This window comes from Saccoglossus kowalevskii, chromosome 19, assembly GCF_978046115.1.
Source record: "Saccoglossus kowalevskii chromosome 19, keSacKowa6.1, whole genome shotgun sequence".
Classification (NCBI taxonomy): domain Eukaryota; kingdom Metazoa; phylum Hemichordata; class Enteropneusta; family Harrimaniidae; genus Saccoglossus; species Saccoglossus kowalevskii.
In genome coordinates this window covers 13,944,795-14,233,152 of record NC_140659.1, presented here as the reverse complement: position 1 = coordinate 14,233,152, position 288,358 = coordinate 13,944,795, and the positions used below count along the sequence as shown (strand labels likewise).

The window sequence follows — 288,358 nt, the reverse complement described above, 5'->3', positions numbered from 1 at the left end:
TTAAGCAATATACTACTAGACCGTCACACTGTCACATCATGTGTTTACATTTTTGCCATACAGCATGCGAATGTGTGATAACAAATATCGCTCACTGATCAACAATCGCTTGCAATCTGCGGCTACAACATTTGCTATATGTTGTTTTATTAAGAGGAACACGTACGTGAATATTCAACAACAGAATCAGCGAACAGCGTCTTTTTTCACCTTCGGAGCGAGCGAGCGAACGACCGGTTTTTGTCAGCCAGTCACTGCACATGCGCTCGAACGCGCTAAACGTAAACAAATACGACGGCCTATAAGTCTCGTGGATTTCCCGCTCTCAACAAGATCTCGACAGCCATCTGTGAATGTGGTCTATTCGTCCCCAACCTTAATAAGACTCCTTTTAAATTACTTTTATGCAAATGTATTGTATATATTCCATGGGTCAAGTCAAGTTATTTGCTGATTTAGTACGAACTACGGGTACAAATGATCTTGAAAATGTCTTTGTGTGTAATTTTTAGAAATGTGTACCAGCAAATAAGTGGCTTATTCCTATTAAGACCATTTAGTTAAAATACAACATAAGTCTACATGTTTGATTTCCATTATATTTAGAGCGGGGGAGTCGTCAAATGTGCATGCGTCAGGTGGCCATAGCGTGTTGTTGTTTCTAAACAAGCATATACCCATGGGCCTTTGCATTTTTAGCGTGCGTTGTTATTGTCGCAGGTGACGACCCCCTATGCTCCGTCCGACCGTTATCACGCAATAATGAACAGTGCGGCATCTTTTATTTGAATTATAATACCCCGAGTTTGATAAGAAAGATATCGACAGTGTGGGTAAGCGCGTCGTAAACGCTTATATTTTGGTTAATCATAGAACGCCTACAAGCACACGTACGAACACGCAGATAGGTATTTTTGTTGCTTGTATGTTCATGAATTGACCTCAATCATTGGCCAGTTATCGTCTGATAACTGGGTTGCACGTGGTACCAAGCAACAAATGAGAACGCGGCGTTTTAAAAATGGGCAGTGCGTCGTACTTTATTCCCTAAATATGTACGTTAGACAATTCGACAATATAATCATGAATATCAAAGTATTAATATGGCGGATATATACTACTTATGAAAGCATAAGGACTGTTAAAAATTGAATTGTAACGATAGGAAAACCTATTTTATTTTATAGAAGCGCTACGAACCACAATTGACAGCTTAGCAAGTTCTTATTTTGGACGGATATTTCCCAGTGTGAGTTTATCGTGGTAATCTATTTCCCATGTCAACGAAATAATTTACCACCACACCATGCGTTATTTTATATAATCCTAGATATAGAGGTACTTACAATATCATATTGCACCATGTTTGGTCATGTACAAACATATCATAGTCCTGCATCAATATAATTTCACACTTTGTTTTATAGATGTACATTCCCGTGGGCAGATCACAATTTTAATCCATTTTTTATTGGTGTCGGAGTCAAATCGGGTCAAATCGTATATTGTCAAGTGAGCTTTATTTCCTCCAAATAGTGTCCAGCAAACATTTTTAAAACACACACAGCAAGAAATGTTCTGCATAAGTATTACCTCCTGTTGACACACTAACTCATAGACTAAAACTGGTTGCTTGGTAAAATTATCTGAAAAAAACATAATCGTAATACTATAAGTTTATTTTATGAAGATAAATTTAGAATGACACACAAAAACGCATACAATTCAGGACATATATATGACAAGGGCGAATTATTTGTTTTAATTTAACTGTAATGTTTCAATATGTGTGATAGCGTATTGGTTGAATCACGCCTATGAAGAAACTATCACCTCTAATTGAAAATATCATTTTTAATTGTTGAGCTTTACCCACCCAAGTTTCAAGTGTGTATAGTTTTCTGTTCTGTTTATTTTATTTAAACTCGACATCCACTTAGGTTACTACAAGTGTTGATACAAAAAATTAAACAATATCTGAAATACAATAATTATCAAAATACCATAATATCCTTAATATCAAAATTAGATTTAAATAATGAAACATACAAAACTTCTAGTGTTCAAAACGAATAAAATTCCACAAATGTGAGTGAGTAAAATTATATGTTCTATGATTTGGGTTTAAATTTTGATTGAATGTAACTGTGTTGATGATCTAATATATTATTAATATGGATTTGATTTTTGGTTTTAAAGCGTGATGATAAATACTCAAGAATGTGACCATTCATTGGTTTGTACATTTATGTTAGCTAAATGTAATTTCATTTTGCTACGTAGACTGTGACATTTGAGGTGACTGTTCCTAAACATGTATTTTCTATAAGCATCATTCTTAACTCACGAAATAATACGACCCGCAGTGTTTCATTTAATCTGTATCTATGAACTATCATTATCAATTAAAATATTACAATAATCCAAGTGATGCAGTAAACAACTAAAAAGATGCTTTTGGCACAAAGCATCGAATTCTCTCGAAGGCAACAGCTATATTGGATATATTGATTTATGTTGGGCTTCCATGACAGCAAACCATTCACGGTCACCCTAGGATATTTACAATCGGAAACATGCTTCAAAATACTATTCTTAGGCCCAATTTCTAATTTCCAATACAAATATGAGATAATAGTCATGAATCCCGATTTGCTGACATTGAGAATGAGTCGGTTAAAGAAAAGGTTATCGAAGTCCCGTGTACTAGTATTTTGTTTTGCGTGCAGACTGCATTGTCAATAGAATTGTAACCAGAATACATATTCATGTTTGAATTAATAATATCGTTGATATAAATTAAGAATAACAAGTTTCCAAGAATCGAACGTTGGCGGGGGGGGGGGGCTCCCACATTAATTGCCCTTGTTTTTGAGTAATATGCTTTAACTTTAATGATTACACGACTTGACAAATAGATTATACCCTATTACATGTACTAACCAAACATTAATATGAATAAGCACTATTTCAACATTTTATTACCAAAACCTTAATATGGATAAGCACCATTTCAACACATTATTTACCAAACCTTGATAGAAATAAGCAACATTTCAACACATTACTCCCGCTACTTTACTCTGTCCTACATTGTTTATGCAGCTATCCATCAACGTTGACCGAAGATGTCAAAATGGAATGTTTTTTTCTGAAAGCAGATTGATAACTTGTCAACAAATTATACTTATTCAAATAATCACACTTTGTGATTAAAAAAAAAGTGCCTAACTGCTTCAAAAGAAGGGGAAGAATTAATACAGGGATGTTATCTACAAGTGTTGTCATTTTGTTGACGGTGATGTTATGATGTCTATGTAGCAATAGTACAACTATGCCCGGAGTACTAGCCACACAAACAAGACATACGTTATGTAAGATGTAAGGTCGCATGAAATAGAGCTAGAGGAAATACGATGGATACTAGGCTACTAGGATATATTATTGTTATTATTATTATTATTATTATTATTATTATTATTATTATTATTATTATTATTATTATTATTATTATTATTATTATTATTGTTGTTGTTGTTGCAAATGATTCATTTGTTATGGAAGAGGGAATCTGTAGTAAGAAGGTTATTAACAGAAAACTATGTTCAGCATCCTGCTCTCAAATCTACTGAGGTCACTATAAAACCGTTACCTACCTAACATATCAATCAATATCGTAGTTCAAAGCCATTTAACTTATAGTTAAGTATTGCTAAACTCGGCCCTAATATAACATACTATCATCCACTTAGTCTTTGTTATCCCATGAATATGAGAGTAAAGCGCCGACAGATACGGTCGTGTATTATAATCAGTGAATGTGAATCATACTTGAGGTCGTTAACCGTTTGAATAGCAATACTGAGTGCATATGTAAGTAAGAGCGTAATAAACCGTGCTCTGCAATTTATATGTTTAGTCCATACTTCAAACTCGGGACTATCGAATACTATACTATATTGGGCAGTCATATACACAACGAACTATACACTGATAAACAGAGGACAATACATGGTGTAAATGTCAGGTGTTATCGACGTCATGGTCCACTATACATCTAACAATTACTTGACAGACTTCTTGTTATCCCGATAAGTGCCGAAGGCTGTTTGAATATCAATGTATGTTATTTTCAAATCACTGATTAACACGACACGACGGCTCGTCAATCAATGAATTGTATGTTTTCGCGTATTTAATGAACTGTATAGGTAAACGAAACTATATGCTGGCATCACCACTGCTGATATATTGAGGTATTGGACGATTTGTTTCATTAACTACGCGTATATTAAACCCAACAACATTGCAGTTGTGTCGAAACACATATACAAAGCATAATTTGATATATCCAAAACAAACTGTTCCCTGATTGGTCTACCTATTATGCTGTTAGCGTTAGGTAGCCAGTCACCAGAATAATATTTTATTTTGTTCATACATTTTAAGTCGTTGCAATTGGTTCAACTTTCGAGTTTAAAACTACTATATGTTACCAAGTGATATTGTCAACGTGTACCACGTAGTGTGATTAAATTTGTAGTTGATACTATTCCTGAACTAAACTGAAAACTACTTCATTTACCAGGGGCAGATATACATGATCACTTTGTACCTTATCAGCTACGTATCTAAACACACGTTATTTAGTGGTTTTCACTTTTATATATATTTATAAAAAAAATACTTTCGTTCACTGTAAAAAAACACACTCACAATTAGTCTCCAAACACAGGTTACATAACAGATAATTGAACCAGATGAGTTTAATATACAGTTTCGTCAATTTGAAATTGTAAACATATTTTTGTAAATATCTATACATTACTAATGATAATTGTGAAATATGTTAGCCTATTTCATTTTATTCGGAGAAATAAACTGATAGTAAATCATATCTTTAACTACAGAGATAAAATTCTAGTATTGTATGTTATTGGTGACGTGGGAAATGTATTGCTACTTCTAGTATTCTAGTAATTCGATCTTCTGCTTTATTATCATACAACATTGTCTGTCTATGCCTTTGATATCATACCGCAACTAACGCAACAAGCAGACACCTCCGATTCTAAGAGTTTCGATCATAAACAAGTGATTCAAACAATAAAATAAAATAAATATACGTCTGATTCACATATCGTGATTATTCGACAGACGCCACATAAATCAGCTCCGTTAAGTCCAAGTTCGTGTCCAAATCATTTAACGCATATGTACTAGATACTTTTTCCAAAATTAAGATTTTTCCTCGCGGCATTAAATGATACTTGGATACATCAAAAGAAGCCGTTATGTAGATACAACACCTGATATATCAACGTACGTACGAACATATTGTATTTAATAACCTGACACTATTTCACCAGAATCCATCAACATAAATAACTGAATTTGTTGCTAGGGGAGATGCTCTGTGTTGGTATGTCTTTGATATGTACACTAGTGTCGTACAAAGAGTGGATTTATTTACCGATATGTGTATTTACTTGTGTATTGTATAACGCAATTTATTCCTGACCATGTATCACATGTAATATTTATTCATATTACACGCCCTGATCAACTATTCTGATTATTAGCAGGAACTGCAGACGTGGAGGCGTAGACCATATCGCAATTCCAAACTATTCCACAATGCACTAAAATTTGGAGTTGCGATAAGGTCTATGAGTTGGGCGGAAATCAACGACGCGCGTGAACAGCTGAAGTCGAGTTTCTAGTTCACACGCTATTTGAGCGGGATTCAAGATGGCGGCAAGCACAATTCCTGAATCACCGCTTATCAAAATAACTCTAACAAACTATTTCAAGTTGAACTTTTTCAATCCGTTGCCAGAAGACGACTGTCTTATTATTGAACAACATTCTGATGATATATTGTCGCATAATTTCAAAAACCACAATCAAAATGGCGCTTCACATTAACCAGTATTGCACATTTTCAATCTCTTGGAGAATATAGATTTATTCCAAATTCTCCTATATACACACATGTTCTCATAGAGCTCGTTTCTCGCTCGAGCGAACTTCAGTCGCTCTTGTTGCGCTCGCTGTAACTAATAAATCTACAGTCTAATGAACTAATAAAACAATCAGTCATTAGCTCGTAATCGCTGGATTTACGACCGACATTGTTTAAGCTATTTCACTTGCTGCTATTATTATTCGCGTCGCTTTACTGTTTAAGTAGTATCGACATAAGTATATATTATAAAGTCAGACAAACAAAGTAGACACAAAACCATATTCGTTAACATCATACGCCATCAACATCACAAATAAATGCAGATACAGAGAACATTACATTGAACCCTTTTAAGCTGGTGGCAAACTGTCGGAAGGTTATGTCTAAAAGTGAACAACAATCGCCTGGCGACATATACCGTTATGGAAATGAGATTTATCAAAGTGAAGTCTCGATATGATGATGGTACACTATACAATATACATTGAATATTCATCCTATATACAAGGGTATATAACAAACACGATTAAGCCTGAACGCTATATTACACTGAGTATTAAATGATCAATATTTCTTCTATGAATGTATGTATGTATGCACAGAAAGTTAAATTACACATTGTACCATATATTTTTCATTAACACAAATTTTAATTAATTCTGGTCAAACAAAAATGGAAATTTACTCAAATTAGAAATCAAAACGGTCCAATGGAATATCTTGTAAATGCAATGTAATCAGCGCGATCCATGTTGAACTAAATCCCCTGGGAGCTTGTACACCACATAACTGTGAAGAACATATAATGTTTTGTTATGATAGCATGATGTATGGTAAGTTTAAATTGGTCATTTCTGTTGACGCTTTCAGGAAAAATACATCGTTATTCCCAATTGATATATAAAAATAAAAAAATAATAAATATATGTCGTGCAATATCTCGTAGTATAACCGACTGTGGTGGTAACTAATCCTTTTTTAATACATTAACTTAATTTTAAATTCATTTATTCTTTAACATAGAAATAACCTAATTAAATCACTAAACACCATGTTCAGATGTGATTCAGCATCTTAAACATTCTGCATACATCAACAAGCACAGCATCGTATTTCGGCGTTGCGAGATTTATTCGTGTAGTCTCTTCTTGGCGAAAACGTTGACACTTGTTTGCCATTCGCCTCGCCCATCTATGCCTAAGTTCTATGGAGTGCGTGGAATTTTAATAGGAAATTATAAATGAGAACTACACGGCGGGTAGGTTCTGCCCCCTGATATAAGAGTGTTAGTTTACCCAAACAAAACCCAAAATACGCGTGAAAATGATTATATAATGTAAAATAGTGAAAACCAAAATATCATGTTTTTATGATTATTAAATAGTGGTTATTTCTTAATTCAACCACGGCATGCATATTCAGAAACAAGGCCTCGCCCTATTAGAATGACGTATTTAGGTAATTACAATGCTGATATAATATATTTCCTTTTATATATATATTTAAATAATAAACCATATTCATAAATCGTTACTGTTAGGACAAATGCAATTATGTATATTCAATCATGTATAAATACTGGTAATGATGAATACTGATAGTGAGTGGTATCAAGCACATTTTTTCTAAAGCCTTAATATTGCCGTATCTAATACTCCACTCTATCGGTTGAGTAATCACATTAACGAAAGGCACGTCGAATAATTCAGATTCACTAAGGCGTGTAAACTTCATCAATTGGAAACCATGGATACATTATGTATTTCTTTCTGCTGTACAATCTCATATAATGGCTTGCGTGTATGTGTCGTCCTGAATACACATAAAGAGAACGTCTACTACGAAATAACAAACCTTCTCACTTAACTATATGATGATAACAATATAACATTGTTAATGTTTAATAATATAGCGATCAATGTACTAAAAACGTATGTGGATAAATGTATACCGATTTTGAATGATACAGGTTGAGCTTGTTTATTGGACGTATCGAATTGTATATTACTGTTTTTTTAGAATGTAGAGTATCCTTGTCTTCTCCAGATTTTCATTCTAATGCTCATGCATATTCTGAACATGAACTATCTGAACTTTTTTATTGTTACCGTGACCATGAATAGTGACAAATCAACACGACTTAATGCGAATTCGCAATGAACTTGCCACAAGCATTTCCATGGTAACCGTGAAACCTCATTAACGGTTGCCATCAATCTAACACGTTTTTCGCATTTCAGCGCCACTTGAGATATAATTCACAATCGTACACGACTACTTGGAATAAAGTATACGGTGATTACGCATTGTGGTAGCGGATCGTGAGCTACATAAAGTGTGTTGTATTTAATTAGAGGCGCCGCAGGCGTAATTCAATCAGCGTCCCTGCTGATTATTCCCCTTGAAGAAGGAAACTAGCACATCATTCATACACCGCACCATTAGAACACATGTTACTCTTCAACATCATAGTAGCTACAAGTTTTCCCGTATCAGTGTAGAGATAATATAATGAATGAAATGCTTCGTATTTTATTTTCACATTTAGAAGTTATTATACATATTTACATCTATGGCAAAAAATAAAAAAAGCAGTAGCAGATAAAAGCTGCTCGGACCAATAAATATTATATATAATAGTTAATATTTGTTTAAGTATACATTATATTAGATGATAGAATTTTTACTCACTATAGAATAAGAGCCATTGCATGAAACGAATAATTACTTCGGACAACGATCATCAAATACTATATCAACAATATCTAAACTCACAGTTGATCGAAATATCGAAATGCCAAAGAAATAGATAAACCTCGTTCGTTCGTACTACAAAGTATCAAACTATACGTTGTCATGGCTATGATTTGATCGCATTAATCACATTTTTATACACTCACAATGGAGATGCACAACAAACTAATCGTATTACCGGAAGAATAGGACGAGAATTTTATGAGATTTGCTTACAGTTTTTTCAGTTTATATCCGTTTTAACGTCAGTTAAACAATCATTGTCTGCTTAAATGTGATTAAAACTGTGTAAACATGAATAAATATGTCTGCGTACAAATAAAGTACTCCAAATAAAGTACTAGCTAACTGGCTTAGTAAATAGACATGGCGCAGTCATCATCATGTGTTGTGGCATACGTAGAGTATTCACTCACACAGCCTCGAGTCCAACAGTGTCGAACCATTCGTGTTTATAGATTCGGAAATATATCTTACAGTGTGGCATTTTCACTCTGTAGGTTTTGTACTCACTGCATGAGGTACGCGTGTTCGTGACTGTGTTACAATGCGATGTAATCACGCTATATGCATGCTATTTAACTATATTCATCAAAATCTAAAATAGATTATTCGATTCTCTTCTTCTTCCGTGTACATACATTTTAATACAATTATATACGTCTACACTGCTGACCTATGAAGTAGAGAAATTCAATTTCCAGGTAAAAACTTAAAGATTAACCTAAATTCACATTCTGAATGTGGGATTGTTTTATTTGATGAATCGATAGGTTGCCATATTCTTTTTTTAGATAAAAACTTCATATTTATATATATATATATTCTTGAGAAATATACATCAGTCGACAAACAGATGTGAAAAAAACAACAACAAAAAAACAAAAAACAAACAAACAAACAAACAAAGAGCTGTAGTGTGTACTACTGCAGTATGTAAAATAGTTCAATTTTGTTCTAACCGGAGTTTAACCTTAATGATGAAATGATAGGATTCTGGGGATTTTTACTTAAAGATTTAAATCCAGGTTAATTAAGATCAACCCATGGGAACTGACTCACAATGGCACCATGCTGACGAAGCTACTATGAGAAGTTATTTCAATTTGTCTGGCATATGACTGGCAAGAATGAATTGACATGTCAGGAAATTTTATTTCAATTTTCCACGCAGTAAATCGTGCATACTTAGCCGAGTTATACAACACGTATCACGGCGACTGATCTGAGCCTTTAGCTATTAAACCATTAGAAAGCACTCAGTAAATGATAGGAGTTATATCCATGGGGAGTCAACTCAAATGAGATACACTAGTCAAGACATGAACAGAAAGTGACAGTCTTATTTAGATCTGCTCCATTAAATATACTGTATTCTCCTGGGTGTTATGGTCCTTAGAGCACAGTTAGTGATGCTGTGTCAGTTTATGTGCTTTTTACGTGTTTGTTATCATTGTCTGCTAATATATTTCGGGGATCTTAACATTGTTCCATTTATATGGAATTGTTTGGTATATATACATTCAATTGGAGTACAAATCAAGTATCCAGGAATGAATGAGTGAGATAATTACTGCGTTATTGTTTCTTGAGGAGAAAAACAGAAGTGTTATCATTAACTTTGTAAAATGATTTTAAATCGTTGTGCTGTCGTTGGGTGAAACGGCAAGCTATCTATTTGATATACATTGTAACAAATATGTGATTTCCCGTTCACTGCGAGATCTCGCTTATTGCGTGAAAGGCGCGCACCGAACTTTCATAAGTGAATATAACGTTGAGATATTCTTACTACATCACAATCATCAAATGTGTATAGAACATTGTTAAGCGTGGAAATACCATATGTACTAGTACTTTTCGCGTTTGTCGAAACACACGCGATGTTATGACGCCACTGCGACGCTATGACCTATGTTTGTCCTGTTTCAAAGTTCGAGTTCACGCACACCTCGTGTTCATCTATTCCACTGAAATAGATGAACTATTAAGCGTTTCTAATGAATGAAATTTACCGTAATCAGAAATTTTTATGTCAATTTATGACAAATTGGAAATAAAAATCTCAAACGACAAATTATCTGTCTTTTATTTCATTTTGCGCAAAGTGTTTCGAAATCCTTGAAATATAGGAACACGCCGGTAAGTATTACGTAGTCACAGATTACATACCAAATGTCACGTGGCAGACAATCTGCTTAAAATTGTCAATATGTCTGCAATTTGAATAACTCTACTACGAAGTACTCTAAGAAGAGTTGAACGTATTGACCTTATATTATACTGAACAAAGCCGGTTAAAAGAATAATTTCTAATAGGAAAACCCCTTCCAAATGTTGATTCTGACTTCTGACACCAATAACATTAAAATAGATGTCAATGCAATTGTTAACCTTGTAAAATAAAAACACAATATGCATGTGTAGTTAATAAGGGCGTATTATTGACACACAATGTCCGAGTATACGGAAACCGATATGACACTGTGACACTCCAAGCCATGCGAAGTGTGCTATTAAACGAACATTCGCAAAGCAATACTTTTGAAATGTTTGCTGTACGCCTTTTGTATTTTTTATGTATTATTATTCGGAAACTCCAATTTCAAATACTTAATAATATATTGTACAAATTGGACATTTGAAATGGAGTACATTATGTCCATCATTACAAATACAGTAAGTGTTTTAATGGTACTGCTTTGCTCGATTTTTCAAACATAACATATCTACAATTTAGAGAAAATTCACTTTGGGAATATGTCGCTGTTTTTCGATAATGTATGTTGGCGTACGCACAGGGCTATGACGTATACCAAGTGCATAATAAAGTATTCTACAGTATATTAATTCAAATACATGAGTTGTCTTACTCTTGATGCAAAGTAAACACTTTGAGTCACTGGTACGTAATCCTGATTAAAAATTAATTGAATCTTTTTAATTATTGGTACATACTCTTTATTCGACGTGGATGTGTTTTGAATTACTAGGACGCATTCTTAATTCAAAGTACATGTGTCTGAATAACTAGTATGTAATATAATAGTACATGTCCGTGTTTTTAGTTACAGGTACGTACTATTAATTCGGAGTACATGTGTATGAATAACTAGTATGTAGTATTATTTCAAAGTACATGAATCAGCTCATTCGTATTTATATTATTCAATATTTCATCAAACGCATACTATATTGTATACTGCAAAACAAAGATGTGTAATTCGCGATAAATTGTAGCACAGTGTGTTCATGTAATAATGAAATAAAATGTTACAATAACTCTTCAAATGGTCATGTAATAATGAAATAAAATGTTACAATAACTCTTCAAATGTAGCAATAAAACTATTAACTTCACTGTGCATTGTGCGTAATATTAGCATGCTCAGCGATACCTCAACGTGCACTATAACTATTCAAATCCCGTCGAAGCGCACATAATATCACTCTACATCGCATCGCTGACTGTGATCTATGCATAACACTATTAAACCATTGAAGGGCATTCATAGGATATGAATGAACGACACACCATTGGGAAATATAATAGACGAGACAGTTAAATTACGCCGTGTATTGAAAGTGGACATCTGCAAGCTGTCTTACTTGATTTCAAAGTACAAAAAATACACGTCACTAGCAAAATTGATGCATTACGACAGTTTATTCAATAAATCGAAATTATTATGCTACTTGAGAGAATACAAATTATGGTTTAAATTTAAATTATAAATTCGGATTGATTAACAAATCTGCAAAAAATAGATAAATAAATAGAATAAAATTAACAATAATCAATATAATAATAGAAACAAACCTTGCTTTTATGAGATACATATATTCGAATCATTTCTCAAGGTATTTTATGAATATTACAGCGGAGTTTGAAGTAGAGGTCATTTAACTGATAATAAGCGTCACAGTTTGCATTCGACGTCGACAGACAATCCAAACAAGCCGACATGGAATTCCTGCTGATTTGTATATTATCTAGTACGGCTCAAACAAAGTTGCGTATGCTCATTATTACAACCTATAAACCTGGTAAACTTTTGATATGTTTAAGAGCGTACTTAGTTTTAGTGACTTTGCATGGGCATTATCGTAGCGTTTCCCGATATATACTGCTCTTATAAGCGTTCTTGCGAATACGCGCTACTATGGAAAGATTTTCCATATGACAAACTACTACGAAACCTAAACTGAATACAGTACAGTACAGCACGGCGTATGCAGAGTATCGCACAATACACAGTACAGCGCAGCTCAGTACAACACTGCGCAACACATTACAATACAGCACAACACTCCGTGCAATAGACATTTACTATTCCAATTTGAATAAATGTCTTTCACAACTAATGCCACGCATTATCCATCTTGCCACGCTAATGTAACACCCCTGTTGACTCTTACTAATATCGGATTCCATTCACGTATACATCCAAAAACAAGTCACATAAAGGTCGTAGAGGTCTACATGTTTCTATAGTCAGAAAAAACAATGAAAAATAATTCACATTATTTGTATACAACGACTTCTCTAATCGTCAAGATCGTTACATTTAACAACTATAACGCTAAATCCTTATCTAGATTAAAACTATAATCCTATAAATTAAATGTGACCCTTACTCTCTTAATTTTACATAGCTGTGTACCTTTTCATAAAAAGCTATTGCATGGCTATTTCCTTTATTATAACTTCGAGGTGATTCGGTAATTCGAGGATGGAGTACACGAGAATTTTGTAATCGTTCGAACATGCTCATTCATTGTTTATTACTATGGTTACACACAATGTTTTATGCAAATTGTCCTTGTGTTAGCATACTAAATTTATGAATGAGATATTTGTTACACACTCTGCTATTATTGTTTCTGCCAAATAACACGTGTTTTCGTATGGTTTCAGATTACAATACCGTTACGTTGTACATAACAACTACGTTATATCTGAAGTGCCGTCATACGTGTGTGTATGTATGCATGCGTAGATAGATATCATTAGTCATAATACTTGGTTACGGCAGAAATCATCTGTTATCTAAATTCATTCACTACTTGGCAATATATCAAGATCTACTCAAATAACCCGATGCATCAGTTCGTTACACGACAAGTCGTTCAATTATACACAATACGAGGTGATTATATGTTTCATATGAAGTGTTGTTAAGAAAGTGATTGGTCTATGATTTATATCACCAGGTACACGTGACTTGCTCGGGAACATGAAAAGGTTGGTAATATAATTAGATAGAATTTGGATAAACTAACATTGGACCTAGTTTGATTTGATTTCTTGCGAGATCAGATTAAATATTTTGTGATGTTTTTGTTCAAAATACATCAGTGAAATTATATTTGACACTAACATGATTAGAAGTCGTGTTTCCCGTAATGTAGTATAATTGTGAAAATTAAATTAAATTAAACCGATGAATTACGCATTTAAAAATTCACTAGGTTGTTATACGTTGTTATAGTTTTGTTCATATATCAAATGTATATTGCCAATCAGTCATGATACTTGTTATCAAGGGTACTATGAGGTTATTACGAGGATACCTCAAAGTATACACAAAGACATTACAGCGAGAGTATCGACCGACGCGTATACTGTCTGAGTGAATACTTTGAGGTATCCTCGTAATAACCTTATTATTATACATCTTTTCCTTCCAAAGATACATCATGGGAATGCCAAAATCCAAAAGGTGCAGCAAAGAGTCAACGAACTTGTGTGGAGTACGGTCAAATCCTGCTGGCAGCCATGTTTGTTTTCATAATATTAGAGGAAGCTTACGCGCGTAATCATTTCATTTTTGAAATTGGCATTTCCTAATATGGTAGGATGGAAATACCCCGTACAATACCGCAATAGTACGGCACGCTGTAACGTATGGCGTAACGATGACAGATGTATAATAATGCCATTTATGCAATTTCGAATTGAACATTATTAAACAGGAAATTGACATACACAGTTGCCAGTATCTGTACACCCACACACAATGTGCATTCATAACAAATATCCCAAGCCTCGTTCCGCCTGATATAAGGGTTTCATAAATTTGGTTTATTGACATTTATAAATAATTTATATAACATGTACCCTGTAATATCATCGTGCTTCATTGAAATCCAACAAAGAGGCCTTCATTGGCTGTAGAAACCATTTGGTATCTCCCATTACCCACCAGACTTGGCGTTGTTTCTTCAATCATTCTTGACATTACAGTGATTCGCTCGCTAAAATAAATTAAAAGGAGTGCAAAAGCAAGTTGCATCATTATCATTCAGCGTTTAATTGCAAAAGCGAGCCAGTGTCAAAGAAGAGATTAACTGACCACAGTGGAGTTTTATACGGGTGGTATCCATCCTCTAAAACTTGTGATTGGTCAAGTTGTTTTCAATAGCCATTTAAAATTCATGAACATTTATGAATATTATATATAAACAAATCACGACTCCATGAAACCCGATGTATATCAGCAAATACATATCTTCGAATGTAGTAAGCATTCTGCTGGCACTTCGTAATCGCGAAATATACAATTAGGTAGATAATACAGGTTTCAGTCACGTGTCGTTATGTTGAGTTATGGAGATGCAGCAGATTACCAGAAGGTTTCTACAGGCGTTGGAGAAAGTTGAAAATCGTAATGCGACATTGCCATAAGTTCTTTTTGTGAGTTTTGTAGTTAGGTCAATGTGTGTTTTAGCTGATTCATCTGGGATATGTATTCATCCTTTAACATTGAACTGACAGCAAATCATACTTGTAATGATTGCAGTGAGTTTGTATTTACTGTTACCACCGATTGCCTGAATCATGAAATAAATAGAAAGAGCAGACTCTGTGTAGTCGCCTTGTCAGATACTCGGGCTCTGCTATTCAATAATCTAGTGTCCGCTTCATGTTGTTTCACTTCCGAATGAACATATATCGTTTATTTGTCGCGGGGTTATCATTATATTTCATCAAACAATGTAACACGGACCAATTATGGAAAAACTACGGGACATGTACTTATTATGGATGCATTGTTATTTCGATGGAGAGTGTAAAATAAGTAGGAACCATCAAGGAGATACATATGATGAAATGAATTGAAAAATCGATGCTAAAATAGAGGTGACCTCATACTAGGGTAGATTTCTCAAGTGCATTATAGGGCGATGACGTAACATATTCCACTGTTAAGATGCCAACAACGTATTCAATTATGTATATCTTAAACCTTCTATTGAAAATTCAAAAGAAACATTGATGAATGAAACTTTAAAGAACACGTCTCTGGATAGTTGTATTTGATATTGTGATAACAGATTTGACATTTCAAAAAAATATTTCTTTCACTGAATTAAGATTGATTATCAGTGAAATGCCACAGAATTGATGAAAGAGACAGAATAGGCGTTTGATTGACATAATGTTAACCCATGATGTTAACCTAGAAAGAACATATGTAGGTTAATCCAGGCGTGTATTGGCAATCACTCAGGTTTTCAGTTCGGATTATTGATCCGTTCATATAATTTTCTAGTTGTAATCTTTATGGGAATCATTTCCTGCGATTTCGTTAGGTATCACAAGACAAATACACACTTCTATACGCGCAGACACGTACATCATCTTTCTGAAACATTAGTGTATTGTACAATAATACATTGTATCTGTGCAGCGAGACAGCGATTATCCCTTGAGAGTCAGTCATAGTGATGCCATACTTTGCAATTACATTGTGACTAGTGACAGATGGCTCTTGTGTCTCGTCAGAAGTCGGAATCGATTAGACGGTTTATGTTCTATATTTCCGGCGTACTTCATATTTTCATACAGCAATAAACTGGGTTTTTGCCACTTCAAAAAAAGACAAATTGGACAAAATAACCTCAGGGATTCCAAATGCATATATGCATGAATATAATCGTAGAATGTACACATCACTTAGTAATCTCACTCAAACAGAAATTTATTTTTCAAAATTAATATTTAGATGCAATCATCATAAATATACGGACCCAATTCAAGTAAACTTGTTTTACCTATATATCTATTCAAGATACGTGTTTTATAAGACCCGCCACAGAAAACACTATGATATATATACTTGTTTTTCTTTTAAAATTGGCATTATCTACGTTATTCAGTTGGTTAGCGTGTTTCAAACTCAAATATCGCCCGGAGTTTGTGTCCAGCATATTTGAAATGTTCACACTATGTAGTACAGATTGTGCGAATCTAAAGAGTCCAGGTTTTATACTGTGTTTTTTTCAGACAAATACTAACAAGTATTAACATTTTTGAGTAGTTCTAATTACTAAACGTGAACAAAACATTCTATCAACAATCACGTACGAAGTAAAACCCTTGACCAATTACGAAATTGGAAGAATAATAAATTAGCATACATATACTTAAAATAAAGTACTTATAGCTCTCACATAAACACACGGACTACTATTTTGGAAAATGTCATTAATACATCTTTCACTTTTCATGATAATTTAAAAAGAATTATTTGTGATGTTAACTTTTAGAAGACTTTGGATACAAATTCAAAGAATTTGGAGAGTATGTTATTTGTTTTGAAAATGTATTACATATTTAAAGGGCGGCAGTCGTCGCTCCGCGTCCTGTTCGATATGGGATTCATAGCGACGTATACAACGCGTGTAACATACATTGTTTATTTACATAAAATTCGAAAACGCGCTGCGCGGCGACCACCGCGCTTTGAATGTACAATGTGTCGCCCTTTTACAAACAATCAATGTATTCAAACACAGAGACCGTCTTCAGCGATAGATTTTTTATTCGGTGGTGGTCGTTCCGCAGCCGTGTTCGAATTTATTGTAACAATTTATTTTTCACGCGTTGTGTACGTCGCTATGCGTCCCATATGAACAGCACGCGGCGCGACGACCACTGCCCTTTAAATAGCTGCTTTAAATATCATTTCATAGGGAATTTCCATGATCTGAATATTGTTTAGTTCCGCTAAAAGAAAATGCCAAACAAAGATAAATGTAATCTCCAGCTGAGCTCAAAATATGGAACAATCTATATCACAAGATGATATAGATAGCTTTAATTAGCAAAAAATGCACAAGCTCATTATGGGGAGGTATTTTAATAAAGCAACTGTAAGCAATTGTGCGCACGTTCTTAAACAATCATATCTGTCCAATAATTACATGTTGAGTAAATATTGAATTGTGATTGGTTCTAAAAACGTACCTATGAAGATGCAGATATCTACTAAATGTTGGACTGAGTGTTATGAATAGGTTTTTATATGGCGGAGACTATCGTATAAAATGAAGGTGAAGGAATAAATAATAAACTGACTTTAGAACAGATAACGAAAGTTGTATAGACAAAAAAATTTTCAAGTTAAAGTAAACATAACAAAAGGCGGACAACAATAGACAAGTCAGTTCATTATAAAGCAACAACGTGACGTGCATACATGATTCTACTACTGACATCAGGATTTTTACAGTCTAATTTGAAAAAAAAAATAGTTTATATCGTGAAATAACGTTGGAAGAGCTAGCTGAAATGGTTTGTTTTAACAACGTTATATAACCACTAAGTAAACATAACCACAACGAATGCATCTATCTGATTATCAAGAAATGAAAAGGACTTTCATAGACGCCTTTTTATGCGCTAGACTCCACAGACCAACACGTAAGAAGATCATAATTATGTATTAAAAATAACTAGACTGCATTCAAGTCGTCCACAATCAATCATGTCTGATTAGTTACACGATAGATGCCGACACGCACGAAGCCAGAGAAACACACAATGTAGTTAATTACGTAGTACATATTATCCTCTGTAAATTTGAAATTTTAATACCAGGTGATTATCATTATCTTTTTTGTCTGCATGTTTAACAAGATGTTTGAATTACGCCCTCATGTGTTGAATGTTGCAACTATATTATGATGATATCTGTATCAACGTCGGCGTTTTATCTGCCCTTTTATTACCGCCAAATGCGAAAGCCAATTAAGATATTGGTCTGACTTTATCACGTGCTTCGTCTGACAACCCGACAACGGAAAGTCAGTTTCCGAACTGTGGATACTGTGGTTTGCCTGTGTGCAGTGTATCACTGCAGTCTGTCAGGGAATATTGTGCATAATATTGCAGATGAATTTGCGCGACAAACTGGAGGCACCTGAATGTGTGGATATATCAAGCACAAATGACCGCATTATTCTGGTTGTTTCATACATTCCTAAAAATTCCTGTAACATCAGTTACATCAGGTCGACGTTTGCGAAATCCATATCTAGAAGGCAACATACAAGACGGAGATGATTTTTCAAAACGTGGAGCGATCACACGAACTCGTACACGTACCTTACATGTGGCTAGATAACACCCATAACCAATATAGTTTAAAATATAATATAACATTATTGATGTGCTTTGTTGAACTGGGTGCACGAATGTAATTATGTGTACTATTAGACCGTGTTTATGTAGATCAAATACCCTGGCACATGTCATTACAATAATGAAGAGTATTGTTTTTGTATTCAATATTTACAGCAAAAAATATATACTTTGTAGCAAGCTTAGTTACTAGCTTGCTACTTTTCATGCTTATTTATTCGCAACGACATTGTATATAATATGTAATATATTGAAAAAAATGAGTACGTCATTCTATTTACAAGATGGCGTAGACTGCAGTCACGTTTGTAGTATTGTGTGCGCGTAGGTAAAGTATATGTCAGAAACTGCTGACTGGTGATTCGAGAATGGATGGGAATGTAAATGTTCGGACATGCTCACTCATTTTTTGTTTCTATGGTTACACACAATGCTTGTAAAATATGTGCCTGAGTTATCTGTGTTACACTCTGCTACCCTATCTTGTTTCTGTCAAACATCACGTGTTTTCGTGTGGTTTCGCGTTGCAGTGCCGGTACGTTGTACATAACAACTACGTTATATCTGAAGTGCAGTCATACGTGTATGTATGAATGCATACTATATATCATTAGTCATAATACTTGGTTACGGCAGAAATCATCTGTTATCCAGATTCATTCACTGCCTAGCAATACATCAAGATCTACTGAAATAACCCGATACATCAGTTCGTTACACGACAAGTCGTTCAATTATACACAATACGAGGTGATTATATGTGTCATATGAAGTATTGTCTAAGAAAGTGATTGGTCTATGATCAGGGCAGGTACGCGTGACTTGTCCGGGAATATGAAAAGGTAGGCAATATAATCCAATAGAACATGGATAACCTAACATTAGAGCTAGTAAACGCAATAAGCTTTCTCTTAGAACTCTTGATCAGATTAAATCTTTTGTGGCGTTTTTGTTCAAAATACATCAGTGAAACTATATTTGACACTAACATAATTACTAGGCGTGTTTACCGTAATGTAGTATAATTGTGAAAATTGAATTATACCATATCCTTGAACCGATGAAAACACATTTAAACTAGTTTGTTATACGTTGTTATAGTTTCGTTTATATATCAAATTTATATTGACATGGCACTTAGTACCAAGCATACTGCCATGTTTACAACTTCGAATTAGAAAACTAAGAATAAATATTTATTACTTGAGAAGCCATAGTATTTTAGTTTAGTCAAGTACTATCATGTCAATATTAAACAGCAAGTCGACAAACGCACATTTGCAGAGTCTGTACACTCAAATACGCTGTTCATTTATAATAAATATCATGAGACACGATACGCCCGGATATACATTGGGTTTCATAAAGTGTAAATTTGTTTTAATAAAATTTTAAAATACTTATAACATTTTTTTTTTTCATTAAAATCTATAGAAGCTTCTTTTCTTGGGTGTATAAACCAATTAGTAACTCCCGCTACCCACGAGTTATTGCGGGGGTTAAATTACATTTGTTTAAAATGCTTGAAATTACAGTGATTCGCTTGCTAATATAGTTGTATCGTCATTTAGCGAGCCAGTGTCAAAGGAGAGATTAACTGATCATAGTGGAGGAGTGGTATTCATCCTCTAAGGCGTGTGTTTTTTCGCATGTGATTGGTCAATTTTTTCAATCACCTTTTGGAAATTATAAACATTCATAAATATTCAATATAAAAAATCATGACTTCAGTAACCTGGTTTATATCAGCAAATACATATTTTCGAATGGAGTAAGCATCCTGCTTGTTCTCTGTCAACGCAAAATATATACAGCAAGAAAGGTAGATAATGTAGGTTTCAGAAATGTAGCAGAAAACCAGAGGGTTATGACAGGCGTTGGAGAGTTTGAAAACCATAACTAACACTGCCAAGAGTTTCTTTTGTGGGATTTGTAGTTTGGTTAATGCCTGTTTTACGTGGTTTATTAAGAGAGAAGTATTCATCAAATTCAACTGACAAAATCCGTTTGATCGTTTAAATCACCAAATAAATAGAAAGAGCCGACATTGTCTAGTCGACTTGTCAGATATGCTAAGATGCCAACAACGTATTCTATTGTGTATGACTTAAAATATTAGGTTAATCAAGACGTGTATTGACAATCACTTATGCTTTCAGATCGGATTCTTGATCCGTTCATATTATTTTCTAGTTGTAATAATTGGGGGAATCATTTCCTGCGTTCGATAGGTATCACAAGACAAACACGCAATTCTATATGCACAGGCACGCACTCCATCTATCTGAAACACATTAGTGTACTGTGCAATAATATCTTTGCAGCGAGACATTGATTATCACTTGAGAGTTAGTCATAGTGATGAGATAATTGCAATTACTTTGTGACGCATGACAGGTGGCTCTTATATCCCGTCAGAAGTCAGAATCGATTAACGGGTTTATGTTCTATATGTCCGGCGTACTTTATATTTTCAAACAGCAATAAACTGCGTTTTGATACTTGAAAAACAAATGAGACAAAAATGAGTCAGTGATTGCAAATGAATATGCATAAGGTATAATCTTAGAATGTACACATCACCTATATAACTGAGAATGTAGTTTCAATGAAATAGAATTATTTTTCAAAATTACTATTTATACATGTAATCATCATAAATATACGCACCCAACGTCAAGTAAGCTTAATTTATCTATTTATCTATTCCAGATACGTGTTTTATAGACACGAAATTAGCTTACAACTTTATTAGTCTATTGGTATTATTTTTGTATTATGTATGAATGTAGTCTTAAGATATCGCAGGACGTAACAAAAAAGTGATTTAAAAATATCAAAAAAAGAAGAAAAAAGAAAACCTACTACATGCTTGCTTATGTTTTAAATTCAATTGGTCAGCGTATTTCATAGTCAATTATCGCACGGAATCCGTGCACAGCAGATTTGAAATGTTCACACTATGTAGTGTAGATGGTGCAAAGAAAATGTCTATTTTTTTCATTCTGTGTTTTGTTTTCAGACAAATACTAGCTAGTATTAAATACTCGAGTAGTTCTAATGACGTGGCCTGTCTGTTCCACACTGCTACACGTTTTCAAAACATTCTTTCAACAAACACATACGAAGTAAAACCCCTGGAGCTATTCAACTTTGAACTTTCTTTTTTTTTGCATATTGTCAAAATAAAGTACTTATAACTCCCACATAAACACATTGAATACTGTTTTGAAAAAAGCGATTAATGCACCTTTCAGTTTTCCTGATAATTTGAGCGTTTTTAGTTTGTGCAACCGGTGACAGATCTCCGAAATTTCAACAATGTAATAAACAATACATAACAATAATAGTTTTAATGCTGGAGTGACCACAAATCTGCATATATAATTTAATATAACCATGGGAAGCTTATAGCATCGTTTGTGTAATCTCATCAAAACAAATTGACATATTTTAACACTGACCATTTATGTCTGACCCCAAAAAAATATTTGGGATATTAAGTTTTTAGAAGACATGGGATACGAATTTAGAAACTTGAGAATAGCACATATGTTATTTGAACTAGTTGTTATTTATTCTGAAAATGTATTACGTCTTTAAATGCACAACAGGTCGCCCTTTTAACAAACAATTCAAGCATAGAAACCACCTTCACCGAAAGTTTTTACATTCGATGGTGATCGTCGCACTGCGTGAATTTAATGTTCCATTCCATATCGAACAGGGTGCGGCGCAATGACCACTGTTCTTTAAATAGCTGCTCACGTTTAAGCCAGCTATGGCAGACAATACAACAACGACAATTACTAAATTCATGTTTGGGGTTATCTTGATACATATCATTTCATAAGGAAATTTCCATACATCCGTATACTGTATGGTTTCGCTAAAAGAAAAGGCCAATCATAAATATATGTAGTCTCCAGCTGTGTATAAAATATGGAACAATTTATATCACAAGATGATATAGATAGCTTTGATTGGCAGAAATGCACAAGCCCATTATGGGGAGGTATCTTAACGAAACAACTGTAGGCAATTGCGCCCCAATTTTTAAACAATTATGAAGGAAATGTTGAATTGAGCAAAATGTGCTCATGAAGATGCACATATCTCCTGAATGTTAGACATGCATTTTGTGAATGGGTTTTGTTATCGGATTATATGACGGAGACTACCGTATGCAATGGCGAAGGTATAAATTATATACACAACCTTGTAATCCGTCGTGTGGAGGAAATGTTAAAGAAAACAAAACAAACGACTGGTAACAAGTCAGTTCACCGTAAAGCATCCACGTGATGTGCATACGTAATTCTGCTACTGACATCGAGATTGTTACACCTCCTAATTTGAAAACGAATTATTAGTTTATATTGTGAAATAACGTTGGAAGAGCTAGCTGAAATGGACTGTTTTAACAACGTTATATAACCATTAAGTAAACAACTAACAAAACATATTTAAGGATATGAAACGAAGACTGATACATAGTTGTAAAACAAATACTCTAGATCAGTCTTCAGTCTCAAAATTACAGTAAATAAAAACTAATTAATGACTATCAAGAGGCTGTGAAATATTAAGTGTATGGAAACAAAGTATTTAAATACAAGTGCTAAGCTAATATACTTAGAAGAGTGATGATTTTTAATGCTTTTCGAGTATTATTGATCCATTGTAATGCAATTTTTCCCCCACTTCGAAATCGCTTTGTTTTCTAATTAAACACATGAAGTGTTCTTCTTAAAATCGCAATGAGTTATATTTATTTACAACACTACTCTTTTAAGTGTTTATAAGTTTGTCCCCACTTTGAAAATCACTTAAAGCGTTCATAATCTGCATAATTATGAAAAGTGTTCGTGACGAAAACATTTCAGGAATGTTTTTTGAATACAACATATTATGTGAAGTGTTTCCACCTGAAACACGTATTGAAAAGCATTTATTATCACAAAAGTTTTAAAAGTGATTTTATTAAACACATATTTCGAAAAGTATTTTCACCAAAAACACGTATTAAAAATGTTCAATATTACAACACTTTCAAAAGTGTTTTAAATGATGCACATTTTGGAAAGTGTTCATTATCACAACAATTTTAAAAGTGTTTTTACTAGACACATATTTTGATGAATGTTTCCACAAGAAACACGTTTTAAAAAAGTTCATCATCGTTACGATTTCAAAACACAGACGCAAAACATAATTTAAATATTAAAAAAGTGCTTGTATCAGCGACACATATTAAATGCGTTTGGTAATAAAATTTATCATTAATACAACTTATCTGCACTTGAAATATATATTTGGAAAGTGCTAATGTGCAAAATATATAAAATGATGCGTTTCGCGATCAAGCACTTTGCACGATTGCACACATGCCATATCATACAATTGCCAAATCAAGTAATCGAGTAAATACTTATAACTAAATATAAAACATTAATAAGATAAGTTTGTGCATAACACAGACAATTCACTATTCCTAATATTAGTAAAATTATCTCGTTCGCTCTTACCGAATCATTATTTTTTTCATTTCACTCTGAAAAAATACAATGTTATCAAAATCATGTAGGAAATATTAAATTAGTTATTATGGTTTCGAAGAATATGATATTTGAATCAGAATAATTACTGTTACAAAGTTTGTAGAAACGAAAATATGACTATACACCAGTAACACTGATTCAACTGCATTTCCCTGTTGAATTCTGATCTATAATTTGATTTGGTAACTCAGATCATGACTCCGAGGGATATCTTTAAGGAAATATGCACTATGCATTTCTGTGGTCCTGAAAATGCATGAATTTGATTTAAAGGCCGCTGCAAATGACTATGCAGTACACAGCTGCCGATGTTGGCGCTATCAATTACATTTTACATACATTTTATAATGAAGTAAAATTTCCACCGTACCTTCAATTTTATTAGGATATTTCTGGTTCTCGTCTTTCTCCGTAAATCAAAAAAGCAATCAATTCAAATTGTTGTTGCTTCTTCAACGAGCATGCCACCTGTCCACATGCTCCTGATTCCAATTATTGTTGAATGAGCGTTCACACGACACAAGTTACCAGTTACTTGAACACGCAAATAATGACAATTTTAAACACCTAGTTTACGAAAGTGTCTCAAAAAATAGCAACCTAAATTATAGTTCAATATAAGTTTTGCATATTGTATTGTATTTATTAAAAAGTGAAATATTTATGTTTATATTATTTGAGAGTTAGAGGGGCTCATGTAGATTATGCGCAAATTCGCTCCGCCAATAGAAAATGAATCTCTTAGAACATAGGAAATTAACGCCCATCCAGCGCTGCGTCATTTAGTTTACTAACTTGAGCTTTGATAACAGCTCCGTGTATGTTCAATCTGGTTCATGATAGACATACGGGCACATTACATGAATATATAAAGCTGTTTATTTATTGAAAATACTAAAATCAATAAATTTATCGCTTCGTGCACAGTATGCCTGCTGACAATGGTGTATGGGCGGTTTTTTATGATAATTATGCTGGTCTGAACACAAACATTTTACAATTCGTGCAATGCTGGGTATTTTAGGTTGAAACATTGGATGCGTGTTTGTTTTCTGGAACGCTTTAAAATAAAATATTGTCAATTAGTTGACATCACGCCACAGGATTACCTTCTCAAATTCTAAATGTGTTTGATGAAGAGATATTGTATTAGTTTTGTTTACAGAATGAGCAGGTTAGGGTCGTCGGCATCTAGCCTAAAATTAGAAAATAAAGAAGAATTAGGTAAGTCATTAATATAAATTAAGAAGAGTGAAAGGCCAAGTATTGAACCCTGTGGTACGCCGCATGAAATATTTGGTTTCTTTGATTTAGTTTTGTTGATAATTTGAAAGTTAAATTGTTCACAATATCCAACAGTTTCAAAAAGTCAATGAACAGACCAGCTAATAAGTCTCCCTTATCAGTATCCTCCAACAATTTTGGATGGTTTCTTTTTATTGTTCCGTGTTACATTTCTTGATGAAATATAATGATAAACCTGCGACAAATAAACGATATATGTTCAATCGGAAGTGAAACAAAATGAAGCGGATACCAGATTATCGACTAACAGAGCCCAGATATCTGTTAAGGTTCTATTTATTTCATGATTCAGGCAATCAATGGTAAGAGTAAATACAAACTCACTGCAATCATTACAAGTAGGATTTGACGTCAGCTAAATGTGAAAAGATGAATAATTTACTCCTGATAAATCAGCTAAAAGAATCATTGACCAAACTACAAATTCCACAAAAGGAACTCTTGTCAATGCCACATTCTGATTTTCAATCTTTTTTCCAACGCCTGTAAAAATCCTATGGTTACCAGCTACATCTCCATCACTCAACATAACGACACGTGACTGAAACATGTATTATCTACCTAATTCGCGATTACTAAGTTCAAGTAGAAAACTTGCTCCTTTCAAAGATATGTATTTTCTAATATAAACCGAGTTTCAAGTTTCTTATATATAAAATATTTATAAATGTTTGTAATTTTAAATGGCGATTGAGAACAACTTGACCTATCACAAGAGGATTAGAGAATGAATACCATCCGTTTAAAATTCCACTGTGGTGAGTAAATCTCTTCTCTGACACTGGCTCGCTTTTGCAATTTAACGTTAAATGATAATGATGCAACTTGGCTGTGCACTCTTATTAATTTATTTTAGCGTGCGAATCACTGCAATGTCAAGCATTTCAAACAAATCTAATACACCTTTCGCGTTTATAGCAGTAAAGCGGCCAATGATTGAAGGAACAACGCAAAGTCTGGCGGGTAATGGGAGAAACCAAATGGTTTCTACAGTAAATGAAAGCATCTTTATTGCATTTCAATAAGGCATGATGATATTACGGGATAAATGTTATATAAATTATGTGTAAATGTCAATAAACCATTATGATTAATTCGAAGTTGTATAAATGTTGTATAATACAGCGTGCCGTAATTTTGCGGAAATGCGGATTCCAAATATGGAATGATTACACGCGAAAGCGTCCTCTAATGATATAAAAACAAACATGGCTGCCACCAGGGTTTGAACGGACTCCACACAAAGACATTTGCTGATTCTGTTCGGCACTTTTTCGATTTCGACATTCCCATGCTGTATCTTTGGAAGAAAAAGATGTATAATATGATGGTTATTACGAGTATACCTCAAAGTATGCACTCAAACATTACACCGTCGCACCGACTTTCGCTTCGTATAAATGCAACTAACACAAACCAAGTCACATTGGGAGGTAAAGATTTAGAAGAAGTGGAGAGCTTCACCTACATGGGGAGTAACGTAGATAAATCAGGAGGGACAGACACCGATGTACGAGTCAGAATTGGCAAAGCGAGGGCAGCCTTCAACCAGCTAAAGAACATATGGCATTCATCAACCATATCTCTCAGAACAAAGATTAGGGTATTCAACACAATCATTAAACCAGTACTTCTGTATGGGACGGAAACATGGAGAACCCCCGAAAACATCACCAGAAGAATCCAGACATTTATAAACTCTTGATTACGTAGAATATTAAGAAAATGGTATCCAGATGTGATCACAAACCAGGTATTATGGGAAATAACAAGTCAGCAGCCCATAAAACAGGAAATACTACAGAGACGATGGCGATGGCTAGGAAACACCCTTCGAAAACCAACCCAAAACATCACAAGGTCGGCACTCAGCTGGAACCCACAGGGCAAAAGGAAACGGGGCCGTCCAAGAAATACCTGGCGACGGGACCTAGAGGCTGATGTCCGGAGGTTGGGCTATACCTGGAGGGAAGTGGTGCATCTGGCACAGGACCGGCCTGGTTGGAGAAATCTTGTTGGTGGTCTATGTCCCAGGAGGGACGATAGGCATAAATAAATAAATAACAATAAAATCGACCTTCGCTACGCGTCGGTCAATACTCTCGCTGTACTGTCTTTGTGCATACTTTGAGGTATCCTTGTAATAACCACCTAGTATCCTTGATAACAAGTGCCATGACTAATTGGCAATATAAATTTCTGATTTCTGCCGTAACCAAGTATTATGACTAATGATCTATAGCTATGCATGCATACATACATACATACATACATACATACACACATGTATGACGGCACTTCAGATGTAACGTAGTTGTTATGTACAACTTAACAGCACTGCAATGCGAAACCATACGAAAACACGTGTTATTTGAAAAACAAAAACAAGATAGGGTAGCAGAGTGTGTCACAAATATCCCACGCACATACTTTGCAAACGCTAACTCAAGGACAATTTGCATGAAGCATTGTGGGTAACCTTAGCAATAAACAATAAGTGAGCATGTTCGAACAATTACAAAATCCTCGAATCGCCCATCCTCGAATCAGCTCAAATTTCTAATAAAGAAAATAGCCAGGCAATAGGCTTTTTATGAAAAAGTACACAGTCGTGTACAGTTAATGATGATGATGATATTACGGGATAAATGTTATATAAATTATGTGTAAATGTCAATAAACCATTATGATTAATTCGAAGTTGTATAAATGTTGTATAATACAGCGTGCCGTAATTTTGCGGAAATGCGGATTCCAAATATGGAATGATTACACGCGAAAGCGTCCTCTAATGATATAAAAACAAACATGGCTGCCACCAGGGTTTGAACGGACTCCACACAAAGACATTTGCTGATTCTGTTCGGCACTTTTTCGATTTCGACATTCCCATGCTGTATCTTTGGAAGAAAAAGATGTATAATATGATGGTTATTACGAGTATACCTCAAAGTATGCACTCAAACATTACACCGTCGCACCGACTTTCGCTTCGTATAAATGCAACTAACACAAACCAAGTCACATTGGGAGGTAAAGATTTAGAAGAAGTGGAGAGCTTCACCTACATGGGGAGTAACGTAGATAAATCAGGAGGGACAGACACCGATGTACGAGTCAGAATTGGCAAAGCGAGGGCAGCCTTCAACCAGCTAAAGAACATATGGCATTCATCAACCATATCTCTCAGAACAAAGATTAGGGTATTCAACACAATCATTAAACCAGTACTTCTGTATGGGACGGAAACATGGAGAACCCCCGAAAACATCACCAGAAGAATCCAGACATTTATAAACTCTTGATTACGTAGAATATTAAGAAAATGGTATCCAGATGTGATCACAAACCAGGTATTATGGGAAATAACAAGTCAGCAGCCCATAAAACAGGAAATACTACAGAGACGATGGCGATGGCTAGGAAACACCCTTCGAAAACCAACCCAAAACATCACAAGGTCGGCACTCAGCTGGAACCCACAGGGCAAAAGGAAACGGGGCCGTCCAAGAAATACCTGGCGACGGGACCTAGAGGCTGATGTCCGGAGGTTGGGCTATACCTGGAGGGAAGTGGTGCATCTGGCACAGGACCGGCCTGGTTGGAGAAATCTTGTTGGTGGTCTATGTCCCAGGAGGGACGATAGGCATAAATAAATAAATAACAATAAAATCGACCTTCGCTACGCGTCGGTCAATACTCTCGCTGTACTGTCTTTGTGCATACTTTGAGGTATCCTTGTAATAACCACCTAGTATCCTTGATAACAAGTGCCATGACTAATTGGCAATATAAATTTCTGATTTCTGCCGTAACCAAGTATTATGACTAATGATCTATAGCTATGCATGCATACATACATACATACACACATGTATGACGGCACTTCAGATGTAACGTAGTTGTTATGTACAACTTAACAGCACTGCAATGCGAAACCATACGAAAACACGTGTTATTTGAAAAACAAAAACAAGATAGGGTAGCAGAGTGTGTCACAAATATCCCACGCACATACTTTGCAAACGCTAACTCAAGGACAATTTGCATGAAGCATTGTGGGTAACCTTAGCAATAAACAATAAGTGAGCATGTTCGAACAATTACAAAATCCTCGAATCGCCCATCCTCGAATCAGCTCAAATTTCTAATAAAGAAAATAGCCAGGCAATAGGCTTTTTATGAAAAAGTACACAGTCGTGTACAGTTAAGATAGTTCTGGTCATATTTAATTTGTAGGATTATATATTTAATCTAGATAAGGATTTAGCCTTATAGTTGATAAATGTGACAATCTTGGCGATTAGAGAAGTCGTTGTATACAAATAATGTGAAAAATTTCTTATCATTTTCTGACTATAGACACATGTAGTCCTCTACGACCTTTGTGTGACTTGTTTTAGATGTATACGTGAATAGATTACGATATTAGTAACGGTCAACAGGGGTGTTGCATTAGCGAGGCAAGATGGATAATGCGAGGTATTAGTTGTGAAAGTCATTTATTCAGATTGAAATGGTTACCTTGTTTAACTGTCTATTGCACGGAATGTTTTGCGTTGTGCTGTACTGTGTTGTCTTGTATAGTGCTGTGGTGTGTTGTGTTATGCTGTATTGTTATGTGTTGCGCAGTGTTGTACTGAGCTGCGTTGTACTGTGCTGTGTTGTGTTGCGTGTATTGTAGTGTGTTGCGTTGCGCTGTATTGCTGTATTGCGCGACACTATGCTGCGCCGTGCTGTACTGTACTGTGCTCTGTTTAGGGTTCGTAGTAGTTTTTTTCCATAGTAGCACTTTTCGCAAGAGCGCCTATAAGAACTGTATATTTCGGGAAACGCTACGATAATGTCCATGCAAAGTCACTAAAACTAAGATTGTACGCTCTTAAAGATATCAGGTTTATCAGGTTTATAGGTTGTAATAATGAGCATACGCCACTTTGTTTGAGCCGAACTAGATAATATACAAATCAGCAGGAATTCCATTTCGGCTTGTTTGGATCGTCTGTCGACGTCGAATGCAAACTGTGACGCTTATAACCAGGTAAATGACCTCTACTTCAAACTCCGCTGTAATATTCATAAAATACCTTGAGAAATGATTTGAATATATGTATCGCATAAAAGTAGGTTTTATTACTATTATCATTATTTTATTTTATTTATTCATCAATTTTGTGGCAGAGATTTGTTAATTAATTCGAGCAATGAAATCCGTTTTATAATTTAAATTTATACCATAATTTGTATTTTCTGAGGTTGCATAATTATCTATTTATTGAAAAGACTGTAATTCATCAGTTTTGCTACTGACATGTATTTTTTGTACTTTGCAATCAAGTAAGACGGCTTGCAGATGTCCACTTTCAATACATGGCGTAATTTAACTGTCTCGTCTATTATATTTCCCAATGGTGTGTCATTCATTCATATCCCATGAATGCCTTCAATGGTTTAATAGTTTTATGCATAGATCACAGTCAGCGATGCGATGTTGATTGGCATTGTGTGCGCTTCGACGGGATTTGAATAGTTATAGTGCACGTATCGATGAGCAGGCTAACATTACGCACAATGCACCGTAAAGTTAATGGTTTAATTTATTTCTACGTTTGAAGAGTTATTGTAACATTTTTCTAGTATTACATGAACACACCGTGTTACAATTTATCGCGAATTACACATCTTTGTTTGTAGTATACAACATAGTATTCGTTTGATAAAATATTGAATAATACAAATACGAATAAGCTTTGAATTGATAGTACGTACCGGTAATTCAAATCACAGATATGTACTTTGATATAATATTACATACTAGTTATTCAGACACGTGTACTCTGAATTAATAGTACGTACCTGTAATTCCACGCACATATACATTGAATTAAGAGTACGTTCAAAAACATGCACAGTAAGTATGTACCAATAATTTAAAAGAGATTCAGTTTGAATGAGAATTACATACCAGTCACTACCATTAAAACACTTGCTGTATTTGTAAATGATGGGTATAATGTACTTCGTTTGAAATGCCCAATTTTAACAATATATTATTAAGTATTTCCAAATAAGTGAAATATAATATTACATAACAAATACAAAAAGCGTGCAGAGAGTACAGCAAAACATTTCAAAAGAAAAACAATACCCCCCCCGCCCGCACATTGAAGTATTGCTTTGCGAATGTTCGTGTAATAGCACAGTGTCATATCGGTTTCCGTGTAGTCGGGCATTGTGTTTCAATAATATGCCCTTATTAACTACGCATGCCTGTAGCCAGTATGCAAAACCGGTATATGTTTACTATTACGTCTTCTGGCTAACGTAATGTACGTGATTGTTTATTTCATTCCAATGGGACATTCCATTTAATTATATGAACTCATTGGGTCTAGATTATGTTTTTTTTGCACAAGGTTAACAATTGCATTGACATCTACTTTAATGTAATTGGTGTCAGAAGTTAGAATCAACATTTAGAAGGGTTTCTCCAATTCGAAATTATTCTTTAAACCGGCTTGATTAATTTGTTCTGTATAATCAAAGGTCAACTCTTCTTAGAGTACTTCGTTGTAGTGTTATTCACATAGCAGACATATTGAAAATGTTAAGCAAATTGTCTGCCACGTGAAATTTGGTATGTAAACTACGTAATATTTACCGGCGTGTTCCTATATTTCAAGGATTTCGAAACACTTTGCGCAAAATGAAATAAAAGACAGAAAATGTGTCGTTAGTGAACTTCATTTACAATTCATCATATATTGACATGAAAATGTCTGATTACGGTAGTTTAAATATTAAATTTCATTAATTAGAAACGCTTAATAGTTCATATATTTCAGTGGAATAGATGTTGTGCGTGACATCGAACGTTAAAACAGACAACAACGGTCATTGCTTCGCAGTGGCGTCAAAACATCGCGTGTGATTCGCCAAACGCAAAAAGTACATGGGGGTATTTCCATGTTCTATACACATTTGATGACTGTGATGTAGTAAGAATATCTCAACGCTATATTTACTTATGAAAGTTCGGTCCGCGCCTTTCACGCAACAAGCGAGATCTCGCAGTGAACGGGAAATCACCTATTTGTTACAATGTATATCAAATAGATAGCTTGCCGTTTCACACAGCGACAGCACAACGATTTAAAATCATTTTACAAAGTTAATGATAACACTTCTGTTTTTCTCCTCAAGAAGCAATAACGCAGTAATTATCTCACTCATTCATTCCTGGATACTTGATTTGTACTCCAATTGAATGTATATATACCATACAAATCCATATAAATGGAACAATGTTAAGATCCCCGAAATATATTAGCAGACAATGATAACAAACACGTAAAAAGCACATAAACTGACACAGCATCACTAACTGTGTTCTAAGGACCATAACACCCAGGAGAATACAGTAAATTTAATGGAGCAGATCTAAATAAGACTGTCACTTTCTGTTCATGTCTTGACTAGTGTATCTCATTTGAGTTGACTCCCCATAGTTATAACTCCTATCATTTACTGAGTGCTTTCTAATGGTTTAATAGCTAAAGGCTCAGATCAGTCGCCGTGATACGTAATGTATAACTCGGCTAAGTATGCACGATTTACTTCGTGGAAAATTGAAATAAAATTTCCTGACATGTCAATTCATTTTTGCCAGTCATATGCCAGACAAATTGACATAACTTCTTATAGTAGCTTCGTCAGCATGGTGCCATTGTGAGTCAGTTCCCATGGGTTGATTTTAATTAGCCTGAATTTAAATCTGTAAATAAGGAGTTGTTTATCTAAAGTAAAAATCCCCAGAATCCTTTAAATTATATTATATGCTGGCTATCAATTTTGCATAAAGGTTAAATTCCGGTTAGAACGAAATTGGGCTATTTTACATACTGCAATAGTACACACTACAGCTGTTTGTCGACTGATGTATATTTCTTGAGAAAATATATATATAAATATGAGGTTTTTATAAATATGGCAACCTATCGATTCATTAAATGAAACAATTATACATTCGGAATATGAGTTTAGTTCATTTTTCACGTGTTGAATTGAATTGAATTTCCCTACTTAATACGTCAGCAGCGTAAACGTATATAATTGTATTAAAATGTATGTACACGAAAGGAGAAGAGAATCGAATAATCTATTTTAGATTTTGATGAGTATAGTTAAATGGCATGCATATAGCGTGATTACATCGCATTGTAACACAGTCACGAAGACGCGTACCTCATGCAGTGAGTACAAAACCTACACAGTGAAAATGCCACACTGTAAGATATATTTCCGAATCTATAAACACGAATTGTTCGACACTTTTCGAATCGAGATTGTGTGACTCAGTTGGAGTGAATACTCTGCGTATGCCACAACACATGATGATGACTGCGCCATGTTTATATACTAAGCCAGTTACCTAGTACTTTATTTGGAGTACTTTATTCACATTTAACTGACGCAGACATTGATTATGAATATCAACTGAGAAAACATAAGCTCGTCCTAACTTCCAGCAACAAGAATAGTTTGTCAAGCATCTCCATTTTCACTGTATAGACATTTGATACATGCGATCAAATCACAGTCATGACAACATTCAGTTTGGTACATGTATAGTACGAATGAACGAGATTGATCTATTTCTTTGGCCTTTCGATTTTTCGATCTACTGTAAGTTTAGATATTGTTGGTATAGTATTTGATGATCGTTGTCCGAAGTAACTATTCGTTTCATGCAATTCCTCTTATTTTATAATAAATGAAACTTCTATCATCTGATATAATATTTATATATTATTATCCATTATACATAATATTTATTGGTCAGAGCAGCTTTTATCTGCTTACTCGTTTTATATTTTTTTGTCATAGATGTAAATATGTATAATAACTTCTTAAATCCAAATGTGAAAATAAAATACGAAGCATTTCATTCATTATATTATCTCTACACTGATACGGGAAAACTCTTAGCTACTATGATGCTGAAGAGTAATATGTGCTCTAATGGTGCGGTGTATGAATGATGTGCTAGTTTCCTTCTTCAAAGAGAATAATCAGCAGAGGCGCTGATTGAATTACGCCTGCGGCGCCTCTAATTAAATACAACACACTTGTATGTAGCTCACGATCCGCTACCACAATGCGTAATCACCGTATACTTTATTCCAAGTAGTCGTGTACGACTGTGAATTATATCTCAAGTGGCACTGAAATGCGAAAAAAAAGTGTTAGATTGATGGCAACCGTCAATGAGGTTTCACGGTTACCATGGAAATGCTTGTGGCAAGTTCATTGTGAATTCGCATTAAGTCGTGTTGATATCTCACTATTCATGGTCACGGTAACAGTAAGGGACGACATCAAAAGTTCAATGTAGGATAACAAACTTAATTCCTTTAATTTTTTCACCACCACCCCCATTAAAATTTAATTGATAAATATTGATCATGGCGTCAGACTACATTCACCATTAAATGCAGATTGATAATCGGACAGTAGTATGACATAGCAGTTGGTTGTCTGGTGCGTGTAAAAAAGGGTATATAGTTAAGTGAGAAGGTTTGTTATTTTCTAGTAGACGTGCTTTTTATGTGTATTCAGGACGACACATACACGCATGCCATTATATGAGATTGTACAGCAGAAAAAAATACATAATGTATCCATGGTTTCCAATTGATGAAGTTACACGTCTTAGTAAATCTGAATTATTCGACGTGCCTTTCGTTAATGTGATTACTCAATCGATAGAGTGAAGTATTAGATGCGGCAATAATAAGGCTTTAGAAAAAATGTGCTTGATACCACTCACTATCAGTATTTATCATTACTAGTATTTATACATGATTGAATATACATAATTGCATTTGTCGTAACAGTAACGATTTATGAATATGGTTTATTATTCAAATATATATAAAAGGAAATATATTATAGCAGCATTGTAATTATCTGAATACGTCGTACTAATTGGGCGATGCCTTGTTCCTAAATATGCAAGCCATGGTTGAATTAAGAAATAACCACTACAGTTTTTGGCAGTTTCTAGACATATACACACAAGTGGTGTACTCGCTTCTTGTAATGGTTATATTATACCAACCTAATTTTAAAGGTAATTCTGAGACACAGAAAAACCGTTAAAGCACTAAAAACCATATTCGGGTAATTGCAATGTTGGTATAATACGATTACAGGTTATAAACGCCGAGCGAGGGTATATGGTAGCGATTATGGGAAATTAGCATATTTGGTAAGAAATAATAACCGAGAGTAAAAGAGTTAATTATCTGCCCCAAATGTTCTATTTTCCCGAGAGAGTTTTTTTTTTCTGCTAACAAATACCCGAGCATACCGTTCATAGCCTCAATATAACATGCTCATACATACATTCGCTACAAAACAGCCGTTTTTACCACGTTGTTATGGGGGATTGTTTTTAATTTTCCCAACGTCTTTTTATAATTATACTGTTAGAGGTAACGAAGAGCCATGGTGATTTGAAAAACCTGCTAGTGTGATAATCATAAAAACATGATATTTTGATTTTCACTATTTTACAATTTATAATCATTTTCACGCGTATTTTGGGTTTTGTTTGGGTAAACTAACATTCGTATATCAGGAGGGGGGCACTCCATAGAACTTACGCATAGATGGGCGAGACGAATGGCAAACAAGTGTCAACGTTTTCGCCAACAAGAGACCACACGAATAAATCTCGCAACGTCGAAATACGATTCTGTGCTTGATGCATGCAGAATGTTTAAGATGCTGAATCAAATCTGAACATGGTGTTTAGTGATTTAATTAGGATATTTCCATGTCTCAGAATAAAATGTATTTAAAATGGAGTTAGTGTATTAAATAGGAATACACCACTGTCGCTCTCGATTATACTACGAGATATTGCACGACATATATTTATTACATTTTTTATTTTTATATATCGATTGGGAATAACAATGTATTTTTTCTGAAAAACAGAAATTACCAATTTAAACTTACCATACATCATGCTATCATAACAAAACATTATATGCTCTTCACAGTTCTGCGGTGTACAAGCTCCCAGGGGATTTAGTTCAACATGGATCAACATGGATTACATTGCATTTACAAGATATCCCATTGGGCCGGTTTGATTTCTAATTTCCGTAAATTGTCATTCCTTGTTTGACCAGAAATAATTAAAATTTGTGTTAATGAAAAATGCATGGAATAATGTGTAATTTAACTTTCTGTGCATACATACATACATTCATAGAAGAAATATTGATCATTTAATACTCAGTGTAATATAGCGTTCAGGCTTAATCGTGTTTGTTATATACTCTTGTATATAGGATGAATATTCAATGTATATTGTATAGTGTACCATCATCATATCGAGACTTCACTTTGATAAATCTCATTTCCATAAAGGTATATGTCGCCAGGCGATTGTTGTTCACTTTTAGACGTAACCTTCCGACAGTGTGCCACCAGCTTAAAAGGAATCACACGAAAATGGTTTTGCGTCTACTTTGTTTGTCTGACTTTAACATATAAACTTATGTCGATACTACTTAAACAGTAAAGCGACGTGAATAATAATAGCAGCAAGTGAAATAGCTTAACAAATGTCGGTCGGAAATCCAGCGATTACTGGCTAATGACTGATTATTTTATTAGTTCATTAGACTGTGGATTTATTAGTTACAGCGAGCGCAACGAGAGCGACTGAAGTTCGCTCGAGAAACGAGCTCTATAATAACATGTGTGGATATAGAAGAATATAGAAGAAATCTATATTCTCTAAGAGTGGTGCACTTCCGGTTAATGGGCAGCACCATTTTGATTGTTGTTTTACAAATTATGCGGAGCACTATAACTCATTCATGACAAATTATCATCAGAATGTCGTTCAATAATAAGGCACTCGTCTTCTGGCAACGGATCGAAAAAGTTCAACTTGGAATAGATTTTTAGAGTTATTTTGATAAGCGGCGATTCAGGAATTGTGCCTCCCGCCATCTTGAATCCCGCTCAAATAGTGTGTGAACTAGTAACTCGACTTCCGCTGTTCACGCGCGTCGACGATTGGTGTTTACGTCGGTTCTAATTTTAGTTAATCGATAAAGTACTCTCCTACGCTCGCTCGTCAGGCTTTGCCTTTTACATATTCTAACACATATATGCAAGCACAGTGAAGTGTGTATATAAGTAAGTGCATGCTAGAAATGCCTCACTTCCGGTCTATTGGTGGCGTCATTTTCTTGTTCTTCAATGATAAGATAATAGTTTTCTGACACCAGACTAAAATAATTAAACTCTGAATGTTAGTTTCGGGTCATTTAAAGCAGCGACAACGCCCATTTATGTGTGTCGACATGTAGATTTTCGCCCAACTCATAGACCTTATCGCAACATCAAATTTTAGTGCATTATGGGATACTTTGGAATTGCGACGTCCGCAGTTCCTGCTAATAATCAAAATAGCTACTAAGGGTGTGTAATATAAACAAATATATACATGGTGATACATGGAATAAATTGTGTTATACAATATACAAGTAAATACACATATCGGTAAATAAATCCACACTTTGTTCGACACTAGTGTACATATAAAAGACATACCAACACAGAGCATCTCCCCTAGCAACAAATTCAGTTATTTATGTTGATGGATTCTGGTGAAATAGTGTCAGGTTATTAAACACAATATGTTCGTACGTACGTTGATATATCAGGTGTTGTATCTACATAACGGCTTCTTTTGATGTATCCAAGTATCATTTAATGCCGCGAGGAAAAATCTTAATCTTGAAAAAAGTATCTAGTACATATGCGTTAAATAATTTGGACACGAACTTCAACTTAACGGAGCTGGTTTATATGGCGTCTGTCGAATAATCACGATATGTGAATCAGACGTATATTTATTTTATTTAATTGTTTGAATCACTTGTATATGATCGACACTCGTAGAATCAGAGGTGTCTGTTTGTTGCGTTAGTTTCAATCTAATATCATAAGCATAGACTGACAATGTTGTATGGTAATAAAGCAGAAGATCGAATTACTAGAATACTAGAAGTAGCAATACATTTCCCACGCCACCAATAAAATACAATATCAGAATTTTATCTTTGTAGTTAAAGATATGATTCACTATCAGTTTATTTCCCAGAATAAAATGAAATAGGCTGACATATTTTACAAATATATTTAGTAATGTTAAACATATATCTACAATTTCAGATTGACGAAACTCTATATTCAACTCGTCTGTACAGTGAACGAAACGAAGTATTTTTTTTATAAATATATATAAAAGTGAAAACCACAAAATAACGTGTGTTTAGATACGTAGCTGATAACGTACAAAATGAACATGTATATATGCCCCTAGTAAGCGAAGTAGTTTTCAGTTTAGTTCAGAAATAGTATCAACTATAATTTAATCACACTACGTGGTACACGATGACAATACAACTTGGTAACATATAGTAGTTTTAAACTCGAAAGTTGACACATTAAAGCGACTTAAATTATTTGAACAAAATAAAACGGCCACATGATCCAATATTATTCTGGTGATTGGCTACCCAACCCTAACAGGCTGACAGGTAGACCAATCAGGGAGCAGCTTGTTTTCGATATATCAAATTGTGTTTTGTATATATGCTTCGACACAACTGCAATGTTGTTGGGTTTAATGTACACGTACTTAAGAGATGTTTTGTTAATGAAACAAATCGTTCAATACCTCAATATATCAGCACGGTGGTGATGCTAGCATATAATTTCGTTTAACTATACAGCTCATTAAATACGCGAAAACATACAATTCATTGATTGACGAGCCGTCGTGTCGTGTTAATCAGTGATTTGAAAATAACATACATTGATATTCAAACAGCCTTCGGCACTTATCGGGATAACAAGAAGTCTGTCAAGTAATTGTCTGATGTATAGTGAATGCCGTCGATAACACCCGACATATACATCATGTATTGTCCTCTGTTTATCAGTGTATAGTTTGTTGTGTATATGACTGCCCAATATAGTATAGTATTCGATAGTCCCGAGTTTGAAGTATGGACTAAACATATAAATTGCAGAGCACGGTTTATTACGCTCTTACTTACATATGTACTCAGTATTGCTATTCAAACGGTTAACGACCTCAAGTATGATTCACATTCACTGATTATAATACACGACCGTATCTGTCGGCGCTTTACTCTCATATTCATAGGATAACAAAGACTAAGTGGATGATAGTATGTTATATTAGGGCCGAGTTGTCAATACATAACTATTACTTAAGGTAGCAGAATAGTTTTTTGGGCACTTTTCACATTTTTTTTTTGAAAATCACACGAATAGCTCCCTAAGGCATGCTACATACATTGGTGTTTTTATTTTATTGAAAAAAAAATATCTTGTACAAGTAAACTGATTTTTTACTTGTGTGCAAACAAATGGCCAAGTTTTTGTTTATCCAGTGTACACCAAACTGGTGCATCTCATTAATATGCATGGTTTACAAACATAACTGAACTGAGGGTAAATAGTTTTAAGTTGGGCCACTTTCTTTATTTGCTATTTACAAACAACTGATATCTGTTTGCAGTTTACACACAGCTGATAAGACATGTGCACTGCTGCCTTTCTAGACAGGAAGTACAGCAAAGACAAAACAATCGCTTTTGAAACAACAAATTTTGAATAAACAAAAAAGTACATGAATGTACCACTTCAATGTAATTATATGTTAACAGAATAAAAACTAACAATAAATTTCTGCAATATTTTTTCTTGGCTTTGTCATTGAAAGGTGTCTGACCATAGGGTTAGTTTCTTAGTCCAGAAGTAATGCAGTTACATTGGAAGGGGGCTCCCTTTTACAAAATATGGTTGCAAACAATAAAATACGGCCATCTGTGGTGGCTATGCATTGCATGAAAATTCTGATAACAGGCCACAAACTACATGTAAAGGTTTATCAATGATAATAATATGCTTGGACCTGGTTTATTTTTCATATGAAAATTTGTGCTTACAACTGATTTTTAATCCGTGTCGAAAACGTGCACAGAATGGTGGTTTTGTGCACGTTTTCGACACGGCTTATCAGCTACCTCAAGTGCCAAATCCATGAAATAAACAACCAATGTCAATAGAGTAGCCGAGGTGTTAAAATGGATTGAGTACTGGCAAACCAACTTCTGCATAGGTATGTCTCTAAACGCTTGCTTTCTGGTTGATTTAGTCATCTTTTTTGAACTCAGAAGCCCGCAAAACCTAATATTACATGTGAGAAAGAAACAAATCCGTCGAGATTTCCCGTTTTCCCGTAAAAGGGATGCTGGCTGTTCCCTCTCTGGACTCCCTCCCCGCGTATACTAGTACTGTTTATACGGCGAACTTGGACGTTACCCATTGGAGACTTTTATCGAAAAACAAATGATAAAATATTTTAATCGTATAAAGAACTCGTCAAATCCATTACTAAAACTAGCTTTCCAAGAAAATAAAGAAATTAATAGTAAATGGTACACCAATATAGATTCCCTTTTAAATAACATCAACCATTCTTACCTGATCGACAGCGATGAAACTCTAACTGCAAGGCAATTAGGACAAATCAACAAAAATATACAAACATCATTCATATCAACTTGGAAAAGTGAATTACATAATGACAATCGATCAAAACAAAATGAAAAAAATAAATTAAGAACATACAGAGAATTAAAAAAACAATTTTCCTTTCGAAACATACCTTGTTACCCTGAAAAACATTGATATGCGCGAAAATTTAACTAAATTCCGCCTCAGTGACCTTAACTTGAAAATTGAGACTGGCAGACACAAAAGAATACCCCTTGCTAATAGATTATGCAACCTTTGTGATAAAAATGAAGTAGAAGATGAGTATCACCTCATGATGTCATGTAAAAGATATATCCCCGAAAGAAATGTCCTATTCGAAATAGCAAAAACCAAAATCCAAAACTTTAAAAATTTGCCGCTAAAGACTCAATTCATAGCCTTGCTAAACAACAGTGGCCTAACACTCCCCGTAGCAAGGTACCTAAAGAAGTGTTTTGAAATAAGACAGCAACCCCAGTGACAACCTTCTCTCACTATTTGAGTTTTGCATTTTGTTTTCTATCTATCGTAGTATCATAATTTTATACTAGCTATTATCTGTAATGTATTTAGTTGAGTAGGAAATATGGTTCCCCATGCACCCCAATGATATATTTTTTTAACTTATATTTTTGGAATCGTCAGTTTGGCTAGTACACGTATTTTGATGTTCCCACTGCGAAATTGTGTCCCATGACGTCACTAGGCAGCCATTTTGGCAGCCATCTTGGATTTTTTACAGAAATCAATGATCGGTAGAACTTTTGAACCAAGCATCCCAGAGAGACAAACAAATGCATTTATCCATATAATTTGGACATGGGGGAGTTCAATGAGAACGTTATTTTTAATATTGAAGCAGTATAAATGCCCGAAAGCCAAAATATCTTTTTTGGTCAATTAGCATAAGTAGTAAAAATAAGTACACAATATTATGCATACAAAACAATATTTACTCAACAATATATCTGTAAACTAAAGTTAGTGAAAAGCACAAAAGCGTAGTTCAGTTGACATAAAAGTTGACATAAAAATGATATATTTTTTTTCACTACAGGTTTTGGTAATGTCATCATTTAGTCGTCATCACTTAAAAAATCTTCATAATCAATCTCTTGCTCCTCTTCTTCTTTTTCCTGATCGTCATCTACAGTTTTCACCAGCAAGTCAATTAGAGAAGAAGGGAGGATCGGACCACATGACCACAATGGCTTCAAGATACCTTTCTCATTCTGCCCAGCCCTGTCCTGGATCATATGGTTTGGGGGACCAATAATTTACACATGCAACATGTGGAACAAGATTGTCCCTACTGGAAAGATCCACTTTTGATTTATTTGTCAGCTTTTCATCCTCATTTTCATCTTCCCCTACCAGAGAGAGCCAAGTTGTCATAGGCAACATACTTCTCAAGAACGATGAGAGTAGAGGGGTCCTGCAAAGCAAGGTTGAGGGTCTCACGACTACATGACTGGACAAGATTGAGTAGAGCTGCAGGATAGGTTATCTCAATTTCTTCTTCTTCAATGAATTTCTCAATCAACAATCGTTCCATGGCTTCACTGACAGTTTTCAGACAAAAGAGAGCTTTAGCGTATGCCTTCCCTTTCAATACACTAACTAGGCAGCCACTTGTGATGAGTTCAGCCTCAATTAGTATTTCAGAGTATCCTGGGCCTCTACACTTGCGACCAGTTACCATGCCCATGTAATTCATCCCAGTGTGGAATGGCCCTATTGTGACAATGTGTTTCTTGTATTCATCTGGAAACTTTCAAATTAGTGGTAGTGCCTTCATGCAACCTCCAAGGTCGAATGTGTTGAGGACATACTCCTGTCCCACCTCCATGGTAGCCTCCTAAGACCTCTTTAGCAGCTACTTAATGACAGAGTACTCGGTGAAGGGTTGATTAATTGGGGTGAAGAAATCGATGGTTGAATTTTTGGAAGGCTTGACACCAGTTGCTGACATAAAACCATCAAATCCTGGAATGAGTTGTTTTTCTCCACTGCTTCCAACCACCCGTGCAAATAACCAGGTTCGATACTCTTGAATACACTTCAAGTACACTTCTTTATTTACCATGGGTTGAGTAAACACAACTCCATCAGGACATTTTGGTCTCACTCGACTATAGGTGTGGATTGGTACCAGTGTTTCAGGAGTGTCAACCTTCAGTGAGCGTATCTTGCTTCATTGAAGTAGAGGAAGTATTCGATCTTGGCTGGTTACATCTAATCCTGGTTTCACCTCCTGTATCATGATTCCACCAGCACTGTTTATGACATTAGGGCCATGCATGTTTGTTGTTATTTTGTTCATGTTGTTCCACTCAAGATGAAACATATCATTCCCTTCACCAGTGATTATTTTTGGAGTGAGCGAAGTGGAAACCTCATCAATAGCATGATTTAGTGCAGTCTCAAGTTCCAAGCTGAAGTCATGTGTCTCACAGTGACCTAGTCTGTTGAGAATAGTAGTGAGCTGTCTACTGCGGTACATGTATCGTATGGTGGTGCCCAAAAGGATGTGTTTTGATAACTTCCACTCTCCTTTTGTTACAGCTCGACAGATATCCTGCAAAAAGAAAACAAAAATAAGAGAAACTGGAATGACTCAAAACTATTTAAAAATTATCGAGAACATTATTATTAAGACGTGTCAGACTTAATATTACATACCTGGCCAATTGAAAGCACTATAGGTCTAGTCTTCTCACATATACCCATGTCAGCATCACCAGAGATCATGATATTAAGAAACTTGACTAACTCAGCGGGAAGAAGTGCATCTGGTGAGTGCAACTCAAGATCATCTGCTGTAGGAGGCCAAAGAAGTGGTTGTAACTGATTGAACGTTTGATTGATTTTAGTACGAAGAAGCCTGGCCACTTCATGGCATTTGTCTTTTGATCCAAGCTTGTATGCAGATGTCACTGCATCTGCAACAGACATGTTGGTACTGTACACCAGGTTATATGTGATACAGCCTTCGTCACCTGGATTGACCTTTGCAAAGGCGATTGATTTATGAATGTCATGGTTCTCAAGACAAGCCTTTAGCTTCTCACTCCTATAAACTGGATTAGCAAACCCATGTCTTTCCAATTACATAGTTATTGATGAAATCAAGTACAGTATTGAAAGACTTGAGATGAGCATCAGCGATGCGACCTTGCTCTGTGTTGTACACATAGCGAGATGATTGGGATTTATCACGCATGTGATTAACATACTGCAAATTGAATGACTTGCGACATGACTGGTGGGAATTTGCCTCTCGTTCAAACAAGTATTCACCTTGCACCATCCGATGGAGACTGATATTCCCCACTTCTAGTGCTCTAGACTCTATCTGTTTCCAGGTTGGTTCATAGAGGGTTCCACTATTGTCCTTAAATACAGAGAATTTACTACACCGCTCAGTTTTTCCTGATACTTTAACTTCCTGCTTTCCACAAAAGATACATTCTGGAGGGAACATGTACATGACAGAAGATGGTTTTCGGGGAGAACGTGATGTTGACGCCTCATTAGATGGCATATTAGAACTCTTCAGACGATCTTTGTTTTTAGTGAAGTTTTGGTAGCCGCCTCTGTGATAGCCAATTTGGTCTAAATTAACACCAACAAGACTTCTTGGAATGTTACTGCATATATCATCCATTCTATTTCTTGAATCTCTGAGTTCACAAAGTCGTTTGTCACGAATATCATGCAGCTGAGCTAGCTTGTCTGTTGCAGATCCTTTAATTTTACTAAATGGTGTGAAATATCCATGATGAAATGCAAAATGCATCTTACATGAGGACGCTTGTGTACATCTTTAGACACACTACCATTATCTCTCTTACGCGCACTTGATTTAGGCATGTTTGTCTACCACTACACTATTGTTCTATACTAGCTAAGATTGTTTAGTTCACAAGCACCACCACCAATTACTATATGTTTTACACCACACCAAACTCTGAAGACAGAAAAAAATACTGCTTTGAAATACCATGCAATTTGGTAATAAATGTTACTGGTTTGGTTATACAATCCAATCTATATATATCTATATTACCTTATTTTATCACAACCAGCACCAGACTTGTTGTGTGCCTGTGGATTAATAGGTAGTGTGAATCCTAAAAAAATATCCTCTGTATTACAGAAACAAATTGAATATACAAATGGTTACTGCAATAGAGGTGACTATTCAGTTTTGTTGACCCAATGAAAGAGGCTATGATCGCCTTGGTTGACAATGCAAAAATATACCACTTTAAATACATGGAAAGGTTTATTGAAAAACTAATTGAAAAACTAATGTACTGAGAACACAAACATGCCTTATTTCAAAAAAACTCACTGAACTTTGGACGCATAAAATCGTCATTTCACAGCCTGGGTGTGCGATAATTCATGTGTGCATCGATGCGTGCGCGATAATACATATGTACATCGATGCATGCACATACGCGCACTCTACACGCGGATCGCATTAGATTGCGTGACAGTGAAATGTGTGAATCTGATGTGCATATACTTAAATGACATGTTTACCATTGTTACTGGTCAGGTTGAATATATGTTACGATGCGGACTTTTTATTGAAAATTATACACAGTTTAAAATAGTTATTGCAGGTTTAAATGGTTTTATTTATTTTTTAAATCATACAAATAACATTCCCATTGAATTCCCCATGTCCAAATTAAATGGAAAAATGTATTTGTTTGTTTCTGTAGGATGACTAGTTCAATAGTTGAACCAATTATTGTTTTCTGTAAAAATCCAAGATGGCCGTAAAAATGGCCACCTAGTGACGTCATGGGACAAAATTTGGCAATGGGAACATCAAAATTCCTGTACTAAACATCCTGAGGATTCAAAAAATATAAGTTAAAAAAATATATCATTGGGGTGCATGGGGACCCCCATTTCCTACTAGACTAATTAGCTTAGATTGTTTTTTTTGTTTTTTTTATTATCTATTTTCTGTTTTGTAACCTTTTATTCCTTTTTAAACTTTTGTAACCATTGCCAATCCCTCCGGGCAATGTGTAAGTGTTAATAAAATTATTATTAAATTATTATTACCATGGATTAGTACCTTCCATGGTACTACCAACTCTAACCATATCCCCATTTGGTGACGCATGTCAAGCTATAAATGGGCATCAATACTCATTCCGCCCAATATTTCGCTTCTATAACATTTTAATCAACAGCATATCGCTTAATTTCCGACCGGAAAAACGACCATGTTTTTATCCCTTTTTTTTCTCATTCGCTTATTAAAAACACTGACCGCTTGTTCAAACACTGAACACTGGCACATGAGTTGTCGAAATGGTTGTTTTAGTGCTAAAGTTTGAGGATTCAACAAGTATTAACCATTATTTAATTTCGAACGACACTTCCAAACCATCATACTTTGTTTTGTTCGCGAACGTAACTTGAACTATGACCTCTTGTTATGTGAACGTTCCACAACAAGTTGTTTAGAGCGGGACTGTGTTCCGCTTGAATCCCAGGGCTGCTACCTCGTTTCAACAATATGATTATCGAGACAATTACGTGATACAGGCAATGCTAACTCCTTACGGCAGAGAGCAGAGACACCAGGAACATATTGATGCCACGGCCATGTATTTAAAATGCGAGCATGCAGACGGGCGATATTTCTGGGTTCGCGCGCTCGAAAAAATAAGCGAAAATTATTCAACAGGCGGTTGCAAAAGCGATTAAAAATGATAATCGAAAAGCAGAAGCGAGCAGGAGGTTGGGTGAAATTAGTGCTGTTCATTCAGGTCCTTTGTAAAAATACGATCGGCCAAGATCTACAGTATATCATTCTGAGGCACGCTAGAGACAGACAAAAGGCAGTTTTAAATATTGACACCATTCGTATTTTTTACATGTAAATGAGTCAAAAAATAGCGATGATCGATCGAAACAGACTCGCTTTGCAAGTTTTAACGGCTACGTTCTGCTGAAGATGTAAGACTTCACTTTCGGAGTTATTACCGAAGATAATGTACGACAGCAAAAAAAACAACAACATTTGGTTATGTGAAATAGATTAGCATTCATGTAGGTCCAATCAGTACTGTTGTATCGTTTATTTCGTCAACCGAACGTTACTACCCGGACCTGCTCGTCGATTATTATTGCAAATGTCATTTCTTCCTCCCTGGTCAATGAATCCAGAATCAATTGGGTATAAGTACGTTATTTTAGAATGATTTTCATTTGGTTTCACGTGATAGTTAATCTGATTTATCATATAGCATTACAAGCAGGAAGTCCTCGGCATGGGTCGGAGTACCAGTATACCCCAGACCACTCGTTTTGTGATGAATGGTCTGGGTGTGGCTTGTGGGTAACAATAAAAAATGAATTTCGGTGAGGTTGTGATTATTTGGATTTTTGAGAACGGATTTTTACTATTGAAATGAAATTATCACGTCTAAGGGTGAATGGTTAATAGGTGTAGTGATGTTAAAAACATAAGTAGTTCTTCTTCTTGCGTACACCACAACAACAAAGGTTTATTTTTTAACACATATCTCCAGTCGTTTGGCGTTTGGACGTAACCCCGGAGTTAAACCATAGACAATATAGTAGGAAGGACAAGCAACTCCAGCGATTCTATTGTAGCAGGGTAGGCTGGAAAAAGGTTAAGCTGCTATAGTCTTTGTTACAGGTATTTTAATTAGTTAATTAGGCAACCAAGATGACCTCCCTTGTCCACAAAACTATATATTTTTGTAAGTATTTTTTTATGGACACTGTAGTTTGAAATATGCACAAAAATGTGTATTTTTGGTCAAAAGTGATTTTTAAAAAAAAGCTTCTAAACCATGCTTCTGTTTCCTGTCAAAATTGGTTTACGGGTACATCTGTTTACTATGAAGAAAGTGCCGTCTTGAAAACTCTGTTTTTAGGCGGCGAAAGTCGTGAACTCTCGCGAAATGCGGTATTCTAAATGATCACGAGTTCCCGTGTGTAGATGATTTGCTCGATGTTTTTTTTCGGATTTTGATGACGGTGGAAATGATAGTGCAGAAGATCCAAACGCAGTAGACACAGCAATTCGTGTTAACAACTTTGTGTGTGTGATTCAGAGCCCGGGCATCCACATCGAAAATAGCGAAGATTTGCGTTTTCTTGATCGTCACGTAAAAGAAACCCTTTGAAACGCTAACAAAAAAACGAAAATAGTGAAAATAAAATAATAAAGACAATCGTGCCTCATTTATACACAAGTATTCGAGTTATTTTGTTGAAATTATTAATAAAAACAGGGTATAACGTAGGTAGACGTGTATTCAGGTTGAAAGACTGGACGTGTAGTCAAGATGGCGACAGACGTGAAAACGGAAGACGGAATGAAAGTCTATTTAAAAAAATGCGAGACAGAGAACAACAAAAAATAAGCGTAGTCGGTGAAAATTACAAAATTTGAAGTTTCATGCATCATAAAAACTAAAATTCGAGTATTTTGTCGAAAACGGGGTACAGCCTTAGACATGAATTCCGTCCGGTTGAAAGAGTGTGAGCTATAGTCAAGATGGTGACAGACGGGAGAACATACGGATTCAAAGTCTGTTTGAAAAAAAAATGCGTGGCAGAGAACAATAAAAAAACGAGCATAGTCGGTAAACAATAACATAATAAATATGATGAAAACAAAAATATTCAAATATTTTGTCGAAAACGTGGTACAAACTGAATATAGCATGTACGGAAACATTACTGCCGTCTGAATTTAACTTTTAATTTATAATTAGACAGGAACATATATATTAAAAGTAATATTTACATCTGATAACTATTGTGTGTTCGAAAGATGTGTATTGCGGAAAGAAAACGACTCGTTTGGGGAAAGATACTTGTAGTTCGATACGAAAGTTGTGACATCGCATCGAAGTAAATAACACGTCATTGTTTACTTGCTCATTATAATATTCCAGCCCAGCTTGCGTTGGGCATACGGCGTTTGACTTTGGTGTTACCATGGAGGTAATAATCTTATTACCTCCATGGTGTTACTATACTACTATACTGTCTATGGTTAAACAGGGCCCAAATTGATAGGGAGTAAAACACGGAAGTGGAAGAGCTGTCCTTGCATTGACCAATCACACAAGAGCTCACAAACACCAAAGAAATATTTGTTGTTGTACTTAACAAAGAGATTTGGCACTAAAAACAATGGAACGTTTATAGGCTTAACGTTGGATTTAGATCGTGTTATAATCCAAATCCCCTACTAAGACTTGTAAGCACAAATTTTCATATGTTAGTAACCGTGATATAATCCATTTTTCAGAGGAGTTTTCACCAAGTAGGCATACTTGCATGCTTAGGTTTTTCTAAATTCGTAAATTATGTTACATGTAATAAATCTGTCTGATAAATACTTGGTTGTTTTATCTAATGTGCTCATGCGAACAAAACGCACGGCAACGAAATAGTAGCGCCCCCCGGGCCGACGTCTTGACATCGGATAGTGGGCCAGTGTTTCACGCAAGGCAAGGGTTGACTTTTTCGTACGACTTCGGTAAAAAATAAAGAATCATCTAAAATCTAGGTAGTTTTTATAGATGATAACAATGAGTCCGGTTACAATTAAATGTTGAAGAGATTCATCTACAAGTATAAGACCCGAGGTTACTGTCAAATGACGGTAAAACTCTGTTTTGCGGGATTTGATTTTAAAGCACAGGAAATGCTACATGCCGGCATACATCACTGGGTCACATTTTACAATTATTCTATTCACACCAATTAAAAAACAGGGCAGCTTCCTTCATTAGTGTGCAAAATATGCAAAGAAGGAGAGGGTAATCAGTAATTCTTTAGTTTAGTTGTCATTCACTAATTATGGACGAGATAGTAAGCACGCGAAAATTTTCAAGAAAAAGAAAGCGAGGAAGAAGGAAGAAAAACGTCAAAAGAATGATCACTCTTGTCAAAAAAGATGTTGAAAGAGACGATGCTGGGTTCGTACAGAACGGATTTCCCCGTCGAAACCAGTGTCAGCCATGAAGTGGGCGAAGAAAGTGTTACCGTGACACTGAGAGTCCGATGAATCAGACTTCGATATAGTGGGTGATACTCCTGTTCAAAACGTTCGAGAGATGTCTGTATCTCGCAGGAAAATATTGTTACCTTCCGACGTAGAAGAAGAAAGTGAGAGTGAATGTCACGGCCGATCGTTTGAAGACGGCGAGATTCGACTCGTTGACATGTCACTGTTGAATGGCGCCCTAGAAAAAGAGATTTGTCAATTTTGCAAAGTAGGCAATATCTCAATAGTGGAGCGCAGGCGTCACGGTCTAGGCAGTCAGTTTTAATTTCTTCGCACGCAAGGAGATTGATTGTATTCGATCAAAACTGAGCCAGCCTAGCTTCCCGTCATCCCGAAAAAAGGGAGCAGTTTTCGAAATAAATAGAAAAGCTGCCATTGGAATGCGAGCGATTGGAAAGGGACGGCACGCTCTGGTGAAACTGTCAAGCTATTAGGGGTTACCTCGGGGGTTACCTCAACCAGTAACGGGTTCACCCTATCGCCAGTATGTACGAGCTGCCTCCAGGAGACTCCGAAACTCATGGCATGCTTGAACTAATAAGTTTACAAACACAACGGCCCAAAAATAAATACACTGTATTTGCAAACACTTCAACTGCCAAGTGTAGTGTCTGTATTGTTTGTTACTCGCAAACAGAACCGCCCACTTTGCATAATCCAAGCTTTAATGAATGACGTCATCGTTCGTTATCAGCACAGACCGTCACAAAACTCCATAGCGTGAAAGAAAACGGCCAAAAAAGTTTTTCACAGATATAAATGTCGGTTCATGATTTTTCTCGAAAACAACTTTCAAAGCATTTCATTTACAATTAGCCCATGTGAATTTTGCTGCTAAAACGGGAGTTAACGTTGATTGAAGTTTGAAATCATAAAAGTGCCGATTTCTCGGTGTTCGGTTTTTGCCAATTACCGTTGACCTAATTTTAAATGGCGTTTCAGTGAATAGCGCTACGATGTCCCCGTTTAGCTTTTCTTACTCTTGGATATGTTGGCTTCATATCCGTATTTACATATTTGCAAAATTCTATTGCGTTTTTTCACAAACCTCGCGCAAACCACCGGTATACTCTAACTTTAACACCAAAAAACGTGCTTGAAATTTGTGATTTTCGGAAAGAAAAAAAAAACTTAATGCAAAAAATAGAAATACGGATTTAAACTTCATGACCTTTGCTTCAAAACAGTGTAAAGTTTTTGATCGCATGAATGACTGTAGAGATGACAATTAAAATTTAATTCACGTTAGTTAAATTATCAGCCCCGCTGATTTTCAGAATCACGTGACGCTAAAACAAACACAATGTTCACAAAATATTAATAATAGGAAAATACAAGTCAAGAGCTTTCCAAACATATATAGATTGTATGGTTTCTTGTAAAATTTATTCGGATTATAAGTGTTTACATTTTTCATGCAAAAAAACTATCCTGCTACCTTAAATGGCTTTGAGCTACGATATGTTAACATGATTGAGATGTTAACATGCTATCGTAGGTAACGGTTTTAAGTGATCTCAGTAGATGTAAGAGCAGGTTGCTAAACATAGTTGTTTGGTTTTTTTGTTAAGAACCGTCTTACTACATATGCATATTCATTTTAAGGTTTGCTAATGATGTGTTGAAATGGTGTTTGTTCATATTAAGGTTTGCTAAGAACGTGTAGAAATATTGCATATTATATTAAGGTTTGCTAATGATGTGTTGAAATGGTGTTTGTTCATATTAAGGTTTGGTAATATTGTGTTGAGATAGTGCATATTCATATTAAGGTTTGCTAATGATGTGTTGAAATGGTGCTTATTCATATTAAGGTTTGGTAAGAACGTGTAGAAATATTGCATATTATATTAAGGTTTGGTAATGATGTGTTGAAATGGTGCTTATTCAGTTTAAGGTTTGGTAAGAACGTGTAGAAATATTGGATATTCATATTTGGTTTTGGTACAAATGTTTTGAAATGGTGCTTATTCATATTTGGTTTTGGTAATAATGTGTTGAAATGGTGCATAATCATATTAAGGTTTGGTAAGAACGTGTTGAAGTAGTGCATATTCATATTAGGTTTTGGTAATAATGTGTTGTAATGGTGCTTATTAATATGAAGGTTTGGTAAGAACGTGTTGAAATAGTGCATATCCATATTAAGGTTTTGGTTAGAAATGTGTTGAAATGATGCATATTCATATTGAAGTTTGGTAACAATATGTTAAAATAATGCTTATTAATATTAATATTTGGTAAACACGTGTTGAAATGGTGCATATTCATATTAAGGTTTTGGTAATAATGTGTTGAAATGGTGCTTATTCATACTAGGCTTGTAACAATGTGTTGAAATGGTGCATATTCATATTAAGGTTTGCTAATGATGTGTTGAAATGATGCTTGTTCATATTAAGGTTTGATAATATTGTGTTGAAATGGTGCTTGTTCATATTAAGGTTTGGTAATGATGTGTTGAAATGATGCTTGTTCATATTAGGCTTGTAACAATGTGTTGAAATGATGCTTGTTCATATTAAGGTTTGATAATATTGTGTTGAAATGGTGCTTGTTCATATTAAGGTTTGGTAATAATGTGTTGAAATGATGCTTATTCATATTAGGCTTGTAACAATGTGTTGAAATGATGCTTGTTCATATTAAGGTTTGATAATATTGTGTTGAAATGGTGCTTGTTCATATTAAGGTTTGGTAATAATGTGTTGAAATGGTGCTTGTTCATATTAAGGTTTGGTAAGAATGTGTTGAAATGGTGCTTGTTCATATTAAGGTTTGGTAACAATGTGTTGAAATGATGCTTGTTCATATTAAGGTTTGATAATATTGTGTTGAAATGGTGCTTGTTCATATTAAGGTTTGGTAATAATGTGTTGAAATGGTGCTTGTTCATATTAAGGTTTGGTAAGAATGTGTTGAAATGGTGCTTGTTCATATTAAGGTTTGGTAATAATGTGTTGAAATGATGCTTATTCATATTAGGATTGTAACAATGTGTTGAAATGGTGCATATTCTTGTTAAGGTTTGGTAATATTGTGTTGAAATGGTGCTTATTCATATTAAGGTTTGGTAATGATGTGTTGAAATGGTGCTTATTCATATTAAGGTTTGGTAATAATGTGTTGAAATGGTGCATATTCATATTAAGGTTTGGTAATGATGTGTTGAAATGGTGCTTGTTCATATTAAGGTTTGGTAATAATGTGTTGAAATGATGCTTGTTCATATTAAGGTTTGGTAATAATGTGTTGAAATGGTGCATATTCATATTAAGGTTTGGTAATGATGTGTTGAAATGGTGCTTGTTCATATTAAGGTTTGGTAATAATGTGTTGAAATGGTGCTTGTTCATATTAAGGTTTGGTAATAATGTGTTGAAATGGTGCTTGTTTATATTAAGGTTTGGTAATGATGTGTTGAAATGGTGCATATTCATGTTAAGATTTGGTAATATTGTGTTGAAATGGTGCATATTCATGTTAAGATTTGGTAATATTGTGTTGAAATGGTGCTTGTTCATATTAAGGTTTGGTAATGATGTGTTGAAATGGTGCTTGTTCATATTAAGGTTTGGTAATGATGTGTTGAAATGGTGCTTATTCATATTAAGGTTTGGTAATGATGTGTTGAAATGGTGCTTATTCATATTAAGGTTTGGTAATGATGTGTTGAAATGGTGCTTGTTCATATTAAGGTTTGGTAAGAATGTGTTGAAATGGTGCATATTCATATTAAGGTTTTGGTAATAATGTGTTGAAATGGTGCTTGTTCATATTAAGGTTTGGTAATAATGTGTTGAAATGGTGCTTGTTCATATTAAGGTTTGGTAATAATGTGTTGAAATGGTGATTGTTTATATTAAGGTTTGGTAATGATGTGTTGAAATGGTGCATGTTCATGTTAAGATTTGGTAATATTGTGTTGAAATGGTGCATATTCATGTTAAGATTTGGTAATATTGTGTTGAAATGGTGCTTGTTCATATTAAGGTTTGGTAATGATGTGTTGAAATGGTGCTTGTTCATATTAAGGTTTGGTAATGATGTGTTGAAATGGTGCTTATTCATATTAAGGTTTGGTAATGATGTGTTGAAATGGTGCTTATTCATATTAAGGTTTGGTAATGATGTGTTGAAATGGTGCTTGTTCATATTAAGGTTTGGTAAGAATGTGTTGAAATGGTGCATATTCATATTAAGGTTTTGGTAATAATGTGTTGAAATGGTGCTTGTTCATATTAAGGTTTGGTAATAATGTGTTGAAATGGTGCTTGTTCATATTAAGGTTTGGTAATAATGTGTTGAAATGGTGCTTGTTCATATTAAGGTTTGGTAATGATGTGTTGAAATGGTGCATATTCATGTTAAGATTTGGTAATATTGTGTTGAAATGGTGCATATTCATGTTAAGATTTGGTAATATTGTGTTGAAATGGTGCTTGTTCATATTAAGGTTTGGTAATGATGTGTTGAAATGGTGCTTGTTCATATTAAGGTTTGGTAATGATGTGTTGAAATGGTGCTTGTTCATATTAAGGTTTGCTAATGATGTGTTGAAATGGTGCTTGTTCATATTAAGGTTTGGTAAGAATGTGTTGAGATAGTACATATTCATATTAAGGTTTTGGTAATAATGTGTTGAAATGGTGCTTATTCATATTAAGGTTTTGGTAATAATGTGTTGAAATGGTGCTTGTTCATATTAAGGTTTGGTAATAATGTGTTGAAATGGTGCTTGTTCATATTAAGGTTTGGTAATGATGTGTTGAAATGGTGCATATTCATGTTAAGATTTGGTAATATTGTGTTGAAATGGTGCATATTCATGTTAAGATTTGGTAATATTGTGTTGAAATGGTGCATATTCATGTTAAGATTTGGTAATAATGTGTTGAAATGGTGCTTGTTCATATTAAGGTTTGCTAATGATGTGTTGAAATGGTGCTTATTCATATTAAGGTTTGGTAAGAATGTGTGGAGATAGTACATATTCATATTAAGGTTTGCTAATGATGTGTTGAAATGGTGCTTGTTCATATTAAGGTTTGGTAATGATGTGTTGAAATGGTGCATATTCATGTTAAGATTTGGTAATATTGTGTTGAAATGGTGCTTGTTCATATTAAGGTTTGGTAATGATGTGTTGAAATGGTGCTTGTTCATATTAAGGTTTGGTAATGATGTGTTGAAATGGTGCTTGTTCATATTAAGGTTTGGTAATGATGTGTTGAAATGGTGCTTATTCATATTAAGGTTTGGTCAGAACATGTAGAAATATTGCATATTCATATAACGGTTTGGTAATGATGTGTTGAAATGGTGCTTATTCATATAATTAAGGTTTGGTAATAATGTGTTGAGATAGTGCATATTCATATTAAGGTTTTGGTAATGATGTGTTGAAATGGTGCTTGTTCATATTAAGGTTTGGTAATAATGTGCTGAAATGGTGCTTATTCATAATAAGGTTTGGTAAGAGCGTGTAGAAATATTGCATAATCTATCTGTCAAGTTGTGTAATCATTAAAGTTGAAGCATATTATTCGAAAACAAGGGCAATTATTGTGGGAGTCCGCCCCCAACTTTCGATTCTAGGAAACTTGTTATTCTTAATTTATATCAACGATATTATTAATTCAAACATGAATATGTATTATGGTTACATTTCTATTGACAATGCAGTCTGCACGCAAAATGTTCAAAACAAAATACACGCGGACTTCGAAAACCTTTTCCTTAACAGACTCATTCTCAATGTCAACAAATCAGTATTCATGACTATTAGCTCATATCTGGATTGAAATTTTGAAATTGGTCCTAAGAATAGTATTTTGAAGCATGTTTCCGATTGTAAATATCCTAGGGTGACCGTAAATGGTTTGCTGTCATGGAAGCCCAACATAAATCAATTTGTGTAAGCAAAATATCCAATAGAGCTGTAGCCTTCGGCAGAAATCGATGCTTTGTGCCAACAGTATCATTTTATTAGTTGTTTACTGCATCACTTGGATTATTGTGATATTTTAATTGATAATGATCGTTCATAGATACAGGTTGAATGAAACAGGGCGGGTCGTATTATTTTGTGAGTTAAGAATGATGCCTATAGAAAATACCTCAAAGGTCTCAGTCTACGTAACAAAATAAAATTACATTTAGCTAACATAAATGTACAAAACAATGAATGGTCACGTTCTTGAGTATTTATCATCACGCTTAAAACCAAAAATGGAATCCATATTCATAATATATTGGATCATCAACACAGTTACATTCAATCAAAATTAAAAGCAGAGAAAATATAATTTCCTTCCCACCGAATCCAATTTATGGAATTGTATTCGTTTTGAACACTAGAAGTGTTCCCTCTGTTTCATTATTTAAACCTAATTTTAAGGATATTCAGGTACTTTGATAATTATTGTATTTCACATATTGTTTTATTTTTTGTATCAACACTTGTAGTAACCTAAGTGGATGCCGAGTTCAAATAAAATAAACAGAACAGCAAAAATATACACATATCGCTCAACAATTAAAAATGATATTTTCAATTAGAGGTGATAGTTTCTTCATAGGCGTGATTCAACCAATACGCTATCACACATATTGAAACATTACAGTTGAATTAAAACAAATAATTCGCCCTTGTCATATATATGTCCTGTATTGTATGCGTTTTTGTGTGTCATTCTAAATATATCTTCATAAAATAAACTTATAGTATTACGATTATGTTTTTTTTCAGATAATTTTACCAAGCAACCAGTTTTAGTCTATGAGTTATTGCGCCAACAAGAGGTAATAGTTATGAAGAACATTTCTTGCTGTGTGTGTGTTTAAAAATGTTTGCTGGACACTATTTGGAGGAAATAAAACTCACTTGACAATATACGATTTGACCCGATTTGACCCCGATACCAATCAAAAAATGGATTAAAATTGTGATCTGCCCACGGAAATGTACATCCATGAAACAAATTGTGAAATTATATTGATGCAGAAATAAGATATGTTTGTACATGACCAAACATGGTGCAATCTGATATTGTAAGTACCTTTATATCTAGAATTATATAAAATAACACTTGGTGTGGTGGTAAATTATTTCGCTGACATGGGAAATAGATTACCACGATAAACTCACACTGGGAAATATCGGCCCAAAATAAGAACTTGCTAAGCTGTAAATTGTGGTTCGTAGCGCTTCTAAAAAATAAAATAGGTTTTCCTATCGTTACAATTCAATTTTTAACAGTTCCTTCATAAGTAGTATATATCCGCCATATTAATACTTTGATATTTATGATTATATTGTCGAATTGTCTAACGTACATATTTAGGGAATAAAAATACGACGCACTGCCCATTGTTAAAACGCCGCGTTCTCATTTGTTGCTTGGTACCCTGGCAACCCTGTTATCAGACGATAACTGGCCAATGATTGAGGTCAATGCATGAACATACAAGCAAGAAAAATACCTATCTGCGTGTTCGTACGTGTGCTTGTAAGCGTTCTATGAGTAACCGAAATACAAGCGTTTCATTATTGCATGATAACGGTCACCTGCGATGATAACAACGCACGCTAAAACGCGAAGGCGACACGCTATGGTCACCTGACGCATGCACACTTGACGACTCCCCCGCTTTAAATATAATGGAAACCAAACATGTAGATAAAGGTTGTATTTTAACTGAATGGTCTCAATAGTATAATTATTCACACAAATGGAAATACACAACAACAGATGATCTAAGGCCCTCCAAATGTTGAATAAACCACTTATTTGCTGGTACACATTTCTAAAAAGTACACACAAAGACATTTTCAAGATCATTTGTACCCATAGTTCGTACCAAATCAGCAAATAACTTGACTTGACCCATGGAATATACACAATACATTTGCATAAAAGTAATTTAAAAGGAGTCTTATTAAGGTTGGGGACGAATAGACCACATTCACAAATGGCTGCCGAGATCTTGTTGAGAGCGGGAAATCTACAAGACTTATAGGCCGTCGCATTTGTTTACGTTTAGCGCGTTCGACCGCATGCGCAGTGATTAGCTGACAAGCACCGGTCGTTCGCTCGCTCGCTCCGAAGGTGAAAAAAGACGTTCTTCGCCGATTATGTTGTTGAATATTCACGTACGTGTTCCTCTTAATATTCGCATGCTGTATGGTAAAAATGTAAACACATGATGTGACAATGTGACGGTCGAGTAGTATATTGCTTAATTCTCTACCGCCATCGCGTCCACATCGCTCTACGCTCGTGACTTCAAAATCATGTATTAAGGGCGTATCATTTTATAAGCTATACTTAGAACATTAGACGGTATTTAGAACATTAGACGCGGAACTAGTCGCATGACTCTCGCAGTCAACGAGATCGAGGGTGGCAATTTGCGAGTAGAGTGTATTTAGAGTTTAGCATGATTACATGATAAAAGCCATACGTTGAGTATCTAAAGACGGCGGTCACTACTTCAGAATGGCTTACACATTGAGCTACACCAACGCTATAGTCACATTATTCATTGCTTGATACAAAGATAGAGAAGTTAATTTACACGTAAAGGTTTAACAGAAGATGAAATAGAAATTGTTTGCACGTTGTCATTTCGTTTAGCATATTTAACATGGGGTAGTCAATTACTAGCATATGTGTTATGTATTCAAAATAAGATTCACCGTATTGAAACAAAGTCATTTGGTATGTAGCGATGATTATATCAATCCAAAGTAAGCTTTTTATTCATATATTCATTTATGTTTAACTGGTCAATAAAATATAATGACATATTAATATACACACATTTTATATGCCACCCCATTCTCAAAGCAGGTGAAGAGTAAGTGAAGGCCAGTCATTTAATTACATTTCTTCGTTTATTAATTGAATGATTTACTTGAATCCTTTGTGTGACAATCCGCGATCTTCTTAAAAATTATATTAATAATTGTACTGGCGGGATTTCATAATATGTCTTCAGAACGAATAATAAATTATATGTTTCTAGGACACGCATATGTGAGCCACGTTATTTTACTTGAAATCACACACTGTGGTATGGTGCATTTTCTGTATTTTTGTTTATGATTATGATTTTGTCGATCAGTAATATATCACTCCGTATTTATATTGAGATTAAATGAGCTTGAATGTTATGTGGATGTCATTTTAATAGTGGTAGTGGTAGTAAACATCAATGTCGCATTCAATTTAGTTCACTTTATATTATATTGATCAGATTATTCATATATACTGCCGATGCTTATATTTTAAGCATGTATTCGATTATGGAATGTCGTGTATTTATTTAACGTATGATTCAATTAAGAGGATTCGTACATCACTCACTAATCAGGCTTGTATCTATAGCAATATATAGTAATTAAATATGTTGTATTAACAACACCAACGTTAATAATTGACAAAAGAATGTGTTTCTCTTTAGCCAAATACAAAATATTGTGGAACGTATGGTGAATGAATATGCTACAAGTCCTGATTGCTCGGCTTTGTCGTATGAATACAAATACATCTCATGGCACTTTCTATGCATTAAATATCAGTATTTGTGTAACTTATAAATGTGTATGATATGATGATGGCGGATTTTAACTGCTATAACGAAATGTTTAGAGAATAATAATAATAGTGACTCGTTGACGAGTTATATACTATTCAATCTGATTAAAATGAGATCCTTGTTATTGCTTTTTCCCCTAAATATAATTCAGTGTATAAATTATATTTGCAAAAATGCACTAACAAGGATCTTATTTTAATCAGATTGTATAATATTCACCAGACAGTAAAAATAACAGAAAATGATATGTGCAAATAATATACGTTTTTTCATCGTGGTATGCATTTGGTAATTACACTAAATATATCATATGTACATTTGGCAAACAATCTTTTTACAGCAATGAGCATATGATAAGTATATTATTATCCTCAGGAGTATTATGAAAAAAAAAGTCATTTGCAAAAAAGTAACGCAATAGTTAGTATACAAATTTGGTTACAGTTACACGATGGGAAAATTGACATTTAGATTCATAATAAAAAACATATTACAGTCAGTATAAATAGTCGCGAGTAGGAACAAATATTTCGGGACTTTTTGTGACAAATTTCAAGTCACGATCTTAGCTTAAGAACGACGACAGCGATCGAGACAAAGCAAAGACGTGGACGTGCGCAACAATGTGCGTGTCCTGTTTTCACGTAATGGTAAGACTGTGGAATACTTCATTTCATTAATAATGCCCTGAAAAAATATGTACATTTATTGTAGTAGGGAAGAAAGAAATAGACCACTTCGTTCACGCATCAGAAGTATAAGCTGCTCACAAGCAAATGGTATACGAACCTTGAGTAATTTTGCAGATGCGTTCGGTAACTCTTCCCAAGCACTGTTTAGTTATCGTCAGCTGATTACTGATACCGTGGTACCAACCGCCCAATGAGAACGCGCTGTTGCAGCGCACGGTATTATAATTATGTGTTACTCAATCACGCTATATCGAATTGCCATAGAATTGTGTAAAGCGTGAATATCAAAATGTCAGTCGTGCATTGTGTATGCGTCGATGATATTACATCCGCTGTTTATATGTGTTCCCTTGTGATATATTTCACTATTGATAGAGACAATTTGTGTCTGGACCTATAGGAACAAACTTATTAGGATACAGATTTGTTAATCTTTTCACCGCCATTCCCCTCTTGTCAAAATTCACAAAATGGTCCCTTTTATAGTCTGCACTTTCCTTTGAGATTGTGACAGAAATAGCAAAATTGTTTGTGTAAAACTGAAAATTGACTAAAATTTTGTCTGTTGGCTCAAAAATTGGGGTTTATTTCCAGAAATATTGAAAAATTTAAGAAAGAAGTGCAGACAAATTTGGGCACCGGAGTCTGGTGGTGAAAAGGTTAAAGCTTTCAAGAACGATTAATAATGCAAGACATTTTTCCACAATAAGACATTATATGGAGTTGCATTTAATGACTTTTCTAGATCATGTCTTTTATTATTATGGGTGTGATTAATCAGCGAGATATACTTGCTGTCTTCGGGCAGCTGGTGCCTTATCTGAAACGTCGGTGGATCTTGATTTCGTCTCAGCGGTCCTAGCAATTGTTGTTTTGTATTGGGCGACCATTCTTTTCATTTCGATGCATTGGTCAAGCATTATCTTTACAACAATTCGAAATAATTGTATTAATTTTATTTAAGCACACGAAATATTGAAACAGATATGAATAAAGTAAATGTGTATATGGCTAAAAACATATTACACGGGTAACTCCCAAGTTGTATATAATACTGTTTTTCTTTCCAGCCACCTGAGTTATACTAGTACACATGTAGCATATACCACCAATTATCACATTATTGACTGAATAATTGTTCATTTTTCAGCAGCGAAGAGACATAAAAAGATCTATAATACGGATACGACAAATACGCAAAACTTCGGATAGTAACTTATAAAAATGTAATCTGTATTGCCATAGAAATTGGCTTACACGTAAGTGCATTTGCACTAAAACGTACCAGCACGTGAAAAACAAAACGTTAAATTAAATAGGTGAGACAATATGGATACTGAGCTGATGGATACGCGCATAACTATCTAATTACACAGACAAGTATACAATTAGTTACTGGTACGTACTATTAATTTGAAGAGAATGCGCATATGCATAAATCATTATTACTATTTCATTATTAAATTCGTATGCGTGCTTCTTAAATAAGCCTTTATTGTAATATAAATTATTAATACTGACAAATGTCCCGTTATCTATGCTTCTTTTGTCATCATTGCTCATTGAAAGCTTCGCTTATATGTTATATGTCTTTTTATAACGTCTTTTCACTAAAGGTATACCATGAACGTCACATTGATGTATTGTATTGAATAATTTTTAAAAAAAGAACTATATATTACGTGCTTATGACTACTTACTCATTGTAGTACACTTATGCCGATGAGGTAGTGTGTCTACTGTTTCATCTCTGCAACTTCCACGTTTTATTTTACATTATTGTCAGCCTGAGTCGATGGCGGTTTGCTAGCTAAAATGAGAATGACATACAGTTGCCGATCAATCAAGGCAAACATTTTTGATATGACAAATATTTAAACATAATATAAGTCTTTTTTTGGTTAATTTGTCGACTGATATAAATAAATGATTATGGCCTCATAGTGTGATCATATGACTCGTCATTTCATTCCATGTATATTAAATATATAGGAATACAAATTCCGAAAACATATCTTGCATTTTGATTACATAATTAAACATACTGAATAGACGAATCCAATTACCCATGCGGCAAATATGTACAACATTTCAGTTAAAAATCCAACAAATTGAAATATATTAAATAATGTAAGTAGTATTACTTTATTCATTTCGTGTATATATTCTATGAAATTATAAAATTGAATCGTAGTAAACCATCGTAGCTGGTAACACTGTGTTTTGTCTATATTCACTCGCATGCCTTGCAAAACTGTAAACTTATATGAATATTCTAAGAAATAACATTGACGAGTTGTTCACTAGTAATTATATATTCGCATACAAGGGAACCTGCTTTTTGTGTCTAGTATTTTGTTTATATTTCTTATCCCACGCATAATACGACTTGGATGATTAATTTCGATGTTCCATTCTTTTCAGTAGTTTGATTAGTTTTCTTGCTCGCATCCTTGATCGAATTAAATGATTATCACTGGTGACATTGAATGGCAATCATAATAACAAGTATTTTGATTGAATCTTGCTCATTTAATAGAATGAGATTTTTATGGCTGTCGTAAAATGCATTCGTGTATCATATCAGATATTGTTTTCTTTAAAAACAACCTTTCGTATTGGCGTGGGCATTATGCAAATGTAGCACACGTTTTTCTTCGTATTTTATACGAAGTACAATTTGTAATAGGTGATCATTATTAAGAGAGACGACTTTCACAAATTAAAATGTAATTGTTGATTAGTCTTAGTTCGGAACATTTATTTGAGGCGAGTCAATTGAACAACAAAAGATACAACATGAACCCGATTTCAGGTAAAACAGTCCGCGCTGAGAACTATGATTAACATGTACACATTTTTGTCGAACTACCGAGCTTTCAGACCAGAAATTGTAAATTGTCAAATACTAATATTTCAGCAATTCAGTGTCAAATCTTCCTGGCCAGTGGACAGACAGGCTTCTCATGACAGGCTTCCACTGTTGCCATGGGCGCGCTATATTTATGGCATGGTATCTGAAGACACAACTGAAAAGAAAAGAATACAGATTCTACATCTGCCCTCAGGTGAACGAACTCCTTACGCCTACATTTTCGTGAAAACGTGCCATTCATGCATGCACGAAATGCAATTCAAGGCAAACGGTTACATCCTTAAGACAAGAGGTTTAAGATTAAAATGCTACAGAAACAGAAACAATTATTCATCAGATTACAGATTACAACTTTTACGTGGATTGAGGCATGTTTTCTAGTTAGTTATAATAACAAACCAGTGGGACAACATCTACCTACATTGTTTCCCATAAATACTGGTCATGTAACGCAGGCGTAGTGTCTGGACCTCACGAAAAAAACAGTATTCAATACAATAACCTTACGTCGATTGACCTTTTCGATTTGTCATCTTCTTATGAATCTTACAATCCTTAAATAGTGTAGTTTCATCTGTAATCGCCTTGAATATTCTACTCCACCAACATAATTACTCATGACAGTATTATTAATTAGAAAACGCAAAACATGGTCGTGATAAGAAATACTGACAAGATTAATTCGGTTAATTCTGATACGACGTCCGTGTCGCCATAAAATTAAAGATGAATTAGTAGACGTAGAATACGTGAATAGTATATTATAGTCGTCTTAACATAAACTTAATGTCTTTCTCATATATCATCATCTACAATACTTTGCACAGTATTCAACGCACGTCGACAGAGTCGTCGAACATATTGGCAGTCGACAATATCCACAATTCGGAAGAGGTTCATTTTCTTTTGTGTCCTTTTCCGTCGAACTGTGTCTGCCATCAGACGTAGATGATGTTGTCGATCCTCCTTCTTCGTCAATGTAACGCCGTTTTGAATGGTGGGAGGATAAAGAAAAGGACAACGCGGATATTAATAACACAACAATGAGCACTGTGACAGTGACCGCAATGGAGCGTTGAAAGAACATGTTTCATTACAACTGTGAATAAAAAATAAAAAATATTACATGATTACACTATATGTGCATAAGTACCTTTCATTACTGAAAATTTTAATCGAGCTATGACTATTAATTTTTCTATGCCACATCAATTGATTGATTAATCAACTAGTTGACTCAACAAATTTATGTTTCAAACTTTATTAATCATCTCTCTTCGACCCAAAAAGTAGTGGTAAGAAAAAGCACAAAACACAACATATTTGTCCAGCGTACTGTGCTCAACGGGAAACCTCGCATACGATGTACGTATACGACGTGTTCATTATAAAGATTGGTATTTATGAACAGTAACTGTAGATTTATAGAAATGGCAATTTAAGGGGAAACATAATTGCAGCTGTTGCACAACATACTGACATGTTCATATCGATTGGCATATGACATGCCCGACGTGGTTATCTAGCAGCGACAATCAATGATTGCCACGCGAGTACACAGTGAAACGTAACCATGTCGAAATAATATATAGCCAGCCGCTTTCATCTGTAATAACAAAGTGGAATACATTTGTCTCTTGGTAATAATGAATTACGTGTGCTACCTGGTGACTTGACAGACGTGAATTCAGTCGTAGTTTCCGACAATTGTTCAAACTCCTCTGAGCTGACGCTTGTACCCACTATTACGCGGAATAAAGATCAACGTATTTAAAATCAAGTTGATGCTGTCAATTTACGCATACACGTCGTATAATCCCGACTGCGAGATGATGAACACAACCATTCACCACAAGTCAGCTTACATCAGTGTCGAATACAAATGACAAGTCAGGTACGCTCTCGAGGAAGAAGCAACACAAATAGATCAATGGCGTAGTATCGGTAATAGTCAATTACTGGTTGCAGTTGTAACAAGTAGCGTGGTTTGTCACTTATTCTTGTGACACGTAGACATGAGTAACATAACTCCGAGAGATTTGCCGACTCATTGGTTACTGAACTGTATTGATATATGCATAGCTGTGACCTACGCGATTAAATGTTATTGCGATACGAACGAAGAATGCAATGGTTATCACTAAAATGTTTAAGAATAGATTAATGGCGTGAGCTCAATAATTAGGATCGAATCGCTTTTTACGGGTACCTCACGGGAATTCTACAATAATTACACAAACCACTGATGCCCTAGGAAAGTAAATTACTCAAGCTCGTCCCGCACTGTCCGATTGTACACTGCCAACACATCGCATTTCAGTTTTCACACAATCTATCTAGTCACACCCAGATGTATCATCCCGTCTGTGTCACACACTGGTATACGTGAATACATCTGATTTATATTCAATATGCTCGCCCTCTATGATTTCTCTCAGCAAGCAAAAATCAACATGCCGTTTGTTATATATTCCGTTTCCCTGATTGCTCTAGTAAATGTTGGAACGTTGTAAATGCCATGAAACGCCGTCACCATTTAACTACCTGCTACTGGACTTACAACGCAAAGGTGAAATTTAGTTTTCATTTTATTCGAGTATGCTTTAGCGATTTCCTCTTATAATTAAGATCTCTTTCGTTCATGAAGTAGTGCGCAATATTGATCATTTAGTCAAGGGCCTAAGTCCCACTTCCTCGTTAGATAAAAGTGTCGGACCAGTGGGACTCGCCACATCTCATTATATCAACGACCTAAATAGTTCAAATATAGAATATTTATATCTCAGAAAATCATTCTGATTAAACACTATGCAATATTATACTGTGCATCCACACTGTTACTACTCCTCGCATGTACAATAAGGCAATGTGCGGCAGACTTTATACACCAATTCGATGATCACACTTGGTTGTGTACAAGTCAATACACGATCATATTATGCTTAGTGCATCGGCAATGGAATGAACAGAGCACATGCCATGATACCTAACTCTTTGATCTCGCGACCTGAGACAAAAATACTCACCAAGGTGTCGTTGAAAGCGAGAGTGCAACGATACCTCTTGTTCCCCCTCAAATTGTGTTCTATTCTCTATCGCCATCGCGACCACTGTTATCTTGAGCTATGTTACCATGGTACTTTTGACAGTCGGGGGAGAATGGAACACTACTTGAGTGACAGAAAGAAGTCTTGAGACTCTATCCTCAACGAGATTTCGGCGGCCATTCGTGTTCAGCGGTTGTGAATCTGTTACTGTATCATGTTATATATTACACACGTGTCATTAGATCAAAACACAGTTACATTATTTATCTGTCAAAATTATTTCTCTGTAGTTAAAGAATGTTTTATTCAGCTTCAAATACGTTCTACTGTATTTGTGTGCAGTGATACTCGTTTTGAAGTAATCTGACTTTCAGGTTTGTTTAAAGCGGGCATACAGAATCCCTAGACTGAACCAGTTGAATGTTCTTATTAGTGGAATGAGTGATTGGTCCTTCACACCGATTGATTGCTGCTACAGTTTGATTGCATGTTCTAATACTTCCTTAAAATACCAATGACATTCGGGAGCAAGAATGTCGTTAAATAAGGGTTGATCCATCAGAAACAGAATGGTAAATTTGCTGTAAAATGTATTTACACTATGTGTAATATTTTATCAAAGATATAGACGTGATGCAAAATGTTTTCCCGTGCATTTTCTTCTGCCATCACTTCCCTCCAGAGTTTCTAATCGTCAATCCCTAAAAGAGTATGAATTGTTTTGTGCTAGTAGTGTCATGAATTTGTTTTCGCGTATCTGTTGGTCGACTTAATTAGCTGATTATTAGCGAATTGCTGTGTTATGTCTGTCATCGTTTAGGTCTATTTGAAGTTTTGGACGGAACTTGGCTCAGTGATTTGGAACTAATTACCAGATAACCACCGCTTTTTAGACTACTCATTCTGACAGTTTATATTCATAGTTATTAATGTAGTGAACGATTAATCAAAAGATATGACGTATTCAGTACTTAGTGTGATTGGCTTTATGATTGAAGGTTACGCCCTAGAGTCTTTTTACTGCTTTGTAATTGGTTAGAGTTTTGAAAATGAATAAAGAGAGTTTGAGTTGGTCTTGACGAACACAGCACGATAGACGCAGTAGAGAGAGGCAGTCTGAGAGTCGAGAGTCCAGTCCAGGGGCGAGCCTTGAGGCAGTCCAGTCTTGGGCGAGTCTTGGTTCAGCCTTGTGAGAGTCTTGGGGACTTTTCCCCAGGGCGCTGTGTCTTATAGAGTGCTCCAAAAGATCGACTAAGACGAGAGTTGAAACGTATTTCGTTGTGTGTGCCTTATTTGACTGTAAAGTTAAAGTGACTTTCCCGATCCCGTACCTCAAGGGGACGAGATAGAGAGACGAGACAAGTTCCCCCCTGACAGTGTGGAGAACCCCGAGAGAGGAGAGATTTCCCCGTGATAGTAGATTAAATTGTTTTGATGTCTGGCGCAAGTAAAAAAGCTCACTTAGGAGAAATGTCTTGTATACTATTCGAAGATACAATAAATTAGCACATCATATCATATCATATCATATCATATCATATCATATCATATCATATCATATCATATCATGTCGCAGTCAGAAACTGATATTAATATACTTTTGTTGTGAGGCACAATGTAAAGCTGAAACACACAACCAACACACACACGACTTGCTTATAGTGCACCGTGGTCTGAAATAAGGATACTTGAATATCCAGCTAGTTATGGTTAATGAAGTAGAAGCTATTTGCAATTGGAGTCATTCAGGCATTTATATAATTGGATGTGAAAGGTCAACTTTCTCGGGATAACGCAAACGACGTCTGACATTTGTCTGTCGCCTGCTACTTTCAATCAAGTCAGCATTATTATCATAGTTGTACCGATGTAGTTAGCCTCACAGTGTGCTTAGCGACAGATTATTAAACAATAACCCAGTCTGATCAATCTAGCACATTGTGTCGGTCAATTTAATGAATGTGATAGATGTGGAATCTTCACTCACAAATGTCAGCAGCAACATTAACTATATGTAATATATACTGTCTTTGTTTACATATGCTGTATACGCGAAGTCACATCAGCCAACTTTGAAACAACAGTCTTGAAATGTCAACTTAGATTTAATTTAGAAAAAAAATACATGATGGTTTTTCATATGGACGGGAACATTATTAAGGTTCTTAATTTGATTTGTACAGATGCATAGATTGACGTTTTCATGCAGAAACACATGCTCTGCGGCAGTGGGTAATTTGGCAGATCCAGAACAACAAATAATGCTTTATGGCCTCAGATTTCAAGGTAAAGTTGCCAACCTATGCTAAGGTGTATATTTTAAACTGTTTAATTAAGCTCACTCGTATGTATAGTGGAGAAATGTGGAACTTCGGGCAGTATGTATAAGCTGATATAAGAGGATGTATCTTTCGTTTCTCGGCGTTTGTCAAAACATGATTAATGACGCAGTACTGTACGATTGTGGACGGTATCCAGTTGTTGTAAATCCAATAATGCTAAATAACAGTTCTAAAAATAACAAATATAATAGTTCAATACTCAAAAATAACTTGAACAAGTCAAATATGACTGGATTATGCCGGAATCTAAGTATATACACGCATTGGCTTGAACACGCTGCTCAAATCATGCGTTATAGGGCTGGATAAAGAAAAACTAATTTGTAAAATATGTTCAGAAAGTATTGCGGTTGAATTTTATTTATACGCGTACACATATATATCATATAGACCATAAAGCTGTTGGTCGTATTCAACTGTCAACAAATTTAATAAACTAGTGATTAGTAATAGTTTGAGCCTAAATCAGTAATCTTATGTAGTGATGCTTATTCAAATTACATTGTTTTATCCCAGATTGTCCGAATAATATAATAATGACTAAATGAATATATTTATTTGCAATTTCCAAAGTCATACCATGCAAGTCATTATTAATTTCCTATAGTTATGAGGGAGCAACCAGTCGATTGATTGTTTAACAAGTTACCCATGTGTGACATTATATTTTATCAAAATATAATGTTCTATTTGTAAAGTTTGTAATTTTCTAAGTTATTGCTTTTCTGCATTTACAGTTCATATTGTATCATTTGTTACCATAACTCACTAAAACAGAATCATTTTGTAAATCTCTGTCTTCGTCACCGAAGTGAAGGACAGTCTAATTGGTGGCAAAATTAGTTGCGTGATCTTCGCCACAGTGTGTGGTCTGTGCGATGTAATAAAAGCACAGACTTATTTCGATGGATGTAATCTCACTTCAACAGCAAAGTACCATGTACAGAGTACTGTTTTCAATATTAAATCTGTAGAGATTACGTGATAGTCATGTTTAACGAATTGAGGTTGACATCCCATGTTATTATTTATACGACGTGTGTCATTCCATGTTTAGTTCAACGTTTGAATATCTATTTCATTGACTGACTTAACTGGGCTTGTACTAATACACAGAGGAGAATGACCTGTTACAACAGAGCCCACGCAACAGCAACGTGCACTCTCTACAAAATCACGAATACCCTAAGGTCGTATGTACTACTGTCTGTGGGCATGTCCTGAAATTTGACAAATAGTAACATCACGACTCAGCTTATTTGTTGTTTTTGTCACTGACAGCCGTTAACCTTTTATAATATCACATATTTTGTGATGCGGGAACCTTACACCTTAAATAGTGCAATATTGTCGCTATATGTATCATTGTGTGGTCGTGGGATACATGGAATTAAAACGAACAAGAATAATAAATCTCACGGTGTTTACAATGATCGAATGCATGTCAATAGCAGGACTATTGCATCTGTAAGGTAACATCTACTCGAAAATATTTAACTACATAAAAACTTTGATGATTGATTTAATATCAAGATTCTGGACAATGAAATGTTTTATATTTACTGTAAACGGACAAGACAGAGCACCAAATGGAATTTATATAAATCGAAGTGATGTTTATATATTTATTCCCTCTGACCTAGAAATAAGTGTACGTTTCATTTAAAAAATGTCGAGTGAGAACACACTTAGTATGTGCTTTCGTAAATCATACACTGCTGAAAATGGTTTTAACGTAGTAGTAATTTATCCTGATCTGATTATGTTTCTCACAGCGTTTTGGAGATCCTGGCATTCGTAAGGAATAATGGTAATCTTTTGTGAATCATGCTCTTGAAAGGGCAGGCATCGACATATATTGTAATAATCTTTGCACTCCAACAATACAATCACACTAACAACGCTATTCGTGTCATAGCGAACAACTTAGCTCGTATTTCAAAGGTTTCCGGCGTGACATGGTGTACCGACAGAAGGAAGGAGAAGAATAACCAGCCACGTGGTCTAAGGTAGCAAATGACTCCAGAACCACGATATGTTGAGTCACGCACAATCGATGGTCGGTAGACCAAATTCTAGAATGGCTCTGCCCATACGCTGGAAGGATTGTTTGATCGAGCCTGGTTGATGAAACGAAAGCTAATTAAATGATCATTGTACAAACAGATGACCATACAGTATTGTAATGAACATGGATATGGCTTCTGTGATGGCTAATTCCCACACTGTCACATGGCACAACAATTTATTTAGACAAATTGTTTGAACGTCACGCTGATACATCTATATCATTAAAAAAAAAAACCGACGTATTTCAAAGATTATGACGATTTTAACAAACAAGGGGGGAATAGTAATCAAATTAATGTTCAAGTTGTTAAAATTCATTATTACGTTTTTGCAAACGCACACACATGCTATTTCCGTATATTGAATACGTTGGCAACGGAAGGGACAAGTTTAAATCGTCTTTGTATTAACACAACTTAAAAGCAACAGTCTTACACTGAATATATGTTTATCAAACTAAAACTAAACAAACTAAACATTCAATGAAGCGGACTGCGACGGTTAAGACGACAAGACAAGGCTAAGACGAAAAACATGTGACAGTACGATTATGCTCGTCTACTATACACGTTCAAGTTTCCAACTTCCCAATACAACCAATGTTTAGTATCAGCAATAATTTCTAGTATTGCGGCTATTGCCTGGATAATTGCGTATTATTAGTTGACAATAGACATATAACTGTACAGGATTTTTTGAACAATGTTCCAAATTTCCGAAAGAATATTCAAATTAGTTGGGATGAATATGAATTGAATGGCCATCTTTTGGTGAATTGGCGAGTTGTCAACGAAGACGAATTTTTCCACTTTTACAGTGATGAATATTGCGTTCGAGTTGAGTTACTAGTAATTACAAGCCTGATTTACATTTTTCTTGTGGTGTTTTTCGTCAATGTATTAATTATAAGTGCGTTAGGAAATAGCATAATTATACATTGTATTGCGTCAATGAAAGAGGCTGGTGAGACTGTGTCACAACGCGTTCGATTTATTTCCAACGCGCGTGATCGGCGCCTTTGATTGAGTTTATTTTGTATTTTTATTTTCAAAATGTATCACTGGCTGCGTTTTTTTGTTACGTCCCGCAACTGAACGTCCAAGCTGACCTTGTTTTGGCTGTATGAATACTGTGAGCAAAAATGTGCGTATTCGACTAAGCAAGTGTTCGGCGGCTTACTGGCAATCTACGTAGAAATGTTTATTTATCTAAGTCAGAAATGTTTATTAATGCAACAATTTATATTTCTGTTATTCCCTTATTCAGAAATTATTAGCACACCGGAGCTCATGTATGCAAAACAGTATTAAAACACGCCTGATTGGAGACAAGTTGTATTGTTAATGAGGCTGTCCAACAGTTTATTACATGCACCTAGAGGTTATGCATATTGATTAAAGTACGTCTGATCCAATAATCCTAAATCCCGTAATGCCTCGAGTGGATAGAATAAGAAAATTGTCCCACGGTACACTCATTTGAATTGATGCAATAAGTTTTCAGTACATCCGATATTCAATTACGACATGATAACTGGATGCAGTGGAATTTCGATGGACAATGTAAAATAATTCGGAACCATCAAAGAGATAAATAATATGGTGAAATGCATTAGAAAATGAGTGCGAAAATAGAGATGACCTCATACTAGGGGTTTATTAAGGGTAGGTTTCTCAAGTGCATTATAGAGCGATGACGTAACATAAACAACGTATTCAATCATGTATATCTTATACGTTTTGTTGAACATTAAAAAAAAATATTGATAAAACAAACTTTGAAGAACAGGTTTCTGGATAGTTGTATTTGATATTGTAATAACACATAACAAATATTTTTCTTTTATTGAATTGAGATTGATTATAAGGTAAATGCCACGGGATTAGTGAGAGAGACAGAATCGGTGCCTGATTGACTCCCAATATGGTAACCCAGAAAGAAAATATGTAGGTTAATCCAGGCGTGTATTTGAAATCACTCATGCTTTTAGTTCGAAATCTCTGTCCGTTTATATTATTTTCTAGTTGTATCAGTTAGGAGAATCATTTCCTTCGCGCAGACACGCACTCCGTCTACCTGAAACACATTGTACTGTATTATACAATAATATATTTGCAGGTAGACATCGATTATCACTTGAGAGTCAGTCATAGTGATGCCGTAATTGCAATTACTTTGTGACGCATCACAGATTGCTCGTGTCTCGTCAGAAGTCGGAATCGATTAAACGGTTTATGTTCTATATTTCGGCGTACTTCATATTTTCAAACAGAAATAAACTGCGTTTTTGCCACTTGAAAGAAATACTTCACAAATGAGACAAAATGACCTTAGTGATTAAATATAGTCTTAATATATTGCAGAACGTAATAAAAAGTGATTTAAAAATATCAAAAAATACTATGATATATATGCTTGTCTGTGTTTTAAAATGGCCATTATCTACGTTATTCAGTTGGTTGACGTGTTTGAAACTCAAATATCGCTCTGACTTTGTGTTCAGCAGATTTGAAATGTTCACACTAAGTATGTAGTACAGATTGTGTGATTCTAAAAAAGTCCAGTTTTTATACTGTGTTTTTTTAGACAAATACTAAAAAGTATTAACTTTTTTGAGTAGTTCTAATTACTAAACGTGAACAAAACATTCTATCAACAATCACATACGAAGTAAAACCCTTGAATTCAACTTTGCACTTTCTTGACCAATTACGAAAGTTGGAAGAATGACTAATTGGCATATGCATATACTTAAAATAAGGTAGTTATATCTCTCACATAAACACACGGTTTTGGGAAAATGTTATTAATACATCTTTCACTTTTCATGGTAATTTGATCGTTTCTTAGTATGTGCAACCGGTGACAGATCTCCGACCTCTGAACAGATAGGAAACTTATACCATCGTTTGTGTAATCTCACTCAAACAAATTATCACATCTTATCAACCAGAATTTATGTCTGACACAAAAAAAATATTTGTGATGTTAAATTTTTAGAAGACTTTGAATACAAATTAAGGAATATGTTATTGTTATCTATTTGTTCTAAAAATATATTACATATTTAAATATACAATGTGTCGCCCCTTTTACAAACAATCAATGCATTCAAGCATCGAGACCGCCTTCAACGACGTCGCGCAGCACGTGTTCGAATTTATTGTAACAATGTATTATACACGCGTTGTGTACGTCGCTATGAGTTCCATATTGAACAGGGCGCGGCGTGACGACCACTGCCCTTTAAATAGCTGCTTTAAATATCATTTCATAGGGAAATTTCCATGATTCGAATATTGTTTGGTTTCGCTAAAAGAAAAGGCCAATCAAATATAAATGTAAAGTCCATCTGTGTTTAAAATATGAAACAATCTATACCATAAGATGATATAGATAGTTTTCATTGGCAAAAACACACAAGCTCATTATGGGGAGGTATCTTAACTAAACAACTGTAAGCAATCATATCTGTACACGTTGAGTAAATATTGAATTGTGATTGGTACTAAAAACGTGCCTGATATCTACTAAATGTTAGACTGAATGTTGTGAATAGGTTTTTTATATGGCGGAGACTACCGTATAAAATGAAGGTGAAGGCGGAAATAATATACATGACCTTATTTCTGTTAAAAAAGTTGTAGAGGAAAAAAGTGCAAGTTTAAAGAAAACGAAAGAAACAACTAAAAACAATACACAAGTGAGTTCACTGTAAAGCAGTCACGTAACGTGCATACGCAAGACTACCAGGTGATTGTTCATTATCTTTTTTGTCTACAGGTTTAACTGGATGATGAAACTACGCCCTCATATGGTCACTGTTGCAATTATATTTGCAATGATGGCTGTATCGACGTTGACGTTCGTCTGCCGTTATCTTACCGCCAAATACAGCTGACAACCCTACACAGTGGCGGTTCCAGAGGAGGCGGGGGGGGGGCATTCATATCATCATCTGGCATCTGGATTACGCATAGCTTCCCTGCGATTTACGCTCGCATATCTTAAGCGAAGCTTGGACTCCCCACCCAATACATTTTGCTGGATCTGTCACTGACCCTACAACGGAAGTCAGAAGATTCCGAACTGTGAATATTGTCAATTTCCTGCGTGTAGTTTATCATTGCAGTCTTGCAGGAAATATTGTGCACAATATTGCAAATGAATTTGCGCGATGAACTGAAGGCACCGGAATATGTGGATAAATCGAGCACAAATGATCGCATTGTTCTGGTTGTTTCATACATTCGAAAATTCCTGTAACAACAAGTTACATTAGATCGGCGTTTGTGAAATCCGTTTCTAGGAACAATGGCAACATGCAAGTAGGAAATGATTTTTTTTTTAAAAACGTTGAGCAAACACACAACTCGTACACGTACTTTTGTATACGTTGCTAGATAACTATCAGGGGTAAAATCTTCTACCTGGGGTTCTCCACACTTGTCAGGGGGAATCTCGTCTCGTCTCTATATCTCGTCCCCTCGAGGTATGGGATCGGGAAAGTCACTTATACTTTACAGTCAAATAAGACACACACAAGGAAATACGTTTCAATTCTCGTCTTAGTCGATCTGGGGAGCACTCTATAAGACACAGCGCCCTGGGGAAAAGTCCCCAAGACTCTCGCAAGGCTGACCCAAGACTCTTTTAGACTGCGTCAACACTCGCCCCAAGGCTCTCCGGGACTCACTCGACTCTCCAGGACTGCTCTCGACTGCGTCTATCGTGCTGTGCTCCCCAAGACCAACTCAAAACTCTCTTTATTCATTTTCAAAACTTTAACCAATTACAAAGCAGTAAAAAGACTCTAAGGCGTAACCTTCAATCATAAAGCCAATCACACTAAGTACTGAATACGTCATATCTTTTGATTAATCATTCACTACATTAATAACTATGGATACCAACTGTCAGAATCGCGACGGTTATCTGGTAATTAGTTCCAAATCACTGAGCCAAGTTCCGTCCAAAACTTCAAATAGGCCTAAACGATGACAGACATAACACAGCAATTCAGCTAATAATCAGCTAATTAAGTCGGTTAACAGATACGCAAAAACAAATTCATGACACATCCCTTCACCCAAACTGAGATTGTGCCTCCTGGCATTACACGTTCACAAATCAAAGACACCGTCCTCTACTCATCGTCATAGGGTTAAATACAATACTAAGAAAAGAAATAAATCAAAAAGAGTAAAACACACTAATTAAGTACAATGATTATAAAGTCTAAATACAATGGTTATAAAGTCACAAATATCAACGGTTATAAATCAAAAACAAGGGAAAGGCTACCAATCGACTCACTTTTCTCAAAACGGTTCGCTGAGGGTAACCCTTCGCTGCACTGTCTCTGTTACTAAGGTTACAAACTCTATATCAAAAGGTCAAAAAAAAACTAAGGCATGGCGGTGTAACCAAGCGATCTGCCAATCGCGGCCGTCGACAGCACGATCACGTGATTACCAGGGATGCATCTCTCGGTTAAAGCATTGCAAAGCCGTAACTAATAAACAATGAATAAAAAGCTATTAATCAAACTCCTGTCATATACGCTTATAAACTTCAACTGAACTCACAAGTCGTTAATCTAAACAAAAGTCATACGGCGTGGAAACAGAATGCAAAGACAAAGCTATCATAACACATTACTCCTCTGGCAAAAAGACGGGGGAAAAGGCAAAACGATAGAAACTACTGAGTTACATATAATCCTGTCAATCATGAACAAAAGCTTGCGTTATCAAACAATACATATATAAGCGCACCAAACTCCCATCTCAAAAAGACATTAAAAAAAAAACGTTACAAAGGTGCTATCAACTCAAAAAAGCGTCAGAAGTATTCCGGAAACAACACATAAACAAAAGCAACTCTTAAAACGTCGGTATCTCTGTACTCGACAAATCTCAAAACTCTTAAAACAAACACGTGGGGGCATCATTCCTCCCATCATATTCCGTACTCATAAACTCATTAAAACACCATAAAAATTCACAAAACTCCAAAACACTGTGTTGCAAATACTTGTCCACTGAGGTGCACTTAAATCGTTATAAAGGACCTCGCACGTCACTAAATATCAGTTTAAAACTAAGATCTGGGCGCTTACATAACATACAATTCGACATCACAAAAAAAAACCGGTAAAAACGATAGGAAAAGCAAGCAATACATTACATTACTGAGCAATAGGGTTAGGAATGTGGAAAAGAGTTCAACGTCCTTGAGTTACACAGTGTCAGTTACAGTGTCCAGCGAGCGGTTCTCTAAGCAAATAGCTAAAGTCAAAGTCTATAAGCGTCTCTTCTCTTGTCGCGTTAGTCCGGGTCGTTCTTTCTCTTCTTCCTGTCTTTAATGTCGCACAATTCTTAATTATACTGTCCTATACGATACTCGTCCTTCCGAAGGGGTTCAGAAGTCTTCATCTCTTCAGCGTCGTTCATCGGTGCCATACCGGTAAAGGTGTTAGTCGTCAAGCGCGGTTTCGTCTCTGCCATCGAGCTGTTAGTTCGGTTCACAAGAAAGACACACCTTCGCCATTTCACTTTTCTTCTCAGGATGTCAATGTGTGTTAAACACCTGCCCAGGGTTCTCACACCACGTATCAGGGGTAAAATCTTCTACCTGGGGTTCTCCACACTTGTCAGGGGGAATCTCGTCTCGTCTCTATATCTCGTCCCCTCGAGGTACGGGATCGGGAAAGTCACTTATACTTTACAGTCAAATAAGACACACGCAACGAAATACGTTTCAACTCTCGACTTAGTCGATCTGTGGAGCACTCTATAAGACACAGCGCCCTGGGGAAAAGTCCCCAAGACTCTCGCAAGGCTGACCCAAGACTCTTTTAGACTGCGTCAACACTCGCCCCAAGGCTCTCCAGGACTCACTCGACTCTCCAGGACTGCTCTCGACTGCGTCTATCGTGCTGTGCTCCCCAAGACCAACTCAAAACTCTCTTTATTCATTTTCAAAACTTTAACCAATTACAAAGCAGTAAAAAGACTCTAAGGCGTAACCTTCAATCATAAAACCAATCACACTAAGTACTGAATACGTCATATCTTTTGATTAATCATTCACTACATTAATAACTATGGATACCAACTGTCAGAATCGCGACGGTTATCTGGTAATTAGTTCCAAATCACTGAGCCAAGTTCCGTCCAAAACTTCAAATAGGCCTAAACGATGACAGACATAACACAGCAATTCAGCTAATAATCAGCTAATTAAGTCGGTTAACAGATACGCAAAAACAAATTCATGACATAACACCCATAACTATATAGTGTATACTATAATATAACATTAATGATGTTCTGTGATGAACTGGGTGCAATAATGTAATTATGTGTACTATTTGACCGTCTTTACGTAGGTCAATCACTTGGCACTTTTAAAATTATACTTTCGCAACGGTATAGTAATATAATGTATAATATATTTAAAACATATGCTTACGTTATTCTATTCACTTGATGAAGTAGAATATTCTCACGACATAATGACAGTTTGTAGAGCTAGGTGTGCGTAAGAAACGTATCTGTCATAAACTTCTGACATACTTCTCGTTTTATCTGTAAGAGAACATTATTCCTGTTTGAATGGTATAATTTGCTTATTTTATTCTTTACCACTGTAAGGCATCTCTCTTACATTAGTGTTCCATCTTGCCACGCTAATGTAACACCTCTGTTGAATCTTACTAATATCGTAATCTATTCACGCATACATCCAAAACAAGTCACACAAAGGTCGTAGAGGTGTCTATAGTCAGAAAAACGATGAAAAATTATTCTTATTATTTGTATACAACGACTTCTCTAATCGTCAAGATCGTTAAATTTATCAACTATGACGCTAAATCCTTATCTAGATTAAAAATATAATCCCACAAATTAAATGTGACCAGAACCATCTTAATTGTATACGGCCATGGACCTTTTCATAAAAAGCCTATTGCCTGGCTATTTTCTTTATTAGAAATTCGAGCTGATTCGGTGATTCGAGGATAGAGACCATATTGTAAATGTTCGAACATGCTTACTTATTGTTTATTACTATGGATACCCATAATGCTTTATGCAAATTGTCCTTGAGTTAGCATTTGCAAAATATGTGCATAAGATATTCGTGACTCACTTTGCTACCCTATCTTGTTGTTTTTTCAAATAACACGTGTTTTCGTATGGCTTCGCATTGCAGTGCCGTGACGTTTTACATAACAACTACGTTATATCTGAAGTGCCGTCATACGTGTGTGTATGTATGCATGCGTAGATAGATATCATTAGTCATAATACTTGGTTACGGCAGAAATCATCTGTTATCCAAATTCATTCACTGCCTAGCAATATATCAAGATCTCCTCAAATGACCCGATGCATCAGTTCGTTACACGACAAGTCGATTAATTATATACAATAGAGGTTATTATATGTGTCATATGAAATATTGTTAAGAAAATGATTGGTCTGTGATTTATATCAGCGCGGGTACACGTGACTTGTCAGGGAACACGAATAGGTGAATAATATAATTCAATAGAACATGGATAAACTAACATTAGTCCGAGTTAACTCAATAATGGTTTAGAACTTTTGATTGAACCACGATCAGATTAAATTTTTGTGACGTTTTTGTTCAAAATACATCAGTGAAATTATAGTTGACACTAACATGATTACTAGGCGTGTTTCCCGTAATGTAGTATAATTGTGAAAATTAAATTATACCATATCATGGAACCGATGAATTACACATTTAAATATTCAATAGTTATACGTTGTTATAGTTTCGTTTATATATCAAATTTATATTGCCAATTAATCATGGCACTTAGTACCAAGCATATTGCCATGTTTACAACTTCGAATCAAAGGACAAAGAATTAATAGTTATTATTATACATCTTTCACCGTGACGCCATAAGTTACAGCGTGCCGTAATTTTGCGGTATTTTACGGGGCATTTTCATCCTACCATATTAGGAAATGCGAATTCCAAATATGGAATGATTACGCGCCTTTAGCGTCCTCAGAGTTTGACCGGACTCCATACAAAGAAGTTCGCTGATTCTGTTCTAAACTTTTTAGATTTCGGCATTCCCATGATGTATCCTCAGTAGGAAATGATGTATAATAATAAGGTTATTACGAAGATACGTCAAAGTATGCACTCAGACAGTACGCTGTCGCATCGACCGACGCGCACTGCTGCTGTACTGTCTTCGTGCATACTTTGAGACTTTGAGTGCATGACTTGAGAAGTCGTAGTATTTTAGTTGTGTAAAGTACGTTGATGTCATTATTAAACAGCAATTTGACAAACGCACCGTGACGGTATCTGTAACACCCACATACGCTGTTAGTTTAAAATAAATATCATGAAGTCGTGAATTTGTTTTATTAACAATTATAAATATTTATAAAACTTTCCGAAATATCATCGCGCTTTATTTCTTTGGTGGTAGAAATCATTTAGTAACTCCCGTCACCCACGGGTTATTGTGGGGTTAAATTAAATGTGTTAAATTACAGTGATTCGCTTGATAATATAGTGGTATCATCATTTAGTGCCAAATTGCAAAAGCGAGCCAGTGTTAAAGGAGAAGTTCACGGATCATAGTGAAGTTGTATACGGGTGGTATTCATCCTATAAGGCTTGTGATTGGTCAATTTGTTGTTTTCAGTCGCCATTTGAAATTTATAAACATTCATAAATATTTTATATACAAAATCACGATTTCATGAAACCTGGTGTATATCAGCAAATACATATTTTCGAATGGAGTAAGCATGCTGCTGTTGTTTGTCAAACCGAAATATACAGCAAGATATGTAGATGGTGTAGGTTTCAATCACGCGTCGTTTTATTGGGTGATGTTGAGGTGTAGCTGATAACCAGAGGGATATGACAGGCGTTGGGGAAAGTTTGAAAATCATAATGCGACATTGCCAAAAGTTTCTTTTGTGGGATTTGTAGTTTGGTCAATGTATGTTTTAGGCGGTTAATTAAGAGCGAAGTATTCATCACATTCAACTGACAGCAAATTCTATTTGTAATGTTTGCCATGAGTTCGTTTTTACTGTGACAATTAATGGCTTAAATCACCAAATAAATAGAAAGAGCCAACACTGTTTAGTCGCCTTGTCAGATATGCTAAGATGCCAATAACGTATTCTATTATGTATGACATATACGTTTTATTGAACATTCAAGAGAAACATTGATGAATGAAACTTTAAAGAACAGGTCTCTGGACAGTTGTATTTGATAATCTAATAACAGATTCGACATATCAAAAAAAATAATACTCTTTGATTGATTATCAGTTAAATATCATGGGATTAGTGAGAGAGACAGAATCGGCGCTTGATTGATTACCATGAAGAAAATATGTAGGTTAATTCAGGCGTGTATTGCTCATGTTTTTAGTTCGAATTCTTGGTCCGTTCATATTTTTTCTAGTTGTAATAATTAGGGGATTTTTTCCTGCGATTTCGATACGTATCACAAGACAAACACGCAATTCTATACGCACAGACATGCACTCCATCTATCTGAAACACATTAGTGTACTGTGCAATAATATCTTTGCAGCGAGACATTGATTATCACTTGAGAGTCAGTCATAGTGATGAGATAATTGCAATTACTTTGTGACGCATGACAGATGGCTCTTATATCTCGTCGGAAGTCAAAATCGATTAAACGGTTTATGTTCTATATTTTTGGTGTACTTCATATTTTCAAACAGAAATAAACAAATGAGACAAAATGACCTCAATAATTCCAAATGAATATGCATAAGATATATTCTTAGAACGTACTCATAATCTATATAACTGGGAAGGAAGGTTACACTCAAACAGAAATTATTTTTCAAAATTACTCTTTACATGTAATCATCATAAATATACTCACCCAACTCAAGTAACTTTGTTTTACCTAATTATCTATTCCAGATACGTGTTTTATAGGCACGACATTAGCTAACAACTTAGTGATTATTAGTGTATTGGTAATATGTTATATTATGTATAAATGTAGTCTTAAGATATCGCAGAATGTAATAAAAAGTGATTTTAAAATATCAAAAAAACATGACTTACTTCCTTGTTTATGTTTTGAATTTAGTTGGTTAGCGTGTTTCAAACTCAAATATCGACCGAAGTTTGTGTCCAACAGATTTGAAATTTTCACACTATGTAGTGTAGATGGGGTTACTCTAAACAAATGTCCATTCTTTTTTATACTGTGTTTTGTTTTCATACAAATACTAAGAAGTATTAAATACTTGAGCAGTTCCAATTACGTGGTCTGTTCGATACGATGATATACGTAAACAAAACACCCTATCAACAATCTTGAAGTAAAATGAAGTAAGTAAAGTAATTACTAAAGTTCGAAGAAAGTTGCGCATACTAAAGTAAAGTAAAAATAAAGTAGTTATAACTCTCACATAAACACATTAATTTCGTGTACATGCTATCATCTGTAAATATGAGATTTGAATACCAGCTGATTATTCAGTATCCTTTTTGTCTGCAGGTTTAGCGAGATGATGGAACTACGCCCTCCAGTGGTCACTGTTGCGATTATTTTTGCAATGCTGTATCGACGTTGGCTGACAACCAGAAAATGGAAAGTCAACAGCTTCGGAATTGTGGATACTTTCGTTTTCCTGTGTACAGTGTGTCATTGCGGTCTTGCAGGGAACATTGTGAAACATATCGCAGATGAATTTGCGCGCCGAACTCAAGGCACCTGAATATGTGGATAAACCAAGCACAAATGAACGCATTATTCTGGTTGTTTCATACATTCAAAAGTTCATGTAAAAACGAGTTACATTAGATCGGCGTTTGTGAAATCCATATCTAGGAAGCAATAACAACATTGTTAGGTCAATTTTTCAACCCCTCTCCCGGCACAACTCATCGAACTTGAAATCATTGGTTCGATTAATGAGTGTTGTTCTTCAAAAAATGTCCCATTTAAATAGTAAGGTGAAAGTTCTACTGGAGAACAGTAACACAATAATAAATATGTATTATTAGGAACTAGTAAACATGCATTGTTTAGAACAAAACAACTTGTAAACAGGTATTGTTTCGATGAAGAAAGTGTATTTCCCCAGTGAAAGCCGGGGTATTTAAAACCGAAATTGTCATCTAAATGTAAGGCCGTCGCTGATTGGCTGCTGAGCTGGAATGCCAATTTTTAGTTTCAAATACTCCAGGAAAGTGTTCTAGGTTCTTCGTGTAATTAGGTGTTCGTATGCAAGGGAATTTTCCACACAAAAACGACGAATTCGACCGAATTTTGTTATCGGTTGGCTTAATATAACACCAACGGACCGTATTTTTGTGAAAAATTGGTATTTTTGCCCTGATTTGTGGGAATCTGAAAACGCGTTTTACAACTTGTCTCTTATTTAGTTTTATGCGTCATTCAAGATGGCGGCCCCCATATAGTAAATATCGTATTTATTTTATTATCACGTGTGCGCCAGCTGACTGTGGTAACATGCAAATACTTCTGATTGGATATTTTGCACTCACTTAATATGTGCATTTCCAATTTCTAGAAATCGATTGCAAATATGCATTTACTATTAAATTATTATTATGGAATTATTATTTCTTTTGACAGACAAGTCTGCCCCTAGTACTATTACCCTACCCATAGCAACATAGTTCAACAGCATGTCAGATGCAAGCCAATCATTGCTGGTTTTAGATGTATTTATCAATGTTCTCATTTATTTATCTTTATTGTCTTGACTGTAAATCCTTTTCTGAATTTGGTTTGTTTTTGTAAATATTGTTATAGAGTGTTGACCCTCATAAATTCAAGTTATTATATGAAATTATCAAACTTTACATTTAAAAATATACAATGAATTGATTTTTCAGAATAATTTTGTTTTGCAGAGCAACATAATGGTATTTAATTGAAGTTTGGTTTAATTTGAGTTCAGTATTCGGCATTAGTTTCCACCGCAATGATTATCAGGCGTTGAAAATGCCCGGATGTCCGCCCGAGAATAATCATTGTCAATTGAGTCGGGTGGTCATCAAAGACAACGTCTATAGCAAGGAACTAGAAAAATCCAGCATTACGTTCTTGACCAAATATATTTATACTTGGAAAGTACATTCTATTTGTGGATAAATTGACTGTGGATGTTTTCCTAGTCACCACATATGCATAGCAGTACAGTTCAACAGCTTATCAGCGGCAAACGTTTGCTTGCATCTTTATTTGTTATTGCAGTTATTAGTTCTGCACACAATTACAGATTTCAATTTGTAGACAAGGCCAATATTATTTTCACTTTTCAATGCAGAGAAAATCAACACTGTACAGTGGCAGTAAGTTATAATGATATAGATAGCATATCACAATTAAAACTTGTACGTAATAGTCGCTAAAATTTCTTTGAGATCACGTTACCCCCTCAAATAGTGTTCCATTCAATCCTGTCGTTGCATCCACTGTTCCAAAAATCATGGTAGCATATTGACCGTAGGATCAGTGGACGTGACACTATCTGAGGGCAAAAACTCTCTTTCAACGAGATGTCGGATGTCATTTGCGTCTAAAGTAGATTATAAATACAGTATTATTAACATTACCACGGAGCATGCGTATTTAGAAGAAAGCAGGTTTCTAGTATTGGAACTGTATTGCTAATAGGGTAATTTAATATGTAAAGTAACTGCTCAATTGTAATGCATGAGGACTGTAATCAACTTTATAATCAGTTATTTGCCGCTTACTCGTTTTAACAATATGTTGAATTAAATTAAATTGGATTACAAACAAAGATAAAAGATTTACCATATTTTATATGTTTATTTCACTTTCTCAATGTATTGCTTGGTTCACTCATATATTTGCTTTGTCGTAATAGAAATAAATAAACTAACATATTTAAAATAATATAAAAACCTCCAACTTAATTTCATTCAGAAACATGAATATTCATTATTCAAAAATAATAAAGCACCAATACATCTGCATACAAAATGTGAGGATGTAAAGAGGGGTACCAATACGGCCAGACGCATGAGAAATGTTAGCGAGCTGCTGTCATATATAAAATACAATTAAAAGGGGACATATACTTTTATGGCAACTTCCAAAGGAGTATTAGTGAAGGTGTATTTCATAAGTAATCAATAAAATAAATATCATTGATATCAAACAATGATATGATTTGACACAATGCTGATTGCTCAAAAAAATTACATATTTAATGGTTTGGACACATTTTGGTTCGAAAGGGCAAGAGAATCTGGTTACTTGTTTGAAAAACAGTTGACTAATGTGTGATCCTCATTTTTAGCGAGTTCAATGTCTATTCGGACGACAATATACAATCAATTTATAATGGACGGAAATATAGTAATAATTTTGCATTGTTTCAAAGTAAACCCATCCACTGAATAATTGTTGGAATGGCTCCACAGTGACATTAGTATTCCTTTGATGCGTTGAACTCCGCCCAGCTGGCTTACGCCTCAGATACACCACTTGTTTTATAATAGTTGTTTTTTATTTCTTCAGGACTGGGCTCATTGGGAGCAGGTGTAATCTGATTTTTTGTTGAATATACAGGCTTTGGATCCCTGAAAAGTAAGTATACTTCAGTAAACAATGACATTTTTTTGTCTGGGTAAGTCGACGATTAATAACTTAATAACAGTATTTCAACTGAGACGTCTACAATACATGAACTGAATTACTTACATTGCGTCTTGTTTAATGTTATACACGCAGAACAATAAAATACATAGACCAACAACAGCCACTACGATTAATGCAGTCATGCCGCCAATGTACGTCCCCGACATTGTATCTGGCTCTGGTGTAACTGTTACCTGTAAATACCCAACAGTTTGCGTTAGTTAGGTTAGCACAAGTACAGCTATGGCATTAGCTTCGAGGTGAATTTAACGCGTAAAATATAAGAATATATGAAATGTATTTCAAAGTTTTTCAAACATTAATGCTAGTTGTTATTAAATACATCACAGTAAGAGGAGCATCCATCTATTCGAAATATTTGGCCACGTACCGATGGTCACGCGGTACGTGAATTGTATACCCATACACTTATAATCGTCAAGCGCATATATTAACAAAGAAGAGTTAAAATGTTCGTATAATAAACATATTGTTTTAATATACTAATATGAAAGAAATAAGATTGCTTAAAGAATTGTTTGTTTTTTTTCAAATTTATTGTTATCAATAACTGAACATACAATCTGATACGATCATCAATTCGTGCAACTGATTATCAAATAAATTATCGACATGAACACACAGAATAAAGACTATGTATGGTTCAAATGCAATGATTTAATGGCGGAATTATACAAAACAATAATGACATATTCACTCACAATTATACCCGGGATTATCTTTAATTCTACCACTGTTGTGGTCGACCTCTCTGTAATGACTTGTGTTGGGTCGATTTCAATCGCCTGTAAAACAAAATTATAATCTCGATTCTATCTGCATCGAATAACGCGGATGCCGATTCGAAACGCCCCGTAAGTTAGTGTAGTTTATGTTAATTTAATTAGTTACGGTATTTCATAATCAAAACTTGAATATTATGGTGATGTAATCGGAACTATTTTTCAGCGGTCTCGCACGAAGCTGTAGCAAACTACGTGATTTTCGGAGGATCTCACTTATTTGTTGCAAACGGAAAACCGCCGAGAATGCATCGTGTATATGTGTCCACGCGTAGTTTTTATATTGTAAGAAACCCATTACGTGCTCACCATAACTGTTAAATTGGTTGGTCCATGGTTTTCTTCACTAAGTTCACGTGACACGTAGATTTCCCCAGTTAACGATGAAATACCAAAGCAATTGCTCTCGTCTGTCGCTAATAGATTTAACAAAATATTTTAAACACTAATATTGCTTCATGCACACTAACACACGAAAAGATTATAACAGATTTGAGACATGGGAATTTTAAACTACATTTCACAAAATTACATCACAGTCCCTCAACGTCGGAACTTTCAAGCATGTGTACCATCTTCGCTGGTTCCCGGCGTCCTTTGCGAATGTCAGGTAGGACGCAGGTAACTAGTAATCGCCATATTGTTCCATTTGGGCCGGTTTTCCGGCCGGAAGGAACGCGACTGGGTGACGTAATTTGAAAACATTCCAAGTTCCGTTTTGCGTAAACGTGTCTGTAATGCTACAATAAAGCCATGCTCATACATACTGCCTGCTTAGATTTACAGATTTGATATGTTCTGTGCAAATTTATAACAAAAGAAACAATTCTTTTTATTCGCCCAACTTTCGAAAGCAAAAGGAAACCCCTGAACGGCCACGATCGTAAGCGCTGACGTCAGGTAACTAAGGGAAATGGAACAAGCAACGAGAAAGTGATGTACCAATCAGAATGCCGGAACCGTTACTAGTTACCGGCCTCTTGTGGCTTGGTACGCCATGACACTTGAGGCGGGAACCAGCCAAGTGTACCATCCAGGTAAAATAATAACTTACTGTTGAGCAACATATAAGCAATTTCATTATGATTACTCCTGTCACCGTCACGTGCTGAGACTGCTATCACAGTGGAGTTCTTGACATTAGAAATAATATATAATAACATTAGAGTGATGTATAACTAGAGTGCATCTGTGGTGAATTGATAACATAACACTGTATCATTATCAGCAATTATATAAAATGTAGTATTTAAAAAAAGTAAACATGAGACCGGTAAAAAGGTAAGTGATCAAATTGGGAAAATAATAAAATCGAAGTCAAGTTATGACTCTCGCACCTCGCATAGGGAAGATTGTGACTTTGATAATATTTTTGCTTACAATCTGCGATAATGCAGATCTTTTATTACAGCGAATTTATGATTTTAATTTAGATATGCAAATCAAATTATTTTTTGATTTGGTCGTATTGCTTAAATGAACATAGGTTTGTCCAACTTGAATTCGAGTATATAACGTTAGCCCTATGGTCGTTGCATCCCAGAGCCTTAGAGACACATCTCGGCCACGTGTTTGTGCATTATTTTTACTCGCGCGTGAAGTAAACAACACAAACATACCACTGATGTGAAATCATAAACCAGGCTTCGATAAGGCTCATTAAGCCAATATGGCGGCGTGTCTTGGACATCGATAACGCTAATCATTATCCTAGCAGTGCTTGACAGAGTTTCTGGGTCTGATCCTTGGTCCTGTGAAACAGAATAACATCAACAAGATTTGGACCAATACAGAAACTGAAAATACCAAGCAAAATGGTCGAATTGGCTTTTTTATAGTTTGTTGGTGCATTTGTTTCTATGACGTCATCTTTATATTTCATTTTGATGAAATATTTGTAATACAAATATCATTATGTATTCATGTTAACGACTTACATATGTAATACTATTTGCTCATTATATTAGTATTCTCCCATAATTCATTGCTTGTATGCGCAGTAATTTGCGTTTTATAGGAATTGTACGTACTTTTGCTGTCACAGTGATTTCGTGACCAATGTCCAGCTCATAGTCCATACTGCTATTCAATACAATATCACAGTAGGCATGTCCGTTGCTGTTTACAATATTACCAATACTAAATAAGTATTCATCTTCCTGTCAATGTAGAGATATGCATTTGATATTTGATTTGATTTGATTTTATCTTATCTTAATCTAACCTAACTGTAATTTTTTTGTTCAAGTAAATTCACCGCCGATAATGCAAATAATTCTGTTTGTTTGGCAACATTACAATGTATTTTGATTTTGTGTCGATTTCCGTTCCCAGCCCATATGTTCAAAAGTTCTTTTTATATATATGTGAGAAACATGACAGTATAATAGTAGGTCATAAGGTTACTCTTCATTAGTCCCTCTTACATAACTGACCTCGAAGATATTAATTGATTAAGTAAATATGATTACTTACATATTCCAACGAGAAGACCATTTGTGAATTGGAACCAGAATCAGCGTCACTTGCATATACTCTGTATATTACGTCTCCTACAGTTGTGTTCTAGTAAAGAAGGGTAGTTCAGTGTAAATTAATTCGTGATTCGTTAATCGTGTGCTCTGATTGTCTGGTCGAATGAATACATCAATGGGTCTTTGCTCATTGCTTGAGTGGTTCATTTATTCATTCTTTCGTTCTCCCTTTCATTCAATAGTTCAATTGATTGGCTGATTGATTCATTCATTCACTCATTCGTCTGTTCATTCATTCATTAGTTTCTCCTTGATTGATTGATTGATTGATTGATTGATTGATTGATTGATTGATTGATTGATTGATTGATTGTTTGATTGATTGATTGTTTGATTCATTTATCGACTACCACAGCTCACCTCATACAGCTCCGTGTTGTACGGTACCCCTACAAAGATGGGTGCGTTGTCATTGACGTCGATCAAATATACTTTAATATCAGTTTCCACCTGTCGAACAACAAATGCGTTTGAAAACAAAGTTACAATCAAACATTAGGCCCATCCATAACTGTTGATGTTAGGCGAAAGTTTATATATTAGTATATGTTTTATTTATTAATGTATGCTAAGTAAAATAAAATGCCCTACTACGATAATTGCAATATGATACTTTGAAAACTTTATATTTTTCAAGCAAATCTCGGTCGTCGAATATATTAAATTAAATTCTTAAGATAATTAAATTTTGAGAATGAATTATGAAAATATTGAGATGTTTTCTGTAAGAAACATTTTATTTTATCAACTAAGTCGCTCATAGCATTACGACATGTTTCGTTATGTATTTTTCAACAATCAAGTTATTGTTTGACAATATTTTTATATATATTTGATGATTAATGTGATGATTTAATCTATTAAGCGATTAGTGTATTCCGAACGTTCCTAAGTAAAAGCTTGGATCTGCGTATGTTGTCTGAACGTCGACATTTTTACTATGTAGAAACGCTCTAATTGTACTAATGTACCATTCCAAACGCCCTGTTATATTCACAGCAACTGTTTTTTTTGTTTTATCCAAACTGCGTAACTGTTTTAGACAAAGTGCTAAACATTTACCATTTTGTTCGAGCTTGCAAAAATGTGTGTTAATTAATTTCAACTTGAAATTCACAATTTCAAAACCAATTCATACTCAGCTCTCAGTACTCAGTGGCGCGTGATACATACATACCTAGTGCTTATGGGCGCATTTATTTGTGTACTTTTTAAAAATAACTTAATAATTTTATAAGATATTTCTGTATTACATACAAATAAATATTTGTTCTATTAAAAGTGCATCTCTAATAGAATTCATTTATTATGGCTGTTTATTATACAATAAGTACCGCATATAAACTACGATAATGCATACTATAGTACGAACAAATAACATTGTTTGTGACGTTGAATGACAAGATCCGAGTGGATAGTACCTACGTCATTTCCGGATCCTCCATTTACGTCATAGTCACGTAAACGCCATGTTACTTCAATCTCAGTCACATCCTATAAATATGAAAAAAAAACACCAAAACATGAGTATGAATATCAATACATCTCCAGCACAACAGTAATGAGCGCAGGGTCACCCAGTCATATGTGTTGTTTATCGTTGTCATGACGATCGTCTTCTTAATGATCATGCGAAAACTATACTTTAACTTAAATACCGCAGTAACACGGTAACCAATTTATTTGACGCTACATTCCGTTAACATGTTATGACTGACGTATTAGTATTAACACTACATTTATACTACATGTTATGGTTACTCTGTTATTCAATTATTCACTTCCATCTCGAAATAGACATGATCTTTGATTGTTGACACTAGTGGAGCTAAAATTTATTATTTGTTTTATATAATAATCATTCAGTTGTCCAGGTGACGTTTACAAGTCCTACCTACTAAAACCTAATGTTTATTTTTATTTTATTTTATGTTATTCGTTACTCTTCCAACTAGCAAAAAGCCCAATTAGAGAAACATCTCTTACAACTGAATAATATATGACAAAACAAAATTACTTCAGTAATATCATAGCAAAAATACTAGTAAAATAAGTTGAACAATTTGTTTTTAAAATTTAAGAGGGTTTCCGGCGTTATTAACAACGCTATTAAAAAGCCAACACAAAAGGAGATTTAAAATAGACGTTCCTTCATAGAACCCAAAACATATACGACGAGTAGTACATGTTTTACAACTTTTGAATTTATAATATTAGGTCTAGATTATGTCTACGAGATTAAAGTGTAGGAATGCTAAAATGTTAGCATAAATCGATTTACATATTAGATTGGTAAGGTACTTGAACTTTCTAGAACTTTATAGCATAACTATTTGATAAATTTAATTTCTACCCTTTCAAGTTTGGCTATTAAGTATGTCTGCGATGGTGACATGTTTAATCTGATGTACACTCATTCGGTAATTTTCAAGACCACTGGCGGATCCAGAAATTTGGTAAGGGGGACATGCGTTTCTATTTACGTGGCCGAAGTAGACATCCGGTGGACTGGGTTTGTCAATTGATTTATCATTTTTTTGCGGGCTGAAGAGGGGGGCACCTCCCCTGAATCCGCGCGTGACTCGGTATCTCGTGAATTGAACACATACGAGCAAATGTTTAACACGCAGCTTACATGTGAACCACTGATTATAATTAAGCTGTCCGATGAAATTCCCATATTGCCATATATGTTAGCATATACATACTATACATTATATCAGCTATATATTAAGTGATTGGGCACCAAAATAAAGGTGCCCCGTACCCTGCATGAGTATGCCATAGAAACAATGGGGTGTCTAGAGCCATTTACCGATGTGATATCAGACATACCAATCCGCATCGTATACATCTCGTACCTCATAGTCAAGTTGTTCAACTAACATGACCTCTGCATGTGTACAATTTGTGTTGGGTAGACCGAAGTATTCTTCACCTTCCAAGATTTCAAAATATACACAACTGCCCTCTGGGTCATATGCTATTAATGTGTAAATAATCTCGCCTGAAATGTAACCAAATTAGTGTTGTATTCAGATATAAAGTTATGAACCTCGACAAAAACATATTACGTCACAATCACAATCAGTCACAATCTTTGATAGAAATTAACGCCGTCCAAGAATATATAACCGGTAGTTTTGAAAACCACCAAGTCCTTGATCAGATTTGTTCTAGCATAATAAGTTGTCTGTAAAACAAAAATGGCGGGGTTTCTAACTGCCAAAGAGGGCGCATTTAATTACGCACTCAAAATGTCTTCTAAAGTACAGCAGTGAGGCGATTGCCAAATAAACGAACCATGGATGGCATGCGCACATGTCATTCTTTACTTGTTCAGTTTCTTTTTGACATACAAAAGTAACAGTAACACGGGTCACTGGCATCAACACTTCTCATAATTATGGTTTCTAGAATCGTACTATCTTATAAATGAACAGTCAACTGATCCACCAACATGACATCACGAAGATGATGTTTAAAAAATTTTATAAATGAAATTTGTTTGAGTGCGGGACACGTTCTTATCGACTGTGTGTGTTATTAAATTTAAAGGGCGGACTGTGGCCCACCAATACTATTGTTATTGCACAAGCACTGACTTACCAAGAGGTATATCTTCCCTAAATCTCTCTAAATCCATATCATAATACTTGGTTGGCGAAGAGCCAGGTATCTCCACGAACGAAGGTGGTAGGTTCGCCAACACTGTCAGAAAAAAAACATAGGAGCAGAAACAATCAATTTAACTTAGAGCTGGTTGGGACGCAAATATCATAACACAGTAAAACAATCAGGACTGTTCATGTTCCGCGTGATGCGGGCTTAGAGAGTTAGCTCTGATTTTTGTTGAGAATGGTAATGTTCGGCTGAGTTGGACAGATTTGTTTTCAAGAGCTTCAGGCGTCATTACTGTCCGACTCCGAAACGCCCGTCTCAGTACTTTAGAAGGTTATCTTTTGCTAAAATCCGGGTAGAGGGCTAACACATGACTAGAGGGCTTTTCATTACCAAAGCCAGGTAGATGGAAGTTTTCTAGGTAAAGTTATACGAATACTAGAAAGTTATGATAATCTGCCACAAGAACAACTTACAACCTTGAAAGTAAAAATACAACTAAACATTTTGATATAATGTAGGGCTACTGTACTCTTGACTACACGCCCACATCGACTGAATTGGGCTGAACATGTCACACATACTTCATTGTTTCTGTCCACGTGGGTAAATCCAAAATACGTTCGTATACGACAATACTGCTTAAGATGTTAAGGTTTAAATGTTCTCCGTCGGTAAAAACATTTTCGGAATTAGTCAGTGTCTTAACGTATTATGTTATAATAATAACGTGCGTATTTCACCATAAAACGTAAAGTCTGATTTGACTATTGTTTACGAGTTATACTCACGTAGATTATTAACTCGGCAATAATCAGTGCGCCACAACGTGTGCGCGGTTTAAGGTCAGATTATTGCGTTGTCTGGGCAACATATGTCAAGCATTGAAATGTAACTGTAAAGGTGAATCCCCGCAATAGGATCAAACCATTGCGTAAACATTGCGCATAAACACTGTATTCATGTTGGAAAGATAAGTTCTCCTTTGAAAAAAATAACGTCCTACCCGATGTGTTCACCCGGTTGCCGGGCCACAAACCGGGGTCACATAGTCAGGGACACTCGTATCCCATACCTGATAAACGCGATCGGTATTGATATATCGTATAGATACGAATACAATAATGTTTTGCCATTCCAACGTGAAAACATCATAGCTATATACAATTCATAGTCCTGGCGGGAGACAAATACTTGTCAAGTATTTTATAGTATATATTTTATAGTAGGTCTTTTTTGTATATGACCAGTAACAAATATATGTTATTTTAATAGTTTGAAATTGTATATGTATGACTAACACATATCTACCTCACCGCCATATTTTCAGTTTAATTATTATTTACTATGATCGGTAACTTGGTCTAAGATGCTGTAATGGCGGAGATGCCTTTGTAGCGATCTATTTCATTATACTTGACATATGATTGCGAGAACGTTGGAGAGCACGGACACGTAATGATGTTGAAATAAGGTACTAGTTCTAATCAACCATCGCCTACGCGTGACCAGACTGTGAGTATGTACTATGGCAGTATCGCTAACGGGATAAACTATCTCCAAAACTTGAAACAATCATACATAGAAGTATCTCGAGAAAATATTGGATTTTTTGTTATTTTATAGTTGATCACAAACGAGACAGCATAATAACCGATCGGTGCACGTGACTACGGTGATAAAGCAAACTGCATGTTGCGTCACGAATGGCATTAAATACAGACAGTTATTGTTGCGTTACTCACCAACTTGCTGTTGCAGACCGATACATACAAAGAATGCCCAGTGTATGTAGCATTTCCAGACGTTGATGCACGTCATAGCGAATATAGTCGGTGTAACTTTTGTTCCCAATACAGGCCCGCTAGTTCGCTAAATTGTCATTACTATGGTGCCTTCATATGGTGAAGACATACAAAGATTCCGACCAGTCGTCGCCGGCAATTATCTGTCCAACTAGGTATTTCGTGAAATTATGTCAGAGTATTCTTAATCAAGCAGAGAGCACGTAGACACACCCAGTGTACACGGATAGGTACTGCGATGAGCATAATAAATCTTCACCTTGGTGACAAGTAAATGCACGCTAAATTAGACAATGGCATTGGTCAATATTTGCACTAGTTTGATATAAACGGAGACGGGCTAATTTACCGGGTCACTAGATTAGTACGTAGACTATATACAATAAATGAAATAACGAAATATACAATACATATGTAGCGGCACGTATACTAGTTGAAAAGTTGATTGAATGGTATTTTACGTGACATGGAAATTATGTTGTGTCATTACATACATTCATAATGATGACGATTACACAAATAACGAAATAGGAGATACAATCTGTAAATAAGGGTATGAGGCTCTTCTGAAAATCGATGTCATAATCTCCGTCATATAATTGAACTCGACATTAAATCATAATTTTCTGCATGTGTAAATGTATTGATTACTGTACAAAAAGTACATTACTTACAATAATTAAAATAAATTTCCCATTGAAGTTTGATTTGACATTATATATGCACATCAATTGTATACTAAAATAAACACGCATCACACACACAGAGATAGAAAGCAACAATATTCATGTTTTATTAATGTTCATTTTATAGTGTACAATACTATCAAAAACAATCGTTGATGCAATAAACATGCCCACCATTGCAATACACAATCATTTGCATAGCGATGTTATAAGACCCCATTTGAAAAACAAGCCTCGATAGTCTCGCTGTGACGTCATTTGTTTACAGTTTTCACCAACCAGAATGCAAATGTCTGATAACAAATATCTACACTATCTCGCGATCTGCTGTGACAACGTTGCCCATATGGTGTGTTATTAACAGGAACATGTGTGTATATATTTTAACAACAGTAAACAACGCCAGTATTTGTGAGCCGCGGCGACTGGTACTTGTCAGCCAACTAGTTATAACACGTAAACGAGTGCGACGGTCCGAACAAACCCGGGGTTATGTTAAGGCGCTGATGTATACAAGCAGCGCTAGTATATATATATATGGTATATATGAATGTATTGTATAATTAGGCACAGTGCGGTTTTGTTTAACACCGCTGGTAAGTACAGAACAATGACAAAAAATTCCTTCTGTGGATGAACAAAAAAATACGACAAAAACCATATTCAGTCGTTCTAACTAGGAAATATATTAGGAAAACCAGTCTAAGCCTTGCAAAAACGAGAAATAAAATGTTGAATAACATGCTAAAATGACTTTATTAGAAAATTATTTAAGAAAAATATAATTTCCCGAAGGACACATTTTTATTAATTTATATTGAGAAAGTGAATTTGATAATTTATATTAACTTGGTCACATAAGGGTTACCCTAACAAAACCTGAAAATACACAAAGATAGCCTTTGCGGTCACGGTACATCATTGTTTACAATTGTTGACAAAGCGAAATGTTATTAGTCGGCAGGACAGTGTGGTTATAGAGACGTAGTTGATGTTATGTTTACAACGAACAAGTTATTGAAGTTATCAACTCTATAGGTTGCAAAACGAAATAATGAAATATTCTTACTATTTACCGGTGCACAAGAATTGCGAGAATGCCAAAAATACGATAAGTTCGAAGAAGAGTTTTCCGCCAAATAGCAATGTCGGTCTTATTCCTTTTAGCTTCGTAACTTGTCCTACGAGACGCAGTGTTATACGCATATTGAACAAGGTACGAGTCCGAGCATGATTATAGGGACTTGGTGAAACCAACACAACTTTATTGTCAGTTTTGATAAACTAAAATTGACATGAATCTGCAAATTATTTGTATTTGCAAATTATTTGTACCTAATTTGAATGAAAGCTCTCAAAATGTGTTGGAATTTGCCGATTTTCAGACGGTAGGTCAACATGGCCACCAGATAATGACATTTATCAAAATCTAAAACAAATTTAAGCGAACATGTAAAACCGGAATATTCGAAAACACGTATATTAGTACATACTGCTATACAAATTGAATCTCTTTTACTGAGACATATGTATCATTTAAAGACATGATGAACCATATACCATCCTAGTGGTTAAGATTGGAATCTTTGGACCCACACATCAATATTATCATATCATTTGATCCCATTTTAAATCAATTATCATCATAGTTTATAGCTGCTGCTAAACACAGACTATAACGTTATCTCCAATCGTAGTGCCACCATTAAAACCTTTGGTACTTTGGACACGTAACATCGTATCATAGCATAGCAATCGACGCATGTTATCATATCACGTGACAATTCCTAATCTATTGTATCATATTAATTAGTGATATCAACGTTGGAAACTTCAGACCCTTGGGTGGTGGGGTAGTAAATGCATTACGCATATCGCACTGATTTGACGGCATCACGTTACACGATGGTACAACATATATAGAATGATGTTCAATTATTCCTCTTTATAGTCTGACCAACTAGCTGATTAGTATCAGCATAAACGTCTCAGTCTATGTGAATACAATTGATTTATTTTCATTGACAGTTATCTGGTGAAAATAATGAAACACAATAGCACTAGGGGGCAAATAGCCGGCGTAATCGTGCAATACTTTGTTTTCGCGTCCACTATTCCTCTGACCTGCCATGCCATCCTGCGTAACAAGGTTCACGCGCCATCCTGTCACTGTTGCCTGGTAGAGAATGCTGACCTACGTAACAAAGTTATTTAAACAGTACTTTATAATGGGAGAGAATTGGACACTTATGTGAGGGGGGTCTAGACAATTCCTGCGGTTCTCTCGATCACTACGAGATCTTGGCCATTTACATTCTGGTTGTCCCGAAAGATGATTAGAAAAGAGTGGAATTTCATGTTGGGTCCTTGGAGTCAACTATTCATGCCAGTATCCTAGTTTCATTTGAATACACTCCGTTAGCAATTTTACGGCATTTTGTATTCAAAGGTGACTTAACAGGTGGTAATCAGCTGTCAATATTAACATACATTTGCATGGTAACAGTTTTTTCTTTTAGCAAAGATAACACAGTAACCCAAAGCTTATGCCAAAGGAATATTTATTGAAACAAAGAATATCACATGAAAGAGAATATGCATACATTTACAGATCAAAAATACTGATTACGAAATATGTGCGACTTGAAACACCAATGTTGGTGATGGTTTATATACAGTATTGCACTGTGGGTATGTATAGCACTTTTTGTCAATGTTTAAGAAGAATGGATGCACTTAAATTGAGTTTATTTATTTATAGACCGTTTTTCTAATTTCTAATATGTATTGTTTTGAAACTAACATTTGTTGATTATCTTCCCCAATAAGGTTAGTTTTGCTGGAGTTTGTTTTGTTGAGAAATAGAACACCTTTAAAAAAATTGCATGGGATGGGTTTCATTTGAGATGAGCAGGAATTAATTAAATTTTGAAAGATTTGGATCCAGTTGCCATGAACACAGCAATGTTTGTCTAATCTCTCGTTGCAACAACCTCTATATATTTGTACCGCAGTCTAATGCCGCCTAATAATTTTGAAAGTGTCAATCAAACCTTAAATGGAACCCTGCAGTGAACATTATTTCAAAAGAATCAAAGTGGTCATTCTGAAATTAAATTTCCTTACAGCCTTGGATGGTCAGTATTTAGTCACTAAAGAAACATCCATGCATGACATGAAATATGGATAGGAAGTCATTTACACTTTCATTTTCAATATTATATTAATTTAAACAGTTTTAATATTCAGATAAAAAATAAACATAGTTGAACTCTGGTGACTTTGCCCTTTGTTATATAATATAATTCCCTGTATCATAGTTTGATTCAATATAAATATGCATTGTCATAATTAATTTTGAATACAAACAAGTTTTGGGGTTGAACTAACAGTGGGAATCAGTCTACCGAATGCCCTTAAAAGATGTAAATATCTTACAAAAACATTGGTGCCTTATTTGTTTAATTATTTTAAGGGACATAATTTCCAGCTTTATTCAAAGTAATTCAGATATTTTAGTATAAAAACAAATGTCTCATTGCAAAAAAAAAGTGCTGCATTTAGATGTGAATAGATTCATAAAATATTTTAGCTGGCTTTAGTCCAAGTATTTTGTACAGGTGTCTGTCAAAAATTAATGATTTACTGAGACAAATATGAACTGCCTCATTGTGTGACTGCTGTATTATATGAAAAGTAAAAAAAAACACCCTTTATGAATAGCTATCATGTTGCAAGCTCTGTTTTGTATGCAAATCAACTTAAATAGTTAGTTGGTGTCCAGTGGAGGGAGAAGTCAACAGTACTGTTGCCTCCTGAGAATCTACATCTTCAAACACTGCAATCTTTGAAGTGTGTTTTTTAAACTTGTATTATAAAAACTCTATCATTCTGTTCTAATAGCTGAAACATATTCCTGTGAGTTTTCATTTGTCGAATGAACTGTTTGTCAAATACAGAATACATATATTTTAGAATAATTTTCTTTTTAAAATGTGGATGAAATGTTTTGCTTTTAATGTATTTTTTATGTATTGTTTTTGATTTGATAACTTTGAACTAAACAGATTTTCTATTAGCTTCAGATCTTGATCAAAGTTAGGCACCCAGTTCATAGGAGTGCTTATATTGATTTTCTGACATCTTGTTTTCTGTAAAGATTTTATTGGTAGGTTTGCAAATGTGTATCAGTCTGTGCAATCTCTCCATGAGTTGGTTTTGAAACCCAGTATGGGATTCTGAGATACATTACCAAGGATATTATTACAAGATAAATCATTTGCTTCATTGAACACATACAACAATGCATATTTCCACTGAGATCAGTGACCTTTGATGTGTATCACCAGTGATCAGTCAAGTAGAAACAGTCAAAATATTTTATCAGATTTTCTCAATTTTTGCATGATATTTTCATACAGGACATCTGTTGTTCAAACTCAGGGAAGACTTTATACTGATGAATAAGGTGACCAAGTTTGATAAAGTTTGGAATAGAATTAGTAAAGTTATTATGCACACAATAACAATTATTAACGACGACGACGACAACAACAACAACGACGACAACGCTGGACAAAATTTTTCCCTTAATATACCTTTCCCTTCCATCTTTTATGGTACGGGCAAGGTAAAAAACGGCTATTTATAGTTAAAACAAAGTAAAACAAATAAATAAAAATTCCAGTTGCTAAAAAAATACATTAATGGGAAAATAAATACTAATTTAATAATAACAATGACATTATCTTAATTAAAAACAATAATTAAAAAAATAACTACATCGTACATATACATTCCACACTTATCAGATTACATGTTAAAACGTTCTAGTCTCTTTTTCATGTAACATCAACCTAATGAAGTTTTTTTCCTTTATTTTGTCTTGCATCTCCCACAAAGTGTACAAAGATTAATATATAAATAATGATAATAATAAAAACAATAATGTTGAAATTGCCAAATAATATAGTAGTACACAACAATTTAATAAGTTAAAATATATTGATCAATTGCAAAAAAAACAAAAAAAAAACAATGTCAGTGCCTGTACTGTTACACTAGAAAATTGTTCATTTCTTCCAAAACAATTTGTTGTGCCTTTTCTGGTAGAATGTAGTGATTACATATGGTTCAGCTAGTCTGTCTCAAAGTTAATGTTTCTCTTTGATTCTTACAAATGAAAAGGTTGCTTGATTGACTATTGAACTATATATGAATTGCTGGCATTCAGTCACAATTGATTTCATTAAAACCCAATATACAAACATCACAAAGGGAGTAATTTCCCTTACTAATTTTTCGTTGTGTACTATCTATCATTAACCTCAATCTTCTCAAGTTCACCCCTTAATGCAATGTTTTCAAATGTAAACAAGCATTCCTTGAGCAATAATATGACAATTCAATACTTTAAACTAAAAGCTGAAGAAAATGTTTATTTTCTATTGGGTTACTTATGAATAACAAACTTATCATCAGATGAGAAACAATGTATTGATTGGGCTGCTTAATTTATAATATATCCAAGAATGATTTCTAAGCTCTCCCAAATAATGAAATTAACATAACATTTTTAAAAAGTCAAATTGTCTGCACTAACATTTCACAATTAATGGTGTCCAGGAACACATCGTTTCAGGAAGGTCATGACGCCTTGTTTCACAAAAACATACCATGTATACCATGAGGTCCATATACCTTTCTCTTACTGATTTGACATGTAGTGTAGTGTAGTGTACTTGTTAGTTGTGTTAGTTTGTGGATTGTTTCATCAATTTTTGACAGTCATTTGTTTTGCATACTTGAACTTGTAAATTTTCTTAAATAATTTTAATTTGAAATTCTTCAGCAACGCATGCTATTCCATATTTAGTAAACGCAGTGAAATGCTCAGTGCTACAATATATCATGGTTTTCCTTGACTCTAAATAACTTAACATGGTTTAAAGTAGATCACAATATACTTACAATAATTACACTAATTAATTAATGCAAATTAACACGTAAAATAAATATAAAAAATACATTGCAGCCTCCACAAATGGTTTCAAACCTAACACCCTTGATGACACAAAGAACACATGTGGTAATTATGATAATGCATCGTATTTAAGGATCTGTTCAATAATTATTGTCTACTCTAGTATAGTTGATCAAACATAATTAACATGTTTGCATACATTTGCTGAGTACATCAGGAAATGTATGTAGGGATGAAAGTTGATCATATATGGATATTTTTATATTGAATTTGAAAATACATAATCAATTCCTTTCAAAAAAGTAATATGAATAATTCCCAATATACAGATTTTGAGTTAGTTGAACAAGTACAAATAATCAATTAATGTCCAAATTATTTTTTTTTTCAATACTCATATGAACATAATAGCACATATTGATTTTATTGAAAAGAAAACATGTTCTTGTTCTAAGATTATCCTGTATTTGCGAAACATTATTAGTGGTTTGAATACATGCAGTCTGTAAACAGTCTGTGATAATTTTTACCCAAAACAAAACAAAACAATGTATTTGTGAAAATCCATTACTGGTTTTAAGGTTTTTAGAAATATATGCAATCTGTAAACTTATTTTTCAATATTATTAAAATAACAGCACATACATCTAATAAATGTTTTTGTTCTAAGATTACCCTGTATTAGTGAAAATCCATTACTGGTTTAAAGGTCTTTAGAAACATATGAAATCAGTAAATTTATTGTTCAATACATTGAAAATAACAGCACATACAGTACATCTAATATTTTTTATTAAGGAAAAAAACAATGTTTTTTGTTCTAAGACTACCCTGTATTAGTGAAAAATAGTGGACAAAAAAATGTCTTTAGACAAAAAATTGTATGCCAGTCATCGCAATTAGACATATGAGTCCCATGTGACAAATCCAACACAATTCAATTATTTCGACATAATTTGAACACATGACTATAGTGTATAGCAAAATAATAAGTTATAGTTTTACTCAAATTAGGTAATAAAAAGAGTATGATAAGTTCTGAAATTGAAATGACTTGCATGAATCTTTAAATATTGGTAGAACAGACATACACACAAGCCTATCAAAATGGACGAACTTGTGCATGGCTCCCATATAGTGTGCTTTGCCAAATAAATATTAAAAGTACAGCAGTCAAGTCGAAATCAGAAAAACCTAATGTCACATGTGTGTGTCATCTGTAGAGTTGTTCAAAAATACACCTGAAACAGAAAAAGATACTATACATGATTTTCATTCATGTCTTTTCATGTTTTGCGATGTTAAAGCATGGGTCAATTTTTAAAGCGCCCTCTAGTGATACTCTGTTGCCTCAGTCATGCTTACCAGCTTTTAAAGTTTCTGTTCGCTTAGATTTCGAAGCAATCCGTGGCAGGCTATCAAGTGCCATTAACTCATCGTCTATCTCAGATGTGTCTTCATTATCTGATTGAATATCCCCTACACAACATTTCTGTGAAAGGAATAATTCCACAATTTATTACGATAACTGATGAATAGTTTTGTAGCCTGTATATAACTTAATATATAACTTACATTCTATAAAATTTGTGTAAATAAATATTGATTACTGATGGTAACAATTAAAGTTGCACTCTTAAATCATTCTTAAAGTTTTATTTTAATCTTGGGAATATTATGTGACATATTTCATGGTCTGAATACAACTGACAGCTTCATTGTTTTTCAAAATTACTGTGCGAATATTTGGCACTCTACTCAAACAATCAATAAAAAGATATGCTAAATGCAATAATATTCATAGAAGTGATCTGTGAATGCAACTTTATTGACAATCATGCACACCCCTAGCTACGCACCATATCAAGCATTTTTGACAGCATGAATTGTCTAGGGTCTGATAGTAATATGCTAAATGGGACAACAAAGCTTAAAATGGCCGCCAAGGTCTCATTGAGAATGAGAGTCAAGAGACTTGCCCCCCAATAGTGTTCCATTCTCTCCTGTCATAAAATTTGCTATTGGTTACATGGTTAGGGAAATAGTGGTTGTGGAAAATTTTTTGACTCTTTGGTCCCAAACAAGATCTTGGAAGCCAATGCCATCTAAGGTATAATGAACACATTAATATTAAAATATTCATATCAAAAAGATAGCAGCCGATACCTTACAAATAAAAACCAAAACCGAAAAAACAAACCTATTCCTTATACCACTGCAGCAGTACTTTAAAGGGCAATGGTAATTGTACAACGCGTGTTCGAATTTCATGTAAACAAACAATGTATTTTACACACGTTGTGTACGTAGCTATAAATCCCGATATCGAACAGGGCGCAGCGTGACAACCATAGCCCTTTAACAGGAAACACCTAGAATGTGATCAAGATGGAATCTCGATTACATCCTTATACTGACTTATGTCAGTAGAATATATTGTTATCCTACAAGTATACACAAAAAAATCAGTAAAAGCACCAATTTTACTGCTCTGATGTACTGTTATACTCATTTTTATTATGTTGTTGAAGAATTCACTGAAATATTTTGCACTACATTTATCATTGAATAAATGATCAAAACAATAGTAACACAGTCCGCAGTAATTATTGTGTATGATATGCATGATTCAATTCACAATGTATACAACAACTTCAAACTGAGCTGTCTCATTACATTTACTTTACAAATTACATACTAAATATGCAACTGTCAGAAAAATATGTATGTATAAAAAAAAGTATGGTATTAGACATTCACCATCCTAACAAATATGCATTGGTATGCTGGTACAATAAAATATGAATAATATTTACAATAGCAATTGCATGCACTAATAGAGCAAGTACAGTAACCATCTTGCATTTTCAAGATAATATCAATGCACAGAATTATAGATGTGCTTCAAATAGAGCTATGAAAATATAGGCGAGTTATAATATCCTTATTGTAGCTTTTGGAAATGAACTCATTGATTATCAAAAGGGAGAAAGAAATAAGGTTAAGGTAGAAAGAAATGGATAGTTACAAAAATTTGGGTGTAAAATAAAGTAATGATGCAAATGCTAAAACAATTTAGATTTCTTAGACCAAATGAACAAATGTAAGAGTGACCTGCAGTTAAAGTTGAGGTTTTGGCACAAATCCGAGAGATCAGTAAATTTGCACTGCATTTATCTCACAGAATATTCATGCATATGCTCACCCCTGTTCTGTTATCATGTAATAATGTCTAGGGAATTGCAAACATATAGTGGTTTTATGTATTTCACTCTGAATGCATTTTTACCCCTATTGGAATTTTTAGATTTTTTTTTCTTCTTTCATCAATCTGACAGGTGCCTACAAATGTGATTAACATGCTCCAAATTTTCAAGTTGAAAACATTTTTATTTATAAGCTAACCTAAATTATCACCAAAATTGAAGATATAGTATTGAAATTAGCAATTCTTAGTCCACTTGGAATATATACATATACAAAAATAAAAATTGTACAGGTGATTTTTAAGACAAAGTCAAACATAATATTTTAATAGAGAATTAAAGATATTGCCAAGAAATGAACAAATCTTACAGTGGTCCACCCAAGGTACCTACTATCAAAGAACTTGAGTTGGTAGTTTTCAATAAGAAGCTGCAAATAGCATTTTTTATAAAAAATTACAAAAATTTTCGCCAAAAATAAAGAATTGAAAATATTGTCATAAAATGAACAAAGCTGACAAAGGTACCTGCAGTTGTACATACCATGTATCAAATCAATTGAGCTGGTAGTTTTCAAACAGAAGTTGCAAATAACATTTTTTTTTGAAAATGACAAAAATAAAGAATTGAAGATTTTGTGATGAAATGAACAAAGCCGACAAAGGTCCACCCAAGATACCTACATACCATGTATACAAGCAATTGAGTTGGTAGTTTTCAAGAAATAGCTGCAAATATCATTATTTTTTTAATGAAATTTAATTAAGAATTGAATATATTGTCATGAAATGAACAAAGCTGACATAGGTCCACCCAAGGTATTTACATACCATGTATAAAAGCAATTGAGTTGGTAGTTTTCAAGAAATAGCTTAATTAGCATTTTTTTTTGAAAATGACAAAAATAGAGAATTGAAGATATTGTCACAAAATGAACAAATCTGACAGAGATCCACCCAAGGTACCTACATACCATGTTTCAAATCAATAGGTAGTTTTCAAGAGGAAGGAGAAATGCAACAAAATTACTGTATATGTTGAAGGAGGACGTTCAAGAACAATCACTTATATGAACAGCTCCACTCTGTCATCTATGATGACAGTGGAGCTAAAAAGATTCATTCTTGAGTGGCTTTCAAAAATACCTGTTTATTCTGTTCACACACACAAGGTTTTTTTCAGACTGTTTGTCTGGGTATAAAGTATTGCACTGCATGCTATTATACTTGAATCACAGCCAGATAATATAAAATAAAATTTTAAAATGATTAATAGAAAAATATCATACTTACAAATATTATTTCATAAACAATTTTGATGAGAAAATGGATAACTAATACACCCAACTGTATCTGTTAAAACAAAGTAAATTTAATTAGCAATTAGTGTAAATTACTTAACAATAAATAAAACAATATTTGAACATTTTAATACATGTAAGATTTTACCATACTTATTTAACAAGTCAAGCTTTTCAATTTAAAGGGAATTGCTGTGTTTTTGTCTTATCAGCGAAAATAGCAAAATTAATGCATTTACACTAGTGCTGAGACAAAATGACCTGAATATATATGAAATGTACAAATCTGGCATAACATGTGATAAACAAAATGTAGCATTGAAGAATTTCTGATGCATTTTTTGGTGGCCTTTTTACAGATCCCACTTGCCAGGACTGTCTTCGGCATGTGGCCTACTGAACAACTGTAGTTGGCCGAAATATTTATGTAGCCTATCACTTGATCAACAATGCTTTGTTTGAAGCATTTCTGTAGTTATATTATTGAAAGTATGAAAAACAAAAAAAAAATTATATTCAGTCATTTTTTACTTAATTTTAGTCATGGTGTTAATGTATGTATGATTAACCATTTTCATTCTTTTTAGAGATTAACCAAACAATTGAAGCGTTGGGTTAGAATAGCAGTACATTGGGTAAAATGGTTGTGAACGTGAAGCCACAGTCGTATAGTAATGAAAGCGAAATTTGACGTCAAGCAATCCCTTGGACAAACATTGGTATGGCATATGCACTTTTACATTCGCATATACCTAAGCTGTCAGATGATGTACCGGGGTATAGGTTCTTATAGTAACAAGAAAATGACTGAATCATAGACAGTTTGACAGATTTTTACCCCTGTTGCTACCTTTAAAATCTGCTCATTGATAAATAAATGGAAGATGAAATATGAACACAACTTACTATTGCTACATATTCTATTGTAATTTTGATAGATGAGAATGCAAACCCAAACAATATGGCACTGTAATAAATCCATACAATGTGTAACAAATACATACTATATGATGAAGTGCAGATTACAAGCGAATCAAATGTGATTACAATGTGAAAAGGTGAAATGTTCACAAACAGTTTTGCAATATGAATGGGGAGTTGTCACCTGCGCATGTGGCACATGTGTTTACAAACAAGAATCTACCCATGAGCCTTTGCATTTTAGCGTGTGTTTTATCATCGCTTGGGACTCAATTCCCGCGTGTGCGCAGGTGACGACCCTCCCACTATAACAACGTAGCGCACATGCAGTATAGTCAGTTAAGGCAGTTTAAATGTAATTAATATTTTGACTGTACATATATACAATTAGTGGATTGAATAAAATGCTACACATATATGCAATACATTGCGGTAGAGAACTTCGATCCCGATAATTGTTATTACAATAAAACTTGCTAAATCAAATTTCAACTCTTAAAATAGGCATTGATATCAATAATAATATATAAATTTTCAATTGCATGTCACAAAGCAAAATTTCAAGATATGAAGAAATAATTTAATCATAAAAACGAGTACAAAAATTTGGATCATTTCAGACTATTGACTCAGATACTAGTATCTTACACACACAATCACTAGCATACTGCTACATGCTGTAGCATTATACACCCTCACCCAGAGCAACCAGAAAATTTTTTTTTATAAAACATACACAAAATATAAATAAATAATGCTATAATTTACCTTATTATAGGATACACAAGTAATTTACATAAAGTTATTCCATAATTAAGACCCTTATGGTGAGCAAGTAAATGTTTATCCCTGTAAATGAATAAAGAAACACACCATTTATCAATTACTGGTATTCGTACAAGTAAATGTTTATCCCTGTAAATGAATAAAGAAACGCACCATTTATCAATTACTGGTATTCGTACAAGTACATGTATACAAAAGCTTTTTTTTTAGTTGTTCATATTTTTATTTCATTAAACTAGCCAAGATTGCAGATAGTGTGTTTGCCTTCCATCAGAGAGGTTGTGGGTACAGGAGCCAACTATTCACTTAGTATACTGTAAAATCTGTATTTGAAGCTGTGGCTTTCACTTAAAATGGTACAATGCAACAGAGGGGATGCGGCTTCTATTAGAGCATCTACACATATGAGAGATGGTGAATGTTTGATTCTCAATTGTTCAAAAAGAATGGGTGCAATTTCTATTAGGATGCGGCTTCTAATACAGATTTTACGGCAGTAGCTAAATTTGAGTACAGTCTGCATTGCCTTCTAAACACATGACATTAGGGTTAATAAGACTGATTTGCACACATGCACTTGCAATTAGCACAAAAGTAACATCAGGAAGGACAGGAAAGACTTATCCGGGATTGCTGCCAGGCAAAAATATTAAATCAAAGAAAGCTTAGGAAGAACTCCCATGTGCCGAGAGCATTGGAGACACATTAAATATAATTCGAAATTACTTAGCTGAAAACTAATTATGCAAATCAGAAAATTAATATGAACAGATTTGAGTGTAAAACTAATGAGGTCTGCGCAATGTAACAGAAAATCTATGTTTCCAAGTTTAATTGAAATGTGATTAGAACCAAAAAATTATGAATTATTATGCTTATTATGGAATTAATATGAACAGATTTTTAACCCAAACTAATTAGGTTTATACATTGTCCTAGAGCATCTTTGTACTAAGTTTCATTGAAATGGAATAATTAGTACTTTAGATATCAGTGTGAAAGCTTAAAATTGGTTAATTATGCAAATTAGGTAATTAATATGTACAGATTTTAACCCAAAATTATCCAGGTCTGTCTATTGTCCTACAGCATCCATGTATAAACAGTCATTGATATGTGATGATTAGTATCTGAGATATCAGTGTGAAAGTTGGAAATTGGTTAATTATGCAAATTAGGTAATTAATATGCACAAATATTTATCAAAAACTAATTGGGTCTCTGCATAATTCTAGATTCATTGATATGTGATGTTTAGTACCTGAGATATCAGTGTGAAAGTTGGTTAATTATACAAATTAGGTGATTAATATGCACAAATATTTACCGGAAATTAATTGAGTCTGCATAATTCTAGATTCATTGAAATGTGATGATTAGTACTTTAGATATCAGTAGAAAAGCTGAAAATTAATTATGCAAATTAGTTAATTAATATGCACAATTATTTGCCCTAAAGCTAATCAGGTCTCTGCATAGTCCTAAAGGATCTATGTACCAAGTTTCATTGAAATGCAATGATTAGTACTTGAGATACCCGTGGAAAAGCTGAAAATTAACTAATTATGCAAATTAGGTGATTAATATGCACAAATATTTATCGGAAACAATCAATCTCTGCATAGTCCTTGAGTATGTAAGTACCAAATTTCATTGAAATGTAATGCTCACTACTTATATCAAATGCTGAAAATTAATTAATTATGCAAATTAGGTAATTAATATGTACTGATATTACCATAAAAACTATCAGGTCTGTACAGTGTCGTATGACATCTATGTACCAAGTTTCATTGAAATGTGATGATTAGTACTTATATCAAATGCTGAAAGTTAATTAATTATGCAAATTAGGTAATTAATATGTACTGATATTACCATAAAAACTATCAGGTCTGTGCAGTGTCATATGACATACCAAGTTTCATTGAAATGTGATGATTAGTACTTGAGATATCAGTGGAAAAACCCAAAATTGACTAATCATAATGCAAATTAGGTAATTAGTATCCACAGATTATTACCAAAAACTAATCAAAACCTAGCATTAGTTCAGAGCATGTATGTACAAAGTTTCATCAAAATCCAATGAGTGGTTGTTTAGATATCAGTGGAACAATCATGGAACAGCTAAAAATCAGCTAATTATCATGCAAATTAGGTAATTAATATGCACGGATTTTTACCAAAAACTAATCAAATCTGCGCATAAATTCAGAGCATCTATGTACCAAGTTTCATCAAAATCCAATGAGTGGTTCTTTAGATATCAGTGGAACAATCATGGAACAGCGAAAAATCAGCTAATTATCATGCAAATTAGGTAATTAATATGCATGGATTTTTACCAAAAACTAATCAAATCTGCGCATATGTTCAGAGCATCTATGTACCAAGTTTCATCAAAATCCAATGAGTGGTTCTTTAGATATCAGTGGAACAGTCATAGAACAGCTAAAAATTAGCTAATTATCATGCAAATTAGGTAATTAACGAGCATGGATTTTTACCAAAACCTAATCAAATCTGCGCATTGGCCCAGAGCATCTATGCACCAAGTTTCATCAAAAACCGATGTATGGTTCTTGAGATAGCAGTGGAACAGTCGGACACACATACACACATACACACACACAGACACACTAACTGCAAAGACTCCCATTATGTGCTTCGCACATGGGAGTCAAAAACAAGCCATGCATGGCACAGTCCCTGTTAGTTATCAAATTTAAGATATATAGTTTTGTTTATAGTAATATAGTTGGAAGTTGGAACATAAACATGTCAGAGATGTTTGATTATGATGATTTTTTAACATTAAAATGATTGACATTCAGTCATCTTGTATCTGATTGTCAAACAAGTACTTGTCCATATTGAGAAATATTGCTCTGGAAAAGCAAATGGCCACCGGTTGGTCATTTTGAATCGAATACATCTATATATCTATGACATGATGTATAATGCACAAATAAAATTTAAACATAATCAGTAAAAGGATGTTAGAGATATAGCTCTAGAACTGCATTCATTAAAAAGGGCCACTAGTCAGCCATTTTGAATCTGATCTCGAAAACAAAAAGACGTGCATCAACTTCTCATAATGCCCAATGTATGTACCAAGTTTAAACTTCAGCACAAAAATAGCCACCATTCAGTCATCTTGAATCAGACTGTGAAACAAATTGATGTGCATATGTATGATGTTACATATGTGTATGTGTGAATTTTGAATGTAATCGGTCCAAGTATGTCTAAGATATGGGTGCAGATGCACTCATGGAAGCACAATTGCACAGACGCGCACACAGAAGTCAATCCCAATCAGTCCCTAGTTTTGAACTACACCCAAATGAAGAATAAAAAAAATAGTGCACACTTGCAAGAAGCTTGCTAATTTCACATACTATGTTGTTGTAATAAAAATTAACATACCACAATAAAACAATACTAACCTTTTCCAATGGACTGACAACCACATAAATAACTGACTCATACTAGCACAGAATATTATTACACAGTTGACTTGGATAACGTGAGATTCTTTCTCATATTCAGTCTGAATGAAAGATAATTCAATAAAAATTAGTTGATCAGCCAAATATTTTTTTATAATTAATATTTTTTTTCAGTTCAAAACAGTAATTAATTAATTATTTGATTAGTTTGTTTAAGTTAAATAATTATTTTTTAACATTAATTAATTAGTTAGTTAATTAATTAATTAATTAATTAATTAATTATTAATTTATTTATTTATTTATTTATTTATTTATTTATTTATTTATTTATTTATTTATAATGATACATAAGTTTTTCAGACACATTAAGTTGACATCAATGTACATTCTGAATTGGAAACATTTAACTACTGTGAACTGCTTCCTAATTTCACAGGAGACACATTTTTGAATCAGTGGAAATTGCATTTGCATTGAACGTTCATTTACTGAATGTAACTGGAAACTGTGTGCATTGGAAACACAATAAATATCATTTAAGTGTGGGTTTCTCATACTTGTGTGATACCGGTACATATTTCTAGTAACCACATTCTCTGCTGATGCTCATATTTTCCTGTTTATTTTGTCCGATTGATATATTTAAATATGCTCCACCATTGAAATTCATGAACAATTTCATAGTTTATTGCGAAATGGTTCAGAACTTGATATTTATAATTATTTGAGCCATTTTCAATCTAAGGTACATCATTTAATTCTCGAAAGTTAAATTAAGAAATTCAAATGTATATGTAGTTTATCGTATATTTTGGTATGTTATTTATTGTATTTTGATGTATGTGTGAGCGAGGAGCCTATAAATGGGACTTGTGCCCTCAGGTCTTTGCAAATAAATAAATATCCATGGAGGGGAGGCTTTCAGCCGAAATGTGTTCATGGTTTCAGACAATTCAAACATGAAATATACATTACTCAAGATGATTGTATAGTGTAAGGTTATTTGACACAGAGTAATATAAACTGAGATTAAAGAGTTAATAAAAGGCAACTAGCAGATTGCTAACCAAGTAATAATGAATTAATAACTATTATTGCTATTACTTGATTTCCTATTTTTCCTTTTTAGAAAGTAATTGTCATACAATATAATGATAAAATTTGCACTGTGTGGCTCGATGTCTCACCAGGACCACCACCACCACGGCACACTGGCAACGGCCAACGTGTGGAGATGGTGGAGTACAGCACGGGGGATTTTCCTTTTCTCCCCCCCCTCCCTATAGAACGTCAGTTAGCAATGTCTTTCATGTTTGTAGTCGACCACCTCCCGAGAGCTGGACGTCGCCACGGGAACCGCGGCAATGATGCAGGCAAGTAGAAAGTCTGAAAAATTATTAGATGGTAATTACATGTACTTACATCAATTGAATATACTTTGAGAAGTCGGAATCCAAACGGCATGAGACCAATAAACAGAAGACTCTGCAACAAATATATTCACATATGATGAAACAATATTACAATATTTACATGTACATCTTTCTCTCACATATTTTACCACCAGACTTACTTGCCCAAATTTGTCTCCAATCTTTCTTATATTCTTTAATAATTTCTAGAAATTAATTTTGGAGCCAACAGACAAAATTTAAGTCAATTTTCGATTTTTACTTATTTTTATCCCAGTTTTCTGAAGGAAAGTGCAGACTATTTTGTGAATTTGGGCTGAGAAGAGGGAACTGGCGGTGAAAAGGTTAAGCCAGTGATGCAAGTAATTTGAATAACATGTTTAATAAAGTACAAAGCTAGAACTGAATTAGTAAATTAAAGCAGCATTACCACCTCATGAAATAGATCATGCATAATCGTTATATATACACTTGCATGTCACGACTGCCGAAGCTGATGCAGTGAACATCAATTGTTCATTTTCACACACACAAAATTGATAAAAGATATTTGTTCGTTAGAACATGAGTTGTGTCCAAAACTAAAAACGAAATCAAGTTCAATGATCGATAAATTACAGAGCCACAAGAAATTGACAACAGATATGATGCCTTACAAAAGTCAATTTCATAATGACCAAGGAAATTACATTGCATACACAAGTTTGCCCATCGCTTATATCAGAAAACAGACTTACCCATTTATTGAAGAAACTCATAAATCGAGGAACTCTGGAAACAAACTAAAATAAAATTACATTTAAAATTTAAAGTGCATGTCTCTTATAGATCCCACCTTTTAAAACTTTTGGAAACAAAACCCCCAAAACAGACAATTTCATAAATTACACATCTGCATCTACATTAAATTATGATATCATACTCATCTTTTTTATTGTTTGAATCCAAAAAAATAACAAATATTATTAATAGATCTAAGACAACCAACAGGTTAACAGTATTTCAAATCTAATGCTTCTTGACAAAATGAAATGACCCGCTGAAGGATTTTATATGCACTAAACGTCTTGTTTCTGGGTCTGATTCGTGAGTCCTTACAACTTGCATAATATCAAATTTGATTGTTTTTATGAATTTCCTAACATTTTTACATGAAAACATATATCAGTTTGTGAATGAATTTAAGAAGAAACCAATGAATTGTTCTAAAATGTATTAAGTTAATTAAATAAGTAGAAATCTTACCTGGAAAACAGAATGATGGATAAACCATAACATGCCTTAAGAGAAACAAAAATTCAGTCAAATTAACTACTTCATATAAAGTAGTGAGGATAAAATGGCATGGCGCCCTCTAGAGGCAAGAATATTATTTTTTGTTTTTTTTAAATATTCATATAATTACATTGTAAATTAATTTACATTCACACAAAAATGCAAGTATTCAATAATAATGTACAAAATCCTGCTCAGTGCATTATGTATTTTCTGTGTTTTTTTTTTATTGAAAATATTCTTTTTTTATATATTATTCCATGTTGCTGCCACCAGAATACATTATATTACTTCTAACTACATCTGACCAAATGACAACAGTTTCCATTGGATCAAAAACCAATCAGACAACAGTTCTCATTGGATCAGAAGTCAATCAGATAACAGTTTTCATTGGATCAAAAACCAATCAGACAACATTCTCATTGGATCAGAAGTCAATCCGATAACAGTTTCCATTGGATCAAAAACCAATCAGACAACAGTTCTCATTGGATCAGAAGTCAATCAGATAACAGTTCTCATTGGATCAAAAACCAATCAGATAACACTTCTCATTGGATCAGAAGTCAATCAGATAACAGTTACAATTGGATCAAAACCAATCGGACAGCAGTTCTCATAGGATCAGAAGTCAATCAGATAACAGTTTCCATTGGATCAAAAACCAATCAGACAACATTCTCATTGGATCAGAAGCCAATCAAATAACAGTTCTCATTGGATCAGAAGCCAATCAGATAACAGTTCTCATTGGATCAGAAGCCAATCAGATAACAGTTCTCATTGGATCAGAAGCCAATCAGATAACAGTTTCCATTGGATCAGAAGCCAATCAGATAACACTTCTCATTGGATCAGAAGTCAATCAGATAACAGTTACAATTGGATCAAAAACCAATCGGACAACAGTTCTCATAGGATCAGAAGTCAATCAGATAACAGTTTCCATTGGATCAAAAACCAATCAGACAACAGTTCTCATTGGATCAGAAGTCAATCAGATAACAGTTTCCATTGGATCAAAAACCAATCAGACAACATTCTCATTGGATCAGAAGCCAATCAAATAACAGTTCTCATTGGATCAGAAGCCAATCAGATAACAGTTCTCATTGGATCAGAAGCCAATCAGATAACAGTTCTCATTGGATCAGAAGCCAATCAGATAACAGTTTCCATTGGATCAAAAATCAATCAGATAACAGTTTCCATTGAATCAAAAACCAATCAGACAACAGTTCTCATTGGATCAGAAGTCAATCAGATAACAGTTCTCATTGGATCAGAAACCAATCAGATAACAGTTTCCATTGGACCAAAAACCAATCAGACAACAGTTCTCATTGGATCAGAAGCCAATCAGATAACAGTTCTCATTGGATCAGAAACCAATCAGATAACAGTTTCCATTGGATCAAAAACCAATCAGACAACAGTTTTCATTGGATCAGAAGCCAATCAGATAACAGTTTCCATTGGATCAAAAACCAATCAGACAACAGTTCTCATTGGATCAGAAGCCAATCAGATAACAGTTTCCATTGGATTAAAAACCAATCAGACAACAGTTCTCATTGGATCAGAAGCCAATCAGATAACAGTTTCCATTGGATTAAAAACCAATCAGAATGCATATTACAGGTTATTTTCGAATAAAGCTTTCTCTAATTGGTTGACAAATCCCATCAGAGAGAGAAGCTACATAAACATGAATCAGATTGACACACGATTTACATAGATGGTCAAAATTAAAAGTGACCAGAACGATTATCTACATCAGATTTGAATCAAGCTGAGTTAGGATACGAGAAATTAAATCATTTTCAATAAATGTTCAGAACATACCTACAGTAAGAAATGTTGCTGTGTATATTAATATCAAAGTAGATTCTTTCCACATTGCATCTGCCAAACTTTCAGCAGCGGTTCTCTGTTCTGTACTTGGAAACATTTCAGTACTTCAAAAAAAAAAAAGCAATTATATTAAAGATTCAGGTATCACAAAAAAAAAAAGTAGTTGAGAATAAATGAGAAAATAGACAGTCACTTCAGTTTGTAAACACTTAGCTACATGTGCATAAATGTTGAATACATATTTTTTCTAATACTTGGTTATTTCACGATTTAGTTAACACAAAAACAGATAAAAGCCTCCACAGACATAGTAAAATTAATGGGAACAAATCATTGTTAATGACTCAGTTCCCTTTGCAATTAGAGAAACTGTTATTCATGTCTAAGTTAAAGGGCGGTATTCGTCGTGCCACACATGCGCAATATATATGGGTCTCATATGAACAAAGATGGCGACTTTGACTGTTTCGCTGATCAATTAGGTGTACAAACTGAGACGTTACCGACTTTTAATTAGAAAATTTTAGATGATTGGAGTTATCAAAAGAATCACTGGCGGTAATTACATGTAGTACATTAGTTGCACTCAGGTCAAACCTCATAATTGTGATTCCCATTAGAAGAGCACATTGGATTGTGAAAAAATTAATGTTTATCAACACAAATGTTGCACATGCACAGCGCGACGACTGCCGCCCTTTAAATTAATATAGCCAACAAGTCATTGTCAATGACACGTCCCCGTTCCGTTCATATTTGAGTGACATATACATTCAAAGCAGATCATGACCGAAATGCACCTGCATATGTACAACACATTGTACTAAATCTGAACAAAATCCATGCATGCATGACTGAGATCCGGTTCTGGAATTGTGAAAATATGTGATTTTAATGCATTTTCGGCCTTAAAATGGCCATCATTCAGCTATTGCTAAGCGGATCATGAAACAAATGCACATATCTATTTGTGACATGATGCACCATGTGTGTGTGAAGTTTGAACTTGATCAATCCAGACATGTCTCGGATACGGATCCAGAACTGAATTCTTTAAAACAAAATGGCCGCCAGTCGGCCATTTCGAACTTGATCTGAAAAAAAAAATGACGTGCATCAAGGTCCTATTATGTTTAATGTATGTACCAAATTTGAATGAAATCCGTCCATGCATAACTGAGATCTGGGTCCGGAATGGTGAAAATGTGCGATTTCAATGCATTTTCGGCCTTAAAGCGGCCGCCATTTGGCTATCGTTAATGGGATCATGAAACAAATGCACATACATATTTGTGACATGATGTACCTTGTGTGTGTGAAGTTTGAACTTGATCAATCCAGACATGTCTCGGATACGGATCCAGAACTGAATTCTTTAAAACAAAATGGCCGCCAGTCGGCCATTTCGAACTTGATCTGAAAAAAAAATGACGTGCATCAAGGTCCTATTATGTTTAATGTATGTACCAAATTTGAATGAAATCCGTCCATGCATAACTGAGATCTGGGTCCGGAATGGTGAAAATGTGCGATTTCAATGCATTTTCGGCCTTAAAGCGGCCGCCATTTGGCTATCGTTAATGGGATCATGAAACAAATGCACATACATATTTGTGACATGATGTACCTTGTGTGTGTGAAGTTTGAACTTGATCAATCCAGACATGTCTCTGATACGGATCCAGAACTGAATTCTTTAAAACAAAATGGCCGCCAGTCGGCCATTTCGAACTTGATCCGAAAAAAAAAATGACGTGCATCAAGGTCCTATTATGTTTAATGTATGTACCAAATTTGAACGAAATCCGTCCATGCATAACTGAGATCCGGGTCCGGAATGGTGAAAATGTGCCATTTTGATGCATTTTCGGCCTTAAAATGGCCGCTATTCGGCTATCGTTAATCGGATCATGAAAAAAATGCATGTGCATATGTCCCATATAATGTGTGATGTATGAGTGAAGTTTGAACATAATCGGTCCATGCATGTTCGAGATACAGGTGATCACGGACGCACGGACGCACGGACGCACGGACGCACGGACGGACGCACACAGGGCAAAACATAAGTCCCCGTTTTCGGACTCCGTCCGAACGGGGACTAAAAATAAGATAGCTCTAAATCTATCATCTTTTATCTGATCACAAATTGAATTGTTATGAACATGTATTGCTACATGCATAATATATGCAATCAAATTGATTATGGTAATGGTCATGTGACCAGGTAAATTGTTTTTGAATTAATTTGACTGATCTTGTATAATCGATGTCAGATTTAGTTAATGACTTCTAAATTTGCAATTGAATAATTTATACGGTAATATTTCAATTTCTCATATTTGTGCGATTTTTTGGATTGAAACTCATTTAGAGTGCATATCGCCAGTATCGTAAATAAAAAAAATGACAAAGGATGTCCAAAATACCACATTTTCAAAAAAACAAGGTTGGCCCTCCTTGCTGGTTCATTTTTTTTATATGCAGGTCTATATTTCAAACAAAAATAAAAACAATCCTTTTAAACCAAGTTACATTTCTTTCAAACAAAAACATGGTTTTGAATCTATGTTATTTTTTCAGTTCAGTGAAGTAATAAGTTAATGCTTACCATATATCTAGTATAATTAATGTTCCCACAATTGAAAAAACACCATCACTGAAAGCTAAGGATTAGATAACAAACAAATTAAACAATAGTAAGTGAGCTGCATGTGTTAATATATGTTCTTTGTCTAACCAAAAGCTCAGTATCTCATCCAGGTTTGGAAAATAAATACTCCACCAGTCTGAGAAAAAGTGTATAATTTTTTCGAAAAAAAGGGGGAACCCCAAACCAAATCTGTATACAAGCGGGTATTTACCTAATCATGCGTTGACCGCATCACAATTTTGTCTTGTTGATGTTCTATTGTTCCGCCACTCATTTTAATGTCAGCCATGTTGAAAAATGAGAGTGCTCAGTAATTCAGCAATGGTCAGGAACTTTTGGTTAGGTATTGTTTGTGAATTCTCATGAAATCATTTCCAGTATTCAGTTTAGATACAAAAGACATTTCTAAAGGGATTCTGGGATGGGAAGACAACATTTACGAGTGAGAGCACACAAGCCAAGCCAGGGTTCATTTATTTGGCATTGCCTCACCATTATACTTGTACCTTGGCAGAATTTCCACTATTAACCTGTGTTTGCTGTGGACAAAATCAAACTCCACGGCACATGCTCTGATGCATTCCCATGGCATAAAGGACACAAAGTCTAGTATTTTGACATGTTTCCATGGAAGATGGAACATGAAGTTGCATGTTTTTGGCAGTTAAGTTATTACGTGATATACGATGACACAATCTTTTGGCTTAAATTTTAAATGCTTGTTGTTGTTACCAAAATGTTGATTGATGGATCCAGCTTTTTGTCATCCAATCAAATCATTCAATTTAACTACTGTACGAAAAGCTGTTCCTAATGTGCATGGGTTCATGTCATGAATGGCTGACTTCAGCAAAACTGGGCAAATCCGATGATCACACAAATCGCACATACATGTAGTTGGAAATGTGAGTGATGAGAAAAAAAAAAATCACTCCAAAAATTGATATGAATCATGTGTCTAGATGAGATACATGCAGATAGCTTCTGAACTACAGATTTATGTAGATCAGAGATACATGCAGATAGCTTCTGAACTACAGATTTATGTAGATCATATTAATGAGTTAATTAACATCCTATAAATGCTTGTACCTTCCACTCTGTTTTTAATCAGCTTTTCTCCCAGTATTTTGTGTGTCATATATTTACAGCATGTGCCATGATGATCTTCTTCATTAGCTGCACTCAATAAACCATACATTAAAATGAATTAAAAAGGTTAAGACAAAATTAACAAGGTCCTATAACGTCCAATGTATATACCAAGTTTAAACAATATCCATCTGTAAACAGCCAAGAAATGCTTAATAATTTTGATGATTTTTCAGTACAAAAATGGCTGCCATTCGGCCATTCTGAATCAGATCGTGAAACAAATTGATGTGCATATGTATAATGTCATGTATGATGTATGTGTGAAGTTTGATTGTGATTGGTACAGGCATTTTAAAGATACAGGTCCGGACGCATGCATGCACGCACCCACGGAAGCACGCACGCACAGAGGTCAAAACATAAGTCCCCATTTTCGGACTGCAATAGTTGGATGAGGAAAATGTGATAGTTTGGTGAGGAAAATGTGATAGTTTGATAAAGAAAATGTGATAGTTTAGTGTAGAAAATGTGATAGATGTGACAGTCTGTGAGTCAACCTGAGAAAATATAAATTTCATAAAAAGCACAGTGAAACTGCTGTACCCCCTCCCTTCCCAAAAGTAGTTATAAAACAATACAGCTTAAATATGGAATATAACTAAATAAATATAACTCAGAAATCATAAAAGTTTCAGCTATAAGATAAACTGGAATAAATAACTTGCCTGTTAATTGCTTGTAAGCTGCACCAAAGAAACCAGCTATTCCATTACTGAACGCAAACGCGATAAGAAAACCCCATGACTAAAAAGACAAAAAAATATTCATTGATAGCTTCTTAATTAAAAGCCTACTTTGAAAATCCAAGTCATCCACAAGAATCATAAACATAGTTAAAGTATACATAGCTTGCCCTGTATATGTAAGGGTGGGCAGATCATAGCATATGGTAGGGATCTCATTACATATGTGAGGCAGATCACAACAAAAGATGGGGATATGAACTACAATGAATAGAGAAGATCATAGCATAGGGTGGGAAAAGTCATCTATGCATCCAGATTAACCCTATATATAAGTAATCACCTAAAAAAAAGTTACTCATAACGACTCTTTAAAGAAACAATTTCAAAGAAATTCAAATGCAGGTGCAAAGTAGAGTGTGCAATTGGGTACAGCAACACAGAAACGCTGTTAATTTCAGCTCAATGACCTGACCTTTATATTTACAAAATAAACACTAAAATGTTAATTTATTTATCATGAACATCAACAAAATTTACCAATCAACCTGAATAGATTAGTTAAACTACTAGAAATCATGACTGCACATCCCTCCCTATTTTGCTGAATGGTTTAGCCCAAATTAATATCATGGTTATCAGTGACCAGTTGAAAATGCTAACCTTCTCACCACCAGACCTTTTCGACCAATTATTTCTGCACTTTTTGGAATATCCTTCAATATTTCTAGATATGAATCCTAATTTTGGAGCCAACAAATGAAATTGAGTCAATTGTCGGTTTTTACTTATTTTTGTCCCAATCTTCTGAAGGAAAGTGCAGCTTATAAACAGAACTATTGAATTTTTGTGAATTTATGATGAAAAGAGGGAACTGGTGGTGAAAAGGCTAAACATTTAGGTTATTGAACAAAAAGTTACAGGGCGCCATCTATTGATAATATTTAACATAATAAAAAAATAAAAGAAAATGCTGAAAAAAGGGAAAAAAAATAATTCAAAAAATTATATAATTCCTCATTCAAAAGAAAAAAATAACTCACAATCTTGCACTTGAAAAGCAAAGGTCTTAGTTTGGTTTTAAATAGGCATCACGAAATGTTGGAAAAATACAGCCAATCAAAAAACTGTTTTTCAATTAATGACAAAAACAAAAATTATATTAGAAGTTTAAAATAAAAATAAATGCATTGCCTAGTAGCAAATGATCACAGTGGAGTTTCACAAGTGAATATCTTACTTGTTTTCAAATGCAAGTAAAATTCAACTTAGTTTCATCGTAGACGAATGATTTTGGACGCATGTAAATGCTCGATGTGTTATGACATCCGCCATGTTTTTCCCATACACGAGTTGAACTGAAACTGTGTTCTTTGACCTGATAGGTCAAGTCACTTATTAACCAATCCAATTTCTGGATGGTTCCAACGTATTCAAATTACCATTTTGATAGCTCATTTAAATACGTTAATGACGGTTCAGCGAACTTGTGGCAAATGCAACACGAAACGGATATACCAGTGTTGTAGTACAAATTTTGGCTTCAATTTTGATAAGAAAACGGCGCGATTTTGTTTTTAAACCAACAAGTTAGTTGATTTTGAAAGGTAAACTGAGCATTGAAGAAGCATTTAACATTGTTTACAGTGATACAGTGTAACAGCTCATTGTCGAAACAAAGTTTAACAATACACGCTAGACACTAATAACATCATACTCTTGAATAGGCGACTATGGAAAACCTAAATTAGACCTAAATTTAGGCGTCAGGAAAAATTGAAATGTTAAACAAGAGATTTCACGGTACTCTGCATTGATGGTATACTTACAGCATACATATAGACAAAGCTGCATCCAGCTGCTCCGGCAGTTAACAGGAGTTTGATGAAAAGTGTGAAGAATATACTACCTCTAAGAAATGGCTGAAAGAAAAAATAGAATTAAAATATTATAGCTGCAACCAGCGTTATTGGCAAGATTTTGTTGAACATCAAACGATGAGCCAAAAATCTGGTAAGAACTATCCTTATAAAAACCTTTTAACCAGTAAGTTATTGTCGTCATTTCAATAAATCGTCAATTGCTGGTTTCAAATTCCGCTCTAGATGAGCGCTAAACGCATCTAAAAAATAACCTATTGAGTACATAGGGTTAAAATTTAAAGTTCACTTGGATGCAGTGGCAATGTCATTCCATAAATTCTGAAAGGAAGAATATACAAGAAACAAAATTGTACTCTGGAGCGCATTGTATTCTAATTTTAAAGGGAGGTAGTTGGCGTGCCATGCATGCATGAGATATGGGTCTCATATAAACAAAGACGGTGACTTTGACTGTTGCGCATACCAAGGGTACAAACTGAGACGTTACCAACTTTAATAGATAATTTTTAGGTGGTTGGGAGGTATCAGAGAAGTCACTGGTGATAATTAGTTCAAGTCGCACCCAAGTCAAAACTCATAATGAATTTCATTAGAAGAGTTCATTGGATTATTGGAAAATCAATATTTATTAACACAAATGTCACACATGCACAGCAAGAGAACCACCACCCTTTAACCACCTGCTGAAAGCCTCCATAGACATACCAAATCAATTGGGAAAAGGGTCAGCAGGAAATATGTTAATAGGAGATAATTTACGTCAAAGTTTTTTTGTGTGATATGGTTGTATTTATATTGCTGATCAGAAAATCTTACTTGCAATTCTGTGACTTGACAATGCCCTAGATGGTGGAAACTACATTACAAGGAAATGACTGATAAGAAAATTTACTTACCAGCTCTCCACTCTCTCTAATTTCTTCTTTTATCATTTTAGGCTTACAGTATGTTAGCAGTACAATAAAGAACTAAAAAAAAAAGTTACAAAAATGTGTTTTATTGATTATTGACTGATTATTAAAATTAGTTTAATTTAGCACTGATATATAGTGCATTTTACCACAGAACCAACAGCCAATGTTTAGGAATATGTCACATAGCCTCTTCATATCATAATGGATTTATGGTAATTTAAAATGCAATTCCAGTATCAACGACGCCTAGTTTAACACAAAAACCTATGAACCAGACTCAAAGGCACATGTGTTAATGATTGATTCTATGCTTGTTGTTTTCACCTCTCCATTTGAGACTATCGCACACTAGCCCATGATTGGGGGAGGGGGAGTCAACCCAAATACACTGTTCCACCCTTGGTTAGCAAAATCCACTATACCACTCATGATCTGCAATGTCAAAGCATATATACAAGACAGAATTTGATATGTAAAAAAACAAAAACAAAAAACAAGCTGGTCTCTGATTGGTTCAAATAGTAGATATTAGGGATGGATGGCCAATCAGGCATAGTGTTCATGATCTGTAGTTACATGTAGTTAGTCACAAGCTATAACATCACACAAAATTTGAGGACATTACAACAAACACCTTCAGTGCAAGGGAACCTATTTCCACATGCACCTCAATAATGTTATAATGCCCACACCGAACACCCTTAATGAAAGTGTGTATACCAGTCACTGATAGCGTACTGATTGTTGCATCAGACTCATGATTGGTAGATGTAAGTTCAAATCCTATCTGGGGCTGAACTCAGAAAAAGGGTCGACCACTACCCTGGGTGAGTGTGACTCAATGTCCAATTCCACTAGCCAAGATTCATTCACTCATGAATGCAACTTTGGGGGAACTATTGTTAATGTCCACCAGTGCGCATCAAATCAAATTGCCGTGTGACAGAGAGATGACCGCACAACCCTGTCATATGTAGTCCCAAACATGGAATATGGTTTCTGTGAACTACATTGTATATCACAGCACTTCTACTTGCAAATTTAAACATTAAACAAGCAGAGCCTCGGCTGAGATATCTCTGCTGTTATCAATGCACATTTCAATTAAACAAATGAAGATATCATCACAAAAGGAACAAATCTGAGAGAGGTCCACCTGAGGTTTTCAACAAAAATGACAAAAATATTCATCAAATTTGGAGAATTAAAGCTATCATCATGAAATGAACAAGTAGTTGTAGTTTTCAAGAAAAAGTTGACGCGGATGGCAATGGACAACCACTTATAAGATAAGCTCCACTCGACAAAGTCAACAGCAGAGCCAAAAAAATAGTCAGGAGAGACAACAATGACATTCAATGTAACTGTTTTGCACAGAAAAAAAAAAATAAAAAAAATATTATATTTCAGATTCTGGATATTGTAATACAATATGACTTACCAACAGAATGACAAGTACTGCAAGTGCAGCACATAAAAACAAAACACTGAATTTATTATGGATATGTTCACTAAATAGAGTCATCTGAAAGATAGAAACATGAATGTGAACACATAATGTAATGTAAAAATGTTATCACGATTTCAATCAAAAAAGCCTTAGTGTAGTACTAAGTGAAGTCAAAATGTTTTCCTGCACATACATTTATGAGCAATGCATTATGGGGGATGACTCACATTGTATGTAATATACCGTACTCGACCGCGTTAGCGCCCAGGGGCCTCAACTCAGAAAATCACGATTTTGTAGGGGTGGGCGCTTACCCGAGCACCCCCCTCGAAAAAGAGTACAAATGAAAATTTTGATTCATCAAGTGACAGATTACGTCTTTGAGGGAAAATCAAATTACTAAATTAATTTGCGTCGTCATTGATTTTCACAATAAAGAAACAGAAATGATCACAAAAAATATGCACATTTTATTACAAACCGTTAGGAATTCCTAAATGGAGTCAATTTGTGTAGTTTTCTTGATTTATTCTGCAGATATCGGTAAAATGTAGGCAAGGCTTTGGCGAAATTTGAAGGAGCAACTAATATTCTTCAACCTGTTATTTTTTTTAGATTTTATTTTTCATTCTTTTCGTCTGTTTTTTTGAGTTTAAAAAATGTGAGCTGGCTGGAGCCTTCATCCTTTGTCTATTTCTTACACTAGATACCAGCCGATACCACCCCCCCCCCCCCCCACCGCTCATAGAGACTGCGTACTACAGTTGATTATAGTTCTTGGGCTCCCTGTGATCGTACGCAAACTCTCGATGAAAATCACTTTCCGCCATGATGCAATTGCAGATTTGACCTACAGCAGCGTCGTTTGACCTAATGGGTCAAAGTTGGTTATTAACTAATCAGAATGCTGTGTTGTACTGACGCAATTCTTCGGAAATTCCCGAAGACTTTCCGGTAACGCAATGCGGAAGTGAATAATCGATGTCGAAGTACGATCTGTTGGAATTGATTTCAGCGAATAAACGACATGGTTTTTCAAAAAAACTAGTAACTAGCCATTTTTGAGAGGTAAACTGAATATGGCATGAAATATTTATCGCATTTTACTTGTATTAACAGGTCATTGTCGAAGCGTAGTTTACGCACAGTTACCATGTTCTACGCATTCACAACATGTTCACAGCGGTCGATATCCACGCGGTCGAGTACGGTAAATACACACTGGAAAATCACTAAATTTAATTTAAATTTTTTTAATTAATAATTAATACAGACTAATAATAAATAACTTTTTCATTCAATGTCACTACCGGGGTAACTAAATTTTCGTGATACGAAGAAATAAATCACCATAGAAACCAGTTCAAGTTTTGAGTATTTATTCAGCCATAGCCTCACCATTATACCTCCAATTCTGTTAAGCCAGTGTATTTTAAAGCACACACTTTTTGGCAATGTTTTTGAGACATATACGATCAAATCTATGTATTTATCAAAGTTAAAAACGTTACTTTCTGGTAGAGTCACAAACATATAATTAAGGGATACTAATAGTTAATTCTGTATAACACAGTAGAGTGAAAAGAATTTTATGCAATTTTGAGTAAACAAAAATGAGATACATAGTCTCAAGCTAAATTTGACGTCACAATAAATATTGATTTTAAAAGTCCTTATGAACACACATGTATTGACTAACTATAAAATTAAAGTATTGGCATACTCACAATATAAGGCAAAAATGTAACAACAAGAAGCATTATCTGGAAAAAAACATTATCATCGGATCATACATTTTATATGTGATTGTGAATCTATGACATTACAATATGGATTTGTATGTAAATTGAAAGCCTTTAAAGTTAGTGATACTGCTGCAATCATTTTGGGGGAGGGGGATTCTATTGGATTATTTGAGAGATTTATTTCTACAGAGCCTGTAAAGGGGTATGTTGTCATTGTAAATAAATTAATGACAAAAAAAATAATTGAATAATAATTAATTAATTAATAATTCATTAATTAATTAATGCACATACATTTATGAGCAATGTATTACGGGGGATGACCGCTGATTCTGCTCTAAATTAATTAATTAATTAATTAATTAATTAATTAATTAATTAATTAATTAATTAATTAATTCATTCATTCATTCATTCATTCATTCCAGGAACAGATTTTAATTGTTAAACAAAAAAATGACTTCACACACAAACATGAACACTGCTCTTTTTAGATGGGTTCCTAATAAACTATACTTTTTTCATTTGTTTTCAGAGTTTAGTTTCAGACAGGATATGCAACTGACATCTATGTATTCTAAATAAACAGAGCTGATTATACTTTGTTGTGTTCCACTTATGAACAACAGAATAGTAATGTAATACAAGCAGCCTGTCGGCTGAGATAGCTCCGCTGTTAGCAATGCACATGGCAATTAAAGAACAGAAGACATCATTAGAAAATGAACAAATCTGAGAGAGGTCCACATGTAGTACCTATATGTATAATATATCAAAGCAATTGGACTTGCGGTTTTCAACAAGAAGTCGAAAATATCACTTTTTACCAAAAATTACAAAAATATTCATCAAAATTAGAGAATTAAAGATATCATTATGAAATGAACAAATCTGAGAGAGGTCCACATGTAGTACCTATATATGTAATATCAAAGCAATTGGACTTGCGGTTTTCAACAAGAAGTCGAAAATATCACTTTTTACCAAAAATTACAAAAATATTCACCGAAATTAGAGAATTAAAGATATCATTATGAAATGAACAAATCTGAGAGAGGTCCACATGTAGTACCTATATATGTAATATCAAAGCAATTGGACTTGCGGTTTTCAACAAGAAGTCGAAAATATCACTTTTTACCAAAAATTACAAAAATATTCACCGAAATTAGAGAATTAAAGATATCATTACAAAATTAACAAATCTGAGAGAGGTCCACATGTAGTACCTATATATGTAATATCAAAGCAATTGGACTTGCGGTTTTCAACAAGAAGTCGAAAATATCACTTTTTACCAAAAATTACAAAAATATTCACCAAAATTAGAGAATTAAAGATATCATTACAAAATGAACAAACCTGAGAGAGGTCCACATGTAGTACCTATATATGTAATATCAAAGCAATTGGACTTGCGGTTTTCAACAAGAAGTCGAAAATCTCACTTTTTACTAAAAATGACAAAAATATTCACCAAAATTAGAGAATTGAAGATATCATCATGAAATGAACAAATCTGAGAGAGGTCTACCCAAGGTACATATACACCAAATATCAAAGCATTCAGGCTTGTAGTTTTCAAGAAGAAGTCTAAAAAGTAAAACATTGACACGGACGACGACGACGACGGACAATCACTCATATGATAAGCTCCGCTCGACAAAGTCGACAGCGGAGCTAACAAGTTGACAGGAAACAAATTGCGCCCTCATACAACCAAATGTAATTTTCGTTTGTTTTTCAAGACAAATAAATTGCATTTGAAATGAAAAGCCTAAATAGTAAAAAAAAGTAAGACAGGCCACAGTCCCTCAACAACAGGGACTGTAAACAGGCACACATTTCTAGGTTGCAAAAATAAGAAACTTAATATGCAAAAATTGTGAAAACACATAATTTTATACTTACCAGATTAACTAAAACTACCAAATCACCAACATATTCTATACATTGAAATACCCTAAACACAGAAAAAAAACAAAAATGATGTAATTTAATTATATACATATTATCTTTGAAACACACTTATATGACAACTCATTTATTAAGGAGAATGCTACTTGTGCATTTTCAACATGTGATTATGTGCGTAAGCGTTCTCTAATAATCAGAACAAACATGGCTGCCACCAGGGTTTGACCGGACTTCACACAAAGAAGTCCGCTGATTCTGCTCTAAACATTTTGGATTTCCGCATTCCCATGATGTAACCTTGAAAGGAAAATATGTATTGACCACAAATGAATTTTTTGAGTAAAAAATGAAAATTTACACCAATTTTGTCTGTTAGCTCCAAAATTAGGGTTCATTTCCAGAAATAATGAAGAATATTAGAAAAAAAGTGCAGAAAAGTTATAGGAAAAAATTATGGTGGTAAAAAAGTTAATGTATAAACAAATGCAATTTTTGATTTATATATTGTCTGTTAGAGATACACTTCTAATAGAAAATACGGTAAAATACCACTTGTATCATACTTTTATCAAAAATCTTCATAATGAATCTGCTTCATAAAAATGGTAAAAACTGTTAGCCACTGATAATAAGTCTTGAAAGCAATCATATGGCGTAATTAAATTGATTTTTTTTCATAATGTTATTTATAGATAAATTTTGCACACAAAAAAGTCAATTGTCCCAATTCAGTTACACTTTAAGACTTCATACCACTAATCAGCATTTTAGAAACCTGGCCCTCATTTCACAATGTGCCTATTAATCAATGGTATTTATTTTTCTGCATTCTATCTGAAACACTATGTTGGAGTCCACTTCAAATATGTCAACTATTAGACTCCAGTGAAGGGATGTTTATTGACAAGTACTGATGACTTGTGCGGGACAACTGCTGGTTAGACACTACAAAACTGGCAGTTTTTTTTTGAGAATCTTGAAGTAGAAAGGCTGACACTGGTCACTGGTAGCATACTGGTTGTTGCATCAGACTCATGATCGGTAGACCCAAGTTCAAATCCTACCATAGGCTGAATGTCAAAAGGGTCGACCCCTACCCTGGGTGAGTGTGCCACAGACTCAATGGGAAGGCCATTTCCACTGGCCGAGATTCATTCACTAATGAATGCGACTTTGTTGGAACCTTGGTTAAGGTCCGCAGGTGCTTGTGTTCGACCGGGCCTGGTTGACGCCAGGATAGCGCATTACAAATTGCCATTTGACAGAGAGATGGCCACACAGCCCTGTCATGTAGTCCCAAACATGAATATGACTTCTGTGGCAAAATGCACTATGTGTTGTCACTAGCACTTGCAATTTGCACATACAAAAAAAAAAAGTCAGGAGAGACAACAGTGACACTCAATGTCCGGAACTGTCGCCTGGCACAAAATATATTTAAAAAAAAAATATTAAAAAAAATTATAAATTAAAAAAAAGGCTGACAAATCATTGACTTTTGCTAATACATGTATATTATTTCTAGCAAAAACTAGATTACAAATATGTGACTTAAGCAAATTGCATTTAATTTATTTTTAATTTTGAAATCTTTTCCTTAGAAACACTAAAACATTAAACAGTACGGGCATAAGTGCTTCTGTGGATGTAAACACTTTGACAAATCATTAATCATGCGTAAAAATATTAAAATAATAATTAGTAAATGGCTGTCTTATCATACCATTCATTCACAAGGGATGGCTACTGAGTGATAGTCGCAAATACAGCAGGTTTGTTAGGTTATACAATTAGTTTAATCAGTAAAGATATAACACATACGTACCAAACATGACCTTCCCATAGAGAATAGATGATGAGAAATGATATCATGTACAAAATAAATTTTATAACTAGGTCATCAAATACTTTGAGTAATTCCTGCAACAAATTCAGAAATACGATGAATGAATCTGTACTTGTGTGTAAGTTATCAACATCTACCATATCAAGTATGTATAAGATAAAGGTACATTTTGTATGCAACTTTTATACCATGTACTGTAAAATCTGTATTAGAAGCCGCATCCCTAATAGAAGTCGCACCCATTCTTTTTGAATAATTGAGAACCAAAAATTCATCAATTCTCATATGTGTACATGCTCTAATAGAAGCAGCATCCCCTCTGTTGCATTGTACAATTTCAATAGAAGCCGCGGTCTCTAATACAGATTTTACAGTACTATAATATGCAAATGACATCTCACAGGAAGCAAACTTCAAAATGATTCAAAATGACTTGTAAGCAACTCAATTCTTGTGAGCGACAGATAGTGTGTCCCCCAAGTCATGTCAAACACCCAATACATGTAATATTCAATATTTTTACCACCTCATATATATGTTCTTAACCAGTTTACTAGTACTTAAATTTAGTCATTGTCCATAACAATGTACATTCGTCATCCAGTTAAGTCCAGGGATGACATCTGGGGCACACAGCGCAACAGGATATTTGCATGTGTCATGTTAAATGCATCTAAATCTGGGTTATAAATCTTACTTCAGATCGTGGGCTTTTATCAGCTTATAATTTTATAATAAATAATTACATATCTTGTGTACAGCACGTGATTCACTTCTTATAATTCAGATTCAGACAGAACAGATATATTTTTGTTGCATTCAAAAAACATAAATTAATTTACATGATTTGCGAATAGGCTACATTACCAAAAAAACATCTGAGATGCGAACAAACCAGTTCTTTCACAGACTCACTAATTTGTGGGATCTTCACTGCATACCCTAATATTATAAATTCTCAATAATATACATTAATTACGCCATCAGGTGTATGACACTAATTATTTTGACTACGACGATATTGTACCACCATTGTGTATACCTGATACGTCATGCATATGAAACTTGTTAAAATCATGGAGTAAACTCACTCCTTGGTGGGGATGGGGGTTATTCCTAAATTATATGTATGATTATTTTAATTGACAAACTTGGCACACAAATTAGGTCGCAAGTTCTTTGGGATTGGGAGTACAAAATGTGTTGGTGAAGTTCCCTCATCTTTCCGAATCAATTATCAAAAACATGCAATTGTTCAATTCTTTCAATCAAAACTGCAGGCTATAAACGATAATGACACCTTACATCTAAAGTGTCAGAATGTCAAATAAATATGTAGTTAATTTTTCGGTTTCGGCAGAGATCACAATTAACCTGTGCAGTGAAGTGTTATACGTGTCAAATATGTGACATGGGTCCTATTCCCGATTATACCACTTCATTACACCCAGGCCATGTTTAAACAGCTTCACTGATGACCTGGTAATTTAAAATATTGCTTAACCCTTACTACGTGTATATACGATTTTCGCTTACCGATATACTGTAAAACACGTCTTTTTAGCGAGCACGTTATTTTAGCTAATTTAGCTAATCCGCAATTTCGCTAAATTAAGATGTCGCTAATTAGAATAGAGTTTATTCTCACAGTAAGATTATTGGCACTTTAGCTAAAGTAAGATTCAGTTAATTCATGCATTGAGTCAAATTCGCTAAAATGGTATGTAGTGTTTTACAGTATACAACTGACAGGGTTGATTTTATGTGGTCTAATTAAGACATTCAAATGAATCTATTTGAATACATTCTCACTACAAATTACACAATACTTATTTTCTAGTGGAGTTTCTTCACAGCACAAACTATTGGAATCATGCACACGTGTGAGTACTTCGGTGACACATTTTATAGCTACGCCCAAAATAGTCCATCATTTATTGCGCAACTGTGACCAGACGACATCATTCTGTTAACATCCACACATTTTCATAAAATCTCCATGCACTTTTTGTCCTTTCATAAGTAAAATACACTACAATTTACTCCAGAAAAACAATTTTCTTGGCACATTCCTACATTCTTGCATACTAATGAGGGATTCAGACACATTCCAAGCTGAACAATTTTCTTGGACTAATAACAATGCTGGTCAATCCTTTCCCAGCAATAACCATTTATCTACATGTAGCTTACAATGCTAGAAAATTTTAGTTTAAATATCAGGGATTTTTTTAAACAAGCGACCAGGGGCGCAGCGCCCTCGTGCCATGGCCATGCGCCCCCTTATCCTAGAGAGCAGATCCTTTGGCAACCATGAAATTCTGATTGACCAGGCATCACATATGGCCACAGTCTTCAACTGTGACCTGTCTGATAGTAATATTGGCCCCAAGGAAGCCATAGAATGCTCCATTTTAACTTTTAAATTATCAAAAACTCCATACCCTGGTAGGAAGGACCCTATCTCCCCCACTTGGTGGCACCGCTGAATTGCATTTCATTGGAGATGTATTTCTAATAGAGCAAATATAGTATTTGTAAACAATTCACAATTGAACCTCTGACTATACATGTACGTGTACATGTATAATTAGTAGCATGTTTCATATATATACCGGTAGTCTGACATATTGTGTTTCAATCATTGTAATAATATATGCAGCATTAACTATATTTCTAAAGTTTGTTGTTTTCAGCTTTGGACGATGCTATAATATTTTCTCTATCTAACTTTTCCCATGATGCAAAAGAGTGAAAATGTTTTAATGTCACATGTGCTCATATTTGGGGCACTGAGAATTCATCCAAATCAGAATCCTGATGTCTATTTGGCAGCAACTTCCAGCATATTTTCTGTACTTTCGCCACCTTTCACAAAATCAACTTGCATAATTTAAATAAATTAGCAGATAGGTAGCATACATTGCTCGATATAGATAAATAAACCTGCTACTTTTTCCCCAAAAAATGTTAATGAAATATTTTATATGTTTTTCTATAATTTCTTTGATATTTTGTACAAAATGAACATAGTTTTTCACTGGCTACCATTCTTCATCACTGTTTTGAAAAAAAATGGGGAAAAAATTAGTATGCAGTTTAATTTTGAGAAGGATGGCAAATATTAGCTTTGGCATTCAATATGCCCCCCCCCCACCACCACCACCACAAATGCCCTTTGTAACCCTAGTTCAATTTTTTTTATCCCAGACTCCTTTGCAAAGTTTAATATGGAGTTAACACATTTCTTTCCTATACTGAAGGTCTGCATAAATATATCTCATATTACATTGGTAAATACTATAAATAATATGTTAAGATTAATGACTGTGACACTCACTTAAAAAATTCAAAATTTATATGAAAGAAAAAGCGACATGATAACCAATGTGTAGTTTCAAATTGCATGTTCATTACTACCTTTACCATTTGACTACTTTCAGGTGAATGGAGAAGTCACTGTTTATTGCAATTTGTGACTGAAAACACCAGTCTGAGAATAGAATCCAATTTATTTGTAAATTATTGCAGCATTGAAATAATTGCAGCAATGGTCTTGTTCAGGCAGTATTTCCTGGGGATTCACAACAAATAGTTGCTTATAAGCAACACAGACCGAAGAAATGTTGTCATTTTAGATCTCGTCTAGATGTTAAAGTCAGTCGTATTTTTATCAGTTCTAAGCAATCATGGGACAACCACATGATATTTTAGTAACTTATAACAATTAAATACTATACATACCTCATTAGGATCTAAATCAGTAATAGATTGCGATAATGGTATAATCTGCAAAAAAATAAAAATATTTATTATACATCTGTCACCTGACGCCATAAATTACAGTGTGCCATAATTTTGCGGTATTGCACTGGGTATTTGCATCATACCATATTAAGTGTCCTTAACTAACAAAAACACAGCAGCCCCCAGGGTTTGACCAGTCCCCACACAAAGAAGTTTGCTAAATCTGTTCTAAACTTTGGGGATTTCGACATTCTCATGATGTATTCTTGGGAGAAAAAGAGGATATTGGGAAGTATGCACTCAGAGAAAAAAAAGTGATTGTATCGACTTTCAATGCACGCCGGTCGATACATGTACTTCTGCTGTACTGTTTTCATACATAGTTTGTGTATTGTATTAGCCGCATAATATCATAATTAATTAAGACAACACTGAAGAGATCACTTCAATAGTAGAGGGTAATAAGGCAAGAACAGAACAGTAACAAGAAGCCCCTCAGCTGAGATAGCTCCGCTGTTAGCAATGCACATTTTAATTAGAAAATTGAAGATATCATCACAAAATCAACAAATCTGAGAGACATCCACCTGTAGTACCAGTACCTATATGTATAATAATCAAAGAAATTGGACTTGCAGTTTTCAAAAAGAAATCAAATACTTTTTATCAAAAAATATTCATCAAAATTAGAGAATTGAAGATATCATCCTGAAATGAACAAATCTGAGAGGTCTACTGAAGCTACATATACAGCAAGTATCAAAGCAATCTGCCTTGTAGTTTTCAAGAAGAAGTCTAATAAGTAAAAAGTTGACAAGAACACAGACGATGAACAATCATTTATATGATAGTCGATAGTGGAGCTAAAAATGTTTTACTTCAGATCCCAGGGAAAAATGATATGGTTTTAATTTTTGTTTTTGTATTCAGACTATTCAATACCACAAGATATATGTTCAATGTTGCTTTCAAAAATACTATATGCTCTATTAAAAGTGCATCTCTAATAGAAGTGCAATATGAACCAGAAATTGCATTTGTTATATAGTAATTCATTAAAATATTACTTTTTTTTTAACTTAGAAACACCTGTAATTTTACATATTCAAGCACATGCACTACCAATATGTAAAAGGCAGGATAATGTGCATGGAAGGCTGAAACAAACATTTCCCAATTCTACCATATGTGGTGCACTTCACCAGTAGACAAAATAACACGAAAAAATGTGTGAGGAGCATGCAGGTTTCAAATTGACTTCTTAGATGATGTACCTGTTGACTAATAAAATTGTTCACAATAAAAAATGTTATTTTAATCAGAGAATAGGTTAAAAGGGTGTTGGTCACACTGAAACTTTCAGGGTGGTAAATATAGTGGCAGAAATTGTTGTAACTGAAACTTCTTTGGCCGGAACTTCAAACAAGATATTTGGACCCCGGTAAGGGCGATAGCGAAAAGCATAAATAATATTCACATTCCAGTGCAGGGGATAGCACAATCCTGGATATATGTCAGCAATATAACAATGATGATAAAACTACAGCAGAAATGATAGCCTACATAGGATTAATAATTGGATTGTTATTGTAATATTAAAAATAATAATAATAATAATAATGCAATATATTTTGTATAAATAATTTATAAATGAATGATAAATTGAATGGTACTTGTACATGTATATCCAACAGGGCATGAAACGACAGAAGTGTGTCCTCGATATTCACATTCAAAACAAAAATGAATATGTCTCGCCATATTGTGTGTCAACTCCCAACAAAATTTGAGTCATAAATATGACTGAATAAACAGACAAATAGATCTTCTTTCCATCTTCATGAGCTGGCAAAGACTGGCCAGTCACCACATACTTAGTACATTGTTGGTATATAGGTTGATATCAAGTTAATTTATATTAATTAATGAGTTAACACAATTTTCAGTGGACGTCAATTGTGGACTATTTAATTAATATTATATTTAATTTTATTGATTTTCATTAAAATTCCATCAAAAATAAAATTAATGATTATTTTAACTGTACATGAATGTCATTAATTATGCATCAGAGTTTTGCAGGATATGAAACTGACAACAAAATGTAGTAAATAATTAAGTGTATGACAAAAATGTTATTGAGATGACATTAAACAGCAGTGGAATGCTTCTGCACCACGTGACAACTGTTATACAGCTGCCACAGTGAGATTGGATTAAACATACCATGTATACCAGGTCAAGACCGCTTTTCCATTAAAACGTATATAGTCAGATTTCTAAAATATTTACCTAGAAATTTAGTTTGAGACATATCACAAAGCTCGGAAATGTATGTTGATTATAAATATTATGAATTCTGTAATTCTCGCATTAAGGAATTTATCATAATTCGCGGATTTTATGTCCATCGTTAAAAAAAAAAAATTGATGAAAGTCACTGACACTCACTTGGGTGTTGTTAGACTACAAAGAAATTATCAATGCTATAAAATTTCACGATTTCATCAATTCATAAATTCACTATGGTGCCTACAAGATTAAAGGGGTTCACTTAGGGGTTCAAATTAAAACTTCATATTTTTTTTAGAATGTTACACAATTATTTCACTTGGAAGAAAGCGTATGGGAAAACACTATTAATTAGGTTGATCAGAAATAATAAGATTGTTAATGTGACTACTAAACATGTTGTTTATGGAATCCTTTTCTACCGTGAATTCCCATGAAAAAATATTACAAATATTTCTCGTTTATAATAACTCAGTCCACAACAACAATTCTATAAAATTGTGGTGTTTATGCTTGAATTTCCTAACAATCTAAATGAAAATACATGTACAATTTCCTACAATATTATCGTGAGTGTCATACCGGCGAACGATCTTGATTAGAGAACCATACACTATTCATAGAGAACCATACACTATACATATTGCTTGAACCTGAGGTTATTCAGTTGAACCTAAAGTTATTCAGCTGAACCAGAGGTTAGATTGAATGAAATAAGTGACTTGTAAAGGTGTTTGTAGAAGTCCTGGATTCTTGTAAGCTGAGTAGCTGAGTACTTGCCCCAGCTGTAAGAACATTTGTAAAACCTTTATTCTATATATACATTGTTTGAACAACATGACAATATTTAAAGTCAGTTTGAACCAGCAAAAATGACCACAGCTTGAGCTGTGTTAAGTTGTTTACAATAAATCTATTGGGTTGAGCTTCCACATGGCCTGACTGTCTAATTACATTCACATGTGATCAAGGCCACTAATTCAGACAAATCCGACCTAGGGTATTCGAACAAAACAGTGATATTACAAACTGTTTAAATTCCAAAGCTACAAACTTTCGCAATTTAAGAACTGTTCGCAAAAGTCATTGACAATTGGTGTTGTACGTAGCACAGCTAGCAGGAATTTTCACTATCGCAAAAAATCATATTTTTCACTTACGCACAAAATTCATGACCGAAACTGTCTCTTAAAGAGGTTTACAGTGGATGGGAGGAACCTAAGTTTGTCTCTGTTAAAATGCTGTTGTGTAAACCCCTAAAGCAATTGACTGTCCAGTACATGCACACTCAATTATAAAGCAAATTCAGAAATTGCTCAGAATAAGAACATTATCGTACTGGTGCACTAAAAGAGTACATACATGTAGAAATGGGTCCTACTACTTGACGTGCGGACACGCGAATGGGGGGGGGGGATACCTAACACGCGTGGCAGCGGCAGCAATCCTTGTACTGTATAATATTCGTTTATGCTATCCACACTTTTTATGATCGGTGCCCGGGCATTCCGGCGAGTCAAGTCCGCCATGTTGTTTGTTAATTACTAAATTGGAAGAGAGCTTCTCATGTTTCATCGTGATCTTCTGTTTACTGTGAGATTTCACATAATGCGGTTCAAACATTTGATTTTGAACTTGAATTTTCCTTTAATGTAGTTTGATGTTGAATATCCTATCTTTCAGAAAGGATTATGGCATTGAGATACCCTTACTTCTCAAATTTTGACGATCATCAAAAGTGCTAATAGCACATTATTAAGTGTTGAAATACCCCAAAGCTAGTTTTGCATTTGTTGAAAATGTTTAGGACATCACTACGACCGGTTTTTAGTCTTGTTTTTTAAATTTGATTTTGTGCATAACAAGGGATATCACAATGAACAGAAAATGGTTTATTAAATGCTACATGAAAACTACACCATTCATTCTTTGTAGCATGACTATAAAGATCTATGGTTCAAACATAAAATGAATAGATTTTCCAATTGATAAGTAACATTTAATTCAATTTAAATTAGATCGTTATCAATATTTAAGTTGTTTGGAGTGAAACAAGTTAATAAAATGCAATTTTTTTGCAGCACAAAAACATTTCATCCAAATCAATTGAAAGAAACTTATCGTTGGAACCGATATATGTTTTAGTTTATGTTAGAACTTTTACGATTATGTCATTGGTATATTTGGATACAATGTATAGAGTTCAGCCAATCGCATGGTTTACCGCTAACATTTTGTTATTGTTACAATATGTCACTTTTTCTGGTTGTGCCACCGTCTTGTTACTGTATCTCTTGGTGTTCGGAATAAACCCATGGTTAACTACTATAATTCTCATGACTGAGTGATTTTCTTGAGTCAATCGCAGACATTCCTAAATAGATTGTGGCTATCCCCACAAAACTTTTTTGTTTTGGTTTGTTTTGGTGGTATCTAGGATTGTGTCTTTGCATTCTAAAGAAGGTTTCAGCTTAATTAATCTTTTCATAATCAGTTAAAATATACTAATTGGTATTTCTTATGTTTGCACTATACGGTAATCCTTCCTGGAATTGTCACATTCATTTACACTCAACAGGTGGATGTTGCATAAAAATAAATCATTTTTCCAATGTTTGTTCATCGTTGCTTATTATTCAACATTTCTTTGGTTTGCTATAAAATATATGTAAGCTCAAAGTTTATTGTGAAAATCAGAACTTTTAATCAGTTCTGTACAAATGCTGAAATCTGCCATGTTTTGCTAAACACAAGTTGACCTGCCGTGGTGACCTTTGACCTGATAGGTAAAGAATGCCATAAGCCAATCAGAATACCACGAATATTTTTTTAATAAAGACAATTCAAAAACACATTTCTAAAGGTAAATTACCTGATTTAAGTACAATTCGTTGGTGTTGATTTTGCTTCATAATGTTTTGTGAAGAGGTTATTAGCAATTTTTTAAAAATTACTGAAATACTTTTTTCTAATGCGGGTGTGTTCTTATTGATTTTTTTTATTGTGTTTTGACAGAAATGTTGCTTTCTTACAAAAAATGATGCACCAAGTACAGCATCCAATGTTTGTGAAAGTTCAAAATTTCAAGGCGATTTTGTTTTCTAAAAATTAAAAAGTTTTTCAAAACTAATTATTTAAAAGTAATATTAATCAAACTCAAGATGATGTCACATTACCATTTCTGGATTGTTCAGTTGGGATTTTAACAGCTATTTCAATTTATAAAAAATTGTATTTATAAAACGTTCTCATGCAGGTTTCTGCTGTTCAGTGTATTATATGCTATAGCATTGGGTTCGGACATGTATTTTATACCAATTAATTTTTATATAAAGTGATCACTGTAAATGGACCAATGTTTTATAAATAAATTTGATGCAAAAATAAAGTAATAGTTGCAAATACACCAAATATTAAATGAAAACTGCTAAGAATTGGTAAAAATGAAATACAATAAATTCATTGTAGTTCACTTACAATGCAATCTGTCATGTTCAGTGGTGTTTTGTACATTTTGTTTGCAGGACGTGGGAACACAACAGCATCTAAGGTTGCCAAGTGCTGTTGGTAGAACTGCCGCACACATTACGAACAATGAGAACAATGACCAGTTTTGATCACATTAACATAATACTCATCAATGTTAGAAAATCGTACTCGCGTCATTTGCGCAATACGTACAACAAGGCAAAAACATGTAAATTATCACACTTCGATTCTGGAAACATGTCCACTCACTTGCTTAACTTCAAGTTCAACTCCCTGCGCCGTTCAATGTGTCTAAATCAAAGTTGACGTCACCGGACGTATAAATCATATAATGACACAGTTATATTTCAACTTACCATGATAGTAACCACGATCGCGTAAACGGCGTCACTGTATGCCTGTAAACGTTCCGAGCTTTGTGGTCTTGCCACCGCCATGTTAATGATCTCCACTGTGTTGTACACACAAGTTGAAACGGTCAAACAAACATTTATCGACGCGGTGTTTCACTTTTGTCTATGTCGAAACACTCCGTAACTCCCCAGAAGCTAAAGGTTATCACCGGAGAGAATATACAGCCTGGAGGGTGCAAGTCAATTGATATTATTCGCCGATAACACATCGAATTGAAGAAATTGCCAAAACATGAACTAATACCGCCGCCCATTCGAGATAAACAAACGGGGTCACGGAAGGTCGTTAAGTGAAGCTGCGCGAGGGCGCTTTTTGGAAGTTGCATTCGTTTTAAAGGCCTACCTACAATGAATAGTTTATAAAAGGTAGACTATCATATTGTGGCAACCTGGTTATTAAAATTCAGATGGAGTCCGGGACTATTAGCTGTCTTAGCCTGACAGCGGAGTAAAGCGGAGTCATATGGATAGCTATCCGATAGACAAACTACGTACCAATCTTTTTCAATAAAGCTAAGGATATGATCCCAGCATTTGAAAATAAACCTGCAAAGAAAAAAAAATGGAATTGTTACACAATGAAAACATTATTATACCAGTAGCACAGTTCATAAGTAAATGATATGATCTCAGCATTTGAAATTAAACCTGCAGAGAAAAAAATCATAGAATTTTTACAGAATGGAAATATTATTATACCAGTAGCACAAGTTCATAAGTAAAAGTTTTGAAGTCAGGGAGCAGGATCTTACTTGACATTTTAATGCCTGCTATAGGTAATATTAACTTTTACTCCTTTTCACTGTCAAATTGTATCTATTTTTCATTATTTTAGTTATCTTTCATTACTGTTAAACACATTGGAATAGCTACATGCCATTTTAGCGAATTTGACTCGATACATGAATTAACAAAATCTTAAATTATTCTAAATTAGCGACATCCTGAATTAGCGAAATTACAGTTTAGCTAAATTAGCTGAAATGAAATGCTAACTAAAAAGACATGTTTACATTATTTAGTAATTTAGTGATTTTGTATAATTTAGTAATTTTAATAGTGATTGTATTTTGTTATTTAGCATACCTTTAGTTGTACCTTGTGACCATTTCCTTGCCCTCCGGAGATTGTGTGAGAGTCAATAACTAAATAAATAAAAGGAACACTTTATAGAGGGTAAATCATTTATATATTGATATAATTTGTTTAATTTAGCTTTATTCCATGTTTTGTGTGATTTGTAGATGAACATTGCTATATTCATGTGCTAATTAGGATACATTGTGTGGAATACACACCTGTTGCATGTTTAATGATGGTAATTAGCCACGCTGGTATTTAACCTGTATTTTGAACCTTTGTGATTAACTACAACCAAGATGTTTGTCACTCGATACAGATTACCTCATTTTTTTTTCTAATTTTCAGGGGGGGTGTTTCATTTTGTTGATGATGACTATGAATAATTGGTCTACTTCCTTTCGATTTATTATGTATATTGATATATTTTTGAAATGGGTCTTTCGGAGCAGTGTTGATTGTTTCACTGCTCTCTTACATCATGCAGTTTGCAATTGGGTGTATTTGTTACTGCTACGTTTTTGAATGTTTTCCTGTGTTGTGTATGCGTGCTTTCGTGTGTTTTTATGTTATTTGGGCCACATCTCAAGGTACATTTACATGTAGTCAATTTAGACAATTTAATTATGGCGACTGAGTTGAGAATATTGACACTTAATGTAAATGGCCTGAGAAGTTATTCTAAAAGAGCAAAAATATTTAACTGGATTAAAAGTAAAAATGCTAATATTGTGTTTCTTCAGGAAACCCATAGCACGGCTGGAGATCCAAGGCAATGGTCTAGTCAAACAAATGGTCACTGTGTTTATTCCCATGGTACTAGTAGCAGTAAGGGTGTACTTACTATTATTCACAATTTCAAATATGATATTACAGATGTTGTTTCTGACCCGAGTGGGCGTTTTGTTTTAATCCGCATGTTAATAGTTAATAAAATGTTCATTTTATTAAACATTTACGCCCCAAACGACCAAAACTCTCATTACCAGTTTTTAGATTACATAAACACCACTGTTCAAAACTACAGCTAAGACGTGGACACACAGATTATCTGTGGTGGAGATTTTAACTATACCCCAGACATTGCCTTGGATCGCCACGGAGGTAATCCTCGCGCCTGGAACCGTTCCAATGCTAGTTTTAGTAATTTTATAGAAAAGTATGATTTAGTTGACATTTGGAGAATACGCAATCCTACAGGTCAACGTTTTACTTGGCGAAGGGGTGTCTCGACACCTGTTCAAAGTCGATTGGATTATTTTCTTATTTCTGCCCATATGCAACATATTGTTAGTATGGTGGACATTGTACCAGTTTCTTTCAGTGACCATTCATGTGTATTTATCAAGTTATCATCACAAGATTCAATTCATGGACCGTCGTTTTGGAAGTTTAATATCAGTCTACTGGATGATATCAATTATGTAAATGAGATGCAAAAATTATTACACGATTGGTTATCTGAAATTAATAATTATTCTACTCCAACTCTATCTTGGGATTATTTAAAATACAAAATTCGCAAATTCACTGTAAATTTTAGTAAAACTAGGGCCAGACAACGAAAGGATAAACGAATCTCACTCGAAAATAAATTTGAAGAGTTAGATCTATTGTGTTCATCTGACCCTTCAAATGAAAACTTTGAACAATATACCCAGGTTAAAAATGAACTTGACTCTTGTAATGATTATATTACACGGGGAGCAATTATCCGCTCTCGGTCCCAGTGAACCGAAAGTGGAGAAAAAAGTACTAAGTACTTCCTAGGGCTAGAGAAACGTAATTATCAAAAATCTCACATACAGAGAATAGTTGGTCCTGACAATACTGTTCACGAAACTCCCTCTACAATTCTGTGTGAAATAAGACAATTTTACGAGGCGTTGTACAAGTCTAAGCATAAATCGCGCTATGTTAATTTCGAAAACTGTGATTTATTTTCCAACCAGACAATACCCAAACTCTCACAGGCTGAGCAAGAGTTGTGTGAAGGTCTGATTACAGTTGATGAGGCATACCAGGCTCTAGTCACAATGCCGCGCTGTAAAACGCCTGGGAATGACGGTTTACCGTCCGAATTTTATCTTTATGTTTGGCAGTCCCTGGGTAACACGCTTGTTAAAGAATTGAATTATGCATATGCCAATGGAACTCTTTCAGCGTCTCAACGCCAAAGTATAATAACATTTTTAGACAAAAAGGGAATCAGGAATTTTGATGGCGATAGATTTCGAAAAAGCCTTCGATTCTCTGGAGTGGGATTACATTCTACACTGCCTTAAAATGTACAATTTTGGACCGTCTTTAATAAGGTGGTTTGGTGCTTTATATTGTAACATTGAATGTACAGTTATAAACAATGGACTTACAACAGGGTACTTTACAATCGAACGAGGCGTCAGACAGGGGGATCTCCTTTCACCGGCACTATTTATACTTGCACTTGAAATATTTCTTTTGTCGATAAGGTCAGAACCAGATGTTGAAGAAATACGGTTAGATAAAGATATAGATGTGAAAGGGGTTGCGTTCGCCGACGATATTACGTGTTTCTTGCGTAATATGGATTCCGCGTCCAAAGTGTTAACTTTACTGAACGACTTTGAAAGGCTCTCTGGACTAAAAACAAACTGGGGAAAAACAGAATGCATGTGGTTGGGTCGCTGGATTGAAGTGGATTGGATTTGGATTGAAGTGGCCCAGAGAGCCAATTAAATCGTTGGGGTATACTTTTCTTATAATACATCATTGGCAACAAGATTAAATTATGCAAAACCATTGGAACATTTGGCATGCACTTTTAAATTCTGGAAACAAAGAAATCTTACTCTCATTGGAAAATCTCAAATTATTAAATCACTAGCAATCTCCAAAGTAATATATCTTATGCGCATGACCAACACACCTGATACAATTCTTTCTCAAGTGAACACACTTTGTTTTAATTTTTTATGGGGCGGAAAAGATAAAATCGCAAGGAGCACGATGCTGTCGGATATAAAGGATGGAGGTCTTAACATCCCAGACGTATTTGTCTTGAAGGATTCATTTCGAATCCAAACAATTAAGAAATATTTGGACCCCAAATTCCATCATCCATGGAAAGATTTCTTCATACATAGACTACAATCAGTAGGCGGCTCATTCTATTCAACTGTGACTTTAGCATCGAATCTCTTCCTATAAATTTATCTAATTTTCACAAAGAAGCTCTTACGGCATGGAGCAAACTTCTACACATGACTGGAAATAATCCATCTAGATTTATAATTTGTTAACAATCGTAACATATTGATTGGAAATAAGTCAGTATATTATTCTAATATTAGCAATGGTGACATCACATATATCAACGATCTTTTTACCAACGGCACGATAACAACAGCAGCTGTATTTCGGGAAGCTTATAATTTATCAAGTGTTGATTACTTTCGAGTCCTGGGAATTATTCATTCTATCCCCCCTGGCTGAAGTACAATCATACACGTACAGCCAATAGGAAACATTCACCATGTATTTATATTGACAAAAAGTTTGTTCCAATCAGTGTTGTTTCTAAATATACAATTAAACGACAATTGGGAAAATCAAAATACCAAAGGCCGACAAGTGCTAACAAATTTATGAATGATTTTGATATTCCATTTTCGAGTTTGAGAAAGTTGTATATTTTACCATTTTATGTCACGATAGACACTAAATCACGAGAGTTTCAATTTAAAATTATACACAATATATTGTACTTTAATTCAGATCTCTTTAAATTTAATTCTCCACTGGTTGACAACCCTTTATGTAGTTTTTGTAAAGCTGAAAATGAAACAATGTATCATTTATTTTACCATTGTATCTTCTCCCGTAATTTCTGGACAACATTCTCGAGGTGGTTCCCAGAATGCATTCCAACAGATGGTTTTCCGAGTGTTCTGGATATAATACTTGGTTCAACGAAATTGTCCCAACTCACAAATCATCTTCTCATTCTTGGTAAAATACACTTGTATAAATGCAAACTGCAACTAATCAATCCAAATTTTAATATTTACATAACCATGGTCAAAGATGTAAAAGAGATTGAGGAATATATTGCAACGAAGAATAGTAAACTCGAGGTACATAACAAAAAGTGGTCAATCATACAGGATAGACTAACTCAGGCTTATTAAAATTGAAATTAAAATTATTTATTTATGTATTAATTTTCTATCATGATCTAGCTAGATCTTACCACACACAGTTTCTTTTGAAATCATATCTTGAGATTACGCCTTCTGTAATGTAATGTACATATTTTGTTTGTCCATGTATGTTATATACAGAAATGTAAATAAATATCATAAAAAAATAAAAATAAATAAATAAAAGTATATGAAAACAGACAAAACATTTTAAAATTTAGGTCAATTTCAATAATATTTTAAACAAATATTATACAAATCTCAAATCTCATACCTCTGATTTTCATTAGAAGAGCGCATTGGATTGTTCATCAACACAAATGTCGCACATGCGTACTTTTTGTCTTCCTGTTTTGAAAAGTGCCGAAAAATGCAATTTATGGAATGGGATTGTTGTAAAAATAGCGATTTTTGAAAAATATTAGGACACGTTTCTTAAAATACGTCACTATAACCCACAACAGAATGCTATTTCATGGTACCATGTGACATAGCTCCATGATTTTACATAATAAACTAATGAACATTGTCATGCGATTTATGACCAATGGTGAAGATGATAAGTAGGCTTCTAACTTAAAACGAACAAACAGTGGTTAATTTGGGGATAGTTCAAAATATTGAAATATATAAAAAAAGTTCATTATTATAAGATACACTAAGGATGTACTACATTGTAATACCGGTATATGAATTTTCGTTTCTCAAAAAAAAAAAAAATGTCTTGTTATAATAAGATATGAGTGTGGGATTCCAACCGACGCGCATGTGGTCATGTGACTCAAGTACCAATTTCTATAATTGACGGCACATTGGATGTTATCAAGGACACACACTTGATTGTTCAATCACGCCTGTTTTTTTGTTTTTCCCATTCAGAAAATGCAATAACACATTTTGTCACTGATAAATTTGAAGGGCGGTGATCGTCGCGCTGCGGGTGTGCGACATTTGCACTGATAAATATTGATTGACCCACGATCAAATGCGCTCTTCCACTAATGGAAATAACAAGTACGAGTTTTGACCTGAGTGCGACTTACATTAATTACCGTCAGTGGCACTTTCGACACCTTCCAATCACCTAAAACATACCCAAATTAAGGCTTGGTCACAGTAACGTCTCAGTTTGTACTCGTTGATCTGCGCAACAGTCAAAGTCACCATCTTTGTCTATATGAAGACCCATATATATCTCACGCATGCGTGGCACGACGACTACCGCCCTTTAAGAAGAATCCTAGCACGATTGGAAGGGAATAGCAGAAGTGTTTCTTTCAAATCAGAAATATGCAAATATGCAGACCCATTTGGTATGTAGTATTTACTAATGTTGTATTTGTATTCGTTGTTTCGATTACGGGGATCTTACGAGTGATTGATGGGAGGAACAATAACATGGCTGTCATATATATGGGGGAGGGCAATAACAGCTGCCATATATATGTGCGTGGCGACAAACATTTTAAGAATCATATATCGATTTCGTTAAATATGAGCATCTGGAGAGTGACTACCGGGATTGAATGTGCGAATTTGTTATCTATCCTGTTAGAGCTAAATGATTTCATTATTATAAATATTTTTTCAATATTTTGCCGTCTATTTGAAGTTTGGTCAGTATCATATTATACTGAATTAGTTCAATTCATGTCGAAAAAACGTGACAAACAGGCGCAATGAATTCGTTCTGTGTTTTTGTAAACTATTATAATCTGTGGGATAAGGATTACACATGGTTACAAACCACAGTAGTGCATTCATTTTCGAAGATTAAAGCGCGGTGGTCGTCGCGCAGCGCGTGTTCGAATTTTATGTAAATAAACAATGTATTTTACACGCGTTGTATACGTCGCCATGAGTCCCATATCGAACAAAACGCGGCACGACCACTGCCGTCCTTTAAGCATGTGTGAACTTGAATTTCTCAACATTGATGACATTTTCTTTTAATCTAGACATATGATATGTGAAACGCACACTTCCCTTCATCTTAGTGTTGTTGACATTTGGAATTGTCATTTTTTTACCAACTCAAAAAACGTAATTATCATATCATATTGTGACTGCCTGTTGATGAATGTGAGCAATATACCATATAAGTTGCGCCCTCTGTGGCGAAGCGACTCTGTTGCGTAAAAGGGCGTATGGGGGCGCTGTACACAGTGTCGATATTGTGATCGTCAGTCAAAATAAACAGTGACTTGCTATATTTCAAATATCGAACGTTTACACGAGTTAACAAAGTTGTCTATTTCAACGACACTACTTACATTCATCTACGTCATTGTGACGTCACACAAGCGATTTATAGATATTTGAAAGATGTATTCGCTTTTATAACATTATGTGTTTCTTGATTTACGGGGATTCACCTAAAGGTTTGACAAGAACACAAGAAAACATACCGACGTCATTGGCTTGGACAAATACAGTGATCGATTTTTTATGTCATTGATTATTTTATGAAATCATTATGCGATATTGATGTTGATCTGCCCTAAGACATTGTGAGACATTTTTGTTTGTTGTTATAAAGTGTGGCATTGGCAGGTCTGGCACGCTGCTTTTTACGTTACCCGTTTTCGCATATTGCTCACATAGGGTCACTTATAAATGTCACATTTTGTTAATCGAGTAATTAATTAATTAATCCATACAATACAAAGGAATTGCATGAGTTATGAAGTTTAAGATATATATAGACAGTTTTAACATGGACGAGTCATAACATGTCAGAGATAAGGTATCAATAATCCGCTTGCAGAGTGGCAGATATTCTTTATTTCAACGAATTTTATGGAAGAAACCCGAAGCGAGTAAAACTATGTGGAGTCATTTACAAAAATCGTCCGCGTTTCTTGTATGCGCATGCGCAAAGATGGCCGAATTTCTCAGCGAAATTATTTTTAATGAACATAAATTAGATTGAAATTGGTTGACACAGATTTTTTGATTGCGAACAGTTTTATAAACAGTCTGTGATAAAGGATAATACGAACGTACACGTTGCCATGGGCGTAATATACGCGTTGCCATGGGCGTAATATACGCGTTGCTATGGGCGTAATATACGCGTTGCTCTGTATGTGCTTTTTGTAAAACCTTACCCCGATAAAGTTCTTAAATTTGATATTTCCCGCCAAAACCTCGGAATCCTTCTTTGGATCCAATAGTTATTAGTATCGCAGGGTTTTACTTAGAAATAGTGTCATATGAGTTTTGAAAGATGTATGTGACCTTAATCCAAAGATGTAATATTATTTAATTGAACTGTGCAATAAAGTTGCATTTCAACTTTGCGATTTTGTAAGATGTCTTCCCTGATCGATATCTGCATTATAAAATGTTGGGGTCGTGGACAGGGAACGAGAAAGTAACCGTAGGATACGAATTTAAGCTGGCCTTTTTAATTGTCATGGCAACAATCCAAAGGACGACCAAATTAAACAATGAAGTACAATCAATTGTCAACAACAGGGTATACAGATAAGATGTTATCATTTAAACCGTTCCAAAGATAAAAATTAACCAAATATCCACGAAACGGCAGTTGTAGTCATTTCTGCTAGCGTTTTAAAACACTAATTTAAGCAACGTTAACGTAATTTCGATCTTTTGTAAACCTGGGATGATGTATCAAGGTCTAAAGTATCCGTTTTATCATTTTTTGAAAAATCAATTTCGCTACCTCAATAAATATTCTGCATAAATACATTTGTACAAAAATTAAAGTGGGGGAGTCGTCTGCGCATGCGTTAGATGGCCATAGTGCGTCAATGTTTACAAACAAGCGTCTATCCATGAGTCATTGCGTTTTTAGCATGTGTTGTTATCGTCGCTTGGGACCCAATACCCGCGCATGCGCAGGTGACGACCCCCACTTTAAACTTGAGCTTTCATACGGTGTTAGTATGCTTGTTTAAGAGATATAAACTTCCAGTACACTCCTAATTAAATCTGTAAAAAAGTCAAGAAATGATATCCACTTGTAATATTTCATGTGTATCTAGAAAAGCAACATATGTTTATGTTTTTATCTCATTCAGGGAAGAATGTTCCATATATTTTCAAAGTGTGAATTAAAAATTAAGTAATCACTAAGCAGACACAGCATTTGCTGTATGCCTGCACTACTGGCCGAGTACAATAGTACTTTAGTGCAAATTTGGTTTATGTATTCGCATAAATTAAATTGGTGGAGCTATTAAAAGCCACCTACAGGTAAATGCAACACATTTATATCCATATATTGCATCGTGCTTGCATAAAAGATAATTGGAATTCAAATACGATCTGCGATTATCTGTAAATACTGCTATAAGAAATAAGAATAACTTGCATCATTAAGGGATTGTATTTTTGAATACGTCGATATCACTGCCGCCAGATAACTACGATGACGACATCTAATCGTAAGATATTATAACAAATCAGGATTGTGTCAGTTTATTATGTTAGGAAATGTTACATTGCCTAAAAAAAGTAAATAGTCGCTAACTACGAAGAATGTTATAGTGTTCATTATAGTTTTATATATACATAGACGATCCCGCGTGATATGTCTTGTAGCAACACACACTTGTCAGTGCTTAACTGTCGACTATTTGCCGACCGTTAACAATATCTGTAGCGGGTTTTGAGAGCTCGATGTAGAACCAGGATGAAATACGAACTTGTGTTCGTGTTCTCATGTAGTGTAATTTTAAAAGTTGTTCTTCCGAGCAGTTCATTGATACAGGTTACAAGTTAGGAACTTATTACCACATTTTCTTCTTTACCTCCAGGTAGGTATACAAGATCTATGCATTCATTTTGTTGTGTTTTGCAGCTTGGTCAAATTCCTTAATTTATATGAGAGATTAGTTTGTTATGTAAGTTCCAGTTTGTGTATTTCTTCTATATTGCATTAAATAATTACTTAATTTAAAATGTAATCTGTATATGTGAGAACGTATAATGACAAAAATAAAAAGTGAGGCACGAACAAGTAACGTAGAACGTACTCCATACTGACTGCCAAGAGCACACTCTCATTCGACGTCTGTTTACTTGTGTAGTCGTTCGTCATTGGGAAAACAGCAACTCAACAGTTTCTATTTTGACTGACGACCACAATATCGACTCTGTGAGCGGCGTTTCCTACAGCCATTTATGCCCCTGAAGTACTTCGCCACTGGAGGGCGTAACTTATGTGGTGTAATGCTCACCTCATCAACATATCGTCATAATATGTCATAATATGTGATTCGATTAATAACATCAATTATGGTGAGTTGATGAAAATAATTATTAATTAACAACAATACTAAAATAAACGATCACGTGTCCAGATTAACATGAAATGTTACCAATATTGAGTTATTACAACTTCATCCACATATACATCTTAATTTAAAACACACAAGTGAATAATACACTACAGCAGTGAGTGTACATAATAATAATAATATCATGTCAGCTAAATCATAATTGTTATCTCACAACAACTATAAAAAGGAATTCATTGCGCCTGTTGTCATGTTTTAAAATGTATTATTCAACATTTGGAAACTACTATCGTCTATATATATATATATATATATATATACGGCAGCTATGTTATTGTCCCTTCCATATATATGACAACTATGTTAATGCCCCTTCCATATATATGGCAGCTATATTATTGCCTCTCCCATATATATGGCGGCTATGTTATTGTCCTTTCCATATATATGACAACTATGTTAATGCCCCTTCCATATGTATGACAGCTATGTTATTGCCCCCTCCCTTATTTATGGCAGCTATGTTATTGCCCTCTCTCATATATATGACAGCTGTTATTGCCCTCTCCCATATATACGGCAGCTATGTTATTGTCCCTTCCATATATATGACAACTATGTTATTGCCCTCTCCCATATTTATGACAGCTATGTTATTGCCCTCTCTCATATATATGGCAGCTGTTATTGCCCTCTCCCATATATATGGCAGCTATGTTATTGTCCCTTCCATATATATGACAACTATGTTAATGCCCCTTCCATATATATGGCAGCAATGTTATTGCCCCCTCCCATATTTATGGCAGCTATGTTATTGCCCTCTCTCATATATATGGCAGCTGTTATTGCCCTCTCCCATATATATGGCAGCTATGTTATTGCCCTTCCGTATATATATGACAGCTATATTAATGCCCCTTTCATATATATGGCAGCAATGTTATTGTCTCCCAACATATATGGCAGCTATGTTATTGCTTTCTCTCATATATATGGCAGCTATGTTATTGGCCTCTCTCATATATATGACAGTTATGTCATTGTCCTCTCTCATATATATGGCAGCTGTTATTGCCCTCTCACATATATATGACAGCTATGATATTGCCCCCTCTCATATATATGACATATATGTTATTGCCCTCTCCCATATATATAGCAACTATGTTATTGTCCCTCCCATATATATGGAAGCTATGTTATTGCCCGTCCCATATATATGACAGCTATGTTATTGCCCTCTCCCATATATATGGAAGCTATATCATATACATAGCTGCTGTTATTATCCTCTCCCATATATATGGCAGCTGTTATTGCCCTCCCCCATATATATGACAGCCATGTTATTGTTCCTCCCATATATATGGATGCTATGTTATTGCCCTCATATATATGACAGTTATGTTATTACCCTCTCCCATATATATTACAGCTATGTTATTGCCCTCTCTCACATATATGACAGCTATGTTATTGCCCTCTCTCATATATATAGCAATTATGTTATTGCACTGTCCCATATATATGACAGCTATGTTATTGCCCTCTTCACTATATATGGAAGCTATGATCTGGCATTTTCTCATATATATAGCTACTATGTTTATGCCCTCTTCCATATATATGACAGCTATGCTATTTTGCTTCCCATATATTTGGAAGCTATGTTATTGCCCTGTCCCATATATATATAACAGCTATGTTTTTACCCTCTCTCATATATATGGCAGCTATGTTATTGCCCTCTCCCATACATATGGAAGCTATGTTATTGCCCTGTCCCATATATATGACAGCTATGTTATTGCCCTCTCCCATATATATGGAAGCTATGTTATTGCTCTCTTCCATATATATGGCAGCTATGTTATTGTCTCTCCCATATATATGGCAGCTATGATATTGCCCTCGCTCATATATATGGCAGCTATGTTATTGCCCTCTCCCATATATATGGAAGCTATGTTATTGCCCTTTGTCATATACATAGCTGCTATGTTATTGCCCTCTTCCATATATATGACAGCTATGTTATTTTGCTTTCCATATATTTGGAAGCTATGTTATTGCTCTCTCCCATATATATGACAGCTATGTTTTTACCCTCTCTCATATATATGGTAGCTATGTTATTGCCCTCTCCCATACATATGGAAGCTATGTTATTGCCCTGTCCCATATATATGACAGCTATGTTATTGCCCTCTCCCATATATATGGAAGCTATGTTATTGCCCTTTCTCATATACATAGCTGCTATGTTATTGTCCTCTCCAATATATATGGCAGCTATGTTATTGCCCTCTTCCATATATAGGGAAGCTTTGATATTGCCCTTTCTCATATACATATCTTCTATGTTATTGTCCTCTCCTATTAATATGGCAGCTATGTTATTGCCCTCTCTCATATATATGGCAGCTATGTTATTACTCTCTCTCTCTCTTATATATGGCAGCTACGTTATATTGCCCCTCTTGTATATATGGCAGCTCTGTTATTGCCCCTCCCATATATATGGCAGCTATGTTATTGTCCTCTCCTATTAATATGGCAGCTATGTTATTGCCCTCTCCCATATATATCGCAGCTATGGTATTGTCTCTCTCATATATATGGCAGCTATGTTGTTGCCCTCTCTCATATATATGGCAGCTATGTTATTGCTCTCTCTCTCTTATATATGGCAGCTACGTTATATTGCCCCTCCTGTATATATGACAGCTATGTTATTGCCCCTACCATATATATGGCAACTATGTTATTGCCCTCTCACATATGTATGACAGCTTTGTTATTGCCATCTCTCATTTATATGAAAGCTTATGCTATTGGCCTCTCTCATATATATGACAGTTATGTCATTATTATCTCTCATATATATATGTCAGCTGTTATTGCCCTCTCCCATATATATAGCAACTATGTTATTGCCTCTCCCATATATATGGAAGCTATGTTATTGCCCTGTCCCATATATATGACAGCTATGTTATTGCCCTCTTCCATATATAGGGAAGCTATGTTATTGCCCTTTCTCATATACATAGCTTCTATGTTATTGTTCTCTCCAATATATATGGCAGCTATGTTATTACTCTCTCTCTCTTATATATGGCAGCTACGTTATATTGCCCCTCCTGTATATATGGCAGCTATGTTATTGCCCCTACCATATATATGGCAACTATGTTATTGCCCTCTCACATATGTATGACAGCTATGTTATTGCCATCTCTCATTTATATGAGAGCTTATGTTATTGGCCTCTCTCATATATATGGCAGCTATGTTATTGCCCTCTCTCATATATATGGCAGCTATGGTATTGCTCTCTCTCTTATAAATGGCAGCTACGTTATATTGCCCCTCCTGTATATATGGCAGCTATGTTATTGCCCCTACCATATATATGGCAGCTTTGTTATGGCCCTCCAATATATATGGCAGATATGTTATGGCCCTCCAATATATATGGCAGATATGTTATTGGCCTCTCTCATATATATGACAGTTATGTCATTGCCCTCTCTCATTTATATGGAAGCTGTTATTGCCCTCTCACATATGTATGAGAGCTATGTTATTGCCCTCTCTCATTTATATGACAGCTATGTTATTGGCCTCTCTCATATATATGACAGTTATATCATTGTCCTCTCTCATTTATATGGCAGCTGTTATTGCCCTCTCACATATGTATGGCAGCTATGTTATTGCCCTCTCTCATATATATGACAGCTATGTTATTGTCCCAATATATATGGCAGCTTTGTTATGGCCCTCCAATATATATGGCAGGTATGTTATTGGCCTCTCTCATATATATGACAGTTATGTCATTGCCCTCTCTCATTTATATGGAAGCTGTTATTGCCCTCTCACATATGTATGAGAGCTATGTTATTGCCCTCTCTCATTTATATGACAGCTATGTTATTGGCCTCTCTCATATATATGACAGTTATATCATTGTCCTCTCTCATTTATATGGCAGCTGTTATTGCCCTCTCACATATGTATGGCAGCTATGTTATTGCCCTCTCTCATATATATGACAGCTATGTTATTGTCCCAATACATATGGCAGCTATGTTAATGCCCTCTCCCATATATAAGGCATCAATGTTATTGTCCCTCCCATATATATGGCAGCTTTGTTATGGCCCTCACCCATAGACGTACACAAACAATTATTCACAATATAGTTTGGATGTAATATATGTTATTTAACGACTTATGACAGAATGTATGCTTACTGGGAACTAGTGACACTGGTGAATGTTTTGTATAATAAAGAAAATAATAGGGCGGCGGTCGTTGTGTTGCGCCACACAGGCAACATAATATACAATACATAATAAGCTATCTCTATTCTTAATATGCATATAGTAGAAAGTGTGTGCATCTATAAGACCCGGGTTGGATTAGCAGAATCCACACTACCCTTCATCGATCTCAGGCATTCATCGGAGTACATTAAAGTTTTTTGCATCTTGCCATCCTCTTTTTGTATCGAATTAAAAAAGACAGAATAAACTTTAACTGGGTATATACTATTGCCTTGCATTATATTATATACGCATTCACTTGTATTCTGACACAATATTCACCATAAATCATTCAGGAATTCGCGTGTAATTCACACTACATTCTCCACAAACACTCATTCTTGTTCAGACCTAGTTTGGGATTGGGCTTCATCGATCTGTGAGATTCACCTGAAGACATCGAGATAATTCACCTCCTTCAAACCTTTCTTTTTTGTTTGCCCCGTTCCTAACACAATTCACTAACCTAATCAGATCTTTTTGAAAAATAGATGAAAAAAAATTGATAAAAATTAGTGACTTCTCTCATTGTCAATGTACTTGTGAATTCTATTCATTTTGATTATATATTGGGCTGTAGTGTCGGTAGGCACACGTCTAAATTGTGTCGATGAAGAACGCTTTTGTGGGAGCTGGATTGAAGGTCATATTGCGCACATATCCACCGTATGCAGTCATTAACCATATTACTAGAGGTATTTCTTCTTGATTGCGAGTGAACAGATGTTAAAGCTACAAGAATTTGTCACAGTGAAAAATGTTTATAGCGTAAATGATTACGTTCGAATCGACGCCAAATAACACAATAAAAATTAAATGACGACACATCGTATTTGAAAGTTTTGATTAAAGTTTAGATGCACACGATGGAAGGAACAGAAAAATGTGCTATGATTTGAAAACAACAGTCGAGAGATAACCATATATACGAAAAAATATCAAAGTTACAACCTATTTTAAAGGATTAATTATTTCGTATGTTTATGTCTGAGAATTATCAGTAGTGTCGTTTATCGCCGTATAATGGTTTTGTGGATGAGGCAAGTCGACCTCCAGCTACGTGGTTATCACTCTATATATATTATACTATATTATATCTATATATATCATTTACGCAGTTTATTATGGCTTTTTACCAACGATAAATCACACTATGAGCTATATGGTTCAAGGGAGTGAATAGTCCTATAGTGTAATGCCAATAATACTAAATCTTATGTACAGAACTGTTGTTCAGGTTGCAGAAGTGTAATACCGATATTATTAATCCATGAAAGACTACACAACAACAGCTAATCAACGACTTGCTAACATCAAAAGCTAAGATACTAGATTAAATTTAAAGCTCGTTAACAGACACCTATATGTCCAGATGATCACAATGAAATATTCCCGTTCCCAAAACCTGTTTAAATCGTGATTTTTCAATACATTAAATGTCAAACATTGTATGGAGTCATATAAAATGAAACCAATTACATCATCACTTGACGTGGTAGAGATTTCAACTGTAGAACAACCATGATGTAACACAAGCGATTTCATATTTGCAATTACAAATTTATGTTTGGCATCAATTCACGATTTTCACAATGTTTACCTTGTTCTGTAAAATGAGCAACATTCATAGAAATTACATCTTCTCACATGTGTGAGGACAGTAACATTTAATAAATGGTTAGAATCTTCATACAGCGTTGAAAAAAGTGATTGGAAGATACGTAAATGTTTATATATTATTTCAGTGATACACGAAGACAAGAGCGCAAAACCTTATCGTTGTGCCCACCACCCTATAATCACTATAATTAAAGGGCGGTGGTCGTCGCGTAACGAGTGTTCGAATTTTGAGGAAAACAAACAATGTATTTTACACGCGTTGTATATGTCGCTGTGAGTCCCATATTGAACATGACGAGGCGCGACGACCACCACCATTTAATTATTGTGAACTCCTAGGTGCGTTATTAGATTATATATAATATTATTTGATAACATTTTTTAGGAACTTATCAATTGAATGTGAAGAGAGTCTTTAGAAATGGAATGGAAAATAGATGTTATCTGGAGTTATACCTTCCAAAACCTTCTCGTGTTTAAAATACACGGCATATCGTGCGCATCGTTGAGCACTCGTGACTTGTTTTAATTTATTTCGCATACAATTCCCAATGTAAATAGATAACGGTTAATTGGTTGAAATATGCTTGTCTCATTCACGAGACACAAGTTGGCAATAAATATACACGTTGTGTGGAATATACAACTGTGCTTAACCTAACATGAATATTAAATGAGTTGTTATTCTCTCGGCCAATAAGATATACATGGGTATATATATATCCTGTTCAAATGCGAGTATTGTTGTCACTGATTTCCTTTACCGGACGTTAGCTAGCGTTGTCTTTTAAACGTTTATTATATTAGTAATATTAGTGTTGAGGTTGTACATTCTCTGCCCACTATTATTATTAGTTGTAATCAGAAGTGATGGCATGCTTATAACACTGCGTCATCAACATATTCTCCAATCTTTTCACTCGCGCGTTCAGCTGGATATATAATTGAAATATAGTCATTCATTTTAAGATTCGTGATTGAAAGCACATCGTCAATATATCTCAATTTGTTTCTTTGTTGTTTCTGCTTTACGCAAATACAGAAGTGAATCAACTATCAAATACGCACAGTTTGCCACACCGTTCCTCCAAAATACCATTATTTTATTTAAACAAAATAGGTAAATTCATAATTTAACAGCATGCGATAGTGAACATGGATTACTTTAATGTCGCCCTTTTGAAATATTGAATTGATTAATCCTTAGGTCATGATTGTATATCTTCGGAGGAGGTTAATTTATATATACTTTTTAATTTCCGCTAGAGAAATAGGATGTTTTGAATCATATAATGTAAATTTTAACGCACAGCTTATATTAAAGAAAATAAATCTCATCATATATCCCCGTAAACGTAAATAACTTTTATTACTGTAGAATACTTTATTTTCGCTTAGAATTTATTTTCCCTATTTTCGCTGATGGGAGGATTCCGTGAAAATAAAATCCAGCGAAAATATTTTTTTTTGCATATATTTCACATTAAACTCATCAAAAATTAGTGAAAATAAATTTCATACAAAACGCTCAAAATGCCTTTTCAGCGAAAATTAATTCCAGCGAAAATAAACTATTCCACAGTAATTGGAAGATTAATACATGTAATACCCTGACTGTTTTTTTTACAAATATATTTAAAATGTATTCGTGTATTCCAGTCTTCTCTTATTTGCTCGATTTTGATATAAATACGTTGCAGTTAGAATAATGATCTCAATTTGAATTCACTTTTAGTGTGTAATATGAAGTGAATTAGTTAACATTTGGTAGTTCAAGTCACATTTCAAACTGCCACAACCATAAACACTTACATCTGAAACAAATAAATATATTGCTATGACGACCATATTTCTCATCGCCGTTATAGTTACTTTAACATTATAGTTATTTTAAATTTGCATGACTATCAAACTATAGGTGAACACAAGGTCGAAACCACATACCACTGACCGCATTTTTTATATTGGTCGTCGATTTCTGAGCCTTCTAATTGCAACACTGATCGTATACTGCGCTGCGCATAGCGGGCGCGCATGAGCCAGGAACGTTGTAGGCAGTTTTAGATTAACTGTCATGGTCGCTATGAATAATAAATAACAAATAGGTGATATATGCCAACAATTCAACTTGAAATTTATTATTTACTGAATATATTGTATATTTCAATTTACTAATCTAAATTATGGATAGAACTGATTCGCTGATTTTTCTTTGCGATAAGTTGTGCAATCTCCCTGTGCGTTGCCTGGCAGTTTTTTTTTTCAATTGTGGCATCCCTGTTAATACTGTACGCCGAGCTCAACGCACTGAGTTGAATCACGTACACAAATCACAACATGAATACTTTATAAACTGTAGCCGTACTGTCGCCTGGGCATTGTTTGTCGCATTGGTAATAGTTTTCCCCTAAGGGGATTTTCCTTATTACGCCGGTGTTTATCAGAGTTTCAATCGATATGACAAATAGTCACTGCTTACTAACTTTTTACGCCAATGGCAGACAGGGTGAATATACTTAATTCCCCGGACACCTGGGAACAGATAACTTATTTATCTCAGTTTTCTCATTACATATGTACATATGTTGTTTGCGATATTTCGCCTAGTAATCATAATAACTGAAAAGTGACTTTAAAAAGTAGCAGTAAATTAAGAATAGTATTCCTCTACATCGAATACCTTCAAATAAATATGCTAACTTTATTTATTCAATGATAATATACACCATATGCACATTTTTCGATCCGATTAACACATTTATAATTATATTTTTAAAGCATAAACGTGCTCAAAGTGGGAAACTCATCGACAACCAACATACTAGTATTTTTGTGGGCAGTTTCATTTCCGACATCGATAATGTAATTTTAAAACCGGAGGTTTCACTGAATTGATTAAATGACTGTCAGATTCAAAAGAAATGAACTATTGTTGTTTTGTGCCATTTACCGACTTGCCGACTTTCATTCTATTTTACCAGGATATCAAAGTATATTATCCCAAAACGAGAACTCATTATAGGTAATGTCACTGATGTCCAATTATATGTTGTGTTCCCCGGGCAATTTTACTCCTATTACTGACAATAACGTTAATGTTCTCGGGCGGTGACAAGTAACCATGGCGAATTCTGGATTTATTGCGAGTGTTCTAATACTTTTTTCTCTCAAAAAATCACAATCAGTGTAAACAACACAAATATTATTAAACGAACAGATGAGCAACCATTCAAAAATGTTTTTCCCAGGAAAAATTGCATTACAATATAAATAAATAAAATATAAAACTGACGTTCTGGAAAATGAATAGACATATTTCTCTCAAAGAACCCGTCTAAACCCTAATTTTAATTTGGTTCTCATTAGAAGTAATTGTATAGCACATTGGGAAATTTAAAGACGAAGCAACACACACGTCTATTATCATTATTATATTATATTGTTTTATTGTATTGTATCTACTAATTACAAGTAAAAATAATTGCAACAGAATGAACTCTGTAGATGCCTTAACTATAATTGCCTTCAACAAGTCTACATCGAATTATATCTCAACAGAGACAGAATTGTGAGACAGAAAATGTGATGCATCTCATGACGCATGCGCAGTGGCGAAGAGTTACCTCCTAAAATGTATAACTCCTCTAAATTCCCAGTATTTGCATTGGATTGAGTTAGTTCGCCGATATGTTGCTTGGCGCTGATAATTGAAATTGCTACTATCAGGGTTCTCCATTCACATTTATATGTATTATCCAGACTTATAACAACACTAGTTATACCTATCTTAAAAAAATGTATTTAAATTCATGAGCATACACAGTGGTTGGTAGATATGTTTCATCCATAATTTTGCCATCAAAACGCATTATAACAGTATTGAGTTTATGAAATTCTTAATTGAAATAACATAAAGAGCACCATTCCTTACAGGATAGGTCAAATTCGATTAATTGATCAAATCATTGATGAAAATCCACATCAACATTGTTATGCAAATGATAGAAACCACACACACAACGCAACATAAATACTGTGATTGATTTTACTTGCACACGTGGTCGATGAAGTTCTGTATGGAATAGTCAAGTATTCAGTAAGCATTATCTAACCAGATGGAATCTTATTTAGCGTTGGTCAATGACAAAACCAAATGTAACAATATGTCAGTAACAATCGTTTGGAAAACATAGCCAAGGAAATTTACTGAAATTATAATACTAATTTAGACCGTTAAATAAAATTAAAATGAGAAAAACAAAAATTATATGCCCTGCACTATTCATACATTTTTGATTTTGTTGGTGAATAATGTTTAGCGTATAGGTGAGCCCGTTCCAAGTATTAGAAAGTTTGTGGGTTCGATTACCACTTGTATCAACGCTTTGTCGCGGCGAGTGGCGGAATTATCTAGGAAGTCGAGACAAATCCGTGAATACTTGTATAGTATTGTATAATATATATGCTACATTCAAAACGCACCAAGCTGTATGCTGTATGAGTAATGTTTGCACTTACAAAAACAACGCTGGGAGAAGCAAAAGTTACAATTATCATCCAGAGCCCATGTATAGCACAATCATATTTCATGTTTCTGACGTAACGTGCAGTTCAGCTGAGCGTTTAAGGAGCTTCTTATAATCATCTTTTTACAACTTGTGTTTAAGACTGGTATATCAATGTAAACTTCATCCTGGTATCACAAAAAGAAAAATATATTAAAATTCGACATCGCAGTGTTGACGCACTCGTCAATAACGAAGCCGCGGTCGTAGTAATTTAAAAGTACCATTAAGCGGAGTTTGCCCGGGGGTTCATTCCCTAGGCTATCCGTAGTCATTGCGTTTTGGTGATGGATAACCAATTTATTTTGTAAGGCATTTGGTTTGGAGGTTTTGTAAGGGGAATATACCAAAAAATGTGGTATTATAAAAGCATCATTACAGAAATGATTAAATATCTTTTGGAAACCGACGATTGGATAATACATTTCAGCATATGAAAGACTACTCATAATCGTAACTTAGACCCATAACACAGAGATGTGAAATTATAAAAATCCATCGTACTGACAATGAACTGTTAAACATCCTAAATTATATTACTATACAGAGGTAAACACGGATTCATTCAGATTACATCTGATATAATGCTCTCGATACTGCAAGGAAACAGATATACTAATAGTGAAGAAATAATCAAAAGAATTAGTCAACTTATATCGCATGATGCGACTATCATTTCAGAGACTGAACAAAGTACTTACCATTAACTTTGAATGTGAATAGTTATTCGCAATTATTCACTCATCCAATAGGTTATTAATGATTAACGATTTTTTATGTACATTTTGTTCATACCCTACTTCTTACTGTGTATTCCAAATGTGCGTCAAAGCGCGCGCTGGTGTTAATGGCGTCCTAAACACAGCTACGTATATTTTTTATGCTATAATTGAATACAGCAACGCCATTATTTGTATCTACTGTATGGATAAAAGTCTTAAATAAATTATTTCATATATATATATATATTGTATAGTGGACATCGTGCCGTAATGATAACAAACATGTACGGAAAGTGTTATGGAACTGCACAAGCTAGGTATGTTATATCAGGTTGGAGTAACATTTTAGAAAATGTAAAATTTCACGTTCAAGTTATTCTATTTATGTTTAACATAACTCGCTGTTAGAACACGAAATTCGATTCTAATCAAATCTGCCCAAATTACATCATTACATCATTTTTTCAGTAATAATCAAGTTTACTGGGCATCTAAAATATAAAATATAAGTAAAAACAAAACATAAATGTGAAGAAGTTAAAAACAAATACTTTATTGTCGCAGACCAAACTCTGACTCGTTTTATTGTTTATTCATGAATATTCAATACACAGCTTCTAACTATACGTATGTGTATGTTCTGCCAACAAAATAGCGAGTGAGCATGGACTAATGATTTTAAGAGATGATACATATCTAATTTATCTTTAGAATGAATACTTCCTGTTTTCTGATGTACAACTTGTACGAATATGGATTATTTTGTGCATTCAACTGGTACGTTTAGAAGAGATGTGTTTACATTCCCAAGTTAAAAACATAAACGTTGCCAGTTTCATTACCGTATTGCTAATAATTCACTAACAAAACCACACAAAGTATAGTATTTAATGACAACAAATAAGAGTCGATATTATCAAATTTCAATCGCAAACCTAACTCACCGCACACAATTCGACAGTTATATGCGTTTGTCGAAAATACATGTTAGTTTGTCAATAATCATATTTATATTTATAGAGATTACTGTAAACAATTTAAAATATGACATTGAAAATATCATCTGTTAAATATTTATTTATTTATTTATGACAAAGTAACAAAATAAAATTAAAAAAATAATTATACAGTACAGATTCAAAACTGTATAAAGATGAAAAAATATCAATAGTACATTTAAATGAAATGTCATTAGGTAATGGCATACACCTTCGAAGTGACGAATGCTTCCAGCAGTTGACTGATCCACAGTCAGGTTTAAAAAAATGGTTTTCGTCTCAAAAATCTATTTGGAACATAACAATTATGAAGAACACGTCAAATGAATGATACAGATGTGAGACGTATGTGAGGCTGTACCCGAGATACTAACAACTCTACAGCAGCATAACTTAGGAAACTAACGGGTTGGTTAATTACCTCACACGTGAATTGCACATAATGGTCAGTTCTCTATTTTGTTAACAGTGATCTACGTCCTGTAGACACTCTTCCTGTTGTGACACTCGATTTGTTAGGACGTATCGCTTATGCTCAAATAAGACTTAACTGTCGCTCAAATAAGACTCAAATATCGCTTATGCTCAAATAATAAGTGTTTCCATGGCCTCAAACACAGTGTATTTCAGAGAGAGAAATAAGAGGATGGCCTTTACCCTAAGATTATCGTCGCTACTATTAACAGTCAGGACCTGTCCATCATTAGTCAGTCGCGTACATTTGCTGTGGCATTCACCAGATCTGTATAGATTATTTTATCATCCTTAGATTGCTATAATATTTTTTCGCAGTTTTAACTTCAATAGAAACATTATCTTAAAGTACCTCTAGCTATTTCAGGAGCGATTGTATGAATAATTCAAATGTAAAATAAAAAAAGATGCACAAGCTCTTACTGTAATTGAGTTACGATTAGCTGCTGGAATATCTCGATCGTTTTCATATGCTTTTCAAGGTAATTACACACTTAGTACTGATTTTTACAAATAATAAGTGAATTTTGTTATATGCCATACTACATTGATATGTTAAACACAGGTTCGCGATTATTCAGTAATATATACCTACTATATCCTGTGATATATTGGATTGGCTGCCAGCCTGTAAAAAATACAAATCAATTGACACACCCAGCCCACCCCGTTATCGAGTTTCGCCCCCCCCCCCATCAAGCTGAAATCCTTTGTCAGCAAAATTGTCCCATCAAATTGTAGGCAATAGCGTTTCAGAGGGTCTAGATTTCAAAATTGTCAAGGGAAGCATGTCCCGTACCCCATAGTAAGGTGCACCTTCAGCGCGAGGTTTGTGAGCAGATCTCACCCCCTGCAAAAGTTCGTGCCTCTGGTATGGTTCGACTATTGGTTTGTATTTCACAAGTGAGCAACAATGGCGAGTCCAAAGTCAATCAGTTAAATTGAATATCCGAAGTCGAAAGATGAAAATATATATGTGTGTGGGGGGATGAGGGGGGGGGGTTCTATTTTTGACATCGGCGTGATCAACATGCGAATTATGGAAGTCCACGGGATTATGTTACTTCACACTGCTTTGTTATGTAACATAAATCAACGAGAATACACGTAGAATTATATGAACCCCATTTGTTGGTTTTGGAGTCAATCCGTATATTAATGGGTCCGTGTTTTGAATACATCAATATTTTGTAATGTAATCGGGGACAGCATTGGTAGAGGGTTAAAATTCTTGAACGCAGCATGTGGTCGAGAAAAATAAACGCGATAAATGACACGTGGAAGATGTCCCAAAACGGAATGACATCAAGTAACTTACTGTCCGCTTCACCGACATCCTCATCAGTCAGCTTGTCATGAAAGATTATCACGAACGCAAAAATACATCTGCATCAGATGGGAATGAAAACGAATACTGTTCTACGACTGTTGTAGCCTATTTAATCATTTTAAATATGACACCTTAACCATAGTTCAGAGGTCTGTCTGAGGGTGATTTGTTGTGTATTTTCGTCTGAATGATTACAGATCTAAATTGAATATTAGTAAATATTTATATGACCAAGCGATAGTTCACATATATATTTTCCTAGTTTGTTGTTGAGTGCAATGTTTGGCTGTGAGACGCATATGTATATAATCATTATTTTTTCTTATATCTTTTTGAGATCCTTTCCCGGATCCTATAATCAAATCTAACCACGATTTATGCCACATAACGTCAGAAATACATTAAATACTAGTACATAAATAAACACCAATTTGAAAATGTCTAAAAAATAGTCAATTTAAAATATCCTATCTTGGTAGAATGTTGGATCTTTTCGTACTGTAAACATTGCATTGATTGACGATGAATGAAATACCATTATGTTATAAGTCGATTAGATATTTATTGTGATGATTTTCAAGATTTCCTTCTATATTTCATTTAACACTTAATGTTCTTTTCTGTTGTTCTAACAACACAGTGAAACATAGCGCAGAAGAATACTATACAACACAGTGATATACAACGCAATGCAAGACAATGCAACGCTTAGCAACACACCGCATAGCAACACAACGCAGTGCAACGCAGCGCGAGGCAACACAATACAACACAACACAATGCGAAGGAAAACAACGCAACACAGCGCAACACAATAAGACCGAACGTGACATTGGTATATTTTTTTTACAAATGCCTTCTTAAAATTCATAAAAGTGTAAAATGAACTGCAGGGCAGAATTGATTGGTCCAGTCATACGAGGTCGTTGATTTCAATCCCAGATTTGGGAAAAACAGCACATGATTTGAAGAGTGAACAGAGAATATTACACTAATGGGGTGCTTATGTAGCATCCTTAAAGCCTAAGATTTCACTATGTTTATGAAATAATTATGTCAGATAAGGAATATCAACGTGTACGTTGATAGTAATGGACTTGGGTACATACGTTACACCTTACTACTCGTTTAAGTTGCATACTACATGCTATGTATGTAAGTGAACATAATCAATATTATATACGGCTTTGGTATTACGACATTTTTAACCTCAAGTTTATTTTAAAAATCTCATGCAAGCAGATTTTCAAGACGGGTGAAATTATCCGAGTCGCTTACACTGTTCATTTGTTTTATGGTAAACTGTGTAAATTGAATATCGTAAATCATTACACTCGACTGAACTATTCGTTGACAATGTAAAACGCAATTGTTGTAAACGGTCAATTGTTGAGCCATTCTTTGTACTAAATAAATCTGATTACAGTATATTTGCTCCATGGATCACTGAAGGTTTCTGGTTACATTTGCACGCAGCAGCGATTAAACATTACTGCTTGCCCTGTGGCTAAACATACACACAGATAATAAATTACATTGACTTGGCTTCAATCAAACATAAGCATATATCAGTACATTGTTACGTAAAGTCGTGGATAATTATACAGATAATATCTAACGTCTTGAACTGGTTATGTCTATGGTAAAATCTGAGAGTGAAATATGCTAATATCAGCACATATCTTATATTGTGCAATATGGTTCATCAATATAACTCGTCGCCGCAGAATATCTTACAATGTCAGGCGATGATGTCACCACACCAGGTGATATTTTCAATGGCAGAAATAATTTAGATCAATTAATTTAATATCAGTAGTCTCGTTATACAGTATGGGAGTAATGTTGGCAGGCAAGTTTTGACCGGTAATTTATTATCCAATTTCTCACGTATTATGCAAGAAATATTATGGCTATACTATAAATGTGTATGCATGCAGTTTCATAGTTTTTTGAGGGCAGTGAACAGTCAGTGCTGTTATATTTATATGCATTTCCATGCAATAGCACTGATGTTTAGTATCATTAATACCATATTAAAAGCTCCTGGGTGAACATTATACGTCTACAAATTAGTACTATCTTTTTAAATAAAGTAAAAATAAATTAAATAAATTTAAATGAACTCCGAGATGTAGAAACGTAACCACAATGCCCTATTTCTATGTACAGTGGCGGCCATTTTGAGTTTATGTAAATTAGCCAAAATGCGCTTCAACAATTTGCGGTCAACAACACATATCTTTCATACTTATTTGGACATAAAAAATGTTGTAACATTAAATTTACCCTCATTTTACATCGAGCTCTCAAAGTCTGATACTGATATTGTTAATGACCGACAAATAGTATGGCGTTGACAAGTGTACGTTGCTACAAGGCATATTCCACAAGATCGACTTCTCCCGTAACGCTTCCTGTAGTCAATGCCTAATTTGCAGGCAATTCAACATCTGCTTACATAATGGATGATATTTCTTGCGACTAGTTGTCGCCATGTCGTCATCGTAGCTATCTGGCGTCAGTGATATCGGCATATACAAGAGTACAATCTCGTTAGTTACATTTATATTTTAGTAGAGTAGTGTTTGCAGGTAATCGCAACTAGTATTTGAATTATCTTTCTTGCAAGCACTCTGCAATACAGTAATGTAAATGATTCGTTTTTACCTTTAAGTGGCTTTTAATATATCCACCTATTTAGTCCAGGTGGATACATGGATCGAAGTTGCAAAAAAGTAATGTAATTGTCAGGGTGTAATGAGCCAGCGGTGCATGTATTGTATATAGGATACAACAACGGGTGTGTATGCCTAAATGTTACAGAATGTTGCGTGCTCTTAAAAGTACATTCACATAGTTTTTTTTATAATCTATCCATAATATCAATATTTTATGATGTATATAGATATGTAGATCAGATGAGGATACCTTACATAATTCAAAAGTGAGAATACAACTTTAGAACTCAGTCGAAAGTTGCGTAATCTGAACATCCCTGCTTTTATTTCTGTATAAGCTGTCATGAATTAGTTTACGCGTATCTGTTGACCGACTTAATTAGCTGATTATTAGCGAATTGCTGTGTTATGTCTGCCATCGTTTAGGCCTATTTGAAGTTTTGGACGGAACTCGACTCAGTGATTTGGAACTGATTACGAGATAACCGTCGCTATTCTGACTACGATTTCTGACAGTTAGTATCCGTAGTTATTAATGTAGTGAACGATTAATCAAAAGATATGAAGTATTCAGTACTTAGTGTGATTGGCTTTATGATTGAAGGTTACGCCCTAGAGTCTTTTTACTGGTTTGTAATTGGTTAGAGGTTTGACAATGAATAAAGAGAGTTTGAGTTGGTCTTGACGAGTACACCACGAGAGACGCAGTCTAAGTCCAGTCCTGGAGAGACTTGGGGCGAGCCTTGACGCAGTCTAAAAGAGTCTTGGGTCAGCCTTGCGATAGTCTTGGGGACTTTTCCCCAGGGCGCTGTGTCTTATAGAGTGCTCGATTGACCGACTAAGACGAGAGCTGAAACGTATTTCGTTGTGTGTGTCTTATTTGACTGTAAAGTGTAAGTGACTTTCCCGATCCCATACCTCAAGGGGACGAGATATAGAGACGAGACGATATTCCTCCCTGGCACGTGTGGAGACCCCAGAGAGAAGATTTCTCCCCGTGATAAAGCCATAAACTCGACCGGGGTCAATGACTCGGCGTGTTCGCGATATATTAATTTGAACAGATTTCAATTTTATATGATCTATCAAACAGTATGCACGTCGTGGCATTGACGTTACTAATCATTTATGGTTTCTCACTTGCATGGTAATTGATTAGTCGTATTTCAAACTATTTTATTGAATAGCGTTGCAGAATAATCAAGCCTTAGATGTGTGAGTGGAAATCTAATGAAGCCAACCAGTGTTGTCATGGTGCACTCTGCAAAAGTACTTTTTTAATATTACCAAAATCAGGCTCACTAAATTGAATACAGTTTAAGCTAGTGACTTTCAATACCTAAAACTAAACAAACAACAATATCAGATATTAAACTTTGTTTTGAAAACCATAACAGCGCATTTAAATAGATTGTGATAAAGTTTACATTTTATTAAAGTATTTATGATTTTAACATGTGGTATGTGTTGTCATACATATAATCAAATATTTTGTGAACTACAGGGATGATGTGCTTCCGATAATAACTTAAAGTTTGACTATGTTGTACAATATGTATAATACAAGTAGTTTTAACGTTACTAAAGGTGTCCGCCAGGGACGTATACTGTCAACAAAATGATGTGCACTGTATGTAGATGAGTTTAGTGATGAGCTTTGTTCTGCAAAAGTAGGCGTGCCCATATATCATTTACTTTACGTTGCTGTCGCCGAAAGCGCTTCGTATGCGCCATAATATTATATTTCGTTCAACAAAAATGAAATGTATGGCTTTTTTCTCCCAAATCTTGGAAACAAGCCAGGGCTCCATCTGTGCATTTGTATAACAAACCATTTGTAACAAGCCTTTTTTAACAAATTTGTTTGGGATATTAATTACTTTGGATACACGGTGTCTGCCTCTAGAAATGATGTTGGAATTTGCGCAGACAACCCAGGTCAATTTATGCAAGGGCAAATTTATGTACTTCTTTTCGTTCTTTTTTTATATGGTGAATATTGTTCACACGTATTGGAGCAATTATACTGTTAAGCAGTTGCATGCTCTGCATGTATCGTACAACAATGCAATCCGTGCATTTCGGTTGATTTTTAACTTGGAGAGGTCGAGCTGTGACAAGTGGTAATTGCATCAGAATAAACATTTTTCAACACTTCATAGAAAATCTTTGTACAATTTTAAACAGCGTTTGTTTAGAAGTGACAACAGTGTAATCGTATAAATCGTGATTTATTTTACATGTAACTAAGACGCCTTCTTTATAAATAATGTCATTTCTAATATAATTTCTCGTTGGGCCTTTGAGTCTGAATATAATGAGTATAATAATAATTATAACCGAATTACAAACACATGAAACAAATAATTGGTTTGGGTTGATGTTTGTTGAGGAGGAAAATACTTGTTCTTATTTTACTAATTCAATTCCTATATGCGTAGTACACCTGTCTCATAATTTGAGATTGAAGAGGCGTAGAGCACTTGCAAACATTCTATATTGGTGCAGTGTCTGCTACAGAGTGCATCTTGCGTAAATGAGTAAATATCATACGAAAACGCTCGGATGAGATTTTATTCTATATCTGCATGAAATATTAAGACAGAACGCAATGGCTTCACCCTGACGGTTGTCACGTGGGGTATGAGAGTTACATTTACGAGTGATACTGCGTATTCCGCGGCTGTATTTACACGAGTAAATCATTGATTCACCGCATCGCCGGTGAAAATGTCTTCCATTCCTACATACGGCAGGACGAAGCCATTGCGTTATGTTACTATTAGATATGTTCTCTAATTTACGAATCACCAGGAAAGTCGTTACCACTTCATTCTTTGTTATGAATGCGCGCAGACGCAGAAACGTATTTAAAAAAATGTCCAATGATTGGTTAATCTGGCGTTCCATTATAGCAGATTGTGTATCTGCGTTTGCCGCAGAATAAATAACGATAATGCCTATTGACAAATAAAGCAAAGAAAATAAAATTATTAATGTTTTTCAAAATCAATAGTAATACAATACAACCTTTGGTTATTTCTTGAATGATATGATTATTCCTTGTATTTTAACATGGATACAAACCAAACAACTCGCCTGGGAATCTTGAAACTGGTATATTCTTGGGTTTTTCATCATGCAATATCAAACAAATTATTTACATGTGTCAATGAGTAAGCATGTAATTATTGTCCGCAATGTAACAGTGTATGAGTTCATCAAGGAGTTGAATATTCAGTAATTATAATTATTGCCATGTGTTCACGAGTAATTAAACAAATACCTACACATACAATGCCTGATTCCCGAATTACCGACGGACCCGATCATGATGTCATCATATTTGCCCATGCGTAACTATCTAGCAAGGGGCGAGGGTAGTGCAAAATATCAAAAAGTTAAAAGAACATTAACAGGCAACCCCGGAAGTAGTCAGTGGTATTTAAAATGATGACGGAGCTAGCGTGGGTGGATACAGAGAGAGAAGCTAGAAGGACTATATAAGAGAAATGAGAAACATCGATTACCATTTAAAAAAAAAATATTTTTGCAAAAAAAAATGAACTGACAAAGTGATAACGTATGTGTTTCGCAGAGTAATTGATTAGAGTGACGTAGTTTTTCAAATACCCCCCCCCCCCAAAATGAAAATATTAGGTATAGCCAAAGGTGATTTGCATGTTCGACTTAGTTGAAAGATGATAGCTTGTATTTGAGTGGTTTTTTTTTACGCTGCGAGTTGGAAACACGGATGAGAGGTTACTGTGACTATGCGCTTTTGGAACATTCGAAATCTGGCCTTTCTTCCTGTTTGTTGACCTCAGGTCACGCATATTGCGCAAGCGCAAAAACAATAGACGCGCAAACGCAATCAATTCGGGAATAGGAAATTAGTATGAGTATTTCAATAAATTAGCGTGTTGATGGAAAACCACTGATGACCGACTTTATTGTGTATGTTAAGAAAAGGGTTTGTTTCACGCACGTTTTGCATTTATGAGCTCAATGTGGTATGCGATTGAAATGATAATGTTAATATGTGTAACACAGTCACATTCTGATATAAATTATCATGTACTACTAAGGCGCATGCGCTTCTAGTTTAAAGAACGATACAAATCTTTTCATTTACCAAATATCGGCTATGGATAGCGCTAGCAATAATGCTGGTGGGGATGTTGTCTGCATTTTTATTGGCTGATGCCGTAGCTCCCTAATTAATAATTCCTTTCACGACACCGAACGCGTAGACATATGTTACTGTGTTCAGTTGTTCACTTGGTGTACATGCAGTTTGCTTGATAACAGTTCAGGCGCAGTGTCCATGCATTGCAGTGGGCAAGAAAGTAACATGCTGCTCAGCGACGACGATTATATAACCTGTCTTTGTACACCATCTTTGTGCCCATATCTCCCGGATAATTTCACTTTCAACGATACGTATTCGTACGATAGCGGCTCATATGAATCAATTGGCGTGTTCATCTGCCCGGATGACGATACCTCCGACATTCCATCATATGGGCGCATTATTCTGATAATCGTGTACACGCTGACGGTAATACTGACTGTTTTCGGCAATGCGACCGTTATCTTCGTATTATCCTGTGGAACAAAGACCATTTCAGATCTGAATAAGTTTATCATCAATTTGGCGGTAGGAGACATGGCAATGGGAATGTTTTGTATGCCATTCACGTTCGTACATGGTATGCTGCGAAAGTGGATTTTTGGTGAGATTCTGTGCCCAGTTGTGCTATTCATACAACAGGTAAACGCGATACAATGTATCTCACACTTTTAAATGTTAACATACTCATCAAATTCGGGATCTATATAATACACAAAAAATACTATATAAGTGGGCGACACGTTCTTTGCAACGTATTCTGATACTACTAGAGAGTTCAACAAGTTATCTTTTGCACAACTGCACAATCTGTATTTGTACATACGATCGGCGAAGCAGTAATCCATTTTGATACTAAGCAAACTACTAAGTAGTGCGCTGTAGTGAGGCGCGCGTCCGGTTAGATGGGCGAGGCGCTTTGACGTGGTTCGAATCATGTTACTTGCGTGTTTATAAGCTCCTATGAAATGTGATGGCGATATTGGAAAATACATATATTAGTATCAGAGTCAGTTTAATCTCCTAAATGAACAAACGACTCTCTTTATAAGCAACACAGTAAAACTTTCAATGCAAAAAAAAAAAAAAAAAATTAATGAGTCATTACGTGGCTATTGGTTTCTACTATGACAATTTAGAAAAATGTGCTCGTCTACGCACATAAATAAAATTGACGGTACCCAATCACTGAACAAAATAATAAAAAAGAGAGTTTATCATCAATTTGTTTTTAGATATTTTTAAGCTATGCAGTATCATGCAGCATATGCGTAGCATGAACATCCTAACTTGTTAGCATGGCGTATTAATTTTATAGGACAATGGGCTTTTTCCTTAGATTACAAAAAAAATAATATAATAAAAATAATTAAATAAATAACTAAATAAATAACTATATAAATAACTAAATAACTAAACAAACAAACAAACAAACAAATAAATAAATAAATAAATAAATAAATAAATAAATAAATAAATAAATAAATAAATAAATAAATAAATAAATAAATAAATATAACTCACGCTTCTTTAAATTAGTAACTAGCTGTATGTCATGGAGACTTAATGAATACATTTTGTCGTGCCCTTCAGTCGACTTCACGGCAGAATAATTAGTAGTTAAGTTGTACTCACATTTCCTTATTAAATTGAATTAACGTAAATTGCGCAGGTATCGGTATATTAGACTCTATGGATTTACCATCGACAGGACCTCATGGAAATACTTTATATCATAGAATAGAATATGTCCAGGTAAACATTGAATTGATATTTACATAATTTTGACTGAGGCGCTGTTGATAACCAAGTCGTTTATTATAAATGAGGACGAAACTGTTTGCCGATTATTGCCATTGGGCCAATAATAATGTGTATCCGCTGCAGCATGGAAATGTAACCAAAAACCTTCAGTGATCCGTGAAGCAGATATTTTTTAATGAATGTGGTTCAGTATGAAAAATTTAGAACAAATAACTGACTTCGATACAACCTCACAGTAAGTCAATCATGTAAACAACAAGAACCGACCCAATAGTGTTACTGTTTGTCACTGTACTCTAGCGAACAAGTGAGGCATGAATAGAAACTTGTAATTTAGCAGATGACTTGGCTTCTAAAAATACTTGCTACATGGAATTATGTCCATGAATAATTCATTTTACCAGCAAAACGTGTTCAAATAACTAAAACAGTTGACGTGGACCACGCAATAAATCAATCGTGACTACATAACTTCAAAATAATGCTGGTGATTGGACCGTTCACTTATACTATCTCCTCCCTATTTCTTGGACCACTCGGGGGTAATATATCTCTTTCCCACTCATTATTGAAAAAACCTGCACACCACTTAGGGATATTATTATCTCCGCTTGTTATGGGGGATAATATCATCCCACTGTTTCTAGAGATCAATCAGCGATAATCTCCCCCTGATTTTGTGACCACTCACTGTACGGCTCTTAGTTTTGTTACTTGACACCGTTTATATGACCGTTCCAATACGTGTGTCTGAGATAGCTTATATGTAAAATATGTGTAAAGCTGATATCTTTTATCACCATTATTACTTGCCGCGATATAGCGCATTGTAATGATTCCTGAATAACGATTAACTCGACTGTGCAGCGTTTACAATAATTGTGAAATTTAATCTACATAGCTCACCATATAGAAATGTACAGTGGAAACTTGAAATCCGCTACCATGCGAATTTAAAAATAAACTGGAGGTTAACATTTCATAATACTAAATCCGCATCTAATATCTATCATGTTCGCCTACATCTATGGTTTTACAACGTTTAAGAGTAAAAAAGCTGATCGTATGGCATCAACGAACGGGTTAATACTATTTCTCATATGATGTAATTATATACATAGTAAAAGAACTAAGATGTCATTTAGGGCTTGTTTAAAAGCGTTGTATATACAGTGAAATTAGTACATTATGTTTACCGTTCCAGTAATATGATGGCTTTCCAAATTCATATGACCACGAGCTAAATTCAGCTGCATATTATAAATGAATCGATCTATATTCCGAAGTTCGTTCGTAAGCATGTTGTGTATCCGTATTTGTGAGAAACCCAATGCAGTGTCGAATAATTTATTCTTTTTTGCCAAATACCAAAGAGCTGACATTGTGAAATTAGTGATTATTTATAAACCGGAATTCATTATATTCTTGACGTGATGTGGCGTACATAGTTGTAATAGTGCAATTATAGAATCACGGTTTAACATTGATATAAGGAAGAGTACCGAGACACGCAATAACGATGTAGACAGCGAAGTCTGTATACATGTGAATGTCGCTTAGTTATGTAGAGATTTGCGCATGCGTGTTTTGAGAGCACAACTTGAGTATTGATCCAATCTATCCAATCCAGGGGAGAATACTCGAATCCACGTAGGATATAATAATATGTAAAGCAGAGACAGCAATTAAAACAATATATATATATATATATATATATATATATATATAGAGAGAGAGATATATAGATATATATATAGAGAGATATATATATATATATATATATATATATATATATATATATATATATATATATATATATAGTATATATATATGCTTGTTATTTTGTTTTTCAAATCGGATTAAAATGGCTGACTGGCGGCTATCTTGTTTTAAGTAATTCGGTTCTGGAGCAATATCTTTTAAATTTTATCTTACATTTGATAACTAACGGGGCTTGTATTTCTATGATATCGCTTTATTAAATATCGAAATCTTATGAAGTATCGTGATCATTCTGTCTTTGTGCGTTCAATATAAGTGATTTCTTTGAGATTCTTCACGGTGGTTCAATTGAACATAAACAACTACGTACGTGGCTGTCATGATCCGATCTATGATTAAGCACGATTGAGTGATAACAAAATAGTGTTCCATGTCATCTAAATTGTAATCTTATTAAACAGCTTACATTATTTAACTCAGAAATAAGTAATACCTAACGTAGCGGGATAATGCACACTGTTTTTTGTATACGCGGTAATACATTCACTGGAAGTCTTGGAAGCATTTTAATGTTTTTCATTAAAACACTACGATTTTTAATTTTGTTCACCATGGACACTATTATACGCAGCGTGTTCAAGTAACTGGTAACTTGTGTCGTGTGCACGCTCATTCAATGCTTGAATTATACTATCGGAAGTGTGTGGACAGGTGGCATATTCGTTCAAGAGTCAACAACAATATGACCCGAAAATGTTGCTATTTTAGATTTCCCGAGGAAAGAAAGGAAGCGGAAGTTATCTGAAGGTATGATGATATTGTTACTCCGTTACGAAACGTGTGGAAAGTGTAATTGATAGAGCCAGTGTCGGCAGTTGTGTACTGCATTGACAATTAGTTTTGTCCTGTTAATATGAGTTATTGTTGGTTTAGTGTCCTCGTCATCTGTGCCAGAAGAACTCTGGTTAGGTAAATATAGTTTTAAAATATCTCAATTCCCATTTTAGGGGTTGATTTAAAAGGTAGTGTAAATAAAAAAATAAACCATTTGACGGATATAAAAGTGAAAGATGTATCAGGGGGAAATTCTCTACTCTCGGGTTCTCCACACTTGTCAGGGGGGAATCTCGTCTCGTCTCTCTATCTCGTCCCCTTGAGGTACGGGATCGGGAAAGTCACTTTAACTTTACAGTCAAATAAGGCACACACAACGAAATACGTTTCAACTCTCGTCTTAGTCGATCTTTTGGAGCACTCTATAAGACACAGCGCCCTGGGTAGACTCTCTTAGACTGCGTCAACACTCGCCCCAAGTGTCTCCGGGACTGCCCTAGACTGCCCAGGACTGCGTCTGTCGTGGAGTATTCGCCAAGACCAACTCAAACTCTCTTTATTCATTTTCAAATCTCTAACCAATTACAAAACAGTAAAAGACTCTAGGGCGTAACCTTCAATCATAAAGCCAATCACACTAAGTACTGAATACGTCATATCTTTTGATTAATCGTTCACTACATTAATAACTATGAATATAAACTGTCAGAATGGCGACGATTATCTCGTAATTAGTTCCAAATCACTGAGCCAAGTTCCGTCCAAAACTTCAAATAGGCCTAAACGATGACAGACATAACACAGCAATTCAGCTAATAATCAGCTAATTAAGTCGGTCAACAGATACGCGAAAACAAATTCATGACAGATGAATAAAATAGAATGGACGTAGTGCATGTATGCAGATTCCATGATTTAGTGAGAATAGGATTAATTGCAATAGATTACATTCATTTTCTAGAGAGCATGTTTAATTAATGATTTATTATTATATTTAGTTATAGTAATAGTTTTGTTCAGTTCATTACTGTTTTGACGTGTCAATGTTCACATTTATTGGGTAGTGTATCTACAGTTTCACGAAATGTTTGAATTTCAGTGAAGACACTTATTCAGCTGCACATAAGTCGAGCACACTTCTTCATACGTTCGATATATTTTTTTACAACACCTTTATTTGTCTGTGTTTTTAAATGTTATACTCAAACTTACCTTATTTATATTTAGTGCAAAGTGCTTAATTATGGCACGCATCATTTGATATATTTAGCTCATAACTTTTTTGATTTTTTTAACTCGTTTATTTAATCACTTTTCAAAATGTGTTTCTAGTGAAATCCCTTTTAAAAGGGGTGTGAGAATAAATACTTCTTTATACATGTTTCTGCTGGAAACACTTCTCAATACGTATTTCTATTGGGAACAATTTACATAATGTGTTATGTGCAAAAACATTCTTGAAATGTTACAATAAAACACTGGTTGTGTTTCTATTATATACTTTCCGTAATTATGCAGATTATACACACTGTAAGTATTTTTTGAAGTGGAAACTAGCTTATAAATACTTACTACAAAACAGTAAAAAATGTTTTTATTATATTTTTTAATTACAGTAGTGTTGTACAATAATTTATTTGATTTTAGAAAAAACACTTAATGTGTTTAATGTGGGAACAAAAATGTGTCGTAACACTTAAATTTTGGTTAACACGAGTAACAATGCTCATTAGAATATTATAAACACACAGCGAGTATCGTCAATGTAATAATATGGTGTTAAAAACTACACCATAGCGTATTGCCTTCAGTACATGAGTTCATATAATTGATGAATTCACACGTAATGTGGAGCACTTATTTTTTTTAATAAAGCACACTGTTTAAATTAAAAACTTGTGTATTATTATAAAAACATTCGTATTTTAAAACTAGTTCAGCAGTATTTAATATATTGGAAAAGGATAATTAAACAATTTGTTGATGAAAATTAGGCACACTGTAAACACAAACAATACACTTTACTTTCAAAGTAAAAAAGTGTTTTACGGGACCATAAATGAGTCATTAAAGTGTTTATTGATAGGGCATTTATGTATCAATGCCAGCTATAATATTACTACTAAAACAATTGAGTGAAAAGAAATTAACTTTGGTCTGGAACGCGAATCTGAAACAAGTATTTAAACATTAAAATGTGTATATCATTGAACTAACCTGACGCACACCGAAGGTGACGAAACTCAACGCACAATGAGTCACCTTATTCAGAAAATAGTTTTATCTTGTTCCAACTTTATTAAATTCAAATACTTTATCAGTTTCAACAGATCAGTAATATCCCAAGCTCCAGGAAGCACCAGAATTAATTGTATTTACTCGTAAATTACCTTACCATCCCATAAGTACAACCGGGAATCGAGTCACGTGGCGTAGTACCTTGTGGTTTGATACCTAATTAGATTGAATCAAACTAACAAACAAACACGCAATGTCTCCACCTAACTATAAGTGTTTATGTATACGACATGTACATAAGTTCATAGGACTAAAACTCCTTCTCGAAAACCTGTTATTATAAATTACTTCAGAAAACAAAGACATATGTAAAGTTTGTGCCTGACTATACATGATTCATAACGTGTTTATGTACAGGACACTTTGCTGTCTATGGAACTCATCTACAATAGCCACGATGCGTATTATCCACGGACTATTACATAATCATTAGAAAATGTCGTGTTCGTTAAGAAACCAACAACAACTTGAAGCGATGCCTTTTAAGTTTTCTAATTGAAGACTAAAACCGGAAGTTATCGTAAATAAAATTGAAGGTATGGTTATTGTTATATTGTTAATCCATTGCGAACGTATGGAAAATGCAATTGAGCGGCGGCAGTTGTGTTACTGGATTTTAATTGGGTTCGGGTTGGTGCGATCAATTCCTCAAATTCATGCATTTAAATGACTGGAAACATTCTATGCCGACATTCTTCAAAGAGTGATCTGAGTTACCAAATAAGATTATAGAAAATCGAGGCAGAATTTAACAGGGAAATACCGTTCAATTCGTTTTATTAGTATGTGAACATATTTCAGTTTCACATTACATGCGTGTCATTAATATTTTATTCATAACAACTCAAAATAATATTTTATTTCTGAGTCAAAAATGGTGAATATATAATTCCACACTGACCCGTCTTATTAGGAGATTTAACCCATGTGGAATGTAAATAATCAAATCATTGAGTGAATATAAAGGTGAAGGAAATGAATGAAGTGGATAGAAGCAAGTTGGCGGATTAGGTGAGAATGAGCTTGAAATAGAATAAATGTATTTTCAGGGAGAATGTTTCTCTGAATTCTCTAAGTGTTTACTATTCTTCCTGGGAATATGACGTTCATTTATATCAGAGAACGACTTAAGGTAGAAGCCTACTCACAATTTTTGACAGAATTGGTCATAAATCGCATGACAATGTTCATTAGTTTGTTATGTACAATCATGAAGCTAATGTCCCATGGTACAATGAAATAGCATTATTTTGTGTGTTACAGTTATGCTTTTTGAGAAACGTGTCCTAATATTTCTTGAAAATTGCTCTTTTTAGAACAATTCCATAGAACACAATGTTAAAGAAAAATTTTTAGACTCTTTTTAAAACCCAGATTTTTTAAATAATTCAGAACAACAAAAGGTACTCCATCATTAACAATATATGATTTTTTCAGCTGATGTCACCAGGCTAGATTTTGAGATATTGCATAATATCTCTGCCATAGGAACATGTGGTAAAAGTGTTATAATATTGTCAAAATGGCGACTTTCCACTAAAATACAACCATCAATTTCTCGAACTAAAGGCTGGTGCCCCCAACTTTTTTTAGGTCAATATCCTTATATTACCTTGGAGTACATTTTATTGCAAAATGAATAAATTCTGGGTTTTTTACTTTATAAGTAGGCTTCTACCTTAATTTGATTCCCATTACTTTTTACAAAAGCTGTACGTTTCTGTCTTTTTTAAACATGCAGAAACTGATATTATTATAGCTTATATTTATTAATGAATAATGCCTTGATTGTGTCATTTCTTTATTGTATGATATAATCACCGTGCATGTTACAAAGCCACTTTATTTCGGGAGCAGATACTTGTATGTCACACCTAAATGAGCCTGTGATATAACTCATTTGCGATTTTAATGAAAATACTTTACGTGTTTAATTATAAAACACTTAAAATGATTTTAAAATGGGAACTGTGTCAAACTCATTTTAAAACGCTTGGATTTACAGTGTTTAATAGTTATATAGTAGTTATATATATATTTCTCAGTAATCATAAATCTGTATTCAAGACTCCTTGACAAGTACTATGCATCTGTCATTTGACATGTATAATGTATACCATACATGTTTTGTACTTGTACATTATTGTTATATATTCTGTGCACTTTAAGTTTTCTTCTTTTATTATTCAAATAATTTAAAAGCATATTGGCAATTAATGAGCTTTTACCGTATCAAGATGCATGTATTATCATTGTTGATTATATCCATTTTAGTATATCCATTTTTCTAAGCATACTGAAAAATGCAACAGCAAATTGTTGTTGGTATAATTTCTTCTTATGTACCGACAACCAATTCGTAACAAGAATAACATGCCTGGAATAGCTAGCGGTATGTTGCAACGAAAAAAAAAATGCACAGAAAATATATGCGACTGACTAACGGTGATCTTATTGCAAACAGTAAAGATAATGATCGTAGAAATTAAATGTACTTGCGTCCTCCTTAGTATTTTCTCTGAATAAATCCGTGTTTGAGCTGCAGTACACAGTCCCAATCGACCCCCACCCGTCTTAACAATCTCATGACATATAAAACGCTTAAAATTGCTTTTTGAAACGCACATGTCAGAATATGAACCATCTGTTTTCTTCTGAAGTAACGCTGCTGCAACGCTGTTGTTGTCTTGGTAATAAGCTCAAAAACACATGTGTATTATTTCTTTGCCGCGTTCCTTAAAATAACATACGTCGGATTCAGCGATATTCCGCTAACGTTCTCAATATATGCTCTTTTTGCTGGGCTGACGGACATCACCAAACAACTTTGGCAAGTTAACTCATGAATACATGATTACTAACTGTAGGTTTTGGGTTATATTTGGATATGTCTCCCTGATGTGACAATTATTCACCCATGCTTCGTTAAATGAGTGTAAATCGGGAATATAAATTTAAATATACCGCTTAGTTGCAGTTAAAAAATTACTTAATATTTCATGCGGGCTTCACCGACAAAGCTTTTTTCATATCTCTCACACACCGTAAATGGTTAGAGTTCACACTAAAAGTGCGTTATGTATACGTTATTGTCCGATGAATAGTCATTACATGGAAGACATGTTATTGACAGGACTCTGTGAATCTGTACCTCGCATACAAAATTCTCTGTTGTTGTTGTCACTCGATACATGCTTCTAACAGGGATTCATCATTTCCGCCGTCTAGAACATTTACATGTAATTACGTTGGCGAGCTTGAGCACACATTTATAAGAATCTTAAGATCTATTAAGATGGGTGTGTAAAAACATGAGGATATCGTTGTATTAATAACTACGATAATATTTTCAAACTCCAATGAACCGTCATTTTGAGCTAGAATGTGGGGGAAGAAGTTGCATTTCAACTCCTCCAAAGTTTCTATGAAACGTGTATAACTGATTAACAAATGCGAGGAAAATACACATTCGACGAAATAAATAAATAATGAATAACCGTTGGCAGGCAACAATTTGTGAAATTATCCTAGTAAATTTATTGGGTAATAAATAATTTCAATATAACGATTGACACTAACATGTATTAGGGCCAGTCCACGAACTGAGAGGAGCATCATGCCATACACATTGTTCCCTACATATGAAAATTGGTGCTTACAAGTCTTAGTAGGGGATTTGGATTATAACACGATCTAAATCCAACGTTAAGCCTATAAACGTTCTATTGTTTTTTAGTGCCAAACCCCTTTGTTAAGTACAACAACAAATATTTCGTTTGTGTTTGTGAGCTCTTGTGTGATTGGTCAATGCATGGACAGCTCTTCCACTTCCGTGTTTTACTCCCAATCAATTTGGGCCCTGTTTAACCATAGACAGTATAGTAGTATAGTAACACCAATGTCACACGCCGTATGCTCAACGTAGGCAGGGCTGGAATATTATGATGAGCAAGTAAACAATGACGTCATATTTACTTCCATGCGATGTCACTACTTTCGTATCGAACTACAAGTATCTTTCCGCAATGCGCATCTTCCGAGCACACAATAGTTATCAGATGTTCTCGTGAACGTGGTTCACTAGTAAAAAAATATGACTTTTAATATATATGTTCCTGATTAATTGAATAAAATTAAAAGTTAGTTTCAGACGGCAGTAATGTTTCCGTACATGTTATATTCAGTCTGTACCCCGTTTTCGACAAAATATTTGAATATTTTTGTTTTCATGGTGCATGAATCTTATTATGTCTTTGTTTACCGACTATGCTCGTTTTTTATTTTTCTCTGCCACGCATTTTTTTTTCAAACAGACTTTGAAACCGTATGTTCTCTCGTCTGTCACCATCTTGACAATAGTTCACACTCTTTCAACCGGAATTCATGTCTAAGGTTGTACCCCGTTTTCGACAAAATACTCGAATATTTTAGTTTTCATGATGCATGAATCTTCTTATTATGTTATTTGCCACCGACTGTGCTCGTTTTTTGCTGTTCTCTGTCTTGCACTTATTTTGAAATTAACTTTCAATCCGTCCGTTTTCATGTCTGTCGTCATCTTGACTACTTATTCACACTCTTTCAAACGGAATGCATGTGTAAGTTTGTACCCCGTATTCGACAAAATACACGAATATTGTTTTCATGATGCATGAATCGTCAAATTTTGTTATTTTCACCGACTACACTTGTTTTTTGTTGTTGTCTGTCTCGCATTTTTTTAATAGACTTTCATTCCGTTTTCCGTTTTCACATCTGTCGCCATCTTGACTACACGTCCAGTCTTTCAGCCTGAATGCACGTCTACCTACGTTATACCCTGTTTTTATTAATAATTTCAACAAAACAACTCGAATACTTGTGAATAAATGAGGCACGATTGTCTTTATTATTTTATTTTCACTATTTTCGGTTTTACGTGACGATCAAGAAAACGCAAATCTTCGGTATTTTCGATGTTGATGCCCGGGCTCTGAATCACACACACAGAGTTGTTAACATGAATTGCTATGTCTACTGCGTTTGGATCTTCTTCACTATCATTTCCACCGTCAACAAAATCCGAAAAAAAAACATCGAGCAAATCATCTACACACGGGAACTCGTGATCAGCAACGGCCATTTAGAATACCCATAGAATACCGTAGGCGACTCTCGTCAACGAAATTACGCAGTCCGCTTCATTGATTGTTTAGTTTGATAATTGATAAACATATATTCGGTGTGAGACTGTTGCTTTCAAGTTGTGTTAATACAAAGATGATTTAAACTTGTCCCTTCCGTTACCAACGTATTCAATATACGAAAATAGCATGTGTGTGCGTTTGCGTGAGTGAAAGATGCAGGCGAAATTTCTCCGAGTCGTCAGTTCCATTTATTTCGAACGCGCGTGGTCGGCGCCTTTGATTGCGTTTATTTTGTTCTTTCATTCTCGAAATCTATCAGTGGCACCGTTTATTTTGTCATGTCTCACAACTGAATGTCCAAGCTGACTTTGTTTTGGCTGTATATAGTTTTGTGGACAAGGGAGGTCATCTTGGTTGCCTAATTAACTAATTAAAATACCTGTCAGGCATCTCTACCTTAACGAGAAATCGAAATAAATATTTAGTTTATGTTAACGGTTAGTTTAAATCAGCTTAACTTTTTTCCAGCCTACCCTGCTACAATAGAATGGCTGGAGTTGCTTGTCCTTCCTACTATATTGTCTATGGTTTAACTCCGGCGTTACGTCCAAACGCCACCTTTTAACATCACTTCACCTATTAACAAGACGTGATGATTTCATTTCAATAGTAAAAATCCGTTCTCAAAAATCCAAATAATCACAACCTCACCGAAATTCATTTTCTATTCTTACCCACAAGCCACACCCAGACCATTCATCAAAACGAGTGGTCTGGGGTATACTAGTACTCTGACCCATGCCGAGGACTTTCTGTTTGTAATGCTATATGATAAATCAAATTAACTAGCACGTGAAGCCAAAGACAATTGTCTTTGGTGAAACCAAATGAAAATCATTCTAAAATAACGTACTTATACCCAATTGATTCTGGAAAAAAATGACATTTGCAATAATAATCGACGAGCAGGTCCGGGTAGTAACGTTCGGTTGACGAAATAGACGATACAACAGTACTGATTGGACCTACATGAATGCTACTCTATTTCACATAACCAAATGTTGTTGTTTTTTGCTGTTGTACATTATCTTCGGTAATAACTCCGAAAGTGAAGTCTTATATCTTTAGCAGAACGGTGTCAATATTTAAAACTGCATTTTGTCTGTCTCAAGCGTGCCTCAGAATGATATAGATCTTGGCCGATCGTATTTTTACAAAGGACCTGAATGTACAGCACTAATTTCACCCAACCTCCTGCTCGCTTCTGCTTTTCGATTATCATTTTTCATCGCTTTTGCAACCGCCTGTTGAATAATTTTCGCTTATTTTTTCGAGCGCGCGAACCCAGAAATATCGCCCGTCTGCATGCTCGCATTTTAAATACATGGCCGTGGCATCAATTTGTTCCTGGTGTATCTGCTCTCTGCCCTAAGGAGTTAGCATTGCCTGTATCACGTAATTGTCTCGATAATCATGTCGTTGAAACGATATAGCAGCCCTGGATTCAAACGGAACACAGTCCCGCTGTACGTTCGCGAACGAAACAAAGTATGATGGTTTGGAAGTGTCGTTTGAAATTAAATAATGGTTAATACTCATTGAATCCTCAAACTTTAGCACTAAAACAACCATTTCGACAACTCATGTGCCAGTGTTCAGTGTTTGAACAAGCGGTCAGTGTTTTTAATAAGCGAGTGAGAAAAAAAAGGTATAAAAACATGGTCGTGTTTCCGGTCGGAAATTAAGTGATATGTTATAAAATGTTATAAAAGCGAAATATTGAACGAAATGAGTATTGATGCCCATTTATAGCTTGACATGCGTCACCAAATGGGGACATGGTTAGAGTTGGTAGTACCATGGAAGGTACTAATCCATGGTAGTACCAGTACTAGTATACGCGGGGAGGGAGTCCAGAGAGGGAACAGCCAGCATCCCTTTTACGGGAAAACGTGAAATCTCGACGGATTTGTTTCGTTCTCACATGTAATATTAGGTTTTGCGGGCTTCTGAGTTCAAAAATGATGACCAAATCAGCTAAAAAGCAAGCGTTTAGAAACATACCTATGCAGAGTTGGTTTGCCAGTACTTAATCCATTTTTAACACCTAGGCTACTCTATTGACATTGGTTGTTTATTTCATGGATTTGGCACTTGAGGTGGCTGATAAGCCGTGTCGAAAACGTGCACAAAACGACCATTCTGTGCACGTTTTCGACACGGATTAAAAACCAGTTGTAAGCACAAATTTTCATATGATCTGCTTTTTTCAGTAATAAGGTCATCATATCAAGTGCAATCTGAACGTCTTACACTTTATTTCTGTATAGTAATATTATTCAAGATATTCATTCATCAGTTCATTGTTAACATTGAGGCTTTGTTTTTATGAATTTCACATCTCTGTTTTGTAGGACTAAGTCGCGATTATTCTTGCCTCTCATGATATGAGATACGATACATATGATACATATGAATGTATCATTCAATCTGCATTTCTCCAAAAGATATTTGATTTTTTATGTAAAGATACATTTAAAATTCAACATTATTTGTGTATGCTTGGTCCGACACATCTATGAACATCAAATGCCTAACAAAATAAAATGGCAATCCATCATTTGCGAATGCAATGCGATAAATGTGGGTGGCCCGGTTGATGGAACAGACTCCACTCAATGAACTGCTGGAACAACGGGAGTAAATGTAAGCTATATCATCATAAGCTATATAAAGGCGAATATAGTAGTAAATATGTCTTACCAATGTGTGTCCAAGACATTGCCTAACGGCCAATTTTGTAGATTAAAAAAATCTTAAAGTGGTTTTACATTATGCTAGGTTTCCGCTTTCAAAATCAATCTGGAGAATATTATAAACAGTTATCCATGTACAAAAAACCCGCGTCTCCAATTTTCCTATTTCGGAATTGTAAATTTTCTCATCATGATGTTTTCTGCCTGTGTGTGTTTGTTTACATTGTATTATGTCTGTGTGAGGCTTTGACCAAAGACAACAGAGAAGATATCTTGTCTATTGTACTTTCTCTGGTGTAATCTATTTCGGTTTATGTTATGTAGGTTATAGTGATGTAATATCAATGATAGTTATTATAAACCTGAAATTATTCACAAAAAAAGACAAAAGTTTCGATCAGTTCATCTGTAAATATCTGATCAGTAGTGGCATTAGCATTACTAAACATCTAGTCATTAACTACTAAAATAATGGCATTAGCATTATTACAATTACCATTTTCTAAATAATTTTTTTTTATCGATCTTGGAATTTTTAAATTTCATTATCAATTGACTTATTCATCTACTATAACACTGCAGTAATATATGCGCTGCGTAAAGTAACCTCAATGTGAAGAAACTCTTAATTAGTAACAACTAATGTAGTAGACGTATTTATTGAAATTTTCCAAAACAAAATTTTCAGAACACAATACGTTAAATCTGCTTCGATGGAATAGGTAAAAGTATAACACTATGCTTAAGACCTAATTTTGTTAGTATGTATACACTGCCAGTGATGTTTACTAATTGTATATTCCCTGTAGGGAATACGATATCGCTGTGCCAAATCTTAATTTTCATACACATAACTCCGCACTAGAATACCTCAATATCATTGAGATGTAAAGATTGATTCATCAATATTTTTGTATGTCCAATGCATTATACATATACCACTGGTGAATGTTAATTTGAAAACAAGATTTTAGACTATTGGTTCTGAAAGGTATGTCATTTTCATAGACATGTCAGCCTTAAGATTTATTATCTATTTAATATATGTGTTTTCTGTATATCTGATTGTTTATTAGTATTTTATGGTTACATTAATTGTGATTTTTTAAATAATCAATGGTATAACGCTCACAGTGCCTCCAGGATTCGTCTAGGATAGATGTTGTCGAAAAAATACATTAACAATATTGTTGAAGAGTAAAGTCGCATTCCCCGGGGTACACTATACACAAATTGAACCATCGGTGACATTTACTGTAATGAGTTCTCGTTTTTGAGATAATGTTCTTATACAGTTCTAATGGGTATGACAGCAAGTGAGCCGCCAATGCAAATTGCTCCGTCTTCCGTAATCTGACTTGTTGACTATTATTATTCAATTATTTCTGTGAAACGCACGGTTTTACAGCACTATTGTCTTTCTGAAAATCGAGGGAGTTTTGTATGCGCATGAAACGGATTTCACACTGTACTTATTAAAGCTAATATTCTTAAACTTGCTAAAATATTCGATGTGCATGTATTCGCGACGGTTTAAATGTTTTTTTGGCAAGAACAAACATACAACATTTGTTTTACAAAATAAATGAATACACAAAACACAAAATGTTTTGTACATTCATTCGTTTTGTAAAGATCACCTAATTTAAAACATTTCAGTTCAATGAATATGACTGAAAAATTGTATTTATGAAAAAAATGGATTTAACCATTCTTTCTATATTTATTTGCAGTCATAATCAAGTTCATGGAGTTATAACGAGTACTCATGATAATGGTATAATCTCACATCTATATTGGCCTCATACTTGAGAAAGATTTTCGGTCAAAACCCTTCGACTTAGGTGGAAGATTTGAAACCCTTGAACTAGAGTGAACAATTTTGATTGAAATCCTTGAACTTGAGTGGATTCTTTAGATTAACATCCTCTGTAGGGTTTTTAAACTTGGATTTAATACCCAAAACGTGACGTTCGCCAAAACTACTGAGAATCATTCCCATGGGGCAAATGGTCAATTTATTTGGGGTTGTAAATGTATAAGTAGTTACTTATAAACATATCAATCGACTTTTGTAAATATATGTATTCAAATGTCCTCAGTCGAGATTAAATCCGTGTATTTTTGCTCATTTGTTAAAGTAAAATAAAACCACCCTTCTCAGTCTTTTCTTGAAATTAGAGAAGAATGTTTACTCATAATACAGGGTGCAAGATTTCGGATAGACAAATTATCATATATAAGTAATAAGACAGAAACATTACATCACAGAATCACTACAACAATAATAAAATCTATATGTGAAATATGTTATATATCTCATCAATACTTTGAGTGGCCTTTTCCGTCACAATTTTATTTGAGTAACAATTTGTTCTGATAATTTAGAACCAAAAGGACATAATTTTCAATTGGCTTTTCCCAAAATGTTGCAAGAATGTATATAGAAGGAATATGGGTTTTATGTTGTGAACAATGGCAACGTATGACTTAAAGTGAATACAGAGTTAGTGATAAACATATTTTTTTTCTGTAAGATTTTTCACAAATGTATTTAATTGATATATTTGCTAATGTGCATCAATTAGGAAATTACTCCTTAGCCTATTGTACTATTTTCTGCTACCACCACTTGTGGAGTGAATATTAAAGTCTAAGTATTTCCAGGAGATTTAGGAGGTTGATTGCCTGCAACCTTGTTTAGATATTACCAATTTTGAAGACAGACAGATTCCTAATCCGGGACTAGTGAAGGGATTGAATGTAAATCAAGTCTGTGACCAGTCATGTTTACTTACAAAGTTAAAATAACAGTATTGGCATACAGATTCCTTGTAATATGTTTACATTTACCATTTAAACTTAGGCATAATTGTATTCTTATAAATCATACACCCAAGCTTTACAGTGTTTAGGTTTAGTTAAAACTTTTTAAAAAGTTTTTGTAGATACCAATGTTACTAATATGAGACATATTCATGAAGACTACTCTGTTATGCTAGCTTGAAGCTGTACGCGCGTACTGCGCATGTACACAGTTAGGTACACATTTTTGTCTAGTTAGTCAGTTATCTAGTCTATCAAATGATTTAATTAATGGCATTTTCATAACACCCAAAGTATTTGAAAGTTGTATATGATTATGTGTCTATCATTATGTATATACATCGACAATTACATTTCCGCCGCACGGTAATGCGGCAATTGCTGTAGTGTCTGACAAAAATACAAACAATATATACATGAGTACAAGACACACAAAATATGCATTGATAAAATCAAGTAATGTGTGGACACTGGATTGTATTACATAAAACATGCTAGACTCTGTAAAAGATAAAATTAAAGTTGTACTGTCGGCAAAATTGTGTTGGAAGCCTTTGACATGTCGAGTAGTATGTGTACTGTAAGAAATGTAGCAGCTAAGGCATTCAAAAGATATTTTGCCACTTGGCGAACATCGGCGAGCACTTGTGTGGATTCGATTGTGATTGAGTTTTTAACATCTCAGGGTTCCACCATGTCATCAAATCACACGCAATTATTCAGACTTTTTTTTCATGGAAAGGTGAAAATTAACAGCAGTTGATTTGAGATGTTACATTATTTATTAGTTATTAAATTTCACGCGCCACAATTACTTAATGAGTGGTGATCGTACTTTAGTGGGTATGTACTCGGATACCGACTGTACTGTGATGTGCAGTGTAATATTATCAGCAGAACAAATGTTTGGTAATACTATTACACCACGGGAATAAAGTAATATTACAAAAATGTTCTCCATATTCAATCGATCATTTCCAAACATCATAAACGATTTTCATTAGTTTACCTGTAATTCACACACTCATAATATGCAATATTTTGATTGACATTTCTGGTGTTATTTCTCAACTAAATCCATTAAATTTACCCCATGTTTTGAAGACGAAGGTTTTTGATTGAAATTCCTGAAGGTGTAGAATACTGATTACTTTTTTTTCAAATAATTTTACTAGAACACAATTGCTAGGCAAAATTTATTAAATTTATCTTACTTATAAAATGTAAAAAAAATCTTTGATTGGTTGTATTTATTTATACTGTTTATATAATTGCACCTATATATTAGATGATGAAAAAAGTATTAGTGATAACAATCCTAAATCCACAAAACCCGGAATAGATGTAGAAATGTTTTATTGATTTTGTCTTACTGAGTAGAAGACCAATTTGCTAATATTCTGATTTATAAGTTATATGAAATAGTGTAATGCAAACATTTTAACACATTAATATATTTATTATGAATACTCAAATAAAAAAATCGATCTCTTCACAGGCGTCTGTAGGAGTGAGTATCTTTACCCTGACTGCCATTGGCATTAATCGTTACCACGCAGTGACTCAACCGATTAAGATGAGAATGGCTACAGGTCGAACAAAGTTCATATTGATTTTTATTTGGGTGTTATCACTTGTCATATCGATCGGACCACTGGTAAACGCCAGGGTAATGCCACAAGAGTCATCTACAGGAGAACACTATTACCAATGTGACGAACAATGGAAAAATGACGGAACAGCTATCGTTTATGATGTATTCATGTTGTGTGTTGTTTACGTGATTCCACTCGGCGTATTGATCTGGGCGTACAGTGTAACAGGGGTTATACTATGGAGAAGAACGCTTCCAGGCAACGCACAGGGAGATAGAGACGTCTCACAACTAATTGCAAAGAAAAAGGTACGAAAAGGTGCAATGATTTGAAATAATCAATGTCATGTCCAATTGTTGGCACGTCATATAATGCTATATAATCCTATAATACTACAATGCTTGCTATTTGCAATGTACAGTACGATGCATGTTCACAAAAGTCGCATAGCAACTTATTTCCAGTAGGGACATCAAAAGTCAGGTACTTTACAACAGCCATTAAATATATTATTGTTAGTTATAAGTTACACAAATAGGTACAACTAATTAAAAATATATACTTATGGATTGTATGTTATACTCACATTTAAAGTTGCAATTTACTTATTTTTACTTTGTTTCAATTTTGTACAGCTTTTTAAAATGAGTTTTGTCAATTATTTGTTTTTCTAAATGTGCAGGTAGTTTGTTTCAGATATGCCATTATAGAAAACAAATCCTGTATTCTCCTTCTTTAGGTTTCGGTACACATCGTAGCACTACCCTTTTTGATGTATGTTTGGGCGTTATTGAATTTTCTTTTAAAATATTCAAACATAATTTAATCGTAATTGTGTTAGCTTTGACTTTTAGCATATTCAATTTGTCACGCTCTAATTGTCTATTTCCGAGGTCCCTCAAAGTTCTACTTTGCCGTGTAAGGGCACTGCAAATACGTCATTCGTGCGATTCGATATGTTTGAAGTTTGTGTACAGTGGGATCAAAATCGATATGGCGGCTACATTCATGTGTGCAAATTAACATAATTGAATCTTTAAAAAAACGTATATCAGCAGACTATCTCACCAGCTAACCGTAAAATTATAATAAAACTACTTACATACCTGTGAAATGCAATTGAAGAGTTGCCAAAATTACATAGAATGTAGCAAAGTAAGATTGTTTTTGCAATGAACTTGACCCAACATACTACATCGCTAGCGGAAAAAACAACAATAATAATGAAACTAATATCAAATATTGTAATTTTCCGTCCAGGGAAGATTTAATAAATTCATGGTATGATGTATATTCCGTTTTGTAATGACTGTACGTTTTCCAAGTAGCATAATGCACGAATTAATTGATTAAAAAAATAATTTAAAAAATTATAAAAGTAAACATAATTATGTTCAATGACGCTGTGTATTTGGCATTTAGGTGCTCCATTCGTAAGACTATTGTATCGTATTATTTGTGTGATTGAGAGATAGCATTTGGTGATTATTCCTTGTCATTCACAGAGCATTAAACAATTTCGCAAAATTAACACACATAATCAATTTTACCCAGTAATTGCCAAAACACATTTCTCACGCCTATAACCTTTACCAATGACTATTAGTAACTTCATATGGCACACCAGCGGATAAAATAAACAACTATGTTAAAACACGCCAAATGACTGTGTTATGCATGTGTTGTTTAACTAATTAACTAACAATGCATCAAACATGTACATAATAATAAAACTGAAAAAAACAACAACAAAAAAAAAAAAAACGTTGAAACTAATAATGGTTGTTGCATTTACAAGAAATGTGGGATTTGTTTTGTACTAATCATTATTGAAGCGTGAAACCATTATTAATAGTATTCAAACATGCATGTCGTTCAAACTTTTATGTTCACAAAGTTTAAAATTTTCAAAACAGAACACAGTTTCCGCGTCAAACGTCGCTAAAAGAGTGCATTTATCCGCGTACAGTTAACATTTCATATTTAGTGTGAATTTAGTTCACAGTAATATTCTTATTTATTGATAAGATAGTTGCGAATTATTGATATATAGTTGCGTATTTATCAATCTGATCTTATGCAGTACATATACCTTTCCATTTTCAGATTATAAAGATGCTGTCCGTTATAGTCCTAGCATTCGCACTATGTTGGTTACCTCTGAATATATTTAATATGGTAATAACCATTAACCAGCGATACTTGAGAGAATCGGTTTACCATGATGTGATAATCACCATCTATCTGACATGTTTCTGGATGGCGATGGCGAACAGTTTCTTGAATCCTATTATATATACATTTTTGAATGAGACATTCCGGGTAAGTGACCAGCTGTCTATAATATGATATAATACTGTAATATTGCAAAATATGCTCGAATGCAGTTCCGTTATCTCACGGTATCGTCGGTTGGTGCAAATTAACTACATAATCAATTTGAATAAATTCTAATCCATTGTATATATTTCATTTCATTTTTTTTCTATATATATTATTTAGAAATTTGTTTTGTAGTTTATCGCGATTGCCGAAACTTGTAGACCTATTAGCAAATTGCAAATAATAATCAATTATAATAAAATAAAATATATTTTATCCAAAAAATGGGGTTTTATTTTAACCAGCTCAGATCCATATATATGTCCCTGCCGGTTGACACACTATATTTATGGATATCTGTACGAAATGACAGCGAATGTACATGTTACTATGATCGTGCTTGCTACAGATGGATAACACGTGTATGCGCATTTTCCAAACAACTAAACACATTCTAATTCGTAGGTACCACCTTTGAAAACGTCTAGATAGATGGGTTATTACGCACAAAATTAATTCTTTTGCTTTTGCTGTCAGATGTATACTATATGTACCAATACCGTAGGCTAAATGGCATGTTGGGATGAAATTTATCCATCATTACCGTTTCGGTAAAAGATGACGCGAACAAATAAGCAAGTTTTCGTATTTTGCAATTCCCGGCAAATCAATTTATCAATTTATGGTATGGAATCCACGCAATTGTATGTACTGGAAATGATTTCCCAGGATGATTCTAGTTATGGACAAAATTTCATTAATGTCCAATCATAAATAATTAAACTTGACATCAATTTATTTTTATGTTTATATATATTTATTCTGACAGAATACAGCTTAGATATGAAGAGAACATATTAGAAAATTACCCACACTGCGCGTCGGTCGATACTGCCGCTGTACTGTCTTCGTGCATACCTTTAGGTATCTTCGTAATAACCTTATTATTATACATCTTTTCCTCCCAAAATTACACCATGGGAATGCAGAAATCTAAAAAGTTTAGAACAGAATCAGCGAACTTCTTTGTGTGGCAGCCATGTTTGTTTTTATTATTACAGGACCCTTACGCGCGTAATCATTCCATATTTGGAATTCGCATTCCCTAACATGGTAGGATACAATTACCCCGTAAAATACCGCAAAATTACGGCACGCTGCAACTTATGGCGTTACGGTGACAGATGTATTATAATCCCATATATTACGAACTACCGATTACAAACATTAGTCCCAAAAGAGTACGCACATTTCTGTATTTCAATAATTACATTTCATTTATGGCATACTCCAGTATGATTAATATACTTGATTACATTTCTGTAAGTTAACACAATACCCATGTGTTTTTATTACATATGTGTGTTCATGGGATGGACTAGTTTTGGTTTGTTTTACGTCACGCGCTATGAAATATATATTCAGTAACAGATTGCACAGAACTTGTATACAAATAATTTTGAAAGAGATGCACAAACAACTCAACCAATATTAATTTGAACACCATACAACTTTAGGGAGATTGTACATACAATTATAAAACATCCAGTTAACGTTGTATAATGTATATGACTTCCATTATTGAAACGAAATACCATGTTTAATGTTTCAACTATTAGTTTAATTGAATGTTGTAAATTATAGTAATAGTTTGTAATTGGTATTATGTCATAGTGTGATGTCATATATGAATTTGATTGCGTACGAAGTGTCTGATTCCAATAGATTTATTGTCATTATCTATTGTATTAATGTATCATCATCCTGACTATATTTTTGTAATTTGATTAGTCTAAGGTTTAATTTCTGCACATCAATTTATACATTTTACAGCAGGTTTTCTGTTCTTGTTACGGTGCATACTTGTACTATTAAATAATTATACACGATGCATCGTACGTTGCGATTTAATTATCATTGCATTATTTGGCGTCATGTCGAACGTCATCACAAACTGCTTAATGTAGAGCCGCACACTTGATATATGTTGATAGCGTGAGACCATTCACTGCAACTCATATTAATTTCCTGGCCTATGCTAAATCCTTCAATATATCTTGAAACACTAACATGTGTTGAGTATGTCTATTTCAGGAAGATTTGATGCGGTTAGTAAATTGTGTTAGAAATGGGAACAATAAACGGAAACGAAAGGATGGAAGGAGGCGAACTATCTCAATGTCTTCGGGTGCATCCCACAGATCGATGAACAGCAGGGTAACGTCGACATTGCTAATCCCATCCTGGTCTCAACGGAAAGGAGAATTTGTGGAGCATGTTGTATGAATTACATACACGATTTACAGGAATATACATGCTGGCAATTGTAATAGAATACAACTGAATACGCGTATAAAATAGAATGAGTATACCACGCTGTAATGTAGTGCTATCTAAATTTAGTTCCCTGCCATTTTTATTTCGATGAAGATTTGCTCTTTAGATATTTACCAGTGCTATAAATTATATATATAATTATATTGCATTAAAATAATGGAATACGTTACAAGTGTATTTAAGTATATATATTATTATGTATATATAATTATTATTTATATTTAACGGGCGATTTTATATTTAATGTAAGCGTCTAAATATATATCATGGATGTAAAAACGTGGAGACGGAAATCAAACATTATCATTCAAAATACATTTTGATTTTTGTGGAAGTGACATTCATGTTCTTTGTATTGTATCAAATAAGTTATTCAAATCCTTGACTGAAGAAGTATTTGTGTTATTTATAGATTTTAATAATCTTATGTCATCATTTGATTACGCAATTTTTCAATGGTAATGATTTGTCGACTAAGCTTGGTATGTGACGTACACAAGAATGTTGTTTTTAGCTTGTTCTGACGTTAGGTTTCTTCCTTTTAAATGTATATGAATGTTCTTTTACTCATTTTGCCATGGAATATTGCGTTGATTTTAGGTTAGTTGTGTTGAACAAGCTTCTGAAGAAGAATAATAAACACCGGAACGATCCTGTAGTTTGAAAAAATAATATTCATCTGTGACAAGATCGTGATTTTTATATTTGGTTATTGACTGATGTTTATATCACTTGAACACAGTGTAGATTCCCAACCTAGCAACAAAGTGACGTCAAAATGACGTAGAAACGTATTAGTAAGCCCAAATAGACAACACGCTTTTTGTGTAATCATTAGTTATTTTAGCGCCATTGCTATTACGATCTTTCTAAATAAAATTTTACTGATGAATTAAACGTTATTGAGTAGAGTGAGAAATAAATCGTGTCTTCTGTGTAAGTAACATCATGTAAAATTACTGCTTGTTAAATTAAAATGTCATATATTATAAAAAAAGAACGTATATTTCAATGATGAATTATTGAAGCAATATGTCGGCGAACGCACGTAATGCATGTTGTCAGCTTCAAATTAGACTAGAGATGTAAATCGTGGCATTTGAGACGTAAGTCTGGGAAGTTGCATCTTGATGTCATATAAGACGGACCACATGCTCGATCACCTAGATAGATTCCGTATTTCTCGATTTATCATGACTCACACTACATTTAAGCCTGCTATAGATAATCATGTAAAACTCTGCAAATCAAATCACAGTTGCCGGCGGGCTTGCCTGTTTTTTTTCTGTAACGAGTGCAGTATGAAAAATAGGTTTGATTTTCTGTGATTTATTGAACACAAACGTTCGACATCATGCGGTTTGATGCGTTAACAAAATTACAGACACAGAAATAAACGTGCCAGCCTGCATTTGTGCAATAAACTTCAATATGCAAATTATCACAAAACTGACGATTCACGTGATGAGACAAAGGTATTCTATAATAACCAATGCGTTGATTATTATGGTGCATACAATAGCAATGACTGGACATGTTTATTCTTTTTTGCGGGTCGAATATTATACAGTGTACTGCAAAAGAAAGAATTTAAGTTCACGATCAACAATATAGAACTACATATGTTTTTGTCATCCACCCAACTATATTTCGTCTTATGCGGCGATGAGAAATACCCATGACGAATGACGAAAATTTAAGATTAGTTGTTTTAGTGACTAGAATTGGCCTGACAGGAACATTACGAGATCCGAACTTACAATCCCTGATGATGAGTGGACACACTAACCCTTGCATCACTAATCACTTGCCATTAGAGAGTGTTCATAACAAAGACGGTTAAAATAAATGATTGAATAAAAGAAAATCATAAAGCGATCTGGCCCCATAATTTTCGACAATTACAGCTACAAAACAAATTGAACAAAACTACGATTTACCGACATTCAAAACAAATAAAATAACAAACATGGAATGTTGTAGGGATGGTGTCATAACTAAGTTCTTCATAGAAAACGAAACTGAAAGCTAAATCTCCCCATCTCTTGTAGAATAGTATTGTGTTTATCTCGTTCAACCCAAAGGAATGCAAGCATGCCGACTTAATTTATTTCAGCAGTACAGGAGACTTGTCACCTTATATGGTTAACAATTTATCGCCATTTCATCATGTATGCTCCATTGAAGAGAGCAATCATGTTCGTACAAAACAATGTCGCCTTGTCTAGCCCAGGGTTGCTACTCCATATTCTACATAATTAATTATTAGGAGGCGAAATACACTGTTTGTTTGTGTGGCTAATGGTTTGTGTAATTCAACTACGCTGACACTATCAATCCATGTGTTCTTGGATATTTTTCTGGAGTCGAAATTAGATTTCACAAGCTACTATTGATTATATTGTAATAAAATTTTAAAATTAAACTCACATGTCACATGTAGTTAACCTTGACGCCGAACTGACGCCCAAAAACGTGATGACCAGGATTGAACGTTACGAAACAAATTGAGTCGTCTTTTCCTATGCCTTGTATTGATATGGGTTTTACACATTTATTAAAAGAGATGACTCCGGGGCATGTAGATTTTACTTCCGATTACATTTTAATCTGTTTGCCCATTACAGGAAACACATGCATTAGTAAAAAAATCTCTTTCAGTGATAACAGATTGTTACACTATACGTTTGTTTATGTTCAGCTGCAATATGTTGGAAATAACTTGTTCAATGCAAAACAGATATGGGCTCAATTAGCGTTATGTTGCTATTGTATAATTGGACGACCTTAGCAACTTGTTTGATATCATGGGGGATTTACTCTGGCATGACTTACGCTGTTAAAGTTGAACGATGATAACATAGATCAAGGAAAAGGAATAATAGAATTTTGTGTTCAAACTTGTTTGTAATTTTCAATTGTAAATGCGTTTTCGTGTTGTAACGTCATGGAACACACACTATGAATACAACATACATGTGAGAATAATAATCAATTAAAAATGATAAAAATAAAACAATAAGATAATAAGTTAGTTCAAACTAGACCCTGACACGTTCTGTTATTTTTATAATTTACCATTATCAAAGAATATGACTGTTACATACAATTTTATAAAATAATCTTCGACACCGATAATAACTTGGTGCCTCACGTTATTCGATCACAAATTTTATATCCCCAATAATCGCAAGAGAGTGAGTCGTGAAACTATATTCTAGCAATGCGCTGGTAATTAGACGGGGACACAAACTTTATAAGAATGTTTTATAAGATTGACATAATTGAATAGAACACGTCTGGTTAGATTCCACTTTCTGAAATCCTAGTGATACACTCAGTCTGTAAGGGGTTGCGATTGCTCAAAGCAGACATTTCAATCTTGTGTATTGAAATCCAAAGTGGCTGATCCAGAACTAAATTGGCAGTGTGAAAACCGGATAATGCCCACCGGGACACATAATGCAAATCTTCTCATTGGTTGAGAAATACATTTTAGATGTGTGGTATATTCTCCTCCTCACAAAAAGGCATTCAGGCTATACTCTGCTTAGTGTGTTATGACCGTTCTTCTTCCTTCCGTTTGAGTAAATGTACTGATGCGAGGCAATGTGATCAAGAGGAAAATAAATGATTCTTTGTACTGCTTGTCGCTCTGACAGTTTCAATACATTATTGTAATTTATTCATGGATATTGAGATTGAATAAAGTATTGTGTAGTTTATCATGAGTTATTGTTCAAATTAGGCTCTTAAATATTGATACGAAAATTGGCGCTAACTTTTTGTATGCTGTTGAAATGTGGACATTATGATATGTAAACAATTTTTATTATAGTGGAAGTCACTTTTTTAAAGATAAAAATCAGTATAGCTCGTTAGTTTGCTCGAGTGACCCTTGAAGACCATCAGTAATATGGTGATGCTTAAGTGATGCAATCGTGTTTTCGATGTTATTCAGCTTGTATATTGTAGACAAATCGTTTAATAATGATGGCATAAATGAGTAAAAAGTTGGGTAAGACTTGAATCTCGCCATAAAGTAAAAAGTAGATTATGAGGCGCAAAGACGTAAACTGTTGGATTTTGCGTGTAACCTTATTACAACAAACGTCACAATTGCGTGAAATTAGTCAGATCGAAACGTGTCCCAGTGTCAGCGACAGGCTTTGTAAACGGTTATGTTTTGGTTAGTAGGGTAGACAATTATGATAAACAAATACATTGTAGCAAACATAACGCCCAACCGTCCAGTGCACGTAATATAAATCCGTGACGGTAAATGTTGTATTGGCGACGCACATTTGTGTTAGGCTAGTAGGCTAGTTTATAGGGGGCATAGTTCTTCTGTGTCGATAAAAATCCTAATGTCTGAAAATAACAAATTTGATGACACCAACTAAAAAACAACCACAAAGACTAAACGCCGACACAAAAAAGAGCAACGGACCTATAGCTAAATCAAATTGTTACCCTCGTTAAAACACGGTATATCTCTTTCTGGAGGATGTGGTGGCCCTAAAAAGGGCAGTTTTGTACATTTTCTGAGCTAAACGAACAGATATCCCGTTGCACTGAAGAATGATTTAGTGTCAGCTAGTGTAAGTCCCTCAATGGCAGAGTATATTGAATATTGAAAACTTTCGAAGCTGATTAAAGACAACGGTAGTCGCTCTAAACACCTTTTTATTTTGTTAAAACAAAATTTCCCGGACTATTGCACACACGAAAATGTTTTTCACAACAATGATGACTGTACACGCTCAAAGCGTGTTCAGAGAAACTTCCACTTCCTGAAATGGGTGCCAGACTGGGTTGCCAGGCCGGGGTGCTAGGCAGCTCCAGGATATTACAGGATTTAGTTATCGGTATATTTCGAAAATTGTCGAACCGTTACCATCAAAATCTTGTTTTTATACGAACGTGTCACACTCCGGGTTTCTTCGGCACAAATGAGATCAAGTTGGGCTTGTCTTTTTTTCCGTAATAAGTTTATCAGAGCAAAGTGTGATTTACCGTGATTTACTGAGAGACATCTTGAGGTTTGTTGCGATAACAAAATCTAATATCGTAAAAATGTGAAATCTTATGACACAATTACAAACACACGATTACAATTCCAAACACACGACCCCACAATGCAATATATTTCAATTTGAGATTCACAACACTTCTAAATACGTTTGATTATTATGGATCACATAATTGACGATTCAATTGAGGAAACAAAAAATTCTATATTAACCAATGTGCTGAATTGTGATCGACTTTAAGTTCAGGATAGATCATAAGAATTGTTGACTGTCAACATACCAGTCAAAGAACTATATAGAACTATATTTTTTTATCACCTATCCGAAACGATGTTTCGTCACATTCAGCACTGAGAATAAATACAAAAATACATCACGAAGAACGAGAATCTCAGGTTTCAAACGCTTTGGCAATTAGAATCGGCTTCTACTGACCGGATACCGTATTCCCAATTCTAAATAATAACTGCACCACAAATTAATTTATATTAGATATTGTTCATAAATAACAAACATGGTCACACAAATTTTGAATTATGAGAAATCATAAAGGAGCATGGACCCATAACGTTATTCTTCGACAAAATCAATTACAAAACATCCGTGATTTACCGACTTTTTAAACAAATAACGAATTGTATTAGGGTATGGGGACAGAAATAAGATTATCATATTAGTAAATTCTCAACACAGAAGTAATGAATTACTGGTTACAACTTATAATACAACTTAACGCGTGTCTACTACACATCAATATATTCCAGCAGTACATAAAATGTGTCACCTCATATACTTAACAATTCATCATTCAATGTCCAAATGAAGTGAACATTCTATGCTCTACGTAATTAATTATTAGCAATATGGAATACATTATCTAGCTTGTCGAATACTATCATTTTTCAATCAATTGTGCTATTGGTTTTCTTCTCCTGAAACGAACATTTCTCAAATCCCGCATTTATATAATAAGCGTTGAGCTGACACTCGAAGGTGAAACCTGTTAATACATCGCGCTATAATGTACATCTGATCGTGTTTAGCGGCAATTTAATACAAATAAATTGTTCAATGTGTTTGGAAAATGGATATGGCTCAAATTGTTTGATGTAGTCCGTAATCTCATCGTGATTAAATATTTGGTTTTAATCACGGCTTTAATAACGATTACTTCCATCCCAGCTAAGACTTACGCCGTAAAAGGTGAATCCCGTAACGTTTAATATAACAATTATGTTGATATCAATGATGATAACATTGACATTGACTGAGGAAAGGGAAATCAGTTTTGATGTGTTTCAATGTTAGGAGATATATATATATTCATGCTTATTATTCTTTCACAAAATGTGAATGAGTTCTCGTGAATGGTAATAAGATACTTGTTATGGTAATTTATTAAACACACACCATGGATACAGTATTATTTGTCAATATAAACTAGATTGCCTGACACGTTTTGCTTTTTTTTATTTAAAACTATCGAGGAATTTGACTATCGAATACGATTTAACAGAAATACATCCTCAATAACCACACTAGCCAAGTGCGTCACGTTATTCGATCGTTAATTTGATATCTCCGAACGCGATGGTGACAGGGTTAAAGAATATATAAAAGTCACTTTACGATCGGTAGTGGCGACTGCCCGACAAATCAGTTTTGTGTATTGAAATCTCAGGTGTCTGAATGAAAACTTATTTCGCAATGTCAAAACAGTATAGTGCACGCTAGAACAGAGTGTGTACACCTTCTTATTGATTCTGAGATTTATACTGGATATTTGATATTTTATCTTTCCTACCAAGGGATATTCAGGCTCTACCCCTTTAGTGTGGTATAACTGTTCTTTCTTCCATAACAATTGTGTTGTCATGTCGTTGGATTAAATGGCTGAAGCTCAAAGCCTAAAACACCGTTCACACTAACGGCAAATGCCGCGCTTTACGTCATTTTTGTTTACTTTTCCAAATATATCACGATCTCCTAAGTAATGTTACGCTCTGATAGGCTCTGATACGAATTGGTTGCCGTTTTAAGGACGAATTATTTCCCGACTTGTTACAGTTCCGCTTCGATCAGGCTTTGTCACGCTTGAAATTACGCTTTTATGAGCTTTATTACGCTTTGATTCTATTATGAAGTTTTAAATCAGGCTATGGTACGATTACCAAGCTCTGTTATGCATTGTTACGCTCTGTTAAGCTCTGTTACACATTGGAAAAAGTCGAAGTTTCAGATGTACCAGAGCATGATCTATCTGAAGAAGACATGATATTTGACTCCCTGCTGTATAACGTCATAGCACTTGATTTTGTGTTGTTTACTTATTCTATTTGAAAATAAAAGATATTTCTTTTAAATGTAACATATTCTCTTTTATTAAGAAACATGTTGTACAAAATATGTACAATATGTACAAAAAGCAACAAACTTAACTGTCATCGTCTTCAGGTGGAGGTTGAAGAGTTCCCAGAGGGGTCACAGGCGATGGTGGCCTGGTGGTTATTCCTGCAGTGGTCATGGCTGTGCTCACAAAGTCACTCAGGTTCAGAGCGTCTGTGATCTTGTCAGCAGCAGCAGTACATATTTGTGAAGGTGAAGACCTTGCTAGAGGTGCCATGGCTGTAGTTGCCCCCGTGTCCAGGATGTTGGTGGAGCTCATTGATGGTTGTGATGATGGTTGTGGGTACAGGGCAGGGTATTGTCTGTTCATGTAATAAGAGTCTTGGGAGCCCCGGACACGGAGGCTGTTGACTTGGAATATGCTGGGTCGACCACTGTGATGATGGTGGAGGCTGCCACTGGTGACTCTGGGACACAATTCTTAGGGGGTACTGCCTGCTGGTAGAGCTTGGTAGGTATGACGGACATTGTGGCAGGATTGGGACGACCTGTTGCGGCTGCTGCTGTGAGAAAAGTGGTGGACCCTCATCTATATGTCTGGCAAAGGTGGAGGGACCACCTTTCTTGCAAGACATAAAGTTCATCATTGTTCGCTTCAAGTCAACACTCTCTCCAAGAGGGGAGGTGGCTCTGTTGACTGGGACTCTGACCCATAGTCGGAGTGAATGATGACTGCTGTTGGTGGGGCACTGCAGGCCCAGTGGCAGTGGCTATTGCAGGTGTTTCCCTCCCTCTACCTCTACCATGGATACTTATCACGTTTCTGCGTACGTTTCTGCGTACGTGAAAGGGCGAGAGGAAGCTTGCAAAGCGTAATAAAGCCTAACAAAGGGTGTCAATCCTTGATCAAAGCGTCTCAATTCGTTGCATTTGGAAGTGTTAGAGTTCTTCCTGAAGCCGTAAAAAAGCGTGTCAGATCTTGATGAAAGCGTCTGTCCCCGTATCAGATCTACATGCCAGATCATAGCAAATCATCATAACAAAGCGTGTCAAGTGCCGACACACCGTGATGACTGAGGTCCCCGATTGGAAGCAAGCTCTGTTAATCTTTCCTACGCTTTGAGTCAGGCTTTGCTGAGCTTTGTTACGCTTTGTTAAGCTTTGATACGCTCTCGGCGTTTTAATCAATTCGTGACAGAGCGCCCAACATTTTTAAACAGTTTAAAATTGTTTGGCGCTCTTGCGGAATGTCCCACTTTACTCCAAGCTTTCTCACGATCTATTACGACCCAAACGCTTTAATCAAGCTTTTTTGCGCTTTGGCGCTGCTTTGCAAACCGCTTTAAAGTGCCATCAAAGCGCCGTTGGTGTGAACTTAGCATAAGGTTATGTTTTCTGATGCAGACCAAGTGGGGTAAATAACCTCAATTAGTATTGTTCAGTGGTTATCGCGTTTGCCTGTAGTGGCGAGGTGCTACGCTGTGTGTGCGAGATCTAATATTGTTTATCATACGTTGTTTGTGTTGGCATATTCACTATAGACTATTTCGATCTGACTATCCTAATCAATATTATGGTCGGTCTGTTAGAGCGGGTGCGGATGGTTCAGCAATCACTTGTTTTTTTAAATAATTAATTGCTTTTCGCTCAACCCGTTTTAGTTCAAATTAGCTTGGGACCGGACACGAGTTGTACAATGCCATGTACCGTGCACATGCAAAATGGTGGGTCATTTAAAAAAAATCAAGTAAAGAATTATTAAATTCTTACGAGGAAAACAAATTCTATCAGTCGCGTTTTTTGGGGAGCATCTTATATTTCCTGAAAAATGCCAATAATTTACTGCTTTAACCGATCAACTGTTTCCATTTGTATGCCACTTACCTTCTAATTGAGCATCAGCTTAATGCCATCTTTGGAAAAAAGTAATTACTCAATGTGATGACCAAGATTTCGCCGTAATCTATGTAGGGTCATGTCTTATATGATGGGATGATGATCATGGTGACTATCACTGGTTTTCAGGAGTCAATAGTTCCATTGAAGTACTGAAGTGTAAGAATAGAAAGTATTGAATTTCAATGAGTAATAGCTTTGACATTTGTAAATGTAACTATAACATACAGGCGAGGATTGTAATATATTTATGGCTCCAGTTTTTGAGCTACTGTAATCATTTAAATTTGTTTTTGAACTTGTTAATGTATTTCATATGACAGGATAAAGCATACATCCTCTACTAATCCGATAACATTTCATCTCAGATGGAGTGTGACTGTCATTTAAACAAAACAATATTATATATCTACAGCACATACTTAGAAATGTCGTTACATATCATGTCAAATTGCAGTCGAACCAATTGTCAGTGTCACAACGTGTCCTGGTGATTGTGTCTATCAAAGTAACATGTTTTACGTTATACACCACTTGATTCAAAAAGGTGCATGAAATCATTTCATATGATCATAATGGTTTCATGTAGTAATTGCAATTATAATAATGTGCGAATAAAAGCCACAGAATTGGAACCCAGAAAACCACACTAAGCAAATATGTACGTTCTTCATTTTCAAAACAATTATGGTTTAAAACAAGGAGACAGATGTTGATGTGGAATATTCTCCATGCTTTAACATGAATATATAGGGTGTAGGTAGTAATCGTGGTAACCTACGTAACGTCGTCTCTCAGAGATTAATGGGAATACTACAGGGTTAATTGCTACTGTATTTTCCTCCATTCACAACTTTATTAAAGACCTATTTCTATCAGTGGTGTTAGCATTTATTTGTGAATGCCTTCGGTCACATGTTTTGAATCAACTAGCATCCCCCGGAAATGACGGTCTAACGGTTACTTTTTATAGATGTTTCTGGCACATTATTGGAAACTTGGTCATGGGTTCTTTAAACGAGGGTTGTGCACAGGGCGAGTTATCTGATTCACAAAATCAAAGTGTTATCACATTAAACAATAAACCGGGTAAAAACCATCTGAGCTCGAAAAATTGGCGGACGATATCCCTTATAAATGTGGATGCCAAACTGGCTTCAAAATGTATAGCTGAACGCGATAAATGACGCATTGACAATGGTGGTCTTGGGGCACCAGACATTTGTATAATTTATAAAACACAAAAGATAAACTAGATCAAATCTAGATAAAAGTGTCAGACACGTTTGGAAGGAGTTTTTAACAAAGAGAATTAAACATGTAGGTGGGGATATTGTTTTTAAATGTAACTTCAGTACTGAATTACTTGATGTTATTTTGCCGCCATTTTACATAGATTGGTTTAGTGCAAGATCAGAATTAAATACCCAAACTGATTTAGATATTGATATGTATTATGTATCAGATCTTCTCAGGCCGAATGGCGATATCATTTCGCGGGACGAATAAAAAACACGTGGGTTATTACATTTGGGAATTATGTTATGGAATAGGCTAGTAAGCGCTATTCTAAATATCAGAGGAAATTTTAAAATTGATGATTTTGGACTATATATCAAGAATAATTTTACCAAAATTAACGAAATTGACAGCAGAAAAATACGCTTAGAGTTAATCAACAAAGTTACCACCCGTCCTACGAGTGAAAGAAAACTGTCAGAAATTTTGAATACTAGTATTAATTTTTCAGATGTGTATAGTTTGCCATTCACCACTACAATTGATAATATAACAATCATTTTTCAATTTAAACTAAATCATAATAATCTCATTACAAACAAAGATTTATATTCCATGAACTTTAGTCTGGTTACATCATCAATATACAATTTCTGTGAAACGTATGATGAAACATTGATTCTGTGAGTGTATATTTGTGAAGACTTTCTGATAAACTTTTTCGGTGCGTTTCGCTCATCTGCCTGCCTTTAGTAATATGTCCAACCAAGATATTATTCTTGGGAACAAGGATTTTTCGAATATGCTATGACGTTGACATATCTCTTTTCTTTTCTTTTTTTTTACTTTATTTCGTATTCTTTTAATTATCTTGTTACCATGGTTTTGTGTAGAAATTGTACTGTTTTGATGGTATAATTGTATTTATAAATGTGGTTAACGTAAAAAAACAATAAAAAAAAAACTAGCATTCCCTACATTTAAACCAATTACATGTTGCCATTCGTGGTGGCTGTACGGCACGGTCTGACCTACGGCGATGGTCGTGTTTGAAATGTAATCCACTTAGTTACTATGAAACATTACGCTGAATCAATTTATGTTTCAGATCTGTATACTTTTTAGCCATTCCGGTATGCATATTTTTTTTAAATTATAATGGTCGTGACACACTCACAATAGTCTAACTCTAACAATAGAAACGTGACAGGGGTATATGTAAGTTTTTACAAATAGAATAACGTGCATTCGCGAAAATTGATGTTTTGCAGTGTTGCATTCCCACAGCCTTATTATTCATAATGTGGATGTTCTAGTTCGTGAGCATTCAACATTGTTCGCAAATTTACAATACATATTCATATGTACTCATTAGTTTGTCTGAAATCGAAGAATTTTTAACATTCCTATATCTGAGATACGTGTTAATCAAACCAAATCGTATGATCATCGACAGTTATCCCTACATCAAAACTGCGTTTTGCACGAGGGCGTCTGTACTATCTATCGCCCACAGGTCTCTCCTTTCCTCGTTACTTTTGTAATTTACTTAGTAATGCCGTAAAACATGTGATAAAGAAGTCATTGGTTGGTTGTATTGCTAAAATAACAACACGTGTTATTGGCCGCGAATGACCTCTATAAACTTACCTATAGTGACTTTACATGACATCCCAGCAAAGTAACAAATTATGTACCACAAGTTTTGTGTTTAACTATCGACCACTGCACCTAGTTGCTAGGATGCACGTCTCAGTGTGTCTTTCACTCAGCTAGGCGCATCCCTCAAAAGAGATTATTCTATGCTGAGAACGTGCAACCCTACAATGCCAATTTTATACACATTAATACCGGATATTGCTGTCAGAACCCTTACTCGGTAGTAGTACAATGAAATATGGTGAAATGGGAAGACATGAGCAGCCGACAAATGTTATATATGTATATTCTAGATGACGATGGCTAACAGTTTCTTGAATCATATTATTTATTCATTATTGAATGAAACCTTCCGCGTAAGTGCCCTGTCTATAAAGTGTGAATAAATAAACTGTTTAAACGTACAGGTAAAACATAAGAACGTAAGAGCGCATACAACAACTATAACATAGGATCACTGCACAGTTTGTTAATTTATTGTTGTTCTTTAGTTCTAAGGCGGAATATATTTTCCACCTCGGCGCGCCTGAGCTGATTTTCGTTGCCTTTAACAACACATGTAACAGATATGGACATATCTGTAATATTATGCCCTCTGGAATTGAAATGAAGCGGAACCGGATGCAAACGATTTTTGTCTAGTGTGTCGTAGATGTTTAACAAACCGATTTCTCAGTCGACGCACTGTAGAACCAATATATAGTGACCCCCATTTATTACATGAAATGCAATATACATTCCTGGTAATACAAACTAATTCATTATTGACAACATCTCCCATGTCCATAAGGTGAATATTACAGGTGAATATTCGCTCGAAAGCACTTCCGTCATCTCATGGTAGAGTCGGTTCATTGAATCCCGTTCATACTCATTGTGAATAAAATATTGTATTGTACAGCATGTAATGAAACGTAGGGTCTTATTTTAATTAGATTGGTGTATTTTGTCGTATGCGTGCTATAAGATTGTTCCAATCTATTTGTTTCTTCCTGTGGACACAATTTAATTAATACCAGAGAATATTTACACTGGTTGTACATACATGATCGTTGTTGCTTGGAACGTTTTTGAATATAATGTAATGTGACATACAGTTTCTGAACAATTTAAAGTTTGTAACACATTGAAATTGGTTCATAAGTCTTTCGAACACGTTGTAAAATTGAATTGCTTTCGCAGCCAGATGTATACTGTATTTACCATACGGTGGGAAACATGGCATGATATAATAGAATTTACAAGTATTGTCACCATTTTCAGCAAATAGTTTTAGTAATAATTTGTATGACCCGTGAAAGAACGCATTTGTACACATTGAAAATTATTTCATGTTAAATCAATAATTTAAGAAAGGGTTGTCATTAACGTACACGTTGTGACTAGCTTAAATGAAATCATTTCGTTTGTAGGGTTTATACATGTATATATATTTAATCTCCCAGAAAACAGCTTAACAAAGAAAGTCAGTCAGGCAGACAAATGTTAACAATATTGTATCATTCAAATTATACCATATAAATTGCACTCTCGATTACATATTACTTATCTGATTGATTCATCATGTGACTAAAATAATGGTGACTCATTGAATGTCTGTAATAGGTTGGCCACAGTAGCACCGCGTATATTTATTGTTAATTCGCATCTCGTGAATGAAATTATTACAACTTGTGTCGGCCAATTAATCTGCTATCTACTTACACGGGGACTTTGATTTCAAATAATTTAATAAAGGGCACAAAAGCGTTCAATACGTATAATTTATGGCGTATTTCAGTTATCGGATAAGTATGAGATAGTTTAGTTGAAGTGAGTATGAAGTGATGTTGTGTTTCAGAAAGCATAAACCCATATTTCACCTATTGTCAAATCGATTTCTAAAGAACTGTGCAAAATATCTTTCTGATATTCAACTGATTAGTTCATAGAAACTGATATCAATACATATTTCAAATATTCTTATAATACGCTGCTGTTAATAATGTTTAATTATACTCGTGGATTGGTGGCGTAGTTGTCAATGCATACTGTAATCTGACCGACGTGTATTACTGAAATACGCATAAGAACATTTGACGTCACTTCCAATAACTCGCAATATTCATCGTCATGTGAAAGCTATCAATTTTAATTAATAGTCTAGATTGGGAAAATATTTGTAAATTATCATATAACATATTGTTAGCAACAAATGAATATTTCAATTTAAACTCAGTGAATTTTACTTATTGTGAACATTCATAAATCAACTTGGAAATTGTAACAAATATGAAAGCGTTTGTGTCATAATATTGATAACCCTGAAATATAGTTGTTGCATGGTGTTATCGCGTGTTTCAGTGACATGTGTATAGCCTCTATATTCCGATGAATGTTGATTTTTTCACCTCTTCAATTTTAAGGATTTTTAATTATATTAAATTTATGAAGATTAAGCAAACTATTGTGAAGGATCTGCCATCACCCGAGGGTGCAGGTTTATATTCTTAAACATTCTTAAAGAAGCTGCCTATGTCATGAATTAATAACTCTTGTGTGATAACGTAGTTTCCAGAAGAAAGTATTATCTTGTCTACTATTATGCAGCGCTAAATGACATTGGTGGTACTTCATAGAAAAAAAATACTAAATACTTAACATTTTAAAATAAATCCTATAAGCGAAGATTGATATACGGCAAACTGTTATCTCTTAACTGATGCATTCAAACTACTATTCACACCGCTATTCACAGCACGTCACGTCTGTTTTTGTCGTGGGGGCACACTTATGCTTAAATTACACTATCTATTATTAACGTTGTATTATTAAGCGTCGTTTCGAACGTAATATCAACTACTTAAAGCAAACCAGCAGAGCAGCGCTTTTGGTGATTGATTTTGCCATCTGAAAGGCCTAATTCAGTCGCCTGGGCGATTGTTTATTGGAGGTATTGCTAGGTTAATGGGTTCACAGCATATGTTTACAGAACCTGATGCAAATGAATTATATTTATTTTAACAATAGCTTTATACGGAAACGCATATTTGCGGTATCATATTAATTTGACATTCTAGGTCTATTGCACGATGTCATGGCGATTACTAATATATGCACGCATACTTCCGGTGATATGTTCATGCTTGTTGGGTACAATAACAATATTATTCGCTTCACAACGTTCTTCTTTCACTCTCCGGCCAATATTATGTAATGACTTCACTAAATTACTGACTAATGACTAAACGCTAGTAAACATTAATTTTAGACTGTACATCATATGACTACATCATTGTCTGGTCCTACGTCCAGGATGAGAGAGGAGGAAGATTTTGTGCTGGGCTAGCAACCCGCCATGTAATAACAGCTTGCTACAGAAACGCCAAGAAATTTAAACAATCGTCAAACCTTGGGTGAGGAGCTAGAGGCTGAGGCGGCAACGTCTCGTATGACGAGCAAATAAAGATAAAAGCCGGAAGGAAGTCAATGCTCTGACACAGTCTCCAGCCAAACCCAGACAAACAGTGGGAGTGGCTGCATCGAACGCCCGGACAATGTACGAGACGGGAGGGCAGCGCAGATAGTGAAGGAGATGAAGAGGTACACAGTGAATATTCTAGGTATCAGCGAGATAGGATGGACAGACTCAGGAAGCTATGTGCTGAGCACTGAGCACAGGAGAGATGGTTTGCTACTCCGGCCACACAGATGGACAACGCCACGAGGAAGTAGGAATCATCATGAACACAACTGCAAGGAAAAGTCTCTTAGGGTGGGAACCAGTATATTTCCGCATCATCAGAGCACACTTTTTTTCTCGATATGTAAAAAAAACACCATCATACAATGTTACTCGCCCACAGACCAAGCCGTGGGGGAAGAAAAAGACCCTTTTTACAACATCTTCCATACGAAAGCTGCATGAGGAGAGGAGTTGGACAAAGAAATGATAATGGACAGTGTTTTCAGACTTGTGCCTGAAAACGGACTTGTAATAGGTGGTATCATTTTCCAACACAAGGCCATACACAAGTCGACCTGGGTATCGCCAAATGGACGCAGCAGAAACCAAACAGTAATTAACCAAAAGTGGGGAAGTCCCATGAAGGATGTCAGAGCAGTGAGAGGAGCAGATGACAGCAGTGATCACAGCCTTGTACTTTGCAAACTGCAGTTAATGCTGAAGAGAACGAGAAAGGAGAAACAGCCATTGAACTGAAAGACCCGGCACTGAGGGCCCAATTCACAGTTGAACTTTCCAACCGATTCCAAGCCTTGGTGGACACACTTTTAGATTACATCAACATTCTATGTGTCAGGACACAGAAGACATTTTCTGACACCCGACAATAGGTGCTTGTTTACAGAAAAAAGAGAAGGAATGAGTGGATCTCGGAGAACACTTGAAAGCTCATATAGGAATGAAAAGAAGTGAAAAACATATGCTAAAAGGAAAGGAAGAACAAATATCAAGAGCCAGAGACGCATACTGGGTTTTGAACACTACTGTGAAAAATAATGCTAGAAAGACAGTGTACAAGGTCACCAAGGCTCTCATTGGTTGCTTTGCTAATATAACAACAGTAGTGAAAGACAAGAATAGGAAAGTACTGATGATAGAAGAGGAAAAGTTGAACAAACGAGACAGAGTTTGAAAGAACTGGTTACAACATATAAATGAAACGTGGAAACATCACAGAACAAGATATAAAGGAGGTTATTCAACAGACAAAAGGAAACTGGGCCCTTGAAGAAGACAGAATCACTGTCAACATGCTGAAGATAGACCCCAACATCAGTGCCATAGCATTAAAAGAACTCTTCGACAAATTATGAGAAATGGAGTAAGTTCCAGAAGATTGGAAAAGAAGAATCATTGCCAAGAAAGGCGACTATCAGTCTGCAGCAACTGAAGAGGAATAAACAGCCTTTCGATGCTAGAAAAATCTTCTGTCGTGTACTGCTATAAGGACTACGACAAGGTATTGAGAGGATCCTAAGAGAAGAGCAGACAGGCATCGACTTTGAAAAAGCATTTGACAGCATCCAACATCCATCATTATGAAAAATCCTTGAAGAATATTGCCTCCCAACAAAGGTCATCAACATCCCGGAGGACATGTATGTCAGCAACCAGTGCTGTGTAAACCATGTTAGATAACAAAGCGAATGGTTCCAGTTGAAGACAGGGGTCAGACAGGGCTGTATGATATCACCCACCCTCTTTCCCATCATCATATTTCTGCTGACAGCAACATTAAGAAAGAAATCCTAACTAGAATGGGACTGGCAGCACAGGGTTTCAACACACTGCGAAATATTTGGAAGTCAAACGCACTCCAGATCAGGACCAAGATGAAGATCCATCCTTCTCTATGCTTCCGAGACCTGGAGAACCAACAGCAAGATTGAAAGAAGGCTGAGTGGGTGTAAAAGACGCTGTCTCCACCGCATCCTCAAGATCCGCTGGGAACAGCATGTCACCAACTTAGAAGTCTACAGGCACACCTGCATCAATAGCATCACAGCTGAGGTGGAGCAGAGACGCTGGAGATGGCTGGGGCATGTGCTAAGAATGTACAACCTCACGCCGCATTGAGATGGGCACCACCTGGGAAAAGAAAGAGAGGCAGGCTTCTGGCGCCTGGAGAAGGACTGTAGAAGAGGAGATGAAGGCAGCAGGGAAGACCTTGAATGAGGACCATGACAGCTGGAGATTTATGCTCCACCCGGAGCAAAGAGGAGTAAGTAAGTAAGTAAGTAAACATCCTATTGTCAACCCATCAAAAAGTCATGTTGAGTTCGTTGCCTGCTACGTCTGCGATTGGAAAATCACTTTTGACTCATCAGTGATTCGAAGCCCAGTTGATAAGCTGCATAGTTTCATTTTTTAAAGGATTGTTTTCTGCATTTTGGCCCGCGATCTAGTAAGATGGCTGTTTCGTGTCCACTAACTATATGCTTTTAAGACAGACCATATCGGACTCTGAACATAACAGTGAACAATACTAAACACAAAATTAACAACTAGGGATATTTCTGGCTTGTACTGCGACGTTTTTAATTTAATTTTAATTTAACACGACTTCGCTGAACATGTTATATGATAATAGGCAACATATTAAAAATTTAGTTCACGTTTGTGAAGATTAGACTGTTTCAGTATTTCCACATCACGTGACGTTGATTGACAGCAGTTAATAACTCAAGCTTAGCAGCGCGACTTTTGATCGTTTCGTATTTTCGACATCGACGTCAAACTCTCAACTCGTACGCTATTACCAGAAATACAACATAAATCACTGCCCTGATATTCATAGCTTCATACATCAACTTTAGTACTACACAATCGATCTATTAGATGAAAAACACAACTTTCCCGGTGTTTTGTATTACTACAGTGTAACTTGCAAGGAAATAATACCTATTGTTTAGAAGCATATATTTGTAGTCTACCTGGGCCTTTAAGATCAATAACCGCAAGTCATGTTAGTTCACTTTTGTAGGCTGAACACTGTAAAGTTTCATCAAGCATTAACATGTGTTTACACGTAATCGCGAATTATTATCGCTGGCAATGTAGTAAATGTGCTTTCCATGGATATGTGCACAGATACACCCAATCTATATATAATAACAACATTTAAAATACTAAACTTGTACGTACAAATAGGTTAATCTCCATCCAATAATTTTGCATTAATGGTCTGTTAAACGTGTTTTTGAATAAATATCAATGATAAATAAATTTCTTTAAAAAAACGTCAGTAATGACATTGATTTGGCACATATACGAATGAGACCTGTTCAATATTTAGGATTTTAGTATGTTGCAAATGTAGTTCCCACTTTGTTTTATAAATCAACTGAATCTGTTATTTATTAGCTTGGATATGTTTGGGATTTATCATTCTAAATTACTGGGCATATAATTGTGAGACCACTCTTCGCTCACTTTTGCTTTTGAGTCACGATTTGGTTTCGGCAACGACAGCTACCGTCAAATGGCTTTGTTTGACAAATCAACGCATGATTTACTTATGGTTGTGAATTATCTATTTTCTGATGCGGTTCATAAATTCGTAGGAAGAATAAAAAAGAGGCAAACTATTTCGATGTCTTCAGGGTTATGCCAAATATGCTAACCCAATCCGTAACTCAGAGGAAAGCAGTGTGCGTGGATTTACATGCTGAATATTGTGATAGAATACAATCGAATATGCGCATAAACATACAACACTGCAATGTAGTTATCTGCTATGTTAAATTTTGTACTGCGTGATACAATTCAGAGTGTATATATCACCACTTATTGATTATGAAGATTGTCTTGGAATCAAATGAACATTATTACTTTTAGGTTAATTGTGTAGAATGACAATTTTAAATAGAGATAGACGAACTGAACAAATTTAACAAGATCACAAATTGGTTCGTGAGCAAACTTTTTATCACTTGAATACAGTGATGATTCGTTGTATGGAATAATAAGATGACTCATCAAGCAATGGAGCATCAGTTCATTAAAATTACGTAGACATGTGCAAGTTCAATTAGACAATTCTGTTTGTGTGTATAGTTTTTTTTAACAGTATTTCTCTAATAAAATTATTGTTTACCGACGAATAGAAAACAAACGATTTTAATATGATTGGTGAATGACGTCACAGAATGTTAGTTGCTAGAAGACGCAACTTGCTAATATATTGCGTTTTCGTGTAATATATTAAAATACAGTCTTGAATATAGTGAGAAATACATCACTTCTTATTTGTAAAATTACATGCTTGTTTAATTTAGAAGTATTATATAATGAGGAAGTACTTTTTTACCGAATAATTGCCTAAGCTATAATGTGAGGAAAACGCAAATTCTTTGTCATCTGTATTTATTAAGTTTCAAAATATACTAGAGACGTAAATCATGGCATTTATGAGTCATTTCTGGGAAGATTTATGTCATCACACACGATCCACATATGATTTGTCTAATCTCATCTTATAGTGATATATGTGTTTATACAGTTTGAAACAGACATGGCCCTGGGCCGCATAGGCGAATTTATTTCCATTTATATTTAAACCGATTTTTTTCACGGGAACATATCATGCATTAGTAATCTATCTGAGAACGCTGCACTGTAATGACTGTGTTCAGCAAGAATACATTGCAAATTACTTGTTCAATGTATTTATAAAACGGATGTGGGCTCAATCTGTTTGATGTTGCCAATGTAACAAGGAATCAAGGAATCTCATCGGAGGACCCAGGCAAATGAATTGATATCGTGGCTGATTTATTCGTGATTGAATATTTTGTATTAATTGAGGTTCAAAGATTGGGATTCTTTTACATACGTATGATGCTGAAAAAAGTTAAGTATTATAAAGCGTATATCACGTTATAAACAAGACTATAAATCAACTTAGTTGAGTCTTTAACCCGATTTGTTAATAGTGTGTCACCTTAGTTTATCAGAAATATCGATATTACCCATAAGCGTGAAAATGAATGGCTACTAAATTCAAAGAATGCGATGATTTTTCGACGCAGTCAGACACTATAAAAGATTGGTTGACTTACTGAAAAAAGAAGTGTCTCGTTATATTCCAGTATGCGTCACCTAAGTGAAACAGTCGGTCTACTTGTGGTGTCCTATACAGAAAAAAATAATCTTGTGTGCTATTTCCCACAAACAATGTGTAATACGAAAAACATATGATGATTTACTCGACTTTTAATAATTGTTTCCACCTTCTAAATGCTGCATTCATTAGCAATGTTTTTGGGTCAAATTTGCTACTAAATCTACCAACTCCCTAATCGCTTTTTTTAAAAGTTGTATGATCATTTCTAACCTTTAACTGCAGGGTTCAGTGGGTCAACCACTTCAATCAAATTTACAAGCAAAACAGGCAACTTTCCAATAATATTTCACAACTTTGTAACATATATTCAACAGGTTAAAGCCATCTTAGCTGACTCCCATCAATCAACAATATTATAGAGAAATTACAATATTTACGAGTCTCTGGATAAATATTCGTCATTACAATCACAAAAAACACACACAAATTTGATACACGTAATTTCGATGTATGTGACAATTTTGAAGTAAGGAAATTTTGTTAGGTCATTTTCTCATGTGGTCTCCGATGCAAAGACTTGCACGCCCGATGGAGCTGAATATTTTATACTGGACGATCACATGACCACTCTGGTATTGTATTCTGCTGAATTTTAATCTAATTGGCGGCCGTTCACTGTTTGGAAATGTTTCCAGTTTGATATTGATTGCAGTTGAACTATGGGTAACGTTTGACATGAATATGTCTCTTCATCGTGAAATGCGAGGGACTGTTTTTGTATTTAACAATAACTGTATAGTATAGTGTCCTTGGATGCTATGAGTAGCGCCCTCAATAAATCGATGAAGCCTCGAGTCATTTCAGGCTATGCTAAAACAACTTTTCTCGATAAGTTTGAATGAGGTAACCTGGTAACCATGAATACAATATAGTTGCAAAATGCCCAGACAATTTGCAACATTCACAGACAAATCAACTTAATAAATTATATGACTTACTTACTGTAGTCGACCGATTATAATCGACGATATAGTTTAGTTGGGCAACAGTTGTATGTGGTAATAAAACATGTTTCAGTTTTCATCTTCAGTCGGTTGACTTTTTAGAACTGATGGTTGGCTAGAAACGGCCGAATGGAGTTGGTTGTGTAATATCACTTTTCTCGTCAATTACACAAAATCGTCGAGGTGATTGACTATGTACCATAAAATAAAACAACATAAATTGTTAGAAAGCAAAATTTGGTCATGTATTTGCCATGTAAGCTTCTGCTTGTGTGTGTGTGTCATTTGCTCTAATTCACTAGGATTTTTTTTTCTCAAAATATTAACTTATTGTTTGGAGAATATACACTCGCGAGCATGTCAACATGAATTGTTACCACAATCTATAGCTATCGGATCATATGTAAAGCCGGAATCTCCGGACAACCTTCAGACATACATGGAAAACATCCAGAGTATCTATAAAACATTAAAAAATTGAATTTTCAATTCTTGATAAAATTGGGTGTGCATGAATTGTATTGAAAAAAGCTTTTAATATTGATCTTATTTTACAAAAAAATCGGATACCATCACACTTGAAGAAGACAATCCCTTGCAGTATTCAAACTACTATACTCACATGGCTGACACTTCCCTTAGTCACACGATTACAGTAATCATCAATTAATGCTAATGACTTACAATAAGAATATTATCTGAATAATTAAAACAAAATCAAGTTATAAAATATGTCATTCCTGTACAGTCAAATTATAAGCAGATATTCAAATTGGCGCCAGGGAAGTCCTCCATTGGCGGCTCCTATGTACCCTTGGCACGCCCTATTGTTCTCCATTTTACCTTATGACCCCGATTTGACTTACTAGTATGTGCGCGCTTTGGTACATTGAAAGTCCTGTGTTAGGTCATTCCTGCTCGGGTTTGACTTCGGTTTTCGCTATACCCGGTTATTTAGACCACGACGAGCGTAAATAACGCGAGTGTGCAACTATAGAGTACCTTGAAAACTACTGCGGTGCCAGAAGGTGCCAGCAATTTTTTTTTTCAATTTGGCTTTAAATTGGCGCCAAGGCAGCCCTCCAATGTTCTCGTGGAGTCTCATTTGTACATTTGGCGGCTCCTTTTATCCCTGACCTCTATTGTTCTCCATTTGATCCAATGACCTGGATTTCATCTTATGACCTCGATTTGACCTCTGTGCGCGCTTTAGTTTTTTGAAAGGCCCCTGTGCGACTAACTAACGCCAGTGCGCATCTTTAGAGTAAATGTAAAACTACTGCGCAGCCCCAGAAGGTGCAGGTGCCATATTTTTTTCTCGGCTCAACTTGGCCTAAATTGGCGCCAGGGCCACCCTCCATTTTTCTCTTGGTGGCTCCTTTGTTCCTTTGTGGCATATTTGTTCCCTGGCCCCTATTGTTCTCACTTTGACCCCGTGACCTTGATTTGACCCGCGCTTTAGTTCTTTGAACGTCCTGTGTTAGGTCATTTCTGGTCAGATTTGACTCAGGTTTTCGCTGTACACAGTCAATTCGACCATGGCGAGTATACATCACTTGTTCATGTATGGAAGACATACACAAAGCCTTGGCTATTAAACTACGTTAAACCTCATTAGATAATCATCTTTGCAAAAAGAGAAGTTTATTTTGTGATGTCATAGACATGCAGCTGGGCTTACTGTAGACCACTTTAATTTTGCAAGACACAAATTATCGCGGTTATGTGGGTCAGTGAAAATCATAAACTTTTATAGCAATGACAATTTCTATGAGTGGAAATAAATGGTGTACAGAATTCTATTACGACTATCACGGGTAAAATCTCTCCTCTCGGGTTCTCCACACTTGCCGGGGGGGAAACTCGTCTCGTCTCTCTATCTCGTCCCCTTGAGGTACGGGATCGGGAAAGTCACTTTAACTTTACAGTCAAATAAGGCACACACAACGAAATACGTTTCAACTCTCGTCTTAGTCGATCTTTTGGAGCACTCTATAAGACACAGCGCCCTGGGGAAAAGTCCCCAAGACTCTCACAAGGCTGAACCAAGACTCGCCCAAGACTGGACTGCCTCAAGCCTCGCCCCTGGACTGGACTCGACTCTCCAGGACTGCACTCTCTCTACTGCGTCTATCGTGCTGTGCTCCCCAAGACCAACTCAAACTCTCTTTATTCATTTTCAAAACTCTAACCAATTACAAAACAGTAAAAGACTCATAAAGCCAATCACACTAAGTACTGAATACGTCATATCTTTTGATTAATCGTTCACTACATTAATAACTAGAATATAAACTGTCAGAATCGCGACGGATATCTCGTAATTAGTTCCAAATCACTGAGCCAAGTTCCGTCCAAAACTTCAAATAGACCTAAACGATGACAGACATAACACAGCAATTCAGCTAATAATCAACTAATTAAGTCGGTCAACAGATACGCAAAAGCAAATTCATGACACGACTATAATCCCAGACTTAATTCACACCTGACAATGACAACACCAATGTGACATCCTGTTCTGTTGTATCAGGTCAATCATTTAGTTGTGATTAGTTATGTTTTTAATGCAGTTTTGACAACAGTTTATTTAAATAACAATGATCACTGTATTTTTGTTCTTGGTGTTATTTTTTCAAAGTAAACTACAAGTAAACTGAATACAAGTGAATAATTGTATGCATGAAAAAATTCAGTTTTTATCGTACTGAATTTTGTTGAGACTGAATGTATTGCCCACTTGCATATTGTGACAGGTTGTTGTTGTGGTTGTATAGCTCTTTTCAAAACTCAAACTAATAAAATGCACAGTAAGATAGTTACTGTAAACACACATCTCACTTCGCCACCAACATCTCCTAAAAACACAAATAGAAATGCAGCTAGTGATAAAATTGGAAATTCGGGAATTCAAAAACTAAAGATTTTTTTCTTACTTTTGCACTGGTAAAGTAAGGTTACTGAAAAAACAAATGGTGAATGATATGCAAATGTTGAACTCTAAATGGAAACCAGGACTAATCATGTGCAATAAAGATATGACTTTTTACGTTTCTCTTCTTACTAGTAGTAAGTTTTTCCTATCTGTGTAAAATAATTAGTTTTGCCAAGTAAGGACAGTGTACCTATCCTCGGGTTACAATGGTACACTACACAATCCACCGACAACCTTGTCATCTCAGATCACTGCTACTGTTTGTTTAGTAGCCGTGCTCTGATTCAGAATTTTTTTACCAACTTTTTAATGACTCTTTGGTATTAGAATTTACAAGTTTACATTTCCCATGTGTTGATATGAACTGATATGAAGCCTAGTAGTTTTAGCACTGGCCAACACAATTGCACCATCACTACAAAAATATTCATTCCATTTACAGTCAAACCATACTTATTGTAACAATTGTTAAATTGTAACTAAATTGTTACTGTTTTTTTAAGTTGGACTTGACTATACAATTGAGACAATCATGGTTACAGCTGCAAAACCCATGTAAGCGAAGGTCTGATCCCACATAATATGCACTCCGATAGTACCCGGCCTACGGACGATGTTCACTGTGTTTATTTGCACCTCTATGATATGAGATACAATAATTTGATGGTGTGCTCGAAAATAATTATTTCGGTGATCATCAAATCCAGATGGCGTCCAAGATGGCGACCAAGCCAGTACAACCTAATATAGCTGGTTCCATTTGAGATAGAATGTTTGTGAAAGTGGCTAAATATATGTTTTTATGAACGAAAAAGTTCACGAACTAACATACCATGATGATAAAAGGTATTGTTTCTTATCAAACTGTAAGATATTCACCAACATTTGTTGCAAAACACCTTTTATGTATATAACGGATGATCCATTTGTTTGTACATGCCACCACAATTATGATCATAGGGAAATGTAAAAGTTTGCTCCGCTTAGCCTGAAATGATATGAGGTTGGATCGAGTGATTGAGGGCGCTACTCATATAATCGAGTCACACTATGCTTAGCCAATGTTAAATATTCAATGACTACGAGGAGATACAACCACGCTATTAATTTTACTTGTTGTGTTACAACTGCGAGATTGTATCACCTCACTATTATGAATGCGAGGTTTTATCACCTCTCTATTACGACTGCATGGTTTTATTATCTTGCTATTATGACTGCATGGTTTTATCATTTCGCTATTATGACTGCATGGTTTTATCACCTCGCTATTACGACTGCATGGTTTTATTACCTCGCTATTACGACTGCGTGGTTTTATCACCTCGCTATTAAGACTGCATGGTTTTATCACCTCGCTATTACGACTGCGTGGTTTTATCACCTCGCTATTACGACTGCATGGTTTTATCACCTCGCTGTTACGACTGCGTGGTTTTATCACCTCGCTGTTACGACTGCGTGGTTTTATCACCTACCTACTACGACTATGTGGTTTTATCACCTCGCTATTACGACTGCGTGGTTTTATTACCTCGCTATTACGACACTGTGGTTTTATAACCTCACTATTACGACTGCCTCGTTTTATCACCTTGCTATTACGACTGCGTGGTTTCATCACCTCGCTATTTTGACTGCATGGTTTTATCACCTCGCTATTACGACTGCGTGGTTTTATCACCTCGCTATTACGACACTGTGGTTTTATCACCTCACTATTACGACTGCCTCGTTTTACCACCTTGCTATTACGACTGCGTGGTTTCATCACCTCGCTATTGCGAGTACATGGTTTTATCCCCTCACTATTATGACTGTGAAGTAAAATTTACTGACTGGAATCACGCCTGAAATCGTGGCCTGCGACGATGAAAACTGAGAAAACGAGAAAGTGAACGCAAAAGTTCGTGATAGTGTTGCATGTTTCGGAATTGACCTATTTTTCAATCACTTTAGACAACTTTGAATAACATATGTTGAGCTTGTGTGACAGTCAAAGATCTTATTTGACTTTGTGTATTTTTTCACACTTTTAACTGCAGGGCTCGGTAGGTCAACCACTTAGTTCAAATTTGCAAACAGATCAATATATTAGAGCCATCATTGCCTACTACAATCAACAATATTATATTTCCTACAAAACATTTAGTCAACACAGTCACAAGGAACACACATTAAATCGAAATATGCCAATTCAATGTATGTGAATGTCACAGTGTAAGGCCTGCTTATTGCATTTGAGAGGGCCATCCAAATAACTCGCACTGGACAGAGAGTTCTTTTACTGCTAGAATGGGATAGAGAGACAATAGTGCTGGAAATGAAATACACATACACCAACATAGCAAGTTAAAAAGCTCCTGACATTAATACCTCTCAAAATAATTACAAGAAATAAAGCACAGATTAATACGATTAATAAAGCCACTAAAATAGGGGATTGTCTAGGGAAGTGTGCATTGGCGAGAACTCGCAGTTCCAGTCAATTGCTTCTGTAACACTACAACGAAAGAATATAGAAGTCTTGCTTGTAGAGAAACGTTGTTATTCTGGAGGGAACCGCTGAAAGCAATAGCTCGCAGAGAAGTTAATACACATCTCGTAGAATGGTGGTTGAAGCCTGTATCACATGTCTCACAATATTGCAGCAATAACACACAGGGTAGTCAGTGAAATGAAGGACCACATCTGTCCTCAGTCTAGCCTATTTATGGTCAAATTTCTGGTACACCATCTGGGTTCCCTCATAAGCCAATTAAAATGTTCGTTATGCTTTTTTTTATAAAATTAATTATATGATAGTAGAAAGTAGATATTTTATACAGCGTTGATAAATCTTCTATCACATTCCGCAAATGTAACGAGTTTTTAACACAATTCTGAAATACACTGTGCATTACAATATTATGCAAAATATCGCCTTGATTATTTGATTGCATTGCAGTGGTGTATCTTTATGTATACTATTAGTATACATGAACAAGCTGTCCATAATTAGTATTATATTATTCTTTAATAAAATCGATGTTATCTTTGTTGCATATGTATTGTCTTAAAGCAATTGAAAAGATATTGTTGTGCGAGTTTGTTGTCCATTGGGTATTTGATGCACATTCTCCATTAGAGCATGTTATTATTTTTAAGTAAGATGTGAGCTTGTTTGGCTGGGATTGTAAGAATTGTGGGTAATGTCTCTCATGTTATTATTTTTGAAAAATCAGGTACAATTACATACTCAATCAAATAGTATGTTTACATATAAACTAAAAATAAATCTACTAAACTAAAACCTACAAAACTACAAGCTCAATGGAAATAACCACAACTGTGAAGCCCATTGAGTATGTATATTATTATCTCATTCACCTCTAAACCACATGCCAAGTAAATGACTTTTGTGTACAGCACCCAGAAACAATACACGTATTTGACAAATTTTGCAAAAAATAATGAAAGGCACGTAGTTGTCAAACGCAGCATGATGGAAACCAAATTCATCTTCATACACATCCTATACAATACGGCCGAAGAGGCCAGATGTATGATGTTAACCGAAGAACATAAGTCAATATGTTTTATACCTCATCGATATGTTGTCACATTTAACTTGTATTGCTCGGTGATTATTGCTGTGAAGCCCATTGAGTAAGTATATTATTATCTCAGTCATCTCTAGAACACATTACAAGTAAATAACCTTCGTGTGACTTGTAACAGTAACTTACGTTCAAAAATGATTGCTTTACAACACAATATTTAAGTAATTCACAGCATACCGATGTTGATTTGGCTAATGGCTTGTCTAGAACTCATCTGGAGTCAAAATGAGATGTCAGTGAAGGTTGAAGCTCATGACATTGTTTCGTCGTTGATATCGTCTGCTGCAAAGTTCAATGTGGGTACCTTGCTTACGAAGGTGTCTTACGAATGCGCAGTACTGTTTTTACATTATTACATTTATTACCATGAGTTATTCAATGTGAAACGATTGATATATTTGAAAACCTTCACCTTGTTAAATGGTCATGCTTTAGTCCTGTAACGACAATGGGTAATTTACAATTAAATTCAAGATATGCTTTATTGTAATGAAGTTATATGTTTCCTTTGATGGGCTGTTGATATTCCATGCTCAGATGACTGACATCTCTACCATCTTTGGTGACTATGAAGTTAAGTTTTCCCGGCCGTGTCAATTCATTCCACGTTTTCACTGTTAGAGTATCACCACAGCGAGTTTCTCTAATGTAAAGTATATCTGATTTAATCAAATTGCAATTGCATATATTACCGTCGAACAATAAATATATGCATGGTTGCGAGACGCGACATCGGCACGCTCTGCACAATATTTACAGTATGCCGATTGTGCAGTGTGGTTATATAAAACGATATCAGATGATGGTACATTGATGAGATATCTATACGTTTTTTTTCCACGCTTTTGAGTCAATCGCGACATTAACACAGGTTTTACAGTATCTCTGAGCTGTGGAGCAGAAGTGTCTCTAAACCTGGACGAAAGGTCAGTTGATCTGCCCGTCGTCTTACTAACACACACGCTCTGTGTGCTATGGTATCGTCTTTGGCCTTGAGGATAGACGATGTCAAAATGTGTGACGTTCTTCCGACATGGGTCAATGTGTATTGCATAATGCATGGTAATGACGGTGACAAGACTGTATGGACTTGGGGTGAAACATGACACACTCCCGATCTTAGAAATGAGTAATAAGTTTTAAATAGAGAAAATCCCCCCCACAGAAGTTGTATGTTTCTGACGCCAGTAAATAGTATGGCACTCTAAGTATTTCGTGTATTTTCGAAGGTGATGATTTTACCTGCAATGCAAATTATAGGATGGATTAAAGGAGAATAATAAATAATAAGTGAATTAATAAGTGAATTAATAAGTGAATTAATAAGTCAACCCTACAGACTTGCACGTTAAACATAATTCTATGTAGCTTACATAAACATCAAGATCAAATTATTGACATTATTGATGAAAGGCGTCGCCATGTTGTAATTATCATCCTGTGCAATTTGTTAATGTTAAATATTCTTCTCGCATCACATATTGCTATCTTAAAACGAGGTCAATGTCCGGCGATCTCTTCTGCTCCTCGCGTTCAAAGGTCGCTATGTTTATAGTGTATTGACATACATTGTGTCTCATTGCATAGTTGCAATGCATGTAATCAGGCTAATTAGATAATGAACAAAAAATAAACCTTACCATTTTCGTCAAAATACTGAGAAGGTAGTTTAACGATAATGGTTGTAAAGTTAAATCCATGGCAACTTAGAACCTCCATTGCGTAATCTGTGTCTGAACAGAGTCTGAACGGCCTGTACAATGAGTCGTACTCATTGCGGGTGCAGGTTATAGACAAGTTTTTTTAATATATGTCTACAGTAGCAAACACCGCCCTCTTTAGGCGGATTGCATGATACCTTATTTGGACCAATTGGACACATAAGAAATTTAATTGAACTACGGTTTCCTGCATATGATTGGTGTGCATTACTGTAACAACATCTTTTAAGTTTTTAGTATTAAGCATCCGATTATTTATGTAACTTATCTCACTCGCCCTTCCACGTTTAAACTTAACATGCATCATTCACCACTATACAAACAACGTTTTTCATTTTTTTTAAATGTGACTTTCAACTATCATTATAAGCTTTCATATGTTCCTGGTAATACTTTTGGAATCGTAGCTTTCAAATATTACGACATTCCATGCAGAATTTCCGACATTGTTTCACTTTGTCTGCGACTTCGCATTTGAATTTTTCTATTTTTTGGCACTTTTTGACACACCATCAGTATATATTATCTGTCCTGATTATCCTGTTTTGTCGCGGTCATTTCAATCATTTTATAGAAAATATAAATGCATTGCATTTCACCAACTACAAAAATCGCATAACACGCGTACGATCACACAAATGTTCACTTAATGAAATTAACGTTTTACTTGGTACTATACACATTTACAGGATTTACAAACTATTCTACGTAAATAATACGTGATTAATTTGATTCATTTTATTGATTCCGTCGTAATTGCCAAAGATAATGACACAGTAAAACAAATTATGGAACCATCATTCAAACGTGAGCTCGCGAATATGCACGTAAATTTACTCTTTCTTTATAAAGTAACTGTGTATGTGACGTCACCATTGATGCATGTAATCGACTTAGTGATAATTAGTCATTGAAAATACTAATATGCCAAAGATGCCAATGTATTTAAACAATAATGAACGACCCACAAACCCATAATGAGCGAAAGCTCACTTTGTGCAATATATATGTCGAGGCGTTGTATATATATATATATATATATAATTGTGCTTGAGTTCATTATGGGTTGGTGGAGAGTTAATAATTTTATAAATTTGGAGAAAAATCTACAGCGAACGGACAGTTTCACTGTCACTGGCCATTGAATCTGAATACTTTAGAATGTCTTTCTGGAAAATGTTTCCACAATCAAACTAAGAAACTATTTTTAATCTATCAAATATTATTGTATTTAAAATATTGCTCGTGAACGGACGACTGCTGTGTGGTGTGAAGTAAGTAGCATTGTAGTGATCGCTTGAGCGAACGGCACACCCTGACTGGTACGTCGTTTTGGTGTCCGCCACGGCCTTGCACTACGCTACGCTAGATCGCCGTTGTGGAACGGCTGGATCAACTGTGCGTAGAGGTGCATACCCGGGATACATGTACGTAGTCGTATCGTTACCCCATCCGACAAGTGTTTTCAAACCATCAAGGTAGATGTTATTGGCAACTACCCTGTCTATGTAATAGTTATTTTCAAATTCCACGGGAGGCCGGTGATTTTACGAATACTTTGAAGCCAAACAAAACTTAGAGGCATAGCAAGCGAACGAAAATGGCTTGAAAGCTTGTTGATGTTAGTCATCCTTGAAGAAAAACCATCCGTGATTTTAATCTGGCTGTAGAAATTAAATAAAAACACACACGTGCGAGAACAGGCCTATGGGTACTTTCATTGGTTTATGCAAACTGTGTTCCGGACTGACATTTACCGGGAAGCCGACGCTGAGAAAATACAAGTCATGTCGGTCTTTCGTCATTCTTTTTTTTAAAAATAGTGTAATACTATTCAATGCAAAAACAGACCAAATTAATCTCTTGTCCACAGTCATTATGTACATGATAAGGTTCCAATCTGCCATAAATAGCGGGGGCTAATACTGAATTACTAGCCTTGGTTACGTCACTATTGGGTGACACTGCAATATGTTTTTTATGGTTTTAATGAACATTTAAAAAATGAAATTACTAAATACTATCATTAAAATAATTTTATTTTATTTTAATATTAATTTTAACATTTAACGTAGTTATAAATCGACATAAAACCATTCTGCACAATCGACTCTGAGCGAACCCAAGTTTGGACTCATGGAATCAGACAAACAAATTGCACACTCCAATTGGCTAAGGTGCGGGAACAGAACACTAAACATGTTTTGTTTATAGGAAGATTGTTTGGTACATTGTTTGAAACGAATAAGTGTTTTACTATTGGATAGCGTGTTATCAATCTAAGATCCTGGGCTGGACCATTCTTGTTATCTTGAAGATCCCAGAATGAACAGCACTAAAGCGCCGCTTGACTTTAGGCTGGCGTTTAAATAGTGTTAGTTTCTGTACATATGAGCTAATTGATTGATTTTTAATTAGTACATTCGTGACATGGAAAATTTAAAATGTTTCATGTAAATATTGCATAATTTGCTCAAACTGCATACGATTAGAACAGATGCCAGATTTGTTAATCATTTTCAATGTAGTTCAAGTATATAACAATACACTAATTAAATCTAATTTAATACGACTAACCGTCAATTCATGTAGCTACTAAATTTTTACAATCGTATATTCAGCAAGTGTTCAGTAATTCAAATTCGGAAAATAACGTGTTTCGGGTTGCATGTGAATCTCAACATGCAAATATAGAATCTATCACATATAAATCAGTATATTAATTGTTAGACAGACCAATGTCATGTAAACATTTCATTAGGTAAACTGTACTAGTGTCAATATCACATTGCCTTATTTTAGCTGTAGACAAACTGCCTTTCCGACCTTATTGAGCTTTCCAGAAAACTGAATTTTGAACTGAAGGACCCAGAGAATAAAAATGAACAAATCTGCACGTTTGAAGTATCCTAAAGTCTGAAATTCAAGTACAAGTTGTTTTTGAAACAAGTTTACTTGAGTCGGCATGCTAATTTCACAATAATTGAAAACATTGTTAAATATTATGCTGGGGGCTGCCAACATTTATCATTATAGGTGTCAGGAAGTCGAAGAAGAGGTTTCACCTGTTTTGTCAGTGGCGAGGTGCTGCAGCGAGTATCCAATTTTTTTTAATACACATACCCAACAAGTTGTGAATGAAACGCTTTTCGAACTGTCTAAATCACTTGTATGCACATGCAAAATACATGCGTATATTAAACTACGTTAAACCTCATTAGATAATCACCTTTTCAAAAAGAGAAGTTTATTTTGTGATGTAATAGGCATGCAACTGGGCTTACTGTAAACCACTTAAATTTTGCAAGACACAAATTATCGCGATTACGTGAGTAACTGAAAATCATAAACTTTTATATCAATTACAATTTCTATAAGTGAAAATAAATGGTGTACATTATTCTATTTAAGTAATTACGATTATAATCCCTGACCCTATTCACACCTTAGGCAGCAGTTACATCATTTGGTTGTGACTCATGTTTTAATGCAGTATTGACAATAGTGTATTTAACTAATAATAGTCATTGTATTTTTGCACTTAGTGTTAATTGTTCACGGTAAATTTAAAGTAAACTGAATACAAGTGAATAATTGCATGCATGAAATAATAAAACTTTTATCGTACTGAATTGTGTTGAGACTGAATTTCTGGTCCACTTGCATATTCTGGTTGTATTGCTCTTTTCGAAACTCAAACTAATAAAATGCACAGTGAAACAGTTACTGTCAAATACATCTCACTTTGTCACCAACATCTCCTAAAAACACAAATAGAAATGCATCTCTAATGATTAAATTGGAAATTCAAAAACTATAGTTTTTTTTTTTTGCTTTTGCACTGGAAAAGTAAGATTACTGGAAAAACAAATGGTGAATGATATGCAAATGTTGAACTTTAAGTGGAAAACAGAACTAATTATGTGCAATAGAGATATGACACTTTTTTCTTGCAACTAGTCAAGTATTTCCTGTCTGTGTAAACACTTAATTTTGCCAAGTAAGTACAGTGTACCTATTCCGGGTTTGCAATACTGCACTACACAATCCCCCGCCAACCTTGTCATCTCATATCACTGTTACTGATTGTTTAGTGTCCGTGTTCTGATTCAGATTTTTTTTTACCAACTTGCATATCTTTAATGACTCTTTGGTATCAGAATTTGCAAGTATACATTCCCCAAGGTATGACATGAACTAAAAAGTCAAGTAGTTTTAGCATTGGCTAACGCAATTGCACCATTACTACACAAATATTCAATCCATACTAATAGTCAATAGTCAAACCATACTATAAGTGTAACAATTGTAATTGTTAATGTGTTTTTTTTTAAGTTAGACTTGACTGTACAACTGAGACAATCATGGTTACAGCTGCTAAACCCATGTCACCACAATTATGATCATAGAGAAATGTAAAAGTTGGCTTTGCATAGCCCGAAATGATGTGAGGTTGGATTGAGTGATTGAGGGCGCTACTCACATTGTCTAGTCACACTATGCTTAGCCAATGTTAGTTATCCTCGGGGGCGGACATTCGGGCATTTTCACCGCCTGGCAAAGCGGCGGTGAAAACAAAGGCCCAAAACTCACAGAAAACGGTACTTTGGGATGATCGTTGAGACTTTTCTGAACAGTGTAACAAGATTAGCCCTACGTGTGTAACATATATAAATTTGGTTGTTTGGGATTACTTCAAAGTTGAGTTTGTGTTGTTTTCTCGAATTTTCCCCTGCTCGACTAACGTTCCACAGCAGCGCACACGGAGCCCATAGAAATGCCTGTACAATGATGCGCGTCGTAGCAACGTGGAACGTCTTGTGACGTAGCTCCGCCCCCGAAGATTGTTAAATCTCCAATGATAGCGAGATTATTGCGAGAAGATACAACCACGCTATTAATTGGCGATCCGCTCCGCTAGGATTGCCCTTATAATCACTTTTGTTGGCGATCCGCTCCGCTAGGATTGCCCTTATAATCACTTTTGTCGTTTTGTGTGTGTGTGTCTGTGTGTGTACATTTCCAGTGTTTTCACGTATGATTTCTTCTGTGATTTTTTGGCTTGGCCGATTTCTTTCAAACTTGGCAGGTAGGTCACACCTTCACCCTAGTTATAAGGAAAAATCTGAAAAAAAATGTTTGGCCCACCGTTGCCATAGCAACAGCCAAAAACTGATTTTTGGATAGCCTCGCGCCAAATGTATCTCCTACAAATTTGGGATAAAACACTTCAGACATAGCTCATTCTACTCAGCTTGAGTGTGGGCACAAAGTTACTATTTGAATTTTTGATATCTGTTTTCATTACCGAGAAATTTGACCCCAAAGTTGGGGTAACTTTTCACCAGCAACGGCTTGGCTGGTTTTGTTCATATTTCACAGGTAGGTCGTGCCGTCACTAATTGGAAAAAAATCCTGGACCACCACTGCCATTGCAACATCCAAAAACTGATTTTTGAATACTTTCGCCCGAAATGTATTACCTCCTACCAGTTTTGTACACAGTCAGCTGGCATCAGTGTCGCTGGGTGTATATGATAAAGGGAAGTTGTGCAACCAAATTTGCCGAGTTCGCAGTTTTTCGCCAATAAAAAAATAACTAAGGCAACAACTCACGGTTTTTCAGCATTTTTGTAATAAAGACATTATTCTCTATCAATAATCTGTCCAAAACAGGAACATTTCTACTAATTCTTGTGTTTTTTCGACGTTTTTCGAAAAACCTGCAATTAGGCTGCTAAAGTAGAACATTCCGGAGGGGGCGAAACGGAAGAGCCAAATTTAACGTGTAAAAATAGAGCGCGTATTTTGACCTCTATGCGGTCGTTGCCAAAGAGCCCCGCGTCCATCGCCTGGCGATGCTCTTCCTTTCACCAGTTGCGTTTTTTTGACTAAAATTTGGGCAGTACTGTCAGTCACAAAAATTGATGAATAAATTAATACACATAAAATATGAATCACAGGCTAATTCAATGGTCACCGAACACTCCACTACTAAACAATCTGTGGCAAGATAGTAGCGTACTGTATATTTGACCCAGATTTGACAAGCGTGGTACAGTTTTTTGCGCGTGTCCGTAATAACGCGCACAAAGGATTGTGGGACAGAGTTCTTTATTTGCTGGCATTCTTGACTTTTGACTGCAGTTCTTTTTTATATTTTAGAGTAAATGCTTCTGGTATGCTCTTACATTGCTTAATATCCCTCTTAAATTCTGGACTGTGGTCATATTTTTTGATTAGGAGTCGTATATTTAAATAACTCACCGTGACTAGTGTTTTGCATTATGAAGTATATTCTTATGAAGGTCAACACACTGTACTTTAGGTAAATATTTACCATTTCGTTATTTCATTATTTCGCTTTCCAGCATTTACAGGAAACTCTTCATTCTAGAAAATGCTATCGCAAAACGGTTGGAAATAATAAATTTAACAGCAGAATACGTCCTAGCACAGTCACTCTACTAGGAGAGTGACTGTGGTCCTAGTAATAAACTAAGTGACTTCTAAAGACTGAATGGTGTTTGCGAACTTCGTATTAGTTTTAAATCGACGTTAGCTTCACGTTTATGTCACACCATAGAAACAGCCAAAAACATGTTGCTTGTTTTTGAGCGGAGCGGATCGCCAACCAGCCTACTGGCTTGTCGTTTTGTGTGTGTGTCTGTGTGTGTACATTTCCAAGTGTTTTCACGTATGATTTCTTCTGTGATTTTTTTGGCTTGGCCGATTTCGTTCAAACTTGGCAGGTAGGTCACACCTTCACCCTAGTTATTAGGAAAAATCTGAAAAAAATTGTTGGTCCACCGTTGCCGTAGCAACAACCAAAAAACTGATTTTTGGATAGCTTCGCGCCAAATGTATCTCCTCCTACAAATTTGGGATAAAACACTTCAGACATAGCTCATTCTACTCAGCTTGAGTGTGGGCACAAAGTTACTATTTGAATTTTTGATATCTGTTTTCATTACCGAGAAATTTGACCCCAAAGTTGGGGTAACTTTTCACCAGCAACGGCTCGGCTGGTTTTGTTCATACTTCACAGGTACGTCGTGCCGTCACTAATTGGAAATCAATCCTGGCCCACCACTGCCATTGCAACATCCAAAAACTGATTTTTGAATACTTTCGCCCCAAATGTATTACCTCCTACCAGTTTTGTACACAGTCAGCTGGCATCGGTGTCGCTGGGTGTATATGATAAAGGGAAGTTGTGCAACCAAATTTGCCGAGTTCGCAGTTTTTCGCCAATAAAAAAATAACTAAGGCAACGACTCACGGTTTTTCAGCATTTTTGTAATAAAGACATTATTCTCCATCAATAATCCGCCCAAAACAGGAACATTTCTACTAATTCTTGTGTTTTTCAATGTTTTTCGAAAAACCTGCGATTAGGCTGGGAAAGTAGAACATTCCGGAGGGGGCGAAACGGAAGAGCCAAATTTAACGTGTAAAAATAGAATGCGTGTTGTGACCTCTATGCGGTCGTTGCCAAAGAGCCCTGCGTCCATCGCCTGGCGATGCTCTTCCGTTTCACCAGTTGCGTTTTTTTGACTAAAATTTGGGCAGTACTGTCAGTCACGAAAATTGATGAATAAATTAATACACATAAAATATGAATCACTGGCTAATTCAATGGTCACCGAAGACTCCACTACTAAACAATATGTGGCAAGATAGTAGCGTACTGTATATTTGAGCCAGATTTGACAAGCGTGGTACAGTTTTTTGCGCGTGTCCGTAATAACGTCCTATATTTGCTGGCTTTCTTGACTTTTGACTGCAGTTCTTTTTTATATTTTAGAGTAAATGCTTCTGATATGCTCTTAGGTTGCTTAATATCCGTCTGAAATTCTGGACTGTGGTCATATTTTTCGATTAGGAGTCGTATATTTAAATAACTCACCGTGACTAGTGTTTTGCATTATGAAGTATATTATTATGAAGGTCAACACAATGCAGATTAGGTAAATATTTACCATTTCGTTTTCCAGCATTTACAGGAAACGCTTCATTCTAGAAAATGTTATCGCAAAACGGTTGGAAATAATAAATGTAACAGCAGAATACGTCCTAGCACAGTCACTCTACGAGGAGAGTGACTTCTAAAGACTGAATGGTGTTTACAAACTTCCTATTAGTTATAAACCGACGTTAGCTTCACGTTTATGTCACACCATGGAAACAGCCAAAACATGTTGCTTGTTTTTGAGCGGAGCGGATCGCCAACCAGCCTACCGGCTTGTTTTACTTGTTGTTGTATTATGACTTGAGATTTTATCACCTCGCTATTATGACTGCATGGTTTCATCACCTCTCTATTATGACTGCATAGATTTATCACCTTGCTATTATGACTAGGTTTTATCACCTCGCTATTACGACTGCATGGTTTTATCACCTCGCTATTACGATTGCATAGTTTTATCACCTCGCTATTATGACTGTGACGTTTTATCACCTCGCTATTATGACTGCATGGTTTTATCACCTTGCTATTATGACTGCATGGTTTTATCACCTCGCTATAACTACTGCGTGGTTTTATCACCTCGCAATTACGACTACGTGGTTTTTTCACCCAGCTATATTACGACTGCATGGTTTTATCACCTCGCTATTACGACTGTGAAATTTTATCACCTTGCTATTACGACTGCATGGTTTTATCACCTCGCTGTAACTACTGCGTGGTTTTATCACCTCGCTATTACGACTGCGTTGTTTTTTCACCCAGCTATATTACGACTGCATGGTTTTATCACCTCGCTATTACGACTGCGAGATTTTATCACCTGGCTATTATGACTGCGTGGTTTTATCACCTCGCTATTACGACTGGGTGGTTTTATCACCTCGCTATTACGACTGCGTGGTTTTATCACCTCGCTATAAGTACTGCATGGTTTTATCACCTCGCTATTACGACTGCGTGGTTTTTTCACCTCGCTATTACGACTGCATGGTTTTATCACCTCGCTATTACGACTGTGAGATCTTATCACCTGGCTATTACGACTGCGTGGTTTGATCATCTCGCTATTACGACTGCGTGGTTTTATCACCTCGCTATTACGACTGCATGGTTTTATCACCTCGCTATTATGACTGCGTGGTTTTATCACCTCGCTATTATGACTGCGTGGTTTTATCACCTCGCTATTACGACTGCGTGGGTTTATCACCTCGCTATCATGACTGCATGGTTTTATCACCCCGTTATTATGACTTCATGGTTTTATTACCTCGCTATTATGACTGTGGTTTTATCACCTCGCTATTACGACTGCGTGGTTTTATCACCTCGCTATAACTACTGCGTGGTTTTATCACCTCGCTATTACGACTGCGTGGTTTTTTCACCTCACTATTACGACTGCATGGTTTTATCACCTCGCTATTACGACTGCGTGGTTTTATCACCTCGCTATTACGACTGCATTGCCTACTACAATCAACAATATTATATTTCATACAAAACCTTTGGTCAACACACAAGCACAAGCAATTGTAATGTATGTGACTGTCACAGTGTAAGGGCTGCTTATTTCAGTTGAGAGGGCCACCCACAGAACTCACTGCTAGAATGGGATAGACAAGACAATAGTACTGAAAATGAAATACACATACACCAAAATAGCAGGTTAAAAAGCTTCTGGCTTTAATAACTCTCAGAATAATTACAAGAAATAAAGCACAGAATAATACGATAAATAAAGCCACAAAAATAGGGAATTGCCTAGGGAAGTGTGCATTGTTGATAACTCGCTGTTGCAATGGCTTCTGTAACACTACAATGAAGGAATATAGAAGTCTTACTTGTAGAGGAACGCTGTTATTCTTGAGGGAACCGCTGAAAGCAGATCACAGAGCAGTTCATCCACGAGAATAATGGTTGAAGCTTGTATCACCTGTCTTACAATATCGCAGCAATAACACACAGGGTACTCAGTGAAATGAAGGACCACAACTTTCCTCAGTCTAGCCTATTTACGGTCAAATTCCTGGTAGACCATCTGGGTTCCCACACAAGCCAATTAAAATTTGCGTTATGTATTTTTTTAATAAAAATTGATTATATGATAGTAGAAAGTTGATATTTTATACAGCGTTGATTAATTTAGGTTTCCCATCACATTCCACAAATCTAAAGATTCTAAATACAAATCTGAAATACACTGTCCATTAAAATATTACGCAAAATATCGCATTGATTATTAGATTGCAATACAGTGGTGTATCGTTGTGTATCATTTTAGTACACATGAACAAGATGTCCATAATTTCCATTATATTATACATTAATAAAATCAATGTTATCTTTGTAAAGCCTATTGAGTAAGTCTAATTTTTACCTCAGTCACCTCTAAACCATATTCCAAGTAAGTAATCCCCGTGTACAGCACCCAGAAATAATACACGTATTTGGTGAATTTTGCTAAAAATAATGAAAAGCATGTCAATTTTTGCAACGCAGCATGACGGACAGCAGATGCATCTTTATACACATCCTTTTCCTCTTGACAGTACACCCAAACTGGACAGATGTATAATGTTAACGAAATATTACAGTCAATATGTTTTAACCATCATCGAGATTTTGGCACATTTAATTGTATTGTTTGGTGTTCAGTAACATGTGTTCGAAAGATCGCATCAATACACAATATTTAAGTAATGTACGGCATCCCGCTCTTGATCAGGCAAATGGATTGTCAAGAACTCATGTCGGCTGCCAAGTTCAATGCGGACATTTTGTTTACGAACGGTGTGTTACACAGTACAACTATTGTCTTTACATTGTTGTATATGGTCAATTACTCCAGATTCCATATGTTTATTCACTGTTACTTATTCTTTCAGTTTCCAAATATAATTCAATTACAAACGATTGATGATCAAGTCCTACATCGACAATTAGGTAATTCAAATTCAAAGTTTTAGGTTTCCTTTGATGGGCATTTGATATTCCAGGCTCATGTGGCTGACATCTATATCATCTTTAATAATGATGAACTTTCCCCGGCCGTGTCAATTCATTCCACGGTTCAACTGTTAGAATATCACCACAGCGAGTTTTTCTAATGTGAAGTATGTCTGATTTAATCAAATCGTAATTGCATATATTTCCGACGAACAATAAATATGCATGACTGCGAGATGCGACATCGCCACACTCTGCACAATATATAGTAAGCTGAATATGTGGTATGGTTATATAAATCGATATCAGATGATGGTACTTTGATGAGATATTTATACGTTGTTTAGGCTTTTGAGTCAATCGCGACATCATGGTAGGTTTTACAGTATCTCTGAGCTGTGATACATACGTGTCTCTAAACCAGGGAGGCAACTCAGTTGACTTCCTCGTCGTCATACTAACACACACGTTCTGTGTATGTTTCATTGCAAATATGATATCATCTTTGGTATTGCGGATAGAGCATGTATGACGTTCTCGCAACATGGGTCAACGTATATTGTATAATGCACGGTGATGACGGTAACAATACTGTATGGATTCTGGAGGAGACTTGACACACTTTTGCAAATAGGTAATAAGTTTCAAATAAACGATTTAGCAGGCAGAAATTGTATGTTGTTGAGTATAGTAAGCGATTTGGCTCTGCAACGATTTCGTGTATTTTCCAAGAAAGGATTTTACCTGCAATTCAAACGATAACATACATATAGAATGACGGGGAATAATAAAATGTTGAAAACATGATTGCAATAATTCACGAGGTCAAATGTGGTTGTATATGGATTTAATTCACAAGACAACTACAGTCTTCTTGTTCCTGCACGATAACAAATATTCTATATTATTCACTGATATAATGATCTCAAAATGAGGTCAAAATCCGGCGATCATCTCTACCACAGGCGTTCAAAAGTCGCTATGTTTGAAGTGTGTTGACGTATCCTGTGCCATTACATAGTGCAATGTAATTAGGCTAATTAGATAATGAACAAATTTAATAAAACTTACCATTTTCAAAATAGTGAAACAGTATTCAATTTTACTACTTTTTATTATTATTTTAGTTTATCGATATGTATTTTTTTTGCTTGATATTTATTTACTTGGTCTTGTTTCCGAGTTGCATTACGATTGAAATGTATTTTGATAGTTTTAGGAGATTTTTCATTAGCATAATTGCGTGACAAAACAACCGGAGGTTGAAATGCATGATGGGACCCTGAGGTCTCCGAGAGCGCCTTTTTCAAGATGTCGGACTGACAGCAACTATTTTCCGACGCGCCGAAGATTGAGCTACCCTGAACTTCGCCGAAGTCTACGTGACGTTTGGTCAGTGAACACTGATTACTTTGTGGCTGGTTCATGACGTGAAATTGTCTATGCTATTCTTACTTTATCGTGTGACTACTGAGTTAGAAGTTCGCCGATCTACGCTTAACGTCGTGAAATCTGTAGTGACCTGACAGGGATTCCTTCACGGGGGAGGGGGAGGCAAGGGGGGTAGCTGGTACGGTTTTACGGGAAATAAAAAGACATTTTTACAGTTTACAGTGTTATAAAATGGAACATTGAATGGTCCGAAGAGCTCTCCAACTCAAATTCTCCGCCATTACTGCGCCGTGTGTAGAGACGCATGCACATATTACCCTCGTAAAGCTGTCATTCGGTTAGAGGGCCTTTTACGTCTTGACATACAATTTTGTAGTGAATTGTGTCATCTAGTCGTTTTCAAGTTTCTAAAATGTAATTTCCCTGCATTATTTTGTGACCCAGGTTCTTTGAACCTCAAATATATCCCCCCCTTTGTTAACACTAATTGAGTTTGTTTATATCCAGAAACCTTGTGTATTCATTAACAGGGCATTTGCCTAACTATTTCGGATTAGCGCCCTCACAGGTCAATCGCACTGTCTTGCCTGTGTGACCTTTCACCTCTCTATGATCTGTTGTTACTTAGGTAAGATTTTTGTATTGACTCAAAATATCCATCGTAATCCTATCATTTAATATTGCCATCCTTTTTTAATTAATATCTTGTTTGAAACATGAGCACCTTGGCATTATGCCTGTATAGTTTTGTTAGGATTGATTGTTTCTTAAGTATTATTTACTCAAGAATTTAAATGAGTTATAGGTAAACGCGCAAAGAGAAATTTTCATGTATGACAAAGTTATGCATCCCTATTGAAAGTTGTGTCTTTCACCTCTCTATGATCTGCTGTTACTTAGGCTAAATGAAAATAAAGATCCGAGATTATTATCAGCAACCACAATTACTCGAACTCTTGTGTGTGTGTTTTCCCGTAAATTGCTTAAACACTGCACTCAAAATACGCAAATCACTGTTCCGGCCCCCACCGCCAGTGAGACCTGTGACAATTTTTGTTTTTATTATGATGTAAATTCTTGTACGTACCGAGAAAAATGACACATTTTTACAGTGTACGAACAAAATATTCAATTGATTACGTTGTACGTCTAGCCGGTGATTACAGAATTAAGGAATTTATTTTTTCTATTTACGTTCTACGAACAAAAAATATTGCAATTACGTTGAACGAAAATAACCCTTGCCCCCCCCCCTCTTCACGATCTGTGAGTATCGATTGCCATCCTGAATTTGTGCAAATCCGGACACTATTTCGTCGGACTCAATCTGCACAACGCATCAGATGTTTAATAGCGATCGGAATCTACGCAGTGAGCTGTCTTCTGGTGGCCGACTTCACAACAATCAACTAGGAATAATACGTTCTACGGACTACCGGTTGCTTATACAAGAAGATAATATTCTGATTTACTGATAAGTACTTTTATGTAACATTGAATCATTGACATTGAACTATTCTCATGTGCGATCACGCAATTTATGCAACGTAATAGGCATTTGTAACTGTTTTTGTTATTACCGTTATACTCATGTTGTTGTTGTTGTGTTGAATCGATCGATCAATAGTCAGGGATTTATTCGAATTTTATTTTATTTGTTTTATTAAATATCGATTTCATTTACTTGCATGATTGTCATTACTTTTAGGCCATCAGCCAAGCCCATCGTAAATATTACTCTGTCGCGTTGTCAACCGAACTCAGTTTCGTGGCTAATGGGTCGTATCAAGGGTTCTGAATTCTAAAACTGTTCTGGTAAAATTTCCAGAATTTATTTGGTAACTAAAATCCGCGCGATTTCATTACGTTGACGTAATCACGTGTTTTTTTGTATGATTATATGTGAGTTACTATTCTGTCAGACGTACGGAATGCGAGTGATGTGAAGCAGGAAGTGATTGTGCCTGGAGGTGCATTTGGGGGGAGAGGTCGTGGATCCCCACCGGGTACCCCATCGGATATTGACTCCTCGTTGCGTAGTGTAGGGAGAGGTACGATATTACGTACGCCTTATGTAGGCTTTGGGCGGAGAAAGCTTTCACTCAGAGAGACTCCCCAGGTTAGGAAAGAGTTAGAGCTTAGCGAGGGAGATGACGTTTTTGATGATGTTGAATGAAAGGAGAAATTCATCGCTGAAGTGAAGGAGTTAGAGAGGCGTATACGTGATATGAAAGTGCGAGCGCGGCGTAAGCAGCAGGTCGCTTCTGCGGACGCATTGAGCAGACAGCTTCGCGAAGCAGAGTTGCGAGACGGGAAATTCGTTATCTACAAAGCAGTTCGCGAGGACGCACAACTAAAGTTCATTTGTGGGGATGATAAGACTCCACCCAGCGTGCATGCTACTAATGATAATGGATCTGCGGACACGCAGCTTACGGCGTCTAGAGAGCGCTCGGTTATATACGCAAGTGTCCAGTTGCCGGGAATATCGACATTTGCAGGAGAAGAAGACCCGAAACATGGAGTTGAGTTCCAGGCGTAGAAACGTGAGGTTGAAAGACTGGTTGACTCTGGGCAATATATCGAGGCTGTGCTTTCACCCTTAGTTATGAGGTCGTTAGGCCCGAAAGCCAGCGAGTGCATAAATTCAGCCCGTGCGGACACCATAGCGGATATTTTGGATGAGTTAGATATGCTTTTTGGTGAAATTGGGATGGTTGGCATTGCGAAACGAAATTTCTTTAGCACTGAACAAGAAGTCGGTGAATCGGCACCCATGTATTGAATGCGTTTACGAAGACTTTTACAAGCCGTCCAGAATTGCGAAAATGTAACAGGTTGACAGTTTGATGAGACAATGATTTTACGAGGTGCGCACTAAGTTGATCCATATGGTGGAACGTGGTGCAACTTATACGAAGTTATTTACAACCACCAGACACGTAGAAGAAAAAATAAAAGGGCACACTGAACAGCCGGTTTCTGCGTTGATGAAGAAAGGACGTGGCCATGTGGCAAGGGATGGAGACCCAGGACAGACGAGAGACCATGCTCAACCAGGTAACATAGTTAATAACAAGGATATGATCATGAAGATGACAGATGCCCTGGAACAGATGACGACAGAACTCCATGGTGTCAGAGGGGTGTTCAAAAAGCTGGCACAAAAAAATGAGAGAAAACTGCAGGAACTCCAACAGCAAATGGTAGGGCTGCAGGTACCAATGGTGGATCGGGGAAGTAGTAACGAACGCGCGAGAAGTAACGTGATGACGCACAGTCAACCTAGTCGTCCGACCATTTCGAGTTCAAGGGCCACTGCTCAGCGTCAGATTAATCGCATAGACCAATCTTAGGATGGTACCCAGTGCTTTAATTGTCAAGGATATGGACATATAGCGAGGGACTGCATCTGACCCTGTACCAGATGTCGTGAGCGGGACCACTCAGCACTGGATTGTACCGTTCGATCAAGGTCATGCACGTCAAAAGCTCATGCAGCACAGATTAGCCCTATCAGTCTCCCAGTTGATGATCGATTGTTGGGACCAGCTATCGAAAAGTATGCCATTGTAGACGGTGTGAAAGTTGGCGCAGATTGATACTGGGGCAAATATGATTTCAAGTTCTTATTATCATGATAAATTAACTCATATATTACAGGAAGAATTGCAGATTCGAGGAGTGACTGATGCCTGCTTAGAGTTTGAGGCTTTGATTCTAGTGAAAGTAGCATTTCCATGAAAAGTGTTTGGCGATCAGAACGAAGGAAACATCATCGCTGTAGTGTCGAAAGACACTGAGTATTCAAAGCATGTACCTGTAATAGCAGGCATGAGTTGGTTGAAGAGATATGGGCGTATAATGCCAGGCGGCAGGCGACGGCAAGGTGCAGCAAAGACCAGCGTGGTGAATCGGGTGATGGCGCAGACTAAGCGGATGAATTCTTTCGTTGGAATACCGCCGTTCAGATTCTGGCTAAGACAAGGCCTGGACCTATTGGACACTGTTAGAAGTCATTGTGGAATCGGAATTGATGTCTGGACCTGCTAAACCATGGGAACTTGCGCCAATGGTGACGATAGCAAAGTGTGGTGCTAGAAAGTCTACACTTCCAGTGGTGGTAGCGAATACAACTTCCCGACCGATTGCGATAAGACCAGGAATGGTGATTGGTGCTGTACACATGGCCGCAGCTGTAGAGACCGAACCACCGATGAACCTTACAACCACGAAGACAGGTGTTGAATCACTTGATAAGCGGATTTTAATAGTGGGTGGACTAGAATTCGATACTGGTTCTCCTATCGATTCAAACCAAGTCAGTGAAGTGAGTGACATGTTAGAACGTAATCAAGCTTCATTCTCGAAATCCGACAATGATTTGGGACACTGTACCATCGTCCAACATGAAATTAACTTGCGAGACGAAAAGCCTGTGAAACAAGCTTGTAGACGCATACCTCAAGCACTTTACGATGAAGTTCGTGAACAAATTCGCGTTATGTTAGAAGCTAAGGTTATCCGTGAATCGAATAGCCTGTGGTCCTCTCCATTGGTGCTGGTAAAGAAAAAGGACGGCACTACTCAAATTTGCGTCAACTACAGACGATTGAATACGCAGACAATTCCCGACGCATATGCCTTGCCCAGGGCAATAGAGGAGGGAATGGACTTGTTCCAGGGAGCAAACTGGTTCTCTACTATAGACCTTAAAAGTGGTTTTTGGCAAATAGCGATGAGGAAGCAAGATGTGTCAAAGACCGCTTTTGCTACTCCTTTTGGGTTTTACAAGTATTTAACCACTGCTATGGGGCTTATGAACGCCGGAGCCAATTGCCAACGTGCAATAGAAAAGGCACTGGGGATCTATAACATGACTATATGCCAGACCTATTATGACGATGTGATTGTTTTTTCCGAGACTTTCAACATATTGAGCGACTGGAGAAGGTTTTGCAATGTTTGCGTGGTGCGGACCTTAAGATCAAACACACAAAATGTCAGCTGTTTTCCGACCGTGTGAAATACCTAGGGCACAATGTATCTAGGAATGGTATTGAAGCTGACCCCGATAAGACTGAAGCTTTGAGAAGTTGGCCAGTTCCTACTTCAGTTTGTGAACTAAGTACGTTTCTGGGTTTTGCAGGCTATTACCGACGTTTCGTACCAGATCACTCCAGTATTGCCAAACCCCTACACAGACTTACTGCGGGACAACCAACAAAGACGCGACGATTCGAACGAAGTAAGATTCCACCTTACATACGGACAATCGAGTGCCAAAATGCCTTTGACGCACTTATTGAGCGACTTTGTACCCCACCAGTGTTAGCGTACGCCAACTACCAACGACCGTTCAAATTGCACACTGACCCGAGTCTTTTGGGAATTGGTGCGGCACTTTACCAAACCCATATTGAAGATGGCAAGGAGTGTGGAGACTGTTAGTCTGACCTAATTAGACACCCACTGCTGTTGCCATACCCACTAGTTATTTCCACCAATCACATCCAGGTGTTACTATTAGTAGTTTGTTTGTTGTTTCATTGTAACTTGCATGTAATCGAGTGAAGCGAATAAAGAGTTGAGTTATTGTTACCGCACGGTGAACTTGTCTTCTCGATCTCCATTCCGGGTTTCTACCCGCAACCGACTCAACTCACGTGCCCATGCGCACAAGGAGCGACTACGACCTATCGCCTATGTGAGTAGAAGTTTGTCAGCAAGCGGGAAAAATTAACCGGCTCACAAGTTGGAATTTCTCGCCTTGAAGTGGGCCATTACAGAGAAATTTCGTGACTATTGCTATGGACACAAAGTAAAGGTTCTGACCGACAATAATCCTTTAATGTATGTGAAGACGACTGCTAAACTGGATGCGACAGGGCAGAGGTGGATTGCAGCATTAGCAAATTTTGACTTTGACGTATACTACAGGCCTGGATGATGCTCTTTCAAGACGGCCAAAACCTTGACCGACTCCTTTTCGAGAAGGCTCAACAAGATTTATTAATACAACTCCTATCGATACTGATGAAATGAAAGCAATTAGACAACTGCACGAATCTAGCGATGAGAGTCCATGGATTGAAGCGATAGCGCATACTGCTTGAGTCATACCATCACAGTTAGAAGACCTACCATTATATCCTGGTGAGCGTACCTTGCCAACCATGACAGCAGGAGATTGGGTGCAAAGGCAGAATGAAGATGAAGATATCGCGAGGGTCATTTAATTGAAAGGAGATGGACATACGCGACAACAGAGATTGATGTATCTCCGTCAATGGGACAGATTATGCATTCGGGACGGATTTTTATGTAGAACTCGACAGAACCATCATAACACTAAGTATTATCAACTGGTTTTGCCTCGTCAACTGAGAATAACTGTTATGGTGGGACACCACGATCATACAGGCCACCTAGGCGAAGACAGAGTCATCGACGCTGTTAGGAACCTCTATTACTGGCCTAATATGGTTATTGACGTGAAACGACATGTGCAGAAGTACGCCAGGTGTTCTAGGAGGAAGGATCTGGCTGGTGCAAAAATTCGGGCGCCGATGGAATCTATTGTTACTATCCAACTGTTAGAACTTGTAGCAATGGATTTCCTAACATTTGAAGAGGCCAAAAGTGGGATAAGTAATGTCCTCGCTCTGACCAACCACTTCACGAAATTCGCTATGGCGATTCCTACAAAGAATTATGGTTGCCCTGCAAGAATCCACTCGGACCAATGACGTAATTTCGAATCTCGCATTGTGCAAGAACTTTGTGCGATTTTGGGTATTGAAAAGAGTAGAAATACGCCGTACCAGCCACAAGGCAATTCGCAGTGCGAGCGAATGAGTCGAACATTATTGAATATGATGGGAACGTTAGAGAACGACCAGAAGCGAAACTGGAAGGCCTATTTGCCGGCTTTAGTGCATGCATATATTTGCACTAAACATGATTCGACAGATTACTCTTCTTATTATCTGATGTTTGGGAGGGAAGCTAGAACTGCGCTTGACGTTCAGTTTGGTATACAACCTGAAGATACTAGGAGTGGTACTTTTCTGACGAAATATATTGAGGATTTACGCGAACGTATGACATATGCTCAACAAATGGCTATTAAGTCACAGCAAAAGTCCCAGGATAAAAACAAGCTAAGGTACGACGAAAATATCCGTGATGCCATACTCAAAGAAGGCGATTGGATTTTGATGCGCAACGTGAATTTAAGGGGTAAAGTAAAGATTGCGGACAGATGGAAGGAATCTCCTTACCGTGTTATTCGTAGAATAAATCCTGATTCGCCAGTGTATGTGATAAAATTAAAGGAGACTGGAAGATGAGGACTGTTCACCGGAACTTATTAAAACATTGTTTAGATGAAAGTTGTTATGAGTGTGACGAGAAAGCAGTTAGACCCAAAATGACGAAGCCAAATTGTGAAAAGATGATTACAAAGCCCAAAGTCAAAGTCCATGTTGAATCGATGAAGACTGAGACAGAGTCGGGGAGTGTTGGGTATATTCCACCAATGGCTGTGCAGGGTCAAGATTGTCCGGTGTTTTTGCCTAGATCCAAGGGCGATGTTCTAGGATTTGCTACGGTGAATGAGAGTTTGCATGCAAGAATGAATGGGTCTCACAATGTATTGTCAGTTTTGGCTGGAACCTAGCCCGACTGTGTTGCAACTGAGACCGTTAAATCAAGTGGCAGTAGACCGTTAATGATAATGACCGTTAGCGTTAATGTTGCACAAATTCGGACTGAGTATTCTGAGGAGTCTGAACAGCCAGGTGGTGATGAGTCAACTGCAGTGAGATATGATGCCTCTGACGAAACCGAAGCAGACAACGATGTTTTGTTTCTGCGCGAGAAGGACAAACGCGACAGACGTGAAAGAACTTTACTAAGAAAATCCAGACGTAGTCGGAACCCACCAGATCGTTTTGGTGAATGGGTAAAAGCTACTAGATGTGAGGTGCTTGATGCGTCTGCAAGCCGAGATGTCCAGAGTGTGGATAAGCCGGTGAAGTATGGTGGGACAGGTATTGGAAGGTATTTTGTAGGTTGGTTGCCACACTCAGCCAGACCGCCAGTTTTCCAAGTTAATAATGGCATGGTTGTTTAAGATTGTGTCAGAAGAAATTTTTGTTACAAATTTGAGCTAAATAATGTACATATGTTATGTTTTATTTTGCAGACGATACAAAATGTTAAGTCATAGGAAGCAACCAAATTCATGATGGTGTCCAAAAAAACTTCTTAAATGCGCGTTTAAGTAGAGGAACCTGGAACCCTTGTCTTATCAACTTGGCAGTCAATAGCCGAAATCTGGCCAGGAAATCTGAATACCTAGAACATGCTCTCGAGTAACGCAGAAGCTGAGAAATATAAACTCCATAAACTGATGATGTAGGAATGTTGCTATCGATATATGGAGAGTTCAGAATAGGAAAATTAAAATCGTCACGCTTGTCATACAGCCTCGTATGGAGTTTTCCACTGCTATCAAATTCGAGTAGTAGATCACGATATGTTTGTGAATATATTTCTTCATTTACCCAAGCTTTTCCGAAGTGATAGGTTTATAGCATGCGCCATGTTTCCTTATATATTTTGAGTATTTACATGCTGCTTGACTTAAAGATGTTTTGTGAAAACATTTTAAAATATTTGATGAAATACCAAGTAGGCTCCATGATTGGGGTCAAAACAATTAAAAAATCGCTGCCATGAAATGTCACTCAAATTGGCAAAAAAATGAATATACTTATATTTGTATGTAATGGCCAGAACGACTGCACAATACCACAGCTCAAATATCAATGACTGACATAGGCAATGTAACTAACTCGAAACGTTCCATGGACTAGGTTGATTAATTGACTGTGTAAAGCTTGTTTAACCATTGACAGACTAGAGCAACAACTGTTCATAGTTATCAAAAGATCATTAAATGTTGTAGCCGCTTTAAAAGAGGCCAGAAATATTCTGCAAACGAATTTATACTGCTTCATCTAATTTAAAAAGTTTGTTGATTAACATAAAGCTAATAAAAGATGCCAAATCACTCATTTGTTAACACATACTTCGCTAAGATAATTATGATATGATATAGTTTAATCCAATTAAAACTAAAACCGATCATTTTCTATATTTATGCAGATATTTTTGTCGTCATTTTCTACTTCATGTTAACATGTGTTACGCATTTCGGTTGGTCACATTTATAAATACACTAATACATCGTTATGTTTTTAGATATGTGTTTTCTATATCGATATAGGAATCCAATCTTCCAGTTGCATGAGACAATACTCACTATTCCGGAACCATGACTTATGCTGCCACATTCAAAAAGGATTTGCCCAATGTTGCGAATGCCTCACATATTAGAAGACTGGTTTTTGCTGACTTGCTCGTTTAACAGACTTCGTTAAGTCATATTAAACAATATGTATACACATGATGTAGTAAGATCACAAACAAACAAAAGTTACCCATGATGATGATAATTAACAGTGTTGTGTAAATTTACGCCCACAAAATCGAAGTGTTAGTTGTTTTAGAAAACAGACTCAACTCAACACTTAATTATCGGTCATACGTTGTCAAGACCGATATAAGCTGACGTCACCATTGCTCGTACTGCTGGATCTTACTAAGTTGAACCTAGTAATACTAATATAGGAATATGTGTGAACAGTCCACAACTGTTTATAAGATTGATACGCAATTGATATACTGTCAAAAACAAATAGGCGAATGATATTTATGCAAACAATATAAACCAATGTAGCGTACGCACTTTTACTCGCGAGACCCAGTGTGGGTGTGCAACTGTTAGTTTTCAGTTTGTATCTGTATTTGTATCTATTTTGCGTAAAAAAATCCGCTTGCGATGCTGGCGAAAATAAATGCGGCCTACATTTATAGTTGTATATATTCTAAACTGTATTCGAAATAATATTGCAGTGGTTTAATTTTGTTTTAATTATAACTGTAGCTTGGATAGGCATTTTAAGTGCTTGCAGTTGAACACCATGGAGGCCATTCATGGAGGGGAATAAAAAACGAACGAACATATTTAACATCCGGGTACTTTTCAAAGCTATGGCGTTTTAGTATCCGACCTCATTCGTATACGCCATTGTACATAGCCGTTCATGCTGCAAAGCATTGTGTAATACTAGTATAAACTCAACTTTTATATGCACAATGTGTTTTTAGAACTTGGGTTAGAGCATTATGCGTTTGAACCACAGTATTTTGAAAGTGGAAGCCCAATTGCGTTAAAGTACCGTACTTCCCGATCGTAAGCCCCTCCCGAGTATGAAGCCCATCCCTCTATTTTTACTGGATATTTATCGAGTTGAGGGCATTCACGATTATAATACAGGGCGTCGACAATATTTTTTAAAATATGCGTGTAAAAAGTATGTTTCATTTCATAATAATCGGGATTAGCATGGTAGTTTGGTGCGTGCTTTTATGAGAAAACTCGCATTAATTTCAGAGCGCATGGCGAACGTACACAACGTGGTTCCATCCTTTCTATTCTTTCATTTACTCGGGATGAACCCCGATGGAGTAATCCATATTCCTTTGAGTAGTAGCTTTCAAAAAGCCCAAAAAATGTGATCGTTATTAAGTCGTATACCTGGTTATAGGTTGTGATAAGTTGGTGACCGTGAAAGGTGTTTAAATTCTTCATCCACACTCAGTTTACCAACGGTTACTATTATAATAATAATTTATTGACACTTACACATTCCCCGGAGGGATTGGCAATGGTTACAAAGGTTTAAGAAGGAATAAAAGGTTACAAAGGTTACAAAAAAGTAAATAGATAAAACAAAATAAAACAAACTAAGCTAATACATTACAGAGAATAACCAGTATAAAATTAGGATACTATAATAGATAGAAAACAAAATGCAAAACTTGTGAAAGAAGATTGTCACTATTAACCGTCGTTTACTTTTCGGAAATTGCGAATCGCCAGTTTTAGGAAACATACATCGTTCTTTCGTTGCAATCAGTGCTACAGATTTTAACATTGCGGTAATTCACGTCCGCATTGCGTTAAAAAATCATCCTCAATAATCGGAAAATTTCATCATTACGACACATCATTTTGATTGGTTAATGAAAGACATGACCTGTTAGGTCAAAGGAAGTTGTTTCAGGTCAAATCGTGCTGAAAAATCTCATGGTGAAAAATTGCTTTGCGTCGAGAGTTTGCGTACGATAATGATAAATGCCTTCGTCCACTGTTTCCTCACAGACCCTACCCATTATTACACCGTAAATTCAGACGGTATGTAAATCGTATTGTAATAAAATGTGTGTGTTTTTGATGAACATGTTTGTTTCTTCATTGTAAGTGTCGCATTTTTTTCTTCAAAAATAAGTATTATTTTCCCGAGCCCGGCGTGGTGAACGAATAATTTTTTTTGGATATTTTTTCGTTGTTGGCAAGATGGTTACAGCGGGGGTTACAGTGTTTAACCCCAAAACAAAATCATCTTTTCTGAGTTGGTCCTCGAGTATAAGCTCACCCCTTACTTTTCCCTTACGTGTTCATATGCCTCCGGGCTTATGATCAGGGAAGTACGGTATACTGTGAAGATTCAGATCAGTCCGAGTGAGTGATGAGAGTATATCGTCGACGACGCCCCTTGTTCTGATGATAGTTTTATTTCAAATTACCCGGAAGTCTGTCAACAATCTGCTTGGTGTTCCTGTGACAATTGTCCCATGATTTGCCAGTGCAGCCCCTTGAATAAATGGACGAAAATGTTTCCACCACCACCCTACGAACTCAAGATTGCATACTCCAGCATCCATACTTTGAAATAACTTGCACGCACAGTGCAGTACTGGAAACAGCATTTATTAGACAGTTAGACAAAAAAATGCCTGGCTCGATCAATCGCACATCCATAATGTTTGTATGTTGGTACGCTTAAAAATAATATTAACGTAAAAGTCGAAACAACCTAGACTAGAAGTCAATTCACCAGTCCAGACAACTATGGCTCCCTAAGTTGTTTATATTTAATCAGATACTATTTCGTCATCATGCTTTGTTACCTTTCTGGTTTATACCTCGCGAGGGCGTTGTTTTATGGCAAGATGGCGCAAACGGAAGTCCTTCGCAGGTTTATGGTTTCTCATATTTAAATCATCATAACTCTGAAGATAATCATGTTTTATTTATTTATTTATTTCAAATTTATAATCAATATACATAACTTGATAAACAAAAACACCAAATTAGGCTTCATTTAGTTCCCCTTTAAAGAAGAAAAATGTTGTCTATGACTGAATAACTGGAGATTAAATCTTGGTTTGTTGGCAATAATTTCGTTCCAACAACAGCGCGATACAAAACGTTGCTTAGCGATAACCTTACGCGTTGCCCACGGCACGTGGACTATTGATTATATATATATATTTCAAGTAGATGACCTTTATCTTGCCTGAATTTTGCAGAGTCACCGTGATAGCATGGTCCCCCTGCGACATCTCCGTAAACCCAGGGAATAGTTTGTACGAGAGAAATATACCAACATTTACGCCTGAAATGATAAAAAAATACTAAATTATTATTGAGTACAAAAAACATTCAATCCATTTACTAAACTTATTTAGAGAAACGTGTAATGTGTTATTTTTTGTTGTTGACGGGATACAAAGGGTATATATTGTCCACCACATGAGGTAAACTCATCCACATGTAATACGATAACAAGGTGTCGTTACTAGTTTGAGTTTTAAAGGGCGATTGTTGCCGGTTGTCTGTTCGATATGGAACTCATAGCGACATATACAACGCGTGTAAAATACATTCATTGTTCACATGGAATTCGAACACGCGCTGCGCGACGACCGCCTCCTGTTAAATTATGGCTGGACATGGTCTTACTACGTTTATCATGCACCCGGTATACGGAGATTTCGGCTTGGGGAAACAGTAACAGCTTAAGTAGTAATGTGCAAACAATTCCGATAGCCCGGTATCATTCGGACTTTGTTACACGGTTGTGTAAGGTGGGACTATCACGTGACCACAAATCAGCACGGTCATATGGTATAATAAGTAGATGTTGGAATATACATTTGAGTAGCCACTGCAGCACGAACCTTATTCATGCGATCGTATACACCAGCCATCATTTGCGGCACATCAAATTCCCACGCAGATTAAGCAGTCTAAATAACCATGCCTACCTACAAGTTACATTACTTCAACCTCCAAGGCCGCGGGGAGATCATTCGCTTGGTGTTCGCTGCAGCGGGCGTTGAATACGAAGAAATACAATACGAGTTTAAAGACTGGCCTACAGTTAAAGGCAGTAAGTCAATACATACTTATGCATTTTTTGCATATAGAGGGCACACATTCTATCGCTATGTGTATTCGAGGTAATCTTAATCTATTCGCCTTGGAGACACATTTCGCATCTAGCAAAAAATAAAATCATTTTTTTGTAAAAGCCACGAAGCAGGTGATCGAGGGATGTTGTGATATGAAACCCATACATGATAGTGTTATACTCAAATACCGCTGTGGTTAAATCTAAATAACGCGATATATAGAGGAACTGCTTTGGAAAATCGAAGTCAGTGGAACGTTATTTTCATACACATTTCGTTTGAGCGTAAAGCGAGCTAGAATCTATTCTTGCCGTGTATGTTGCTGGGTGACCTTACTCGCGCATGCGCTTGGTTTGTTCACATTAAGGTGTCGTCTGTTGCTTGATCTCCCGATGAACGAAATTTTGATTTGGGATTCGAGTTTCTCAAATTTTGGCAAGGGAAATTGGATCCTACGATAATTGGAGAGAGGAATGAATTGAGAGAAATTATTCACTCCCAGAAATTAACAACGATGCTACAGCCTCTGTCAGGGTGTTTAGAGAGCAAAGCCACAGTCAGCTGGCGCACGCGTGATAATAAATAAAAAAAAGCGATATTTACTATATGAGGGCCGCCATCGTTAATGCGGCATAAAACTAAATAAGAGACAAATTGTGAAACGCGTTTTTCAGATTCCTACAAATCAGGACAAAATGCCAATCTTTCACAGAAATACGATCCAATGGGGGGGGGGTAATATAAAGGCAACCGAAAATTCGGCCGAATTCGTATTTTTTGTGTGGAAGAATCCCTTAAATACGAACACCAAATTACACGAAGAACACTTTCCTGGGGTATTTGAAACAAACATTTGTCATTCCAGCTCAGCAGCCAATCAGCGACGGCCTTACAGTTAGATGACAATTTCGGTTTCGAAACATCGAAATCGATATACCTTAATATATACCGCCGCCTCTAGTTACAAAGCGTTTTTTATGACGTGATTGGGTGACACTAAGGCCATTCAAAGCGTCGATATCGAAGATTATGGTTTTAAAAGATCTCACTCTATTCCTGCTGATGAACGACTATATACACAACCAAATACAGTGATCAATTTCAATGACATTGTCGACATATCCTCGTGCGGACATCCGGGCATTTTCACCGCCTTGCAACCATCACGGTAAAAACAAAGACCGAAAACTCTAGCGAAAACTGTACTTTAGGGTGGTTGCTGAGACTCTGCTGAACATGTGCAACATAGATAAATTTGGTTGTTCAGGATTATTTCAAAGTTGAGTTTGTGCTGTTTTCTCGACCCTAGCTGTTTTCACCGGTTCTTCGGCCGGTGTTCCACAGCAGCTCACGCAGTGCTCATAGAAATGCATTAGAGGCGGCGTCACTAAATTTTGCACGAGGGGCGAGATCTGAATAACCAACCTTGCGCCGAATGCGCGGCCTTTCTACGGCCTCCAGGGGTATACTCCACCTCAGCAAATCGCTATTTCCTGCATTTTGAGGGGCAAATTTTTACACAAAGGATTTCAGCTTTTTTTTTCGAGGGGCGATTGCCCCCCCCCCCCTCGTGTCGCCGCAACTGTACATGTCAGAGTGGTGCGCGCCTTAGCAACATAGAAAATTCTGTGGCGTAGCTTCACCCCCAAGAATAAGTCATGTTGATATCAAAAAAGCGTTTTATCAGTAAGAGGGCACATTTTATATGAATAGCAACAGTATGAACAGAACACTCAACACATAGTAGTGACAACTGATATTTTCATTCGAAATTTGTCAATACACGTACGTATAATTTATAAAACTTTTTTTCTTTCATTTTCACATAGCTAACACGACTTACAAAAATGTTAAGTGTTTTTGTCAATACTGTATTGTACTTTGATTACAGATTTTCCTTTTGGAAAGCTTCCTTGTCTTGAAGTCAATGGGGATTATCTACCGGAATCCAATACAATTGCTCGTTATCTCAGTAATGAGTTTGGTAAGCAGTTATCAAATCAAGCTGGAAAAAACCGGCCTGCAAATTCAGGAGACAGGAAATTCAGAAAATACGCAGCCAAAATCCCTTAAAATCTAGCATAATTTCTAGCTTTTTGTAGTCATAATCACCGTAATTTTCAGATGTTTTTGTAATTTTAAGTCATCACAATAATGCATGGACATTATGACAATTTGTTGGCGCTATTCGCATGCGCTTAAGCGGATAAATACAACCGTTAGTCAATTACGTGGCATGACCTTTGTTCATTTTTTACCTTTTCTTTTTATGGCGCAATGTTTCCCATTTTACACCAGTTTTCAATCATACAACTTTATTCAAACCGGATATAACCCAGTGTCATTTCTGATTATTGAATAATCAGCTGTCTGATAACCATTATAAAACCGGTATATTCATGAAATAGATATTCTTCATACATAAATCGAACTTGGATTTACCATAATCATAATGATGAAACAACACATTTAACTGATACAATTTTATTCCTGCAACAGTGGTCCTTGAATATGTGTTAACTTCGTTTATAGGATTGGCAGGGAAAACGAAATGGGACAAGGCCCGTGTTGACATGATTACTGACGCCTTAGTTGATGTAACTGAGGCGATTTTTAGACGTTTTCAAGAGAAGGATGAAAAAAGAAAGGTGGGCAGACACAAGCTGTCAGTATGTGCATGAGCACAGAGTCATGCAATATCAAAAGAAGTTTTATTGACAATCTATCTTTTCCATTGAATGAAATACACTTCGATATTATTGACTACGTCAGTAAAGCGTAGGATAGAGTAAGCTGATTTCTAATGATCAATTTCCCGCATGGCTGTAATTATTTTAAAGGCAATATTACTTGAGGAGATAGGAACAAAGCTTGCACCAGAGTGCTTTGCGTCACTGGAGAAAATACTTGGTGCCAATAGAAGAGGAAGGGGTTTCTTTGTCGGTGAAGCGGTAGGTGTGACATTCTTACAGCGGCTTGCAACACAAAACTGCTTTTTTTTCAAGTTAGGACAGTGATCCATTTAGAAGAACGAAATATTTTCATTTGTTTCGCCAAATATTATTCTTATCATTCAATACTTTATATCGCGTTATTCATTTTACATTGCTGAGTGGATTTTAAACAAAGAAAAATACTGCTTATTTAATTTGCTATTGTCTCAAATGCATGTACGGTACATAGGTGTGGTTTCTATGACACAATCATAATCTTTCAGTTCAAGCGAAATCATGTAATACGGCTAGAATACTATTATAGGCTGTAATTGTACATAGTAATTACACAGTTCATTGTGTTTTTTGAATGAATTTCATATACCGCATACCAATCTAATTTTCATCTCTTATGATTTTTTCATAATTATTCATAATTGTTTAACAATTAAAATAAGTATCTACGTACACGTATCAGCGGTAAATATCCACAAGCGAAGTATTTGGTAGATCACGTTGCAATGTCTTCTTCAACTATATAAAATATTTAGTAACTGTAGATATTTGGTATTTTATTTCAGTTTACAAGGGCTGATTTGTATTTCATTAACACTGTCGACGCTGTGACACGGCACTACCCGGATATACTAAATTCTACGCCGATGCTGAAATCGTTGTACGACCGTGTTCGAGCTGCTCCAAAGATTGCTGAATATATCGAGAATAGAGCAAACACTATTATATAAAACTTCCTGTATTCAATTCCTTGTTCAGGCGGCAGTATTTGTTCCTCCATTGCTATAGTTTGAAATAGTATACATAAATAACTCTATTTCTTATGCATATAAATGCGTATCTTTCCACATATCTATCACTTTTGAGATTTATTAGACCTTCCGTATCGATGGAATATCGATTAGATTTTTATCTTCCAAAATAATTTACACACAAATTGCGTCTTTATTACAATGTCGACGAGCATATCAACTTACAGTGTGATCCGATCAAGCGAGAAGGGAGAGCACTCCAAAACGCCGATGACTTCACGGCTAGAAATTTTGAATATAAAAACCTCCCAGAAGAAAGTTCATTGTCGACATATTATAGCTTCGTCCACGCTCAAATCAAGCTATTCTTTGCATATACTAGTATTTTCCAGGTTAGAACGCATTGAAGGTTCATCCCTGTACGCAAATTGCTGATTGACTGCAATGATGGGCGTTGCTTAGGACGATATAATACGAGGCCTTTTATGGATATATGACTGGTCGAGATAACTTCACCTTCGTTCTAGCCTAGAACAATTAAACTGTATATAGCTGATAACACTAACAGATAATCTCTAGCCCTGACGTCATTGACACTGTGGGCATGTCGCCGTGGGAACTTTGCCATGCACTTACATTCCCATGTTGTGTGGCATCGTGACATCGGGTTCGTGGTTTCCATGGAACCAGCTTTGCAGTGCATTATAAATATATATATGATAGACAAAGTAAACGCTTGTTTGTAATACCATATCTTATCATCGGACTTTACACCACAGTCGAAGTACAGTAGACGTATTACGTGACCATGAATCAGCACAAGTATTAAATGAAAATGTTGGAAACTACATTTAAAAATTGCTGTACTGTTTTTTTTTTTTTAGTTTTTTTAGTTTTTTAGTTTGGGCACACTAGCGTGTCAACACATAATTTGGACACAACAAATATTCTGTCTTGATTCAACTTCACGATACGCGAAGTAACTATGACTACAGTCGTAAAAAGGTCATCAAGTACGAGGACATTCAATACGAGTCGAAAGGCTGGTCGAAAGAAACGAACAGTAAGTACAAATTCGAATAACAGTTTACCCACACCGCAGGGACAATGGATATTGAAAGGTGCTAAACCACGGTCTGTTGAGTTTAATTAAACAATCTTTGTATACTAATGCATTAGTACAATTAGTTCCCTAAATGTAGGTCTTATATATCTAGCGCCCTCATTTGCAATAGGTACAAGTTAATTTGTTTTTGTTTTGTTGAGGAGGGGGGGGGAGGCTTTCGTCACTCGCGTTATTTACATGATCCATAGCAAAATTGCATATTAATTAATTATTGCTTAGTGATTTTTCCTAAAGTTTCTGGAAAATAATTAATTTCATAATATGAGGTTATTACGAGGATGCCTCATCGTATGCAGGAAGACAGTACAGCGAAGTATCAACCGACGCAGCGATACTACGATATTATTGTACATCTTTCCTCCTAATGACATATCTTGGGAATGCCGACATTGAAAAAGTTTAGAACAGAATCAGCAAACTTCTTTGTATGGAGTCCGGTTAAACTCCGGTGGCAGCCACGTGTGTTTATATCATTAGAGGACGCTTACGCGTGTAATCATTCCATATTTGGAATTCGCATTTCCTAATATGGTAGGATGCAAATACCCCGTAAAAAAAAACGCAAAATTACGACATGCTATAACTTATGGCGTTACGGTGACAGATGTATAATAATACTCATTATTGCTTGATAACATGCAAATCAGAGACCATTATTTAAGCGTACATCCCCGTAGGCAGTGAATATGCGTGCAGTGGCAGCTTGAGAAGGAAAAAGTCTGCATTTAAGTCAGGACGTCGTAGAAGCTTGTATGCAAGTTATACGCTGTAAGTCCAGAGTCAAACGACATAGAACACGTTGATCAGGTGATTTTTCAAATAAAAATGACTTAATGTGAAAGCGTCATATCTAGCTTGTTATTAAAAAGATACTCGCACAAGTGGTAAACTATTATATATTATTGGGCCTGTCTCGCACACATATACTTAGAACGTTAGAGAACTGACATACGATCTGCACAGTAAATACTTATTGCAAAGACACGAGTGTACGTATATTTCATCACGGGTAATGACATGTGTGGCCTCGTGAAACAGTCTCGAGGGTTAATAGACTTATACTAGTGGCCGAATAAACCCATGCAATATGTGTTTTATAACACATCACCCACTCATACTCGTACTATTCATCAACACATGATTCATATCATCACGTTTCAGTATGAGTGGAAGCATTGTCTTTGGAATAATAAAGATTTTAATTCGTAACATTTTGTATACGTTCACAATATGTGGACTTTTATTTGAACACGCAATCTAAATATATATATATATATCATTATTTAACTGTGTCAGGTTCTAATAGTTGTGGATATTAACTACACAACTATGAAAGTTACACTATTGTTGCTATTTTGGATTTCTTGATGGGATAGAACATTAACAGGCACGACGGGTGAGTTGATAAGATCGTTGAGAATGTGTTCTGACGATAAACTGAGCTTGCCTTTCTTGGACGACGTCGTTACGTATGATATGCTAGCTGGCTGAGGTGAACTACCTTGGATCTCAGTAATAAGATCACGACTCATTTCTCTCTATAGCATCCTATACTTCTTAATATGCTGGACTCGGATTTATGACCATTCACTCCCACTATGTCGTGCCTCGAACCCGCTGCTTTCTAGAGCTTCCCATGAGAATTAATAACTTTCATGGCGCAACTATGGTAATATAGTCGATACCACGTGACACGGATTTTAATAATGGGTAGCGTGAAACTAACGAGAAGAGGTGAAATCGCCTCCACCCACTATTCACTGAGTGTTGAATACGATAGTTATTGAATGATTGCACACAATATTCTTCAATGTAATTATCCGCACACTATTCTGCATCAATGTTAGATGACGGTGGAGAATAGAAGAAACAGAGAGAAAAAAAATCCGACGTAACATCCGGCCTGTTATTCAATGAGACCAAACTAGAATTGGGTAGTAGGGTATCTGTAAATCAAAATATGTTGCACTTTATTTATATATCATGTCACATATTTCCACGTATACTTATTTCATTATGTGATTCAAGATGGCTGTTATCAGCCCATCAAGAGAGAATAAATATTTGGCATTGACGGCATTTCGTTTTTTTTCAAGCGCACATTGCTTTATTTTTCTCCTAAAAGCCCGTGATATACAATCAACACGCAAAACATTTTATTGATCTATTGAAGTATGGATAAACAAATAATTGAAATGTTTACAATTTTTGCCGGAAACCAATATGGCAGCGAAATCACGTGACTGTCTGAAGGAGTTCAATGTAGAAATGCAACATCATAAATTTCACCTCAATCGGGAATCTATAAGGCCAGTTTAAAGCCATTTTCTGTTTAGAAGACGCCCATTGTAGCGGCCAAACCACTTGATCAAGCATAAAGGGCTTTTACAAAAAAAATCGAAGTTGAATATGACGAGGAAGTTTTGTTAACATATCTTTATTTTCACGTAATCATTGTTCAATAAATGTTTCATTTTCTATATAAAATTGTATTACAATAAAAATTGTCATTCAAATTTTTCATTTGACAATTTAAAGTACATGCTTTCAGTGTAAAAGTGTCATATGATGTAAGTGTTCACATTGTTTAGTATCCAATTAAATAATAAATGAAGGTAAAACATCGAAGAAAAAGTTAAACATTTATTTGTAGATCATCACTGAATCCGTTTTGCATATTGAATATTCTTCAAAGCTACGCAGTAGGCAGTGTGTACTATTGCGAGAGGTTATGTCATCTACGTAATAGGTTGTGTCGTGACGTAGTAAAACGGATGTGCTTGACGTTAGGGTTAGGCTTGTAAGTTGAACAAGTACAAAGATTACAGTCGTCGTCTGTATATGGCAATAAGTAATACGTTGCATCCAGAGTAATTGTTGAAATTTTTAGTCACACATAAATCCATAAATCAGTGCATTTGGATGATGATACTCCTTCCGAGATGTTGAATGGATGTGGATTTAGCAGTAGGTACGTCAGCAAAAACTCCTGCGGCAAATCCGACTACCACGACCCGCCGTGTGCCAAAAAATGGGAAATTATAAGTGTACGTGTTAACTTGAAGTAATCGTTTTCTGAACTAACTAAAGAATGTGAAACATATGTTCTAATATATTAAATAGACAATCAAATACCGATATATCCATGGAATATAGGGATAAAATAGCGTATATACTTGTGTTTTCAACATTACTCGAGAAATAAGAATGTATAAACTAATAAAAATGAAAGGAATGGAAATCAAAGCGAATTAATATTTTTCGTTATCTTGGATCAGATTTGCTGGTATTCTTATAGGTATACCATGGAGACAAAATCGGGCTTTGGTTTTCATTTAATTATGTTGTGCTTCGTCCCCAGAATAATTACTTGCGGTTTGCTTAGTATGTGCAAAAGACATTATATAGGCAATATACAGAGACATATAACTGCATCCCGCCTGAATATTCCACAACTGGTTGCAACTGACATTAGAACCTAATAAATATGCTTACGATGGACAAATCTTAGATCAACGACGTTACTATATAGCACATTGTTAACATTAGAAAAAGTGAGTAGAATGCCTTATATCGAGAACGGGTGACCCAAATGGAGTTAACAGTCGATTGAAGTCGATGTAAGTGTATGATATCTTTATCCGTTGATTTTCAAAGAAAAACAAGTCTGTGACAAAGTACATAAATTAGATACATAAACAAGTAGATTGTAAACATATTTCGTACATCGTATTTTTAAAAGCAGGTTGCAGAAACAACTGGAGAAAGTGTTATTCTGCGGTTGGGGGTTTGTTGTGCATCTAGAGGTTTGGGTAATAGACAACGACCCACCAAGAGACACTATTCTATTCTTTTGATTTTTGCCGCAATTGCATGACCCTGATTGCGCTAGAGTATATAGTACGTGCGTTATCGCATACTGAGCCAGCCATAACGTACATATTTCCAGAAAGTAAGTAGCCGAATTTCAATATAACAGCAGTTTACCTGATTCCCGAATTACTCTTTCTTCTACGATTTCGCAATAATATACTGCACCGATTAATAGACATAGACTTCAAATAAGTTCCTTTTGAAATCTAGATCTGCGCCACGTAGGGGTGGTTTATCTAAGAGAAAATAAAAACGGAGGTTTTTTATCAGAATGGCATTATTGGAACAATTAACACAGTGACACTTTTCTTTGTTTTCGAAAGTGTATGCAGTTCGAGTAGTGGCACGTCTCAAATAAACGAATCTAAGGTTCTCCATCTTCAAAAATAGTTAACTGTAGATTTTCAGAATATTGAATTTTCATATTGAGTTTTTGCACCATCTTGTTACATGAATGAATGTGTTGACCCTCCATCAAATAATATTATATTACTATAGTTATTTCGGTATATGTGGATATTTGAGCAAGTGCTGTATTCAGTAGCACAGAGCTTGGTCCCCCATCATTTTTTGTTTTGACGAGTTTGCTTGAGTTGGGGCGTCTTTTTTGTATTATTTGTTGTTGACGTTAGAGATTATCGTCACGTTGATAAGTGCTTAAAGACGTGCAGTATTTCCTGTTACATAAACAAATCTAACAATTCCATGGCAAAGTTCATAACTATCATTGACGAATTGCGAAACCTCCTGCAAAGATATGGATTTTGCTTGTTTTAGGGCTGCTAAATATGGAATTCGGTTTTGGTGATGTTGGTTTTTTACACGCTCGCTTGTCGCCAAAGTTACGGCGAATATATCAGGATATTTGGACCACTCGTCATTCGATTTGATATACATCAGTTTGTATGTAATATTTCAATCATTTAGTCGATTAGACATCGAAGTAACCTTTACAGATTGGGTAGATTTACAGTGGAGTTCATTCAATACTTTATAAAACACAGGAACAATGTTCAATGAGACTCATTGTGCGTTGATAGTAAGGTTTCGGTCTGTGAATATTGGTTCTCTGAAGCTCTAGCAGCGATACTACATTTGTCGTGTCTCTTGGTTGGAACGTCGTGTCTGGAACGCTTCTTATATAAAATGTGTGAGTGGGACAGTTGTCATTTGACAGTTTATTAGTTGTATATGTATATGCCTGTTTGATACACACCAGCTGACCCTAATCACGCTTCACTCATGAAAAGGAACGGAACCGATTTTGAATAATAATACATAGACTTTCATAAATATCAAAAAGAGCTATTTATTCTTTATCAAGTGCTTGGTCTTTGTGCAATAGTCTCAGTATGGTTGGTTTACAATTATTTCAGATACAAAATCCGAATTCAACCAAAATCCTGGAGAACTATCTAGCTCATTACTTGTATCATAAAACACTGAGTCACTGTCATCTATAAGAGAACACATTTCTCTTGCCATATTAATATGGTACGATACTTTACAACAGCATTTGTGAGACGTGACGTCCTTCTCCTTTTCAGTTGTGAAATCAAAATAAAGAATGCGATGATAATTGTACTCCTTGGTACTAGTTTTAACTCGTTAAGTACTAGTGTCGCTATGGTCTGCCCGTGGATACATGATATTTACTGATATTTACCCAAGTTTATACCCTGAATTGTTACGAAACTCATTAGGTAGTACATTAAACATTTGTAAGTATAACTGGACTTGATTTATGTTCCTTTGGATATACTGGAATCTATTGAAATTACCTTCATATCATCCTATGTGTGTCTAATAAAACAATCAGGGTGGTGAATATGACAAATGTTTATAATTTAGTTCAAAATTACAGAATTACAAAGCTGAACTACATAAACATGTTCATCATTTTGAAATTTGGTTTAAAGGATAATAATTTATAATTGAGTGGCATCTACATATTACAATTGTTCAGTCACTAACTTTACGACGTCTACACCTACTACAAAGTCAGCCACCCAAGCATCTTGAAACCAGTCGGCCCATACCAAACAACCATCTCTTATTTCAAATTCATGACAATAAAACACAAATATAATTACACCAAAACCTATAATAATTGAATCAAATTAATTAGATTTCCCATTGTAGAGAGTTACATCAAAATCCAAAATTCGAAACACATCTAGTGCAGTGTTGACATTTACCTCACATAGCCATTTCCTTCTTCGTGATTCATTACCGAATTTCACTCCAAGCATTAGAGCTTTCACCTATACATTGCACAACCATACATTTTAAATAATCAATATTAACGGTCTGATGTTGTCCTCCCCGTCTCGTCTTAACAGGGACTAGTGCTCCAAAACCAATGCTGCTTACCACCCAGAAATTTAGTAAAATGTCTCTGTTACTGAAACTGAGCAAAGCTGAGTACAAAAACCTGAAATGTTCCTATGTATGCCTACACAAACCGGTTACTGAAGACATGTGCTCGCCCAAAGACAACTGGACTGACTCGCTACACTTCCAGCTGTCCACAGCAAACCCAACAATCTCAGTTTACATACCAAAGCAGTGTCCTTCTGACAATGTATTGACTCCTCATAGCATAGCGACCTATTCATATTCAAATACATAAAGTTATCAAATAGCTGCCCTACAATCAACAAAACACTGTATTTTTGTCCCTTTATTATAATCTGCCCTAATTTCAAAATGGCGTTTTAGGGATGGGACTTACAATCAAACTGGCTTGTTGGAATTAAAACATAAATTACCTCGTGCTTTTTGTTCCTTTATTGTCTACCAAGTTATCAAAATTTATTTCATGTGTATTACATGTGCTATTAACTGCTTTTAGAGTTACTCCTGTTTGTTCCATTGTCTCTGTCCGAATTTCAAAAATGGTGGTTGGCGTTTAAGGAAGGTGACCTATAATCAAACTGCTTTGCTGGGATTAAAACATAAATTATTTCGTGGTTTGTGATAATATATTGACTATTGCATAATATGTGTTTAATGAGTGGCCCGATTTGTTACAGAATGCACTGGATTGATGTCGACTCTTACAGTTCTCAAATAAATGATGCTTTTCCTCTTTATATGTGCAATAAATCGGACATGCTCCTGTTATATTGCTAGGATTTATTTTTATACTGCTTTACTAGATTCATTGATAATTGAGCAGTTATAATTTAAGAATCTGATACTCCAAGATACTCTTATAATTTATGCTGTAATTCATATTTATTAGCATGGAGTTGTTTTATAATTTGTCAGCACTTTGTAATTTAGTTGAATCTAACTGTTTCTGCGTTGAACTTTTCTCGTATATTAATTTCTGAATGAAAAGATTTCTGTTACTTTGTTTAGAATTACCACTCACTGAGCTTAGGTGTTCATGTAAAGACTATATTTTTTGTTCCTCTTTCAAGCCGTAGTACCAACAAACTGCCAGTGGAAACCACTTCAGTAATACTAGACTGACCAAATCTTTATAATGCATATGTACTCTTCAAAGGGTTTTTTCAAGTGTTTAGGTTGCCTGTCATGCGTATTTTGTTTCTATTGTCTAGTATGTTGCAAACGAACCAAAGTGTGACCTGGAACGGGAACTTACCTCGATGCTTGAAACAGCCATCTGTCCAAACTTCACCTTCACTAATGAACTGGGTAGATTTATAGGGGAGTTCAATCAATTTTATATCTTTTTCCGTCGATTTTCAAGGAAATTACGTTTACAGTAGTACGTGCTCAGTAGTATTTGAACTAATCTATTGTAAACATTGATATATCGTATTTTTAAAAGCGGGTTACATACATTACTAAAGTGTGATTTGTTGGCACATCCGGTGGTTCACATAATAGAACACGACCCAAAAGGAGGCGTCGCACAAAACACTATGCTATTCTTATTGATGTTACTGCATTTGCCTGACCCTGTATTCCCTAGTGAATTTAGTAACAGCGAAGCTAAAAGGTTTTCTTTCTTCTGCAAAAACAAAGCTTGCAATAACGTATAGATTTGTAGTACTTGTAGATGTATTTCATACATAATGTAATGTATAATAGGACCAGAAAGTAGACAACCGCATTTGGATAGTAGATCCGTTGAACCTAGTCCTAGACTTCTACAAATTTCCTATCACAATCTACACTGAAACTGTATGCAGTTCGAATAGTTTCAGACAAATAAACATATCCGGAGTTTTCAATCTTCAAAAATTATAGAATTTCCGAATGTTCAATATGGAGGTTTTGTGTCAAATCTTGTGATATAAATGACCGTGTTGCCACTTAATCGAATAATATGAGTATCGTATTTATTTCAGAAAATTCGTCTATTTCCGCCATTGTCTTCAGTAGCATTGAGCTGGCTATCAGAACATTTTTACGAAGCTTGATAAATGTGTCTGTTTGTATTTGTTGACGTGGTAAATTCGTTAGAAACGTTGTGGACGTGCAATGTTTCTTGTTATATAAACGAATCAGAGATACGATTTCAGTAACACGTAATTAGACAATTCCTACTGGGTGACGTCATGGATAGAACATCGCTTGCGTAATTACTTGCGTGGTGCGCATTGAATGATTTTCAAAAGAATTAATACAAAACCTACTACGCACTATAAACACTCATACGATGCAGGTTAACAATAATACGATATCTTTATCCGTCGAAATTCATCCAAAAAAGGTTTACGTTATAGAACATTAATATGGTACTTAAAGGAGTATATTGTAAACATATTTGATAGATTTTATTTTTAAAAGCCAGTGACATATATTGCTGAACTAAGCTCATGTGGCGTTTGTGGATTCGTTGCGTGCACCAAGACGCTCACGTAATAGAATACGGCCAGCCAAGAGAAGTCGCATAAAAAACACTTCATTCCCTTTCATTTTTGCCGTAGTTGCCTGTTTCTCTATTCCCTAGTGTATTTGGGTACGTGCTATGCTAAAATATATTCTTGTTCGCTGTAATCGAATTCATTCTGTAAATACAGCAATACATTACTTGTAGATGTATTCGTGCATGTCTTGCATAATAAGACCAGAAAGCAGACAGCCAAATTCGTATAGCCCAGCATTAGCCTCCAAATAACCTTGTCTTCTACTCATATTCTATAATAATCTTCACATATTAAAACAGATATTTCAAATAAGTCTAAATATAAGCCCCGTAGGGGCATGGACATTTTTTGAAAATCAGCGCGGCGAGTTTATTTTGTTCCCTCATGTGTATGGAATTGTAATATCCAATGTATTCTATTTTTAAAAGTACTTAACTACAGGATTTCCAATTTCCTTATATCCTGTGAAGTGATTGAATACGTTGCTCCTTGTCCTTGTCCTTAGCGAAGAGTTGAAAATTTGTGAATATTTCAGCAACTGCTGTCTTCAGTAGCACTGCGCTGGGAATCATTTTGGTTTTGTGTCTTGATACTTGATGCGGTTACAGTGTAGAATGCAGCAGTTGAATATCAAACCAGAGGCGCATTGATTTCTATAAAATTGACTCCCGATTCCATCAGTAATAATGAGAAAATGAGATTGTAACCCCATCATATGTGTGTTAAATATTATATGGCTCTGTCCATAAGAAATGCAAAAGAGTTGAAGAGCATGTTGAAGAATATACATGCATGATGCCGGATAGTTGATTACGCAGATATTGAAATTTGAGAACACCATAGCGATTAGTGAACTGATTATACTGGTTTGTTATATCTTGTTTTGTTATTTTGCACTCGATCTTTAAATAATTCTGCTCTTCATTTTTAAAAGATGTAATAAGCTCTTAAGTTTTGTCATCTACTTGCCGTGGCCTCTTCCGACCACGCCACCTTGAAAATTGACTTTGTACGTCGACTCTACAATCTCAGCTGTTGTAATACATTAATAGACTCCCTGTGTTGGAATCATACATGTGTAAGGTGGATAGGGAATTGTAACCGCAATGATATGTACTTGTTAACTTAAAGAAATTGTGTATTTAAACTAGATAAAAAACTACGTTGAATACTACAGTCGAACACCAAAATAAAGTTGTTCTTTTATATGGCTGTATAGCTTCAATGTCAGGATTGCATGACATAGTAGTTTTGAAATCGCGCCGTCGCAATCTGGAGTATTATACCAGTGCATAACGTGAATGTAATCTGAATGGCCCACCCATCCTTTGCCATGTATACAGACCTCAATATAGGCGTTAGTCATCTGTGCTAACATCTTACACACCCATTGTCTGCCTTGAACGGAAGTAGTGCCACTAACGATTTAGCTTTGAATAAACCCGTGATTGACAGTCGTTTTGATGAACCTCGTAGTGGTTTAAGGTAACAAGAATTGTGTTATTTAATGTTTTCCAGCCTTGAAACGTTAACATTTTTCATTGGCTTGTGGATCGTTGTTTGATATATTTTGCACTAATAATAAAAAAATATTTACTTTCAAAAATACAAATTGTGACAATAAATCTTGCCCGAATAATAAACTAAATTGGAAATTGTCATGATCGTATGAGACAAAGAAATAAATTACTTCATGCATTCTAATGATCAATAAGAACCATTTTATGTAGCAAACATACATCCGATGCCATCTTTTAGTTTATACACCCGGAGTAGAGGTTGAAATGTTTTGAGCTTTGTATTTTACAATTCGATAGTAATCAGAATGTTATTATTACAAACTGGGCGTTCACTGTAAATCTTTGTGTTTTAAAGTATGACACATTTTTGTTCCCACTTTAAAATAACTTTAAGTGATTTATAATTAAACACATTAGGTGTTTTTCTCAAAATCGCTAATGAGTTATTTTACAACACTACTGTTTTAAAGCAAAACATTTATACTGTTTTGTGATAAAACATTTAAAGTGTTTATAAGGTTGTCCCCACTTTAAAAACACTTAAAGTGTTTATAATCTGCATAATTGCGAGAAGTGTATATTATGAAAACCTTTTTCAGGGATGTTTTTGCCCATAACACATTAAAAACACGTTTTTAAAAGTGTTTCTACCAGAAACATGTATATATAATGTTTATTATCACAACACTTTTAAAAGTGTTTTACTGGTCACACATTTCTAAAGTGTTTCCACCAGAAACATGTATAAAACATGTTTATTATCACAACACTTTTTAAAGTGTTTTTACTAGACACACATGTTGTAAAGTGTTTACACCAGGAACATGTATAAAACGTGCTTATTATTACAACACATTTAAAAGTGTTTTTACTAGATACACATTTTGTAAAGTGTTTATAATCACGATACGTAGAAAAAAGTCTAAACAAAAGACATGTTTTAATAAAGTGATTTTACTGGCCACACATTGAAAAGAGTTTCCACCAGAAATATGTATTGAAAAAGTGTTTATCATCACAACACTTTGAACAGTAAAACACAATATTTACAAGTGCTCGTAAAAGAGACACATTTTAAAATGTATTTACACCGATTACATGGTAAAAAATCATTAACATTATCATTTTTGAAAACAAAATATATCAAGTGATGTGTTTCATGATGAGACACTTTGCACTATTGTACAGTAATCATAACAAACGGCAAACAAACCACATAATCAAGTTAGAATGTATTCATAAATATAAACATTAATAAAGTAAGTTCGAGTGTAAAATTTAAGAAAAACAAACATGTATGGTTGTTGTAAAAGATATTATCAATCGCGTGAGTAAGTGTGTTTACTAGTACTGAAATTCAAACCTTTCGTGGATATAATACCCAATATTTGCGAACATTTACACTTCAAAACAGATGAGTAATTAACTGAAACGAACAATAACATCTTTGAACCTGTTCAGTAGTAACCCATATTAACAGGACAAAATTAATTCCCAATATTAGCAGTTTCATCTTGTTCGCTCCGATCGCTTCTCTTAAAATCTGAAAAGTATAATATTATCAAAATGCAGTAAGTAATGTTCAAATAATTATCATTATTGTTTCAAACAATGCGATATAAGATGAAAATATTATTGTTGTTATAGACTAACACGCATGTAATGAGAAGACGAGAATATGACCACAAACAAATTGAACTGGAATTTCCTGTTAAATTCTGCAACATTTCTATGATTTTATTTGGTAACTCAGATCTTGATCTGTGGAATGTCGGTATGGACGTAATGTGGTATGGAATTATCTGGTCCTGCAAATTCATGAACTTGATTGAATCAGTTATCCCGCACACAAAGAAATTAATGGAGGCCGCTGCATATGTCAATGTAGTACACAACTGCCAACGCTGGCTTTATCAATTACACTTTCCACACGCTTCGTAACGGAGTAACAATATCATCATACCTTCAGGTTTGTTTAGAATAACTTCCGGTTCCCTCCTTTCCTCAGAAAATCAAAAAAGACTTCACTCGGTTCAAGTTGTTATTGCTTCTTCAACGAATATGCCACCTGTCCACGCACTCCCGATAGTATAATTCAATCAGAATGAGCGTGCGCACGACACAAGTTACCAGTTACTTGAACACGCAACATACACTAATGTCACTCGTCGTTTACGAAAGGTATCTCAAAATATTTGCAAAGAAGTAGCAAACTTATTTATTGTTCAATATTTATTTTCATATTATATTTATTGTATTAATTAAGTTTCTGAATAACAATTTAATGCTTATGTATTATTAGAGGCTTAAAGGAGCTCGTTTAAAAATAGGCGACAATTTGCACAGGTGCGTGGTAATCACCATATTGGAATTCAACACCGAGGCTCCGCCAATAGAATAATCGCTGTTAAGAAATTGAATCTAATGACATTTAATCATTTCCTGTCTATAGCGCACCGTCGTCCAGCTTACTAACTCGAACATTGATAACAACACGGTGCATGTTTAATTCCATCGGTTATTAAACTTGTGACAGGTACATGGTATGCACGCTCGCAAAATACTAAAAACGGTAAATTTATCGCTACATGCACAGTATGACTTGCTGCCAAATGGGACGTGTGTGAGCATTTCCCCTGAATAAATATGCTGCATACAGTCGATAATAAGTAGTGTGTCTATTATAGATGCATACCGTAGATGGCATACAAAAGTGTCCTGTATATAATTGGGTACTTTAGGTTGAAACATTGCATGTTTGTTTTCTGAAGTGCTTCAAAATAAAACAGTTTCAAAGAAAAGTGCTTTAGTTACTCTTATGATATTTTGTACATGTCATATATGTAAACACTTATGAAACATGCATAGTCCGGTGTTTCACCTTGGAACATTACATGTGTGTTTGTTTTACAAAGTGTTTCAAGATAAAAAAAATTGTAAGAAAAATGTTTTAGTTACACTGATGAAATTGTGTACATGTCGTATACATAAACACTTATAAAACATGCATAGTCGAGTGTTTTATCTTGAAACATTACATGTGTGTTTGTTTTAGAAAGTGTTTCAAGACAAAACAATTTGTAAAAAAAGTGTTTTAGTTACACTAATAAAATTGTGTAAATGTCATATACATAAACACTTATGAAACATGCATAGTAGAGTGTTTTACCTTGAAACATTACATGTGTGTTTGTTTTAGGAAGTGCTCCATGATAAAACAGTTTAACAATTTGGAAGAAAAGTGTTTTAGTGTTTTACTCTCATAAACACAAATGTGTCTTATACATTAACACTTTGAAAACATTTATAGTTTGGTGTTTTGGGTTGAAACATCGTTGTTGATTTTGCTTTCTGAAGCGGTTCAAATTGAGCATTTTTCGAACTACCGTTCACCAAATTCGGATTAGTAAAATCCGTTAGGCCACGAGGTACTTAATTCACCACGTGTCTCGATTTCTAGTTGTACTTATGTTGGTAAGACCATATAGGTTGGTGCGTGACATAACATTATTTTCTGGATGTAATGTCATGACCCATCGCATCATTACGTCACTTTCGGTGATTGTCTAGTTGGCATATATACCATAATGTTTACTCACGAGTACCGAGACTTTTCACTCAATTTCGCATAAACGAGAATGCATTAGTCCTTAAATGTTCTATCAACAAACACTTTAATTACACATTTATGTCACCGTAAAACACCTAGTGTTTTATTTCGGAAAAGTGTATTTATGTGTGTTTATAATGTGCTTAATTTTCATCAAAAAGTGCTTTAATAACTCCCTTAAACACTTTTCTAAAAATACTAAAACACTACTGTTTCGATAGAAAATACAAGTGTTTTATTATATAGTACGCATGTTTTTAATTACAACAGTGTGTTTTCAACTAAAACGGTGTGTTTTAATGGAAAACATGAAAGTGCTTCCGAGATTTACAGTGTTGGTATACGTCCTTTGAAGGTACACAATGCTCTCTGAAACATGTTGGAATGCATTATTCAATATTACATTACAAATACGACGTAAGTAAACTTGCAAAGAATACCGGTACAACGTACAAGACCTATACACGATATACCCCAATATAACTTGTCTCCTATGCTTTTTTACTCGAGCGTGGGTATGTGTTGGCGTTAGTTTCACCTTCATAAAAAACACTGTCATTATTGTCATGGCATCATACGTTCCGTGGTTATATAGTAACACATTTATTGCGATGAAAATCAGTAGTTGCGGTTTCACTTATTCCAGGGCTGAGAAGAATAGAGTACTGTTAAATTCTAATAGGATAATGTATACCATAATGACGTAATGCTGAACGCCATGCAAAGCATATGTCAAATATGTTCAGATTAATGGATATTTGTGGTAACAAGTAAACAATAATATCGATAATCAATACAATGTTGCTCTGACTCCTTAACACCTAACACCTTAACCTAAATGACATTATTATCGTATGCCTTTAAAATCACATCCACATTTTTACTCTCGCAATGTCGGTAATATTCAGCTATTGGTCGTTTTTTACTGGTACTGTTTAGTCAATGCTAGATAAACTATTATCAGTATCATTGGTTTTTCAATGACTGAACCAAACACACTTAAAGTATGGAATTTGCTATGAGTAAGGTGTTATTATAAGTACATAATTATACAGCTGCTGGCGCTTTTACAAGTGCACGTGTAAGAATCGTTTTGCAGGGGTCAAAAAGTGCTCCGTTTTATAAATGATCTTCATTAATTACTTCAAATAACAGGTAATTGATGTGTACGTTCGATAACACATATGTTTCCTAGCTTGTTATTTTTCAAAATGAATGGAAAATGAGTGGGTATGCAACGGCAACACAATTAAAACTGTTACATGAAGACGATGATTGACTAGCGGCACTGTACAGAGTCGGAAGAATTTCTGAGCCGACATAATCTCGGAAAACTCGGAACTGAATTAGTCGTTATTTGACGACTGAATTATAAAAAAAACTAAATAAATTGATAATGAAACGTGTGGCTGACATAAGGATTAATGGAAGTTAAAGTATCACTCATTGCATCGCCCAATTGTTGTTATTTTTGATCATCATTTTACATTCCCTTCACACATATTACTGATACCTATCACGACAAACATAGTAACTGTGTTGGGAGGGGATATCACAGGCTATATGTCTGAACAGAGCATGTTATAATCTATTGTCTTTCCACTGCTTATTACTTAACCTTCATATTAACAATTGTATTTTATGGTTTCTAAAGCTAAAGACGATTCGAAAATCAATAAAAATATGATAAACTACATTGTTAAATTAACTGCAATTCGTGGACAATATTATATTGCCCAATTTGTAAACCATCTGTCACGCCATCGTGTTATCTATTTTATTCCGCGTCAATGAGTGGAAGTTAATTGCAACATAACAAATGTAATGAAGAAATATGTAATTTATAATTCCTACGCATTTTTTAGGTAAATAAGGTGCGGCAAGTTCAACTGTTCTAAATGTTGACTAATATTTTGTAAATATTTTGTTATATCTTCCCAATTTCGTTCCATTATTCGTCATGTTACCTTGTATGCATTCACAACAGAACTGAATATGAACAGTTAACTCATGGTATATTTGTTGAAATACAATGTTACCGCAAAATATTGTGAATATTAATTTGACACTTTGAACTATCTCCGTTTGCACTCAGTCTCATATGCAAAAGCTGGCCTATTACATATAAAGTAAGCTGCGTGTATGTTGTTTAACAACGTGTATACGAACAGTCACTAGACACATCATCATCCTGGCAGTTGAGTAAACCTTCGGCTCCTTCAGCTTACTAGATAAACTTAAATTTTTAGATGACTTATTATATTTGTTCTAGAGTCAATCACGTCTATCTGTGAACATTCATTTATTAGACACGCCATTTGCCAAAAAAAACAGTGTACTATAAATTACAGACACAGTGTGCACATTTAAACATGCTTGAAAGCGATAATCAAACTTATGACGGATTGAATGTCTTTAGTCAATCTAAGCACACGCGTACCGATTACGCTACACTCACAAACCGAATGGACGTGCCTACATAAAATCGTTGACGTAAAAACAACAATCAGATTGTGTGATCAGTGTTAGTATATGTTACATTGCCATAAACGAATAAATGATTTACCGGATAACCCCTTACTTTTACACCAATGAGTTTTACATTACTATTTCCAAGGCTGGATTTGATGATTCGAATGACGCATAATTTGAAACTATATAGTTCTGTTAAATCAGGGTTATATTGTCTAACAGCTGTATCGCATTGTCTAACTGTCTCAGCTGCATCCTAATGTCGATCATTTACACAATTGAAAACAGTATAATATAAACGATCACGTCGACATGTTATCTATTTATTCATTTCTGGGAAATCAAGCAAAAATACCTACATTATTTAAAACATCTTACATGTTAGTGACGAGGACGTGTCTGAACATGTTAAATAAATAATTTCATTACATTCCCCGTGAATTGCCGTAAAGTGCGTAAAAGACATAAAGTGCGTTTGCCGCAAGAGTAGTGTAACAGTCCGAACCGCACTCGATGAGTGGTGTTCCTCCGGCGGTAATCACCATTTTATGAGAAAGTGTTATTCCTCTTGCACGTAAACCCGCAAAGTGTGCAATGTGGCGATTCTGGTTGTTCCTGATACTTATGACAAATATTGACAAGTATACATATCATATTCCGTTGTTATCGAACACACTACTATACCGATAGCTACTGTCAATATGTCGGCTTTGGTTTTATGTGAAGTCAAACTACAATGATAGTATTCTTACCATTCTACATACTACGCTGTCATACTTAATATAGAATAGGGTAATATGAATATTTCAGTATTTAATCATACAAGCAGACAGTGATTATTTATTAAGTTGCTATTGTCAGGTTGAGTAAATAATACAAGAGCCAATGATACTCCAGAATAACGTACTAATGTGTACTCAGTAGACGGGAGACACAAAATAAGTCTATAAAGTGACATCTAATATGTTTTTACAAACGTATGAGCAAATTAATAACACAAATCTGAGAAAAAATAGACCATCGTACATATAAACTTAGCCAGGTAGCACCCAAGCTTACTGCCACGAAGCCAGAGTTAAAGGCCACTGTGCCAATTCTGCCAGGATCGAAATGTCAACCCAAAACACCCAACAGTAATCGAGAATTTCATCGCTTCCTGTGTGGGATCTTAACCTACCCAAAAAATCACAATTCATGTAACACCGGATAATTTTACTTACAAGCACCAACAGTATAATTCTATACATTTATAGATAGGGACATATATGGATAGGTAGGGAAAGCACATCAGTGAATCTTACAAATACAAAACCATTCACAAAGTACATGAAGCCGTCATTTAATACATACAAGAATTATTCTTGGTATTAGTAAAATACCTCAGTGTTAAACGCGGCCTTCACCATGCACCAACGTGAAGACGCAATTAGTAAGAAGTGAAGGTGAAAATTACTTACGCCACACACGCCACAGCAAGGTTAGAAATGATATAACGAGATAGATATAGAGAACATTTAATTCTTCACATAATTGTTTGTAAAATATACAGGGAATGAAAATGGCCAGGGAAATAAAGGATTATATAATAACTTAAGCTTGGTATATTTACTGACAGCCTATAGCTAATTAACGGATGCGGACGACGGTCTGGTAACTGTATGTCATGATAAATGTCGCGTCTTGACGAGTGGTGAAATAATACAGTGCCAGGCAGTGTTGGACGCCCAGGTGAATGGAGTGTTGTTATTACCTTGTCAACTGTGTCATGTATTTCCCTTACTATCTGTATACTCGTCAAGGACCGAGAAGTCCAGTGTGTCATTAGGGCGACATCTGGAACTCATAGCGTGACTTAGTTTTGAACATTTATACGAGTAGTGTGAAATGCGGCTAATTTTGTAATACCCATCCTACCTCTCAGATTCGTTTGCTTTAAATTTATACTTTTATAATAAATTAATACATTTGCTCTTAAGTTGCGGTTATTCTTTGTACTAATTATACAATTGGAAAATGATTGAAGCTATATGCCCTATCATATAATCGAACTATTAGCAAATTCAACAGTTTTCGTATCAGTTAGAAAGTGGTGGTCAGTTTCGATCAAAAATTCATGAAGGCACATTCTCCAAAATAAGACAACAATTCCTTTTCAATCACTACATAATCCAATGTCATTTCCAATCGATTGTGTAGGTCAATGACATATCTCTCGCAGGATGATCATTGGATCTACCATTGTTCTTCAATATAGCAGCTCAAGCACAGAGAATCCTAAGTTTTTAGACCTTCGCTGTAGGCAAACAATACAGGGGATATGTAACAGTGCCAGTCATTTGAACATGGTCATCATTACTATATTCACATAAGATGTGATCTGGCATTGTAATGATTCATTCAATAGACAAGTGATTGGCCAGTGCGAACATGTGTGGTTTTACCCCCGTATACATTGTCATAGAGTCTCAGCTACCACCCCAGTCATGCTAGTAGTGGGTTGCATAACCAACCACTGTATGTAAGTATGTAAGCTGACGCCATGTGGATCATTGGGTATCTGGATGGCACATAAAAGGGTCGTGAGAGTGTCGGTTTTCAAGCAAAATTAAAATTACTTATTTTTCACAGACAATTACATATTCGTTCCATTACCACTGTTGACATTCGCAGTAGTGTGAATACGGCTCTTGCAAAAACAAATGAATAATAAATAACCGTACTCCTGGGTTTATTTTCCAGAGAGTTGAGTATCTTCATAAAGCATGAAACAGAAAATAATGTATTACGTAGAAATATTTGTGTTAATGAATACTTAATGTAGGCTTTTGCACACATATATCAGTATGACAAAAAAATTATAAAATACAGTATACGTCTATTAAATATGCAAAATAATAATTTATTATATAAATATAAATATAGGCGTCTTACATACTCTACATATGCTAGATTATACGAGTTCATACTCTCATATCGGTCACTAAATTGACGTTTAGTTTCATCGCACATATGTTCCCAATTATAGCCCACAAATGACCTCTTTATCATACGAACAACTGCATCCTCACGAAAATTGCAATCTGACCACGAGAAACAGGACGAACTGAAAAGTATCAGCTGAAACCTTTGAGAGCGACAAAGAGCACAGTACACATATTCCAGGACGCGAAGAATTTAATGTGGAGAATAATGTCGAACACCAAACGAATTGCTTTACCGAATTATAGACTCAGAGCATATCTAGTAGTAGCAAAAGTTGAATATTTTCTTGCAAAGAAGTTAATTAATTTGATTCTTTAATGTTAAATTGCGAACAATTTTGAATGTGCACACAACTTTAATATCCACATTTGGGGAGTATTGCTTTGCTATGAACGTTTTATAGTAACTTTAAGGTAGCGAGACTATTATTTGTGTTGAAAATTACGATTTTCACATTTATTTATTAATTGATGAAATGCACTATAAACTTTCAAATGATAAAGTCAACATAACATAGAATGTCATGTAAGTTGGTTAAAATGTATATTTTCTGAAGGAAAGCAAGGCAGCCTCAGTAGTGTTTTCCAAAATCAACAATACAGGTTTAATCTGTGTGCCTATAAGTTTCAAAGATAAACTCAAGACAAAGCAATGTTAGGATGTGTTATCAGTAGCTATCTGACACACAATGAGTGTTTCCAAACATTCGAGTGGGTTGTCTCCGCCCCAGTTTGTTTCACAGATTAGTCATTTGCATATGAATGTGTCAGACAGAGGTCACACAGCCACTGAAAAAAATCATTGATCTTGGTGTTTTCATATGCCGAATTTATCCAATTATAGCTATCCCATTCCTTTATTTTTTGGTTTCTAATAGCCTTGCACATTTGGATGCCCCTACACATGGTAAAACAGACCTTGATGGGAAAACAAATTGATTGTGCCGATAAACAAGCTTGAAAATCTTTGCTGTTACTTCATGGACGTTTTCTAGGAGTTTATGTTTTTCAAAATACAAGGTCTTTAACAAAAAATAACGTATACTTATTGTCGTCGGATTAACACCAAATTTTCACAGCTTTAAGGTGACAATGAGAGGAACTTAAATGTGTCCAGACAAACAATTTCATCGATTATTTACCAACGAGTTGTGGTTTGAGTTGGGGGCAATGTGACTAAAACAGTAATTGAAATTCAGCACACTATTTTTTAAAACGCGTTTCTTGAATAAAACTGACCAGACACATTCAATTTACCAGACTATTGAACAACTAGGAAAAGTGAAAAAAATACTTTTTATCGCCAGCCTAAATGCGTAATTATTTTTTTTTACAGAAAAAGTAATTTTTCACCTTTGATTGAGTAACGCGTCGTAGAATGCAGATACGGGCATGCAAAATACACTTGTGAAAAGCTTGAAGTCTGGCGATTCTAAAAACATATACTTTTCCGGGTCTATTTGTAGTTATTTAGTCACAATTAAAAGATGAAAACAAGTATGCAAATAATAGTCTCGCTACCTTAAGCGTTTTTTTTTTTTATGGCGAAAGGTGAGAAATATATAAAAAATATATCGGGTGGTGAAGACCAACTATCCAAAGATATTGGCGCAGCACAAACATATACCACGGATGTTCGTATGATAAAGTGATTTATTTATTGCCACATTTCTTAATTTTTCAATATCCACATTAATTTTCATTTAATTATTGAATAAGGCCGATTTTGACAATTATTATTTTGAACACATATCTCATACATTTCGAGCAAATCACTCCAACCTTTACAGACAGTACATCATGATATACATACACTTATACAATTATTTTGTCAATTGATCAAAGATGACTGACTACTGACAATTTCAGTTGTCCAGTATCCTGGACAAGATCTCGGGCATGTGTTATCCAATTTAGCTTGATGGAATGTTTTATCATTATGGTTAGTTGATTCAGATCGCTATGATCTGTAAATTCAACTCGACTGGCAGTGGTTGACACGACTGAGCAATTATGAGTCTGAAATCCACCCTATAAACATGTTATTGTTATAAGTTGGGCGCATTGAGCTGCAGTAAACATCGATCCGTATCTGGTTAGGTAAATTAACTATTTTGGGACCGAGGCAAGGCTTGCCAGTTAATGTAGACAAAAATGCTAGATGGAAATGTTAACGCTATCGAATCAACATCTTGAAAAGAGAACTGTATACTAGATTACTGAATTAACCAGCGCTATACCAGTAAATAACGTGATGATGCATATGATTCCATGGAATTTGTAATAGAGTGGAAATCCACAAAACATTGATAAAAGTCCACTAGAACAAAACGAAGCAACTGATAGTACACCACACTTCCTAGTCAAATCAGAAATATATATGGACCTTATGAAGTGTCACCAATATATTTAATATATGAGCTGGTATATACATGTGCTGATATTTTGTATGCACGAATCTATTACGGCGATCCACTCGATCTCTGAGTAGCATATGTGTCCGAATTATCATATTATTTGTTAATAGTAAGATCACACACTTACAGATAAAGTATCTATTTAGCAAAAAACAATCCAAAATGCCTACAAAAATACATAAATAGTCCAATGTTATGAGTGAATACAGTGTAATTATACACTCATGTGTTTGGAGTGTCTTTTAAAAATAGTAGCTATATTAATGATTAATATTGTTGTCTTAAAATGGTATAATCATTAAGAAAGTCATGTAAACGTGGTAAAAGACAAATTGTGATGTGCTGGTCCTGTGAAATTAAATACAAAGATACTCTCCAAAAGTCGAACTAAAGAAATCACAAATCAGACTACAATGTACAATTTTACCAATAACAGTTCACTTGCAAACATGATTAAAATTATAACTATTCTCATCATCGAATTAGACACAAGGCTTATATGTATCAAAGGCTTATATGTATCAATTGAAATGCACCAGTTGTCAAATGTTGATGTACTGTACGTAATATAGTGATATGTTAAAATATACAAGAAATGGCAGAGAAGCATCCCATTCGTCGTTCCGCGTCGTATGGCATATGAGTTCCATGCGACAAGAACCACGCGTGAAATGAATTAGAATGCGCTCCGCGTAATGAGTATAACATGCTCAGTTATTACAATGATAATGACATCATTCGGTTTCCAATGGAATGATAATCTTCTTCGCATCAGCAGTAGGGATGGATAATTGCTTGTTACCAGAGAATGATCTACGTGACTTTGAAAGACCAGATAATGACAGTTTATGCGTCACACTTGATGAGATTTGCCGTCGCCTTACACCAGTAAATACAAGATTTAACTCGGCCTGTAAATAATACGAAATATGTGATCAAACTAGTATATGATACTTTTGAAGACCATTTAGTATCTCCGAGTTGTACACTCATTGAGACATTCCATCATTAACCTCTGTGGCTGAATTTACTAAATGGTGTTTGGATAATCGCACACTCCAAAACAATTTGGTTATTACCTGCTGTAGCGCGAAGCACCGCACAGTTAGTGCGTTCAACATTGTCATATGTATGTGTACCTTTTGGGGTCAGAGCTTCAAAGGTCAATGAAAAACTTTATACTAGAACTATATTGGAAAAACTAGCTAGTGTCATCACAATAGGCACCACATGTTTCCAATGTGGTTCACAAGACCTTGCTACATTTAAAGTTCAGTGCAAGGAAGTTCAGTGCTACAAGAAAGAATATATGGGAGCACAGAACAAGATAACATGTACATTAAAATTTAGTGCTGCTTCACGCGATCTTTCAATATTTTTGGTTCAAAAGTCAAGGTTCTTTGATATATAACTACAGACGAAAATGTCTTTAAACTTGACATCTTTCTCCCCAAAACCTTGGTATATTTCCTAAACGAAATATCAATCAAAGAAAGCTTAGAAAGAACCCCCATGTGCTGAGAGTATTGGAGACACATTAAATATAATTCGAAATTACTTAGCTGAAAACTAATTATGCAAATCAGAAAATTAATATGACCAGATTTGAGTGTAAAACTAATGAGGTCTGCGCAATGTAACAGAAAATCTATGTCTCCAAGTTTAATTGAAATGTGATTAGAACCAACAAATTATGAATTATTATGCTTATTAGGGAATTAATATGAACAGATTTTTACCCCAAACTAATTAGGTTTGTACATTGTCCTAGAGCATCTTTGTACTAAGTTTCATTGAAATGGAATAATTAGTACCGTGAAAACTCCAAAACTTCGACCCCTCTAAAAATTCGGTCGCCTATTTATTTGCCGGGTTTCGGTGTTTTGTTTACCTCCGAATTTTCGACTCCACTAAAAATTGCCGACTCATTCTTATTCGAAAATTGCGACCAGTTTTAGTTTTCCCCCAAACGAAAAAAAAAACGATGTGAGCGTTCAAACGGGACCTTCCTCGAAGGCATGAATCCGGGTTTCTGATTGACTGAGAGATTTTTATTTTATTGGTAACGAAAATATATTCTAAATAAACGAAGTTTCAAATAAAAACGAACACAAAAATCTCGGCATGCTGCGTTTCTGAATTGTTGATTATTACTGTACTCAGTAGTGATTATAATAATGTACACAAAATAAATTTGTTGAATGGTTATGAAATACAAATAAAAGTCAACTTAGTTTCATCGTAAGCGAATGATTCCGGTCTCGTATAAACGTTTGATGCTGTAGGATATCCGCCATGTTCTCTTAGGTCAAATAGGTCAAATCGCTAATTAACCAATCAAAAAGCTGGATGATGCCAACGTGTTCAAATTACCATAGCTTATTTAAATATGTTAATGTTATTGAACGCAATGCGGAAGAGATTGATGTTGTAGTACGATATTTTGGCTTGGATTTTGATGCGAAAACGGCATGATTTTTTTTAAATAAAAAAATTAGTTGTTTTTAAAAAATAAACTGGTCATCTGAAGAATAATTTAACATTGTTCACAGTGATAACGGCTCATTCTCGAAAGGAAGCTTACCCGCTCACGCTAGTCACGATAAAAATCATACACGTGTACTCTTGAATAGACAAACGTCAATGACTACGGTAAAACTTATACTCTATTTTAGCCGGCAGGATTGATTGAAATGTCCGAAAAATGACGCCAAAATACACCTTAAAAGTCCCATTTTATTTTCTTAAATCCCATTTTATTTTTTAATCCAAGGGCGAATTTACGGCAGAATTTGGTCCCTCAAATAAGGGACCCGTGAGCATTGATTCTAACCGGATACATTGCACTGGGTCGGGGAGATAGTTTGCTAAACTTCCATGCATCTTTTGTCCAATGGGTACCTGTACTTCGAACATTCGCAAGTTTTTCTAGGTAGTGCGAGACAGCTTTGTCTTTTGACCTATTAGTTTTGTGCTGACCTCTTCTCCGCGTCTTGATGTTTTGTTTTGCTTGTCATAATGCTCACTGATTGATGACTTTGTTTAGATTTTGAGTTACAACTCGGCCACGACCTTTGCTTTTACCGTGAAACATGAGGAAGTTTACGTCAATTGACGGACATTGCATTTTTTAAAAACTAATGAAGCACACTGTCTATCATCCCCATTTTTTCATTTGCCGATTTCTATTCTGAAAAATTCGACCGTCCGAAAATGCACCTTAATTTTGACTCTAAAAACACGTCACATATCTAACACCAATTATTTAAAACCGGTCGAAATTTTGGAGTTTTTACGGCACTTTAGATATCAGTGTGAAAACTTAAAATTGGTTAATTATGCAAATTAGGTAATTAATATGTACAGATTTTAACCCACAATTATTCAGGTCTGTCTATTGTCCTACAGCATCCATGTACATTCATTGATATGTGATGTATAGTACCTGAGATATCAGTGTGAAAGTTGGTTAATTATGCAAATTAGGTGATTAATATGCACAAATATTTACGGGAAACTAATTGGGTCTGCATAATTCTAGATTCATTGAAATGTGATGATTAGTACTTTAGATATCAGTAGAAAAGCTGAAAATTAATTATGCAAATTAGGTAATTAATATGCACAATTATTTACCCTAAAACTAATCAGGTCTCTGCATAGTCCTAAAGGATCTATGTACCAAGTTTCATTGAAATGCGATGATTAGTACTTGAGATACCCGTGGAAAAGCTGAAAATTAACTAATTATGCAAATTAGGTGATTAATATGCACAAATATTTATCAAAAACAATCAATCTCTGCATAGTCCTTGAGTATGTAAGTACCAAGTTTCATTGAAATGTAATGCTAACTACTTATATCAAATGCTGAAAATTAATTAATTATGCAAATTAGGTAATTAATATGTACTGATATTACCATAAAAACTATCAGGTCTGTGCAGTGTCGTATGACATCTATGTACCAAGTTTCATTGAAATGTGATGATTAGTACTTGAGATATCAGTGGAAAAACCGAAAATTGACTAATCATTATGCAAATTAGGTAATTAGTATCCACGGATTATTACCAAAAACTAATCAAAACCTAGCATTAGTTCAGAGCATCTATGTACCAAGTTTCATCAAAATCCAATGAGTGGTTGTTTAGATATCAGTGGAACAGTCATGGAACCACTAAAAAATAGCTAATTATCATGCAAATTAGGTAATTAATATGCACGGATTTTTACCAAAAATTAATCAAATCTGCGCATATGTTCAGAGCATCTATGTACCAAGTTTCATCAAAATCCAAGGAGTGGTTCTTTAGATATCAGTGGAACAGTCATAGAACAGCTAAAAATTAGCTAATTATCATGCAAATTAGATAATTAACGAGCATGGATTTTTACCAAAACCTAATCAAATCTGCGCATTGGCCCAGAGCATCTATGCACCAAGTTTCATCAAAAACCGATGTATGGTTCTTGAGATAGCAGTGGAACAGTCGGACACACATACACACACACACACACATACACACATACACACATACACACATACACACATACACACACACATACAGACACACTAACTGCAAAGACTCCCATTTTGTGCTTCGCACATGGGAGTCAAAAATTATAGACACGGAAAAAACATACTGCTATGACTGTTTTGGGGGTATTGTATCCTGGCTGATCAAACACAAAATGTGACCAGCCTGGATACAATACCCCCAAAACAGTCATAGCAGTATGTTTTTTCCGTGTCTATAATATAATGATATGAATATTGATGAAATCCAGAAAAGTTTTCCGTCGCTCTTGAGAGCTGTCTAGCAAATATTGTCAAATGTCGAAAGTAATAATTTTTATACTCATAATCAACCAGATATTTCCAACACATAAAGGTAAACAATAAAGACGTTTAATTTGTTATAATAATAATAATAATAATAATAATAATAATCTTAACTTTACCCGAAAACTGTCGTTGAGAAATGTATAAATAATGGGATTCAGAAAGCTGTTAGACATTGCTAGCCAGTGTGAGAATAAATACAACGTGACCGTGGTTTGGTGGTAGTCGGTGTTATCTAGATATTCTGTGTTTGCCATTGTTATGATGTTGAACAAGTTGAGTGGCAACCAGCAAAAAGCGAATGCAGAAACCACTACTACCAACATTCTGGTTACCTGTAGAATTGCACAAATAAAGAGAAGAAACGTGGTAACAAATATATTATTTATCTTTAAATACGAGTGTATTCATAGAGTTAGCTAAATTATATTATGTGTGTCTATAATTATTGGCTTAATAACTTTGTACAGATTTTTCAATATGGCCAAATTGCGTGAAATAATACAATTTGCAAAAATACGGTGGTATTTATGTCAAGACTTATACATACCTTCTTTTTCGATTTGACAGAAATAGAATCTTTTTTTTCCTCGCTCAGGGTCTGTCTTTTCCAAATGATGTTACCAGTTACACAGTAAGTGCCACATAAGATTACAAGAGGTATAAAATAAGCTGCAACTATGATAAATATCTCATATACAAAAGCATCTTTAGGCTCATCCCACCACTCATCGCATTGGTAAAATTGGTCGCCAGTCACTTCATCCTGTAACACTGCTCTTGCTTTTATTAACTGTACACTTCCCAAACCCATCGACATCAGCCATAATGACGGTATAACGTATTTAGATTTTGACTTTGACATTCGAGATTCTATTGGCTTTCTAACCGCTATACATCTACCAATTCCAACGACTGTCAGTGTCGAGATGCTTACAAAAACAGATACCTGTAATTGCGAAAAAAAACAAAAAAAACATTTGTACATGTATTGATAACACCCGTATAATACAACGTCGTTCAAAGGTTGAAGTGAGTAACATGATTTAGTGTAAAACAAACACAAATCGAGGTGTGCAAGCCAAGTCACATAAAAAGCATCTATATTTTAAAACACATTCCATTTATTGTTAACGCACATTCGGCACACATTATTTCGCCGTAGACTCCTTTCTTCATCCAATATGGCGCTGTGTGGGGTTCTTTGTTTTTTGTTTGTTTGTTTTTTTGTTCAAATATTAGGGCAATAATAGGCAAGTCGTAATAGACGAAATTATTTAAGATAACATCTCAGTCTGAGTCATGTAACTGCACAATAATAAGCAGTGCGGAAAAGCGTTTTAATGATAAGCAGCACACAGTATTATAATGTATGATATTGGACTAGTGCCATGTTTTGTTTTTCTATTTTAAAAATACAATTAAAAAACAATAATGATAATTTAAGACAGAAAAAAACAATCAAATTTGGAATCATTGATATAATATACAACCAATGATTGATTTAGATGAAAAAGATAATATCGTCTGTTTAAAAGTAACCAAGAATCGGTATGCATGAAAGCGTCGATTCAAGATAAAAATGCAATAATGGATTGAAATAAAGAAAGCACGACATTTGTCATCTACTAATTGTTTAAAGCTTAGTGAACAATCTAAAATCGTTTGTATACCAGCTGTATAAATTAGGTAACAATACCAGTAACTAATTAAAATGCTGATAATCTTTTATCTTTAAATTACAATGTGACACTCAAATATATACCTGATTGTAAATGTTTGTCATTCATAGAGATAAGTCCAAGATAAGACAAGTAGAGCAGACATCTGTTTCTCCTAACAGTTATTTCAATGGCATGATTTTAATGACATAAACAAATACTACATTCACTAATTTAATCAAGCAATAAACAAGTTCGGCGTTTTATACATTTCTATATAGTTTACCTAGCGTAATAACACACGTGCAGTGCATAAACGGTTCGTAGTTTTGTCGGGTTCAAACAATTCACAGACAAAGACACATTTTTTCTAAAATCATTGTCAGACTTTCCGGCTCGCACAAAACAAAAATAAATAGAACTAATCTACTACGTGACCGGACTTTCCTATATCGGAATAGGCATGATAATTTGGGATACCAAACCAAAGCATATTCTTACTTCAACTAAAATAAAATACATAGTAAACCATGTCAGCACTAATCTGTACATTTATTACAGGTATAACAATAGCAACTCATAACACGTAGTGCTACAATGTCGCTGTTTGGTTAAATAGCTTCCAATTTGTGTTTTGATTTTTTTAAGATTGTGTCATTTCTTAAATGTCATCCGAGAACCAGGCATTGCCTCACAATGACACAAACAGTTAACAAATATTCATTCATACTTTATAGCATATTTTTTACCATAATAACATTGAATGTGCTATTAGCGTTTTTATTTATGTTACTCATTTATTGCATCCGGTTATTTTTAGATACATGTGACCAACGAACAAAACAAACACAGACTACACAAACATCCTAGGCCAAATGCTTTCTATAAATGTATAGATTTAATACGTTTTGATCAATATTTGTTCTGATTACAGTGGTCAACATTCTACTGGTGAAAAGACTGCTACTTTGAATAACTACTACCACATTGTATGTGAGGGTGTGTGTGTATGTGTGTATATGTGTGTCTGTGTGTGCAACACTATCATCACCGTAATGAGAAACAGCTTTTATACTGTTCAATTACTTCTTCTGCTGTGAAGATTATAGGATCGCCGCCAGTGTATCATGCTGTACTGAGCTTGTCCTTCTTAATGTCTGATATGTAATACATAAATCCAACTGTGTTTAACATTTACATTTTTTGGCCATATTAGGGGAATAAGACAGAACTAAGAATGTTGCTTCTAAATACTGCATTATACTACACTGCGATATACTGCGCTGTAATTCTACCTTAAACTCCACAAATAAGTGCTGAAATTAGTGCAGTCATAAATTGTTAATTATGCAATCGCTGTCTCAGAATTCGCTTTTAGCATTACGAAACCTGAGTAAATAACCAAATTTTATTTTGAAACTGTTATTGCCTCTTCCACAAATTCTGGATTGTAAAAGTTGAAATGTTACATTACATATCGAAATAATGCAAATAGCAGTCGTTGTATACTGAATTGCAACAATTGAACAGCATTACATAGGCTTTAATTTGATTACCTAAACATCTGGCATTTATAGTTCTTGGTATACTATGAAATTTGCCTTTTTATATTAGTTTGAGAACAATACGTGAGGTTTCCATAGAAACGACATCATTCGCATTAATTTCTCATACAGGTACAGCGCAAGACACTATGTAGAGATATTCAATTTCATATTTTCCATGTGGTGAAACGTCGTCACGAATTAGCAATATAACAATATAAGGTACATTCAACATACTATCATTTAATATTTATAAAACAGACATATAGGGGGTAAGATGCATATGAAGTTGTCGTTGGAAATAATAAAACATTGTCTCATTTCTTCGAAACTATTAAACATTCAAAAACTTTATCAGATATAATGAGCTTCTGTTTATATACTAACACACTAGAACACAGATGGTTCCAGATGGCATAAGTATGAAATGACTCACTGATTACAAATGGCGGGTACCACATATAGATGTGCTCACTTCTTTCAAATCATTTATTATTTTCACTTTCCATGAATACATTATAAAACTCGTATAGTATTTTTTATTTATTCCGCGCCTTGACGTTTACGCAGTTCGTGGGAATGTCCACTACTAAGAAACAGGTGAAACACACGTATTGTGTAAACAATTAGGGTTGGGAAATTTAAAAAATAGTGTTCTACGTATATGTAGATTAGTTGTCATCTGAACTTATCAGAAAACAAATCTAATCGAATAACATCTAATAATTCAAGATGTGGCAATGCGAATTCTTGGATTTGTATTACACAGTATAATGATATCAAAAAATAACACACGGTGCCTTTGAGAATATTACAATGACAACCATCGAGATTTTGTCATTGATATTTCTCTGGATGTTGTGCGATGAGAACACCTGCGATTACTTACATACTTCTGTCTACATTATAGGCGTGTTTACGTTATTCCTATAAATAAAGACGTCAGGACTGTAGACAATGATACCAAGTATATTCCAAACCTCACATCAAATGAAAATATTTCGGTATATTGTAAATTTGGCGTTAATTTTGATGACGCACGTAATTATTGCTATTAGTCAATATTTGATGAATAACAAACGAAGCACTGCCAGTTATTGCGTGTTATAAATCACCGCTATCTGAATAAAAGGTTTTGATAGCTTATCAAATATAATGGAAACCTTTTCGCAAGCGACTTTCAACACAAAGCCCCCCCCCCAATCTATCTATTCTAATTCTATTATAATGGTGTTAATTTTGAAAGTGTTTGTTATTTAAAAACATCGAATATGACTGGGTAAAACGCAATCATGTGTTTATGTTCCTGTATTCCCCGCAAGCTCTGCCTTTTTATTGTCTGATAGCACAGCTGTAGGGGCTTACAGGAGAAGGCGGTTTTCAATCATGGGCGGCGAACGGTTTTATAATATTGAACATATTGTGAGTTTATTTACAAAATTGTTGTAATTACTGTATCATACAAGACCATGATTGATATAATTCGGCCGTCAAATTTACAAATAATAATAAACAAAACAACTGCCACACGAAACACAATAGCATGTGTGTTGATAACATTCAATTTAAACAAATATACGTGATACTTTGACTTAAGCATTTAGAAGTGTGTATTTCCTGTGTAATATTACAAACTTGCTTAAATGTTAACTATAGTACATATGTGATACTAGGTAAACTCGGATGAACTGACTATAACTAGTATGAAATGCTGCGAATGAAGTGCTGATGTTGTACAAAAGTATTGTGCGGTGCAGTGTGAATTGGCTACCGTTCTAAGACTTGAGACAAGTAGTTTTCGTACAAAGCTATGAACAATTATATAGCTCAATCGTTTTGTTTTAAAGTGTTTATGAATGGTTTCTAACGTAATTGCTCAATCAACAAATAACTCAGTAACAACTGATCTGATCATACATGCATGTAATGCGTGTTGGTGAGCTGTGAGAAGGTTTTATGATTGAATTGACATTGTTTTTTTTTATCCAAAATTCATTACAATGTTACTATATACCTAATCAAATAATTAGGGGATTAAATTCTATGTCGCTATATCCCTGTGAATAACATTATATTTGAATACAAACATGACGAAAATTCTAAAAAAAATTATTAGGCTAAATTTGGCCTCAGTGAATGTCGCAGCCAGTTATGAAATGAAAAACAGTGTATTGTATATGATTACCTGTTGAACAAAATACATCAATGGACACATAAATGGGCTGAAAATCCATCTTCGAAGCATCGCCTGCACGAAGGAAAACGGCATACAAAATATCGCCACACAAAGATCGGAGACTGCTAAATTAATCAGATATTTATTGAGCTCTGTCTTCTTGAGGCCACGAAACGCCAACACGAATAGGACTGTAATATTTCCAGCTAACGTTAGAACAATCGTTAATGTGTATACAATGATTAACGCGACTCTGCCTTCGTATGAAACAATTTCATAAGGCTCTCGGCTGGTTAAGCATAACTGATCAAACAATTCCTGAAAGGACACATCGTCATAAACAGGAAACTCAGAACTGAGTGAGTCGTTATTTGATGAATCCTGAGATCCGCTGAAATCTAAAACACAATATTCTGGATGACATAAACAGTGAACGTAGTCTTGCTCTGGAATACTGAATGAATTGCTCAATGCATCGCCCATTGATATTGCCATCATGTTCGTTGTATGCGTTTCGCTCACTTCGCAAGTGTCTTTTAGCAAGCTAAGGATACCAAAAGACGCGTATTCAACTCAACGGCTTTCAACAGCCGAAAGGCACAACAATTCGGCCTATCATAGCATAAAACGTCATTACTCGATTACCCAACGGCCGCCTAGAAAAAAACTTCTACAACGCATTACATTAGAATATATTATTTCTAAAGCCCGGCATAACGATGCATATTCATAATCGAAAATAATTTTGCAAGTCTCTATTTCACAACTGGTCATCTGATTGGCTCAAGTTTTAAATACTCAATTAGCTGGGTTATATCTGAACTGAACTCGATAATAATTGCCCAGCAAGTAATTTCCCAAGAGTGATTTTCAACATGCTATCAATTACCCTTCTCGAAACACAACTATAAATATTGAATACTGGCAGTATTCATATCCTTTAAAGGAGAAGC

General features: G+C 35.1%; 7 protein-coding genes across 7 annotated transcripts; 4 read left to right on the top strand and 3 right to left on the bottom strand.

The window, feature by feature from the left end:
* Nucleotides 1–85,936: 85,936 nt before the first annotated feature.
* LOC146730304 (cadherin-related family member 1a-like) lies at nucleotides 85,937–94,888 on the bottom strand. Its single transcript, XM_085493710.1, has 13 exons — nucleotides 94,813–94,888; nucleotides 93,056–93,157; nucleotides 92,308–92,453; nucleotides 90,872–90,940; nucleotides 89,807–89,896; nucleotides 89,388–89,477; nucleotides 88,943–89,071; nucleotides 88,532–88,663; nucleotides 87,967–88,045; nucleotides 87,222–87,328; nucleotides 86,832–86,915; nucleotides 86,173–86,303; nucleotides 85,937–86,051 (listed from the first exon to the last, which is right to left on the bottom strand). The coding sequence occupies exons 1-13, from the start codon at nucleotides 94,886–94,888 to the stop codon at nucleotides 85,937–85,939; spliced, it is 1,350 nt and encodes a 449-aa protein (XP_085349836.1).
* A 3,214-nt stretch (nucleotides 94,889–98,102) lies between these two features.
* Nucleotides 98,103–140,201, bottom strand: LOC102803859 (endosomal/lysosomal proton channel TMEM175-like). Its single transcript, XM_085493507.1, has 21 exons — nucleotides 139,890–140,201; nucleotides 133,750–133,794; nucleotides 129,985–130,079; nucleotides 128,154–128,205; nucleotides 126,225–126,260; nucleotides 124,489–124,572; nucleotides 123,030–123,101; nucleotides 122,080–122,172; nucleotides 120,233–120,311; nucleotides 119,505–119,591; nucleotides 118,371–118,425; nucleotides 115,751–115,863; nucleotides 113,873–113,907; nucleotides 113,365–113,409; nucleotides 112,638–112,700; nucleotides 111,210–111,313; nucleotides 107,737–107,817; nucleotides 106,954–107,014; nucleotides 106,040–106,099; nucleotides 102,907–103,033; nucleotides 98,103–102,782 (listed from the first exon to the last, which is right to left on the bottom strand). The coding sequence occupies exons 1-21, from the start codon at nucleotides 139,968–139,970 to the stop codon at nucleotides 102,742–102,744; spliced, it is 1,509 nt and encodes a 502-aa protein (XP_085349633.1). The 5' UTR covers nucleotides 139,971–140,201; the 3' UTR covers nucleotides 98,103–102,741.
* Nucleotides 140,202–143,246: 3,045 nt separating this feature from the next.
* LOC146730303 (uncharacterized) lies at nucleotides 143,247–143,744 on the top strand. Its single transcript, XM_085493708.1, has one exon. The coding sequence runs from the start codon at nucleotides 143,247–143,249 to the stop codon at nucleotides 143,742–143,744; it is 498 nt and encodes a 165-aa protein (XP_085349834.1).
* A 270-nt stretch (nucleotides 143,745–144,014) lies between these two features.
* Nucleotides 144,015–194,865, top strand: LOC102801259 (substance-K receptor-like). Its single transcript, XM_085493707.1, has 4 exons — nucleotides 144,015–144,161; nucleotides 190,161–190,565; nucleotides 192,364–192,579; nucleotides 194,674–194,865. Exons 1-4 carry the CDS (start codon nucleotides 144,015–144,017, stop codon nucleotides 194,863–194,865), a joined length of 960 nt encoding a protein of 319 aa, XP_085349833.1.
* A 48,773-nt stretch (nucleotides 194,866–243,638) lies between these two features.
* LOC146730302 (uncharacterized) lies at nucleotides 243,639–243,989 on the top strand. The gene has a single exon (XM_085493706.1). It carries the CDS (start codon nucleotides 243,639–243,641, stop codon nucleotides 243,987–243,989), a length of 351 nt encoding a protein of 116 aa, XP_085349832.1.
* A 6,396-nt stretch (nucleotides 243,990–250,385) lies between these two features.
* Nucleotides 250,386–254,432, top strand: LOC100369500 (hematopoietic prostaglandin D synthase-like). Its single transcript, XM_002730874.4, has 5 exons — nucleotides 250,386–250,610; nucleotides 252,524–252,616; nucleotides 253,165–253,280; nucleotides 253,473–253,583; nucleotides 254,147–254,432. Exons 1-5 carry the CDS (start codon nucleotides 250,478–250,480, stop codon nucleotides 254,309–254,311), a joined length of 618 nt encoding a protein of 205 aa, XP_002730920.1. The 5' UTR covers nucleotides 250,386–250,477; the 3' UTR covers nucleotides 254,312–254,432.
* A 23,480-nt stretch (nucleotides 254,433–277,912) lies between these two features.
* On the bottom strand, nucleotides 277,913–287,900 carry LOC100369947 (QRFP-like peptide receptor). The gene is made up of 3 exons (XM_085493705.1): nucleotides 287,415–287,900; nucleotides 282,575–282,973; nucleotides 277,913–278,089 (listed from the first exon to the last, which is right to left on the bottom strand). Exons 1-3 carry the CDS (start codon nucleotides 287,898–287,900, stop codon nucleotides 277,913–277,915), a joined length of 1,062 nt encoding a protein of 353 aa, XP_085349831.1.
* Nucleotides 287,901–288,358: the final 458 nt, after the last annotated feature.

Excerpts from the sequence above, each read along its gene's own strand:
- LOC146730304 (XM_085493710.1), bottom strand. The coding sequence starts at position 94,888 with ATGACGTGCATCAACGTCTGGAAATGCTACATACACTGGGCATTCTTT. Across the intron at positions 89,478-89,806 it reads ACAACACGGAGCTGTATGAG|AACACAACTGTAGGAGACGT; the intron begins GTGAGCTGTGGT and ends CTTCTTTACTAG. Across the intron at positions 88,046-88,531 it reads TTTATGATTTCACATCAGTG|AACTCCACTGTGATAGCAGT; the intron begins GTATGTTTGTGT and ends TCTAATGTCAAG.
- LOC102803859 (XM_085493507.1), bottom strand. The coding sequence starts at position 139,970 with ATGGCGGTGGCAAGACCACAAAGCTCGGAACGTTTACAGGCATACAGT. Across the intron at positions 119,592-120,232 it reads AGCTTACAAGCAATTAACAG|CTAATGAAGAAGATCATCAT; the intron begins GCAAGTTATTTA and ends TATTGAGTGCAG. Across the intron at positions 115,864-118,370 it reads TTAATTATACTAGATATATG|TACTGAAATGTTTCCAAGTA; the intron begins GTAAGCATTAAC and ends TTTTTTTTGAAG.
- LOC146730303 (XM_085493708.1), top strand. The coding sequence starts at position 143,247 with ATGGCGATAGATTTCGAAAAAGCCTTCGATTCTCTGGAGTGGGATTAC.
- LOC102801259 (XM_085493707.1), top strand. The coding sequence starts at position 144,015 with ATGCTGTCGGATATAAAGGATGGAGGTCTTAACATCCCAGACGTATTT. Across the intron at positions 144,162-190,160 it reads TCATACATAGACTACAATCA|GCGTCTGTAGGAGTGAGTAT; the intron begins GTAGGCGGCTCA and ends ATCTCTTCACAG. Across the intron at positions 192,580-194,673 it reads TTTTGAATGAGACATTCCGG|GAAGATTTGATGCGGTTAGT; the intron begins GTAAGTGACCAG and ends TGTCTATTTCAG.
- LOC146730302 (XM_085493706.1), top strand. The coding sequence starts at position 243,639 with ATGGTGGGACACCACGATCATACAGGCCACCTAGGCGAAGACAGAGTC.
- LOC100369500 (XM_002730874.4), top strand. The coding sequence starts at position 250,478 with ATGCCTACCTACAAGTTACATTACTTCAACCTCCAAGGCCGCGGGGAG. Across the intron at positions 250,611-252,523 it reads CTGGCCTACAGTTAAAGGCA|ATTTTCCTTTTGGAAAGCTT; the intron begins GTAAGTCAATAC and ends CTTTGATTACAG. Across the intron at positions 253,281-253,472 it reads AGAAGGATGAAAAAAGAAAG|GCAATATTACTTGAGGAGAT; the intron begins GTGGGCAGACAC and ends ATTATTTTAAAG.
- LOC100369947 (XM_085493705.1), bottom strand. The coding sequence starts at position 287,900 with ATGGCAATATCAATGGGCGATGCATTGAGCAATTCATTCAGTATTCCA. Across the intron at positions 282,974-287,414 it reads TGATGTATTTTGTTCAACAG|GTATCTGTTTTTGTAAGCAT; the intron begins GTAATCATATAC and ends TCGCAATTACAG. Across the intron at positions 278,090-282,574 it reads CTGTCAAATCGAAAAAGAAG|GCCGAGTTAAATCTTGTATT; the intron begins GTATGTATAAGT and ends TATTATTTACAG.